Below are 246,495 nucleotides of genomic sequence, written 5' to 3'. Positions count from 1 at the left end.
CCAATTCTTTTGATGGAGTAGCCAGGAGACTTCTTCTTGGAATCAAAAAGAGTATTTGTTACAGCAAAGTTGAATCTGCGATACAGAGCTCTGGGCCTGAATCCTCTGTCCCTAACCAACAAGTGTTCAGTCAGTTCAGATGGAATCAGACTGCTAACTGTACCTGGCCCAGTCTTCTTATACTCTAGCAGTGTATAGCTATCTATCTAGGCTGGCCGCCCCCTCCAGTGTTGTGTTGGTCCGCTCTCCTCTGTCACAGCAGATGTTTCGTCGTTATTGCTCTTGTAGGAATGACTTACCCCTGCAAAGCAAGATTAGACACTGCACACACAACAGGCTCATGTTCTTTACTGATTACGACTTACATCAAACTGTCTGTACTTTTATTATCAAAAACTGTCTGTACTTTGATTATCAGTCACCTTATGTCTTGATCATCCTTGCATTCAAACACATGAGTAACAAGAAAAATAAAGCATAAGCTCCTTCTTATCGATTCTGGACTTTTCTTCTCTTTGTTTCATCACAGTCACACCGTGGTAATGATGCTCTTGACCTTCCTGAACAAAGTGATTCTATTCTATTCTATTCTATTCTATTCTATTCTATTCTATTCTATTCTATTCCTCAGAACCAATACAACTCTTTAATATGCACTCTTAGCAAATTATAAAACACACCATTTCCCACACTCCCTAGGTTAGAAAAATGACAAAAATTCCTATTTTGGTTTCCTAAAAATGTTCATATTTATCCTCTGCTCTCATTTTTCAATTTAAAAGTTGACATTTATCTGTAAAGAGTATACGACAATATTTTCAGGCAGAATCCTGATCTGGACCACGGTTCTCCTCACAGATTCAGCTGAAGCCTTGTGATTAGTTGTACATATGTTTGTCTCAATTTAAAATCTGACTAATGCTAAAGGCCCAACTCACAAATCTTGCGGTGATCTGTGTCGCTTGTGGATTTCCTCCTTTCCAGAGAAACAAAATGCTAGTTTGTTTTGTGGTTGCAGGTCGACCGGTGCTTTTAGAGATGGGACAGGTGTCTGTTACATAACTAGGATCAGAAATAGGGACTTGAGGCCTTCGTTGGGCTTGGCGTTACACTCTGAAGAGGCTGAAAGGTCAATGTAAGAAGGACAAGTCCATTCTGAACTATTCTGGACTGGAAAATAGCTTTGTGTTAGACGTCTGGCTATAAATATGCTTTCATTGTTTTCGTCTGTTGGACAAAACTTCCCCAGGAATTTTTTAAGGGAAAAAAGAGGCACGGCAGGTTTTTCATGACATTTTTGGGGTTTGAAGTATGAATTTCCGCCGATTTGTTAAAGCTGTGCATATTCTTTGTTTCTCCAGGTCATCCTCGAATCACGTTGTGTCCTGAACATGGAGAAACCACCAATGCCTGGAAAGGCACAAGGTAGAAGGTCTATTTCTGAGACTTAGATGATTTTATTAATGCCTGGGGGAAATGAAGTTCATCACAATTCGTGTTTCCATGACGTATTTTGAAACATTATGTTAGAAAACCTCGAGAAGAAGTTTCTACGCTGGCTTGAGATGGTTTTTGCCTTTTTCAACACCAGTAAACATGCTTAGTAGGAGCTGACATGAGAGAATAATTACAAATTTTTAGTTAAAAAAATTCTTCCATTTTTCTCTTGTGGATGAACAAAATTTAGTTTTGACCGGCGCTCTGCCTGCAGGCTGAAGGCACCACCGACCGACTGGAAGGTTTTTCATTTCACAGAGAAGCCACACGGTCCATCTTCTGCCTTCGTTTCATTTCCGACCGCTGCCGTGACGTTAGTGCCTTATCCGGAGGTGGACAGCTGGAGGAGACCGGAGACGTGTTTTACTTCACATTCCAGAGACGCTGGAACGTTTGTAGGAATGCCTTTTTTAGGCTTTAAGAAAAACTTCATTTTTCTTAAAGCCTTCAAGGGTGCTCTTCATAGTTTCGTAACGTCGAAACACATCAAAGAGAGAGCGTTCGACGGAGTTCAGGTCTGCCAGAGCGGCTTCCTTCTCCATATACACACTCGTATAACATCACCATGTTATACGAGTGTGTGTGTGTGTGTGTGTGTGTGTGTGTGTGTGTGTGTGTGTGTGTGTGTGTGTGTGTGTGATGTCTGTCTGTCTGTCAGTGTCTGATTAAATGTGTAAACTTACATTAACGAGCAAACATGTCTTTCAGTATGATATTCAATAAAGGGGTAAGCAATAAGACAACACAGAATATCAGTTAATAAAATGAAGGAAAAATTTTGAAAAAATATCAAATAAAGTCTAATAAGATTGAAAAATTAATTATCATATAGAAAAAATCACCGGAATATGACAGACTGACAAAATGTGCAAATGAGAATGTAGGGAATTTTAAGGAATTTTATTTTATTTTATTTTTTTTGCAAAACATTATGAACAACCTGAAATTTCTTAAGAAAAATACATTCAGTTTCAGTAATCTCATGCCTCAGTTTATTATTTACGCAGGACAACTTTCAGATCACAGAGTTTCTACAAAACGGCACCAAACATGTCATCTGCAACTGAACGATATAGTATTTTACTTTATAACCAAAACAACAAAAGTGAGACAAAACACAACAGAAACGAGACAAAATTACAAAAGTGAGACAAATTACATGAGGCAAAACAAAAAGAGATAAAAAAAATTTGATAAAAAGTTACAACGAGATCAAAAAATGACACAAATGAGACCAAAAATGAAAAAAGCGAGAAACAAAAAAGTAGACAAACACAAACGAGACAAAAAAAATACAAAATGACTCAAACGATACACAAAAAATGAATAAAGCAAAAACACAAAATGACAAAATTAAGAAACAAAAAACATAAGCAAGACAGAAAGGAAACAAAAACAACATGACAAAAATCAACAAGACAAAAAATTACAAAAAAAATGCACACTAAATGACAAAAGAACAATGAGCAAACTAATATTTTACTTCATGATCAAAACAACTTGTCATGGCCTAGAAATTACTTTAAATTTACAGTCTTACAAATTCACAGTTTGCAGTTCATGTTTTCTCTGTAATTGTTGCACTCTGAGGGCCAGATTACACCCTCTGGTGGGCCGGTTTTGGCCCACGGGCCACATGTTTGACACCCCTGGTCTATAGTATATTTCAAAGTCAAAATGTATTTTTCTCAGTACTTTCAGATAAAATAGTGCTTTTGCTGTAAAACATTGTTTCTGGTGCAGATTCCAGAATTCTTCTTTGTGATGTGACTGAATGGAATGAAGGTACAACAAGTGTGAAAGCAGAAACCTCAGAGAGAAGTCCATTTCAGTTTCATCTGATCACACCGGAGACAACAACAGCATTGTACATCTGCGTGTCGACTACTTTGATTTTGACCACCTTGACATTTCAACATGTCTGTTGCAACCATCCAAAGCCAACATCTGCAGCTGTCAGGATGCTCCAGTCAACCAGGTGAGAGACTCTAAAACACCAACATGACCTCACATTTCACACACTGTTAAAGGGCCTGGATTTATCTGTAGATGTTGAAATATGTTGAAACGTGCTCAGAAGTGGTCTGCAGTGACTGTTTGTGATGAAAATAACATGAAATTGTTGCTGCTGAAGCTGAAGCTGAGTTCGTTTGTGTACAGCAGGATTTTGTAAAGTGTAACCTAGAAAGCAGCAGTCTGTGTACTGTGATCCAGATTTTAATATTTTAGTCTTTATTTTTACCAAAACCAGCACAAGTTACAACTGACTATCACAAACGAACGCCAGTAAAGCTGAAGATCAGGCTGAACACAAAATCAAAATAGAAAACAAACACAAAACTCGAGCTGAGCATCGACTCAGTCAGGCTACATTCAGTTTTAAAACAACATTCCTGAGACTCCGTTTCATTAAATATTGATAAAGTGTTAATAATATGCTTTGAATCTGTTGTTCTTTTAACTCATCACTGTTATATCTGTGATTTTCTGACATATGCTCATTTAAATAGTCTAGAAATCATCAGTGTTAGTTGTGTGTTTGTCTCTGATATGTTGACTGGATGCACTGATTGAACACATTTTTCTCTCCATGTTTGTGGATCAGGATCTGACAACTCAGACTTTCATCCCATGGACCTGCTGTCTGGTAGCATCACTGACTACCGGTTTGGAAGCTTCAGGTATTAGGACGTCTTCAGCGACGTGGCTCACTGCAGAGTGCTGGATACCGAACACACTGTGGCCATCAAGATCTTTAAGAAGATGACCAGAGATTCCCATCAACCCAACAGAGAGGTAGATCCTGAGTCTGAGTCTCTCACATTTCATCATGTCGTTAACATGAACCGTCACTCAGCTGCTTCATCTGTCTGATGTCTTCTGTTTCCTCTCCAGCTGGACATTCTTAACAAGATCCGAGGCTTTGATCCCGTCCACATTGTAAAGTTTTACGAGAACTTTGATCATAAAGGACACACTTGTCTCATTTTTCAGATGCTGGACAAGGGAGAGATGTGGAGAACCTCTCTCACTTCATGCAATCAGACCCATTACACAGCAGGTACATGGAATTGATGATTCTATCACCAAATACTGCCTGCTGATTTACAGAACATATCAAGTCAACACATGGCCATCATTTGAACAACCAGATTCAATCTTTGTTTCTTCTGGCCCTGCAGCTGCTCTCTGCTCTCCACGCTCTGAAGACTGCTGGCATCATTCACACCAACATCAAACCACATAATGTGATGGTGGTGTAACCTGTATGGTTAAGCCCATTCATGTTGTTTAGCTGTAGTATCTCAGCCCCACCAGTTGGTGGCACAATAGCCCTATGTTAGACTTTGGCCATGAACGTGATCTCGCTCTTACTGAACGTGATTTCATCGCTAAATGCTACCTCAGAGCAGAGCTAACCAGAGCACATGGTCATGAACGAGCTGAAGAAAAGATCAGGGTATATAGTATAAACCACGAAAATCATGAAATAACTTTTGTGCAGTATCCTGGTGAACCCTTTGTTGTCAGGAGAAAGCTGTGTGAGCGTACGAAAGAAAGGGAGCCGGTTTTCACCGTGTAATCCTCTGACACTGGGAACTCCGGTAAGCAAATTGCTATATGCTAGATGTTTCGGCCTTGAGGTTGGTTGTTGCTATTGGCATTGTCACGGACAAATTCCTTTTATTAGTTGTTCATAAAACCAGTTGGAGTCCCAGATCTGTTTCTCTAATGTTTTTAAGCCACTGTGGTGCTTACTATGTCATTGTGTATGTTGAAAAGAAGCTTTTAAAAGATCGCTAACCGCGCTCGCGGGCGACTAATGCTAATCGCTGTTAGCAGTGCATGTTAATCCAGGCATTACCTATAATGGGATGCTATGGTGTAGATAGTTAAGTCAAAATACTACCAATGCAATATATGAGTGAGGAAAATGCAGTACGTGAAGCATAGCTGTGTGCACATGATACCTGTTGACAAAAGGAAGTGTATTTTGTTTAGTGTAATGTGCTGATTGTGTTTATTGCACAGAATTTGTTACAGTTTTACTGTTGTTGCAAAGCATGACTTAATACAGTTAAATTATGGTTAAAAAGTGATGCAGTCTTTGGTTAAAAAGATAAATACTGACCAGTAGAGTTGTTTAAAAATACAAGTGTTTATTAAAATAGATAAATGCATTTATGTTTAGATGTGTCATGATAGGTAATTGTCATGGTTGGAACGTTGATGTTGTGCTGTTGAATTGTACAGACTTGTTACAGTGCTTGAATGCTGTTTCCCACATTTGAGTAGAAAAAATAGGGTGAAAGAAGAGTGAGAAGTGAAAGTAGATGTTCTGATTTGAATAGAGAGTAATAGATATTTGTTCTGCACTCTTATGTGTAGACTGCTTTTTTGTCTCCCTTCCAATTACCGGATTTGGACTTGATTGAGATTCCGAGCTGAGGAGGCTCGGTGGCGAGCCAGAGAAGACGAACTACTAAGACGGAACGGTGCACAGTCTGGCCAACTGTGGGATCCACTCCGAAGAACAACGGACATCACTTCGCTTCACTCGTACACAGATAAGAAACGCGTAACAAACACTACCCGGTTAGCAACGATTGAACAAGACATTACACACAGAACATGAAACCGAACTGAGTACTCGCTTTCAGACAGAAAGAGGGACAATTTATTTTGAACTTTTTTCCATTTTTTTAGCAGTTGAAAAGAGCTCTATTTTGCTACCTTGTGTTATTTTGGTGATTTTATTTTCATACATTGCAGCCAGAATTGTGTGGCAATAAAGTGTCTACTGTCAACTTCATGGTATCGTGCTGAATTTACACATCCAGCTCCTTGAACCTAGAGGGAATGTAGGGTCATGTTTCTACTGGTCCACTATAGGCGCTACATAAAACTTGGCGAGCCAGCCAGGAGTTGGTTTAACTCTTGAACGTGAAGTTGAACAGTGACAGTTTATTGCTTTTTTTACTGTGAATGTTGATGCCATTAACCTTGAATAAGACTGCCGTAAAATTTCAAACATGGACGTAATTGCATCTGAGAATGTTAAAGTGCCTAATTCACTGCTCGTTGGTAACGTAACCAATCGTGATGAAGACAGTGAAGTGTTTGAGTACCTGGGACAGTATGGCAAGATCGAGAGGGTAATAAAAGTTGTCAGCAGAGAAGCTAAGTACCAGAACACAGCTATTGTAGAGTATAGTTCAGGCCGAGCCGTGGAACATCTTAAAGATTCCTTACCTGTTGATAGGCCATCCAGTAATCCAGACGTTGTTCACCACATTGCGCTTTTGTCTGAGCTGTACACAGCAGACAGAGGTTCCACTTTAACTCAGACTTACCTGCGTGAACTGAAAGGCATTGCTCAGCTTAGCGGAGCAGATTTCGAACAGGTTTTGCTAGATGAGCTAGCTAGGATTCAAGAGTCCACAAAACCTGAAACAACTGAGCCAGAAGCATCAGGAGTTAGTCAAGAATCTCAGCATGCTAGTTCCATACATGCAGTCGATGTAAATTCCGCTGCTCCAGGTGACAATCTGCCCCCCTCTATGGAACGTAGTTCACCCCCACTCGAGGTAGGTGCAGCAATATCATCCCCACCTAGAAGCTCGAACCAGTACTTATCTCCTGAGCATCTCACCAACCCAGAAGTACAAAGGGTAGTAGTTGAGCATGTCATTAAGAACAGTGAGCTTCCTCTACACTATCAGGGCAACACCCGACTCAGACCCTTCTCAGGGAGGATCCCCTGTCCCAGTTCAGAGTCTGATTACGACACGTGGCGCAGCAATGTTGAGTTTCTCCTTGCAGATCCTTCCATGTCTGCCACTCATACAACCAGGAAAATGGTTGAGAGCCTTGTCCCACCTGCTGCCACCATTGTGAAACATCTCAAGCCAACCACTTCTCCCCATGAATATCTTGCCTTACTCGACTCTGCCTATGGTATCATCGATGACGGCGATGAGCTTTTTGCAAAGTTTTTAAACACATACCAAGACTCTGGAGAAAAGCCCTCCGGCTACTTGCAGCGCTTGCAGACAATCTTGAGCAGGGTCATCAAAAGAGGTGGTTTAGCTGCTAGTGATTCAGATTGACAGTTACTTAAGCAGTTCTGTAGAGGCTGCTGGAATAATGGTCTACTTACTAGTCTCCAGCTTGAACAGAAAAAGATCAACCCACCTCCCTTCTCTGAGCTTCTCCTTATGGTGCGTTCTGAGGAGGATAGACAAGCCGCTAAGTCTAGTAGGATGAAGCAGCATTTTGGAGTCAGCAGAACAAAAGTTCAGTCTAACACACTTTCGGTGGAAGACTGTGACACTGACAATGATGTAGCAGCAGCTGCCCCCTATGACCCGACTAAGCTTGAAAAGCAGATGGCGAAGCTACAAGCCCAAATAGCTTCTTTGAAAGCGTCCTTGAGCTCAAACCAAGCGTTTGTCAAGCCAGGAAAGAACCAAAAAGCAAAGCCAAAAGCTCCTGTTGAAGTAAGTCCTTCGCTTTCTCCAGTACCACAACTTGGCAACAAGAAGCCCCGTCCATGGTACTGTTTCAAGTGTAGCGAAGACGGCCACATTGCGCCTTCATGCAGCAACGAGGCAAATTCTGATCTGGTTGAAAAGAAGCGCAGAGAGTTAAAGCGAAAGCAAGAATCCTGGGAGCAGAATTTAAACTGACAGCAGTTCCTGCCAAGGGACAACCAGGAACTGGATCCAAGAATGATAGTCCCAACCCAAAGCTTAGGACAAAAACGTTCATTCAATCCCATAAAGTAGAGCCCCAAACTAAACTTCCATGAGGGCTTGTTGGATAGAAATGTATTGCTGATGTTAAGGTATCAGGGATTGATGCTAAGTGTCTCCTTGACTCAGGGTCCCAGGTGACTACAGTAAATGCTTCTTTTTGTGAAGCTCACCTTTCAGAACACCCCATCCAGCCCCTCCAAGCCCTGGATGTCGAGGGTGCCAATGGCCAAATTGTCCCTTATTTAGGATATAGGGATGGGGACCGAAATTCGGTTCCGAGTAGGAACCGAATTAAAAAATGGTGGGCACCGAGCATCGAAAAAAATATTTATTTTCGGTTCTGCTTTTCGGTTCTTGGGCGCATAATATTTCTTAGATCATCATCCGCTGTATTCCCTTACGTCGTGTCTGACCAGACCGCGTGAGGAGACCACGTCTATTACGTAATTACGTCACGCCGTCTAGAGGGAGACGCTTTGGCTATGCTAACCGGCTAGCCACTAACTATGGATCGTGGGTTTGGAAAACGCTCCAAAGTATGGCTGCACTTTGTAAAACAAAGCGACGAAAAAGGAAAGTGCAATATATGCAATGCGCTAATTAGCTGCAAGACAGGTTGCACGTCAAATTTGACAAAACATTTAAGACTGCATGGCATCGAGCTGAAAGACTGCACAGTGTTCGATAAACTGCGGGCATCACCCGACACAAGTGCTAGTGATACAAGCTTCGGAGCCACTAGCGCCTCTCAATCAACCCCAAAAGAGACACCGTTTACACTGGCGAAAAAGAGTCTGGCAAGAGAAAAAACAGAGGAGTGTCACCGTGCGGTTACAAAGTTTGTGGTGAAAGGACTACACCCCTTTTCAGTCGTCGAGTCTCCATCATTCAGGTAAGTTAAATAATATAAAGTCACCTGTCTATCTTAAACCTAAAACCTGCGACAACATACTTTATTTCATTTGGTGCTTTTATTTGGGTTTATTTGGGCTAATGTTTTGGTGCTGTGAGAACTGGGTGGTAGCTTTTGAAATGACTGCTCTCCCCGCGACCCAGCAATGGAAAACGCGGAGGAAGATGGGGAAAAAAGAATAAGTGTAACGTCAACTATTAAACAAATGACTATTAAGAATTAAATCAAAACAAATCTACATCGTAGATAAGCACAAGAATGGAGTTTGTATTAATTTAAATAATTCATTTATTACCGATTTTATCAAGAAACAATGTGTTTTAAGTTGTAAATGGAATAATGAAAGAAAGGTAAAATATTTATGATGGAAAACATATAGTAACAGTTATGTTTTTTAAATCTTTTTTTACAGGGAGATGACCAGGGCCCTGAATGCACAGTACACACCTCCCTCTAGAGATATTTTGGCAAATCATTTAATTCCAGCCTGGTACAAGGTGGAGAAGTCAAACATTATATCTGAGCTCATTGATCTAAAAAATATAGCCATAACAAGTGATGGCTGGACAAGCATTACCCAAGACCATTATCTTACAGTGACCGCACACTATGTCATCAGGGGAGAGATGAAACACAAAGTTCTCAAAACTAAAGCAGTCTATACATCACAAACAGGACCAGCGGTAGCTGAAGAAATTAGTGACATTTTGCAAGAATTCGGCATAATGAACAAAATCACAGCTGTTACCGTTGATAATGCAACGAACATGAATGTGGCAATAAAAAGGCTACAATTAATCAAGCTAGCCTGTTTTGCACATACACTTAATTTGGGAGCACAAAGTGTGTATTCTGTTGCATCCGTGGCCAAATGGACAGCCAAGATCCGGAGTGCTGTGGTCTGGATGAAGAGGTCTTCAATGGCCAAGATAGTGCTCAAAGAGAAACAGAAAATCCTCAGTAAGTAATTACCCCTCAGTTTGTTTTACAGAACAGAATAATATTTGATAAGTGTAAGACAATAATAAATGCATCTTGATTAAATATGACCATTACTAGTCATCACCGTTCAAAAATATGCATATTATACTTAGTATAATATGCAAATTTTAGGATGCAGATAACTAGTAAAGGCTATATTTAATTGTCATCTGGTGTGATTGTGATAGTAAATCGATTATTTTTTTGTAGATCTGCCTCAGCATGCCCTGATCCTTGATGTAAGGACCCGCTGGAACTCTCTCTACATGATGATGGTCAGATTCCTTGAGCAATTTCCTGCAATTCAAGCAGCCTACCATGATCACCGTTTGAAGAAGCCAATGGAGAAGGACCGACTTGTTCGACTGACAGATGAAGACTTCCAAAAGGCCGAGCAATTCATAAATCTGATGAAAGTCTTGTATACATCCACACTCTGTGTTTCATCTGAATCAAGCCCTACATGCGGTCAAATCCTGCCAATTTTGAAGAAACTTGAAACACATTACACTGTGCAAGAGGAAGACACTGTCTTTACATCCACCCTCAAGCAGGCTGTCTGGGGAAACATGTCAAAGCGGTACCAAGATGATGACATCAGAGGTTTTCTTGAAGAGGCCACTGCTGTAGACCCACGTTTCAAACACACAGTGGAGGACATCGCTGTATGGGAGCGGATCAAGGAGAAGATGATGGCAGGAAAGTCAACTGAGGGTGAACAGCCAACAGAGCAGCACTGTGGAGACGATGGTGTGGCACTGTCAGACTCAGGGCAGGGGGATGAAAGAGAGTGTGAGGAAGATGGAGAGCAATGTGAGGAAGAGGAGAACATGCCACCTCCTTGCAAGAAGGCTACAAAGTCTCCACTGGAGGAGCTTTTTGCTCATGAAGACAACCTGAAAATTGAAATCCAGTCAATCAGAACCACATCCATCCAGCACCAAATTGAGACAGAGTTGAAGGTGTATCAGGAAATGCCACCACTGCTGATGTCTGATGACCCTGCTGCCTGGTGGTGGAGTAACAGAACCACGTACCCTTCTCTTTCAGAGGTGGCCTTTTCGTATTTGTGTGTTCAGGCATCTTCAACCCCCAGTGAGAGGGTTTTCTCCACCGCTGGAGATACCATCTGCGCAGAGAGATCACGCATACTACCAGAAAAGGCTGATATGCTGATTTTTCTTAATAAGAACTGTTGATTTTGATAAATTAACCACACACACACTTTTGTGTGTTTTTTGATTGTTTTTTGTTTTTGTTGTTGCAAACAGCAGTTATGCTCTGATTACATTTAGTATTTTACTCTCAGTGGCACCACGGGATGCACTTTATTTTTTATTTCTCAGGGACACTTTACTTTGATTATAAGCAGCTGTTATGCACTGATTCCTAATGCATTTACATGCATTTGACCCTCATTGCTGCTCAGACAGATATTGACTTGTGTGCACTGTGCAGGATGTACAGTGCACATGGATGCACTTTACTTTTTTATTTCCCAGATTTCTGAGGGATCTTTTATTTTGAATTTAAGGCAGCTGCAATGTTCTGAATGCACTTGACTTTATATCTACTTGAATACTGATAAAATAATTTTCTAATAAGGTAAAGAAATAAAGTTACTTTGGTTAAATAAACATTTGGCCATTTATTTTTACTATTTTAGAATCGAAAAAAGGAATCGTTAGGAACCGGAATCGATAAGCAGAACCGAAATCAGAATCGGAATCGTAAAAATCCTAACGATACCCATCCCTATTAGGATATGTATCCATTGTCCTTAAGTTTCCAAAAGAATTTAGTGATGTTGAGCCCGAAATTTCGACCCTAGCCTTAGTAGTACCAGACTGCCGAAGTAACAGTGACTTACCTGTGCTCATTGGCACAAATGCACTTGACGTTTTGTATGAAGAATATTGCAGTGACAAAGACCCAAATGACTTGACCTCTGTGTGTATGGTTACAGACAGATCGTTCGCGTACTCAGACTCAGACACCAGGTTAACTCTACAGGGAAAGTAGGGTTAGCAACACTAAAGGGAAAAGAGCAGCAAGTCCTACCTGCCAAAGCAAGAGTCTGTTTCGATGGCTATGCAAAGGTTAACACTTTCAGTGACTGTGTTGTGGTTGAACAGCCTCAGTTTTCTGCTTTACCTGGCGGTGTGTTTGTAGAATGCTGCCTTGTCACCTTGCCCAATCACCGTCCTCACAAACTATCTGTTTGGATGAGAAATGAAAATGAGCATGACATCACACTCCCTTCAAACTGTGTCATTGCAGAGCTTTATGTTCCTGAAGAAATTTATGACAACTTACCTGATTCAGACAAACCCACTGACACTGTGAAATGTTGTGCTGGCTTTCCCAGACCAGTCAGACTTCACTATTGACTTAAGCAACTCACCTCTTCCAAAAGAATGGAAGGACAGAGTAACAAGTAGTTTACATGAATATCGTGATGTTTTTGCCACAAGTGAGACTGACTTTGGACATGCAACTAAAGTAAAACACCACATAAATCTGAAAGATGACACACCATTCAAACAAAGACCCCGACCCATCCACCCAAACGACTACGAAGATGAAGATGTCATGATGCTGCGGTGGTACTTCTGTTGATGAATGGTGAGATCGGCCCATTAATGCGAGTCTGAACATTAGTGGATGGAGTGACGCTTCCCAGTTGGTCTTGACGTGCTTAGGAAGGACTCTTACGAAGGACTCAAAGTGATGCTTCAGATGTGCTCTTTTAAATGGGACTTTTGCATGACATTAACTCAGGAAGGGGTCTGACACAACCTCCATCGGGGAGGACTGGTGTCCAGATGTCCCTCACAGAGTTACACGTCCTCTGATATTTCTGGTAGTTTGTATGGTTTGTGGGTAGCATGGTGAGGAGGTGGTTGGGCCTCACAGGTGAAAGGTCTTGAGTTGGATTCATGTCCTGGTGTCTTTCTGTTTGGAGTCTGCATGTTCTCCCTGTGCCTGTCTGGACTGGTGAACTGTCCAGAGTGAACCCTGCCTTGACTTTAAATCAGCTGGGATAGACTCCAGCTCCCTTCGTGACACTATGAGCAAAAAGTGGTGCATAGATAATGGATGATTTCTAAACAGTCCAATTCATATCATTCATATATTTGTACTCTTGGTCGACAGACAGTCAAAACAAGACAAAATATGCTTATATATAACCATCAGACAATTTAAACTCCTAGTTTGATACATAAGCAAGCAAAATAAAAGATTTAAAGAGTAAGCATGGCGTAACTGATCATAAGGAAGTTATTGATATCAATGTTCAACAGGTCCTTTAAATGACTAGTGGTGGTTGAGTGGTTGAGTGGTTGAATCCAAGATGGGAGAATAATTGTCTGTCTTTGTTTTAGTGTGAGTTCAGTGTTGTGTGTGGCTTTGTCGGTTGGAGTGAAATCCATTTGATGTTATCAAAGTTTTGACCCCGACTTCCTGCAGGGTCAAAAGTCTTTCAAAGTGTTTCTAACAGCTGTTCGGTCTATTGTTGGTCTGATATCAGCTGAGGATAGAGACAGTCCCTTGGGCCCAATCCACATTGTTGGTATCTTTGTCTGGAGGTGTGTGTTGTGGAATCCCCTGAGGATATGCTTTAATGTGGCCACGTCCTGATAACACAAACTTCACACCATCCTGAAAACCTAAAAGGTGTTGGTCTTTAAGGTTCTACATCTGGCTTTGTCCCTTAATGTTGTTGCTCTTCTAAACACAGCAGGTCCTGTCTCCAGTCTGTGATTGTCAGTGGATGGAAACCTGGGCTTTCTCTGTCTCAAAGGTGGTTTTGGCTGCTTGATTCTACAATGACTATCCTCCAGACTAGTTTGACGTGATCATGTCCTTACAAATTCCATAACTATTTATTATGGAAACAAACATTCATTAATAAAAAATGACTGGATATCACTAAAATGTCAACTAAATAACCGTCCAAATTGAATAACAACCACCTTCTAATTGGCTAAAAAATAATAAAATGAGCTTATTCAAAAATTGTCTTGATTGTGTTCTTTTTATTAAGTTGAAATAATCATGACAAATATTTTTTGTTTGCAATATATCAAATTTTATATTCAAAATAACAAATTGTATCTGTGTCCAAGAAATCACTTTCAACTAAGCTACCTATTTTCAAAAGCACCTCTCAAGGAAGTGTGTTAATTAAAAAGCACTTGGCCTGCTTCACATGATGTCATTTCCTTCTGAAGAAAGCACTGACAAGACACCAAGGCTTTCTGAGTTATTTAATATAAAGTAGTGTGTGAGTCAAGTGTGGATTTATCGCATGTCAACAGGTTTACTACAATATCTTTATAAATAACTTTCAATTCCAACTTTATTCAATTGTGTATATAATATTTAGAAAAAATCTTTGTCTAAAATGCCATATGGTGTTTGGTTACAGGCGGCCATGTTGATTTTTGGCCTGAAAACAGCAACCTGTCAACTATGTTGCAAAAAGTCCTGCATTTATATAATGAGCTACCTATTATTGATGAATATGTAGCAGAAAATTGTCAAAGAGAAGGTTTATTTTTCCTAAATTTTGAAGCCCAAATGTCCTCCAATTCTGGAATGAGCCACATTAGTGTGGTTGTAGCTTCAGGAAAAAGCTGCTATAGTAATAGACAACTCACTAAAATTTCAACTTAGTGGCTTCAAATGCAGCAGACTGTCCACCACAGCATTCCTGCATTAACTTGCTGCACTGAAATAAAAATTCTGAGCTCTTGTGTGAAAACCTACTCTGTTGCTAAGGATGCTTGTTCACAAACAGAAAATGCATCAGAAGTAATACATATAGGACTTGTTAAAAAGTTCTGGACACATTTGTAAAGCTGTCATCATGTGCACATTTTCATGCAGATTGGACTGGTTATATCTATGAATAGCTTCTTGTTTTTCACTATTCAAATGTTCCTGCATGAAACTACACCGATATTCATGTTGCAGTCAATAAGTCCAGAATAAATCCTCTCTTCGTGTCAGAATGAGACCAGTTGTTGATGAAAATGGCTCAGAATTCTGAACACTGGCAGCATGATATATGAGACACCAGCAGCCGTTTCTTGCTAATGGAACCAGGAAGTCTGTGAGACTTTTGGAAAGTTTTGGTGCTGCATGAATTGTTGTGCCGCAGACACTGGATAAAGACTCGCCTCGGAAAACCTGAAATGGGAGGAAACAGGTCGCCGGTCCTCCCTTTTTTAATTTTTTTTTTTTTTTTTTTTTTACCTCCACCACATTTTCCTGACTTCCTACCTGAAGGAAACAAAAGGCCCTGAATCAGCTCAAACAAAGGGATGCAAGATCTCTCTCTCTCTCTCTCTCTCTCTCTCTCTCTCTCTCTCTCTCTCTCTCTCTCTCTCTCTCTCTCTCTCTCTCTCTCTCTCTCTCTCTCTCTCTCTCTCTCTCTCTCTCTCTCTCTCTCTCTCTCTGTGTGTGTGTGTTATTGTTTACCTGCATTTTGTGTTTTTGTGTGCCCATAAAGTTTGGGTTCCTGCCTTCGTGCAGAGGAAGGAAGAAATATAAAAACACACAAAAGAGTAGCATGAATTTTGGCTGATAAGCAGACAGCAGGACCAGTCAGGATGTGTTGGCACTAAACTGTACAGCAGCCTCTGCCAGTAGTCGATCAAAACTCCCCTTGATGTTGGTGCTGGAGTTAAACTGAAGTGATGAAAGCTTTTATTATTTATCTTGAAACTAGTTTTGATTTAGAAATGTTGGGTAGCGACCAAATAAAACTCTTCATACTGTCGGTTATGTGTATTTAAAGACGGTGTGTTATTTTAGTATTTGGTGCACCGAGTTTTTTTTGGAAATAATCCACTAAGATTAACTCTCTGCACTCCAAGCTGGCCGTTTTTCCTCACTGTAAGTCCTGTACCTCTATGGAAACAACACAACCATGGCTAGAAGTAGACAGAGCTCAGAAGTGTCATATTTGTACTATCACATAGTAGTTATAATGACAGAAATCTTAAAAAAACAACTGAACTTTGTGACAAATTTCCAAAATTTCTTTGATAAATGGCATCGTTTTGCTATTTTCAAAATACACACTACCATTTAAAAGTTTGGGGTCACTTAGAAATGTCCTTATTTTTAAAAGAAAAGCAGATTTTTTAAAATAAAGACAACATGAAATTAATCAGAAATGCAGTCTACACATTGTTAATGTGGTAAATGACTATTGTAAGCGATTTTTAATGGAATATCTCCATAAGGGTACAGAGGAACATTTCCAGCAACCATCACTCCTGTGTTCTAATGCTACACTGTGTTAGCTAATGGTGCTGAAAGGCTCATTGATGATTAGAAAACCCTTGTGCATTAGATATTATTCTAAGTTCATACTGAGCATTACTGAGCACAAACTATGGATTTCTTCTCATGCAGTAGCAGAATATCCAGCATGTGCACACAGACCACCGCTGACATCTGCTATAGTCACTGTGTCCTGTAATGGAATCTGCTTTTGTTTGTGTTGATTATTTGAGGTCAGGCTCCCTAGCAACAGGCTCCTGTCACAGTGCTGATTGTCTGCACCTTCCTGAAGGTTGCTCGTACTTTCAGGATCTAAATTGGGACTCATTGATACAGATCATTCTGATGTGTCACAGCTTTGTGTTTTGTTTGTTTCTCCAGGTTGTCCCAGAGTCCTGCTGTGTCCTGAACTTTGCAGGGAACCACCGGCACCTGAGCAGAGAAAGGTAGGAGACACCAACTACTGTGCCAGCTTTGTCCTGTTTGTGTCCATCAGTTTGTCTAAGTCAAACGGAGGAAGTGCGTCACAATAAAACACAAACACGGCGAGCACGACAACAAAGCCGGAGCTGAAGCTTTGAAACATGTTTTCCATTCAACATGGAAGCCGACCAGACTCGGATCGAAGCTGTTTAAGAACTCATAAACAGCTTTAGAGAAAGTAAATGTATTTGATGTCTCCAACCTTCTGGCATTCGCCAACAGTTACTAATCAATAAATTATGAAAAGCAAATTCTTCCTCCTATGACTGCTGAAACATCCTATGTTCACCACACAGCTAACATTTAACTTCCTAGTGGCAGCCATGAACTCGACTTTGATTAGGCTTATTTTGAATTTTATAGTTTTTCTCTGTGGCTTTAGTTCATTTCTCAGATCAGAATTGAAATTCTCAGAATGACTCGTTCAGTCTTCACATCATTGTGTCACTTGTGCACATCAAAAAATTAGTTTCTCATTTCTTTGAACAAGTTGCAAATGCTTTGGTTCATCCATGAAATGATTCTGTACAATACTCTGCTGTTTCCTACATTATCAGTGACTTATGTCACGTTGATCAAAATGTATTCTAATGGCTCTCTGTTGAGTAGTCTCACCCTCCACAACATTAGGCATTAGTTCACTGCATAAATCTTTACATGCAAAATGGGTGAACAAGTTGTCAGAATATGTCAAGAACAGTTCTATAAATTTCCATTAGAGTTTTTTTCTAAATCTGTCCTGAATTGATAAATTGCTCCCAGGTGAGTCTTGACTTTCTCTATGAAGAGAAATATGTGAAGAGTTTGGGTTTTCTGAAGTCGCTCAAAGACGCAAGAGAAGACATTCATGATGTGGATGAGAATCTGTGGCCCAACAGACGGAACGTCAGGAGGTGTAGGACGATTGCAGTGTAATTCCTACAGCTGCACGTACAGTTTTCCCTAAGGAGATTGTCCTATGTTCACATTTCTACTTTTGTTTTTTTGTTGTTTTCTTTTTTGTCTGTGCTATGCAACGCTATTTTGTTTTTGTTTTTTTCCCCCACAATGACGTGGTCTGTCAACATATTGCAATATGAATCTTTTCTCTTGCCATCAATCTCCTACGTACACTAAAGTGTAACTTACAATTTACAACAGGTGTCATCAAAACTTTAGCCATAGTTTGCATCAGAACATCCCTCCAAAGTACACTGTTATAACGACAACATGACCAAGCAATTTGACTCTCTTATCCACACAATGACACAAAGACTGGTCATTCTGATGTTACTGACATGCTCACTGACACAGATATTTACTTTTGAGAGATGAACTAAGGATTTTGAGCAAGACACTGGCTTTTGCAGGTAATCCATGGTGTTTTGATTTTTGTACGAATTGTTCTGAGAAATGCACTTACTGTTTCGCAAATATCGAGGATGATTTGAGAAATGTACCAAAGCGACTGAGAAAAACTGTCATCGCGGTTAGCAAACAACCTATCGGCACTTTACTGCTACCAACTGATATAGTCCCACAATAGCAACACTTACCTGCCTGTTGTCAGTAGGTCAAACATGTCGTCCTCTGGTATCAGCATGTCACAAACTATTTATCCTCATTAAAAGTAGAAAAATATATATTTACTGCTGACAATAAGCTGCGGGCCGCACCATTACGATGTGGGTCATTCCAGGTGAAATGACCAGATATTCCTTGGGGGTGTTGCTGCACCATTTTCAAATTAGTCCTAAATTTGCATGCCATTAGACAGTCACAAGAGTACTTTCTATGCAAAATTGTAGACCTGTAGCTCAAATAGTTTTAAAGTTGTGGGGGTCTGAAATTTTTCAGAATTTGGGCTATAAAAAGCCTCACCAGGTTTTTTTTTTTTTTCATCTTTAAGTGGTAAATTCTCAGCCTCTAAACCAGGGATGGGGAACGTCCGGCCTCCGGGCCGTATATGGCCCGCGAGACCATTTCAAATGGCCCGCAATGCAATACAATTTTTATATTTTATATTTTATATTTTCATTTATGCATATATGAATAAATAAAAAATTATGGGCGGAAAAATTGCTACGTGTCATTGCATTGGGCCGGAGTGATTGACACAAGACAAGTGATGCATCATGGCGACTGTCAAGAAAAGGAAGGTGGATGCAGAGTGCCGCGTATTCCAGGAAAAATGGACAAATGACTTTTTTTTTGTTGAAGTGAAAGGCAAGCCAGTGTGACTTGTGTGTGGCGAGGCGCTGGCGGTGATGAAAAAGGCAAATGTCGACATTGCAGCTCGAAACATGCTAAACTCCAGGAGTTAAAAGGACAAATGCATTTGGATAAAATTAACACTCTTCGTCGGAGTTTGGATGCGCAACAAGCAGCTTTTACACAACCACAGACTGACAGAGAGAATATTACGCGTGCAAGTTTTGTGGTGAGTGAATTAATAGCCAAGAAGCTGAAACCTCATGCTGAAGGAGAGTTCGTGAAGGAGTGCCTGGTAGCCACCGCGGAGCTTCTCGCGCCCGACAAAGTGAAATTATTTAAAAGCGTCAGTTTGTCTCGAAGAACTGTTTCAGACAGGATTACTGATATGGGGCAAGATATTGAAAAAACATTGAAGAACACTGCAAGAGACTTTGAGTATTTTTCTCTGGCTTGTGATGAGACAACAGACATCACAAACACAGCGCAGCTTGCCATTTTTGTGCGTAGGATTACGACCGAGTTTGAAACGAAGGAGGAGTTGCTGTATTTGCAAAGGTGAGGATTTGTTCAATCAAGTTATTGTGGCCATGAACAATTTTGAACTGCCATTTGAGAAGTTGAGCGGCATCGCCACTGACGGACCTCCCACTTTCCCACCCTACAAGAACAAAAGCCTGATGTTACAACTGAATATGCTGGTGAGTGTGCAAAACTCATCCAGGCATTTGATGAGAGGTTTCATGATGTGAAAAATATACAAAAGGAACTCGACATGTTTGAGACGCCATTTAATGTGCAACCATCTGATGTGCCAGACAACCTCCAAATGGAAATAATTGAGCTGCAAAACAACAATGAGCTCAAAGCCAAGTACAACAACCTCTCTCTGCTGGACTTTTACAAACTGTATGTCCGTGCTGAAGATTTTCCCATCCTGAGGAGACACTCCCTGAAGTTTGCATCTCTGTTTGGGACAACGTACCGCTGTGAACAGTTCTTTTCAAAACTGACTCTTGTAAAGACTCGCCTCCGCTCAAGACTGACTGACTCAAACTTGGAAAACCAGCTTCGAGTAGCATCATCTCATCACTGCCAGCTGACATCAGACGCCTCGCTAAAGAAAAAGAGTTCCAGCCATCGCATTAGGTGAGTCTACAAATGCAGCAATCATGAGGCTTAGTAACACAGCAGTTATAGACTTTCTTCGTCTTTTTTTCATCACTTGTTATGTGTTCATAATAGTATGGCCCTTGGAGGACTTTATAAAAATTGAAATGGCCCTTGATATGAAAAAGGTTCCCCACCCCTGCTCTAGACATACCAGAGAGCTGTGAGTTGGTAAACAAGGCCTCTGCATGTAGCTAGTGCCCCACAAACATCCCCAGGTGTTTCCCTACACTCTGCAGGCCATGGGGGCTTGCTAAAAATGCTAAAAAATTAAGACAAACCTACTTGCGAGTGGGGTTTGGGACCTTAAAAGTACTACAAATACTGCACAGAAGTGTTCTAACACCCCTGGGTTCCATTCTACACAAACTTGTGTGATAACTTAGCAAACTGGAGCTTTCTAGGTACCTCAGTTTGGAAAATATGAGCTGCCAAATTTGGACGAGATTTTTAATTGGCTATTTTTGGTGGCAAAAATCTCAGTGTGGGACAGGTACCAGAGACCCCAAATTTTTCTACAAGACAGCTCCATCTGTCTTCTATCACTGTGCAAGTTTTCTTTCAGTTTGGAGCAGCAAAAATAGCGGCGATGCTAAAATTACATATTGTGCAGCCCTAGTCTGGTACAGTAGTACTGATATTTACTGAATACCATTGAATATGTTACCTTAGTTACTTCTGGCAGAGATTTGTATGAGGTTGTGTTTGAGAGCTACTTGCAAAAGAAACAGGTTTATTGTTTTGCTAATAAGTCGATAGCAAACTGTACAATGTCTAGCAGCTTTCTTAGGGAGGGATGTTAATATTTGAAACCTGCTCTTGTCCCCATTTAACTAAATGCAGTGGTGCAAGCTGCAGTGAAACATGATTATATCTTTAATCTTGTAAATGAAACTTCTTTTTCTTAGTATATTAACTATATGGCACCATTCCATGCATTCCGTCACCTCTCAAACTTGCTAAAGAGCTAAAGCCAACACCTCTCCCAGCTTCTGCTCGACAACAAAGAAGATGTAAGATTCATGCAGCTCGAAACCAAATTTCATTGTATATGAAAGTGTGCAATGACAATAAAGTTGATTCTGATTCTGAAGATTTAGTTGCAGATAGAAGATGACAAATCGCTCCATGTAGCCTATTGTGCAGCGACGACAGTGTTAAGTTCACTTCAGTCTACTTCTAAAATGAAGAACAAAGATGCACATTTATTTTCATTCATATTAGTATCCTTCTTCTTATGTTCATTAAACTAATATTTACACAGTTGATCCGACCTCATGAGATAATTGTATGTTTTCCTAGGACATAAATCTGAGTCAAACATTCCCTGAACCTTTACCTCAAATCTTAATCCTTCAATCAAAACCTGGAGAACGGAGAATGCAAAACAAGGCACTCCTACTTTGCAAGATTATTCTCCTCAGTCTGTCCTCACAAAGAAGGATTTGCGGGAGCACAAACATGCAGTGAGTGAGGAAGAGGGAGGGACTGAAACTGCAGAACAGGCTGTTACAGAATGTTCTTTAATTAAAGTGTTTGAAACTGCTAAATGGTCTTGAACTGAGAACTGTGCTGGCTGCAGACCAACTCAAACACACAGACGGGTTTGTGCAAACTCGAGTCATCTGGCAAACGCTCCCACCTGCCACAGGGATATTTTAATGTGGATAAATTGCAGGATAAAGTACAGGATGAAGAAGTACATCAGCTCAAGGAAATGTTACACAGCTGGCTCACAGCATGACGGATATTTAGGTACTGACAGGGCAGCTTTATTGTGCAAAAATCAGTCACTTTTCCTGCATTTCATATCAAGATGATGCAGCAAAAAGGAGAAATACTGAATATAAGATCACAACCTAAAGTTGTTGCTGAGTAAAATCTTCAAACTGTAGACATCTGCACCTAAGGCCCCCCCCCCCCCCGCCCCCCCCCGCCCCCATTCTAAGAAAGTAGCTTGAGAGAATAGAATCCTTTAACAAATCCAACAGCATGACATTTGAATGTGTTTATCCAACTGCAGCAGTTTAATTCAATGTGGAAGTTTAGCAGAGGGGTGCCACAGGGCTCTATATTAGTGTCCATTTGCCACTTAATAAAAAAAGGAAAAAAAACGTTGTTCAAACAGTAAGACCTCAGCATTATTTCATGGAGGTACTTCATGTTGATCATGTTTTACATTGTGAAGTAGCCTAAATATTAAGTGGCTGTTTGACTGTGCAGTTGTTTTATCCACACATAGCCTAAATGTCTGCATCCGTATCATGTCCTGTTAAATAATTAAGCCTATTTTAACTAACATAGACTTCTGCTCAGCCAACAGAAAGAAAGCAGATGCCTGTAAAACGGTGGTATAAAATGTCATGGATGCATATATATATATATATATATAAATATATATATATATACACACACACACACATATATATATATATATATATATATATATATATATATATATATATATATATATGATTATTTAGTTCTCTTTTGTGTCATTTTTTTGTCTTTTGGCTCCTCCTTCACACCACAACAGATGTTGTAACTGTAAGTAGGCAACACTCCAAAGATTTATCCAAATGGTAGTTTAACTTTACTGAAACATGTCACTGATCTAGGATGAAGAGGATGAAACTGTGTCTGCTGCCTTTACAGAGGGGGATCCAGAAAGGCATACAGAGGTATGTTACTGATAGTTCTCTTCTCATTCAGATTTTGGGTGGAATATAGAGTGTGACATTTAGCCTACACTGAAGTATTGCACATTCTCATCCTTTTTTTAACAGAGCATGGCTGGACAGCAGCAGGATGGTTCCTCAGCTTCCACTGCACAGACTGACACAGTGAGATGGATGTTCAGGAAACACCAGAGGTTCATTCTGTGGAATTCATGTGCAACTGTATAATTTAATGTCCTCTATGTATTCCCAGTTATCAGTAAAACAGATTTACAAACTGCATTTGCTGAGAAAAATCCAAAAACAGATTAGGAGGGCAGATCTGGAAATTGAAATCCTGGAGCACAAGTTAGAGGTGGTGATGGTCACAGGTGAATTATGTTAACTATTGGAACATGAACTGAACTATCTGTTTTATTTGTAGGAAATAAAGAAGAGCAAATGAAATGTGTATCATGTCTTTATTTGCTGTGGTGGTGATGATGGAGACTTAAACTCTAAAGTGATTATTGCATACGGTGTCTCTGACTGCTCTGCTGTCCTGGATAGCTGCAGGTGGATGGGCTCATCATCTGGGTCTTCAGTTTGTAGGGCGGGGTGTTGCTCTCCTCTAATAGTGGTAATATTATGAAGAACAACACATGCCACAGTAATATCACAGGCCCTCTCAGGGGTCACCCTGAGGAGACGTAGGCTCTGGAAACGGGCTTTCAGCAGGCCTATGGTCATCTCCACCCGGGCTCTGGTCCTGCAGTGAGCCCGGTTGAAGTTCTGTTGGGGGCCTGGTTCAGGGTCAGGGTATGAGGTCATCAGCCTGGGTAGGCATGGTAACCCCTGTCACCCAGCAGAAGGCCATCAAACTCTCCTGTAATGTATAGTGGATACATCAGAGCATATTAAAGGACAGAGACAAGAGAATTCTATTGTGAAAATCTTTATGCTGCTGACCATGCTGCAGTCTGCTGCTCAGGTTAGACTCTCCATAAATCCTGGAGTCATGAACAGACCCAGACCACGTGGCCTCCACATTAGAAATGATGTATGCAGCGTCACTTATGATCTGGACAGTGCAGAGAATGACAGATGTTGAACTATGATGCAGTCTTTAACATTTAGAAACAGTAGTCAGTCTACCTGTAGCCTACCTGCACATTTATGCTGTGAATGGACTTCCTGTTCATGATATGAGGGAGCTGTGATGGGGATGTGTGTGCATCTATGCAGCCAATCACACTGGGAAATCCTAAAAGAAATTCAAATGACTAATCCCAGTCTGAGGCTGCAGCACAATGTCATTAACAGAATATGACTTAAAATGAATTTAACAGATCTCTACATCATTCACCTGCAATCCTGTGGAACTCCTTTTTTTTGTCACTTTTTTTTAATTGGTATTTTAAGACGAGTATATAAAACAAACACTGAACAATGAACAATAAACAAGGAGGCATTGGAGGAGGGTACTAGCCTTATAAAAACAAAAAAGTCAATAAAAAATCCCAGTTACAGTTCTTTACATCTTGTATATCAAAGTCAATGATTGTACAGACTCTTTAAGAATGCAATGTCAGCTTAAAATGAAAATTGCATTACATTTTAGCGATAATACAGTTTGTCAAACTAACCAAACAGTTTCCAGCTGTATGAAAAAACAACACAAGAGGTTATGCTTTGTCTAAAGATAGAAATATATTCCATTTTTCCCATTTTTCCTGAAATGCCAATTCCTTTAACCTTATTGTGTAGGTTAATTTTTCCATGTGAAAGATATTCTGAATTAACTTTGTCCATTGATGTTGATCTGGGGTATTAGGTTTGAGCCAAAATCTAATAATGGCCTTTCGAGCTTTATCCACTTTATCCTTTATCCACTGGATTGTTAATAAAAGCTGTTCTACGCCAAAACTCGCTCGCTTACTGACTGAATGAATGAGGAAATGAAACAGCGTGTGTGGCTGAAAGAGGGCGGAGACGGAGAGAAACTCGAGGTTTTCTCAGATAAACCTGCTGGTGACCAGGTTAGAGTCATAGAGTCTGTTACTGCGGTAACTGACCGAGAGTTGAAGTTACCCCTCTTTGTGAAACAGGCTCGAGTTACCCCTCTGTCTCGGGGTAGAGGTACCTCGCTTCATGAAACAGAAAACTCTGAGTTTTCCTCATTTCAGGGTTAACAAACTCAGAGTTTTCAATAAACCTGCTTCGTGAAACAGGCCCCATGTCTTTTGTTGTCGAAAGCCACATCCAGAAGACCCAAGGCTCTAGAGGTTCATAAAACAAAAGCACATTGGATAAATATATAGGACCAAGACCATTAAGAGTTTTATAAACTAATGACAAAAATTGAAAAAAAAACCCTGGAATCAATATGTCCGGCAGTTTTCCACTTGCCTGCAGGTGTTACCAATACCAACACAAGGTGGCCTTAAATTACATATATATATATGTATATATTTATATATATATATTTCACTACTTAGATTTGAATTAATTTCCATACTTGTCTCCACACTGCCTGTAATTCACTTATTTGTTTTATTTTAAATGTTTTACTTCATTTTTTTAAACAGAATTTGTGTATTGTTTCTGATAAGAATTTGACTAACACCTATACACGAAGGTGATTTTAATTAAATGTTCCATTTTTTAGCTTAGATGCAGTTAATTTTCCTCAGTTCAAGGAGTATTGAAAAGTTGAAAAACCAATACTGACAAAAGGTGGCTCTAAATTCTCTGTATATTTTACTACTTCGATTTTAATTCATTTCCATACTTGTCTCCACACTGCCTGCAGTTCAGTCATTTTTTATTTATCTTTTTTATTTTTTCATGCTTTATTTTATGTATTTTTATCGATTTTGTGTATTGCAGATTATTATCAATTTTGGTTTTAGTAAGAATTTGCATAGGGCATATACAGAAAAGGGATTTTAATTCAATATTATCCATTTTAAACTTAGGTTTGGTTAATTTTCCTCAGTTTGAAGACTGCCGGAAAGTTTTGCAGTTTCTTGCTTTGGAATACGTACTTTTACCATTTAAAAGACAATAAAACAAAACATACGTTTCTAACTCGCTGACAGGTTTTGCAGTATAAAAATAATTAACAGAAAGAACACAAATATTATGCATTTACACCAGGATAAAAACAACAGGTACACAAATATTGTGTCTCTAACAACTAATGGACAGAAATAAAGATCTTTCGGCTGTAATTCTGTCTCCGAATGTCACTGCAGAGTTTTTATTTCTAACAGAACAACACTTTAATTATGAATGAACCCTTCTCTGCTATTAATACTTTCGTCAAAACATCTCACTGATTTTTTTTAAAAAAAAGGAAAGACAGGCAGCTGACAAGAGAGGGTGAGATCAGTATGCTTTAATAAGATATCAGTGCAGAAACACAAACTTCTTATCAGGTTAAATTCCCCATATAGTAATAACAATGATAACAATATATTATAATGATAAGATCAATATGAATTTTTCGCATATTAAAAAAATCTGAATTAGCCGATATATCTGCTGTATGACATTGACAAAAAAAAAAAAAAAAAAACAGAATAAAAGTAGCTGAACATGGATCCCACAAAGAAAACAAAAACCCTGTTGTTACACAAGAAGAAACACAAAATGCTGATGCTGTCTTTAAAGAGAGCGGATCATTTTTAGTTCAACAACAAAAAAAAAGCCCTTCAAGCAGCACAGTGTGTTGAGCACTAGCACTGGTGAGAAGCCTTCTAGAGATAAATAGAGCCGAAGCCCCGCCTGGGTTTGGTTTAGCTTCTGATTGTTAGTGTTTTTAAAGGTCCAACAGCGGTTAACGCTTATAAAATGTGTGTAAAATAATCAGGTGGATCATTTTCCTCACTATTTTCTGTCTGAAGCTAGTGGAGCAGAAGCAAAATCAGAACAAAGGCGGGACTTCTCCTCCGTCTAGATTTTTATTTTAAAATCGACTTCCATATAGCCAACAGTTTCCACATACAGTTTGTTTCTTATGAGTCGTTAAAAAATCCTTCTGAGCTGCTGTTTTTCTTTAGTTTAAATTCAAAGCTTGTCCTTTAGCATCTTTGGTCCCCAAAAATGGAAGATTATTTCTATTTCATTTCTTAAATCGGCAATAAAAACAACTGTAATGATTTAAAAACATGCTTTCAACATGCAGTAAGGTGCTTATCTCAAAACCTCGCTTTCTATAAAGTTTAAAATCTTGAAATTAAAGCGATGTTATTGGATGATATTGGCTCATCAGTGATTAGGGTTAGGGTTTGGGACCCTCCACTATGTGCCGACATTAAAACTGTATTTTTTGATAGAATAAAATGCAGAAAAACCAAAAATGGTGTCATCGCATTGTTTGTCCATTGTTTACAGTGCAGCGCATGTAGCAGAGCACATGATGGTGCGGAGGCAAGCGGCATCTTAATGGGAAATTGCTAACTAGTCAATTTTCCCCTTGTAAAATAATTCTCTCTATATACATATAGTATGTTTAGGAATGCCTGCTAATAAATCTATCAGAATCTTCTACTACCTAGAAGTAAAGTTTATTTTGGACTTTACTTAAGACCCAATAAATAGGAATAACAAAATATTAAAGAACCTCCAGTTTTGTCAATCATAAAATTGCACTCTTGTCTAAAATTGAAAACAACAAAAAAAGATTTTTGCTAAATTAAAATGATCAGTTGAGTGGACAAGTGGAAACAATCTGTATCAGTGGGCAGACTGAGCAGAAAACGTCTCTCTTCACATATCACTCAACTAATTATTTGTTTTCATGCTTAAAACAATCATTGTTTTCAAGCTAATCGGTTCAAATAAATGGATCCCATTCAATCTGACTGTGAAGATTTAAGTATTTACATAGAAACAGAGCAGGAGGTGTTAAATTTAACTTTATCACCGTTTGCATAATTATATTTTTGAACATATACTTCTTGATGTGTAAGAAGACACATCATGTAATTAACTTTAATACAAATCATGGGTTAAATAGCTAATTTGACACTAAACTGAGAATTTTAAGTTCTGAAAATGAAACTACTTCAACTTAAGTTGGAAAAAAAAACTAAATAAACTGAATAAATAGAGGAAAGTTTATTTAATGTAGTCAATGGTGCAGTAAGATTGGTTTTCTTAGATTTCCCAATTAACTGAACATTTTTGCTTTGTGGTGAATTAAAGATTGAAGTTCAGATTTATAGTTCCACTTCTTGGCATTTTAAAGAGACTTTCATATGCTTTTAATTTAATTTCTTAAGCTTGAACTGTTAAAGGACATATACGCAGTTCTAACAACATTCAGCTTGTAACCTTCACGTAAGACAGCTTTTCTTGCAGCACTAGTGCCTGAAAACTCTCCAGTGTCCACGTTTAAATGTTGAGACGCTATTTATCAAAGCAAAAGAGAGCTCAACTTTCACTTGTACAGTCAAATCTTTATCGACTAATGCCTAAAAACCCACCAACGCCATTTGATGAGCTGGGCAACCCCTTTATTTAAAAACCCCGTCATCACCAGAAGATCTAAAAGCAGTTCTAAAGGGTTTCTACTGTATTTTGGCGGTTCTATTGGCATCTAAATACATGAGTGGAGGCTAGAAAGGAGCAGTTTACTACAAAACCTGAGGGGTTATTATTAAAAACACCCCAACCGTGACATTGTATCTCAGTTTTTCCAATTATTATAAGAAATAAATCAACTTTTACTGAAAAATATTGATGTCAAAGGGCTCTGGAGACAGAGTTTACATGCCCTTTTCAATTAAAGCTGTGAAAAAAGAAGAATGTGAACTATTTTTTCCACATAAGATACAATATCAGGTCAAGATTTATTCAATAATAACCTCCAGGAGGTAAAGGATGTCATCTACAGGTTGCGAGTAACAAACTGTGCCCTTGAAGGGTGAATTTAACAACTGTAAAATCACAATAAGGCACATTATACGGGTTAAAACGAGCTTTAAAGAAAACTTCAGCACAACTTAAGGCAAAGAACATCAAAATACAGTGTTAGTGGGTCCAAGAGACGTAATAAAAGTTCCAAAAATGACACATACATGGTCTATGAAGCACCATTGCTTTTATATATACGCAACTGGAAACCTATGTGATTAATTAATGCGGCGACTTCACCTTCTTTACAATATTCAAAATGCTACATATCTGAAAAGTGATATTTTACCTTGTAATCTGAACTTATGTCCTGTTATTTTTTTTTTAATTTTTAAAGCAAAGAACAACAAGAGTACTGGCCAGCCAACAGATTCAATACATACTTTAGGATAAAACTCTGGGAAAAAACAGGGCGGAAAACAAAAAACAGCCACCATAACACAGTAACAGCACGAGAGGAAAACAGCACTGCGAGTTGCAGTTAAAGAGGGGTAGGCGAGGACAAAGTACCAGGACACATAAACAGTAAAAACACTATCGACTAACATTAGTTCTGTCTTTTTAAATACATAACGTATATGTGTAAATAGCTCTAGGATTCATACTCAAAAGTGGTCACTGCACAGAGACAATTACCTCAAAAAGAAAAAAGAAATTGAGTGAGATTAAGGAAAATGCATTTGAGAATACAGGATGGTGACAATCGGACATCATGTGGGTGAAAATGACAGCTTGTAGTAAAATAATATTCAGTTTGAAAGCTTTCTAGTGTTGGCAGCCACTCTGTTTAGTGAAGGAAACCTGGCCTTGTCCTAAAAAAATACACAAAACTCCACTTTCAAGTTACTTCACAGGCTGCTGTGCTGCACTACATCTGCTATTTACACATGAACTGGAAAGTCTGGATGAGTTATTAATATTGCAGTGGTGTACACAGAACGGTTAGGGGGTGACAACTGGATCTTTTGCCCCAGTTAAAAACAAAAAGGGGCAACTGAGGCAGCTTGAATAAGTGTTCTTTGGGCCCAAAGCGGCGCTTAAATGGGCCGTCTGGGCAGCTCGAGTGCCCTCATGATCAGCCAGAAAGCTCCTCTGATCCCTCCTACAGCACTTCTGATTAACCCCAGTTGCCCCTGTGATTGGCTAAAAAACCCTCCAGCTGGCTTAAAATGTGACAAATCTCACATACTTCACATTACGACCTAATCATTCTGCAAACCCTTTTTATTCTACCGTTCCAGGCACATGCTGGTTTCTACTCATTTCTACGCTATACTAACCAAAAAAACATCATGAGATGGAAAAAAATGTAAGAAAACATGAAAAGATACTGATTTGCATGTCAAATCTTGTAACATGTAAGCTTCGATTCAAAACTTTTGCATGCACACTATATTATTTGTAAATTTGGGTGTCAGACTGATGATTGGATAAAACAGGCGATATGCAATAACGAGCTTCCTTCACTACTGTCCACAATTTTATTGCCAGATAAGATGAAAATACTCCTTAGTGGGATTTCTATAGCATTGTAACTTATTTTAAACAAGCAGTTAATTGAATTAAAAAAGGTTATACAGCATTTAGTGCAAAATTTTCACATTCATGTTAACCCTCTGAATTCATTTTGTACATATAAAGTTAAAAAAATAAAATAAAATTGAACTTCTGTGGTTATTTATGTTAGAAAAAACCTGCAGCTAACACAATCAGTAGACGTTAACAACACTGGAAACTAGAAAAGCACTCGGAAAGCGCAGACCTCCGCCAGGCCGTCTGTTTGTCTGTTTACAGCATAAGCATACAGCATTGAGTTATGCTGTTAACAGACAAACAGACAGACAAACAAACTCCAATGATTACGTAACCTCCTGGCGGAGGTAAAAATGGATTTTGTTTCCAGACTTATCTGCTGTGTTTCCACACAGCTTGTAGTTCAGCCAAAAAAGTCTGTGAACTTTTATTGATTGATTGTTTGTCACAGATGAGCCAATCATGACTTTCGGTTTGCACTGTGGAGCACAACATTTTTAGTTTTTCACAGAATTTAGTTAGTCTATACTGTTTATTTTTGGTAACATTTCAAACAAGATATGTAGAATACAGCGATTTTTCACAAAGCTGAGATTTGGTTAGTTTTACATGCCACAGATAAGTAGTTCAAGGACCTGGATAAAGTTCAAAATCTGATGATTCTGGCTTTGAGAAATTGTGTTATTTTGGTGATTTGTTCTGGCATTTAGAGGGTTAAACTGTACTATAATGCAAGAAAATATTTGACTTAATGTTCTCAATCTCAAAAGTCAGTTTAAGATTCTACCAATCGATTTTCACGCTTCATAAACGACTAAAAGTAAACCAAAGTCTGTCTGGAAATGCAGAAAAATGTAAAACCGTAAAGTTTGCTTTTGATAAAAACTGGCAAAACATGGGAATTTACGTTCGGTGGACTACAGGAGCCTTTAAGGGCACAAATCAAACCTTTCTCTGCCTCTCTCCTGGTTCTGTGCACACCACTGGTTGGCTTTCTGGTTTTCTGTATTGCGTGAAGTTTAATAATATAACCTCATATGAACTCTTTATAGTGTGCAAGTCACATTCCTCTGTGAAAGCTATTAATCAGGTGGATACAGGACAGCTTTTGTTACGATATAAGCTTTAGCTGAATGAAATAATTGCACGATAAGGAAAAAAAAAACCCTGTAGTCACACAAGCTATTTACCTGACCGAGAAAAACCAAAAACATGTTTAGACAAATTAAAGACAGATTTAAGAAGACAGAAATAAAACAACTTAATATTCAACTTATAGAGTACATGTCTTACAATATATGTGTATTACGGTGTCTCTGAGAAAGAGGCACGCACACAGAAAATAAAAGAATCTGGTAGGTTGAAGTTAAAATAAAGGAGAAATTAGGAACAAAGCAGTGTTGATATGGCAAAGTGTCTTCGATTTGGATTAAATAATGTGGAGGGGGAGGTTTGATAAAAGCTAAAATGACTCAATTCAGTAACAGAAGCAACGACTATAATAACTCAAAAATAACATACGCGTTTAAAATTGACCCAAACAGATGTTATGCTGTTGTGAACTGGCTTATGATGGGATGGATTCAGGATGTCTTTACTGTAAATGCGGACAAGGCTTGGAGCTGGGTATCATTTTACTGATTCTGATTCTGCCTATTGGTTCTCATCACATCCTGATTCTTAAACACAATGAACAAAAAGACAAATCTTTGTAATCTCAAAGAGACTTTCTATTTACAATATAGTGTTTTTATCACACAGTAAACATAAAAATATTCTCTATATCGCCACGTACAAGTTGTTTCGACTTGAGTCGGCTACACTCAGGTAGCATCATTCCAGTCTTTAAAAATGCTGCATTTTGTACGATAATTTATAACAAGATGATTAGGAATAGGAAATGTTTTTTGTCTATCACATGTGAATTAATGGTTTTATCCCTTTCTGATCTGTTTTAAAGAGGAAAAAATAACTTTCAAGTGATTACAAGCCCTATATAGCGTAAAAAAGAAGGTTAGTACTAATAATTAATCATAATGGCACCGTAATTACATGTAGCCTCACTTTAAAGTGCTCCAGTCCCACATATTGCACCACAACAATTTAAAAAAAACATAATCTTTGGGAATCGATAAGCAGAATCAGACTTTTTTTTGCAACACTCATTGGTTCCTATAATCATTAATTTTAAATGGCTACAATTCAGAACCAGTTTGTGATACCCAGCTCTGGCTTGAGGCTTTGACTGGAACTAGAAAAAGAGGGCTGTGTCTGCAGGTTGCTGGTCGCTTAAAGTGTCTCTGTAGGTCGTTTAGTTTCTTCTCCTCTGAGCTCTGTGGCTGAGCTAACAGAGGGAAGACTCGGGCTGGGATTTGAGCTGCATAGACTCCATGTCAGGTCTGCGGCAGTGACCTGTTCTGTATCTATTGGATTCCCGCCTTGCTAAGCAGGAACTGGCTGGTAGTCGGGGTGTATGGCTGTAGATGCTGGGGGCAGAGCTGGCCTTTAAGGCAGGTTGTATGATATAATCCCACACCACTAACACCCCTTTTACACCAAAGACCTGCCTGACCACAGTGCTGTCTGCCTGTGAGAGGCACCAAACCAGTGAAATCCCAGTGCCAAGACTCTTTAAAACAGGACATTTAATCTGTTTACTGTCCAGCATTGACCTTTTTCTTTTCTTTTAAACCCAGTGCGACCCACGTTAATCTGATATATGTTGGTCATCTATGCAGGGCAGCTCTGGCACACTGGCGGTAAACCTGGATCTGATTTAAGTCAAGAACTTGCAGCGGAAAAGGGGTGTAAGTGGCTTGACCCTGATATTTCAGCTTGTTTTTTATTATGACATGGGTGAGATAGAGAACTACAAGAGCATGGCCTGGTCCAGGGCTCTCAGCAGGTCACAGCCCTGGAGGAGGTGCAGGTTTCCCTGCAGCGGAACGTTCACCTCGCAGTCGTAACGGGTCAACTCCGGCAAACACGACGGCTCGAACGACGGGCCCAGCAAGCGACTCGCTATGCCTGGAAAAGACAGAAACGGAAAGAAAAGTCAGTATAAACATGGCAGGCTTGTAGATGACGACCTAACAGCTTCCATTTTTATCAAGAATGTTTAGTCTGCATAATAATTAAACAAAAAAAATGCACATTTTTTTCCCAGAACTGAAACTGCAAAGAAGGTGATTTGCATTGGAATCAGTTGAAGTATTCTCAGTGGACAGGCATGTTTGTTAACTTATTTGAAGTAGAATTGCAGTTTATTTCCACTTGGTGTGTCATGCCAACTTTACACTTTTCACCTCCCTTGCAGGGATTTGCAGAAATGAGGAGTCACACAAAACATTAGCATGAGAATGTAGCCTGAGCACTAAAAAAACAAGATGATTTGCATTAGAATCAGCTGAAACATTTTAAGTGGACAGGCAGGGTTGTTGACTTGTTTTAAGGACAATTACAGTTTATCTCAAGCTGGTGTGTCATGCTAACTTTGCATTTTTCACCTCTTACACCTTTGTGTTTGGTTGATGCTACAGGTACGGACCCGTACCATCTGTACTAGAGGTACGGACAGTTAAGGTCAGTGAAGAGCTGGCGCCGGTTAACTATTTGCTGCACATTACAGGCAGTTTATATGAATGACTTTGACGGCGAACATTGTATAATTTAACCAAAAATACACCGTCTCCTCTCACACTTTAGACAATGCAGTTTTTACGCTTTTAGACGCCGTGTCTAAATTGTTTGAAGTCCAGTTCCTATTAATTAGTTTACCGCATTCAGTGGTGGAAGCGGCTGACGAACTCCATTGCAAATGTTCCCATTTAATTTCGGACGCTAATTTACAAGATAAAGTTAAGGATGTCGAATATGAAACAAACACTCGTGAATGGTGAGGAGCAGCTCTTTAATTCGGCATGAATTAAAAAAAACCACAAACTCGATTTACTGTGATATTGTGAGATTTGTTTGTGGTTATGTAACTTAGCCATTCAACAGAGTCCGCTAACATTAAAGTGACTGACGTGCAGTGTCTGTGTTGACAGACGTAGAAAATACGTCAGGGTTTTGTTTAGGTTGTTAATATGTAATAGTCTGTCGCTACTTTTGAAGGTAAAAAAATACTTGTAGTTTGCTGGCTGTTAGTTCCGCCATTTGTTTTGTTTGCTGTTTGTGCTTTATTAGAACAGGGTCACGTGAATAAAAAGTTTTGCTATTTTTAATAGTAGTGCCGATTTCAACCCCCAAATCGCTGTCCGTGAAAAAGTCAGATAATGATATTTATAAGACATTATGCATGATAGAAAAGAGAACAGCAGATGACTGACATGACAGGCTCGGCACGCAGATTCACCTCGAATCACGGAAGCGCCTTCATCACTCGGATTACCAAGACGGCTCATTAATATTTATGTCCGTCGGATTACCAGCCAATCACAAAGCGCGTTCATCAGCCGACTCATTAATATTCATATACGTCTCATTAATATTTATAGAAAGGGAAAGTGCCGTATCCGTAGGCCACAGGCTACGGGTACGGGTCCGTATCTGTAGACACTACCTTTGTGTTTAGCATGAGGATGTAGCATGAGCACAAGAAACATTTTCTTACAACAAAAACAAAGTGATTTGCATGAGAATCAGCTCACATATTTTTGGGGGAACAGGCAGGTTTTTTGACTTGTTTAAAGGACAAGTTATTTCAACCCGGCGTGTCATGCTAACTTTGCACTCTTAACCTGTGTTGTACATAACTGCAAAATTGTGGTGTCGCAAGAAACAGTTTGGTTTAGCACGAGAATTTAGCATTAAAATGGAAACAAGAATATTTGCATAACAGTCGACTGAAGTATTCATAGTGGACAGGCAGGCCTGGTAACTTGTTTTAAGGAGAACTGCAGTTTATTTCAACCTGGTGTGTCATACTAACTTTGCACTTTTCACATCCCTTGCAGAGATTTACACAAATGAGGAGTCACCCAAAACATTAGCATGAGAATGTAGCATGAGGACTAAAGCACTTTTTCTTTCAACTAAAGCAAGCTGATTTACATTGGAATCAGCTGAAATGATTCCAATCACTCATTCATTCCACTGGTTCTGAGTAGGATACAAACTTCAACAGCATTGCCATTGATCGGCATCCATCAGCAGCACCGATCTGAACAGAGGACTATGAGTAAGTCATAATTTCTTTTGTACGTAATGTTACAGTACATAGGCATAGTCAGCTAACGTTAGCTGCTGCTGTTATTACTCGGCCAAGGTGTGGTGGAGATATGTGAGGATCAGTGTAGCTTGTCTGTGACTCTGTTGGTCTGTGAATCTGTCTGTCCGTGTGCAACTTTACTCAAAAATTTAAATTTTGGCATTGATGCGGCTTATAGTGTGAGCCACAGCTTTATTAAAGATTTCCCATTGCCAGATACAGCAGCCTGCACAGCGAACTCGGTGTCTGCTACCCGCTGAAGATCACATGATTGGGATCCTACGACAAAATGACTGTGATTTATCAGTTGGAAATCATACAAGGAACAAATGATTAAACTGTGGGGTGTTTCTGAGTCCCATCAGTTCCCGCCGCAATGTAGCAAACCCTAGCCAGACACGTTACGTTCAGCCGTCAGCCTTATTTGAACACAAAATCATCTTTCTGTCCTTCCCTCATTTCTTCACTGTAAAACCTTGTTCCCGCTATCTGCTTATAAGTTTAAACACATCCTTTAATAGACAGCAACAGCATGGAACTGTTTTCTGTCATCTTTATGTGAATTTTCGGACTTTTTGGCAGCGTCTTCGTCATGTCAAGAAACCGCTTCTTAGACAACACTTCCTGTGCCACTGGAATGGTGACAAAATAAAAGCCTGCAATATTAAAAGTACGTCTTCAAAATAAAAGCATAAAAGGAACGGTTATTTTAACACTAGCAAAACAAAGCCTTACCAAAAGTGATGAACTGATCAACACACCTTCATAAGTGTAATTTACACGCAGTTTCGTATCCATACATAACATGCACATGCATAACACATGCATGTGCTCAGCACAAGGTAATTTTTTATTAAAGATTTCATCAATTGTAAATGGTATGTCAACTCAGCAGCCTTGGTGGAGTACTGCACTCTCTGAGTGCTTTTGTAGTTTCAATTTGCAGACCATGAAGAGAAAGTCAACAGACATCTCTTCTCACTTCAAGAAGAAAATTAGCACAGGAGGAGAGAGAGCCGATTGCTGAGCAGCAGAGGCACAGTGATGAGGAGACGGAGGAAGGAAGGGAGGAAATTAACTCAAAATGTTAACTGTATATACATATTTGTAAATATTTTAAGATTGATTTTGATTTTGTTTTGCATTAAGGTAATGCGTTTTATATGCGCTGTTTTAAATAATGAATGTTTTTTATTGACCAAGGACTACAGATGGAAATTAGCTTGAAGCTAAATCTGGTGCAACCATCTTTTTAATGTAACTGCACGCTGTCCTTTTACAAATAAACTTGAAACTAAACTAAACTGTACTGTTATTAGTCTATGCACATTAGGTCATTAGTAACATTAAATATAACATAGGACAACAAGTTTATTAATAGGTGCTTCCTCAAGTCTTTTTGATAGTTTTCTGCTAGCCTACATACTACAGTATAATAAAAAGACAGTAATAATAGTACTAGTAAAATAAAATTCCTGAAATTATGACTTTTTAGTTTTGATGTGCCACCCCAAGATTTTAAGTGGCCCCACCTGGCCACCCCTATGAAACATTTCTGCAGGCGCCACTGCCACTCTTGCCTCTTTGTTTAAGACATCGGCAGAAATGAGAAGTCATACTAAAAATTCTATGCTTAGCATGAGAATTTGGCATTAAAAAACATTTTCTTGTCACAAAAACTGGAAACAAGTTGATTTGCATTGGGATCATTTGAAGTATTCTCAGTGGACAGGCAAGTTTGTTCAGTTATTTTAAGTATGCTCTACATGTGGTGCTGAGAGAGTCTATTATTGCCTACAGTGACTGTATCGTCTGCATATCTGATCTTCTGAATTACAGTGGTCACATTTAAAAAAATCTTTGTTTAGCATGAGAATTTAGAATTTAGTTACATTGCAATCTTTAATTGGCTGCTATATCCCCCTGTGTTTTTGAATTTGAGTGGAATTGTGCAGGTAGCAGACATGTATGCTTAGTAAGAATAGCTTAACTGTCCTTTCTGCTTTCTCAAACTGGGGGAAGCCGACTGCAACCAGTTGTAAGCAAATGCACCACCAATGGACAACTACGTCATACAAGCAGACTTCAAAGAAACTAAAATCTCTCCTAAATGGGAAATATGCAGATTGAAATAAACCAGAAGTCCCTTAATCACCCAATTACAGACTTGACGTAGATTTGGAGCAGCAGAATAGTTCTGTAAATGCAGCAGAAACCTGTTCCTCAGCCATTTCTACAGTCTTATTAGTGAAGTTTCTAGGGAGTTAAACACATGATTGTGCTCATTAAGGTCATTTGAACTCACCCTCTGTCTTGCTAGAAGGCAGCATGTTATAGTCTGTGTAGTTGTAGCTCTTTTGGGAGAAGGGTTTTTCATTTGCACCGCTTATCCCATTTCCTTGGTACTGAGTCTTCCTGTGTTGTTGCAGAGGGCTGAAACATGAAGACATGTTGCCAGGCATCATCCTGCCCATCCCTGACTCTGAGAGGAGACAGTAGAAGGTTAAAGGTACAGTTAAAGTTGACGCGAAGAGATATGAATGTGGTTTTTCATAAGTATAAACTCACCTGTCAGAGATCCTGCGCTGAGTGAGCGATCCATACAGGGGTCAGGCCTCATCTTCTTCCATATGGCATCTGACGGCGTACTTTCACCCTGGAAAAAACGCACACGGCTTTCTTAGGATTCAAATAATTTTAAAAAACATAAATTTATTGTGGCTACATGATTAAAGACACAAGACTGTGCTAAACGAGTCTTGATTTTAATTGTGCAGCCATGAAAATAAAAGCTTCTTTCTGTATCCAGGTCACAGAACTCTATTTTCATTCATTAGCTAATTATATTACGACAAACACCAGTATGAATATGGAAAGACAGCTCGAGTCTTAAAGTAGTTGACAATCCTCATCCAAAAAGTATGAAACATTATTATTACATTGTGGGACACACACCTTTAAAAATGAAACTTTGGCACAGAAGTGTTTGCTACAGGATCGTTTAACTCTCCCACTTTGTCATAGATTTACTTGAATAAATACATGTGAAAACTTGTATTAAGGTCTTATCTTGCTTAAACCAACAATTCTTGAGATTTCTTTTATTGATATGTATATCCATGGTACGAAATATTAGGAAAACATACAGTCAAAACCTTGAAAAGTGTTTTTTTTTTTTGGTAGGCCTGCCGTTATATTAACCCAGATTTATGGCAGTCGATTTTCTTGTTGAGAACCCAGTAATGTTTAAATGTGACAGAACTGCAAAAATACTCCACAGGATCTTGATTTGGTTTTTGACAATTGAATATTCTTTGCTCAGGCAGAATATTCATTGTTATTAATTTGATTGCTGCAAGTAGCAACTGTTTAGTTGCAAATCATCATCAGGGCTCCTTGGATGTTGAAATTTCAACCTAAACTCGTGAAAAATTAGTGATTGGTGAGACTTAGAAGTAAGTGCAAGAAGACCAGACTTCAAAAATTCCCAACAAGAAAGGCATTTGGAGTAGTGCCTCAAGTTTTTGCAAGGTCATATGAACTTTTCTGGGAGGGTTATACGAGTTGACATGGAAAGACTTTTGCAGGGAAACTCACCACAGCCATCTGATAGGAGCGCTTGATATTGTTGGTCATGGCCACTCTGACTGGACTCATGTCTTTGCAAGCTTGTACGAAATTGTCAACAGACCTGCAAACACACAGAAATAAGAACACAGCCCACAATTTTAACTAGGTTAAAGATGTACTGTTTTTAATTTGCCATTTTATTCTTCTTTTCAAAGGTTAACAAAGTTATATATTCAATACTGCATGCAAGAGCATACAGAATCACCATCCACTTTATTAGGTAGACCTGTATGTTCTAATGCAACCCAATGCAAAAGCTCTGCCATAACCTCTACTTTTACAAAGAGTCTACAGTTTCCTTTTCCAAAAAAGTCTAGCGGGTAGACACTAATACTTTTAAAGGTGTTGCAGTATAGTGTGCCACAATTTCCTCATTACCATTGAAATGTTTGGGGTCACTTAGAAATGTCCGTATTTTTGAAAGAAATGCAGTTTTTTCATTGAGAATAGCATTTAATGAATCAGAAATCCAATTTAGACATTGTTAATGTGGTAAATGACTATTCTAGCTGGAAACAGCTGATTTTTAATGGAATATCTCCATAGGGGTACAGAGGAACATTTCCAGCAACCATCACTCCTGTGTTCTAATGCTACATTGTGTTAGCTAATGGTGTTGAAAGGCTCACTGATGACTAGAAAACCCTTGTGCAGTTATGTTAGCACATGAATAAAAGTGTAAATTTTCATTGAAAACAGGATTGTATTGGATTGTAATAAATTTTACAGCTGGACCTGATAAAGTGGCTGGCTAGTGTGTATTCCAAGCAAAAAAAAAAAAAAAGTATGACTTTTAAGTAGCCTCCAAATCCATGCATGTAAAAATCAGCTGTGTATATCATTGATATGCATGTGCCTGGTTTTTACATGAACAGCCTCTGAGACTAAAAGCATTTGGCAAATTAACTGTTTCATTTTTTGTTTTCAAATGAGATGTTAATTTTCTATGTTACCTCTGTTTTTGCAGAAGATGGGACATGTTCTGCTGGCAGGACGGACGATCTTCTCTTGACAAAGTGTCCATCAGGTAGGTCTTGGTGCCCCTCGGTTGCTGCTGCTGTTGTTGGTAGGTTAACAGCGGGTCTGGAGGCCACTGCAGATTCTGTCTGCCACCCATGGAGGACAGAGGAGCGCTGGGCGGAGACTGGTACGGTGGATTCTGTATATGCCCCATCACGTATGACCTTGCTCGAAGGTCCATGGCTCCCCGACTAGAGCCTCTCTTCTCCCCTGCAGCCCAGGATGCCGATGGCTGGGGCTGGTAGCAGCCTGGAGGCTGATGATTCGAGGAGAGGGGCTGAAAGAGGCTGGCAATGTTGCTGAAGCTGTGGTGGGTGGCCTGGTGTATCTGTGGCAGGTTGCTGTTGCTTCCCATGGATCCTGCTGGTCTGGACTCCAGGGACTCCGACTCAGATATGATGGGATTCAGCTGGAAGTCCTCTCCGTCCATTGGGATGTAAGGTGCCAAAGTCTCCAGGTCCAAGTCACTTAAGTCTCTCTGGAAAAGGGAAACAGCAGAGGGTTTGGTAAAATCAAATGTTTTATACTACTAATTAGGGATGTCCCGAATCCCAATCTTGGGATCCAACACTTGAAGTTAAAAGCGACTGATATTGACCTTTACCTATGCCCTCTACTTTGTTTAGATCTGTTTTCAAGTAGAAATGCGATGAAAAGAAGCTGCAAGAACAGCAATCACATGTTCCTCTAGAATGCAGGACTGGTATCTTGCTTAAACCCAACTTAAGTTATCAGTTCTTTGCTGGGATGAGGTCAAAAAACCTGAAAAGTCTCTGTCATGGTGCTCCTTTACTAGCTAAACTCCTATAATGGGGCGGCATAGCTCAGTGGGTAGAGTGGCCGTCTCGCAACCGGAGGGTTGCGGTTCGATCTCCCGGCCCGTCGTGCTCATGTCGAGGTGTCCCTGAGCAAGACACCTAACCCCTAATTGCTCCTGATGGGTCGTGGTTAGCACCTTGCATGGCAGCTCCCACCATCAGTGTGTGAATGGGTGAATGTGATGTATCACATAAAGCGCTTTGGATAAAAGCGCTATATAAATACAACCATTTACCATTTATAATACCCTCTGCTTGCTACAGTAATAAACATTAAGAAGTTCCACCTGGCTTAAACATGTACCACTGCTAATCTACAATATTTAAAGTGTATTTTATCTTGGAAAATCGGGTATTGGCAGATACAAAATATTAATTTAGCCAGTATTGCTGGCATGAGATCATTAAGTCTCACAGAAGTCTCTGTCATGGTGCTTCTTTACTAGCAAACTATCATACTACTCTTGGCTAATCTACAATACTTGAAGTGTGCATTATCTTCAAAAACGAGGTGTTTGTAGTTCACTGGGACATTCCTAAAATTTTAAATATATATATATATATATATATATATTATAATCCAAAGAATATCTATTCAAAAACAAAACATGCCAAAGTTGTTGGCTGACTTCTGGAGGAATGTAAATTAATTCCTGTTTAAACCATATTGATTATTTGCATTTAAAGTAATGCTGTTGTGTAGTAGTTTAGACATTTCATTTAATTTGTGTGTATTATCACTGGTCCAATAGAAAAACATAACATGAAAGAATTCCTGCCAGATTTATAACCAAAAGACCCTCAAAAGTTTTAACAGTGACAGGCTCATATTTTAGCAGAGATACGATTAGATTGAACCACACACACCTCAGTGTTTGCAGAGCCGTCGTTGCCCTTAGTGTCCAGAGCAAACAGCTTCTCAGTGAGCTCCACCTTCAGGTTGCTGTCCACTGAGCTGTAGTAATCACCTGGGCTGCTGGGCTGCAGAGGTGGAGGACAGGAAGGAAGAAATAATGGATGTGGGGTGAGAGGAGCAGAGAGGAACGAGATGACCAGCACAGACAAAAGGGATAAAATGTAAGAGAAAGGAGTAGAGAAAAGGAGGGAGAGAGTGATGAGTTTTCACAAAGGCACTATTCACTGCTAAGAGGCTGTTCCATCCAAATATCCACCCCCGTTATTCTCACGCATGCTGCCCACTTTTAGTGACCTCACCGAGCACAGAAAGAACAAACGATGACACAAGCCCAACCAACCAGTCGCCCGATCGCTCGCTAACTAATGAATCCCTTCAGTTTAACAATCGGACTCTGAATCCTGTTCGTTCTCACCGTGGAGCAGCTGCTGAGGCTCGGAGTGGAGCTGCCCGGTGGCGGGTTCTGCTGCACAGTGAATGTACTGGCCATCTTAGCCATGTCCCCTGGAACCTGAGCCAGAGTCTGGCCTGTTGCAGCAGCAGCAGGCTTGTGGCTCTCGCTGGCCCAGGATGGAGGTCCTGGATGGGGCATGGCTGGAGCAGACACCTGGCTGTACGAGGCCGACTGCTGGGGCTCATCGAACTGAGAGCGACCTGCAAGGAGGAATCAGACAAAAAAATGAAAGTGCAACAAGAAAAAGTTTGATGCTAATAGCAGAAGCATTTTTTGCATAAAATGCTGTTTATTGGAGCGATGATAAAACAGTTTTATTGCTCTTGCTATCTACTTTGATATAATCACAAGAGGGTAAAACTGAATACGCTGATGTACGTCATATAGAACTTAACTGAATCATGAATGCTCGCCATCACAGAACCCAACTAGCTGGTATTGTCAGTCGACATCATCAAAGATATCACTACTGGCAAAGATTTTTGTCCGATAAACATTGACTAAAAACTATTTTTTCTTTTGTGGAGGAAGGAACAAAAGACAGAGAAAGAGATTAATTACTCCGCCAAATAACGCGGTGGAGTTATGTGACGATCAGCATTGGTTTGTCCGTCTGTCTGTCTGTTAGAAGTATTACTCATAAACAGACGAACGGATTTAGATGAAATTTTCAAGAAAGATTAGAAATGAAACAAGAACCAAGTGATTAGATTTTGCCAGTGATGCAGCTTATAGTCTGGATCTGTTAAAGATTTCTGTATCACTGCAACTATGACAACAAGAGAACACTACATCTGCTGCCGGCTGACGATGACATGATTGCAATCCTATTACAAATCCACCACTGCAGACTTATCGGGACTTGTCTGTCGGGAATGACACAAGGAACAACTGATTAAATTGTGGGGGTGTTTCTGAGTCCCATCAATTCCCACCACCGACTACATATTGAGGTCACGCGATTCGGTATCTGTACATAACGTACACATGCATAACACACACGTGTGCTCAGTGCAAGGTCATTTTGTTTGTGGGTGCATCGATATTAAATGGCCACATTCTATTTTGCCGTGATTTTTGATCATAAATAACTACTAAACAAATGCCACATTAGCTGCATTCCTGACATTGCCGTATGGGGAATGAACAGCCTCGGTGGAGTACCACTCTCTGAGTGTTTTTCTTGTTTGAAATGGTGTAATGACACAGTTTGTCCAACTTTACAACACTTAGCACTGTGCAGCACATGTAGCAGAGCATGTAGAGGTATGGAGTCAAGAGGTGTCTTCACAGTAAGTTGCTAACGAGGACGACAGCAAAGTTAAACAATGACCCCATCATTTTACCTCTAAATATTACTCTTAATGAGTATTACTTATTGTTAGTACCAAAGAGGTGGGTTTTGTTTTTGTTTTGGTAAATGGACATGGTTCCACTATAAGGCATACCTTTGGTGAAAAAGATCATTCTGGACATATTTCTGTGTATTTGCTGCAAACATCACGACCCCAACAAATGCAGTCAGAAGTGAGTACTGACCGAAGTCGAGGGAGATGATTGTGTCTCCAGGAGTTGGAGCCAGCTGAGCCAGGTCCTCCGGTTCCTCTTTCATCTCTGTGAACAGGGCGCCTCCCGGTTCTCCGGTCATGCCGACTCCTCCGGCAGTGAAGAAGCTGCTCATGTGTCGAGGCTTGAACAGGGCCTCTGTCTGCTCCAAGGAGAAAATCATGGACTTCTCCTCGATGTCACTGCAGGACCAGAGAAGACACAGTAGGTTGGGTTTTGTGTGGATACAGAAAGCAGAAGACGGCATTTAAAACAGGGTCAACATTAGCCCTGTTCAGATATGGGATACGTTTCATCCGTCTGATAAAGTGACGGCATCCTGTCACTTTCAATGTTTCTGATAGCTTCATTTAGACATACCTACCACACTGACCGAGGGTCAGATACATGCAAGACTGGATAGTAAATCAAGTGATATATAGTGCATAATAATGGACTAATAAATAAAAGACTAAATTGAAATTAACTAAAGGCTCATTAAACTGTCCAAATCGCCAATAGGCCTGTTCATTTATGATTTCTACTGACCTGTAGACTAATGACTCACACTAATCTGACCTGTTACAGTCACATTTCAGCTTGTAATAGATGTGAAAAAATATAGATGTAGAAGACAAAATGTAACATGCATGAAAGGTTTTGGAGCGATCTGTGTGTGGCTCCGGCAAATAAAGGCACATAAATTGAATGTTTTGATTTTTTTAGGTCAATGTTTGCGCTGAAATATGGAAAAAGCCTTCTTCAAAACACTTCTCATTACTCAAAAGTCTGCTGTAAAGTGCATGTCGACACGGTAATGAGACACAGTGCGGCTCAAATTTGTGCCGTGTTGAAAGCAAAAGGTTGCTCATTCAGACGTGAACAAACATGCTGAGGCAAAGTCTGATGAACAAAAAGGAGCGCATGTCTGACAGTGGCTTTAAAAAGGGCTCTAAAGCTATAAACAGCCTTTTAGCCTGTGACGGGTTGTTCTGCAAATCTGTTCAGGTTCAGGTAAAAGCAAGCCTTGATCTGACAGACACCTTGTCACCAAAAGTTCTCTTGAACTGTGCTCAGTGGGATGCTTACCTGAGGACGTTGTTGATGCATATGATGCATTGTGGCTGAGAGTTGCGGTTGTTGTAAATGACGGATGCGTAGGTTTTCACCCAGACGTAGCCGCCGTTCTTAGCCAGCATACGATACTGGCTGGTCACCGCCTGGCCCTTGGTGCACACTGCAAGGAAAAAGAGAAAGGATGTGAGTGCACTGTGTTTGGTGGCAGGCGGCAACTCTAGATCAGAAATGTGTCAAAGTCCTTTTAGTTCAGGGGCCACATTCAACCCAATTTCATCTCAAGTGGGCCGGACCAGTAAAATCACAGCATAGTAACCTATAAATAACCACAACTCCAAATTTTTTCCTTTGCTTTTGTGCAAGAAAGTACATTCTGAAAATGTTCACCTTTAAGGAATTATCTTTATACAAAATATTATGAACAACCTGAAATTTCTTAAGAAAAATAAGCTTAATTTCAGCAGCGTTTTGCCTCAGTTCATCATTCACACATTACAATTTACAGATCACAGTGTTCCTACAAAAAATTTAGTCACAGATATCTGGAACTGAATGATATAGTATTTTACTTAATGATCAAAATGACAAAAGTCTGACAAAAATGACAAAAAACAACAAAAACAATACAAAATATAACAAAAACGAGACGTAAAATGACAAAAAATGAGACAAAGTACACGAAACAAAATGAAAAAGAGACAAAAAATTAGAGACAAAAAATGGACAAACGACAAAAACAAGACCAAAAATGACAAAAATGAGAAACAAAATGACAAAAAGGTAGACAAAAAGTAGCAAATAGCAAATATCCTGATGGCTTATACTTAATACGTACTTAATAAACCAGTCAACAAAAACTAATTTAAACAGCAGAGAAGCTTCACCTCATGTAGCAGAGTACATAGTGGTATGGAGTCATGTGGTGTCTTAACAGTAAGTTGCTAATTAGTTTGTGTTTACATTGTTGCAAAACAAAGACCATCATTTCCCTTTTTAACATTACTGTTAACATGTTTATGTATCTACGGAAAAAATTGGTCAGTATATCCATAATAACATTTTTAACCCTCTACTAGCTTGACTTTGCAGAGAAAAGTTGGTATTTGCTTAAGTTTTAAATCTGTCATGTTGCAACTTTGCCCACAAAGTTATACTTGCTCTGTATTTGGGCTTTTTTTTTTTTAAATTTGCTATTCAAGCTTTAAATAGTTGTATCATTTGCCCTATAATAACAGCCATGTATTTATATTGCATAAGGCCTTAAAATCAACCAAACATGCCTGCAGGACTAAGTGGGATGTTTGACTTTGAGCTGAGAAGGAGATGTGCTGGCGGCCGTCCACAGTTCAGCGCTGGCGTGGGAAAGGAGCAGCGCTGGTCAGAAAGTGAACATAAGGCCACTGACTCCGAGTGTGTGTCTATGTGAGTGTTTGTGTGTGTTAGAGTGTGTTGTGAGGAGCCTCGGAGGCAACATTACATGTAGCGGGGAGCTGTTAGCATGTGCTGATCAACAGGCTGGTCACGTTGGCCGTGAGAGTGGCTCGTCTGTGCGACACACAGCGATACAGAAGCCCTTTATCTAGAGTTAAAGTCAGTCAGCTGACGACTGCAGATGCACCATGGCAACATGACGAAAAAACGAAGGCACGAACACAAAAAACACAATCTGAAATCTTACTTTAAGTCCGACATTATGCCTTTTTAGTTTCATGGTATGACATTCGCACCAAAGTGGAAATGATACATTTTAGTTGTGGTTCACTTGGTGTTCAAACTGACATTTTTCACATCAAACCAAACATGAAAAAGCACAAGTTGCACAGATAAGGCCGCAGCCGGATTGGACAGCTTTCAGGGTTTACATTTTGCAACAGACAGAGGTGCAGGACTTCAGATTGAGTAAATATAGTGACTAAAAATATGTGACAGGAGAGTCTAAGACCAAATATGAAATGACTAAATGACAGCTTATTATCAAACCACTAAACCAATCAGCGCCGACATAATTCTGTCTGCCTGCTGCCGGAGCAGTTTGATGTCGTGTTTATTGATTTGCTTTGACGAAAGACTTCCTAACCGGCCTTGTTCTTGCTACTTTGCTTTATTTTTTGCAGTCAAACAGTACAAGGTCTAAGTATTATGGTTTGTTTTGTTAGTTTTGTACTAATACGTCTTATTCTCAGCAGTAAGATATTAAATGAGCTCTACTTTTAAATATTAGAAAATGTGTTTGCCACCGATATAGAACAGTTTAAGTACTGCTTGTGGTAAAAAGGGCATGTTTTAAAACGAACATTGTTTGATCAAATGTAAAGTTATTGACTAGTTTGGTGCGATTTATACAGAAAAATCTTCTCACCTGCTTCTGAAAAACTGAAAATATTCATATTTTATAGAACAATGATGGAGATACTGGACATCCTGCAGAAAAAGATGCTTGGAGAAATTTAGAAATGGTATTGTCACACATTTTGTCAAGCAGAGGACACGCAGCACTGTGCAGCACATGTAGCAGAGTACGTAGCGGTGCAGAGTCATGTGGTGTCTTCACAGTAAATTGTTATTAAGTAGCAAATGGCAAAGATACTGATGCCTTTTGACGTCGTGTTTATTGATTTGCTTTGACGAAAGACTTCCTAATCTGCCTTTTGTTGCTGCTTTGCTTTATTTTTTGAGTTGCTGTTTGTAGTCAGACAGTACAAGGTCTGAACAGGTTTATTTTGTTGTCAGTTTTGTAATAATATGTCTTACATTAAATGAGCTCCACTTTTAAATATCAGAAATTGTGTTTGTCTCCTATATTTGAGTTCTCCCTGTGGTAATGAGGGCGTGTTATGTACTGTATGTGTACATACATGCTGCCATAATGTTGCAGGGGGACTGAATTACTGTCAGAGCTGCTAATGATGCAGCAGAGAGAATAGCCATGATGCCTCACACACACACACAGTGCCATTAGGTGGTAATGGAGGCCACCTGGTCCTACTGTGTTTGCGCCACCAGATGTGCAAACCTCATCAGGCCTTCAGCGGCTGCACTTAATCTGATAAAAAAGCATCTTAATGCCATGAACCTGCTCCGGGCTCAGAAAAAACACAAACACACAAAGATGTATGTGCTCAGACTAATATCAGAAAACACAAAAAATAAGGCCAAATAACATCCTGATTAGTTAAAACCTTATTAGTTTGCTTCAGTTTATGCTTTGAGATTCCTTTTATCAAGCAAAATTTAGATGATAAGTGCATTCATGTATATTTTTATAGTTAATTTACAGTAGTTTTCTTTATAAATGATCATAACTGATCGGGTCTCACTTGCATCTGACATGATTCAGTATTATTTAACTGTGAAACTGTAAACCCATCTGAGATGAGGTTAGCTGACCTTTCACTCTAGAAACACAGATTACTGTTTACATAATTGCAATAAAAGCCTGAGCACAGTGCAGAACAAGAGCAATGATGGCAGTTTGTGTTTGATAAGATGCTGTAAAATCATCAACTTAATACTTTAATTAGCCCATTAATCATGTTAGATAATTCATGCACTACAATAAACCGACAATGTTTAACAGATCACTTGGCTTTTACCTTAAATCCATACTTTTAAGCATCAACATGTTAACTGAAACTGTATATGTGAAGATTAAACATATTTTTTCCTGTGTGTTTTAAGGGTATTACACCATCCTTTGACGTCGCTGCTTCTCCAACAGAAGCTTCAATTGTCTTTTAACTTAAACATTTGGCCCGTTTTTCACCAACTTTGCTGTCGTCTTTGTGGAAATACTTTATGAAGAAGCATAAAGTATAAATCTTGTGTTTGTCCTTATTAGGATGAGGGTTCATGCTCACATAGGGGAATGTGCAGGGTTTAATGTTGCATTATGAATTGGCAACTGACAAATGACAATAAATCTCAGGACATTTAGCAAATTCATGCAGAAGTAATGTAATGTTTGTACTGAAAGTGCACTTATTTTTGTATTTGCATGCATTGCCTTGTGGAAAAAGTCATGTCCATGCACAAAACATTGCATACAGTGTACAATTATCTTCTCTGTCTGCATTTGTCAGTGTGGATGATGGGATATTTGTTAACTTATGTCCCTTATTGATTGTTCTTTCTCCAAATACAGCGAGCAGGAGTTGGTAAATTGCATTCTCTATGGATTTTCATCCACTGAATGGATTCCTGTTAACCTCCAAGTGTATATATGCAGGGCTTACAGTTGTGGTGGCTCTTGGTGACGATGTCCGAGTCCAGAGCGTGGTAAAAGTCGTAGACGGAGCGTCCCAGCAGATCGTCAGGAGTGTATCCCATCAACTCTGTCACCCTGCGGCACACATTAAGAAAGAAAAGAGACAGGATATTATGCTGTTAATTTAAACTTTTCCGTAATTCCCTCCTCGCATGCAGCGCTCAAAAGACAAATCCTGCATTCCATCCCCAACTCCTCGCACTTCAAAAGGCATCACGCACGATTTGGAAATCAAACAGAGAGGTGGATGGTTTTCCAAAAATAAGATTCCTTCACATTCTCCGTGTGTTCTTCTGGGAACAGCTAATCTCTGTCCGTCGCTCTCATCACGAGTTCACTTTGGTAATGAGGATTTTTCCTTTTATTTCTCTCCAGCTCTCTTTACTCATAAGTATGTCAAAATACAGCTTTTGGGTGCATTCAGGTGCACTTTTCTGAGTGTGAATCTTGAATTCAGAGTCAGTTTTAGGCTGTGGAAGAGACAAATAAGTTTGGTTTAATCTTAACTCTGCTTAAAATCAAACTTCAGGCCAGTGGGCGTCCGTAGGAGAGTCTCTTCCCAACAAACTGCTGTGAGAACATGATCCAAACTTATGACAGGAAGTGACCCCTGAACACAACATTTTACCAGAATATGGACACTAGCAAGTTCATCATGTTTAATCTGAACTAAAGTGGCTGGAATGTGATCTGATTTGTCTCCATCCGTCACCAAAGTCTTTTATTTTGAAAAGCAATCTTGATAAGTATGCAGTTTCTGAGAAGCTGTGAGTTTGTTCATGAGTTTTGGTTTGTCTGCAGACATAAACAACCAAAGGGAATCTGTATTTATTCTAACATCTGAAAAATGGATCAAGGATTGTTTGGAGTTGAAATGATTGGTGATGAATTCATTCAGTACTGAACAGTAACATTAAAGCAGCTTTCCTCTTTCTTCGCACAGATTTTTCAACCCTTTGAATCCTAAAACCCGCAAGTGGGTTTGGAAGGCATGTGCTCTTTACAATTTGGCAAAATTTCACAATTTATCAGAGCCAGACACTGAAATAAGAGAAAAATCCTTGGATCTCTAACTTCCCGACAGTCCTTGAACTACTCTTTCCTTGGAATACTGAACTCGATCTAAATTTTAAATTGGGATACTTCATCAACATCGCTTTATTCTACATGTCTAATTTTTTTTAAAAATGCAACAAAAATAAACAATTTACTTGAAGCAGATTCTGCAAAAACAGAAATTCTGTACTTCTGAACATAACTGCGAAGCCACTCAAAATTCAGCTGTGACTAACAGGCACGTGACAAAAATTCAGGGATTTTTTTGGCTGAACTGCAGGCTGTGTTGACAGAGAAATGAGAAGAGACAAGTATGGGAACAAATTAGAAATGAAGTAGTTAAACATCTACAGCGGGGGTGTCAAACTCAGTTTAGTTCAGGGCCACATTCAGCCTAATTTGATTTCAAGAGGGCCGCACCAGTAAAATCACAGCAAAATAAGCTACAAATAGTGATAATGTTAAATTTTTCCTTTGTTTAGTGCAAAAAAGTACATTCTGAAAATGTTCCCATTTAAAGTCAGACAAAAAAAACCCCAAAAAACAACAAAAACAAGACAAAATATTGCAAAAATGAGATGCAAAATGAAAAAAAGAGACAATATAACAAAATGAAGCAAATGAGACGAAAACAAAATAATTAGACAAAAAAGTTACAAAGCAACAAAAAATGGACAAACAACAAAAACGAGATAAAAAATTACACAAATGACAGAAACAAGCCCAAAGATGACAAAAGGGAGAAAACGACAAGTAGACAAACACCAAAGCAGGACAAACACAAAACGAATAAAGCAAAACACAAAATGACTAAAATAAGACAAAAAACACAAGAGAAACAAAAAGAAACACAAAATGACAAAAAACAAGAGACAACAAAAATTAGACAAAAAACAACAAAAACGAGACACAAAATGACAAAACAACAATGACCAATCTAGTATTTTACTTTATGATCAAAACAACTTGTCATGGTCTAGAAATTCTGTCAAATTTATAGTTGTAAAACTTCACAATTTGCAGTTAATGTCTTTTCTGCAATTTTTACACTTTACAAAGTTGCCCCACAGGCCGGATTGGACCCTCTGTTGGGCCAGTTTTGGCACATGGGCCGCATGTTTGACACCCCTGATCTATAGTATGTAGAGCCTTAATTGCTGTCCAATACTTTTAACACCTGTGGTGACTTGAAAAATTGTTGTACAGGTCCAGGTTTTTAAATTTTGCTGCAAATCAACTTATGCTATTATAACTGTGATAAATACTTCTGACTTCTCTCTCCTTTTAGTTATGGTTGTTCTCTTTCTATAAAGGTGCAGGACTTTAGGTTGCAGTGAAAAATGAATCTACAGTGAGTAAAAATGTGATGGGAGCAAAGAAAGCACAACGCAGCATCAAGTCCAGATAAGTTTCCAGTGGGTATAAATGTACATTTCTAAATTTAATATAGTTTTAATCTGCAACTTCACATAACTCTACATATTCTCTCTGACAATAAATCAAGGTACAAGCATACTATTTTCATTATCTTTGATTTACTACCGTTGTATTATTGATTTTTAAGTGAGGAAATGTAATTATTATTTCGACTTGGACTTTATGACAAATGTTAAGCTGTCTTGGATAATGTTCAGGGTGGGCTGGAAAAAAAGCATTTGCTTCATGCCCATCCCATTTTGGTTATGATGATGAAATTGAGAATATAATGTTGTTGAAGTGTCTGACCAAAATAAATTCATTCATTCATTCATTCATACCGTTTAATGAGCTCTAAAGCTCACTGCCTTTCAGAAGAATACGAAGAGCTGCAGGTTTCCCCGTTATCTCAGTGATCTGTCACTGAGCAAAGATTCCCAGACCAGAATTCTCAGGATTTCTAAGGAAATTTGTGAGTCACGGACGCTGAGAGTCGACTAAGGATAACAATCAGTGGACGATGATGATGCTTAATGTGGATTTATCGTGTGAGAGAGAAGAGTTCTGGCGATTCACTCTCGTCCTCAGGTTACGTAACGCTGACAGCTGCAGGAATCACAGACATGTTGAAAGAATGACCGAGAGCCACATCTTGAACTAAATTTGCTCGAAAATATATGAAAAACAAATACTTGGAACACATAAGGAGAAAGAAATTGAGAATTGTAGTGAAAAATTAAAGAAAATAAACTTCCATCTAAATGTGGCCGCAATGAAAATAGCATCAAATTATCATAATGATGATTATGGTGATGACTGCTTTCTTTAATTTTGTTTTCACAATGTGCAGAATAGACATACTTTTTTCTTGTGTTTTTACAGGGTACACTACTGTTCAAAAGCTCGAGATCACTTATTCAAAGAAAGGCAGTTTTTTTTCAATGAAGATAACATTAAATGAATTATAAATCCTGTCTAGACATTGTTAAAATGGTAAATGACTATTCTAGCTGGAAACAGCTGGTTTTTAATGGAATTTCTCCATAGGGGTACAGAGGAACATTTCCAGCAACCATCACTCCTGTGTTCTAATGCTACACTGTGTTAGCTAATGCTGTTGAAAGGCTCATTGATGATTAGAAAACCTTTGTGCAGTTATGTTAGCACATGAATAAAAGTGTGTTTTTTCCTGGAAAACATGGACTAGCCGGAGTGACCCCAAACTTTTGAACAGTAGTGTCATTCCTTCCTGTTCATCACTGCATGAATAAAGTCTTAGTTCTGACATCTCTGAGCGGCACCTGAAGGCAGCTAGTCAGAATCAACCTACTGTCAGCGCTGCTCAGTTTAACAATTTCATCACAGTTTTTATAAAATTACAAAATGACACCATTTATCAGAGCCAGAAACTGTAGAAACAGAAAGAATTAACAGGGTTTCTTGTGCTGTTTTAACTTCACGTCTGCAACGTGGCAGCCAATCAGGGTAATTTACCAAATCTAAGCCAAAAAGGCACAGCATTCCATTGAAATCACTTTGTTTTACATATGTTTATAAAAAATACCAAAAACAACACATTTCCTCCAATCACATTGTGTAAAGAGCTAAAAATGTTGTGCTCCTAACGACTCAGCTGCAACCGACAGTCACTTTGCAAAAATTTGGGGAACATGGAATAAAAATGGTACCACTGATGTATAAGCCAAACCAATCAAATCTTTGATAGTTTATTTTTTCTTTGACTGTTTTCCATCAGTCAGTTTGTCCTCTTGGTCAGCAGTAACAGCTAGCTAAATATCTAGCTTCTACTGCTAAGAAACAGCTAACATTAGCATGAATTAGCAACCCTGTTACTGTGATTAGAGTAGGGTTAGCAAATAAATAAAACATGGAATAAAAATGGTACCATTGATGTGCAAGCTGAGCCAATCAAGCCTTTGATAGTTTATTACCTATTATTGATGAATATGGAGCAGAAAATTGTAAAAGAGAAGGTTTATTTTTCAAAAATTTTGAAGCCCAAATGTCCTCCACTTCTGGAATGACCGTTTTGCATGTCACTGCACATACTGTACGCCACAAATAAAAATTTGTGAATCTTGAAAGTAGTGTAAGAGGAGGAGGTTAGAGGTTACTAGGCTTCTCCTGGTCAGTCTAAATTACCAAAACCTTCCCCTGTCTCTCTCCAAAGTGAGAAATCTCTTTCCTTTTCCTTCTCTTTTCCTACTTCCTCTCTTTCTTTGTGTCCCTCCTGGACCTCTCGCTCTGCCAGCTAAAGAAAGTCTGGGTCCTTCCCTAATGAGTCTAAGTCCCTGCTGAGCCGGCAGGCCGACCCGCCTACAATAAACTCATTTGCGTAATTGGAGAGTAGATTTTGGGCAGCTTTTGGATTGGGCCGAAAAGGGCAAAAAAAAAAAAAAAAAAAAAAAGAAGAAGAAGAAAATGGGTCTCTTGTTTGTGGCGTGACGATGCAATGCACAAACCCATTTTAGTCCACAAGAAACCTTTGTCCTGTGTGAGCGGCTTGATAAGATTACAGGTCTACGTGCTGCTGAGACTCCAATCTGTGAATGAGTTGGTCATCACAAGTGGGAATGATTTAATTGGGTCCAAACTAATCAGCTGTTTGGCTTCAAGACATCCCACTGATTTCATGTTTGTCATTCGTCACCACAGGAAGTGACTCTGTGACGTCAGACTGGTTTTAACAGACCATCTAGAATCTTCTATACAAATTATTTTTTAAATTCTTTTTTAGGCTTTTTTTCAATTGCTTTTGTCGAATTATTTTTTGGAGTTATATTTATCTTATTTGTTTTATTCTCATTTACCCTTGATTTATTCATTTACAAATTTATTATAATTATCCATTATTATTACTTCTGGCCTTGTCTTTGCTTTCAATTTTAGCTTCAAATATAAAAATATATTATTATCTGTTCATTTTTTTCTCTTTCACCCTTTATCTATTTACCATATTTATTTACTATTATTATATATAAACCTTTTAATTTTCTTTCATGTTTATCAAATTTCCCTATTTTTTCATCGTATCCATTTTATTTATTAATTTTATTCCCTTCTTATCCTTTATTCACTTACCAACTTGTGCATTTGTTTTATTTACTATTACTATTATTATCATTATTTTTTAATATTATTATGATTGTTATTATTATTATTGTTGTTACTGCTACTTCTAGCTTTGCCTTTACGCTCATTTATTTCATTTGTTTTCTTTTTCTATAACTATCTAATGTTGCTGTATTCATTTATTTTGAACATCTTTTACCATGTTTGTCTCTGTTGTCCAGTAGTCTGACTGAGTTTCATTCTTTTCTGTCTGTAGTGTTTCATAAACTCTGTTTTTCAGAGGTGCTGTATTAATAAAGTTATTTCTTTAATCATCTGGATTGGAATGTGCTGCAGGCTCCACTCCACATTTCTGTGTCTCTGTAACCTTTGGCTCTGATGATGTCGTGACAGCGTCTTATTACAGTTTTTCATGTTGCTGCCAAGTCAAACCGATTCAGCCAAACACGCTGCAATCAGAAAGTCTCTTTTCTGTGTGTGTGGTTCAGGATATGTTTTAACTGGCAGCCGTCTACGACGTGAAGATGCCGTTCTGTTAATCCAGTGACGTTCTTTAAGGACCAGAGAGTCTTTTCAAATGCATTTTACATTTTCGCACTCTCAGATGAAGCTTGTGAATGAAGCGCTTTGTTTTTTATTGTTTAAAAGGAAAGATAAGATTCACTTTGAGATTCTACTGAAGTCTAAAGGTCAGTTATAGTTGATTAACCCTGAGCTCCACAAACCTGCCGAAAGGTCATATATATCCCTTTTTGTGTTCTTAAGAAACGTTGAATGTATCAGAGCGGGAAACTGTAAAAACAGGGACAAGTAAAATTTCAACTTTGCAACAATCCTTGAATTCATCAGGTAACTTCTGGTTCTGTTGGAAAAATAACCTAAATCTGAACCTGAAATAGAGATGTTTGTAAAAAATTGTTTTATTCCATATGTCTCATTTAAAAATGTGCCAAAAATAAGCAATTAGCTCTAACAAGATTCTGCAAAAAAATAAAAATTCTGTGTTCCTTGGTGCAACCGTGAAGCCATCAGTGATTCAGCTGCAACCAACAGTGATGTGACAAAAATTGAGGAACTTTTAGGTTAGACAGTTGCTGTTTGTGCAAATTTCCGACAGTCCTTGAACCAATCATACGGGAGATGCAGCTAAATTGGAATTTTTAATCAAATTGAAGCTTAAAATTGTCATAGTGCATTAGAAAAGTCACTTTAATCTACATGTCTCATTTATGTACTTGTAAAAAGAAAAAAAAACATTTTGCACCACATTCTATAAAAAAGTGAACCAAATCTAAGTTATAAATCATGACACTTCATCTAAATCATTTGTCTCATTTAAAAATGTGCCAAAAACAAGCAATTTGCTCGAACCAGATTCTGTAAAAAACAAAAAATTCTGCACCACAGGGCTCAACCAAAAAGGTATTGGAGACTCAGCGGCGATCAACAGACACATGATAAAAATTCTGGGATTTTTCAGCTGAACTGCAGGCAGTGTATACAGAGATCAGAGAGGAGCCATGAATAAAAATAAATTAAAAATGGAAATATCTATAGTATGCTGAGTCACCATTCTTCTAGTACTGGATGTGTACTTGGAAAAATGTCTCTCTAATTAATGATTTATGGCATTAGAACTGCGTCATCCTGCACGTAAGACAAGAGTAACTTTAGTCCATTTCATGCTGTGGTAATCCCTAATTTTCTTGACACTCATGATGAACATTACGCGTGCATTTCTGTGATGAATATAAACTATTAAATCTTCAAATTATTATCAGTTCTTGTTTATTTTTAGAAAACCCAACTGAATATTGTGAAGTTGGTGTTTTTTAGCCTGATGATTGTCAAATAGAAACAGAACTGTAGCTTATTATATTATAATATTTTGTAAATGTAATTGTCTCAAGATAAACCAACTGAAATATATCCAATTATTTAAAGTTTCAGCTTTTTTTTGGCACAAACTCAACCAAACGGCACTAAAAATGCTTCATTATTTGGCAGAATTTGCCAGATAAAGCTGGTTTGAACCTTAATACTCGAACACCAAACACATTAACAAGCTAAATTTCTTCCTCTTCAACTAGCTGTAATGTCATTTAGCTCCAAGCTGTGTGTGATTGTGCGATTTTGAGCTCACTTGTCCTCGCAGTAGACGAACTTCATGTCCATGCTGTGTCTGCTCAGGAAGCCCCTGCTGTCCAGCGGCATGTCGATTGTGGACGGGTGTGGGATGGGTTCACACATCAGGACGGCGCAGGTGAGCGGCGGCTCTTTGAAGCCACACAGCACCCGAGGAGGGCAGCTGTTGTACATCTGCAGGTGTCCGGTGCAGTGCAGCACCTGGAGGGAGCAGCGGGTGGAGAAACCAAACTCACACGGTGCAGAAATAAAGATGAAGGTACCAGGATGGGTGACGCACGTCATAGATATATACAAACACTAGATGGCTCATGAGCGCTGTCAGCCTATGGAGAGCAACGTCGCCACATGGCGGCCATCTTGGGACAGGGCTGCTCTATCACTCATAACATTGAAGTCAATGGAGCATGGATTTTAAAATCACTGTAGATTGCTCAATTTTCAACCGATTTTACAACAGCTTGGTTTGTTATAAACGTCAGAGATGTACTTCTTTTACTGCTTACATAAGAATAATTAAAACCATTGAATTCATATAATAATGAACACAGATATCATCTTTTTTCAGCATAAATGGATGTAAATGTAATTTTATTATTTAGCATTGCACTTCTTTATTACTATCAGCTTTCTAATGCATAAATAAAAACAAAGGTCAACCAAAATCAATGCACAACAAACAGAGATGTTGTCTTTTCTTTTCATGAACCTGGTGACTACATTACCCACAATGCATTTCGGCTGCAGGCTAACAATAAGTCTAAGGTCTCAATCAAAGTCTCTTAACCAGCAAATAAATACAACCACAAAGAATGTAATTTCACCTAAAGATTCGGTTCTCAAAAAACGTTGGTCTCAGGAAAACCTAATAATTGAAAATCAGATTGTGAGTAACACCATCTTCAATGTGAGTAGCCAGGCAGAAAAGACACACAACTATGCCGCATTTTTCAAAACGAAAAGCTGCGATTTCGGAATTGAGCCCGAATCATAGCCACGTTAATAAGGTTTGTAATAAACTAAACCGTTTGTAAATCAATCAAGAATTGAGCGAGTTATGAGTGTTAAAGTGAGGAAATCATCCACCTTACCATTGACTACAGTACAGTGCGCCAGAGCAGTCCCCTGTCCTAAGATGGCCGCCAAGTGACGACGCCGCAGACTCCGTCTTGAGCCATCTAGTGTTTGTATATATCTATGACGCACGTGGCGTTTATCTCTTGTTAGCAGGAAGTGTCAGTTTTGTGAAGCTACCTCTTTGGATGCAAACATATCTTCTTATTTGTTTTATGTTAATTTGTGTATTTGAGTTAATTGATGTCTGACTAAAGGTGGATTTCTGAACGAACAGCCTCTCAAATGTCCCATTCATCTGCAGAAACTGTAAAAACAGAAAGATTTCTCAAAATTTCCCACAGTCAATGAACTAATCATGTGCTGTGTAGACTTCTGACAGGAAAATTGACCAAATCTAAGCTTCAAATCATATTTAATTAAAATCAATTCATTTTACATGTCTTATTTAAATGTTCACTAAAAATAAATTGTTTGAACGAAGAAAATTCTGTTAAAAATTTAAAAATTCTGCACTTCTCAGCACAACTCTGAAGCCATGAGTGACTCAACTCCAAGCAACGGTCACGTGATCAAAATTCTCTAAGCCATCGTTAGCATCTTTGGAAGACTAACGGTGAAATAGCGTAGACTTGTTTTGGTCGACCTTGATTAGAAAATAAAATTTTAAGTGAACATGCAAGACAGAAAATGTTATAAATGCATTCTTTACATGTCAAAACTTGCCGTGTCTAGGGGATTCTGAAAATGGTTACACTCAGGTTTATGTCACAAATAAAACTTCTTGAGTCTTGAAGGTAGTGAAAGAGGAGGGGGAGGTTCATAAAATCAAACCAGTGGAAGGCTTCTACCAATCTGTTCAGGCAAACTAGACTTCTCCTGGTTGGTTCAAATGACCAAAACCTTCCTCTCTATCATCAAAGTGAGAAATCTTTTTCCTCGTCCTTCTCTTTCCCTACTTCCTCTCTTTCTTTGTGTCCCTCCTGGACCTCTCACTCTGTCAGCTAAAGAAACTCTGGGTTAGTTAATTGATGGCCGACTAAAGGTGAATTTCTGAACAAACACCCTTTCAAATGTCCCATTCATCAGCAGAAACTGTAAAAACAGACAGATTCCTCAAATTTTCCCACAGTCCATGAACTAATCATGTGTTGTGCCGACTTCTGTCAGGAAAAAAGATCAAATCTCAGCTTAAAATCATATTTATTAAAAATCGATTCATTCTACATATCTTATTTAAATGTTCACTAAAAATAAATAGCTTGCACTAACAAAATTCTGTAAAAAAAAAAAAAAATAAATAAAAAATAAAGAACTACCGAACGATCACATGACAAAAATTCTGGGACTTTTCAGGTAGTGTTTACACAAAGCAAACAGACAAGTATGGAAACAAAAGACAAACAAACAAATATGTAAGTAGTAAAACATCTATATTATGTTGTACCACTATGTTTTCTGTAACACCTGTGGGCACTAGGAAAAACTGTTTTTAGGTTTTTGTAAAATTAATAACCAAACATTATCAACTTTTTCTTTTTCATGATTTGTGGTATTATAATGGTGTCATGCTGCAAGTTGCTGCACTTCATACTGCAGGGAAAAATGGAACAGGAACAAAAACCTGCCTTCATCGTCATTTGGATAAGTCTCTGTCTGTAAGGGATGATTCCCTCAGTGGATAACTGTGTACAGTCTGACATGATGAGGACGTAAACTGTCTGCTACGATCATCTCCTGTACAGCTGATTAAAGTGATGTGCATGCAGAACATGTGCAGATGTGCTGCAGCTGTTTTTACCTTCCAGCTGGCTGACTTGAGGTTGACGGTGCGTCCTCTGTTGGTCACCGTACATTTCATCCTCATGAAGAAATCCCGCTCTGAGCTCAGATCTTTGCCTTTTTTGCCGAAGCCACTTCCTGGAAAACATAAAAACAGAACAGGAAAGTGTCACTCAAACAGTCCGATCATCTGAAGCACATGAAACCCAAAAACCGTTGGACAGAAAGTCAACCAGAAAACCAGAAAGTGTTGTCTGATTTTCAACTTTTCCTTCCATCAGAAAAACAAACCAAATCTCAGAGTACAATTTTTATTTTTTAGAAAAATCACTTTATTCTAGATGTCTCTTTAAAAAAAACAAAAACAAACAAAAACAACAAGATTCTGTCAAAAACATACAAATCTGCACTCATCAGCACTGACAAAAATTCAGCTGAACTGCAGATTGTGTTTTTATAGAGCAGAAAACGAACGGATGGAAATAAAGGTAAGAATTTAAATAGTGGCCAGAAACTGACTGGAGTTTAGCTGTTGCTCATGTAATGATAAAATCACAAATCAGACTTTTTCCCTAACAACACACAGCTTTCTAGACTCATTTGACTAAATTAAAGAATAAAAATCCTGATCGTAGCTCCAGAGCACCGGTGCTAAACATGCAGCCCACGGGCCAAAACCGGCGACTTCAGAAAGTGTAAAAATTACAGAGAAGACATTAACTGCAGACTGCAAATTTGGAAAACTATAAATTTTAAATAATTTCTAAATCATGACAAGTTGGTTTGATCATAAAGTAAAATACTAGATTGTCCTTTTGTCTCATTTTTGTAATATTTGTCTTGTTTTTTCTCTGACTTTTGTCATTTTGTTTCCTTTTTGTCTCACTTGTGTTTTTTGTCTAATTTTTTATCATTTTGTGTGTTTTCTTTATTTGTTGTTTTGTGTATTATTTGTGGTATTTTGTGCTTTTGTCTCGCTTTTGTTGTTTGTCCATTTTTTGCTGTTTAGTTTCTTGTTTTTGTCATTTTTGGTCTCATCTGTGTCATTTGTGTTTTTTGTCTCCTTTTTGTAGTTTGTCAAATTTATTGGTGCTTTGGAAATTTTTTTGTCAAATTTTTTGTCTCTTTTTTGTTTTGTCTTGTGTCGTTTGTCTCATCTTTTGTGAATTTGTGTCTCGTTTTTGTCATTTTGCATCTCATTTTTGCAGTACTTTGTCTTGTTTTTGTCTTTGTCTGACTTGTCATTTTGATCATAAAGTAAAACACATCATCATTCAGTTCCAGATGCCTGTCACTAAAGGTTTTGTGTCTTTGTAGAAACTCTGATCTGTAGGTTGTAATGTGTAAATGATGAACTGAGGCATAATGGTGCTGAAACTGAACTTATTTTTTTTATGAAACTTCAGGTTGTTCATAATGTTTATAAAAAGATAGTTACTTAAATTTGAACTTTTTTTTGCACTAAAACAAAGGAAAATTTGGGAGCTGTTGCCATTTATAGGTCATTGTGCTGGGATTTTACTGGTCCGGCCCACTTGAGATCACTTGACACTTTGACATTTTGCTCTACAACTCTGAGTCGGTTTTACAGTCTTACATAACACTTTTGTCCCTTGAAATAAAAGCATGGAAATGACCTGAAACGTCTATGCTAAAGCCTTGTGAGAACTGCTTATTACAGCTTCAAATCATTGATAATATTTATAATTATTCTTAGTTTTGTTTTCTTTAGTGGTGAAATGAACGAAATAAAGTCAAAGCCCTTCCTTATCTCCCTTCCCGAGCGTCGGAGGAAACGGTCAGGGAGGACGTGAAATTAGGCCGAGCGGTTACATCACCGGGTCGGAGTTCAGCCTCAGAGCCAAGCGCTCCAGTGTGTGTTCTGTCGACCCGCACACTCACAAGTGTGTCCTTATCTTTATATAGTTACACTTGACCAAACAGGCAACACAATAAAAGAAGAGAAAAAGTGTGTATTAATGCTCGGATGTGAGTTAGACAGAAAACGGAGCCATAAAATGTCGTGTGTTATGTGGTCAGAGCTGATAAGTGTTATCAATTGCAGCTGAGTGTGTGTGTGTGTGTGTGCAGGAGAGGGTATTATATTCCTCATAAAAGCACAGGCTGTTATTTCTATGTTTAAGCAGGAAGAAAAGTGCATGTTTTTGCACCTTTGCATTGGATTTTATTTGATTTTCTGCCTAAAACAAACGCCACACGCCGCGTTCAGAATCTCCAGCCGATAATTCCTCGTTCCCTTTTGTCTCTCGGCGCTTCCTCGGCTTCTCCTCCTCATGCTAGCGGCTCTTATCGCCTTCCTCTTTGCCTCTGCACACTGACATTCCAGCGCTGTATCTCCCTTTGCGTTCCTCTATACGTCCTCTGACCCCATGTTCTCATGCTTGTCCATCAGATATAGAATATTATGTAACAGCCGACATGTATGTTGTTTTTCTTGCTTTTTTTTTTCTCCAGACGTTAATTTTCAGAAGCTGAGGGCGTTGAAAAGCTCTGAACTAAGATTTACGAGCTCCAAAAGCTGTACACAGGCAGAGCAGGACTCCGGGAATTCCAGAGATTTATTGTTTCACAGATCACTGAGGCGGCTCAAAGAATCTATGAAAACTGTTAAAAACTTTAGTCAAGAGAGAAGTAAACCCACTTAACTGTGCATAGAACATTGAATCCAAACTCTTTTTAAGAGTACACATTGTTTAAAATTAATGCAATTCTAAACAAAGTAAAGCAGATTTTATAATAGGGAGCATTTAAATTGTTCTATTTTGCTTTTTTTTAAAACCATATAAAACCAGAAATCCCTACATGTATTGACTATATTAAAATAACAAATAAGGTAGATTCTATGAAAAATTAAGTCAAAAGGGAGAAAAATGAACTGAAATCTAAATCTTATTTGTGCTTGGAGCCAAAAATCAGATCATTACTTCATTTAAGAAACTGTACACAGACCAAACAAAAAGACTGGATTAGTGAGTGATGCTGGTTTTGTTAAATGCGTCATCTCTGACTCTATTGGACCTAAGAACATTTAATTATCTTTTCCAAAATGTCTGAACACGACATCCATTCTGTGGTGAATCATTTTCACCATTTTTAACAGAAGATTTCTCTTTCAGCTGCTTCTTTTGAAACAAGGAATGACTTTTATGTTTTGACAGTTAAAAAAAGTGGCTATAAAGCCAGTTAGTTAAACTGACTTATACAGTGTTTGATTGTGACTTCCAGCAGTCGTTCTTGGGCGTTAAGTGCCATTAAATATTGAGAGAATTGTTTGATTTATTAGTTTTGTGTCATTTGTACATCTGTCTGTGCTATTTTTTATCTCAGTTTTTGTGTTTTAGTGTCATTTTTACATATTCATTCTCTTTTATGTCATTTTTGCAACTTTTTAGGGTCTCTTTCGCATCTTTGTCTTGTTTTGCATCATGTTTGTATCGTTCTGTGCTCTTTGTTGTCCCCTTGTCTCAGTTTTGTCTCATTTTTGCAAGTTTTTGTGTCATTTTTGCAACATTTTGTGTTATTTTTATGTCATTTGTGCATCTTTCTATGCTAGTTTGTGGTCTCCTTGTCTCATTTGTGTGTCTTTGTGTCCTTTTTACTAATTTTTTTCTCTTTTATATTGTTTTTGCAACTTTCAGTGTAACTTTTGCATCTTTCTGTCTTTTTTGTGTCATTTTTACATTTTTCTGTGCAATTTTTTGTCATTTTTTCACAGTTTTGTCATTTTTTGCAAGTTTTTGTGTCATTTTTGCATCATCTTATGTCAATTTTGTGTCCTTTTGTTGTCTTTGTTTCATCTGTAGATCTTTTATTGTCATTTTTGCAACTTTTGTGTTTTTTTTTTTTAGCATTTTTTGTGTCATTTTTGCATCATTTTGTTTTATCTCTGTCATTTTTACACACTTTCTGTCTCTTAATGTCACTTGTGTGTCTTTAACTGTCTTTTTTTGCAACTTTTGGTGTTATTTTTGTAATTCATTCATCTAAAATCCTTGTGCATGAGGCCACAAACCCATGGTGTGTATATCAGGTGTGTTCTGACCTGCTGTCTTCAGACTGAGGTTCTCTCTGATCTCCTCGTGGTCACATGGATGTGTGAAGTCAAAGATGCTGTGACCAGTGAGCTCAACCTGGGGAAAAAAAAAAAAAAAAAAATCAGCTGCATGAAATATGAAACGTGTTCGTCCTGTTTCTGTGCTTTCTAGTTTTCACACGGTTTGTTTTGGGGATAAACAGAGAAAGAGCTGAGTAGAGATGGTCATAAACAAACAGAAGAAAGTGTGTCATCTGCAGACATGCAGCATAAAAGATTAACCTACTAAATAAGGAACATTTGCTCCAGAATTTATAGTAAACTTTTCTCTTGATTAGCTTTTGAAGTTGGTGCCAGCAGTAAAGAAAACAGTGTTTAGAGTTGAATCAGTGGCTAGACTGAAGCGCCGGCATGACGAGTATTTCACACAAACACAACAAAGTCAGCTGACTGACAGTTTACATCCACGCCTGTCCTGTCTGCTGAGTTATGGTCTTCTTGAGAGGCTGTTTGTGGAGGATGTTTTAGGAATTTATAGCTTTGCTGTCATTTTACTGCAGTACAAGACGAAAATACCACAAAAACTTAAAAGAACCATCCTAATAAAACACATCGAAAACGAAAAGACTATGAATGTCAGCGCAGAGTAAAACTCTATTCTACAAAAAGAAATTTTCAAAAAAATCCCCCCAAAAAGCAACAGGACATTTTAAAATGTCTTTAATATGTAAAACGTCAATGCAGCAGAGAAGGCAGATTTTTTTTAGTAGCATGAAGACTTAAATAAAAACATATAAATAATAAATATATGACAACCTTTCCATTTCTTTGGCTGTAATAAATAGAAAAATTGTCTTATATATTTATTATCTAAATAATAAGTGTGTATATATAATATAATAACAACATCAATAATAATAATGTCATAGAATTATATTTATATTTTATATATCATGTATTAATATAATATCTTAAAGTACACATATATATTACATATCTTTATATAAATTTATATAACAATAACAATAAAAATAATAATAATAACTCCTAGCAGTAGTACTGTTAGATATTAATATAATATCTTAAAATATTCATATTTTATATTTAATTATATATCTATATATTAATATAAATTATACAATATTTTTTCTGTTAAGAGTTTAAAATCCTAGAAGTTTTATATTCCTTTTGATGTAATGAGTAAAACATGCCACAGCTTTAATTAAAGTTTGTAATTCTACACATTACATTTGCTGAAGAACTGAAATTAAGTACAAATTTGAGGTACTTGAGAAGATTCAGTGTTACATTACTTTAAACTTTTATTTCTCTACACTTATCTGCAGCTTTTTTAAGATTCACATTTGATGTTACGTCTGCTTGTATTCAGTGATTTTTCCTGCTTCACCAGAACTAATTCCACATTTCGTGTTCCTCTCTTTTCTTGCCACTCGTCTGTACGTGCATGTTCTGTTCCACTCGTGTACCTGCGTGAGCCCCATGAATTTGTTGATGTTCTCGGACAGGAAGATCATGTCGCCGTCTGACGTTACCACGGTGATGAAACCCTCCAGAGCCTTCAGGTACAGACTGTCCATCTGTCCGTCGTCATCGTTGCTGCTGCTGCTGTCGCTGCTGCTGCCTGGAGGAGGAAGAGGAGGCCAAGTTAAACTCACTTCTCCCATTTATAAATGATATCACTGTGGATCTGTTTGTGGGTCATTCCAGAATTGGAGGACATTTTACAATAAAATCTCAAGTAATCCATGTAAAAAATACTAAAACATGCAGTTGTTTTCTGAATTTATTTGTCCTGAGACCAAATTTAAAACAAAATAGAAGAAAAGAATGTTTGAAAATATCTTTAAAAAATCAAGTAAGTCTGGAGTTCCCCCTAAAATGATATTTTTCTCTTGCCCCACCCTCTGATGACCAAATGGAATCTCAATTAAAACTTTTCAAATGAAATTCAAATCTTTGTTGGTATTATTTTTTTCATTGATGTCTTGTAATTGTGGGAACATTTTTTAATCAACATAATATTTTAAGTAATAATTATTATGTATGGAACGTGTGTCCTACAACATGTTTTTACCCTTTTGTGTCTCGTTTTTGTCCTTTTGTGTCTTGCTTTGTAATTTGTGTCTTGTTTTGTATTTTGTGTCTTGGTTTTGTCAGTGTTTGTCTTGCTTTTGTTCTTTTCGCTCGTTTTTTTGTCTTTTGTAGCTTATTTTTGTCATTTTATGTCTTGTTTTTGTCATTTACATCATGAAGCAATTTTCCTAAAGAATGGGCAGAGCAAAGCTATGTCATCTCTTCTGTTTTTCCATATTTTCATTACTTTGTCAGCCTTGATTGAATGCCTCACTCTACCTCATATTATCAGGATCAGACTCATTCTTTGGACTGTTTTCCATCAGTCAGTTTGTCCTCTTGGTCAGCAGTAACAGCTAGCTAAATATCTAGCTTCTACTGCTGAGAAAAAGCTAATGTTAGCATGGATTAGCAACTCTGTTACTGTGATTAGAGTAGGGTTAGCAAACGACACACAAAACATGGAATAAAAATGCTACCATTGATGAGTAAGCTGAGCCAATCGAGAGTTTGATAGTTTACTACCTATTATTGATGAATATGGAGCAGAAAATTGTAAAAGAGAAGGTTGATTTTTCAAAGATTTTGAAGCCCAAATGTCCTCCAGTTCTAGAATGACCCTTGTGTTCACACATCGACCTTGTTTTTCTCTCTCCAAGCTTCTGGCTCAGTGACAAAACAAACCAGCGCAGCTTCTTCCTGCATCTCCAGATTACACCCAAAACTGTACAGGCATTGCCGCACCAAGAGTTACGCAATTACGCTCAGATATGTTCAGGGCAGAATCTAAACATTTACACACAGAGACTCCAGTCTGTCCAAAGTGTCTAGTTTCAGAGCTAATTGATATGAAAACCTGCCGAGAAGGGAATGTGTGTGTGTGTGTGTGTGTGTGTGTGTGTGTGTGTGTGTGTGTGTGTGTGTGTGTGTGTGTGTGTGAGGCTGAACAAAGCCCAGTAGTCGACGGGGTGGAGGGTGGGAAGCTCGCAATTCCTCCAGTGTGCTTCCCTGAGATAAGAGAGTCCAGTTCTCAAGGCTCCCGGGGCTCGGGGGCTTTTGGAGCCGGGCCCAGATGGTGCTGAGCTCCCAGGAGAGCCCGACGGCCCCTGGGAGCCGAGGGGGAGACTCTCGGGGTCCGGTCCAAAGACCAGCGTCCACCTTTGGCCTAAATACTTAGCCGTGATTAGCAGACGTCATTTGGACACAGTTACACTTTTCGGCTCCGTGTTGTTCTTCGGGTTGCGTAACCGGCCCAGTTTTTAAGGAATAATGGGAAGCAGAACAGAGGGTCTGATAGATTCAGCTGCTGCTCGGATAATTTCCCTTCTGGGTTTCTGGTCATGTATGCAGCTAATATCTTTTACTATTTTATATTCATTTTGTCTATCCATCTTTACTTTATTTCTTTTAGCCTTGCATATTCTATTATATTTTAACAGACTGATTTTAGGACTTTTTAAAAAATGTTTTCTTGCATATTTTTCGTTGTCTATCTTACAAAAATGTATTCTGGTTGATTTTAAAGGTGGTATGTGTAGAACTTAAGCTGATGTGATTTGATAATTTAGTTTATTTAGAATCAGTGCACTGCAGACAGACTTAAGCAAACGGAGACGAAGAAAACATTTAGACATTTGATGTCTTGTGTCGTCTTCTTATGTAATTGCTGCATTTTATTGGCAGCAAAACAACAACATGATATCATTTTATATCAGCCATCGTCCATTGATGCTCTAATTACTTCCTACATTTTTTTTCAACTTCAAAGTATTATTCAATTTAGCTTCTTTTTAATGACATTTCATTTTGAAATTCTGCGTGTATTCTATGAACTTCAGCAACATCGAAACTCAGAGCTGTCCAATAATAAAATACAATTAAAAAAATAAAATTAACCTCATTAAATAAAATGAAATTACCTTCTAGCATCAACAGTAATCAGTCACCAGCTACTTTTTTCTTTACAATGTTTTCCGTTTTTTAAAAAATGGTATGTAATTAAAATTCTGCATGTATTCTATGAACTTCAGCAACATTGAAACTCCAGGTTGTTATTAATAAACTAAAATGAAATGAAATAAAATTCCAGCATGAACAGTTAAAAATACATGTCCGTCACCAGTCTTTTTTCTTTTCAATGTTTTCAGTCTTTTTTTAAGAACAGAACATCACGGGTGCAGCAGCTACTTTTGCTTTAATGTTGATTTCAGAATCATTCAATTTAAAGAGCCATAAATATCAAAGTCTACATACTTAAGTAAGTGCATCTTTTATGAGTTGAGGCATTTCTTCTTCTTTGATTAGTACGAAACCTGTTCTTGCATCAGTTTCAAACAGAGAACTTGAAAGGACGACGTTCAGGATGTGTAAAGAAAACCTGCAGAGGAAACCTTGATAACATCATCAAGCCTCTGATCTGGGAGAAGAATATACAGGATGACTTCATAACCACTAAATGATGTTATAAAAACAACCTGGGAGCCACTAAATCTTACTAATGCGACAAAGTAGGGTTTAAAAGCGGATAATGAAGCAACAATATACAGGTTTCTAACACTTAAGCTGTATTTTATATCAGTTTTGCTGGATTTGAATCCCTAATATATAAATAATGCAGTAAAATTACATCATAAGTAACACTGCAGCATCTAAAACCAATATTACCAATGATTAGGTTACTTTTTGTGAAGCCAATTCTAATCATTTTCTATGAGAAAACACTGGAAAATTAACTTCACTTTACCATTTTATCTTGTTTAAGTTGCATTTTTGGAACTACATTTATTTGTTTGAATTTGCTTCACTTAATTTGTCTAATTTGACATTTGTTTTTATTATAAAGTATGTTGTAACTTTGGGTTTTGAAATATACTGTACAAGTACAGCCATTATTATTAACAAATGGTTCCGCTAAAACCTGCAGTTCATTTAAATCACATATTTAAAAAATAAAGCATTTTGTGAAATAGTTTCTACATTTTTAACACTATTCTTGCGTCTAGGCTTAACTGAGCTTTTCCTATATTTATACAAACAAAATAAAATAAAATAAAATTTAAAAAATGAATCGCACGTTAGTTCCTACATGAGTCTGAAAGTTCCGGAAACAGTACCTGAAACTAAGCTAGCAGGTTCAGTCTGCTACTCGGTGCTAAACAAACTCCTAAATTGGAACTAATGGAATTTGTGTTTCCACTTTGAACCATGGAAGTAATCAGCAGGTTTGCAACACAATATCTTGCAAAAGAACTGATCAAAGTGAGACATTTATCAGAGCCAGAAACCCTAAAAAGTGTCAGATTTTTAATTTAGCTTAAGCTTCAAATCATGACATTCAATTAAAATCACTCTACATGTCACATTTAAAAGCAGGACAAAAATTATGCTTTTGTACTAGATTCTGTGTAAAAATTTTTTAAAAAGTAACTATTATTCTGTACTTCTTTCTGTATTATACAGCATGTTGATAGTGAGTTTGGAGAGGAGACTTCTGAAAGTCCCAATTCAGTATTTTTCCATTTCCAACATATAATAGTAGAATAATATATAATCTTGATTCCAGTGTACCTGTACTTTAATGTTCCTGTGCAAATGGCAATAAAATTCTATTCGACAAAAAGAAATTCTCAAGAAAAAAAAACAATAAGACATTGTAAAACTTATTTAATATGTGAAATGTCAATGCAGCAGAGAGGGCAGATATTATTTAGCAAAATGAAGTAAATAAAAACATAAAAATAAACATATAAGACAACTTTTGTATTTACTACAGTCAAACAGGTGAATAAATCTCCTTTTTAAAAAAATAAATTAATATTATAGAATATTATATTAATTTAATATAAATTTATATTTGATTTATATATATATATATATATATATATATATATATATATATATATATAAATAATATGAATATAACTAATATTATATATCAATATAATATATTTTTACATATAAGACAACTTTTGTATTTACTACAGTCAAACAGTGAATAAATTTCCTTTTCAAAAAAATAAATTAATATTATAGAATATTATATTAATTTAATATAAATTCATATTTGATTATATATATATATATATATATATATATATATATATATATACACATATATAATATGAATATAACTAATATTATATATCAATATAATATATTTTTATCTAAATTATCTAACATTTTTTCTGTTAAGATTGGAAAATCCTGTAATTGGAAAATGAAGTTTTACATTTTTTTCCACCACATAATAGTATAATCATATATAATCTTAATTTGCTAATAAGACATTGCTGAGGTCGTAGTAAAGTGTATTAGACTGTTTTAGTGGTTAAATATATTTGCCATGGACACACAGACTAAACTGATATTTGTGAATTAATTTGGATCCTGATTAGTTTTGGTTTTCTTTTTGGTTGCTAGTCTTTAAAATAAATCATCATATGAACATATATCCTGAACAATAACTAAAGGTGATGCTAATATTTACATTCTAGATACAATAAAACAAACAAAAAACTTAATTAATCCAGCCTTGATTTAAATATGTAGTAGAGCTAGGATGTATTTTCTCAGAAAGGTGAGGAAACTAATTCTCAATTTATCCCTTTCTGAAGAAAATATGTAGTAAAAAAAAAACAAAACAAAACATTTGCAAGATTAATCACTTAAGTGTGGATCCATAAGAGACACAGGATGGTTATATGTTTGTTCTGGAGACTGAAACAGGTCAGAGAATAAATGAGGCAGATATTAGAATAATATTTGTTCCTCTGGTTCAGAAAAGTTTCCAAAAAATGCTTGGACGAGTTTCCAGTCCTGCAGCTTGATTCAATATCGCTAATATCTGTAATTCAGATGTTCCACAGCGTTTCTGATCCGGTCTAACCTCAGAGGGAATCACCTTCAATCACCTCTGAGCTCTTCAGGCTCAGAGTTACATAACCGAGGTGTTCCCTGCTTGCATATGTGCTCTCCGATGCATATGCAGTGTGTCGGTGTGTGTGCGGGGGCACGCATGTGAGCGTGCACGGCGGCATGTTTGGCGCCATGGCGGTCGGGTGTTATGGCTAGCGGGGCAATGCCAGCAGCGGCCCGACGATGGGCAGAGCTCTGAGCTTCCTCTCTAATCTGAGCTGCCATCACGGAGCAATCAGACACGGCCGATAACGCTCAATCTGCCGCCGCATCTCACGGATCCCCCCGTCCTCACCTCCCCTCTCACCCACTGCTTCTCTACCCTCATTACCTTCACCCCTCTCGTCCTCCTCCTCCTCTCAGAGACTCACTGACCTCCACATCTCCTCCTCTGTGCACACATCTGTCTGGATGTTCAGCTGCACACGCTCAGTTTTATAACCTCTGTCGTGTTGTTTGGGCGGCAGCTGATGTTTCACAAGCAGATATCTCAAAATCTCGGAATTTGAAACTGAAACTATCAGCAAAACTAGATACCACTGTGAGCTTTTTTTTTCTTGCTTTTGTAGTTTTTTTTTTTTTTGCAAACCAAAATGTATTTCAAAACAGACTGGCAAGTTTGAGAGAGAAGTAAAGACAGCAGCTGCTTGTGCAACTTTCCAACAGTCCTTGAACTAATCACGAGATGCAGCTAAAATGGGACTTTCAATCAAATTTAAGCTTGAAATTGTTGTATGTTATTATAAAAGTCAATTCAATCTGCATGTCTCATTTATATATATGTAAAAAATAAATATTTTGCACCACATTCCATAAAAAAAGGAATAAATCTAAGCTATAAATCATGGCACTTCATCGAACTAATTTTATTTGACATGTCTCATTTAAAAATCTGACAAAAACAAGCAATTAGGTCTAACAAGATTCTGCAAAAAACAAAAAAATCTGTCTTCCTTGCTGCAACTGTGAAACCATCAGTGCTTTAGCTATGACCAACAGTGATGCGACAAAAATTCCAGAACTTTTAGGTTAGACAGCTGCGGTTTGTGCTACTTTCCAACAGTTCTTAAACTAATCATACATGAGATGCAGTTAAATTGGGACTTTTAATCAAATTTAAGCTTAAAACTGTCATATTGTATGAAAAAAGTTGATTTAATCTGCATGTCTCACTTAAAAAGATATTTAAAAAGTTAACATTTTGGACTTCCGGTATGACGGAGAAGCGAGTAACAGCGGAACTTGTAAGCTCCCAGGGGGTCTTATTCCCTCTGAAGAATTACACAATTTTTTGATAAGCTTGCTGTGAAACATAGCATGAAAGGGGGGAATAAACAGAAAGCTAGAGGAAAATCTCAGCAAAACGTGGAGACGAGTGATTTTTCACTTAGTGACTGTGAAATTCGGTTACGGTGCTAATGAAGCGAGTGTGCACAGGGACATGGAGGCTATCCCAGCTAACATCATCGCTGAAATACAGGCGGGCCGAGTGGATGTGAAGAAAGAACTGACTGAAAACATTAGACAACTGAAAAGTGAACTCGGTGATTTCAGAGGAGAGGTTAGTCTGAAGCTACAAACTAAAACATCAGCCGTATTTTGTATTTCGGGTTAAAAAGCTAGAGCAAAATAAGCTAGTTTTTCCATGAGTTAAATAACACATTTCTACATTTAGGTTTTAAAAACTGAAAAACAAAAAAACAACGCGGTCTATTGTTTTTTAGATTTTATTTTGAAACTGAAAAACGAATGAACGAACCATACATGGATTCTTATTATCACACCAGAGATCAATTTGCTTTTGACGTAATATATTTAGGACATTTACCAGGTGGGCTCATATTTATTGCAAATTTTATTGGCTGGTAGTAAAAAAGCAATAACTAAAAAAATGGCTGAATAAAGAATCTCCAACAATCACAGAATGGAAAAAAAAATATTCAGGACATTCATAGTATGGAACAAATGACATTTTCATTAAGATACGCCTCCAAAAAGGGAGAAAAATATTGAAAAAACTGGATGTCATGTTACAACCAGAAGTGATGTTGATGTTCCTGCTTTGGTTTACCTCAACTGTGTTTAGAAATACCCATTCTCTTTTGGGTTTTTTTCTCTCTCTCTCTTTTTTAAAATGTATTTTGATTAGTTTATCTATGTTATTTGTTTTCTGAATTTAACTGGTCAGTAAGGACTCAAAAGAAAGGACATGAAAGAAATATGTTCTTGTATGCCCTGATCCTCACCTCATTTCCCGTTTATATATTGTTTTGTATCTCTGTCAGCTTAATTTTACATGCTGGCAAACTCCCTGACTGTTATGATGACCCCATCTGTCTGTTGTTAAATGTTTAATTTTTGTTGTTTTTGTATTATAAAAGCAAAAATATAAATATAACAATAAAGTATAAAAAAGTTAACATTTTGCACCACATTCTACAAAAAAACGAACAAATGAACCAAATCTAAGCTATAAATAATGACACTTTATTCAACATGTCAGATTTAAAAATGTGCCAAAAACAAGCATTTAGCTCCAACGTGATTCTGTAAAAAACAAAAAATTCTGTGTTCCTTGGTGCAACCGATAAGCCATCAGTGACTCAGCTGCGACCAACAGTGATGCAACAAAAATTCAGGAACTTTTAGGTGAAACGGTTGCTGTTTGTGCAACTTTCCGACAGTCCTTGAACTAATCATGCATGAGATGCAACTGATTTGGGACTTTTAATAAATTTTAAGCTTAAAACTGTCATATTGCATTGAAGAAGCCAATATAATCTACATGTCCCATTTATAAACTTGTAAATAAACATTTTGCACCAGATTCTACAGAAAAAGAAGAAATCTAAGCTGTAAACCATGACACTTCCTCGAAATCCTTTTATTTGTCGTTTCATTTAAAAATGTGCAAAAAAAAAAAAACAAGATTCTGTAAAAAAGAAAAAATTCTGTGTTATGTGGTGCACCTGTGAATCTACTGGTAATTGAGCTACAACCAACAGTGACACCACAAAAATTCAAGAACTTTTAGGTTGAACTGCAGGCAGCGCTTACACAGAGCAGATAGGAAATTAGTATAAAGACTAATTAGGGTCCGAGCACCGAGGGTGCGAAGGACAGGCGGTGCCAGGGCACCGACTGTCCAAGGCACCAGCGGTGCCAAGGACCCTATTGAAACCCTAGGGTTTATTATTATTATTATTAGGGTCCGAGCACCGAGGGTGCGAAGGACAGGCGGTGCCAGGGCACCGACTGTCCAAGGCACCAGCGGTGCCAAGGACCCTATTGAAACCCTAGGGTTTATTATTATTATTATTATTATTATTAGGGTCCGAGCACCGAGGGTGCGAAGGACAGGCGGTGCCAGGGCACCGACTGTCCAAGGCACCAGCGGTGCCAAGGACCCTATTGAAACCCTAGGGTTTATTATTATTATTATTATTATTATTATTATTATTATTTTTATTTTTATTTTTTCTCCCGTAAAGTAAATTGGCTTTTTGGCGGCCTTATCATACTCCAAAACGCGTGAAATTTGGCATGCACATCAGGACTGGCGAAAAATTTGATATTTTATGGGAGTTGTGCATGTGCGTGGCAAAATGGCTCTATAGCGCCACCTGCAAACTTGAAAAAGTAGTCATTAGGCCAACTGCCACAATGTTTCATGTACAGCTACAATATTTGGTGGGCATATGCAGAACATCTGGACACACCAAAAAGTCAATTACAGCCACGCCCTAAACCCAACAGGAAGTCGGCCACCTTCAATTTGCTGTAAATTTTTCAAACTTAATCGCTCCTCGGGAAATGACTTGCCTTTTTGGCGGCCTTATCATGAACCAAAACGCGTGAAATTTGGCGTGCACATCAGGACTGGCGAAAAATTTGATATTTTATGGGAGTTGCGCATATGTGTGGAAAAATGGCTCTATAGCGCCACCTGCAAAATTGAAACAGTGGTCATTAGGCCAACTTCCACAATGTTTTATTTACAGCTACAATATTTGGTGGGCATATGCACCACATCAGGACACACCAAAAAGTCAATCACAGCCACACCCTAAACCCAACAGGAAGTCGGCCATCTTGAATTTGCTGTACATTTGTCAAAATTTATAGCTCCTAGTGGATAAGTCTGAGAGAACTGAAATTTGGCCAGTACATGCACCAGACCTTTCTGATGAAAAGTTATCAAAAACTCAACCAGAAGCCAAAAGGTGTGGCCATGGCGGAGCCTCAAACAACTGATCCTTCGCCATGAAACAGGAAGTGGTGTCTAATTCTTCTCAACATGCTCCAATCTGCCTGAAACTTTACATGTATGATGACAGTCCTGTCCTGATGTCATCCACATAGGGATATTCATTGACAGTCATAGCGCCACCTTGTGGTTTCAGGAAATAGACATCTTTTACACTTTCATGCCCTATTGTTACCCAGTTGATCATATTCACTTCAAATGCAGTGACAACAGCCTAAACACATTGATGATGCATCCCAGTGAAAATGGTGACTTGTCATCAAAGGGCGTGTCTGTGGCGGCCAAACCAATTTTGATGTTTCGCCATGAAAATTTAACGATTCATATCTCAGCTGAACAACATCCTATCTGCCTCAGACTTCACATGCTGGATACCAGGTCCAGTCTGAACACATCCACACTCATAAATTTTGAAAAAGTCATAGCGCCACCTGTTGGTAATAGTAAGTTTAAGGCCTTATATTTTCAGGTACAATGGCCCCAAACTTGGTGATATCATGCTGGAAATTGGTCAGTCGAGTCTTCACCTCTTGACAATCACACACTGTGAAGGGTGTGACATTTCATGTAACGCTGTTGCCGTAGCAACCAAATATCGCCATGAAAAACAAAGCCCTTTCTGACAGGTTAGGAATACTCCAATGCTCACAAAAATTACCACACACATCACCATTGACCCAAGGAACAACACTGTATGCATCTCGGCACTGCACATGCTATAGCGCCCCCTACAGTATTTTTAACAAACAGCCCCCCCAGCACGTTTCACCTACATCCATGAAATTTGGGAGGCTTATAGAGCACATCAGGACGCACAAAAAAGCCTCTTGGAGCCATGTCCTAAACCCAACAGGAAGTCGGCCATCTTGGATTAATTGTGAGATTTTTGATGATTTTTCTCATTTTTGAGAGTTAATACCTCCTAGGGGATAATTCCAGGAGACCTGAAATTTTGTCAGTCCACACAGCAGGACTTGGTTTGGAAAAGTTATCAAAAGTTTAACCAGAAGCCAAATGGCGTGGCCATGGCGACCATCAGCGTTTTGATGCTTCGCCATGAAACATCAACTGCTGTATAACTCTCCTCTGCATGCTCCAATCTGCCTCAAACTTTCCATGTGTGATCACAATCCAATCCTGATCACATCTACAGGCCAACAGACACTCTCAGTCGCAGCGCCACCTGATGGAGGGACAGTAAATGCTGTATAACTGGCCTCTACATGATCAAATCAGCCTGAAACTTTTCATGAGTGATCAGAGTCCAACCCTCATCACATCCACTGTGTGAAATACACTCTGAGTTACAGCGCCACCTGGTGGATAGACAGGAAATGCTCTATAACTGCTCTGAACATGCTACAGTCTGGCTGAAATTTTAAATGTATGATTGGACTCTGGTCCAGATGCGATTCAGAGGCCGACATACACTCTCAGTCACAGCGCCACCTGGTGGACGTGCGTGGATTCACGACCAGCGTGGATGCGAGGACCCGTCCATCGCTGCTTGCAGCTTTAATTATTATTATTATTATTTTTATTTTTTTATTTATTTTTTTCTCCCGTAAAGTAAATTGGCTTTTTGGCGGCCTTATCATACTCCAAAACGCGTGAAATTTGGCATGCACATCAGGACTGGCGAAAAATTTGATATTTTATGGGAGTTGCGCATGTGCGTGGCAAAATGGCTCTATAGCGCCACCTGCAAACTTGAAAAAGTAGTCATTAGGCCAACTGCCACAATGTTTCATGTACAGCTACAATATTTGGTGGGCATATGCAGAACATCTGGACACACCAAAAAGTCAATTACAGCCACGCCCTAAACCCAACAGGAAGTCGGCCATCTTCAATTTGCTGTAAATTTTTCAAACTTAATCGCTCCTCGGGAAATGACTTGCCTTTTTGGCGGCCTTATCATGAACCAAAACGCGTGAAATTTGGCGTGCACATCAGGACTGGCGAAAAATTTGATATTTTATGGGAGTTGCGCATATGTGTGGAAAAATGGCTCTATAGCGCCACCTGCAAAATTGAAAAAGTGGTCATTAGGCCAACTTCCACAATGTTTTATTTACAGCTACAATATTTGGTGGGCATATGCACCACATCAGGACACACCAAAAAGTCAATCACAGCCACACCCTAAACCCAACAGGAAGTCGGCCATCTTGAATTTGCTGTACATTTGTCAAAATTTATAGCTCCTAGTGGATAAGTCTGAGAGAACTGAAATTTGGCCAGTACATGCACCAGACCTTTCTGATGAAAAGTTATCAAAAACTCAACCAGAAGCCAAAAGGTGTGGCCATGGCGGAGCCTCAAACAACTGATCCTTCGCCATGAAACAGGAATTGGTGTCTAATTCTTCTCAACATGCTCCAATCTGCCTGAAACTTTACATGTATGATGACAGTCCTGTCCTGATGTCATCCACATAGGGATATTCATTGACAGTCATAGCGCCACCTTGTGGTTTCAGGAAATAGACATCTTTTACACTTTCATGCCCTATTGTTACCCGGTTGATCATATTCACTTCAAATGCAGTGACAACAGCCTAAACACATTGATGATGCATCCCAGTGAAAATGGTGACTTGTCATCAAAGGGCGTGTCTGTGGCGGCCAAACCAATTTCGATGTTTCGCCATGAAAATTTAACGATTCATATCTCAGCTGAACAACATCCTATCTGCCTCAGACTTCACATGCTGGATACCAGGTCCAGTCTGAACACATCCACACTCATAAATTTTGAAAAAGTCATAGCGCCACCTGTTGGTAATAGTAAGTTTAAGGCCTTATATTTTCAGGTACAATGGCCCCAAACTTGGTGATATCATGCTGGAAATTGGTCAGTCGAGTCTTCACCTCTTGACAATCACACACTGTGAAGGGTGTGACATTTCATGCAACGCTGTTGCCGTAGCAACCAAATATCGCCATGAAAAACAAAGCCCTTTCTGACAGGTTAGGAATACTCCAATGCTCACAAAAATTACCACACACATCACCATTGACCCAAGGAACAACACTGTATGCATCTCGGCACTGCACATGCTATAGCGCCCCCTACAGTATTTTTAACAAACAGCCCCCCCAGCACGTTTCACCTACATCCATGAAATTTGGGAGGCTTATAGAGCACATCAGGACGCACAAAAAAGCCTCTTGGAGCCATGTCCTAAACCCAACAGGAAGTCGGCCATCTTGGATTAATTGTGAGATTTTTGATGATTTTTCTCATTTTTGAGAGTTAATACCTCCTAGGGGATAATTCCAGGAGACCTGAAATTTTGTCAGTCCACACAGCAGGACTTGGTTTGGAAAAGTTATCAAAAGTTTAACCAGAAGCCAAATGGCGTGGCCATGGCGACCATTAGAGTTTTGATGCTTCGCCATGAAACAACAACTGCTGTATAACTCTCCTCTGCATGCTCCAATCTGCCTCAAACTTTCCATGTGTGATCACAATCCAATCCTGATCACATCTACAGGCCAACAGACACTCTCAGTTGCAGCGCCACCTGTTGGAGGGACAATAAATGCTGTATAACTGGCCTCTACATGATCAAATCAGCCTGAAACTTTTCATGAGTGATCAGAGTCCAGCCCTCATCACATCCACTGTTTGAAATACACTCTGAGTTACAGCGCCACCTGGTGGTGGATGGGCAGGAAATGCTGTATAACTAGTCTGAACATGCTCCAATCTGGCTGAAATTTTATGTGTGATTAAACTCTGGTCCAGATGTGATTCAGAGGCCAGCACACACTCTCAGTCACAGTGCCACCTGGTGAACGTGCATGGATTCGCCGACCAGCGTGGATGCGAGGACCCGTCCATCGCTGCTTGCAGCTTTAATTTAAAGTGTAATTTGTAAAATATCTATCAGATATAAAGCCTTATTTTATTTCCCAGTATTTGCAAAAACTGTGAGGAACTTTGAAAAAAATGTATATGTTGATTCTATTTTTTTTCTTTTGTAAAATTAATAACCAAAGAAATTTAACTTTGCTTTTTTTTCCCCGTTAGTTGTTCTCATTTATGGCATTATAAATGATTTATGCTGCACAAAACACAGTTCTGAATCCTATCTCCTTCAATTAATGGCTGTTCTGTTTCATAGAGATGCAGGACTTTACGCTGCAGTGAAAAAGGAGCCCACAGTGTGTGAAAATGTGCCATGAGCAGCACATAAACTACTTTTTCTGTAACTTATGGTTATCTATCATAGTTTATTAACGTTAATGTGATAAATTTGGACTATTTCCTATTCAGCTTTGAAATTTTCACGTAATCTCTTTGTTTTTCTACTTTTAGCTGGAAAGCTCTCTGAGCCGCTGCATGAATAAAGAAGTGATTTATTAATTCACTGATTAATGAGCATCTATTAATCAAAAGAAATGGGAAGCAGGTCTTGTTCAAGGAAGCTCTGACTGTATACATCGCCGCTTCCTCCACGAAACAATGCAAAGCACTTCATTTAAGAAAGAATGAAAAATACGTGGCAATAAATAGAACATCAAACTTACATAAGAGAAGAATGATGGCAGATTAAAATGCCAGGCGGCGGTGTAATGATTTACAGATAAGATTCAGCTCTTGTATTAAGTGAAAGACTTTCCTGTCGCGCTGGCATTCTGTTCATACAATGAGCTGCCAGTTATTGTTCAGCTGCTTTTAAATGATATGCTGCAGATCTGGTAGAAATCCAGCTTTTCTGTACAATCAAATGGAAACGCTGCTAAAAGGTTCAGTTTAAAGAAGGTGGATATGTTTCACTTGAGGAAGTTTAAGGACATTCCTCGGCTGTGTGAACTGAACTTTTTTAGTGGAAAAATAAACTTTTTTGTGTGTGTGTTTCGACCTCTGACGTTAAAGTCTCTGATCTCACGCAGAACAATAGGGCCGCTTGTTTGTTCCTCGGCTTCTAATTTTAACCGAAACGACACGAAGGAGGCCGACAAGATCCTTCTTTACCGGACAGTCGGACAAACATAGCGACGGACGCGCTGATCTGTGTGATCTGAGGGGATTGGCATGCCGTTGGTGGACAGATTTGACATGGTTTTGTGTGTGTTTTGTCGTACTTGTGGCGAGCAGCCTGCGTGTGCGCAGGAAGCTGATGGCCAGCCTCATGATGGAGGCCTTGTCCAGGTGGGAGCTGACGCTGTGCTGTAGCGGCAGCTGATGTGCCAGCTCGTAGAAAACCTCCGTCTCTTTGCTGCGTCTGCATCGAGCCGCATCCCGAGACTTTTCCTTACGCCGCTCCGAGCTGCTCCTGCAACAAAAACACAAACAGGGCAAGTTTTATTATGATTTACGCTTTCAAAGTTCAAGTTTTTCACCTGGAAAAGTAGTAAAATATCTGTAGCATGGAAAACTTGAAGTTTTTCCCGGATTGTTAACTCATGTGGGCACTTAGAAAAATGTTATACGCGTAATTTCTAGGTTTTTTGTTTTGTTCTTTTTGTGATTTATGGCAGGGGTGTCAAGCTCATTTAGTTCAGGGGCCTCATTCAACCCAATCTGATGTCAAGGAGGCCAGACCAGGAAAATCACAGCATGATAACCGATAAATAACCACAACTGCACAACTTACAGATCACAGTGTTTCTACAAAGGAACAAAACATTTAGTCAAAGGTATCTGGAACTGAATGATGTAGTATTTTACTTAATGATCAAATGACAAAAGAAGACAAAATCCAACAAAAACAAGACACAAAACGCTAAAAAAAATGAGACAAACGTCACGAAACAAAACAAAAAAGCGACAAAAATTAGACCAAAAAATTACAAAGTGAGAAAAACAGGCAGACAACAAAAATGAGACCAGAAATGACACAAAGGAGACCAGAAATGACAAAAAGTAGGCAAACAACACAAGCGAGACAGAAAAACCCCACAGAACACCACAAACGATGCACAAAACAACGAATAAAGCAAAACGCAAAATGACAAAAATAAGACAAAAAACACAAGTAATACAAAAAAAAGTGGACAAACGACAAAAACAAGACCAAAAATGACAAATGCGAGAATCAAATTTCTTTTTTTATGCCTGGAGATCTATTTGCTTAGTACAGAAGTTGTTTGTTGATAATTATACTTCATATTTCCTTATTACACAGCAGCATAGTCTGGAGACAAATTAAACCATAAAATAAAATAAAGGAAACACCAAAAGCACAAACAGGGAAACAGTTAGAAGATAAAAATCAGCTGGCTTCCTGATGGTTTTTTGTGCTTCATGTTATAAAAGTCCACATTTTTTCTTCCTGGAATCCATTTGCTCGGGTTGACCCGAGTTTAGAAGCTATTTGTTGATAATTACACTTCATATGTATGAACTCACTGTCTGCAGTTTCCACAGATTTCACTTTTTGACATCAACTCTGACACTGAAATTGTCGTAAAACCTCATGTGACTCGTTAAATGTGAGCTTAGCTTCACAGAGATTCTCTCAAAGGTTAAAACACAAAGAGTCTTTTAGTATAAATACAGGGAAGTGAGGGAAGTTTTCTGCCGACTCACACTGACTCCGCTTGATAGTTTTAATATTCCAGCCCACACATCTAATGGGATTAATAACCTCATCGCCTCCATGACGGACTACAGTCGTCAGTAGTTGTGCAATCTTATAATGAAGTTACACCAAAACATGAAGCTGGGTTATTAAAACGGACTGCAACATCCAATTTTTAAAACATTTTTTGCACAATTTCATGACTTCTGAAGCGTTTCTGCTCTTAGCTTCTCCTTCAACCTGCTGCACTTTTTTCTACTCGTACAGTTTTATTCTATTCCGCATGTCTATGTTGCATTTCAGTGGATAAAAGTCAGCTCTGGGGAATTAAGAAATGTTAAGTCAGGGGTATCAAACAGGCAAAACTACGAAGAATTTCTAGATCATGACAAGTTGTTCTGAGATTTTTCATTTTGTGTCTCATTCTTGTAATAGTTTGTCTTGTTTTGGCTGGGTTTTTTTTGTCTTTTCTTGCGTGACTATTGTCATTTGTCTCATCTTTTTGTCGTTTTGCTTCCGATTTTGGCCATTTTGTGTTTCCTTTTTGTCTCTTGTGTTGTTTTTTTGTCTGACTTTTGTCGTTTTGATTATACGGTGAAATACTATGTCGTTCAGTTCCAGATTTTGTGCCTTTTTAGACGCTTTGTGATCGACATTTTCAGAATATACTTTTTTGCGCTAAAACAAAGGGAACACTTGGAGTTGTGGTGATTTGTAGGTCAATATGCTGTGATTTTACTGCTCACTTCAGATCAAATTGGGCTGAATGTGGCCCTGAACTAAGAGGAATTTGATGCCCCTGCTTTAAGTCAATGTGAAATTTCATTCACTGCAACTTGTACTGCTTTAGTTTTGCTGTAAAATCCCAGAAGAAGAGAATTATTTTGTCTAAGATGCAGTTAAAGGTCAGCTTCATAGTTTGCTGTTGAGCTGCTTAAAGTTGCACATCAAAAATGTTGCAGAGTCATGGAAAGAAAAATAGTTTCCACACAGAGTACACAAGCTAAAAATACAAAAACTAAGAACACAAACATGACGTGAAACTGTTTTTTCCTTCACCTCCCGTATGAAAAGTTTCCATCAACACAATCAAGTTAAATATGTTTGTACTGTTGAAGTAACATCTCAACCAACAGTCTTTTTTACTAAATTACTTATTTTATGTTTAAAAAACCCACTAAAATGAACAAAATGCGTGCAAAAAAGAAGTCTAACATGATAAAAAAAAATACAGCATATGGTTTTAAACATTAAACCAGGAAATATTCAAAGAACTGAATCTGACTGTCATCACTGCTAACATAAGTTGGACTACAGCATGAAAACAATAGAATTAATCTGAATTTTACCAACAGTGGAGCCTGAAATGCAAATCAATGCATCATTTCCATGTGAAAACAAACTCTTACAACTTCAAACTAAAGTCCAAAATCACAATAAATCAGGCAAAATGTGTGTCTCTCTAAAAATAATCTCCTTATTTACTGCGCTGGCTGCTCTGATTATCAGTTAGTTTCCTCACTTTCCTTTTTCTCTACTAGATTTTGAAATCACATCCGTCATAAAAACATAAATAACAGCGTGTTAAAAGCAGCCCTGACTCATCCGGATGTTGTGTCCACCGGGTTTGTTTGACTCGTTCATTTGGATTTGGATTGAGAAAGAGCTGAGCAAAATTAAGCGTGAACTTAGGAAACAGAAGAGGATGTTTACAGTCCAGCGATGGTGGTGGCAGAAACAAACGTGAGGAAAACTGATTTTAATAGACGACAAAGACACTTTAAGATGCTTACAGACATACAGATAGGTGATTTTTTAAAAAACTTTTAGACACAAAAATACAAATATTTATTCCAAAAATCAAACTGTAATCAGAAAATCTTGTCATGGAGTCACTTTTTTTTTTTTTTTTAGTGAAAATACAACCTAACAACACGACTTGAGGTGGCAGATTATGTCAGCAAACAGAAATCTGGTTTGTTTCTCTCTGTTCTCGAATACAATGAGTCATATTCTGACAAAAGTTCAATCCTCACAACCATCCTTATTAGGAAATCACAGGTGGAGTTTGGCTTTTGCTCACATTTATTGATCAGCGCTCTCTAAACAGAACTGTGCAACAACTCCGTTATAAAGAATAAAGACAAGGTAAGGGTTTATAAATACCAACATGACCGTAAATATAATGTTAACGAGCCTTAAACTGCCCTTAAATCATCATTTTTAAGCAGAAATATGCTACCTTTAGAAACAAACGTGCAGGAACAGTAAAATAATCACACTTCTGTTCTGCTTAATTACAGCTACAGGAGGAAAAGAAATCAACAGATTATTGAAGAATTAACAGTCAGTTTCCCATTTTGTTCACTCTACTAGGAAAAGAAAAGAGAAAGTGTAATTATTGAGGGTAGTTTGTTAAAAATAAAGTCATTTTTGAGTGATTCTAATGAATAATCTCTGAAAAATCCTATAAATTGTGTGTTTTTTGCTGTTGTTTGCCTTGTGAAGTCAGGAAAACAACACACAACAAAATAATAATCATAATAATAATCATACTGCTATGACAGTGTGATGATCATATCCATGTGACATGACATCACATCATTTTATATTTATTCCACATTTTTTAGATAGTAAAACATCATTATTAATATTAGCATTATTATTAATATTACTATGATTCTAAACAACATTATCATTATTATTAGTATTATTATTACAACAACAGTGTGATGATCACATTCCCGTGACATCTCATAACTTTAATATTTATTCTATATGTTTTTTTAGGTATTAAAACATTACTACTCATAATTTTAGCCTCATTTTGTTTTAGGATAATGATACTAGCACACATCTGATGCGTCCTCACTGAAATATAGAGGGAAAAATTTGTACTTCAGTGATAAAATACGTATTTCAGGTTAAAATGAGATGTTTTAACCGGAAAAGAAATTCAACATCTGAGCTATATTTTTAAGTTTTGGTACTTGATGTGAATTTCTCAGCCTCTAGATGAACTGAAATAAAACAGCAGCAGTAAGATCGATTCCCAGCGACCAGATAGTCTCTTAGACGTGACTAAAACCAAAAGAAAAAAAAAACGGTGAAGATGAAAAACTTCTCCTGAACATCTCTGATCTCCATCTCTAAGATGAGAACAACAGATTGAATTAATGACGTCATGCAGTTTATCAAAGCTGATCACATCTCTGAAAAAACTACAACATGCAGGAGCAGAGAGAGAAAAAAAACAGGGACAGAGCGGAAAGATTTCAGCATTAAAAACACTAAAAGTAAAAGAGGTTAAGAGAAACATGCGCAGGTTAAAGAGACTCACAGATTTAAATGAAATAAGTGATGAAATGTTTCAAATAAATCATTTGACATTTTATGTTTTCAAGCTGCTACAAGGTCAAACACCAGAAAACACCAGAGTGTTTCTGTTTCCGCCCATACAGAAAGTTAAAACACTTCGCTGTTACAAAACACAATAGTAAAATGTCAGACAAATGTCACCTGAGGGTAGGCTGGCTACCACCAGCCTGAATCTCAAGTGAGATACAGGCTGGGTACCTGCTATTCATTTTCTTGTAGGGGTGGAGCAGTTTAAAATTTTCCACAGCCGTTGATTGGGCGCTGCATATGTCAGTCAGTCTGGGGCAGTTGAAGCTCACAGCCAATCGTGTCACTGCTAGCCGCTGACGTAAATGCAGAGCGACGGCAGCACCACGAAAAAGAATCATTGCTGTGTTTGCTCATGTGTTTGCTTCTTTCGCCATGTCGCCGGACGATTCTTGCCGTTTATGTAAAGTAAACATGAGGGAAAGTGGACCCCGTGTTTATGCACACTCCACAGATATGTTTGTGTCAAAAACAACGCCGACCATATCAGATAGGTTAGCGATGATGGACCTGATAGTCACCCCGGAGCCGGAGCAGTCAAACAGATGCTGCCAGCGCTGCACCTCCACACTCGGTCGGCTTGAAAAAGACTTTCCTTTATTCAGGCAATGGGAAGAGAACGTCCGGTTAAGCAGCGTATCGAAAAGACAACGTGAACCCACCCCGTCCAAGACACCGAGGACTTTGAAAAAGACCTGCCCAAACCCACCGAGTCCACTAGCTTGTTCCTTCGGAAACACGACAACAAAGGTAACGCTTCTTCTCAAACAACCCATCATGCATTGCGCGTAGTCGCTTAGTGTGCGTCATCGTCTAACTGTCCCTCCCCGTCCTGTGATTGGATCCCTGACTCAGGGACAAATTCAACCCCAGGTCGCCAGACTGCCTAGTAAACGAAATGACAATGAGTGCACAGGCAGTCTGGGTATTCCCAGACTAACCTGAGGGTGTTTTGGGTCTAAAGCCTACACACATCAGCAAATACATTTAGCAAACTGGAAGAAAGTTCACTATTATCCAGTTATTTTGACCAGATTTTTACAGTGTCACCTTTCAATGCACTTCATCAGTTCATTATTGTACATTTACTGCATCACTTTACAGAAAAATATGTGATTTCCTGCTTAATAGTGTAACTACACATGTTAAAAATAAACTATTTACATAGAAATGACTCAATAATCAGGTTTTATTGTAGTTGCATGTAAATTACAACACTTCTTTTTAAATGCATAAAATCTGCTGTGAATTGCAGGAAACTCCATAAATAACAGCGTTTATGGTCTAAAATTGAGGTCTATCATCTGTATTTAACATTTTAAAAATGCAAGAAGCACTAAACCCCCCCCCCAAAAAAAAAAAAAAAACAAAACACGCAAGTTGCATTTATACAGACTGGGACCATTTTTTTCAAAGGCAAATTGCAGTCCGTTACATATTTGGCCAATATGGCTGTATTTCTACACGAATCCATTAAAGGGCAGGAGCATTTTATTAAATACCATCTGCTTCATATTTTCTGGTATTTTTTAATGTCTCACGCAGAAGTTAAAGCCAGACCAGGATTGTTTTTCTGCTCTAATATTGAAAAATCACTCATGTTTTGGGCCTTTTTTCAACACAGCTTTGCTTTTTTTTGACTCAACTCAAGATAATCATAAAGACATTAATCATGTTTTGGCTGCTGGAGGCGGATTCTGTATGGAAATCAACAGAGCACGTTGACAGGGAACATTTTGCAGATATTTTCAATCATTCATCTTTCAGCATTGTGAAGCTCTGGATTGTTTCTGGAGGTCAGAGAGTCCACCTTGGAAACGGGCCGACTCGTCCTCTTTGACGCATTCAACGCTCACGTTGCTCCGAATTAACAGATCAGATATGAACGCGATGACCCCGAAATCTCACTTTTACCGTCTGTATGCAATCTACTAATAATTTAAGACTGATAAAGTTCCACATGATCATCTGACAGGAGCTCAGACATCATGTTGTTCCTCCACTGTGCAGTAAAAGACATTTTAATGGAAATGTGTTAATCGTGTTGCATATTTCTTATGGTTTTGGACCACAAAACAAACCATTTGGAACTGGGAAGAACTGCTTTCACCTTTTATGTTCTTTAAAGAATCTCGACTTCATTAGGTTGCACAAATTTATCGACAGTTTAAGCTTAACCTTCTGTTAAACATCAATAAATGCTGATGTGTTCATGATTTTCCGAGAGTAATTTAAATATTGAATGCTGATTCTAAATTATTTTTAATTAGAGAATTACTTTCTTTCTGCAGAGCGTGAATAAGAGTTTTGACCTCAGTTAGTTTTAATACTTAAATAAGTATGAAACTACGTATAATGGGAAAAAAAACACATGAAACCAACTGAATTGTTCACTTCACTCAGCCATTTTCTGATTTTTACTGTAATCTTTGATGAAAACTGTTCTCCTGAAGCATAAAATATTTTTTTTTCTGAATTCAATTAAGCCAAAAGAAACATCTTAAGTCTCATTCTTTGAAAAGAAAAAGTAGATTTTAATAAAACACAGTAAATCTCATCCAACCAGAACTGGACATGAGCCATTTTTGTTCAATAGCAGAGTTGTGACATAGAACTGATTACTTGTCGACGGATACTAGCTTCTTAAAAGGGAATATGTTCTACTTTCTTTCCTCCTCTAAGACTTTAACTGACAAATGGGACATAAAATGAGCAGATCAATGAACATCATCATTGTCGGTGGCTCAAATTTTAAAAATCGCACAACCCCGACCTCTGAACAAAGCACGAACCACCCAGTCGGATGTACAAACGCAAATTAAGGCGAAGATAATGTACAATTAACAGGAAAGGCCGAGCACAGAAGCTCCATTATCTTATCTCGTCCAGTTGGACCCATCAGCGAGTCGTCTGCTCGTCTCTGAGCTTTGAACTCGTTAACCTCCACGGACAACCACAGAAATCCTCATTACTAAAGAGCCGCAGACAGACAGACAGACAGACAGACGGATGGATGGATGGATGCCCACGGCTTCCACTTGGCAAAGCTGACTGGAAGAGGCGACGTCCAGCAGCGCCAGCGTTGGTCCTCTGTGCCACTCTTTGATAGTCTGCAGCCATTGTTGCTGCAGACCATTGCAGGATGCGAAACAATGGGAGTCACAGCGCTGCAGCAGGGCACCGAGTCGCCTCGCTCACGTTCACAAACAGACGCAACGGATCGGGGTAACCGAGTGCATCTAGTCTGCACAGAAATCTCTGCTTTTCTCCTCCATTTCTGTAAAAAAAAAAAAAAAAAACTTAACATCTGTGCAAAATAGTAAACGTTTGGCTGCAAGGGTGCCTGAAAACTATTTTAAAAACCCTGTAAATTTTGTGAAATTCACCCACAAACAGCAGGTCAGAGGTAACTGAGTGCATCTGGTTAAAAAAGTCCTTATTTTTTCCCAAATAAAATCTGCAGAGATAATACACTGCTTTCTCCTTTATTACGGAAACAAAACCCTTACAAATCTGCACAAAAATGGTGAAAATCCCCCACAAACACCACAGGTCAGAGGTAACTGAGTTCATCTACGTCACAGAGAATCACTGCTTTCCCCCCCTCATTCATCACTGCAAAAACTATATAAAAATTGGTGCAAAAGTGGTGAAAATCTGGCAGCAAGACAGCCTGCAAATATTGTACTATTGTACTATTTAAAAGCTGTAAAATTGGTGAAAATTGAGCCACAAACAGCCCAGGTCAGAGGTAACTGAGTGCATCCAGTCCAAAGAGAATCACTGCTTATTTGCTCTTTCATCACTGCAAACAAAAGATACAAATCTACAGAAACAATGGTGAAAATCTGGCAGAAAGAGAACCTGATTTTCATTTCTTGAGCATAAATGTTTCAGTTTCATGTGTAAAATCTCATTTTAATTGATAACATTTTGACTACATGTGCAATAACAAAGTAAAATACTCTATTAGTCAGTTCCAGATATCTGTGACTAAATGTTTTGTGTCTTTGTAGAAACCCTGTGATCTGGAAGTTGTAATGTGTAAATGACAAACTGAGGCATAATGTTGCTGAAATAGAACTTATTTTTCTTCAGCAATTTCAGGTTGTTCATAACGTTTTGTAAAAAGATAATTCCTTAAATGTGAACATTTTCAGAATGTACCTTTGTTGCATGAAAACAAAGAAAAACTTGGAGTTTTGTTGTTGTTTTGCTGCGATTTCACCGGTCTGGAACACTTGAGATCAAATTGGGCTGAATGTGGCCCCTGAACTAAAATGAGTTTGACTCCACTGATCTATATATTTATGTCTGTAATTTGATGACATTTTTCACCGAATGCTGCTGTTCCTGAAGGTTTCATGCAACACTTTTCGAAGGTTCTCTGCTGTTCTAATCGTAACCAGCGGTGTTTTCTGATCAGAGTTCATCGGTGTTAGGTCACTGACTCAAACAAACCAGCCTGTGACCTACTGCTGTTCAGACCCGCCCTTCTTTTTTAGATTTTATGGTTCTTCTCATGGTGATGCAGTTAGAGACACTCGGCAGATAGTTCACCTCTGGACACACTCAAGCAGTTCATGTAGTGAAACCATGGGGAAGAAACTGCACTACTGGAGTGTTTTTTCTTTTTTTTTAAGTGTATTTTTTAACGAGTGTCTTCCTTTTTCATGCAGCGGTGGAGTCAGAAAGACGTGGAATAATATGACAAAGCAATAAAAGGATGAGTGAAGTATCTCATTATTACTACTGATTTTTGTTTTCTCTGTGTGTTGAAGCTAATAAACCCTGATCACATATTTTAGAATAATAAAAATGCTCTTTATGCGGTAATATTCGAGCTAATACTGTTGTGACACACATTTTACAGGAAGTAAAGCTTGGATAGATTTACAGATATCAAGCTAATATAAGAATAAAGTAAGAAAAATGAGTGAAAAAGGTAAATCTGTAGTTTTACGAGCAATTTTGGAAAGCAAAATTAAGTTATTACAAAAATTAAAGTCAGAAGAGTCAGTTTTCTGTTATTTCTCATCTACATTCATGCATTTTCCTCAAAGGTGTTTCACTAATCCTTGAAGTTTGTATCGGATTTGTGTTGTCAGTACATTTATTCACCCAGATGAGTCACTTTTCTCTTTTTTCTTTACTTTTTGCATTTACATTTATGCATTTTGTTTTGCATTTTCCTAAAAATGCTTCACTAATCCTTTAAATTTCTTTCAGATTTGTGTTGTCAGTGGATTTATTCACACAGATGACTCAGTTTTCTGTGTTTTTGCATTTACATTTAAGCATTTTTTTGGCTATTCCCTAAAAAAAAAAAATCACTAATCCTTTAAATTTCTTTCAGATTTGTGCTTTTAGTGCATTTATTCACCCAGATGAGTCAGTTTTCTGTTATTTCCTATTCACATCAATGCTTTTTTTGTTTGCGTTGTCTTAAAAACGTTTCACTAATCCTTTGAATCTGTGTCAGATTTGCATTTTACTGCATTTATTCACCCAGTGGAGTCAGTTTATCATTTTGCATTTACATTATGAGTTATAAAACCGGGTTTGGTGATGATTTTTACCATTTATTCATATAAATATTTCAACGTGAGTCTGCCTGTCTGTCTTCTCACAGAAGCCTCGTTGCCATCGTCATACTCCCAGTCATTCATAAATAATAGCGCTAATATTAAGCCGCTTCAGCTGTGGCCAATGACAGACACGAGAGCAGCCGAGTCTCGTGATGATTAAAAAGATCTTTGGAAGCTAACGCTCAACCCTGGTGTCCTCTCAGCTGCCTGAGATTCTGCCCTTCAGCTTCACACTAATATATGGAGACCAACAAAGTGGAGGTCAAACAGACCACAAACAGCCGGGTCACCTCTAAAGACAGTGATGATCTAACAACAAACTCGCCTTTAACTAAACACGGAGAAGCAGCAACATCACACGAGTCGCTCTCTGCTTTCTGCCGCTGCCAGAAAATGATGTAAAAGCTGAGATAACGAGCTTTGTTCTGCTCTGATTCGTTGGCACATCTTGATGCTGCTTTTAGAGCGGTGAGAATAGCAACCTGAGCCAGGCCGGTGCGGGCTGCCAGCTATTTTCATCAACCTGCACTCACGCAAACACGGCGGCCCGAAAAGGCCCTCTGCATACCTGCCGCTGTCGACGCAGACCGTGTTTTGTTATTGTAGCTCTTAAATGTGACGCTGTGGGCTCAGATTCAGGCATTAAAACAGGCAGAAATGCAGTCAGACAGAAGCAGAGTGAGAGGCAGGTAGAGAATACATAACTGGGATTCTGAAACCTCAGTGAGAGAAATCAGACCGTCACTCTAAACCACAGCTCGTCACATGTCTGGGTGGTTTAGTCTGACTCAAACTGGATGAAATTACTCTACAGTGATGCCACTATATTCAAGAATGGAAAAAATGGAAGAAAAACAAAAAGTAAACATGGTCACAGCAGTGTTGCACGGTGGAAGAAGACTGAAAAAGCGTACAAATGGCACCAAATCCTGTTTTTCGTGTCTGAGCACCAAAATACATGCGTCCCTCTTGGAAGCAATGGGTTTCTTCTTTTTTGTTTTTTCTCACGCTTTTTGAATCCCAATTTTCAAGGCCTAAAAATACTTTAAAGTAAACATCAGGACTAGCAAAAAATTTGATATTCTATTGAACTTGTAAAGGTGTGAGCCAAGAAAAAATTCAAACAGGCCCTATGACCAGGGCGTGCCACCTACAGCTATGAAATTTGGTAGGCATAAGTAACTCACAAAAATGTAACTGACAACCATACCTGAAACACAACAGGAAGTCGGCCATTTTATGAAATATGTGACATATTTTGGACCAATTTTTGCACATTTTCAAAAGCTATCAGCTCAAACAGGGTAATCCCAACAGAGCTCAAATTTGGCCAAGATGTACACCAGGCACAGGTGACTAAAAACTACCAAAATGCTCAGTAAAAGTCTGTGTGTGTGAAAATGGCGGCTGGCAGAATTTCGACAATTCGCCATGACCCAGGAAATGCTGCCTAACTAGCTGGTGCATGCTCCAATCTGCCCTGAAACTTTACATGTGTGATCTCAGTCCTGATAACACATCTAGGCTGACATACATTCACAGTGATAGCGCCACCCGGTGGACAGTTTGACAAAAAAGGCCACAGGCTGAAATATATTCTGCGGCAGCGCCATCTGGCCGACATGCTTGGATTCACCGACGAGCAGAGATGTGAGGACCCCACCAACGCTGCATGCAGATTTATTACTGGGACTGAAACTTCAATCGAGCTACAGTGTTTTGAAAAGGCCAACTTTTTCTGATGATTATGAGTCAAACAAGTGCACTTTATATTGTGACATGCAAACTTTTCTCCCCATCAGATCCTAACAAGCTGATTTGGTTTTATCTTTTTAGCCTTGAAGTCCAAGCAAGTGAAAGCTAAAAAACAGACTGAATTTCAACACCACACTTTAATTTCACTACTAATTTTTAGGGCTGCAACTAACGACGCGTCGACTAATCGTCTGAGCACGATATGTCATCAACAGCGGAAGTGAGCGCAATGCAACAGAAATTATTAAGCTCGGGCGGTTTACTACCTCCGCGTCATGCAAATAAATCGTATAACCGCACGCCTGGTCGGGCATTATCCCTTACATAACACACGCCTGTGCTCAGCGTCAGGCCATTCTGTTTGGGGTATATCTATGTTAAATGAAAACATTCTATGTTGCTGTGATTTCTGATCATCAATAACTCATAAACAAATGCTGTATTTCTGAAAAAGCCATTTGGGGAATGAGCAGCTTTTGTGAAGTATTGAGCTCTCTGAGTGCTTTTCTTCTTCACTGCTGTGGTTAAAGGGCTTCTTGTTGCATGTTGATCAGTTTCTCAAACAAATTCAGAAAAGTTAAGTTTCACGTTCCGTCATTTATTATTACATTACTTTTCCTGTTTTAAGCTTTTGCTGTGGTATCTTTTAGTATTGGTATCGATATATTTAGGCTGGTACTGAATTCTGGTATCGTGCCAGCACTGGTTACTATAACTTTCAGCAAACAGTTTGATATCTGTTTTCAAGCAAAATGCCTCGAATTGTCATCAGACTCCTCAAATGTAAAAATGTCTTATTTTACCATATACGGCATATATCTGGACTGGATTATACTTCATTGCAGATACACACATGGACATACTGTTTTAGAACTTTCTAGTCTGACTGCATTAATGGATTATTTCCAATAGTTTGGGAAATCGCTGGCTTTAAGAGGATATGTTTTTCTCTGTTCTACTAGAATAAATAGGCAAAATGCACATTATTCACTCCAATTCCCAAAATGTATTTGCTTTCTTGCTGCATTTTTGCAAAACTAGAGACAAACTACATGTTATGTTTTCATATTTTGCATCATAGTTATGTGTTTGCCCATCACCACAAAGTTTTTGTGTAGTTTTATATAAACAAAGAGAAAAATTGGTTTTCTTTCAGGATGAAAATGTTATGGCTATTCAGAGTTAGAGGTTTTTTTTTACATTATATATGTAACTCACAGTTTGTTTTTGTAATTTCATTGATATTTTTCAAAACTTAGAAACAAGTCCTTAAAATGAGAGATTTTACTTTTTTGTTCTTTAAACCGCACTGCAGCAGGAAGCTTCAAAACCATTTAAAATCACAGAAGACATTTCTTCCTGTATCTATAAATGAGACTGCATGAATAAATTACGTATAGGTCTTCATCTCTCCTCTTTAATGTCTGTAGTTTTAAATGGACATGCATGAGGCCAATTTTCTTGCATTAGAACCTGAGAAATGATGCAGTCAGATAATCCCGAACAACACACACACTATCTGGTTGCAGATGGGAACAGATGAAGCTTTGTGCAGCGCTGCAGGCCAGAACTGTGTTAACAGTCTCATTACTGGCAGCAGAGAGAGGAGCAGACACAATATGTCCCAGAGCTGCACATCTTAATTGTTTTTTTTTCTTTTCATTTTGGTTTGTTCTCGCTGAGATTCGAACACGAGAGCTGTTCCATTTGCATCGCCACACGTGAGCGTTTGTGCACGTGTTTCCCCTGAAGCTCTGGCTGCAGCCGCCGACTGACGAGTTAATCACAGAGAGAGTGAGAGGGGCGAGTGTGGGGTTTGTGGAGAGAGAAATGAGCGACTGGTCAGGACACGAGGACGCTCGCTGTCATGATGTCTTCCCTCTAGAACAGTGACGTCAGTTTATTTCGCCCTGGAGCAAATCTGCAGGTATTAAAAAGACGAAGAACTCAGGCCCGGCTGCATTGTTTGGATGTGAAGCAGCCTGCTGGGTGGCTTGACGACTGACTGATGGCTGCCAAACCAGTTGTTTGACTTAAGTACAAGTTGTAAACGCCGGCAACACCTGATAATTAGAGCATCAAAGTGGGAATTCATAGTTGGCTGTTTGAAAACAGGTTTAAAGCTTGCAACTGTGGAAGAATTAAATGACAAATTACTGCTAACAGCAGTTAATTTGTAATTACATGTTCAACACAAAGAATCACAAATTGTAATTGCTGTGTAAAAAGACATGAAATATGAGTTCATTTTTAATTTTGGCATCTTTTCATGGCTAAATCATTCCAGTTTCCTTTTTTTTTGGCGTTTGTTTGATCAATGATAAGTGGCTCGCACTGAAAATCTTCACATCTTGCTGACATTTTAAGTCAAAAATCAACAAAAAGTAAGAATAATAGAGTGTAAGGAGCAAAAATCTAACAGCCATGACTGCAGATTACAACTGGAGCAGATAAGATGGATATATGGATAAATACACTTATAATTTGACAATTAGAAGTAAAACCATCCATTTACTGCTGAGATCGCAAAAATTCACTCTCTGAGACTTTACTGACAAAGTCTAAGCCTGATGTTTGAACAAATAGACGAGCATATTGTAGATTTCACAATGATTTGGAGGTATAATGTATGAACTGTCCGGTCAATGGGTTAGCAGTTCCCTCATAGATCTGACAGATTCTTAGGAAAAGCTGCAGCTATTTTCATGAACAGTTAAATTGCAGAATATTTTCTTGGTTTATCGGTGAATTGTTTGGCTGTGAAATATCTTTAAAGACCAGTTTTTCTGTATCTACAAGCTTGGAAGGTTCCATGACGGTCCACATTGACATGCATTTTGTGATTTGCCCAATACTATAAGAAAACTTGTGGACCAGTGTGTAGATGCCAGAGTGCAGCCCAAAATGTGTGTACTTAAAGAGTCCAGCTTGAGGCTGTTCACTCTCTCTGATCTGACATTTCTAGATTTCAGTCAGGAGACTCTTTAACTTTAAGTTATGTAGTTAAAGTTCTAAATGACACCAACTAAACTAGAATTACCACAAATCAATAAAGCTGCAGTTTACATCCATGTCTTATCTTTTGGCTATAAAATGCCTTCATTTTATTTCTTTAGACTGTTTGAAATTAAAACTGGGATGCCGAAGTAAAAGGGACATTTGACTTTCAAAATCTCGAGTCTAAGTCAACGTTTGTTTCAAATTTGAAGAAATTTCTTTGAACAAATGAACGGATAACCTAAAAGTAGAGGCACAAACAGCATTCAATCAAACTGACAGACCTAAAAATTGGCATCATGCAAACAGTCGTGCACCAAAATGATTCTGAGTTCCATCTGCAGCATATTTGACTTGAAATAACTGAATAAAATCAGCATGTTGAGTGTGTTTTAATCAGACATGACTCAACCATCACTCCTTTCCTTTTTTTCCACAGGTTGTCTGCCAACAAGCATCCACACATAAACACACGCATGCAGGCTAATGCACAGAACCAGGACAGACTCTGGTTCACCTCGTGGTCTGTTGTGATAACAGACCACGAGGTGCTTATAAGAAACAGCTCTGTGCCTTTGTTTGTGTGTGTGTGTGTTGGTCAGTGTGTGCGAGTGGAAACCCTCCATTTGTTCTTCTGCTCAGCAACTAAACATCAGCCGGTTTCCATCAGAAGAGCAGATTTACAGATTTCAGTGATGCCGACTGAAGCCTGAACATTTTAACTGAACCGTTTCCTGGAACAGTTAGCCTAGCTTAGCATCAAAACCGGAAGCACTGTTTATCAAACAACTCCTGGCTGCTGGTCAGGAATCCATGCAGCAAACGTCTGAGCTGGAGCTCAGTCGACATTCATTTCTGTCTCTTCAGGGAGTTACAACACTGTCAAATTAAAAACGGAACTTCCTAACTTTCTAAGAGGCCCAAATTAGTTGGCAAATGCAAATATATCGGATTTCAACCCTCTGAATGGTAAAGCTGGATGGCTGGTGGCAAAAATATAAAATATCAGCAACCATTTATCAGAGCCAGAAGCCTTAAAAAAATGTCAGAATATTAGTTTTCTGACCGTACTTGAACTACTCATCTGTGATGCTCCATTGCATCAGAAAACACAGTCAAACCTCAGCTTATGATCATATTTCATCAAAAATAACATCGTCTTCTTTTAAAAATACACAATACCAAGAACGATTCTACACGTCTCATTTTAAACCTTCACCAAAAACAAATAATTAGCTCTAGAAAGATTTTGTAAAAAAGAAAGTAAACATCTGCACTCGTTGGTTACGTAGTTACGTATGTGAAACTCAACTATCGTATTGTCTTTTAGGAATTGTAGGAATGATGGCTTTAAAACTTTGTCACACTGCAAATAATGCAATCGAGTTCTTTTTCCTCAATCAAAACGACAAAAGTCAGACAAAAAAGACAAAAATAACAAAACAAAACACAAAAAAATGAGACACAAAGTGACAAAAATGAGACACAAAGCAACAAAAAATGAGAAACAATACGAAACAAAACAAAAAAAGAGACAAAAAATTTGACAAAAAAGTTACAAAGGGATAAAAGATTGGACTGACGACAAAAACGAGACAAACAATGACACAAATGAGACCAAAAATGGCAAAAGTGAAAACAAAATGACAAAAGTAGGCAACGCAAAGGAAACAAAAAAAATGCAAAACAACACAAATGATCTACAAAATGACAAACGACAAAAAAAACAAGAAAGAGAAGAAAAATTTGATCAAAAAATGACAAAGTGCCAAAAAAATGGACAAACGACATCAGAGACTAGAAATTCCAAAAGCAAGGAACAAATTTTAAAAAATGGACAAACAATGCAAGCGAGACAAAAAAACCAAACACAAAATGACAAAAATCATACACAAAACAATATAGCAAAACAGAAAATGACAAAATATGACAAAAAAATACAAGCAAGACAAAAAGGAAACACAAAACGACAACAACCAGAAACGAAATGAAAAAAAGCATGAGACAAACAACAAAAGTCAGGCAACAAAGAACAAAAAGAAGACAAAATATGACAAAAAATGAGACACAAAATGACAAAAGAACAATGAGCAATCTAATATTTTATTTCATGATCAAAATAACCTATGATCTAAAAATTATTTTAAATTTATAGTTTTACAAATTTACAATTTGCAGTTAATATCTCCATTGTAATTTTTACACTTTACAAAAGTTGCCCAACGGGACAGATTGGACCCTCTGGCGGGCCGGTTTTGGCCTGCAGGCCGCATGTTTGACACCCCTGAACTAAAACATGGGAAAGTAATCAAACAAACAAAGAAAACTATCTGGCTGTTTGTCCTAATTTTCAGACAATAAGTGTACTTTCTAACTTGTGGAGCTGCTCCTTTAGTTTGAGCACAATCACTACCGTGTATTTTTGGGCTGTTTTGGTGGAGAATATAATGCATAAATACAATTATAAAAGTGTTTTCAGGTCAGAAAACACCAAGCAGCCTGCCCACACCCATCTCTCTCACACACACGTTTGTTTTTCTATACCGGTGGGGACATACCATTGACTCCCATTCATATCTAACTCCTAACCCTAACCATCACCAAATCAATGCCTAACCCTAAACAAACGTTTTTGCACTTTTACATTTTTTATTAACAACAATATGGCCAAGAAAACGGTGTTGCCACCCGTGGGGACCTCATTTTAGGTCCCCACCGTAAGACAAGTCCCCACCTTTATAGCAAATAGTCAGGTCAAAGTCCCCACCGGTATAGCAGAAACAAGTACACACACACACACACACACACACACACACACACACACACACACACACACACACACACACACACACACACACACACACACACACACACACACACACACACACACACACACACACACACACACACACACACACACACACACACACACACACACACACACACACACACACACACACACACACACACACACACACACACACACACACACACACCTTTCCTTGCTTACAGTAGGTTTTCCTGTAGTTCTGGCGCCTGGCCGAACACAAACACGGAGCAACAATACTGTACTGGCTAATCTGTGATCCTGAGGAACATGGAGTTCTGGAAACACAGCCAAACACACACACACACACACACACACACACACACGGATGAACAAACAGCCATCCCAGACGGGCCCCGACTGGAGCTCAATCAGGGGAAGAACGATGCAGGAGATTGCTGATGACTCTGATAGTCCATGAAAGAGAGGTGCACTCACACAAACACACAAGCACACACTTTCTGGCACAAACAAACAAACTCGCCCACGCCACGCTGATGGTCAGGATAGAGGGAGGCTCAGAGGGGACGGAGACCACAGGTGGTGGAGGGATGTCGGCCCAGCGGACTCCTGCAGAATATCAACGAGCTGCACAGAGCGGATCCGAACGCTCCTGAAGTACAAGCTCCTTCTGGGTGTTGGTTAGACATGCTAATGTCACATTTCAACATAAAGCCCTGCACCTCTATGGAAGCAGAAGAGAGAATTTAACCCTTAGATGCCCCAGTGACTGGACCTTGCACTCTTCCATAAGTGGGTCAAACATGACCCATTAAGAATCAATGTGTTTTTTTAGGGCAGTTTTGTCATTTTGGGTCAGAATAATCACTTGTATTATTGTTTGTATTATATTTTTGGTCACACAAGAATGATTTTATGTTTGAATTATGTTTATTTTTCACATTCTAACACATTTTGAACATTTTAATGATTGACAAAAAAGAACATTACGCAGAACAGCAATAGAGGAATGTCTTCCTCCATTTTGCTGACATTTTTCCACTCTTTTCCTCCGGCTTTTCCATCACTCTACCTTTGTGTACTTCATCACCTCTTATATTATCAGTGAGAAAGAGCTTGGGGTAGTAATACAACTTCCTTTTCAAGTATAAAAGGTAGCTTAAAAATTGAAATGGAATGATATCAAAAACATGCTTTGTGAGGAATATCCAGTCATAAAAACTTTTCACTGCAAAGACACTGCAAGAAAACGACCTCACCGGGTCATTTGTGATCCACTTCTGCATCTAAGGGTTGTCTTATATCCAGTGCGACACATTAATGATGTCATGAATCTTAAATAAAGAAAAAGCAAACATTACATTTCTTGACTATTAATTTTTGAGCGACCAACAAAAAAACCTGGTATCAACATGTACAACATTTTTTCTCACACTAGATACCAATTTTGGGACAAGAGATATTTCACTGGTGATATTTTTTAATTTGTTCCCACATATCTCTGCCTGCAGTTCAGCCAAGAAGTTCCTGAATTTTTGTCTTGTGACTGTTGGTCACAGCAGAGTCATTAAGGGCTTTATTGCTGGGCCAAGGAGTGCAGAATTTTTCTTTTTATATAGAATCTTGTCAGAGCAAAATATTTGTTTTTGGTGAATTTTTAAATGTAGATTAGATTTCTTTTTTCTTGCAGAATCTGGTTATCGCAAAAAGGAAAAAAAAAGATTTCTTTCATTGTTTATTTTTAAAAATGAACAAAAACTAGAATTTTGCACAATTTTTAACCAAACACCAGGTAGCTCTACACATTATAGATATTTCACCGTTTATATTACTAAGGTTGTGTCAATGAGTGCAGAATTTTTCTTTTTACACAGAATCTTGTCAGAGCTAATTTAATTATTTTTTGTTGATTATTTAAATGAGATACGTAGAATACTTTTAGCAAAATTTAATTACTGCAAAAAGAAGTAAAAGAATTTCCATTTTTATTGAACAAATATTCAAGAAAAACTGGAATCAGCATGTGCAACATTTTTCTAAATGTAACAGAATTTTTTGCTTTTTGCAGAAACTGTTTAGTGTAAAGGGTTTATTTTTTATCATTTTTAAAAAAAAATGAGACTTGTAGTTGGTTTAGCTTAGTTTTAAATAGTGTTCGTGGCTAAATATTCATCAGGTGTTTTGGCAATTTGGTTCTGATTCTTTAAATGTGCAAAAAAAATACTGGACCAAAGTAAAGTCTGAGTCAAGACTAATGACTTTTCATTAAGCCTCACTGATGGTGTCAAAGAAAGGACACAGAGGGAGTAGTAAACAGTTAATCAGGACTATTGCTGCACTCAAAGATATTCTGCGCTTATAGAAAACAGTTAAAGGTCTGTGCTGTCGGTGAGTCATTTATTAGTGCAGAACAAAGTGGAGTTGAGCTGGGAGAAGATGACTCAGGAGTTTTTGTGATCCACCTCTGAGCTGTGAATCTTTGTTCTGGTTGGTAGTGTTGCTGTAGGAGTGTTTATGCATGTAAAAATAGGATTTTTTTATGCTTTCAAGGAGTAAAAATCTGTTTTTTAGCAGAAAGAGAAAACCGTCTTTCAGGTGTCTTGCCATAAAATGCAAAGCGAGACAACAGGAATGACTAAGTGTAATCTGTAGAGCAGGATTAGAGAGACTTAAAGAGAAAGGAATGCGAGTCTCAGACTGGTTTTCACTTTGTCATTGCTCTCAATTATGCAGCAGTTTTTAAAGCTGAGCTTTCTCTTTTTGCAATGCAACCAAAGGAATACAAAAAAGTACAAAATGGTGCAATTTGTTGCAGTTTCTTTCTATGCAAATGTGTCAAACTTAAACGAAAAGCAAAGAGTGCTAAAATCAAGTTGGGTTTCTTTCCTCTACTCGTGTCTTTGGGCAACTCTGAAGCATTTATAACACGTTTTTCTGGAAGCAAAAGGCAGAAAACAAGCCCTGATGTAGAGCTCTGTTCTGGTTATCTGGTCTGTCTGGCTCTCAGCTCCTCTGGTCTGATTTCACTACTTGTTAAAGAAGTCACTCTGGAATGCAAAACTGTCACAGATGGGCGAAAACGAAGCAGAAAGAGAGAGTTCTTAACGCACACGTGGGACAAACGGAAAAGGGAAACGGTTATCTCTTTGGGCTTCCTTTCAACACAAACAGGCTTTTACTGAGCAAGAGGGAAAACAGTGAAGCTGTGGTTTTTGGTGAGAAGCTCAAACACTCCAAGGAAAGTGTCGGTGGTTTTGTTTTCCCACATCCTGAACTACGTCAATGCATAAAAAAAATACAGAAATCTAGCAAAATGACAAAAGTCAGACAAAAAAACCAACAAAAACAAGACAAAATATTACAAAAGTGAGAGGCAAAATGTCAAAAACGAAAAACGATATGAAACAAGAGACAAAAAAGTTACAAAACAACAAAAACGAGAGAAATAATTACACAAATGACACAAACTAGACCAAAAATGACAAAAGCAAAACACAAAATGACAAAAATGTAGACAAACAACACAAGCGAGACAAAAAGGAAACACAAAACGACACAAACAATCCCCAAAACAACGAATAAAGCAAAACACAAAATGACAAAAATGTAGACAAACAACACAAGCGAGACAAAAAGGAAACACAAAACGACACAAACAATCCCCAAAACAACGAATAAAGCAAAACACAAAAAGACAAAAATGAGATAAAAAAACCCACAAGCGAGACAAAAAGGAAACACAAAACGACAAAAATCAGAAACAAAACGATAAAAACACGAGACAAACGACAAACATCTGACAAAAAAACCAACCAAAACAAGACACAAAATGACAAAAAAATGAGACAAGACAAAACAAAACAAAAAACAGACAAAAAATTGGACCAAAAAGTTTTATTAGAATTTGTAAAGGCTTCTATCTAATTTGATCATTTATTTAGGGGGAAAGCACCTTCTCAACCTTGGAAGGTTTGATTTTCTGCTGAAAAGTTCATTCTTTTCTCTTGATTTAAAGCTAATCTTGCCTACTCAGACCATTCTCCACAGCTCTGATCTGACTGGACCTCATTATCATTCTGCTTTAAGAGGAAAAACTTGTATTTCCTCGTACCAATCAGTCAGTGAGCCCAGGATGCAGCGATGGTGTCCCAATACTGAAACTAGCACTGGGAGAACTAAACCTGTTTTAGTGGAACATTTAAATAAAGAGGCCAATTTCCTGCAAAAATATGTCAGAAAAACAACTTCTGCTGATAAAAAGAAACAAACATAATTGACTAATCTGTGGCCCAGAGAAGAAGCGTGTTTGTACTTCAGCCTCAGAGGAGCTCATTAAACCCAGAGACAATCTGCTGGCGGTATGTTGGTCCTGCAGAAGCACATTAACCGTCTGAACTCTGAGCAGTTTCTGGTCATTTTTTACTCACTTTCGGCTCATTTTTGATTGCAATATAAAATCCTGCACCTCTATAGAAACAGAACAACCATGACTAGACGTAGAAAGAATTAAAAATGCCGTCTAGGCTGAATGACACAGAATGACAAAAAAATTATATATAATAGAAAGAAATTAAAGTTCACATTTTTTCGCTATTAATTTTACAAGAATTTTAAAATGCAGAATGAACACATGAATTTTTTTTCCAAGTACCAACAGCTGCAGAAAAAATGTGACTCTATGCACTATAAATATTTAACTACTACTAAAGTTTTAATTGGATCTCTGTTCATGTGAACACAGCCTGCAGTTCAGGAAATCCCTGAATTTTTGTCACGTGACTGTCGGTCCCAGCTCACTAATGGTTTTACAGCTGTTCCAAGAAGGACAGAATTTTTTTTATTTTTTACAGACTTTGTTCGTTCGGGTTGCTGGTTTGTGGTCCCTAAGGGACGGACAAAATGCTACAGGTGCAGTTTTGTACCATCAGCTATTTTACTGCTTAACTGCAGGTCCACCAGGTGAACACTCTTGTGCAGATTGATTTTAGGTAGATCAGGATATGTTGGAGCACTTTCCCTTTCCCTGATTAACTATGTTTTTTGTGTGATTTGTCTGGTATGAATGTTTGTTGGGTGCTTTGCCATTTCATTTGTTGTTGGGATAGCTGAGTTCCTTTTTGTACCATTTTACCATTTGGTACAATAAAGAAACCTTGACCTTGAGATTGGAAAGTGAAGTTTCGCCGGTCATCTTGAAGGTGAACGAGGGGAAATGTGAGGGAAGATGGCGCCCAGCCAGGTGACACACAGCGGATCGTGGAGCTCAGCCAATTTGGTAGCAGAGGAAGAGGACGGAGGGGAGGTGGCGGACGGGAAAAAGGAAATGGCAAGGAGACAGAGTTCTGAAGGAGGGGAGAGCGGAGAAAATATCGGTCCGGTCGACCCACCTCAAACTGGGAGGGGGCAACGACAACAAAGTGAGCGGGGCAAATAGCACAGCTGGGAGCCGGGGATAAATATGAGACATTGTGATAGGAGAAAATAAAAAAGCACGGAGAGAGGAGGAGGCATGGGCGGCAGAGAATGAATGAGATAAAAATAACAATGGAAAGATGCAGTGAGAGGTTTCCCAGACCTCCTCCTGCTGCTTCCCCTCACTGAGCCGAGGCCCGGAGGCCAAACGGAGCCCGACCTTCATGTTCATCTGACCAGGAGGCAGCAGGGCCTCACATTTACCAGCAGATAGTTTGATACAGGGGTGTCAAACTCATTTTAGTTTAGGCCCAGTTTGGTCTCCAATGGGCCGGACCAGTAAAATCATAGCAAATTAACGTATAAATAACCACAACTCAAGATGTTTCCTTTGTTTTAGCGCAAAAAAGAACGTTCTGAAAATGTTCACGTTTAAGGAATTATCTTTTTACAAAAAATCATGAACAACTTAAGATTTCTAAAGAAAAATAAGTTCAATTTCAGCAGCATTATGCCTCAGTTTATCATTTACACATTACAACTTCCAGATCACAGTGAAACAAAAGGAACAAAACATTTAGTCACAGCTATGTGCAACTGATTAACATAGTATTTTACTTTATGATCAAAATGACAAAAGTCAGAGAAAAAAAGACAAAAAACAAAAATATGACAAAATATTTAAAAAACGAGATAGAAAATGAAAAAATGAGACAAACGATATGAAACAAAACAAAAAAAGAGACAAAAATTAGACCAAAAATTTACAAAGCAACAAAAAAAATGGACACAGAACTTAGTAAAAACTTACAAAAATGGCAAAAGCAAGAAATACAATGACAAAAAGTAGATGAACAACAAAAACGAGAGGAAAAAACACAAAATGACACAACGGATACAAAAAACAACGACTAAAGCAAAACACAAAATGGCAAAAATGAGACAAAAAGCACAAGCGAGACAGGAAGCACAAAACAAAAAAAACATGAGATAAATGACAAAAGTCAGACCAAAAACAACAAAAACAAGAGAAAATATTTTAAAAAATGAGGCACAAAATAGCAATGAGCCATCTGCTATTTTACTTTAAGGTCAAAACAACTTCATGGTCTGGAAATTATTTTAAATGTATAGTTTTACTAATTTACAATCTCCAGTTAATGTCCTCTGTAATTTTTGCTTTTTACAAAGTCGTAGGGGAGCCGGTTTGGACTCTCTGGTGGGCCGGTTTTGGCCCGCGGGCCGCATGTTTGACACCCCTGCTCTAATACCAGGACAGGCTGACTTCTGCAGTTCAGGCCATTTCTCTTTTATTAAAGACACTTCCGAGCCTTCAAAGTTAAGAAATTAACTGCTACTTTTCTGCTTTTTGGAATTATTTCTTACAAGGCCTCCTGAAATTAACTTGTAGTGTTACAACTAAAAGTCTGTGGATGAAGAATATGATTTTTGACAGTGCAGTATTTTTAAACTTACAAAAAATATCTATAAAATGACAAAAAAAAAACAACTGACTGAATTTACGTGTCTAAAGTAAAAAAAACTAAAACTGGAAAAGTGAATAACCACAAAATTTTTATATTTTTGAAGAAATTATCAGTTTTTCCAAATAAGACTGGTAAAATACATTTACAAAATGTATTTATTTTTTATTGTATGAATATATATAACTGCTAAATTGAAGTTTAAAACTATAAAATATATTTCTAAAATTAAAAATTGTAACGTGAACAATCCAGTTCTTAAAGTTTTTGAAAAGATTTTTCTTTTTTTTACATAAAAAGACATAAAATACATTCGCAAAATGAATGTGTTTTCTTCAGTGTATAATCTCTGTAAGAAAGTGATTTTTTTTGAATATATGTAAACATCCTTAATTAAGTACTATAAAGCCCAAAAATACACATGATCTCTTGTAAAATTCAGGCCAGAAAATGGACTTTAATTGTGGAACACGGCGTATTCTTTATGAGATGGTAATCAGATTTTTTTGGTTTTTACAGTGTATGTTGAAGTTTTTCTCATGACAGCCAAAACCAACAGCGGTTCCCCAAATGTCTGAATTTTCCTTTCATTTGTGTGATTATAAAGTAAAGCAAAACAAAGAACTAGAAACAAAGAAGGAAAAAAAAAAGCTAATCATGAGAAAGATGAGAATTTAAAACCACCGTGCATAAAAAGCTTTTTAATCTTTCTTTGGCGAGCGTTTGGGAGCTCTTTTGCTTTTGCCAGATATTTCCAAGCTGAAAATATTACTATAAGGGTGCGATAAGAAAAGAAAATAAGGCCTTTGCATGGGAAAAAATACAACAAGATCCAACTCTCAGGCATTGTCTCGGCAGAATAAACACCACAGGCCTTTTTGCTGGATTGGAAAGAAGAAGAAAAAAAAAATCACTAAAAACACATTTATCTGGCTTTAAAATGAGTATTTTTCCTGCTTGGAGCCTCATTCTGAATCCACTCATACCTCCAAAGTCCAGGAGTGTTTACAAGCTGCATCAGGCTCAGCTAAAACTTTAAGTCCAATCACAGTTTATTCTGAGTCTCTATCACTTCTCTACTTAATAATCCAAAGCCCGTCTCTGCCTCCAGTCAATCTTTGACTCACTCTACGCCCTTCAATCGCTTTATTCATTCCCTCCCTGCGTCTCTCTCTTCATCTTCCACTTGTTTACACAGAATAAAACTCTGAACAAGAGGCTTGAACTCCAAAACAGAGACTGCGGAGTCTCCAAACACAAAGACTCAAAACTGACAAACAGACTCGAGTGGTTTCTAATGTTGCTGCTGTTTGTTTAACTGCATGTTAACAAGGGGCGAGGATAAACCAAAACACGGATACAGTTGCATGTTTGGAAGCCGAGTCCCAGTGAGGAGTCTCGCAGTGTGTTGTTGTGTTGAGCTTTTTCTTAAGGGAAGCAATAAATCGCAGCCACACTTGATATCTATGGCAGGTCTGGGAATGATTACGGGCAGGGAAGAGGAGGTTCTCGTAAGCTATCAAACCAAAAGTACCGCATTGGTGTTGTTCAAAGTTCACTGGATTTAAGCTGTGTCACAATCCAGGGAAGCAGTTTTAGGAAAGTCCAGTGTTACTCAGTGGTTCATTGGCTGTGAACTTTCTTCCATTAAAGGCTTTGGAGGAGATCAGCTGGTGCTCATAAAAGGTGAAGACTTAGCTCAGCTTCACCTTGATCTTTTGATTCAGCCTTATACAACCTTATTGGAATTGTGCCGAACGTATAAATGAAGGACCCAAGTCAGAAAGTACAGCATCACCTCTATCCAGTATTAATTCTGATCATTATTTTTCCCCCCCCCCACAGTAAAATGAACACGATCAAGTGCAATGCCAATGTTTGAAATGCACAGAAATCATAAAATTATTTGGTTTATTTTGGTTATTTGGCATGGCTCAGTGGGTAGAGTGGCCGTCTTGCAACCGAAGGGTTGCTGGTTCGATCCTCGCCCCATCGTGTTCGAGGTGTCCCTGAGCAAGACACCTAACCCCTAATTGCTCCTGATGGGGTCGTGGTTAGCACCTTGCATGGCAGCTTCCGCCATCAGTGTGTGAATGTGTGTGTGAATGGGTGAATGTGACGTATCATGTAAAGCGCTTTGGGTACCTTGCAGGTATAGTAAAAGCGCTATATAAATACAGACCATTTACCATTTACCATTTTACAAGAACGTCTTCTTTTTAACGTAATTTGAAAAAGAGAGCAGTTGGATGTAAAACGATTTAGGGTAGAGGTTTCAAACTCGTTTTAGTTCAGAGGCCACATTCAGCCCAATATGATCTCTAGTGAAATCACAGCATAAGAACCTATCAATAACAATAACTTATTGTTCTTAACAAATTTCAGTTTGTTCATAATGTTCAGTGAGGAAAATTATTTTTGGTTTCAGCCCTAAAAATGACTCATTTCAATCTGATACAGGATTTGTGCCCAAAAATACTCTTAAAAACGGCCAAAAATCTGGTTTCTTCCTCCTTTATAATGGAAAACTGAATATTTGTACATTTGAAGAGGTCATCTTTGGGAAACAATCATTTTTACCATTTTACAGACCAAAAAACTGATCAAATATTATTACGACTCCTCCAAGGAACACAGCAGAGTTACGTGACAATCGGCATTGGTTTGTCTGTCTGTTCGTCTGTTTGCAACATTACTCAAAAACTGATAAACGGATTTGGATGAAATTTTCAGGGAAGGTCAGAAATGATACAAGGACCAAGTGATAAGATTTTGGCAGTGATGCGGCTTATAGTCTGGATCCATGGATTTATTAAAGATTTCTGTTTCATTGCCAGATAGCAGCATGATGTCACTGTAACCATGACAACAAGAGAACACTACATCAGCTGCCTGCTGATGATCACATGATTGAGATCCCACTACAAATCCACCACTGTGGACTCATCAGGACTCATTCGTCAGAAATGATACAAGAAACAAAAAACTGTGGGGGTGTTTCTGAGTTCCATCAATTCCTGCTGCCTGCTACATATTTAGGTCACGCAATTCAGCATCTGTACATAACTTACACATGCATAACACACACTGCAAGGTAATTTTTTTTATTAAAGATTTCATCTGTTAAAAATGATACGACTGAACAGCCTTGGCAGAGTTCTGCGTTCTCCAAGTGCTTTTCTTGTTGATTATTTTGTTGAAGTGGTAGTTTTTAGGAACAGATGGTCTTAAAATTTGAACATTTTCTGGTTTCTCTACAGCCAAAAACCTCAAGAAGGAAAGGAGAGATTTATTTTTTGATGGTATCTAACTTTAATTGTTAAGTCAGATTTCATAAAATACTTTTGCAGGTGAATGTGTGGAAGTGAAAACATTTTTAAGGATTTGTGAGGACAATGTGGATCATTAAGCTCAAAAAACACCAAATAACTCTATGTGGTGTCTAAATGAGGCAGTAAATCCACTCAGGGCTCCACTTTGAGGCCCTTTGGCTTCGCTCTCTGACTGGTGTGATGTTTGGGTAGCGTTGGGAGGCCCGACTGGTGGGGTTAGCACACAAAAGAGGCCCGGCAGCACTGTGCCAACCGGGCCTCGGCTCGCTGCAGACCTCACTGCTTCTATCGCGCTTCACTAGTCTGACTTTAAATTCCTCGTTGATTTACGTTTGCCTGCATCGCCTCCACGACCGCCCGACTACCGCTCTGTCTTGTCAAACAGCTCTCTGTCCTCCCTCTGTCTTGTTTTCTGGCAGCTCGTCCTCCTCCCTCTACCTCCCCTCTACTCACAGAACAGTAATGCAACAGAAAAAAACCTCCAAACAAAATGAGGATAATACGCGTTTAGACAATAATCTAAGCTAGACATCAATGCTGTAAACTTTTCCTGCACCACAAACATGCCATTTCTGACAAAAGTTCAACCACAAGTTTCATGTTTTAGAGCAATAAAAGGAGAATATGAACATGGAAACAACACAGTTCATTGCACTGAAACCTAAAAACATCATTCAGACAACTTGCCACAACTCAACAGGCTTAACTCATTTGACAGAAAGCAGAAAATTCCAGTTCAAGCTGCGTCTTCTTAGAAAGAGGGGCTGAAATCACTTAATGATTAAATAATTTACCATTATTACAACTATTTCTTCAATTAGGTATTCAGTTTCTGTGTTTAAAGGAAAAGGAGTCTCAGCTAGAATATTTTCTGGTTTCTTTACTGCTTTATGTCAGTAAACTGAATATTCATATGTTTGAGGTCATCATTTTGGGCCTTGGGAAACACTGATTACCATTTTTTATTACTTTCTGACATTTTGTACACCAAACAATTGATCATTTTTTATATTTATCTAATCAGTTTAAGTATTTTTTTAAAGAAAAGAAAATCTAAGTTCTCACATTTTCTGGAATTACTCCTACTTTTATGACAATAAACTGAATATTCATGCGTTTGAGGACACACTGTATTATATAATTTTCTGATACTTTATGTTGCTGAACTTTGCTAATCTATTAATTAACCATTACCTGTAGCACTATAATGTAAAACATGTATCTGAGTTTTCGCTGAAGTAAAGCGGCATTAGAAAGAAATCTCACTTTGGTGTTGTTTTTAGTGGATTTCGGCATCGTGAAGTGAAGTTCTGTCCTTCCAACTCGTATTTGAATTTGTGCGAAAGTGCAAAAATTTGGTTTATTTCTACTTCTGCAATTTTTCTGCTGCAGCTCAACCAGTTTTCTTCAAACAGGACAAAACCGTGTTTTATATTTGGCTAAAACAAGTATTTAAGTTGAAAAACTTGAAAACTTCAAGTTGACTCTCCATGAAATGAAGCTGCAACAATCATCATGTATCTAACTTTAACCAATGGCAGTAATTTTACTGACAAACTTAATTAAAAAACATTTTTGTAAGTTGATCGAACATCTGGGTTTTCCGACTGAAACAGACAAATTTTTTGGCTGCAAGGTGGCATCTTGGACGTGGTCAAAAGCTATTGAGAATGCAGGATGGTGGACACTGATTTAAGATGTTTTTGAAATGGAAAACATTTCTTGGCTCCTCTGCATACACTTTACAGTATCGAGCAATGTCTCACTTTTAACCACCATAAATAAGGAGCACTGATGAAACATCGCCTGACTCTTAAAGATGTTGATAGAACATCTGTTTGCAAACTTAAAACATTTTAGGATGAATAAACCTCTACTATTTACCTAAATGACACCTATGTGACACTGTACAACTGTTTTACTTCATGTTATGTTACATTTTTAGACCCAGATGACTCGGTTTCATCCCTCTAACTATGATAACGGTGAGTTCTCCTCCACCAGACAGGAGATCCACTCTTACGGCTCAATCTGTCCTCAGTCATGTAACGTATATCTGTCTGGCAGCTGCCCCGGACTCCGACCTTTGCACATTGTTTCCAGTGGAATCACATGTTGAAAGGCACGAGAGGGGTTCCTCGGCAGCCGATGATTTATTTCTGGCGTCGAGTCAGCCGGCAGGTAAAAATAACGCTTTCTAACATCAGGACAGTAACGTGGCAAACATTGCTGATGTGTTAACTATGTTATCTTGTGGTTAAAGGCTTCTGGGCCAAAGCAAACAGTTGTTTATTGGGATTAGACTGGTCAAAAAATGTCTGTCAGCAAAGGAAACCTCAGATATGATTGATCAGGTCTCATCAGCTTTATCTAGTCTGCAACAAAGCACAAGCTGAGATCTTTAAACCGTCAGCCAATAATCTCACATCAATAAATAAAACGCCAATTAAGCAACTAAAAAATCCTGACATGTGATACTGAGCATTGAAAATCCCGATTTAAGCAGAAAAATGCTCCCAAAAATTGATTTCCAAGTGATAACTCATGATCGCAGTTTCAAAACATCAGCAGAAATCCAGGAGGACAGTTTGAGATTCCAGAAACGTTCCTTTTAGGTGTTTCTTACTGAATCGGCAACTAAAATCATCTCGTCGAGGCTCAGAAAAGATCACAGTTACCTGAGTTTTTATTTTCTTTGTCTTTTGAGCTCATTTCATGCTTTGATATTGAAAAGGTTGTGATTTGATTGTTCTAATTTGCTACATGTAACTATTTTATTTTACAGATTTGTCAATTTTGATTATTTTATTACATCTAATATATCTTCTGTTAAGTTTTTGTGCTGAAATAATTTTAAATCTGGAATTTATCATTTTTGAAGCAAAAATACCAAAAATTCACTGACCCACGCTACTCTAATATACATTTGTACTGTTTTATTCTTCTTCTGTGGTACTAAATTGAACATTTCTTAGTCATATAAAGCAAATAATTTGACAAAATAATCTTGAAAAATTGTGATAGGTTAAAGAATGGGCCTATTGAGATGCAAAATTTGGGTCAACAACAACTTTACATGCAAGTTAACGTTGTAAAAATATGGAGAACCTTAGTAGCAATAATTAATAACTACAAAGTAGAGCTGAAATCATTAACTAATTAGATAATCATCATACTTTAATAATGCAACAACTCTAATAATCAATTTGATATCATTGATGAATAAATCAATTGAGTCGCTTGTTAAGCAAAAAGGCCAAAATTTGTTCTGGTTTTGCTCATTTTCTTGATAAAAACAAACTTGTTGCACAGTTTTCTGACATTTTATTGACCAATTAATTAAAATCAATAATAAAAATAACCATTAGCTGTGACTTAAATTGTAAAAGATGACATGAAAGCAGCTTTTTCTTGCACTACAGAGTCTTTTTACATAGAAAATATGAGACTCGGTACACTCTAGTTGACAGAAAATCCTTTAAAACTAAAAAAAAAGATGTTCTTTCCAGGACTTCTGATGTTATATTGTGTATTATTTCTTCCACATTTGTCTTTGCTCTCTGTCTGTTAAGAAAAATAAACCCAGAGTTGTCTTTTTATCACCGTGACACTGAGTGAACGGTGATGATAAGAGACGTTCCAGCGAGCTCATGCCGTCGCATCAACAGGAGTGATATTAATAAAAGCAATCACACACTCGGGCAGCGTACGTTTGCCAGGCAGCTGTCATGAATCACACAACTTATCAGAGCAATTATGACTTCCAGGCAGCAGCAGCGGCGACAAAGTGCTACTGTGTGACACAAAGACAAACACACACAACAAAAAAAACTGGACTCTCGAACACAGACGCTTTTCATCTGCACTGACCGAGGTCCGCTTCCCTAAAATGGCCGATGGGTCGAGTGGGAGGAAAACGCTCATCTGATGAGGGTTTTAGCCTCTTTTCCTTGCTTTTTCCGCCTCAACAGACGCTCCAGTGTTTGTTTGTGCACAAATAGGCAGAGAGCGGCACAGACACTGACTGAAATCCCATTTCTGCTCCAAGTTGTGTCAAATTAGAGATGATTTTTCTCCCATTTTTTGAGCTGACGTGCCTCACATAAACCATCTTTCCGCCTTATTGAAGCAGCGACTAAATGGACTGAGATGTTTCCCTTTGACAGGTGTGATTAAGCTGCTCAAACTGGAACAAGCTGAAACCAGTAAAGCATGATTACGCAACTAAAAAAAACAACAACAAGGTAGCATTAACAGAAAACAGCAAAAACAAAAGAGGCTCTTCCAAATAAAAGTGCTCAAATTTGGCCAAAATGCAAATGAGGTGAGTTTACCGGAGGTGAGACATCTGCAGGACGAAGGCCTCAGCTGAGGGGATTTTTACATTTGCCTACATGTGTGGACTCGTGTTTGACAACCCAGTTAAAACACAACAACCTTATCTGTTGCATCGACTCACAAAAGAACCACGAATGTTGCCAATTAAGTCGACAGAAGCGGTTTCTGGCCGAGCTCCACCTGGTCCTCTAATCGCCTCTGCTGGAAAGATACCTGCAGATCTGGAAATTTCCTGAGCAGGCAGCCTGATATCTGTGGTTTCTGATAATGTCAAGTGATTGAAAGACACTGTCCCATATAGACAACAGGGTGAGAGGTCAGGAAGTTGGACTCTGGCCTAAAAAGTGACAAAAAAATGCACTTTTTAAAAATCTGACTTGCTGAAAACTGTATGTGGAGTTTATCCCTCTTCATACTTTGATCATTTTTTGTCATCTACATATTGCTATAGTGCTCATTTGTGCATGTCTTGGCTGTTCAATTGTCTGTTCAGCATCCTGTCTGCAGAATCAAAACAGTTTCTGTGCTTTTTTTGTACAGGTTTCATGCTGAGAAACCACAACTTCCACAAAGAAAGTTTCACTACTCACATATTCACACAGAAAACTTCCTATGCAGTTGCATTTAAATGCTTTTAAGGATTAAAATGTGCTTCTAATTGCAGGCATCTTTTTGAAATGTATAATTTTTTTTTAGGAATACAGCTTCCAACCGTCCTGCAATGAGTGAATCTTGATTTGAAGATGTTCAAAATTGGAGTTAAATGTGTTTTTTTTTTCAGTGCAAACCTGCAGCAAATAGAATCTCCTCTGAAAACAGACCGAGTGAGATGATTAAATCACAGCAACAGTCCATTAAAAACACATTCAAACGGTCAGAAAGCTGTGAAGGGACCAAACAACAAGGCACTATGGAAGCAGAGATCCAGGCCAAGTCACATGCAGCGCTGCAGCAACAGGTCCGACAGGAGCCAGAGAATAAACCGGATTAAAAATAAGAGGAACCACATAGGAAGAATAAAATTATCTAAACTCTTACCTCTTCTTCTCCTTATCTGCCGTCATGCTCTGTCTTGTGCACGGCAGCTGTATAGAATAAAATCCCCCAAAAAGTCCAACTTCAGAGTCGAAAGTTAAAGTTTGAGACGGGTCTGGAGGCGTCCCGGTCCCGGTCCAGAACCTGGTTTGAAGATCCGGGGCTGGAGTCGGCGGGTCGGGGGCCGTACAGTCTCAGAACACTGCCGAGGATCGTACAGCCGCTCTGCCGCAGCGAGAGAAGCTCCACACGGGCTGGAGGAGAACGCAGACCCGCGCCTCGCAACTTTTCCTCGCTGGCTGCTGTGAGAAACTCCGCTCGGGTGTCTGACCTGGAGCTGCAGCCGCCGCCGGCGCTCCGCCGACCGGACACCCGATTGGCTGCAGCCGCAGGCGGGTGACGCCCCCCTCCCAGAGCCGCCACGCCCCCCTCCAGCTCCGGTGGTTTCCTACCTGTTGGTACCTGAACTGCAACAGGTGTGCAGGCCTCCTCCAGCCAACACACCCGAAATACACAGACATGTGATGTACTGCAATACACGGATGTGTATTTGCACACTTTTGTGTACACTCTTGCTCACTATAAGCAATTAAACATTTTCACATTTGTACATTCTTTACATAGGACAGGGGTGTCAAACATGAGGGCCGCGGGCCAAAACCGACCGCCAGAGGGTTCAATCCGGGACACTTTGCAAAGTGTAAAAATGACAGAGAAGACATTCACTGTGAACTGGAAATTTTGTAAAACTATAAATTTATAATAAAAGTTGTTTGAATATAAAGTAAAATACTGTATTGTTCATTGTTCTTTTGTCATTTTGTGTCTCATTTTTGTGATTTTTTGTCTTGTTTTTGTTGTTTTTTGCCTGAATTTTGTCATTTGTTTCAAGTATTTGTTGTTTTGTTTCTGGTTTTTGTCATTTTGTGTTTTCTTTTTGTCTCACTTGTGTTTTTTGTCTACTTTTTGTCGTTTTGTTTCTCTCTTGTCATTTTTTGTTGCGTTTTTGTTGTTTTTCCATTTTTTTGTTGCTTTATAACTTTTTTGTCTAATTTTTGTGTGTTATGAGAACCGACATTTCAGGTTTCTGTGAGTTAACAGGTTCACCAGATACTGTTTTAAATTCCTGTAAAATTAGAAGGAAAACAGAAAACTAATAGATTTTTTTAAGGATCAAAACTGAGCTTTTTTCAGACCTTGGAACAGTAGCATGCTGCTGACACACTCTTCCAGAATAATAATCTAATGATGTCAAAGATAATAATATATCAGAGGGTCCAAATCAACTACATTTAGCTGCTTTGTACTTTTACTTGCAATGGAGTACTTAACATTACTGTAGTGGTACTTTTACTTTCACCTCTACAGTACAAGAGTCTCATAATGATGATCTTCTATTTAACCACCTTAAACATGGACAATATACAAAGAATGCAGAGGAAACAATCATCCCAATCATTTGTCCATAAATGATTATAATTAAATAGGTTTTACTGACAAATTCCAGTATTTGCAGCATTTTATTTTGAGACCACGCCTGAGTTGATGGGATGTCCTGCAGAGCATTCAGTGGATCTAAACCAACATATCAGCAGATAAATGAAAACTGTCTCTTCCTTTCTTTGCAGTTTGAAGGACATAGAAGCAGGAAGCTCGTGTCTTTTAGATAAGGATCAGATTTTTTTACCATAATAATGAAAACACTGTTAATCGTGATGAAGGTTCGGACACTGGCAGCAGAATCACATGTTTTCTGTTTTATCGCTCATCTGCTGTCAGCTGCAGTCTTAATTGACTCAGTAAGCACACTAACTAGTAATTTGTTGTAATTTAATGATAATTTAATGCAATAATGACAATTTGCTCTTGTCTGCTGCTTGTAGTCTCAGTTCTAGAGCTTGTGACAGTTTATTGATTTGCATCACATCCTAAAATGTGAATTAAGTTTCTTATCTGGAAGATTTTCCTGTTTAAGTCAGTACAAGTTCACTCTGCACATCCTGTCAGGTCAGGAAGTGATGTTTTACTTTGGGGGAAAAAAAGCACATTTTCTTTAACTGACCTGCTGAAAACTGCATGTAGAGGTTGTTACCCATCATGTTTTGTTGTTTGTTTTTGATCATTTTTATCATCTACGTGTTGCTAAGCTGCTTATTTGTGCACCTTTTGGCTGTTAAATTGTCTGTTCAGCATCCTGTCTGCAGAATCAAAGTGATTTCTGTGCTTTTCTGTACGCTGAGAAACGTCTTCCGCACAAAAAAGTTTCACTATCCACATTAAAAATGTAATAAGTCTGCTTTATTGAAACCCTTACTGTGGTTTTATTTAGATTTTTTTTTTCCTATGTGCAAGTTCACTATTTGCACTTTTCATATTTTAGATGGTAGAATTTAAGCCCATAGACTCATAAATAAGATGCATACTGATGTGTGTCAGTGTTAGAACATAACTGTCAGAATACATAAAGGATACAAACAAAACTCAAAATCCAAAACAGCACATTCTATCAGGTCAGGAAGTTGGATTCTGCCCTAAAAAGTGATGCTTTACTGTGGAAAAATGCACATTCTCTTAATCTGACCCACTGAAAACTGCAGGTAAATGTTATTCCCAGTCATATTTTTGGTCATTTCTATTGTGTTGCTAAATTGCTTATTTGTGCATCTCTTGGCTGTTGTCTGTTTAGCATCCTGTCTGCAGAATCAAAGTGATTTCTGTGCTTTTTGCACGCTCAGAAACCACATCTTCCACACAAAAAAGTTTCACTACTCACGTAATCTCATAGAAAAGTTAATGTCTGCTTTATTGAACCCCTTACTGTGGTTTCATTTGCATTTAAATGCTTTTTCCTCCCCCGTTTAAGTCCGTGAAAGTTCACTATTTGCACTTTTTGTGCTTGTAGCTGGTAGCATTTGAGTCCATAAACTGGATTCCTAAATAAGCTGTAGATTGACGTGTGTCAGTGGTTAAAACATGACTGTCAGATTACATAAAGGGTACAAACAAAACTCTAAATCTAAAGCTGCACAACCTGCGTCATAGTTGGAGTTGATTATCTCAGGGAAGCCTCAGAGCGTTCAGCGTCTCATCAACCGTCATTTTCAGAGCAGGTCTCGCCACATTTTTCAGAAACTAGGAGACAGATAACAGCTTCTGGCATTTAACGCCGTCTTCCAGTGCCAACATCTCAAATATTTGTGATCAACAAACAACTGCTGCTATTTTTCCACACTGGAAGGCAATGTGGTGATTGAATAAAAAGTTTGAGTGTAAAACAGTGCTTTAAAGACAATTCTGGTGGAATTTTGTGCATTTTTTAAGCCAAACATGGAGAGTTTTTTTTAATCTTTTACACAATTAGAAAGAACAGACCAAACAAACATGAGTTTCTCTTTGACATCATGATATTTAATTCATTTTGAAAATTAAAATACACCTTCACATCCTTTTAAAAATACAGTACATTTGGCACGTAGCGCAAAACAAATAAAAAAAAAAATACCAACATAAAGACACACAGAGGGGCAGGGAGAGGTTTCATAAATGAACTAAACCACAGGTCAGGTGACAAAACTGTACAGACGAAGCTTCACAAGTACAGGGACTGCAAAATAAATCCATAAAAACACTTAAACATACAGTTAGATTCTGCATATGACCAAGAGGAAGGTGAAGGTTTGACACTATAAGTAGCATAATACTGTTTCCATCATCTCAAATCAATTTATCTCCATCGGTCAGTGCTCTGAAAAGGAGCCTCTTACGCCGAGGATGTTTTTGTTGGAAGTTTTGCGTAAAGGACTTATGGGAAGCGGCGTCCCTGTTGGGTCGTAGCGGGACGAACAGTTTTTAAATTACAGGCTGAACTAAGGCGCAACAGGAGACACATTAAGAAGAAAGATGTACATAAACATGACGTTAAATCTGCTCCCAGTATTGCTGCTACAACATGCTTTTACTGCTACATGTACAGCACAGCCTGTTGTACTATCATCTGTTCTATAACTCAACCACAGCTCTCAGATTACATTCATATGCAACTATTAGCACTAGCTGGAGGGAATTCTGCTGTACAAATGATGAAATATTCAGAAAGACACCTCATTTTGTTTTGCTAGTATCTCCACAGTGTGTTTGTTTCGGGTCAGGCAGGTAAAACTACCTGGTTAAGACGTGAAGAAATGGGCGTCATGGTCAACTGAGAAAACTGTTGATGCTCAAATGGTTCTCAATTTGAACATCAACAAACCTCAACACAATCTGGATCAGTTTTTCATTGCACAATTTCTCCAATTTATTGTGAAGTTTGCATGAATTAGGCTGGAAAAAAAGTCTCAGAATAGTTCAGATTTGCTCCAACTAGTAGTCGAGGAACTCAGCTTTGTCTTTTTGGGGAACACTTTGTTTTATTGGTGAGCAACTTAATAGTAAACTGATAATCGCCTTGGGACATTTGATGCCAATTAAAGTGAGAAAAAGCTCCAATAAAACCAAGAACATGGTTGTTAATCAGACAAAATTCATCTCTTTGTAGTTTGTGGTAATTTACTGGAACTGAGTGAAAGCGTACCAACCCAACACACTCCACTCTAATTTCTTTGTAATTATTCATGCCTATAATGCAGGCGTTGGCTGAATATCAGATGCAACAGTCAGCATTTTTCCATTTATTTATTTTAGCTGATTCCTGATAAAATAAATCAATTTAAAAACATGCTACTTTGGCTCTAACGCTTCTGCCTCTCTCCTTATGATTAATAGTTAACACTGAAAGATAAATGTTAAAAGGTTACTTTCAAACATATGTAAAACTTAAACATCAGAACAAAGTTTGTGTTTTTCTAAACTTTGACACCAAGATTTTCATTTTACTGCACATATAAATCCTTTATCAGTCTCCTGGATTACTAATAACTACAATTTGTTCCTGTAAACCAGATTAGTCAAACCTGCTGTAATCAGTACCATATAATACTGAAAACATGCTTTTAATGTAATAGAATATTAGGCCAAATTAGGATCTTTTCAGACTTTCTGCAGACAGATTTGTGTGCAAATGATTCACAACGATAGTGATGAGGTCCCCAACTTTCTAAATAAATAAATAAATGTTTGGGGACAAAAAATAAATAATAAAAAATGACAATATAGTAAGAAGATGATGTCAAAACAGAAACCAAAAAGTGGTTCGTTGAGCAATGCCGCTGTGGAGTTCCTCAAGAAACCATTTCTAACTCAAAGTGTTCCTCCACAGTAGCAACGGTGAGGAACCCCAAAAGGTTCCTTTAAGGTTCTTCTATTTGTAAGTGTATTGGATATTATATTTTCCAAAAACTGCACATTAGTGCATGATAATTACATATGAATGTAACAGAGGCTGATGTTAACTGACCAAAATGTGCCCTAAAGTAAAACTCAGAGGAGTTCTTTTTGAATGTGTGTCCGAGTAAAAGTGTGATTGAGAAGGAAATCGATAAAAAAAGAACCAAAAGATCTAAACAACTAAAGTAAAAACGCTTTCAGAGTATTGCACATGGGGTTTTCTTGAAGATGTATGTTTTCAGTTCAATATAAAGTCACAAAGCTGACCTGCAACACCTCAGAAGTTTTAATTCGAGCTCAGTTTGCTAATCTGAAGCTTATTTTACCTCCATGTTCAGGCGGCACAGGAGGAGGAAGAAGAAGGTGTTAAGTACAACGGTCAGCGTCTCTGACCGGCCGAGTCTCGCTGAAATCTGTCAAATCTTAAGATTTTCAACAAGATTCAGTAAAAACAACTCAACAACGATGTTTTAAATAAAAAAAATAAAACAAGATGATGACACGCACACACACACACACACACACACACACACACACACACACACACACACACACACACACACACACACACACACACACACACACACACACACACACACACACACACACACACACACACACACACACACACACACACACACACACACACACACACACACACACACAGCAGAGCAAATACATTCAGTTGAACACATTCAGTCACATACTCCTCTGTGCACGATTCTCCTGTGGAATCACTGGGTTCGGTTCGTAGGTCCAGTACATCAACAGGTCCAACAGTTTCTGTACACACAACAAGGCAGCTCAAGGATAAAGTGGTCGCGAAGATACTCAAGGACTTAGATTTTGCTCCACGAGGGTCCGACGAGTTTCAGTAACAAGCACTTGAATTGAAGGAAATGTTTTTAAAGGGCTCATTTAATATTTTAGAATTCAGCTCAACATTTGGCTTCATTGGAGAAGTTCTCAAGTATCACAACATGTGAAAAACAGCTAAAACAATTCCCAGTGGTGAGCTACGCTAGGTCTGTTAGCGACAAGCTAATGGTACCATTCGGTTCTCAATTTTTTGTTTCATTTCATGTCGTTTGTCTCATTTTTTGTCATTTTGTGTCTCATTTCTTTTATTTTGTGTCCCATTTTTGTTGTATTTTGTCTTATTTTTGTTGTTTTTTGTCTGACTTTTGTTGTTTGCTTCAGTGGCGAGCTACGCTACGTCTGTTAGCAACAAACTAATGGTACCATTCAGTTCTCAATGAAGAATGTTCTAACAAGCTAAAATAAGGAGGGAGAATACCTGAGATAAACCAAAATTCAAAATGCCAAAGTGTCGCTTTCACGATGCCTCTTCTTTTATTTTGCCAGCTTGACTCTTAAATTCAAAGCAAAGCACTGACAAAGACTGACACTAAAATGTCTATTTTTTTTCTCTGTTTTGTTTCATGGCATTTGTCTCATTTTTTGTCTCATTTCTATAATTTTGCATCTCGTTTTTGTAATATTTTGTCTTGTTTTTGCTGTTTTATGTCCAAATTTTGTTGTTTGTCTCAGTGGCGAGCTATGCTAGGTCTGCTAGCAACAAGCTAATGGTACCATTCGGTTCTCAATGAGCAATGTTATAACAAGTTAAAACAAGGAGCGAGAATTGCTGAGATAAACCAAAACTCAAAAAGCTAAAGTATCACTTTCATGATGCCTCTTCTTTTAATTTGCCAGTTAAATTCAAAATAAAGCACCAACAAAGATTGAGACTACATTTAATTTCTGTCTCTTTTTGTTTGTTTCGAGTCGTTTGTCTAATTCTTTTGTTGTTTTGTGTCTCATTTTTGCAATATTTTGTCTCGTTTTTGTTGTTTTTTGTCTGACTTGTCGTCTGTCTCAGTGGTGAGCTATGCTAGGTCTGCTTGCAACAAGCTAATGGTGTCATTCAGTTCTCAATGAACAATGTTCTAACAAGCTAAAATAAGGAAGGAGAACTGCTGAGATAAACCAAAACTCAAGCCAAAGTGTCGCTCTTATGGTGCTTCTTCTTTTAATTTGCCTCTTAAATTCAAAATAAAGCACCGACAAAGATTGAGACTAAAATTCTAACATCAAAATTTTTTTTTTGATTTCTTGTCTCTTACTTTTCAAGACCATTTTTTTTGTTTTAATCTTTAAATACAATCTTTTTTTTCCTTTTTGTTCACATACACATTTAGGGCAGAAAAACATTGGTTAAACACAGAGACAGACACAGGATACAGCACAGTGTGTAAAGAAATGAACCTTCCTATTCTACACGACAACACATACATGCACGCTTGTACACACATTTAGATTTCTCTCTCTCACACTCACAAAAACACTTTGACTGTGTATGTACTTCAAAACTTCCCTCCGAGAAGTCTGGTTTTGTCCATTAGAAGAGCGTCCGACCTGCACTTACATGCTGAGTTCGATGAAATACGCACAAACAACAAGAGCACATAATGAGGAACACAAATGGTCTAGTATAATTCCTGGAGCAGTCACAGTTCAGGAGGTTTTCTTTAAATACTGTGTCTCTGAAAGTGTTCGGAAGTGTGCTGCAGTGTGGTGAATTGCATGTTTGTGTGTTTGTATTTAGGCCGCAGTCTCATCTCCAAAGTAGGAGAATCCTTTGAACTCATCTTGGTTGATCTGCTTGATGATGTTGTCCTCCACTGGCGTCAGGACGGGCTCCTCGCGGGTAAAGTCCTGGTCGAAGTTATTGACGTCCCTTTTGGTTTTCTGAAAGAACAAGAAGACAAGATTAGGGGTCTTTTTGGCCTTTGGATCTGCTGCAGTGTCAGCAGTCTTCAACAAGTATGATCAAAGCTTAATCACTTTAAAACAACATTCCTACACAACATTAGTGCCTCTCTTCACCTTTGAACAGAACAGTAAAAACGCTCACATTTTAGCCTCATCGCCAAGAAACAGAACCCTTTTTTGTCACTCACAATGCGAGGTTTGAATGGCGGCCGGATCTTCCTCTGCTCCAGCAGCGTCCAGTCGATCTCTCTGAAGAATGGATGCAGTTTGATGGCCTCCTCCAGACCCTGAGCCACCACGCAGCCCAGACGCTTGTTCGGACTCTTCGTCATAAACTGATAAAAGATAAAAAAAAGGACCAAGATTCTCTAATTATGCACAAGACATTGTCGTTATGAAAAGAAGAAAATCAAGTCCACCACAACATAAATATGATTTTTGTTTAATTTTCTGATTAGAATCTATCATTTTGTTCAGCTGACAGTGTATTTATTTATGTTTTTATGGGTAAAGAAGACATACTTATTCATTTCACCTGAAAATAGCTCTTACACTGAAGCAGAGAACACACAGTCACCAAAAGGTCAAAAATAGATCTGATAATGTGAATCAAAAGGCTGTTGAACATGAAAAAACAATAGAAAAATCATTCACTTTCAAGTTCAAACGATCATAAACCAGCTATATGTGTGTGAATGTGTGTTTTCTGTGTCGGTCCACTCACTGGTTGCATCTTAAAATGCATCGCTGGCTCATCTTTATGTTATTTCTGGTGTGTTTTTTGCTGTTGTCACATTTTTCCTTCTGCAGGCTCATTTTTCACTGCAATATAAAGTTCTGCACCTCTAGAAGTAGAGAGAACTCAAAAATGTCCTCTGTGAAGAATGACTCAGTTAAAATTGAAGAAAACACACAAAAATAATTTATTAAACAAAACTGGTAAAATCTTGAATCAACTCATCCAGTAAGTGTAACAGGTGTTACCAAAACAGGAAAAAAAATGCAAGCTCTACATATTATAGATCAGGGTGCCAATCTGTCCCATGGGGCAACTTTGTAAAGTGTAAAAATGACAGAAGACATTAACTGTGAATTCTAAACTTGTAAAACTATAAATTTAAAATAATTTCCAGAGCATGACAAGCTGTTTGATCCTAAAGTAAGACAAAATATTGTTAATCGTTTGTTGTCTGACTTTTGTCGTTTGTCTCATGTTTGTTGTTTTGTTTCTGGTTTTTGCTGTTTTGTGTTTCCTTTTTGTCTCGCTTGTGCTTTTTGTCATTTCTGTCATTTTGTCTTTTACTTTATTAGTTTTGTCATATTTTGTCTCGTTTCTGTTGTTTGTCCACGTTTTTGTCACTTTGTAACTTTTTTGTCAATTTTTTTTCTCTTTTTTGTTTTGTTTCATGTTGTCTCATTTTTTGTCTTTTTGTGTCTCATTTTTGTCATTTTGCATCTCATTTTTGTAATATTTTGTCGTTTTTTTTTGTCGTTTTTGTTGTCTGACTTGATCATCAAGTACAATACTATATCATTCAGTTCCAGATACCTGTGGTTAAATGTTTTGTGTCTTAGAAATAGGCTGGAGTCTGGCTTGGATTTTGTTATTAAATACATTTCTCTCCTTCTGATTGTGCCAATGTTCTCTTTTTCTGCAAGTAACAAGGCCAACAAGCCAATGGTAATTATGGTAAAAAGCCTTTAGTGCTAAAACTGCCTTTAGATCTGATATATGAGCAGGTTGAATATTTTTGCCGACTGCTAGTTGCCAACTAGAGACTGTCTTCCAATGAGATCTTATTAACATGTGATGTTCTGACCGATAAGTACTTTTAAAACTTATCTGCGCCTCAGAGTTCTTCATCAATGATCATTATTACTAGACAGACTAGTTGAAAGTCACTCTGCTAGATTAAAGCAATGCAGCCGCTGTTTGACTTCAGATTTTTTTCAGGATTTTCTCATGTACTCGAACTTTTGTGGAGCTGTGAGTCGAGAGGGTTCATCATATGACTGGAGGTCCTTCAGCTGGACGACTCGACCAATCAGAGCCCAGAGCGCCGGTCAAGCGACTGGTCAGAGTCCAAGACATTGTCCAACATAAACACACACACTTTCCCACAAGGCTTTGCAGTCCAAGCCGTACCAACAGCCAAGGTAAACGCAGGGCTTGTGATGGAAAAACTGGACGAACAAATACACAAACGGAAAAAGTGGCATCACACACACAACGAAACGCACATTGAAAAAACACACAGAGACAAAAGTAATAGAGAGGGAATTATCCAATGTTCTTCCAGCAGAGCAACAGGAAACACAGATCAACAAACGACACTAAAAAAAGGCTGCATCCTTGCTCGCATGTGACCAGAGACGACAGCAGACAAACAAGACGACGGATAGGAAGACAAGAACAGGTTGAATCTGTAATGGCTCATCAGGACAACAGTTCCTCATAATGTGTGAGATTTAGTGCACAAAACCACTTTTTCTTTAGACACGCAAAAAAAGAAATCCAAGGAACAACAGAAAAAACAACTTAAGGAACACAGAGTTCTGAAAGATTGCACTAAAAATGTTTATCTTGCAGACATGTGAAAAGCCTGAGATACTGTGGCTGCAATATAATAAACTAGAAAAGCAGGCTGCTGGTACTTGTACAATTTTTGACGGATGAAAATTTTTATAAAAAAAATTACTTTGCAGTGAGCACAAGCATGTGTACATTATGTACAGATACTAAATCGTGTGATCTAAATATGTAGTCTGGACGGATCACAGAAATGTTTAACAAATCCGTGATCCGTCCAGACTATACGCCGCATCACTGTCAAAATCTAATCACTTGGTCCTTGTGTCATTTCTGACCTTCCCTGAAAGTTTCATCCAAATCTGTTAGTCCATCTTCAAGTAATGTTGCTAACAGACGGGCAGACAGAAAAACAGATGGACAAATATATGCCAGTTGACACATAACTCTTCGTATTCCTTGGCGGAGTAAAAAACTCCAGTTCTAAAAGAACTTCAGCAAATGGGACCAAATCATTAGTCAAATCAACAGTACATTTTACCTATTAAGCCTAAAATGCCACCAGCAGGTTGGAAACTCATGCAGTCTTTTATCAACTATCAAAATAATGCAATTTATCAGAGGCAGGAAGTGTAAAAATAGACAACTCGACGGGCTGTTGTGTCAGAAAACGGGACCAATCCAAGCTTTATGTCTTGTTAATTCATCAAAATCACTTCATTTTACATGTCTTGTTGTTTTAAAATTCCCCAAAATAAACCAACTAGATTCTTTAAAAAAAACCTAAACATTTTGTGCTTCTATGCATGTCATGTGACTAAAATTCCATGGCTGTTAGGCTGAACTGCAGGCTGTGCTTACACAAAGCAAAGAACAAATCCAAAATCTACACTATTATTCAAAAGCTTGTGTCACCCAGGCAATTTACTGTTTTCCATCAAAATTCCCACTTCTATTCACGTGCTAACATAATTGCACAAGGGTTTTCTAATCATCAATCAGCCTTTCAACAGCATTAGCTAACACAATGTAGCATTAGAACACGAGTGATGGTTGCTGGAAATGAGTCTCTGTATCCCTTTGAAGATATTTCGGATTGATTTAATGTTATCTTCATAAAAAATGTTTTTGTTTCAAAAATAATGTTACTCATAAGTGACTCCAAACTTTTGAACTGTAGTGCAAGTAGGACAATATCTATAATATGTAAAGTCACTATATTTTTTGCAGTATCATTAAAAAAATTAGAAAACTTGGAAAATGTATGTGTTGATTCTAAAAAAACAACAACAAAGTTTCTTTTTGTGATTTATCTTCAGTGTTTCCCCTCCCATATAACCAGCGAGGCGGCCCACCTCGTCGGTATAGGCCACCGCCTCATTAAAATACTGCCGACATTGCCGCCTCACTGGTCCGCGGCAAAAAAACAAAACAAAAAAAACAAAGTGCAGTGCAAAACTGGGGGGGGGCGGCTGTGGCGGAGACGGCCCGATAGTATATATAATCCCCCCCGTCAACAACTTTCAGCTGAAAGTGACCCCACCACCTCACAGCCATTTCAACCCAGGGGAAACACTGATGTTCTTACCTTTGGTATATTGAACAGAAGGTATCTGAGTTATCTGTACTTCTAGTCATGGTTGTTCTGTTTCTATCAAGGTTACAGAACTTTATATCGCAGTGAAAAATAAACCCACAGTGAGTAAAAATGTGACAGGAGCAAAAAAAGAAAAAGCCCAGGAACTTCTTGGAGTTCAGGAGATAAAGAGTTAGTTTTTAAAAGACTGAATGGTATAAACTTGATTGCAACAAGTGAGAAAAGTTTGCAGTTTGCTGTTTTCTATACAAAACTGAGTAAATTGAATACTTTGGAGTCCAAAATTCCACATTAAGATAATTTAATCAGTTACATTTTGCGGTTGTTAGTAAGAAAACAGCAAACTGCAAACTTTTCTCACTTGTTGCAATCAAGTTTATACCATTCAGTCTTTTAAAAACTAACTCTTTATCTCCTGAACTCCAAGACAGTTTTGTATGGATCTTCTGGTGTTGAAGCCTTAAGAACAGCATGGAGCTGTCAAATTTGTTAAGATAAAGCGGAATTTCTGCTCTGATGCATTCATTTCAACTGATTAAGTCAAAGTACACAACACAAAACATCTCCCGCGAACTGACCGCTCTCAGGATGGACACGGCCTCCTTGCTCAACCAGACTGGATAGAGGACATCATCATGGAGGATGGACTCAAACAGGTCGTCTTCGTTATCGGCCTCAAACGGTGGCTGTCCTGCCATCATCTCATACATCAGAACCCCCAGCGCCCACCAGTCCACTGACGGACCGTAATCCAGCTCCTGGAGGATCTGAACACATGCAAAGGAACAAATATGTCAAGAAACATTTATCAAAGAACACGTGAAGAAATTTTTACCAGCTCAACAAGATATTAGTTACATCCACAAAAATGTTTTATTAATTGATTGATCATCAAGTTACCCATTCGTGGTGATGTGTAAGTACAAATTAGCATTTTGATTTCTTAAAACAACATTAGACAAAACACATGAACAATTAAAGTCAACAATCACACCAAACTCTTTACAGCTTTAAAGTAGAACATCATTTACAAAGAGTTAAACTCTCATATCATTCACACATATCGGAGATGCGATCAGAAACTTGGGTTTGTTCCTTTATGGTGCTCTTGGAGTGTGGCTTGTCTTGGCTAGACTGGACTAAATGTGCTGTAGAATGCATCTTTATGGTATCTACACCTGCAGTGCCCAGAAGTGTAGTTTGAACTTTCATTTTGGTATTGTGTCTTCAGGTTTTGGATCCAACACACAGTGCTTTGTTTTACACTGACTTGGTTTAATATACAGTGCCTTGTGAAAGTATTTGGCCCCCTTGAACTTTTCAACCTTTCGCCACATTTCAGGCTTCAAACATAAAGATATAAAATTGTAATTTTTTGTCAAGAATCAACAACAAGTGGGACACAATCGTGAAGTGGAACAAAATTTATTGGATATTATAAACTTTTTTAACAAATAAAAACCTGAAAAGTGGGGTGTGCAATATTATTCGGCCCCCTTGCATTAATACTTTGTAGCGCCACCTTTTGCTGCAATTACAGCTGCAAGTCACTTGGGGTATGTCTATCAGTTTTGCACATCCAGAGACTGAAATTCTTGCCCATTCTTCCTTGCAAAACAGCTCGAGCTCAGTGAGGTTGGATGGAGAGCGTTTGTGAACAGCAGTCTTCAGCTCTGCCCACAGATTCTCGACTGGATTCAGGTCTGGACTTTGACTTGGCCATTCGAACACCTGGATACGTTTATTTGTGAACCATTCCATTCATCATTGTCCTGTTGGAAGATAAATCTCCGTCCCAGTCTCAGGTCTTTTGCAGACTCCAACAGGTTTTCTTCCAGAATGCTCCTGTATTTGGCTCTATTCATCTTCCCATCAATTTTAACCATCTTCCCTGTCCCTGCTGAAGAAAAGCAGGCCCAAACCATGAGGCTGCCACCACCATGTTTGACAGTGGGGATGGTGTGTTCAGGGTGATGAGCTGTGTTGCTTTTACGCCAAACATATCGTTTTGCATTGTGGCCAAAAAGTTCGATTTTGGTTTCATGTGACCAGAGCACCTTCTTCCACATGTTTGGTGTGTCTCCCAGGTGGCTTGTGACAAACTTCAAACCAGACTTTTTATGGATATCTTTGAGAAATGGCTTTCTTCTTGCCACTCTTCCATAAAGGCCAGATTTGTGCAGTGTACGACTGATTGTTGTCCTATGGACAGGCTCTCCCACCTCAGCTGTAGATCTCTGCAGTTCATCCAGAGTGATCATGGGCCTCTTGGCTGCATCTCTGATCAGTCTTCTCCTTGTTGGAGGTGAAAGTTTAGAGGGACGGCCGGGTATTGGTAGATTTGCAGTGGTCTGATACTCCTTCCATTTCAATATGATTGCTTGCACAGTGCTCCTTGAGATGTTTAAAGCTTGGGAAATCTTTTTGTATCCAAATCCGGCTTTATACGTCTCCACAACAGTATCTGGGACCTGCCTGGTGTGTTCCTTGGTCTTCATGATGCTCTCTGCACTTTAAACAGAACCCTGAGACTATCACAGAGCAGGTGCATTTATACGGAGACTTGATTACACACAGGTGGATTCTATTTATCATCATCAGTCATTTAAGACAACATTGGATCATTCAGAGATCCTCACTGAACTTCTGGAGTGAGTTTACTGCACTGAAAGTAAAGGGGCTGAATAATATTGCACACCCCACTTTTCAGTTTTTTATTTGTTAAAAAAGTATAAAATATCCAATAAATTTCATTCCACTTCATGATTGTGTCCCAATTGTTGTTGATTCTTGACAAAAAATTAAAATTTTATATTTTTATGTTTGAAGCCTGAAATGTGGCGAAAGGTTGAAAAGTTCAAGGGGGCCGAATACTTTCACAAGGCACTGTAGTTAACATAAAGTGCAGTAGACTCTGCAAAGTCACTAATCCAGTTGGTACTGGCAAATAAATGTTAACGTGGTGAACAAGAGTCTGAAGTGGAAGCCCTGTTTCATACAAAACTGCCACCGGTAGTTTATGTTAAGAAAACATAGACACTTTAGGACTCCTTTCTGTATAATAGGGCCAAGTACATCTCATCTAAAACTACAAATAAAAGATTGGTCTATTTTTGAAGAATAGATCTCTGTAGTTCATATCCACAATTTAGACCTGGTGCAGCCACTTTCATTGATTATTTAAAGAGTAGACACAGGTAAACTTTCATCAGTCACAACTCTGCCTGACATTGCGCAATCCACAGCAAGATGCACTTTTGTGACCACTGGCAGCAATTTTGCTATTCTTGCATGGACCTCGAAGTGAAATAGACAGTAAACATCATATCTTTGTCATTTTCTTCGACATTCATGAACTTTTGCACAGCAAATTTGTGTCATGGGATCAGACTGTCAACAGCAAGTCCTACTGGAATATCCGACTCAAACGTTCTCCAACTGCATCATATCCATGCATTTGAAATGTTTTTATCACAGCTCCCTGCACCTTCTTCCTTACCTCTAAAATCAAATATAAACTAAGATGCCATTGTTTTGACAGAAGAAGATCTACTGCATCCAGGACTTACAGGAAGCGTCTCAAATGTGGCGGAAGCACTGGGAACAATGCATCAGTGCAAAATGGTGGCCAAATTTCAATCAGATTTTTGTCTTTTATTTTTGAATTTTTGATCCCACTTCATAGTGCTGAAAACAAAAGGAGGAAAAGGTTGACATTTGCAAATTTCACACAGGTGAAAGGTAAGAGCGACGATGCGGAGATGACCGATCGGACCGGTTTTGACGCCCTGATGTGCGAAAAACCTGAGTCAGTTGTTTCCCTGTTTATGATGTTTTCACGTTGATGATCTGTCAGGAGTGAGTGTGCCAGCATAGTGCCAGAAAGTGGTGCAAAATAACGATCCAATCAGAGCCGAGTATGTAAATTAACACGTCAAATAGCTTCATACTGGTGAGAGGTCGTCTTTAGTCTCATGTTTGTGTGTTTCTGGGGCTACATCTGGTGCGATGTAACAAAGTCAAATTCCTTGAATGTTTTCACATGATAAAACAAATCACTTGTTTTTACTGCTTGTTACATTTTTTTTTGCATGGAGTTAATTTTGATCACAATTTGAGCACATATTTTTAACTCCTACACATGACAGGGAGCACAAATTAGCATTTTTTTGTTATATTTATACTTATTTATTTAGCAAAGGCGATGAAATTTAATGCTTTTTTGGAGTTCCCTCAGGTGCAGTGTATCAAAGTGAAATTCCTTGAATGTGTTCACATGTTTGGGCAATAGGGCCGATTACTTATTTTTACAGGCTATTAAAGTCCGAGCACCAAAGTACCCTCTTGAAACCCATGGATTCCTTCTTTATATTTCTTGGCCCTTTTTTGAATTGCAATTTTGAAGACCTAAAAATATTTGAAAATGTGTGAAAATTTGCATCCACATCAGGACTGACAAAAATCTTTATATTTTATGGAACTTACATAGGTGTGAGCCAAAATGGCTCAATAGTGCCACCTGGAAAATTTCAAATGGGCTGTACAACCAGGATGTATCACCTACAGTTATGAAGCTTGGTAGGCATATGTAACTTGTCAAGATATACAAAAATGTAATTGACAACAATACCCAAAACACAACAGTAGGTCAGTCATTTTGAATTATGTGTCACATTTTGGACCAAGTTTGGACCAATTTTTGCACATTTTCAAAAGCTATCAATTCAAATAGGGTAACTTCAGCAAAGGTGAAATATGGCCAGGATGTACACCAGACATGAGAGATTAAAAGTCATCAAAATGTCGCAAAAAGTGGAAACGATAGCCAGCAGAATTCTGACGATTTGCCACCACACAGGAAATGCTGTGTAACTGGTCTCTACATGCTCTCATCTGCCTCAGACTTTATATATGTGATCAGAGTCCGGCTCTGATGAATTCTGTAGACCAAACTACAGTCACAGAGAGAGTGCCACCTGGTGGATGGGTCATTGTGAAACAGGAAGTGCTGTCTAACTAGCCTGTACATGCTTCAATCTGCCTCAAACTTTACATGTGTGATCACAGTACAGCCCTGATAACATACCTAGGTCGATATACATTCACGGTGATAGCGCCACCTGGTGGACAGTTTTGATCGATTGCCATCAAAAAGGCCTTAAGTCGAAATACACTCCCAGTCGCATCGCCACCTGGTGGATTCGCTGACCAGCAAGGATGCAAGGACCCAACCAATGCTGCTCGCAGCTTTAATTGTATGTATGTATATATATATATATATATATATATATATATATATTAGCATAGAGACACTTTTGACCACATTCTGAGCAAATTTTTTAAGTCCTACACATAACGGAGCACAAAATTGCATATTTTAGTTATATTTATATCTATTTAAATAGCAAAAGACGTCAAGATTTTTTGTGTTTTTGGGGTTACCTCAGGTGCGATGTAATCTGGCGTCCCACAGAAGGTGGTGGTGGTGACTCCGTTCAGGATTCCCTCCTTGCACATCCCGAAGTCAGCCAGCTTACAGTGACCCTCCGCATCCAATAGTATGTTGTCCAGCTTCAGGTCTCTGCAGAGAAGGAACATTGAGAGATAAATAATGGTGCAAACCTGGGAAATTTTCATGCATAGTTGTGCAGACTGAAGAAACTTCACTGCCTGAACAGATCATACAAGGATAGAAGTACATGCACAAATTGGGAAAATGCATCCTTTGAATGCAAATCTGAGCTACAAAGTCAAGCTGATGCGCTTGCATGATGGACACTTCTCATGAAAAATCACACGCTACACACAAATATTTCAAATGCCCTCAGGGTTTTTTGAGTCACTGTAAATGATGAGAAAGGTGGTGGAGGAGGAGGTGGAACAGACATGGCGAAAGAGAGAAAGTTGAGGGTTGAACTGCAGGCAGAGGAGAGAGCGAAAGAGAAGCCAGAGAGATAAGAGCGGTGGCGCTGAAAGACGACAGGGTTGGTCATGAATGCAGCCGTTCTGGGCTTGATGGTTGATCGCTACAAAAATGTCAACATCTCCTTGATGCAGCCATTCAGCCCGAGGTGTTTTCAAAAATACAGCCGCCCCGACAGGCCAGGAAGGAGACGGAGCGTGCCTGTTTCTGAAGCACAGAGCTTATGCAACTGTTCTGTTTTTATAAGCCCCAAAAATAAATAAAAAAAGGCAGTTTCACAATCCCGTTTGAGAGCTGCCGTGATTCACCGTTGAAAAGTCTGTTCTGTCCCATCATGTTTGGCTTTGATGTGGTCGGCTTTATTGATTACCCTATAGAGAGAAGTAAGTCAAAGATATGATGATTTTGCACTAGAATAATGCTCAGTTGTTGGTTAATACTTGCAGCTTTGATGAGTCAACTTGTGTTTTGATGGAAAAAATAGACAAGAATTTCATAATTAATATATGTGTTTTATTGTTGACTCCTCTATAAAAAAAAAATCAGTTTTTCATCATTGTCATCATTGTTGCACTTAATATGCATGTCTGTTTAAACTCATAGAACAGATGATTTTAAAGGACATGAGCGTTTCTTTAGTTTACACAAATATACTACCGTTCAAAAGTTTGGGGTCACTTAGAAATGTCCGTATTTTTGAAAGAAAAACATTTTTTTCCAATGAAGATAACATTAACTTAATCAGAAATAAAGTCTAGAAATTGTTAAATGACTATTCCAGCTGGAAAGGACTGATTTTTAATGAAATATCTACATAAGGGGACAGAGGAAAGTTTTCATTTACAACATGAAATTGCTAACCTTGCAAGCAAGTTGATTTCTCGCGATATTTGTGAGTTCACAAATCTCTCAAGAAACCATCTTGCACCGCTCCTGCATTCACTGTTCGTACAGAGCCAAGTTGGCACGGGCCAATCACGCAGCAGTATCCGTGTGTGGGGCGGGATATCCGGGTGTGAAGACGACACCAAGCGCCAGTAGATTAAAACAAACACGGCAACGGAGGACAACGATCGTGTAGATGCTGCTATTAAGTCAGTTTTAGCTGAATCTCGTATCGCTTCTTTGACGGAAGAACAACGAGAGGCGCTTTGCGCATTTCTGGACGGTAAAGATGTTTGTGCTTTTTTACCTACGGGTTTTGGTAAGAGTTTAATCTACCAATTGGCTCCGCTCGTTGTGAAGATCCCGCGATTGGCTAAAAACAAACCTGTCAGAGGCGGGACATACTGTTGCATTGTCCAATCCATGCCTCTTTCCTCCGAACGGATTTACATGGAGCGGTCCCAGATTGATATTGTGGAGTACGATCAAGTACTACACAATTATTAATCTGGCTATTGCCAGGTTATGAAATTGCCTGGTTGACCTCAAACTTTTGAACAGTAGTGTAGGTCAACTTTAACTCATTTAGAGCAACTTTAACTAATGCAGAGAAATTTTAATATAGAGCAACTAACTGATATAGAGCAATTCGAATTAAAGTAGAGCAACTTTAACTCATTTAAAGCAATTTTAACAAATTTTTGAGCAAGCTTAACTAATATGGAGCAATTTTAATTCATGTACGCTACCATTCAAAAGTTTGGAGTAACTTCGAAATTTCCGTATTTTTGAAAGAAAAGCAGTTTTTTCAATGAAGATAACATTAAATTCATCATAAATCAAGTCTAGACATTGTTAATGTGATAAATGACTATTCTAGCTGGAAACAGCTGATTTTTAATGGAATATCTCCATAGGGGTACAGAGGAACATTTCCAGCAACCATCACTCCTGTGTTCTAATGCTACATTGTGTTAGCTAATGGTGCTGAAAGGCTCATTGATGATTAGAAAACCCCTGAGCAGTTTTGTTAGCCCATGAATAAAAGTGAGTTTTCATGTAAAAAATGAGATTGCCTGGGTGACCCCAAACTTCTGAATGTTAGTGCATACATAATGCAAAGACGACAAAATGAACATAATAAATCTAATTTTAAAGTTTGTGACTTCATAGTATTAAACAACAAAACAAATTCCTTGTATCTATTCACATTTTTTGGGCAAAAAAGCAGATTACTGCTTTACTACTTATGTTTTCTAAAACACAAAGCCATTTTTGAGCACATATTTAAACTCCTACACATCTCAGGAAGCACAAAATTCCATTTTCAGTTATTTTTATACTTATTTATATGACAGTAATCCACTTTTCTCGCTTTTTTCTCTTCTTTTAGTTGAAGTTTGGTTCTTTTACAATTCAAGTTCTGTCAAAATAATATGTATATATTTTTTGCTTTTGACATAGTTATTGTCTTGTATTGGTCTTAAGAGGAATACTGTTTCACTCCACTATTATATGTTGAGTGCAGAGATGGAAAGACAGTAAGCTTGACTTGGCTTGATTCTGATAAAAGACAAACTGTACCCATGACAGCAGACAGTCCTTCAAATTTGGACATTGCTGCAAAGAATTTACAGCTTCTGAAATGTGTCTTCCGCCCGACAGCACAGAAGATCAATACACAATCACCGCAGCTTCAAGACTCCCAGCAGTTCCCAAGAATCGCGTCAACGATTCGATGTGAGACTAAATGCAAAAATGTTTTCTCACAATCTCATGGAGTTGTGGTGCTTTCTGCAGAACATCATGAGGTCACAGTGACATCTGACCATTAAACACTGAAATCTAATCAGTTGATCTTTGAGCTTAAGTGAATATTTGTGCAAAATGATTTAAAAATCCCCTAAAGCATCCTGAGATCTTGCACTCAGAAGATTTGGCTGGATGAGCAACCTGCCTGCTGCAAAATACATAAAAACACTCATGATCTGTGTTATATTTAGTCAAATGAAGCATTACACTGCAAATTTAGGGCACTTTTCTTTTATCATTTCCCCTCTAATTCAACATTCGACTGGACTGCAGCGGTTCATGGCAGGCGTCTGGATCTCGGGCAAAGCTGAACCATGAGCGGTATGCTAATGTACCTCAGGTCTCCAGGAATAATAACATGACATATCAGAGGCAGTGGAGCCTGACAGCTGGCTTTGAACCAAGTTTTTTTCCTAAAAGTTCAAGTTGGGTTCACAAAAAAATACCGAACATTGTCAGCAATTCTTAGTTTTCGTGATTTGGTGCTCGAAAAGCGCCTGAAACCTTAATTGAAGCACATAAGAAACTTAAAAACAAAGTGTTTTCACATTCATTTCTAGCAGCCTTGGACTGTACCTTGCTAAAAGGCACACTGACACTGGTAAAAAAGCAGCACTTGTTCTGCATTTCCTCGTGTGAAAAACTAACGCTCCGACGCCCTGGCTGCCTGTTTGCACATCTCACCTCCAGGCGACTCCCGGCACATCAGGTGTGAATCCTGGAGGAAGCAGCACATGGATTTAATGCATTTGTGATTGAATTTAAACGGCTGCTGATGCTAATCTTAGTATTACACATCACCTTGCTACGGGAACATTCAATATTAAGTGGCTGCAGGTGTTTGGCGCCACTAATGGAATGATATTTATTTATGTGAAAACGTCTCGCAGGACAAAAAGTGGCTGCAATTTATGGTGCATACCAAAAACTAGGAAGAGAACGAACATATTCATTCATTAACCCAGTTCTGTGTTTATTGACTTATTGCAGAATAATTGCATTTGTAGTCTTTGTGCCGTTTGATCCGCTCAGTCATTGTGGTTGTCATCACCTGTGCTTTAAACTTCATGTTATTCATCGATAGGATTACTTGTTATAATGTCAAGAATGTTGAGATGAATACACAGCAGGCTTGAACTGAAATTAAAACATTTCTGGGCTTTGAACCAGCTCATCTTTTGGGAGTTTGAAAGGTGCGTTTGCTTTTTTAAAAAAAATGCTAAAAATACACCATTTATCTGAGCCAGAAGCTGTAAAAATACAGACAACTGGTAGAATTTTATCTTTACGATGATCCTAGAAGTATTTATCTGTAGCTGGGTTTCCATTACAGTTTTTCACAAAATTTCACAAAAAAAGCAATATTTCTAAAATTTCGACACAGTATATTTGCGCTTAGAACGTGTTTCCATCGAAGGTTGTTCTGGGCCGAAGCATCGCAACTCTTGTAAAATATCATCCCGCGAGATTTCGATGTCGAACCCTTTCTCCCTCATTTCCGCTTCTATCTCCTTATAACACTCTGCATTCCTCTGCTGTTTGCTGTCTAGTATGGTCCACACGTACCGCGCCATGTTTAGTCCGAGAGAACTGGTCATGTGACCAGGTACGTCACGTCCAATGACGTATAATTGCATAAAAAATGTTTCCATTGCGCTTTTGCGATATTTTTCAATATCGAAATGTCTGAAAAACCACCTCATGAGAGCGAAAAAACTTTTTAGCGATATTTTAGTCCTTCTTCGAAATTCAGGTGTTTCCATTACCAGTTTTTTATTGTGACATTTACATTTTGCGCATATCTAAGGGTAATGGAAACGCAGCTTGTGACGCGTCATTCATTCGGGAAACCAGATATCTGCTTAAATTTGTGACATTTCTCTGAAATCTCTTTATTCTACATGTCTCTCTTTTTAAAGCTCTGTATTTACTTTGTCTTTATATTTACCTGATATGAATTGAAAACATTATTACCTCCGCTAGGTGGTTATGTAATCACCGGAGTTTGTCTGTTTGTCTGTTAACAGCATAACTCAAAAAGTTATGGACGGATTTTCACCAAAATTTTACAGAATCTCCGGAAGAGCAAAAGTAACAATCGATTAGATTTTGGAGGTGATCCGGATCACCGTCTGGATCCAGGATTTTTTTTGAAGGACTCTGTACAATTGAGAGATGGCCTGGCGGAGGTCTGCGCTCTCCGAGTGCTTTTCTAGTTCATCATGAACTCGTCGTAAAGATCCAGGATCAGTTCAAGCTCAGGAGCGTGTTATATTCAGTTATTACTTCGGAACGGCCTTATTAGTATAAATATTCAAGAGTCTTTTTCAGCCCTTTAGAAAATCTAATGAAAGAAAAATGGTAAAACAGCTGCAGTTCTTCTGTGGCTTAGTTACACAGGGGAAAAGGAGACACGAGGACCAATGAACTGCAGTATGAACGGAAAAAAATTATTGTAAACTTCATGTCTGGTTCAGGCAGGGATGTCAAACATGCAGCCCATGGGCCAAAACTGGCCCACCAGAGGGTCCCTCTGACCCAGTTTGGAAAGTGTAAAAAAGACAAACTGCAGATTGTAAATTTGTGAAACTGTAAATTTTAAATAATTTCTCACCATGACAAGTTGTTTTAATCATAAAGTAAAATACTAGCTCATCCTTTTGTGTCTTGTTTTTGTTGGGTTTTTTTGTCTGATTTTTGTCATTTTGATCATAGAATAAAATACATCATTCAGTTCCAGATAGCTGTGACTAAATGTTTTGTTCCGTTGTCAAAACTCTGATCTGGAAGTTCTAATGTGGAAATGATAAATTGAGGCATAATGTTGTTGAAATTAAACTCATTTTTCTGAAGAAATATCAGGTTGTTCATGATGTTTTGTAATAAGATAATTCCTTAAATGTGAACATTTTCACAGCATACATTTTTGCACTAAAACAAAGGAAACATTTGGAGTTGTGCTTATTTTGAGGTTATTCTGCTGTTAATGTAGTGGTCATTTGAGACCAAACTAGGCTGAACTAAAATAAGTTTGGCACCCCTGGGTTAAGGTATCAGGTGATATCCTTAGCTGCTCCTAGAATAGAAAACACAGACTGTTCATTTGTCTAAAAGCAGAAATTTTACGGGAATTTGTGCAAGCGGTTTGAAAGCAGCCGATTCGACATCAGCGTCGGTCTGTTCCTTCACATGTTGTTTTAGAGGAGCTTTAATATGTCAATAAACAGCAGCTCTGTTTGGAATCCACACACACACATTCATGCGAGGCAATCAGGCCCAATTGAGAGCATTTCCTGTGCTTCGTGGTAATCTTGAGTGATTTTTCCATTACGTCCTCAGCAGCAACCCCAGTGCTCTGTGACAGCGAAGCCCTCTGTCTTACTCCCATCGCTCCATCGCTCTTCTGGGCGACTATATGTTCCAAACACACATCTGGTCAAATATACAAACACACAAACTGCTGCTGTTGGTATATTTATCTGTGTGGAGGCAGATCAGGGTGGGAGGATGTTAAAATCAATAAACGGCAGGATGAAATTCACTTTCTTATCCTTCACCTCTGGATTTCTCCCACATTTATTGAGGTTCTCTGACTTCAATTAAAACAAACTGTTAAGTTTGTTAAGCACTGGTGATTGCAAATTTTTAAAAGACTATTTCAAAAGGTTTGGCTGCAATCTTATTTTTTTAATCAGATACATGGAAAGAAGTGAGCAGAAAGTAAACATTTCTGGCCTCAGAGAAAACAGCTTTTATTTATTTAGATGTTATGTTTGTGACCATATTTCCTCTTCTTCCACACTTTGAAACTGTCCGACAGAGACAAATCGCCTTTTGCTGAGTTTAAGTTAACAATCTGAAGAATGAGCAGTTTCTGTGCAGTTGTTACTCCGTCACATTTTTACTCATTTTTTTTACTGTAATTTAAAGTCCTGCACATCTAGAAGTAGAGAGAATTCAAAAATGTCCTCTGTACAGAATGACTCAGTTATAGTGTAAGAAATCACACAAAAAGTTTCATTGACTGCTCTGCTTAAACACTGCCTGCAGTTCAACCCAGATCAGCAGAAAAACATCAGAATTTTTGTTTAATGACCGTTGGTCGCATCTAAAGCAGTCATAGCTTTTTACTTGCACCACAAATAGATTTGTTTTGGTCACAGAATCTAATTAGTTCAAAGTGTTTATTTTTATAATTTTTAATTATTTGTTTTAAAATGAGGTGTTTTTGATTAAATATTTGACTGAACAGCAGATTTCAGATGAGCAAATCAGAAAGTGAGGAATCAGACAAATTATTATATGTTTATCACTCTATTTTTTTTTTTAAAAGACATAATTCCTTTAAAAAACAGCCAGGACTGATGCTGCAATGCTTAAAAACAAATCAGATTTTTTCCTGATTGGATAATTTTGGGCTCAATTTTTATCAGATAAATGGACTGAAATAAGAAAAAAAATTAATAACAGAATTAAAGAAAATAAATGAATGAATAAAAAAAAATAAATGAACAAATAAAATGAAACAAATTAAAATAAATAAATCTGGTAAATAAAGCAGCTAAAACAGAAGACATGTTTATTGGAATGTTTTGTCACCCCTAACTGTGGAACTAACAAAGACAAATTAAATTAAATCTTCTTGTTTGTGGTAAATTTATTTAAGTTATTTAGTGAAAGATGTTGAGAATATTGTGATATTTCTTGTTGGTTTATACCATAAAGATTGAAATATTTCTGCAACATTTGTATCAGAATTAAAGTCATATTCAATACTTTAATTCTGATACAAAAATACTGTATCTTACTTTGAGTTTAATTGACTTTTAGCATAAAGCAGCCATGGAAGCCAACAAATTCTAATCAAATGCAGTTTAAAATGATGAAAAAGTGAGATTAAGATGATATCTGATCCAAAAATAAGCAAACAAGACAAAAACTTTGCCACATTTTGTTCAGATCTTTGAGGTTTGACGGTCGACTTTTGTACCATCTACTGAACGTTGCTGTGCTGTGGGGATGTTTTCCAGAAAACTGTGTGTTGTGAGTGTTTACACGGACACACAGCTACCTGTAAAACCTGCCTTGACCTGCTTCGGCAACAGTATCACTCCCGAACATCACCTCACGCTCGGCCACATAGCGAAGCTGGAAGGTGAACGTGTGCTGCAAATGTCTGAAAAATGTTTTTTTGGGCGGTGGTGACGGGAGGCAGGAGAGGGAGGCGTGGAGGAAGAGAGTCGGGACAAAATGTTCTCAAAACACTTGTTGTTCATCTTCCTGCAGTCAATTAAGTGGGTCGGGGACGAGCGAGAGCCAGAGACATGGGTGGAGAGAGAGAGAGAGGATCAGGTAGCTGCAGCTCATGAATTAACACTCGATGTGTTGTCGCTGCCAGCAGAATGACAGACAGAATAATACTCACTGCAAAAACAGCACGACGGAGAACACACCGGTGAAAGACTCGACCATTAATCTTAATGTTAGCGAGCAGCAGACAGGTTTAAAAGCACAGATGGAAAGGAATTCTTTCAGCAACAACCTTTAAAAATGTATTATTTCAGTAAAAAACTTACACAGAGTGAAAATGATGATCTAATCTAATAACTAGAATTAATGAAGCAGATTTTTTCTCCAGATAATGAAATCAAACCAAATTAAACACAATTACACTGTAACATTTTTCCTTGTGGGGCTACTATATATATTCTATTCTAAAAATTAAAATTCTATAAAAAATAAATAGTAAAACGCCAGAAAAATAAAAAATAAAAATGATGGCATTCTGCAATGTTCACAAATTGAGAAAATTGACATGACTTTTTCCTGATATAAATACAGCAAAACAGTGTAGTTGTACGGCCACACACTTCAAACAAACAGTTTACTAATTTTTGCTGTGGACATACATAAAGCATTGCACTATTTTTTTTCACATTTTTCATTTGTTGATTTTATTACATATTTGCAAAAAATATAAAAATTATATATATATATATATATATATATATATTAAAATGAATTTCATTTTATAGATAGTTTTTTCAATCCTTAAAATTGATCATTTTCATTCCAAATACCATGAAACACTTGTAAAAGGATTACTTTTTTTTGCTAATTTAAATACAGAAAAACAGAAATTTTATGTTTGCAAATTGTAAAACAATAGATTAACGGTTTGTAGAACTACACACTTTTATTGTGGACATTCATAAACTTTTGCACAATTTTTTCACAGGTTTTTTCTGTGATCTCACTGCATATTATTTGTTTTTTTTTAAATAAAAGAAAATCTGTAAATCAAGTGTAAAATATTTGCCCCCCCATATCTCAATCCTTAAAATGTACAATTTTCCTTTCGAATATCATAAAATATCTGTAAAAGGATCTTTTTTTTTTAAAATTAAATGTAGAAAGACTGAAATTTTATGGTCACAAATTGTAAAAAGTCAAATTGTTGTTTGTGAAAATAGAGACATTTGATTCAAATGTGATGAAGTTTTTTTTCCAGTGAATTTACTAGATATTTTCCATACATAAATTTAAAAAATATAATTTTTGAATGTAGATTTTTGATGAAAAATGATGAAATATATATTTTTTCTATGATTTTACTGGTCAGTATTGTTTAAAAATAATAAAAAGTCAGGATCAATCTGCAAAACATTTTGTATAACAAAATCTGTCTATATCTTCCCATTTCATTGTTCTCACACAATGACAACAAAGACATTCTGATTCTATAGAAATGAATCAAAGCATGAAAGTGAGACTCCACCTAAAATCTGACTAAATACAGAGAAACATTTGATGCTCTGCTACTGCAGAACAAAGCCCTATGAAGGTATTTCTGGTTCTTTTAACACCTGTTTCCAGCCGTTAAATCACCTTTCAATGCTCCTGAGGTGAATGTTTGATACTCAGAGTCAGGCTTTGGGTGGAGTCTCGCTTTAGAACTTGATTATGAAGCCAAACGCAAAAAACAACAAACAAAAAAACAAGTTGTTGGCTTCAGCCCTGATGTCTGATTTGGATGTAACTGTGCCAGCTAAAAGAAACTCGGACGTACTCACAGCGCTGTAATTTTATGGCTGTACCCTCCCCTTCATTAATAAAACCATTGTAACTCTAACTGTGTGAAACAATGAGGCACCAGCAGGACTGGGAGCTTGTTTGTCTGAGATCACGTATCCCAAACAACTACAGACGGAATCATGAAAGAAAAAAAATACATATTTGACATCCTCTGCTGGGGATAAGTTACATAACCTTTTAGTCTATTTATCCTGACTGTGTTTCATGCTTCTTTATTGTGCTCTAAGTCAGTCTTGTAATATTTTCTATCTACATAATCTGCACATATCCGAGCCTCTATTGGACCTGTGTTCTGTTCTGAATGGAAACAGTATTTTTTTTACATGTTTTGTGGCACGAATTCTATTCATTTGCCTTTACAGACTGGAATATGTAACATGGCTGCTTCATCACTCTGCTACAAATTGTATTGAGAAAGAAGTCACGTTGAAGTCACGTTTACATCAATGTTTCTTTCGGCTTCATTCAAACAAACCCATGATGATGTCCGTCACAAGTTTCAAGCTGCATTTCTACCAAAAAATGCTGCATTTCTGACAATGCCATATGGGGAATGAACAGCTTTGGCGGAGTACTGCGCTCTCTCAGGGCTTTTCTTGTTTCTTTTGTTCCTGTAATTGGTCAGCTGTAGTCAGTTCTGCAGTTTTAACCCTTTAAGCTTCAGTCAATTCCAGCCGTTTTCAGTACAAAAAATCGTTAATATTCTATTTTTAAATAAAAAAAATTACGAAAAATACGGGGAATATTGGACGCGCATCGGGAGGTGCACTTCCTTGAAAATGACCGATTCGGGGATTTTATACCGACTTCAGGACATGTTTTGGACAAAATAGTTTACTGGCTTGTGTCATCTGGATGTAAAAGGTTGGATTATGGCCGTTTTTTGTGGAATCTTTTTTTTTGTGTGTAATAATAAACCCGGAAATGTGAGTCGCGCTGTGTGCGTTGAAGCCGTGTATAGAGAACGGATGGATGAATATTTGTTTTTGTCGGACAAATGTGTTTTTCTCACCCGCTGTGGTAATCGCATCTGAAAGTGGTTTATACCGGCGGATTCATGAGAATCTAAGCTTTCCATCGGTGTATAGTGTTTGTATAATCGCGTTTGCACCCGTTGGACATTCTTGAAATTCCTATGCAAATTAGTAGGTGTACCGCCGGCGGTACACTGAAGCTTAAAGGGTTAAGCAACAGTGGTGGCAGCAAAGTCCAACTCAATGCTAGAGCTTCTGGAGACCAAAGACTTCCAAAAAACATAAGCACTTCAAATGATCACAGAGCAAAATGGTGGTTTTGTACACTGAGATCTGGTGGCCGACCACAGCGACTGAACAGACACTTTGCATCATTTTACTTCTCTCCTGCTCTCTGTGCTCACATGTACTGCATTTTACACTGACAAATTTCCAACCAATCTGTTCTCACTATCATTTTTTCTTGTTTGTGTTGTCAGACAACAGAACTAGATTAAAACAGTGACTACTTTGCACAGCTAAAACCCTGATTTTAAAACCATAACTCACCAAACAGATGTAAAAGACATTGTCAAACAAAGCTACATTGTGAATTTAGTGATATTTTAATCAAATCTGCAGCTACTGGGAAAGAACAATTACATAGTAAGGAGGACCAAATGTCTTTTAGCTACTCTGTGCTTGTAAAATGTCCAACATGTCGCATCCATGTGAACTTTTTAATAGAACAAGAAAATAGTGGCAACCTTGTTTATCAGAGTTAAGTTTCATTATCATGGACATTTCAGTTTGTAGCTGAATAGATGTGAATTTTTAAGTGTTTTGTGATTTTCACGTACGACACTAAAACGTAACAGAGAGCAGAGGGATTTCTCTATTTGTGTCTTTTCTGAATTTTAAAGCCATCATGAAGCACATTTCAATTATAATCTTCTAATTAGAACATTCCACAATTACCGCTGCATATTTAGGAACAACTGTGATGCTACAAATGTAAAATTTTTCTGAGGCATTGGACATCTGTCATGTTTACTTAGAACCAAAAAGAAGTTGCAAAATTTGGTTTGGCTTCTTCCAGCAGCTGCATTAAATGATGTAAAAAGAGATCTGACATTCACTCCGACAGTCTTTGATTAGTGTTGGGAAATGTGTTAATTGTTCAGCTGATATATTTCATGTGGCGTGTCTGAAGGCCAAAGCAAAGAAAACCTACCTGGAAATGCTGTAATCAGATCAAAACAAATGAGACTTTATTAAACCCTCCGGGGGAAATAAGTCACCGCAGCAACAAAATAACAGTTTCCACAATAAGTTAGCAGTGTGTGTTTGATTTCCAATCGTGATTATTCATCGCTTATCAAAATACTGATTCAGCTTCACTGTGTAGTTCTTGGGAATAGTGGGAGGAAAGTGGGTTAGTGAGAAGAATCCCAGGAGGCATGTTAGGGATTTTTTTGTTATTTTTTAGAAATTCAAAGTAAAACTCTGAAACAACAAGAGAGTGATTTCAGCGTTGAAGAGGAATTCTGTCATGTTCCTGACCTTTAATATCTGGGCACACAATGGTCCCCGGCCTCATTAAAATATGTTTGTCTCTGATGGGGACGAGCATCTCTTCTCGTCATTTCATGTATGTGTGTATTCATGGCACAATTTAAAAAAAAAAAACAGTACGTGCACAAACACACACAGCTGCCAGCACTGGACATAAACTGGGACCACAAAACCCACATCTCATATCTGTAACGTGTGTGTTAATGCAACATCTATATATAACCTTAACACAGCACCGCTTAATTTTAGCGGAACAAACATGTTTACCAGGAACAAACAGATTTTCCAAAACAGAATCTTCTTGTGCACAAATTGAAATTTCAGTCATAGAAAGCATACTCAAAGTCAGGTTTTTCTCACTACGGGCTATTTTTTTACTGCAAGACATCCATCCATCCATCATCTGTACGCCGCTTAATCCTCATTAGGGTCGTGGGGGGTTGGAGTCTATCCCAGCTGACTTAGGGTGGAGACAGGAGACACCTGGACAGGTAACAGTCTATCACAGGGCTACGTACAGAGAAACAATCACACTCTGATTCCTTTTATGACTTTTTCCTTCCTGTTATTCTTCCTGTCTCTAAGAGGAACAGTTTCAGGTTTACAATATGACTGGGAGCATTTTTGGATATTTCCAGAAAGTTGGGCCATTTTTAGAAACAGTACAACTTAGAGGATAATATTGAGAGGACAAGAAATTTAATTAGAAGAGGAGGATATTCTCAGAGAGGAAGGATATTTTGGGGACATTTCTGCGGGTGCAGGTGATATTTTTGAAAACTGAGGACAAGGGACATTTTGAATGACTGTGGGGCATATCAGGAAACCTTTTCAGCCTAATTGGATAAAAATGTTTTCAAACCCCCTGAATCTTCCCATAGTTACACAAATCGTCATAGAAAAAAACTGTAAAGAGAGAAAGAAAAAATCCCCAGATTTTCAACATTACCACAGTTCCAGAGCTACTCATCTATAACATGCTGTCCCATCAGGAAAAAGACGCAAATCCTGAAATCATGATCAAAATGACCATTCTACATATCCAACTACAGTAACAAGATGCTGTAAAAAAAAAAAAAAAAATACATAAAATGTTGCACCCCACAGCAAAACTCAACTGAGAGGCCAAGAGGAACTTAGCTGCAACTAATGATGGGAAAATTCAGGGACTTTTCAGCTGAACTGCAGGCCTGTTTAACTTAAACTGGAAACATTTATAGAACAACAAATGGACACTGATTTCTACATAAAAGGAAAATGAAGATCTTTATGTAAAGTTTAAGAGAGGACATTTTCCTGAACAGAGGACTCCCCCCCCGCCCCCAAAGTTTTTTGGAGTTTCATTAAATTTTTTTTTGGAATTCCTCGTCATGACACTTGGTTCTTAGTTAAAGCCTGTTACTGTTTAATGAAATGGAAGACGGCAGCTCATTTGCAGTGACACTGTAGTTACCAGAGGAAGGCAGTGACTGGAGCTACATGCAGTTCAAGCAGAGAGCAGTGTGCAGGTTTAGCCAGCAAAGGGGCACCATGACAAAGACTTCTGTGACACTTAATGCCTCCTTGCAAGGGGTCACTTATTGAAGATGTGCCGTAGTCTACTATGATGGTGCTTTTATGGCCAAGATGTCATTTTAGGAGCAAATTTTGTGTTGATTGTCAAAAATAACTACATCAGCATAAGAAAAAAACGTTTGCGGTTGTCATTTTGTGGTGTTGATTGATAAAGCTTCCAACGATCGGTTACAGTAATAGTTCAGATTGTCCATTAGGTTTCCATCCATCCATCTAAACACCACTTAGTCCTCATTAAGGTCAGGGAGGGGTTGGAGCCTTTTCCAACTGACTTAGGGCGAAGGAAGGGCACACCTGGACGGGTTGCCAGTCCATCAAAGAGCTACATAGAGAGACAAACGATCACATTCACACCTACGGACAATTTAAAGACACCACTTAGCCTCAGCATGTTTTTGGACAGAAGGAGGAAGTGGGAGCACTCCATGCAGAAAGATCTCGGGAAGGCCGGGATGCTAACCGGGGATCTTCTCGCTGCAAGGCAAAAGTGCTAACCACCAAGCCACTGTGCAGCCTCCATTAGGGTACAACTGAGGATACTCTGTTATATCAACAAGAGTTCATTAAAGTGTAGATGTGTGGTTGTTTATGTGTTTCAAATACCTCAGAGGTGAGATGTTGGAACAGGTGACTGCGAACAGGAAATTTAAAGTCAAACAACCACATGAACACGCAACCAGCCTCAGCATCACTCTCTGTCCCAACATGATGCAAACGTTACGACAAACACACACCAGCGTTTGCTCAGGTTGCATGACGAGAGAATCTAAACACCTCATTCATGCAGGGAAAGCACCGGAAGAAGAACGTACTCTTCTTCCATCGCAGTTATTTTTGGAGCAAACGGCCCGAACCTGCGCCGAGCCTCCATCCATCACAATGGTGTTATGATTCGAGCTGCAGGTTGCTTTTGTGGGAGCAGCTGTGTGTTTGCTGCCGCTTGACAATGATATTATGACTGAAGGGGTCCGCATGGACAGATAGTACCTGAAGCAGGAGGACAGTGAGGTTAATCTAGAGCCGTACATGAGCACAGAGAGCTTCCCGGGTCAACAAGCTCGAGTTTCACAAGCAAAGAAAATATTTCATCTGTGAGAAATATTTTTCATTGTGGCCAAACACAAGAACACAACATAAACACTGGACGATAAACATGGCTTTGTGTTCTAATTAGCTGTTCCTCTGACGGTCAGTTCTATGAAACAGCATCGAGACAACATGACCTCGAGGTTCAGCACACAAAGCTGCTGAAAACGTCACCTGGATGAAGTCCTGGTTGTCAGCTTCCACCGTATTCACATTCATACGCGAGTTAAAAAACAACAGAGAGATAAAGAGGTTGATGGAAACAGCAAGGAAAAGTGAGCAAGCAAGAAAGCAGCAGAAGACAGGCAGAGTGAAATTTCTTCTGCTGCATTTTGAATCAGCTTCAAAGCGCAAAAACTCAAAATGCAAACTGTGCAAGCACTTTAAAGATACCAAAACCATAGCTGCAACAGTTCTTCCAAAACAGTGTCTTTCACCTTACTGTTGTCTATAGATAAGCACACTTGTTGAATTTCTGTGCCACACACTGTTTTCACCATAATACTTCAAGTTCTTCTAAACTTTTCATCTTTATTTTGTAGAAAAGACGAAATATGAATGGACTGAGGACTAAGAATCTACACTCATGCTAGCAGCTCTATCAAATGTAATCTATGCATGCACAGTAAGCTAATCTGGAAGATAAATGCTAGACTGTGCTCATAATGACGCCATTAACATGTTGATGTTTAACAAATTTAATGTCTATTCGGCACACAATTTTAGATTAGCATACTAGCATAACATCAGTTTATAAGTCTGTTAAGTCCCAACCTGCAACCTAACAGGATTGTCTTCTTAGGTTCATTTACATAATGTAGGTTTGTTATGAAACACAGAATTATGAATACTTGTTTCTGAAACTGTCACTAGTACACGGCAGTTTCAAGGAAAGAAATGGTCAGCCATGGTGTCGACGGATTATTTTCCTCGTGACGTGTCTTCTAGTATTTGAAAAACACCTATTTTTTAATTAAAATATGCAAAAATCCTCAAATGTGCAAAAGTGAAGCAGGCAGTGTTTCACTCTCTAGAATGTGGGGATACAGCATGACAAGTAAAAGATCATATTGCAATAAAAAAAGAAGATAAATCAAGAAAAAATTAAATGTGGTGCAACAAGAAAAGTATTCAGAGAGTGCAGTACTCCAAGGCTGTTCATTCCCCCATACAGGATTGTCAGAAATGCAGCATTTTTTGAATTACTTATTGATTATCAGAAATAATAGAATGTGGACGTTCAATATAGAAGTACAAACAAAATGACCTTGCGCTGAGTACAGGCGTGTGTTATGCATGTGTATGTTATGCTGGATGCCGATTCGTGTGACCTAAATATGTAGCAGGCGACGGGAATTGATGGGACTCAGAAACACCCCCACAATTTTATCAAGTGTTCCTTGTATCATTTCCAACAGATAAGTCCCGATAAGTCTGCAGCAGTGGATTTGTAATAGGATCACAATCATGTGATTGTCAGCAGGCAGCTGATGTAGTGTTCATTTGTTGTCATAGTAACAGTGACGCTTTCTTGCAATGATACAGAAATCTTTAACATATCTGTGGATCCAGACTATAAGCAGCATCACTGCCAAAATCTAATCACTTGGTCCTTGTGTCATTTCTGACCTTCTCTGAAAATTTCATCCAAATCTGTTGGTCTGTTTTTGAGTAATGTTGCTAACAGACAGACAGACCAACGCCAATCATCACATAACTCCACCACATTCCTTGGCAGAGTAATAATCCATGAAGGGCTGAAAACCTTATTAGGTGCTGCTTATTGACTATTGATCATTTTAAGCACAGTGATCTGGTTACCTGTAAATGACTCCGTTACGATGCAGGAACATCAGAGCAGATGTGACCTCAGCGGCGTAAAAACGAGATCGTGCCTCGTCGAATTTCCTCGATCGCTGAATCTGGAACATGAGGTCGCCTCCGTTAACGTACTCCATCACGAAGAACAAGCGGTCCTGCAGAGACAGCGGAAAAAAACAGACAGTCATACACTCTGAATTAAATGCGTAACTATTAAGAATGTTAATTAAAAGTGATTGATTGATGGTCATTAACATTTTAAATGGATGTCAGAAAATGGTTTTGGAGATTAGCTGTAGTGCTTGGTTGCTCCAACAGGTGGAGCTTCTTATTATTCAGTTAAATAGATGACATCTTGTTTGTATCAACAATGTAGGTACGAGAGGAGGCAGTCACTTGGGCTGCAGGCAGTTCAAGTAGGGGACATTATGTGGATTTAGCTAGGAAAGGAGCACCATGACAAAGACTTTTGTGACACTTAATTAGTCTAGACAGTGTTTTCCTGGCCAAGAGGTCAGTTTAGTGGCAAATGTTTGGAGCTGTCCCGAATAGTGGTTTCTGGTGTCCGGATATTTGGGCCCTATTAAAGACGGTGGCGGAGATGGCCCAAATATTGGGATCCATTCGTCTGGTCTTCCTGGACTGCAAGAGACCCGTCCAAATATTGGGATCCGTTCGTCTGGCCTCCCTGACGCAAATGTTGCACTCTGCCTTTGTTTTGTCTTCAGTTAAACTGAAGAATTCCCAAACAGCGAAGGTCTTCGGCATCTTGTCTTGTGTTTATGCAACAAAGTGAAGCGTGATGTCAGAGTCGGCAGCCACCCGGCCATTCGGGTGGTGGTAACAAACACAAATGGATGAGCCGAGATGAGTCGAACACGGCGGGATGAGCCGAAGTGGGCCGAAGGCGAAGGGAAGAGACGAGCTCCAAATATCCATATTTTTGTCTGGGGGGAGGAGGGGATGATCACATAGACATAGTCTATGACATATGTATATGTGATCACATGACAGCATGAGCCGATATGAGCCGATGTGGGCCGAAGGCGGAGGGAAGACAGTAACGCTGAATATTCGTTCCGCCCGGGTAATGTCTGACAGGGGGGTGAGGGGGTGAGGGGCAAATATTCGGATACCAAAATTAATATCTGGATACCGCCATAGCGAACGAATATTCAGATAGTTGGGTCCAGCCCTACAAATGTGTCAATTGTCAAAAATTACTATATCAGATTAATGTTCGCAGTTCTCATTTTGTAATATGATAGATTGTAACTGCTGCCAACTATCAGTTAAATGGTTCATATTTTGCATCCTTCATGACTACAGTGTTTCATACTAACAAACAGCAATGCTTTATGTAATTAAAGAAATATGGAAAAGTTATGTATAATATTGAAGTTAAATTTTTAAACGATGTGTTTAAGTTTATATGAAACATTTTGCAAGCAGAGTAGAAATTCCTAGATTAACATCAAATCCCACAATATGAGTTACAGTTCAAATGATTTCACCATAACTGCTGCCCAGTCAATTCCAAATACTTGTGGACATACGGTATTTTGGAAATTGTACCACTTTATTTGGGGAATTTTGATGACTTTTAAATACCTTGTCAGATATAGGTATCACTACAGTACTTCACACTCACACATTCAAAGGTGAAATTAATTTGAAAGTCGAATGTCTGTAAAGCAGGTGCCGAAATTCAACTGTAAATTTAAGCAACATTTCAAAAACATGAGATACTTTGGATTTTATGTTACTCAGACTTCCCTTTGAGTAACAAAATAAAAAGAACACGAAATAGATTGCTATGTGACAAACACTAATTGTCTCCACTTTCATAGGAGCCCTTCCTGTGACACACACACACACAAAACACACACCACGGTATACCGCACCCTCCCAGCTCTATTCTCTTGGTACTGAAAATGGGCTCCGCGGGAAGACAGTCCCCCTTCCTGAATTCCTGTTCGTTTTCTTCATATAGGAAATAAGAGAGAGAGAGAGAGAGAGAGAGAGAGAGAGAGAGAGAGAGAGAGAGAGAGAGAGAGAGAGAGAGAGAGAGAGAGAGAGAGAGAGAGAGAGAGAGAGAGAGAGAGAGAGAGAGAGAGAGAGAGAGAGAGAGAGAGAGAGAGAGAGAGAAAAGGAAGAGGGAGAATGTGTGTGTGTTGTGATATAAAGGGCTGCGTATATAAGAAACAAGAAGGAGAGGATCTGAGTCATTGTGTGACTCCTCAAGGTCTGAACCGCTAGCAAACATTAATATGCATAAACTGGATATTTGTTAGGAGTATCAGGATCAAAGATTTCTTTTTGGCTCAAATCTAATCCAAATCACCATTTCTGTCAACAATACACATTCCAATTACATTGAAGTTATTTATGTATTTTTTAAGGGTGCCGTTTGAAATGTAGTGTGGAAACAGCTTCACAAACCCAAAAAGATGGAGAAAACTTATATTTTCCACATGTATGTCAGAAAATTAACTGTAGTTTAGATGTAGTACTTGGATGCTTTTCACTTTAACACTGATGTGAGCAAAAAGGCAGTAATTCAAGTAGTTTATGATGGTGAGCAGAGAGCATTTTCAAAGTTCAGCTACTAAAGCGGCACCAAGACAAAGACTTCTGTGACTCTTAATGACTTCCACCCAGACGCAGAAGATAAAGGAAATGCATGTCAGGGAATGTATTGTAGATCAGCTGTAGTACCTGGTTGTTCTACCAGGAGGAGTGGGAATTCAAGCAGTTTATATCGGTGAGCAGAGAGCACTTTTGGAGTTTAGCTAGTAAAGGGGCACCATGACAAAGACTTCTGTGATGCTTATGACTTCCAGACAGACATCATTAAGTCAAACCAGAAGCTAGTAGAACTGCATTTCTATGTCCTATTGAGATACGGAACTGTCTTTTTTGTAATCTAAATCATGCTAAAAGTGCAAGATCAGCATACAAATGTGCTATAATTCTTTCACATAATGATTGATAATGTTGGCATTGATTAACACTTAGATCCACAAAATGGCTCAAAAGTGACCTACATTCAATGGAAAATGGGTATCTCCTGATCAATGTTGTGCATCAAAGAGCTAAGAAAATTAGTCAAAATTAGCATCCCTGATGTCCAATTAAAAATGGTACTGGGATGTAAATACATGAAAAATTGAAATTCACTGGCACCATCACTCGGCCACAGTTAGATCTGGAAAAACTCCAGCAAAGATGGACTTTTTCCTCTCAAAAATTTCACATTTCCAAATAAATAGCAACTTTATAACAACATATCAGTGACCATCATGTTATTTAACCTATTATCAAATAGTCAACTATAATTCTACCAAACTTAATGCAACAGAACCAAAACACAACAGAGCTTTAACATCCACCATGTAAACACAACCTCATTGAAAAGGAAATAGTTTTGTAAATGCACATCATTTGTGCATTTTATCCACCTTAGTTTGTCCCAGTACCGATCCCTCTTCAAATTAATTTATTCTTTCAATTTCCTTTTATTCCCTCCACCTTCCATCTCCTTTTCAATCCCGTGCATTCACATCAATCTATTTTCAACTATGTCTTGACTGTCTTGAACTATTACAAGACATTTCTTGTAAGTGAGGATGGGGGCCAATTTCTGGTCTTCAGTTTAAGTTGATTCACACGAAACAATTTAATTTCCTGTCTTCATCCGGAATTACACCGAACACATTGCAGAAGGCGAGAATAACAGTCACGTTTCTGGTTAAGGTTTCTTCATAGTGCCATAAAAGGGGGTAATATTCCTGTGATTTGGCATTTTATTTCTGCTTTTTCCTGAAGAAAACAATAGAATCCGAGATGACAAATAGTGAGCTGTAGGATCTTCTAGGAAGTTACATTTCCTTTTGATTGTTGTCCATTTGCAGGGAGGTTCACGAAAACAGCAAAATCAGAGTTTGAGGAGAAAATGGGGATAGTAAAAAAGTCATACACAAGTAAAAAGCAAGGCTGACAAAGTAGTCTCTGGGCACTTATTACTCTGCCACGGAACGGTGGAGATATGTGACGACTGGCGTACGTTTGTCTGTTTACAACATTACTCAAAAACGAACAAATGGATTTCAATGAAACTTTCAGGGAAGGTCAGAAATGACACAAAGACCAAGTGATTAGATTTGTTCAAAGAATTCTGCATCATTGTGAGAAAGCGGTGTGGCATCACTGTAACTATGACAACAGGTGAACACTACATCAGCTGCCTGCTGTTGATCACATGATTTTGATCTGACTACAAATCGATCACGACAGACTTATTGGGACCCATCTGTCGGAAATGACAGAAGGAACAATTGATTAAATTGTGGGGTGTTTCTGAGTCTTATCAATTCCCGCCACCCGCTACATATTTAGGTACGCGATTTAGTATCCGTACATAATGTACACATGCATAACACACGCCTGTGCTCAGCACAACGTCATTTTGTTTGTGGCTACTTCTAAGTTAAATTGGCTAGATTCTATGTTGTCGTGATTTCTGACACTTTTTTTTTTTTTTTTTAAGATTTTAGCCGTCAGAAATTATACGGCTGAGCAGCCTTGGTGGAGTACTGCACTCTCTGAATGCTTTTCCTGTTTGCTTCCATCACATTTTACCTCATTGTGGGTTACTTTTTAACTGCAATATAAATTCCTAAACCACTATGGAAACAATCATGGATAGATGTAGAGAAAACTAAAAAACATCTTCTGCTCAGAGTAACAAAGATACATAAACATAAATCATGATCATACATCATAAAAAGGGGCAAAAAAAGAAAGTTAAATTCTGTATTTCTCTGACGAGCTATTTTACAAAAGTAGGTTAGAAAACTGTAATCAACATTTTTTAAGTATCCACAGATTTTATGAATACTGGGAAAATACTATAGATGCATTACTTATTGCATTTTTAAAATTTGTTTCCATACTTGTCACCTATCTGCTCCGTGTAAACACTGCCTGCAGTTCTGCTGAGTCACCCCTAAATTTTTGAACATCACGTTAATGCAAATGCTTCATTTTTGGTCAATTTGGTGATTCTGATGGAACATCACGATTTTACGTTTAGCTGTAGTTAATTTTTCAAACAGACGAGTCGTTTAGAGATCATCAGAAAGTTAAATATCTGATGATACTCTGTTTTTAGTTGTTACAATGCAAAGACTTTATTTTTGCCAAACTTGTAAACAAGACATGTCGAGTGAAGCAATTTTGATAAATACCAGGATTTAAAGGTTAGATTTGGTTATTTTACCAACAGAGGAGTAGTTCAAGGACCATCGGAAAGCTAAATATCTGATGATTCTCTCTGAGAAAAAGTGTAATTTTGTTGATTTTTTTTGAAGACAGTGGCTCAGTGCTGAAGAAGTAATGCTGCAAGAGGAGTTTAAAAGGTTTCTTTGGTGATATTTTTTTGCTACAACTTTTGGATTTGAATTCACTGATTTCACAAATGACTGACATACTGACTTCCTCCAATTTTACAGGTGCAGCGTCTGATTTTTCAGCATATTCCTTCCATGAGATCATATTTTGCACACTTTGCTTTCCATTCAGTTAATCCAGAAGTTCACTCAGCTTGTCGTCCGACCTCACTGCATTCATATTTATAAGCCGTCAGCTCTATCCTCTGGTCTCAGCTCGAAGGGGCCTCAGGATTGCGTCTTACATAAGTGGCCTCTGGTATTAGTTTAAAGGGGCCTCAGATTTGCGTCTTACATAAGTGGCCAATGGTCCACCTCAGACAGAGTTTTCTTTTTTTTTTGTGCCTCCGCTCCTCGTGAAAGCGACTTTAAACAGGATGTTGAAATAGTTTGTTTAAATGTACCCAGAGTCCCGGCTGGTCCCACCCAATCAAACATGAATAAACATTTCCTGAGTGTAATTACAAATGTACAGATACTGGCTTCCCACTGCTGACACACACACGCACACACACTCATCCTATAGGCATGCAGCCAGATGATCCACAAGCCAACGCAGACAGTCACATCTCGATGGTTATTGCACTATTGTGTGTACGTTTTTCTAATGTTTGTGTGTTGAATGTGCCCTCTGTGCCACCCTGCAGCAGTCTCTGCAGAACGAGTTTCTACTTGTTCTTCTTATGTAAGACCGAACCATTAACTCATATTGTCTTTACCGTCCAAAACACAATCAAAACGATCATGATGCAGCCATATCTTGGTCAGAGGAAAACCTCCTTTGAAGAAAAGTGAAAGTGCTGCTGAAGATTTTTAAAGAAGTATTAACATCACAGTGACACAGAATCTGAAGGAAATGCTTTCGTGTGCTAGAAAAATATCTAACATTGTGCATAAGGTCAAATTTGGGAGAATTTTCTTTCATCGAGATCAATTCAAGGAGGAAAAAAGTAAAAAAAAAAAGAAATTTGCAATAAAATTAATCGATATTCTCACAATGCATGAGAGAAGAAAATGAGAACATTTTTTAAAAGGAAGGAATTACAGGAAAATGTGCAAAAAGAAGAGGCTAAACAATAGAAGAAGGGAAGAAAAACAAGAAGAAATTAGTCAAGTCTAAAAGAAGAAAGGAAAAACTACATACAAAGAAAAGGAGGAAACAGGATAACAGGAAAGGATGACTCAGCAGTATTTTGTATCTAAAAAAAATAATTAAATGACGTTAATTTCTTCTTCTTTTAAAAACAAATCGATTAAAGCTTATACGGCTTTCAGTAAATGCATTTATTACGACTCCACGTCCACATTTGTGCTGTAACTCCTTATCTGTGTTTGATCTGAGATGTCACGGACCGCTTCCCCTCACCTCAAAACACGCCCGCCCTACACGAAGCTACAACGAACACATTCATCAAAATCTAAGTCAAAACTGGGAACAAAAAAAAAGAAAACAAAGCAGTGAGGTTTGAACTTTTGTCTGCATAAGAAAAGAAAAGAAAACAAAAGGTGAATTGCTGCCCTATTTTCCTCGGAACATTACGAGCCATTAGCGCTTGGCTGCTAGTCATTACCACACAGAGCTGAGCGGCAGAGATGCACTCGCTGATTTCATCCGGGTTTGTTTCACATCTTCTCGCTGTTTTCAGAAAGCTTCGGGGGAACCTCGACACAGTGCTTTGCTGCTAAATGTGAGAGCTGATTCGCCTCTTTATGTCGATTTTTGTGTTCCTTCTTCCTGGACGTTTCTTTAAGAGAATGGCAGGATTTGTTCATTTTTCCTACTGATGTGGCAGCAGGAAATGATGGTTACTGCAGGCCAGAGTGAGTTGTGAGTGTGTGTGGCCCTGGAATGCTTGTCAGAAAAACACTTCGCAAATAAATCAAGGCAGTGTCACATTCAGGAGCAACTCACTGTCCGGTATATAGAAACCAAAAGCTCCGAACCCAGAGCAGTTTCTGTTTTACTCAGAGTTTAGCTCCTGTCACTTCACATTTATTTTTCACTGCAACACTATGGCTGGAATTAGTTATAATGCCAAAAATCATAAACAAAGAAAAGAAAATAGCGAAAGTTGACAAGAGAAAGAACACAGAAATGCCCTCTGTGCAGTATGACAGTTAAACGCAATAAATCAAACTGCTCTTTTTTTAAGGTTAATATGCCGCAATATTATTTATGGTACTACATGTCTTGTAGAACTGCTGCAATCGTGACATTTTACTTACTGACATTTATTGATTAATTGCCATTCAAACAATTACGTTTAATGATTTAATTGTCTTTACAGAAGACAAAACATTCTCAAATCTCAGTTATTTATAAAGCACATTTAACCCTGTAAAACTCACTGGTGCAAAGATACATCAGTTTTACTTTTATTATATAAAAAGGGTTTTGGTCATTTTTTGTCTATATTTGGGTTTTACAGGGTAAAAACAATAAATTGTAAAAAAAAAACAAAAAAAAACAACACTAGTTCATTTCTTTATTTATGTTGTACAAATGCAAAAAATCTGGAATCAAAATATAGATATTTTACTACTTGTATTTTCTCCTGTCTGTGGATACACTGCCTGCAGTTCAGCCAAGAAACTCACTGAACTTTTGTCACTTGACTGAATCCATAATTCCCTTCACTGATGCATAGAGAAGTGCAGAACTTGTTGTTTTTTAGTTGTTTTCTTTACAGAATACGGTTAGTGCGCGTGATTTATTTTGGGCAAACTTGTAAAGAGGATGTGTACATTAACGCAATTTTGATAAACTATTCAGACTTTAAGTCTAGATTTGTTTAAATCTGCTGATGGAACACCACATGCGAGTAGAGGACCGTTGGAAGTTTAAAAATTGAATAATTCTTTACGTTTTTGTGGCTGAGAAATGGTGTAATTTTTACATCCAATACGAGTCTCCTATGTGCACTGTGTAAACACAGTCTGCAGTTCAGCCGAAAAAGTTGCTGATTTTTTGTAACTTGACTGCTGGTTGCAGCTGAATCACTAATGGATTGATGGTTGTGTTGACAAGTGCAGAACTTTTTTATTTTTATTATGGTTAGTGCACATGGTTTATTTTGGGAAACGTTTTGAATAAGATGTGTAGAATGACGCGATTTTTACTTAACATTATGATTTTAAGCCTGGATTTGTTGAAGTTTGCTTATGAAAAAAGCGCATGTGAGTAATTTAAGGACTGTCGGAAGGTTGAAAACCAAATAATTGTGTTTTTACAGTTTGGCAAATAAATGGTGTAATTTGGCCATTTTTGTTATTTCCACACTAGTCTCCATTCTGTTCTGTGCAAACACAGCCTGCAGTTCAACTGAAAACTTAATCAAATCCTCATCAAAACTGAATTTTTGTTCTGTGCAGCTGAGTCATTTACGGTTTTTTGGTTGCACAGAGGACCGCAGAATTAGCTTTTTACAGAATCAGAATAGGACAAACAGTTCATTTTCTTTATTTTTTTCAAATAAGACAAAGATTAAGGGTCATATTTAAAACAATAACTTGATAGACACTCAGAACTCAGAAATGACTTCTGTGCAGAATGACAGTTAGAATGACACAAAGAGACAAAAATTATACAATGAGACACAAGAATGACACAAAAAGATGGCTAAAATAACACAAAACATGCTAAAATAGCATAATGGCAGACAAAAATTACACAAAAAGCTGCTAAAATAACAAAACATGATAAAATAGCATAATGACAGACAAAAATTACACAAAAGGATGGCTAACATAACACAAAAGGACACAAAAATGATACATAAAGAAGCTAAAGTGACACAAAAACATCTAAAAATGACAGACATAAGAAAGACACAAAGGATGCTGAAATCACAAAAAAATGATGTAAAATGCAAAAAAAATGCAAAAAAAATAAACAATGACATAAAAATTAGACAGAAAATGACAAAAGGATGCTAAAAGGACACAAAAAAAACACACAGAAGGTGCTAAAATAACACAAAAAGTTACAAAGTTCTACAGATTCCTGCTCATCTTCTCTCAGCTGCCATCCCTGTGTCGGCTAGTTTTAGGTCAGCAGCCGTCTAAGAAAAGGTCTAAAAATGCATTATGTCAATAAGAGTCTAAAATTACAGCCGTGTTTGTGTGCGTCTGAGCTGCAACCCAAAAACAGCAACCAGCATATCTGCACTAATGACTGCAGTTTTCAAAAGAACAACTCTCCGCCCGACGCCGACACATATTTGGCCGGACAACCCGAGTGTGCCTACAGTGAGTGTTTCTCTGCGTGTTCATTGTCCTCACACACTGAATCCACCCTGCACTTCCTCATGATGGCTGACAGAAGCTAAATGTGCAGCGCAGAGGGCTGCTGGTTCTCCCACAGAAGATCTTCTTACTTCCCGTAAAAACAAGTGAGCAGAACACTCAAAAAAAAAAAAAAGCAGCTTGTTAAGTGAGTAGTTGATCTTGATTAGGTTCATGAGAAACAGACTTCCAGGAAAGTCAGGTCCCTATAAAGGCATGATCAAGTGCAGCGTGCAGAGTGAGTGGCCATTTTTGTCTTGCGTAGGATGTGCGCAAAGGCTTTTACGCCCACAAGGAGGTCAGTAAAGGTGCATGGAGCGAGGAAGAGATCAATTTAGGACAGAATGCTAGAAAAGGTGAGAAGGAGAAACAAGAGCGTGGGATGGATGGAGCCTTTTACCGGCGTTTTTTGGTTTGAAAGGCTTGTTATCTTTAGAATTTGTGCAAAAATTACGCAATTTTTTATTGACAGAAACGATAAAAACTGAAAGATTAGTCAACTTTCTGACAGTCATTGAACTACTCATCTCTAACATCGCGTCTGTTGGAATAAATTAGCCAAATATGAGTTTGAAGTCGATATATTTTATAAAACATCACATGTTCAGCATGTCTAATTTAGAAATTTTCCACAAATAAAGCATTTAAAGCAGGGGTGTCAAACATGCAGCCCGCGGGCCAAAACTGGCCCTTCAGAGGGTCTAAATCTGGCCCGTAGGACGACTTTGTAAAGTGTAAAAATTACAGAGAAGACATCAACTGCAAACTGTACATTTGTAAAACTATAAATTTTAAATAATTTCAAGACCGTGACAAGTTGTTTTGATTTGAAAGTAAAATATTAGATCATTCATTTGTCATTTCGTGTCTCATTTTTGTAATATTTTGTCATGTTTTTGTTGTTTTGTGTTTCCTTTTTGTCTTGCTTGTGCTTGTCTTATTTTGTGTTACGTGTTTGCTTCATTTGTTGTTTTGTGGATCGCTTATGTCTTTTTGTGTTTTTTGTCTCGCTTGTGTTTGTCTATTTTGTGTTGCTTTGTTTCCTGCTTATATTTTTTGTCGCTTTGTAACTTTTGTATCTCTTGTTTTGTTTTGAGCTGTTTGTCTCATTTTTTGTTTTTTGTGTCTCGTTTGCGTCTCATTTGTGTAATATTTTGTCTTGTTTTTGGTGTTTTGTAGTCTCATTTTTGTCATTTTGTGTTTTGCTCTGTGTTTTGTAGATCGTTTGTGTCGTTTTGTGTTTTTTTGTCTCACTTGTGTTGTTTGTCTATTTTTGGGTTATTGTTTTTCTTGTGTTTGTCATTTTTGGTTTTGTTTGTGTCATGTTTTGCCTTCTTTGTTTTGTTTCATGTTGTTTATCCCATTTGTTGTCGCTTTCTGTCTCACTCTTATTATTTTGCATCTCATTTTTGTAACATTTTTGTTTTTGTTGTTTTTTTATCTTTTTTTGTCTGACTTTTGTCATTTTGATCATAAAGTAAAATACTATATAATTCAGTTAATTATAATTATAATTCAGTCCTGTGACAAATGTTTTGCGCCTAAAATGAGTTCGACACCCCTGGTTTGAAGTAACCACATTTCATCAAAAAAAAAAAAAAAAAAAAAAAAAAAAATCTTTGTTTTTCTGTACAAGAAAGAAGCGAGGACTGACTCAGCTGCAACCAACAATCGCATGAGAAAAATTATGAGAATTTTCAGTGGAACTGGGTTGAACTGCAGTCAGTGTTCATACAGAGCACATAGGAGAGGAGTACGGATTAAACAATTAAATATACAAGCAGTGAAATATTGATCTGTTTTCCAGTACTGGTAATATTGGGAACTTGGAAAAGATGTTGCACATGTTGATTGCAGATTTTTAAAGTTGTCTAAAATCAAAGAAATTCAACTTTCATTTTTCTTTTTTTTTATGATTTATGGCATTATAACTTCAGCACGGAAGACATTTATTTCTGAGTTCTCTCTACTTCTAGTCATGGTTCTTCTGTTTCCATAGAGGTGCAGGACTTCATACTGCTGTGAAAAAATGAGCCAACAGTGAGTGAAAATGACTGGACAGGTGCAAAAAAATGCCCAGAAACGGCTTAAAGTTCAGAGGATTAGGCTTAATCTTCCATTTTCCTTTCACTTGTGACCACAAAGACTCTCTTGTCTCTGCAGTAAAGGTTAAACTAGTATGATTTGGCTATAAAGCCTCTCATAGAGAAGGTTAGGGTTAACAGCTGGCCGTACAAAGACCACAGTCTTTTCTAACCTAATTCTGATCTGAACCGAAAATCCTCAATCAGCCGTTTGGGGGAAAGGAAAAAAAAGAAAAGAAAAAGCAGCCTGGACAAAATGTTCTCACTTTCGAAAAACATGCTCTCATTTCGAAGGCAGTACAACAAGTACGAGAACACACACACAAATAATTGTACTGAGGCGATAAACACTGAGCTGGCATCAGACTGCTGGTCATTACTGCAAATCAGCTCTTAAATGCCCCACATGCCTCACAGAGTTTCATTTCATTTCAGCTGATTCTTCATCTAAAGAGCCAAATCATCCACTTAAAGCTCAGAAATTTATTAACCCTTTGAATCCTGAAACCCACCGGAGCATTTAAAAGTTATGTTATCTTAAAAACGCCCAAATTACATCATTTATCAGACAGAAACTGAAACACAAAGAATCATCATCAGCATTATCAACTTTCAGACGGTCTTTGAACTACTCATCTGCGACAAATGTAAGCTTAACTTCATAATATTTCACTAAAATCATATTATTGTACAGGCCTCATTAAAAATAGCTAAAAAATAAACAATTTGAACTAAACAGATTCAGTCAAAAAAAAAAACTAGAAAAGCAGTCAAGAGAGCGCAGTTCTCCGCCAAGGCTGTTCATTCCCCCATATGGCACTGTCAGAAATGCAGCATTTTCATTTATTTTATTTTATTTTTTAGAAATGCGGCATTTGTTTACTAGTTATTTATGATCGGAAACCTAGGGAACATAGAATGTGGCCATTTAATATAGATGTACCCACAAACAAAATGATCTTGCGCTGAGCACAGGCGTGTGTTATGCATATGTATATTATGTACGGATACTGAATCACGTGACCTACATATGTAGCGGGCGGCGGGAATTGATGGGACTCAGAAACACCCCCACAACAGATAAATCCAGAAGAGTCCACAGCAGTCGATTTGTATTAGAATCACAATCATGTGATCGTCAGCAGGCAGCTGACGTAGTGTTCACTTGTTGTCATGGTTACAGTGACGCGGTGATGCTATCTCACAATGATACAGAAGTCATTAACAAATTCGTGGATCCAGACTATAAGCCGCATCACTGCCAAAATCTAATCACTTGGTCTTTGTGTCATTTCTGACCTTCCCTGAAAATTTCATCCAAATCTGTAAGTCTGTTTTTGAGTAATGTTGCAAACAGATGGAATAGACGGACAGACAAACGTACGCCAATCAAGGCATAACTTCACCATGTTCTTTGGTGAAGTAATAATAAAAAAAAACTATTTGCTCCTAAGCACAACCAGAAAGCTATTAGTAACTCAGCTGTAACCAACAATCACATGAAAATAAATAAGGAAATCTTCAGCTGAACTGCAGGCCGTGTACACACGGAGCAGAAAAGAAGCAAATTAGATTAGTAAAATAAATTTACACTACTGTTCAAAGGTTTGGGGTCACTTACAAATGTCCTTATTTTAGAAAGAAACTGTTTTTTTCAATGAAGATAACATTAAATGAATGATAAATCCTGTCTAGACATTGTTAATGTGGTAAATGACTATTGTAGCTGTAAACAGCTGATTTCTAATGGAACATCTCCATAGGGGTACAGAGGAACATTTCCAGAAACCATCACTCCTGTGTTCTAATGCTACATTGTGTTAGCTAATGGTGTTGAAAGGCTCATTGATGGTTAGAAAACCTTTGTGCAGTTATGTTAGCACATGAATGAAAGTGTTAGTTTTCATGGAAAACATGGAATTGTCTGGGTGAGCGCAGACTTCTGAATGGTAGTGGAAATATTTGACTGCTTTTCCCCCCAGTGCTGGTGAAACCTGTGCACACTTGAAAAAAACATTAATTAATTTCAGACATTTTTTGCATTTTTATTAAGTAAAAAGTTAAATATAATTTTGGTTTGGTCTTTTTCATCATTATTACTATTGTTTCTAAGTATTATAAAAGTGTCAAACTGTTCTCTCTCCTCCCTCCACGGTTGTTCTGTTTCCATAGCGATGCAGGTCTTCATATTGTGGTGAAAAATGAGCCCACAGTGAGTAAAAATGTGTGCAAAAAACACCCAGAAACTGTTAAATATGCAACTTTGGTAGATCCAAATATGTTTAAACCTGACAATAAATTCCCCCATCTCCATCTAAGACATCTGAAGAAGATGTGTCACTGCAAAAATGAGAAGTGCAGCTACAGCATTCTGGTCTGGAAGATTACTGCTGGAAGGAAAAACCGATTTGATGCGTGTCGCTTGCTGCTGAATTGCAGTTTTCCACTTGTGTAATTTTGTTTCTCCATCTCTGCATGTGTTCACTTGACATCTAATTTAGATTTAAAGCAAACAGCCTCCAGACTCTTTACCTGGATGAGTGTCTTAACTGTGCTGGTGCGGAAGAATTCACATTTAACCAAATCAGCAACAGAAACAAGAGAACACTGACATTCATTCCTTCATGAGAGCTTAAATTCCCCGGCCTCAGGCTTGACATGTAGTGCTGGACTACTGCCAGCTCATGAGCACAACTCATTTATTTGGAGAACCACAATAAAAGTGATCTGTGGAAAGCCAGTTTGCATGGCATTTGTAATAAATTCATAGATAAATCTTCGGATTGTTGACTTATTTAATAACTATGAATGTTTTTGTTCGGAAAGAAATCTTATATTCTGTTTGTCTTCTTCCTCTGTGCCACAAAGCTCCATTGATAATCCACAAAAAACACTGTCCTGCTGAGGAAATGCGCAACAATAGATGTGTTATTTCCTCTTGTTAAATTAACCAGCATTTTGTAAAAACTGGAACTGAATTTGCAACATGTTGTGTACTGAAGGAGAAGATATAAAGCACAGCAGCTCTAAGTCTGGTGGAGATTATGGAGGAAAAACCTAGACAGCATCCAAGAAAAGCTTCAGATAAGAGAAATGACAGCCTGTAAAGAAACCGATTAACACCAAGGTAAAAAGCACGTTGACAATCCTTGTGTAATTATTGTCACTGCCAGAAGGGGGAGATAAAAGTTCCACACTGCTTGTTTAACCAGTTTCTCTGTTCTTCCTCACTGCAGCTTCATTTTTCACTGCAGTATAAGGAAACAGAAAAAAAACAGAACAGAAAAAACATGACTATAAGATGAGAGAACGCAGAAATGTCTAACGAGCAGCATGACAGTTATAACGCCATAGAAAGTTGAATTTATTATATATATTTTTAAATTAGTCTTTGAATTTTTATAACGTGACTATTGGTCACAGCTGACTTACTTGTGGGTTCATGACTGTACGAAAATGTGTCACCTTTCTGTTTTTTCATAGAATCTGATTAAAGCAAAGGGCTTTATTTGTTTGAATATTTTTTTTCTGAGGTAAGGAGAATAAAGTGATTTTCCTGAAACACCACAATTTGAAGCTTAGATTTGGATCAGTTTTTTTTAACAAAATAGTTTCTTTCCGTAATAAATGGTGAAAGTTTAACATTTTCTTTTGTTCTTTTTTTAAGATAACAGTGGCAGGTTTTGGGGTCCAGAGGGTTAACTGTTATTTTTGTTAGCTAAAAGAAACCATTTTTTTTCAATGAAGATAACATTAAATGAATGATAAATTCAGTCTAGACATTGTTAATGTGGTAAATGACTGTTGTAGGCGATTTTTAATGGAATATCTCCATAGGGGTACAGAGGAACATTTCCAGCAACCATCACTCCTGTGTTCTAATGCTACATTGTGTTAGCTAATGGTGTTGAAAGGCTCATTGATGATTAGAAAACCCTTGTGCAGTTATGTTAGCACATGAATGAAAGTGTGAATTTTCATGGAAAACATGGAATAGTGTGGATGACCCCAAACTTTTGAATGGTAGCCGTAGCTCAACTTTGATTCATTTAGAGCAACTTTAACTAATAATATCAACTGTAGCTAATATAGAGCAACTTGAACTCATTTTTGAGCACCTTTAAAAAATATAGAGGAACTTTGACTTTTTTTGAGCAACTTTAAATAATATAGATTAACTTTGAGTTATTTAGAGCAACTTCAAATAGTATGGAACAACTTTAAGTCATGTACACTACTGTTCAAGAGTTTAGGGTCATTTTTTTTAAGAAAACCATTTTTTCCCATGAAGATAACATTAAATGAATAATAATCCAGTTTAGCCATTGCTAATGTGGTAAAAAAGACTATTTTAGCTGGAAACGGCTGATTTTTAATGGGGGTAACAACATCAAATACTGCACTTCCTCGGGTTCTCAGCAAATAACCTGCCAGTTTAAAAATAGATCAAATGTGAAGTTGTCGAGAAAAGTGAACAGCGACATACTGACAGATTCCTCATTTACAGTTAAAGCAAAGAAAACATCAAACTGTCACATTTGAAAAGCTGTAATCTTCAAATTTCTGTTTCTTTTGTTGCAGTAATGAATAAAATGATGAATTAATCATCATATGGTGGCTAATGAAGTGATTAGTGAGGATTTACAGTTGATCATTATGTGAAAATTTAAATTTCTGCCTTTGACTGTATCTTTTCTGTTACTCATCTTTCATCTCTTCGGCACAGCTTAAATCTCTTTCTTCTTCTTTTTTTTTTGTTTTGACTGACATAATGTCCACCATACTAAACTCCTCTCATTCGTTTCGTCAAACTCTCCTCCTTTATTTTCCTGCATGCGAGGCCTCCATCGCACAACTCCATGTTCAGACACGTCGACGTACATTTGCAGTGATGAATGGGTGAAAACAGACACGTTTCTTTCAATTATATTACATAACAAATGCAGAAATTCTTACAATAAAGTGATTTTTTTTCTTATGATTTGTTCCATTTAGGAATGTGTTTAATTTTCTATTGTTTGTACTTATTAAAATGGACTTTTTATTTGTTGTAAAAATTTATTTGGTGCAACTTATTTTTAAAAACTTTTTCTCACAGCACCCCTATCCATTTCTGCACGGTGACATCACTCCTTTAAAGAGTCTTTGTACTTTGTGTGACCTATGTCCTACCTACACCCTCCCTGTTCCTTCCCCTCCTCCCTCTCGTTCTTCGTAATCGACTGTGGGATCGCAGCCGTTCCCCTATCGGCCTAATTACCGCCGAGAAATGTAAATAACATTATACAACAGTAGCGCTGGGCCTTGTATTTCTCCTGCTCCACGCTGAGGCTAAGCGGGAAGAAGCCAACGAGGAAGCGAGACAGAAAACTAGCTGGTTTGGAAGTTTTGTCAGTGATCTGCGTTTTGCTTTCTGAACAAAGTGCGGAAAAGATGAAAAAAGCAGCGAAGTAGTTAGGTGAGAGGGTTTGAATGAATGGTGAGGTAAAAACCAGGACAGGTTACAGTGGAGAGCGGGTGTTTTTTAATGAGCTGTAATTGGTGGACATCAGAGGAGGCAGAGACAACCAGAAAGCAGCTCCAGGTACATTAATGAAGCTTTGTTCCGCTCTGTTGAAGCCACAGAGACTCTGACAGACTGAGATGGAAAGACAGACAGAGATCCAGACGGACGGGCAGTGATGTTTAGAGTCAGCAGGTTCATGAGCGGAAACCATCGTCACAAACTGATGCTTTCTGCTTCTGATGCAAACAAGCTGAGATTTTAACATTATGCACCCAAAATGTTTCTTTAACTGGGTTCAGATGGTTCATTTAAAGCCTAAAAATCTGCAAATGTTCGAAGGAGTTTAACCTTATTAGTATCTGATCTACTGGGGGAGCTTAATAAATCTGTGGTGTGTTCACTGCCCTTGGTTAACATGAGCGTTGAGCTAAAGCAGGACAGCTACACGTTCCTCAAATATGAAGTAGAATATTGAGTGTTGTTTCAAAGCTGCTTAAAATATGAACCAAATGCCACAATCATGGCTTGTCATCTTTGGAAAATCTGCAGAATTACAGTATTTATCAGCAACGCAAGCTGTAAAAACAGAAAGAATTGAACTGCTCATCTGCAATAGGCTGTTCTGTTGGAAAAATGAGCCAAAACTAAGCTTAAAACTGATATTTTATCAAAATCATTGTGTAGAGCAACCATATTTTCCAGTATTCATAGCACCAATGGGCAACTACTGAATCTTTTTTTTTTCAAATTTAAAATGAATAAACAAATTATCATTATAACTGCTCTGTTCAACTTTATTTTTCCTGTGATTTTGACATATTTCATCAATTTTTCTGCACAAATCAGAAACTTCCTAGAGTTGGATTTTTTGTCTGTAATTTTTTTTTATTTTCTGTCTGTAATTTTTTGTCTGTAATTTTCTGATTTTTTGTCTAATTTTTTGGCTCTTTTTTGATTTGCTTTGTATCATTTGTCTTATTTTTTGTCATTTTGTTTCAATAAAAAAGAAAAAAAAGAAACTTCCTGGAGTTCAACTTTATCAGTAAGAGAGTTGTTTTCAGTAAAATTTAATTCAGATTTTTATTTCACCTCAGAATTCAGGTAAAGGTTATTTCAAGTCTTATTTTAAGGCAGATTTGCGCATTAGAGGGAATGTAGCACAACATGGAAGTGAATGCAGTGTGTATTTATTTAAATATGAATGTGCAAAATTCTGTCCCTAAAATCAACAAATACCAGTCAAAAACAGTCATAAAATCAATACTAATGAAAGAAGGGTTTCCGAGGGTTAATTGATACAAATTGTCAACATTTTTTTTCATAAATTTGGATGTTTAAAAGAGACTAGATGCAAAAACACAGGAGTTTAACTTCATCAGCATTAGTCAGAGCATGGAAAGGTAGTGGTGTGTTCACTGCCCTTTGTTAATATGAATGATGGGCTAAAGTCAGAGCCACACAAACACATATTCTTCACAGTATCTGCTATAAATAAGAACTAAATGACACAATCATGCCCCTGCTCTGCACACAGAAGCTGAATTGAACTCTTGTGTTGTGGTCAGATGATGATTCGTTAGAGTGGATCGGGCTGGCGACGGGCCGAGCGGAACCAGCATTATGTGAGAGGTGCAGAAAGACACGGCTGCTGAGTGTTTGTGTGTGGCTGTACATACAGCATGTGTATGTGGGTTTGTTTATTGCAACAACAGCGAGCGTGACGAGTGGAGCAGGAGGGGTGAGGTCACACAACATATGGAATAACCATCACGTTGCTGATGAGCATCAAAGCTGTTACATAACAGCCACAAAGCCTTTGTTCGTCCAACAATCAGCTCCAGACCGCGTGTTTCTGTGTGAGTCCTCTAATGAATCCATCAGACGGGCTGACGTGGGTAAAAATAAAGACAGAATAACGCAGTAAATATGGACGATAGAAACCAAAAATCTATCTTTTCTGTCTCACTGTTTGTCTCCATCCAGTTCAACATGTTCTCGTGTTTGCTTTGGTGGAAAACAACAGGAATAAATAGAATGAACCGGAGACGCCGTCATTAGACTTCCAGAACATTCAGAGAAAATAAACAGAAGATGCATCTCACAGAATCACCTCCTTCCTGATACGTCCCACTCTCCCAATGCAGAGCAAAAACACGTTTTTTCCAACTAAATTCTCTAAATGTGCCCTCAGACCTTCAAGGTAATCAACAAAGTAGGCAAAAAAACCATCTTGATGACAGTTGATAAGCAGCTCTAACTAAGACTAGGCTAAATGTGACTCTTTCCTCTTTGTCTTCTACATATTTCTTTATTCTCACACATTTTCGAGATTATTGACTGCAGAGCACAAACTTGTGGCAACAAACCTCCTTTCAAGAGAACCATAAATAACTACTTCTCAAATTACTTTCACCACACAGTGTCAGGAGTGCTGCAAAACTGATCCAACGCAAGTCACGATTTTGGCAAATTAAATAAATATAGACGACTGTGATTTCCACATTTAAAATCACAGAAAACAGGCCACGTATTTAAGATCACTCAATCTCACATAAAAATGTCTTTTCAAAGCAATATTTCTAATCCTTAGAGACCAGAGACTTCTGTGTGCACAGCCACAGAGCTAGTTTCTCCAAGATCCTGCAAGTGACGCGTTCAGGGAACAACAGTAAATCGCAGATTCATTGATAAAACACTGAGCCTGGTTAATGAGAATAATTCTTTAAACATGAAGTTGAATATTGAGTGCGGTTTTAAAAATCATGGATCGTTATCTTTAAAAACTCTGTAGAATCATACTATTTATCACAGATGGAAACTGTAAAAAAACGGAAAGAATCGTCAGCTACTCGTCTGTGATGTGCTGTCCTGTTGGAAAAATTTGCCAAAACAAGCTTAAAATCATTCATTTCAATAAAAATCATTGTGTTCTATGTGTCTCACTTAAAGAATATATAAAAAACTAAAGATTCTGTGCCCATCTCTGATTTTGACAGTGCTTTTTTGAAACTTTTTTTGCAATGGCTTGTTATCTTTAAAAATCTGCAGAATTACAGTATTTATCATCCAAATAAACTGTAAAAACAGAAGGAATTGTCAGCTTTCTGACAGTCATTAAACTGGTTGTCATGTGCGTTTTCTTGAAAAAAATGAGCCAAAACTTTGATGATACTTCATCAAAAATCATAGTGTTCTGTGTGTCTCATTTAAAACAATCATCAAAAATAAATAATTTAAAGTAATTAGATTCTGTTAAAAAATAAAACTCTGTGCCTTCCCCTGATTTTGGCAAAAACAAACTGAGAATTTAGTTACAATGCCACTAAAATGTCACTTTCAGATGCTTCATTGAAACTCTAATCAATATTTTACACATTTAAATCAGCAGTGAGTGATCTTAAATACACAGCCTGTTTTCTGTGATTCTAAATGTGAATATCGCAGCTGAACATATTGACTTAATTAGCCAAAATCGTGAGTGTGACTCGTGTTTGATCAGTTTTGCAGCACTGCTGACACAATGTGGTGAAAGTAAAATGAAAACCAGTTATTTAAGGTTCTCTTGGAAGGCGGTTTGTTGCCATGAGTTGAGTTAAAAATCTAAAAATTGTGTGAGAATAAAGAAATATCTAGAAGACAGAGAGGAAAGAAAGGGCTAGCTGCAATTAGGAGCTCCTAGAAAGTTATGTAATGCAGATTTGTCAAGAAGCTTCTGTGATGAGCACCTAAATAATACCAAAGCCGTGAATTGTGGAAAAAATTGCAGATGGCTGTTGGTAGGGAGCGACGATTGTGTTGTTGTGTCTGAAACATTTTTACGTAATCGCTATGCTACACAGGACAATAAAGAGCTAACATGAATTCTCACTAACTTTGACTCAACAGGATATGAATTTCTGTTGCACAACTGTGTACACTACGGTTCAAAACTTTGACGTCACTTACAAATGTCCTTATTATCGAAAGAAAAGCATTTTTTAAAAATGAAGATGACATTAAATGAATCATAAATCCTGTCTAGACATAGTTAATGTGGTAAATGACTGTTCCAGCTGGAAACAGCTGATTTTTAATGGAATATCTCCATAGGGGTACAGAGGAACATTTCCAGCAACCATCACTCCTGTGTTCTAATGCTACATTGTGTTAGCTAATGGTGTTGAAAGGCTCATTGATGGTTAGAAAACCCTTGTGCAGTTATGTTAGCACAGGAATAAAAGTGTGAGTTCCCATGGAAAACATGGAACTGTCCAGGTGACCCCAAACTTCTGAACGGTAGTGGAAATATTTGACTGCTTTTCCCCCCAGTGCTGGTGAAACCTGTGGACACTTGAAACAAACATTAATTAATTTCAGAATTTTTTTGCATTTTTATTAAGTAAAAAGTTAAACATAATTTTGGTTTGGTCTTTTTCATCATTATTACTCTTGCTTCTAAGCATTATAAAAGTGTCTCTCTCCTCCCTCCGTGGTTGTTCTGTTTCCATAGAGATGCAGGTCTTCATATTGTGGTGAGAAAGGAGCCCACAGTGAGTAAAAATGAGTGCAAAAAACACCCAGAAACTGTTAAATATGCAACTTTAGTAGATCCAAATATGTTAAAACCTGTGTTAGCTAATGGTGTTGAAAGGCTCATTGAGGATTAGAAAACCCTTGTGCAGTTATGTTAGCACATGAATAAAAGTGTGTTTTTTCATGAAAAACATGAAATTGCCTGGGTGACCTCAAACTTTTGAAGGGTATTGTACATGTTAAAGAAAACAATGACTCCTGACTGGATGATCCCTGTCTTGTTTTAGAAACTGCAACCTTTCCAGCATGTAAACTGCTGTTTCTGTGGTAACTGCAGACCACCTCTGGACACCACTAATGATCCTTCACATGAAGACTGGGTCATCCAGCTGCTGACTGACAGAATGGGATGTTTTCTTCTCTGGCCTAGTTTGAGCTTCATGGAGAAATCCCTACAGAGGTCACAAAAAACACTGCTAACACTGGTAGCACTGTTAAAAACACAACATCACATGACAACCCAACACTCTTGACTCTTGGCTCACATCTTCAGCATGCTCAATGCACGTGCATCATGAACAGTCTCAGAATGTTCTGATCAAACTTCCCATTTGGAAGGGTTGAATGTATGAACCACTGGAGCAGCAAACGCACCTTTAGCAGCTACTCTTGACATAAAAAGAACAGAGAAAAGCTGTTTTAGTAACAGCTGAGTCACGTAATAAGGAAGATGGAAAATGACATCCTCCAACGCTAACAATGAATCAAAAATTTTCTTCCCTTTTGCATTCAATGCCCACATGTAGTACGTGCACGTGCCATGTCCTGTTAAAGCCTTTGCTTCTGGGTGCGAACTTTAAATCCTAAGATGTGGACTGGAGTATAAACTACCCAACAAACTCGCTGTATACATGCACCAGGCAGAACACTGTTTCTGCTCTGATGCAGCTGCCTTTACATCTCATGTTACCACTTTGAAGACTATTTTTATGAGTGAATGCTTTTGTTTTTGCATAAATAGCTTCCATCTTGGTCTTTGTCTTTAATTTACTGCCTCTCAGTGCAACCAGTAGAGCTGCATCTGTTCGCTCTCAACAAACTAAACTTCAAAGACGTCTTTGGTCGTTTTAAAACATTTTTTTTTTGTGCAGCTCTTGTTCTGTCGAGGTGATAAAAGTCAACACCTGTGCCGCCTTCTCAGCACCGTCAGGCTCAAGTTGTGGTGAAAAGGACTCGCTTTCCCTCAGCGAGTTGTCAAGCTAGAAAAAGCACACACCTGAGGGCATCACGAACACACACACTGTGCCCGCTATACGTTTCCCGACAGGAACGCTTATGTAACGTACGGTAGACAAAACATGCGGCCATCCGGAGGGACTCGCCTCTTCGCGGTGTGCCACCCACGGGTGCCCTTTGTGGGTCCGTCTGTCACAGTCCACTTACTCCATAGACGGACAAATAGGCTGAAAGTGGAGACGATGAAAGCAGTGGAAGAGGGAGCAGGAAAACCGAAGGGTTAAAGCACAGATCTGTCAGCGAGCTGATGATTCCTGAAGCTGCTTATCTCAAAAGGCTGGGTTTGGCTGCAGCTATCGATTCATTCATCTGTTCATTATTTTCTTGGTTAATTGATAATCGTATGAGTATAAAAATGGTGAGAAATATCGATCAGTGTTCCCAAAAGCCCCAGATAGCATCTTCAAAGCTCGAGGATGAATTTTAATTCCTATTTTTGTAGCTAATTTGTTCAGAAAAAAAATAATGTAAACATTTACAGCTCCACTAATAGTTTTATCTAATGAGGAAATCATGTGGCTTTATCGAAAGCTTCAGAACAGCTACGTAATGGCCTCTGCACGTTTGTCAACTGCTGTGTCAAAGATCTAGCCTAGACAACCCACGGCAACGAATTTAATTCTCTGCCAGGGTGGGTCTGGTTACCCTCCATAAGGCTCGAGGCTGGATGCTCCTAAAACTGGCCGGACCAATCACCATGAAGTGAAGAGTCAGAGGACGATTCTGACAGAAACAACCGGCGCACAATAAACAGTTATCTTTCGACTCGGCTTTGGCCACAGCCCTTAAAGATTTGAAGCTAAAATTCAACTTGAAAGATAAACAAAGGACGGCACTGAAGCGTTTCATTGAGAAGAAAGATGTATTTGGACTTATGCCGACGGGATATGGCAAATCCTTAATATACCAGTTGGCTCCGCTGGTTGGGAAGCTAATGGGACTTAGCCACAATCCGCCGGCGCTCTATTCGCCAGCCTATTCGTTGCGCTGATTGGTTGTATACCTACCCAATTGCTGCAGAGTGATTTGAAAGACAACCTTTTAGCCCACCTCCCTCCCTGTCGAGCGGTCCTAGACCCTTGTGCCTTCAGAACATGGGTCTAGTGCGGCTAGGCTATCAAAGATCAAGAATAAAGTCTAAATTCCTCTTTTCCAGTTAATGTGCTCAGAAAAATGAAAATATAAGTAACTTGGCCCAGAATTTTTACAGGGTGAGGAAGATCATGTGGCATCACTGAAAGCTCTGGAGCATCTACTCAATGGCCTCTGTAGCGACACACGTTTGTCGACCACTGCTTCAAATATCAAGAACAAAGGCTAAATTCCTGCTTTCAAGCTAATGTGCTCCGAAAAATGAAAATCAAAGCAATTTTGCCAGAAAATTCAGCAAGTTTTACAGGACTAGGAAGATCGCTGAAAGCTCCAGAACATCTACTTAATACATGCTGAAAGAAGAAATCAGAAAATATTTAGATTTAAGAAGCTGGAATCACAGAATTTAGACATATTTTCTGAAATAATTACTCAAACTGATCAACAGATTATCAAAATAGTTGTTGGTTACTGTAATACTTGACAACTAATTGATTATTTATTCATTTGTTGCAGCTCTACTAGTGTAAACTAAAGACAAACTACAGAAATATCTGTATAACAGCACAGCTACAATCATTTATTCAGCAGCTACAACACGTGGAAATGAAGGAGAACATAGAGAGAAGTGGTGAATGTGGTCTGAGAAGTGAATACAGAACAGTTCTCCTATTATTGTTCTCCATCATTACTGACCTCTACATAGAATGAAGAGTGGAAGTGCTTAGAAACAAACAGAGCTTGTTTAACCTTTAACATGTCTGAGTTTACGGCATCTTTAACCCAAAATACTGGCCTGAGAAAGAAACGTTTACGGGTCACTGAGGTTATGACCTCAGTGAGAACCTCAATGGAACACGGGCATTTCCTTCAGAATTTTTCAGATTTTAGGGGATATTTCAAGTCGGATTTCTTTGATTATCCATTCTCCAAAAAATAAAAAAAGACTTTGATCAACATGTACAATATTTCTCCTGTTGCAGATATGGGTTGTTCCAGAATTGGAGGACATTTTACATCCCACGCATCAAATTTCAAATAATCCAAGTCCAAAATACTAAAACATGCAGTTGTTGTGTACATGTACTTGTCCTGAGACCAAATATAAATTAACTAGGAGAAAAGAATGTTTGAAAATATTTTTAAAACACCAAATAAGTCTGGATATTATCCTAAAATGCCATTTTTCTCTTGTCTTGTCCAGCTGTCTTATCAGCTACACCGTAAATCACAGAATTTTGGGTTTTTATAGAATCTTGTTGATACAAATACGGCATATTTGGTAATATTTTAGAAAACGAGATGTGATTTTGATGAAATCACAACTTTAAGCTTAATTTGGTAGTTTGATACACAAACAACTCTATTCATGTAAAAGACGCAGCAGAGATACAACAGCTGACCATTTCTGGCTTTAAAACAGGGGTGTCAAACATGCGGCCTGCGGGCCAAAACCAGTCCACCAGAGGGTCCAGTCTGGCCCATGGGATGACTTTGTAAAGCGCAAAAATTGCAGAGAAGACATTAACTGCAAATTGTAAATTAGTAAAATTATAAATTTAAAATGATTTCTAAACCATGACAAGTTGGTTGATCATAAAGTAAAATGATCAACTAACTACTAGATTGCTCATTGTTCTTTTGTTGTTTTGTGTCTCATTTTGGAAATATTTTATCTTGTTTTTGTCTGATTTTTGTCGTTCGTCTCATGTTTTTGTTGTTTTGTGTTTCCTTTTGGTCTCAGTTGTGTTGTCTGTGTAGTTTTTTTGTTGTTTTGTTTTTTCACTTTTGTCATTTTTGGTCTTGTTTTTGTCTTTGTCCATTTTTTTGTGGCTTTGCAACTTTTTTTGTCTCTTTTTTGTTTTCTTTCATGTCCTTTGTCTTATTTTTGGTCATTTTGTGACTTTTGTTGTTTTGATCATTAAGTAAAAATACTACATCATTCAGTTCCAGATAGCTGTGACTAAATGTTCTGTGTCTTTGTAGAAACTCTGTGATCTGTAAGTTGTAATGTGTAAATGATAAACTGAGGCATAATGCTGTAGAAATTGAACTTATTTTTCATAAGGAAAAATCTTCTGCTCGTTGAAATATTACTTTTTTTCTCTAAAAAAAAAAAAAAAAAGCAATATTTCTAACCTCAGTTTTTTTAAAGTCTCTTCACAGCTTGAAATTCCTGGTAAATATAATTCTGTATGTGTTTATTTTAAGAGATAGACATTTATTCCCAGACTGGGGATGTTTTGTGTGTGTGACTCGTCAGCTTCTCAACTGGAAGCAACGGATTGGAGCTCAGTCTGATGCCGCCCCCTAGAGGTGTAAAATATGTCTGCATGTGTGTTTGTTCCTACTTTAGTCTGGAAGCAGCAGAAGAGCTGAGTCAGGTAGGGATGTCTCCTGGCCAGAGCGAGGATCCGTTTCTCGGTCAGGGTGCAGTCCACATCGTCGTCCTGCAGGATCACGTCTTTCTTCAGGACCTTGACCGCGTAAACCTCGTCGGTGCCTTTTAGCTCCGCCAGCATCACCTGGACACGAGACACACATCATAAGAAACAAGAAATATGAAGGCAGGGTGGACATTTTCCACTGATATATCATGGTCCCCTGTTTTTTCAACTCTCACATAAATCAAAAACCCAAGCTACATTGCACTCACCTTTCCAAAGCTTCCTTTCCCCAGAACTTTGATGAACAGGAAGTCGTGCAGGTTCATCCTCTTGATCTCTGGGATGCTCTGACCTTTCACCTCTCCGTTCGCCTGGCCTCCTTCGGCCTTCACGCCGACGCTCTTCCCATCGCCGCCACCGTCTCCTGCGTGGGTGTCGCTCGTTACCGTGGCGACAGATGAGGGGGAAGACAGCGGGTGTGTTTTGTGCTCCTCACCACGGTGGTCGAACGATAGAGCCTTCCGGATGTTCTCCAGCTCCTTCACGTCTACGCACAAACACAAAACGGATGAGCTGCAGTTTGCTTTGGTTTATTAGTTTAAATCAGGGATTCAAACTCGTTTCAGTTCAGGTTCCACATTCAGCCCAATTTGATCTACAGTAAAATCACAGCATAACAACCTAGAAATAACCACAACTCCAAATGTTTTAAGTGCAAAAAAGTACGTTCTGAAAATGTTCATATTTAAGGAATTATCTTTTTACAAAACAATAATATGAATAACATGAAATGTCTGAAGAAAAATAAGTTCAATTTCAGCAACATTATACCTCAGTTTATCATTTACACATTACAATTTCCAGATCAGTGTTTTTATAAAGACATTTAATCTGTTATTTAGTTTAGTATTTGGAACTGAATGATAGTGTTTTACTTTATGATCAAAACAACAGAAGTCAGACAAAAAAAGACAAAAAAACAAGACACAAAATTACAAAAAATGAGACAAACGACACAAAGCAAAGCAAAAAAGTTAGACAACAAAGTAACAAAATGACAAAATGAGACAAAAACTTACACAAATGACACAAACGAGACCAAAAATGACAAAAGCAAAAAAGCAAAACAACAAAAAGTAGACAAATATCACAAGCAAGAAAAAAAACGTAACGACACAAAACGAATGAAACAAAACACAAAATGACAAAAATCTAATAAAAAAAAACAAGTGAGACAAAAGCGAGACACAAAATGACAAAAATGAGAATCAAAATGACAGAAACATGAGACAAACAACAAAAGTCAGATATAAAACAACAAGACAACATATTACAAAAATGAGACGCAAAATGAGAAAAGAACAGTGAGCAGTCTACTATTTTACTTTATGATCAAAACAGCCTGGTGTCATGGTCTAGAAATTATTTCAAATTTATAGTTTTACAAATTTACAATTTGCAGTAAATTTCTTCTCTGTAATTTTTACACTCTCTGTGGACCCCCTGGTGGGCTGGTTTTAGACCACATGTTGGACACTCCTGGTTCAGAGTTTCAGAATAAAACTCGCCTACCCTGATCACACGGGGACGTCGGGGCTGACTTTGAGCGGTCGTCCTCCGTCTGAGGAATCCCTGATAACGGCTGAGGGTCCTGAGGCTGAGGAAGCTGTAAACACAGGTAATGTTTCAGACAGAAATGCTAAAATATAAACAGAAACTACAGACATCTGTTAACTTTAGTTCTCCTGGAAATATAACAAAAACTCTCTAAGTGAAGTCTTGGTAGGAAAAGTGCAATTGAAATGTGATTTAACTGGTTTAGTTTAATCCTCTGAACCCCAACTTTGGTGTTTTATTTCATTTTTAATCACTGTGGACTCATTTTTATTGCAACACAAAGTCCTAATCTCAGTGGAAACAGCAAAAATGTGAGTGGCAGTAGAGGGAATTAAAGACGATCTTTTGTAGAACAATGAAGTATAATGTCATAAATTTCTTTGGCTTTTGAGAGAAAACAAAAAAACCCACTGCATTTTGTGCAGCATGACACAGCTACAACATAATAAACCACAAAAAACAAAAGCAGAATTCCTTTGATTACTTATTTTTTAAAAATGTAAAAAATCTGAAACCAATATGCACAATTTTCAAATGATGACATGTTTACTATTTACATTAAAAAAAATCCATATTTGTCTGTGCAGTTCAGTCAAAAAGTCTCAAAATTCTTTAGTTAGTTGCAGTCGAGTCACTAATAGCTTCATGATTTCAACAAACAAAGCAGAATTTTATGTTTTTTACATAATCTAGTTTGTGGAAATGGTTTATTTTATTGTAATTTTTAAAATAAGACAGGTAGAATAAAATGATATTGACTAAATGTTGTGATTTTCAGCTGATATTTTGGTAATTTTTCACAGGAAATAGAACACTATAGATGAGTAGTTAACAGACCCTCAGAAAGTTGAAATCTTCCAAATATGTAATTTTTCCCTTGTCTTTCTATCATGAAGGGTGCAATTTTGGAGATTTTTGAAAAAAGATAACACCTTTCAAACCCACCGACATGTTTTGGACTTCAGAGGATTAAAATATTTTTTTTTTCTACTGTGGAAGAAAAACTCCACAAATATCACTTTTCCCAGAAAGTAAAGTTACATGAAGCCTCTTTACTTTCAAACTTTAGTGCAGATTAGTGGGAGCTTCTCAAACCTTTTTCCGTCTCTGGGCGCTGTTGGAGATCTTGTCCGGTGTGACTCCGAGGTCAGAGAGGACTTTAGCGATTCCTCGGGCGTCGACGCCGCAGTTCGGAGCTACGTTACTCTCACAGCGCCGGTGGACATTTACTTTACACACTGAGACATGAACGCAGAGGAAGAAATTCAAACAGGACACCAGAATGAGTTTATATGAATGCTGACTCCATTTCTTAAGGGGGCTAAGGTCAATAAACATCTGCCAAACCCTGATGTGCAGGGTCTACCATTCAGTGATGGCCAGTGCTCTGTTTGTTGCTGTGGTCTGTTGGGGAGAAGGCGACCGCACAGCAGACAAAAACACATTGAACAAGCTGATAAGGAAGGTTTAATGCTTTACCATCTATCTATCTGTCTGTCTATCTAGTGAATTCCTGGGATCGTTCTGCATGGAGTTTGTGTGGGTTTTCTCTGGGTTCTCTGACTTATTATTATCAGTTCATTTAAAAAGGGACCATGTACAATATTAAACACAAATGTTTCCACTGGATGTATTGCACCACAAGTAGCTTTAAACTCATTTCCATCTGCAGTCCCTCGGCAGGGTCACAATAAAAACATCACAACATTAAAATGTCACAAAAAAGTACATGTCACAGTGAAACAAAACATTATACACACACACACACTTAAAAGCACACATGTACACACACTCACACACAAATACCAATAAAAAAGACATTAATGGTTGCAGTTCTGAGTGTTCTTAAGCAGGTTTTTCAGTTTGTTTTTAAAATTGTCGATAGAAACACAGTTCTTAATGTCATCAGGCAGGGGGTTCCGCTGAGTTGTAGCTTTTACAAAAACAGCTGACTGTCCAAAGGTGGAGTGTCAAAAAGGTACTGAACAGTCAGTGGTGGAACATATACCGGTACGTGTAGATTTTTCTCTAAATTGTCTGTAGGTGTTAATGTGAGTGTGATTGTTTGTCTCTATGTGTATCCCTGTGATAGACTGCTGACCTGTCCATGGTGTCCCCTACCTTCACCCTAAGTCAGCTGGGATAGACTCCAGCTCCCCCTGTGACCCTAATGAGGATTAGGTGGTGTAAAGACGGAGAGATGGACGGATGGATGTGTGTCGGTACCTTTACACTGGAGTCCCTGTCGCAGCAGACCCCACAGCAGAGACCCACAGTGGTCACAGAAGGTGAGAACTTTGAAGTTGTGAATGCTGAACTTGTGCGGGACGTTGACGCTGAACCTCTGAGAGCCGACTTGCTGTAAGAAGAACCCAAGGACAGTCAGACAAACCTGGCTCTATGTGTTTTGGGCCTTTTATTGACAGGTGAGAGAGAAAGAGAATTACATGGAACAAAAATATGTCAGTCAAAAACAAACGGGGAACATTACAAGCACCTCAATTATAATTTCCTTTTTTTTTCCCCCTGCCAATTTACAACTATATGATTTCAGAAAAAAATGTTCAAGTTCTTTTCTTGCAAATTTGTGAGTTTTTTCTCATCAGTAACCCAGTTTAACCTCAGAAAAAATGCTTTTTTTCTGTAAATTTATGACACAAATTTTGGAAATTAGCTTTTTTTTTTGCCACAATGACCCTAATATGCTGCTGTAGACCTGACTGTAAAATGTTTCTCAGTATTTCAACTTGCAAACTGTAAAAACATACACCCCCATGCAAAAGTTTAGGGTCATCCACACAATTCCATGTTTTCCATGAAAACTCCCACTTTTATCCCTGTGCTAATATAACTGCTCAAGTGTTTTCTAATCATCAATGAGCCTTTCCACACCATTAGCTAACACAATGTAGCATTAGAACACAGGAGTGATGGTTGCTGGAAATGCTCCTCTGTACCCCTATGGAGATATTCCATTAAAAATCAGCCGTTTCCAGCTAGAATAGTCATTTAGCATATTAATGCGTGGCTGTGTGACTGTCTGTGTGTGTATGTCTGTGTGTTCATAGGAAGTATGATGTGGGGCAGGATTTGGGAGGGATGTGGGGCATTGTCTTTTTATTGTTTTTTATTGTTTCTTTTTAACTTGTTAAGCACTTTGTGTTACTTTTTGTGTGAAAAGTGCTATAGAAATAAACTTTGATTGATTGATTGATTGATTGATAATGTCTAGACTGGATTTATCATTCATTTAATGTCATCTTCATTGGAAAAAACTGTCTTTCATAAATAAGAACTATGTAAGTGACCCCAAACTTCTGAATCCGATGGAGTGTGTTCAGTCGAAGCCTTAAAACTGCAGCTGCAGGTCTGTACCTCCCCGACTGTGTCGTCCTGCTTCTTCATTCCGGCACATTTAGTGATAATCAGCTCATGGCAGCGTTTGTGGACCACACAGGTGCACACTGCAATAGGAACACACAGGAACATGACAGAGCATGGATGGAGGTGTAGAAGTGCAACAAGCATGAAAAGTATTGACATGTACTGCTTACAAGGAAGAAAAAACTCATCTTACCTTGACACTGGTAACCCTGCTTCCCTAAAACACCCCTACAGAGACAGAGAAACCAAACTTTACTCTTTTTGTGCAAGAAGTGATGAAGTGAAGACAAAAGGCAGCTAAAAGCCAGTTTTAGTTCAATCCTCTGTGTCTTTAATCTGATGTTCTTCAGTCCTATGAGCTCATTCTCGTGTACAACTATCAAACAACACCTGCCAACAAACCCACAAACCTGGCACATTTTGCACAAGAGATAACAGCTGGTCCACATAAAAGTTTTAACACTTCGTCGTATTTCTGCTGATTCACCAGAAACCCTGACCGCTGGGAGACTCGGACACTTTGTGATTGTGATTACACATCAAACGGAGCTGAAAGGCCTCACGGCTTCCATGTGAATGAACCTAAACGTAGGTTTGTCGGGACAGAAACAAACACAGCTGGCTCGGTTTGTTACCCTCCACTTCACAGCATCCACAAGAGAGCAGGTCAGAGGGAGAAACTGGGTTAAACGCATTTAAAAGCAGGAAAACAAACCTGGTTAGTGTAAAACCTGTGTTTACATGCAGCTGTTTGCTCAACTGAATACCACACCAGACATTCATTACCGGGAACCTGCTACAGATTTATCATGAAAGTTTTGATGTGTTGTTAAACCCTGTGAACCTTAAAACCTGCCGATGGGTTTGAAAGACATTTTGCCTGATATGGAATAGTCAGATTTTCAACTTTCTTATGGTCCTTTAACTACTTATCTGCATACAGTGAGAAAAAATGTGACCAAAGCAAAAACCGCTTGGTGCTGAGAGCATTAAGGAATCAGACGTCTGCAGAAAGCAAGTTAAGTGACAGCTAGGGAGAAAGTTTGGAAGTCTACTTTGAGTTTAGTGTTTTCCAAGAATTAAGTTTCTTCCTTTATGTGTTTTGGACTGTAGGCATAAATTTGCATAAATATCATGACATTTGTTTCATTCAATTGAATAAAAACAGCTTCATGAAACTAACAAAATGCTTTTGAATCACAATTTCAACATCATTTTCCATGATTTGCGGACCTTTGCAACTTGTGGTTCACAAACTATTTATGGGTCATTCCACAACTGGAGGACATTTTACGTCCCACTCATCAAATTTCAAATAATCCATGTATAAAAAAAACTAAAACATGCAGTTGTTGAGCACATTTACTTGCCCTGAGACCAAATCTTAAAAACTAGGAGAAAAGAATGTTTGAAATATTTTTGAAAATGCCAAATAAGTCTGGAGTTTCCCCTAAAATGCCATTTTTCTCTTGTCTCAACCAGATAATGACCAAATTAACTCAAATAAAACAGTTAAAATAAAATTTATATTTCCTTTTGTTGGTCTTATTTTTTCCATTGATGTCTCTGGTAACTGGGGAAACTATTTTTTTAATCAACATACCATCACTTTGTGACCTATTGACCTTTTATTGTGATCTATTGTCTTTTAATTGCAACTTATTGTCCCATGTTTTATTGTTTCACTGTTAAGTCTTCTTTGTGTACTTTTTGAATTGTGTTTTTATTGTGACTTACTGCTTTATGTATAACTGTTGTCTTTTTCTTTCTTTTGTCCTAGAGACTGCAGATATAAATTAGCATTGTTAATTTAATTTTTCATAGCATTGTTGCTATAATCCTGCATATTTAAACCCATTGCTATATAAATAGGCCTTCATTAATGTGTACTGTCCCTACCAAATAAATAAATAAATATTTTAAATAACGATTGTTATTCATGGGCCCCGTGTCCATAAACCTTTCAGCTGGTAGAGGAGGAAGAAAACAGTGAATCACATGAAATGCTGGAATTAACATCATCAAACAGTTTTCCTAAAGAATGGATAGAGCAAATCTGTGTCCTCTCTTCTATTTTTCATATTTTCATTATGGTGTCAGCCTTGATTGAATGTCTTACTCTACTTTATGTTATCAGGACAAGATAAAAGCTTTTTACTGTTTTCCATCAGTCAGTTTGTCCTCTTGGTCAGCAGTAACAGCTAGCTAAATATCTAGCTTCTACTGCTGAGAAAAAGATCACATTAGCATGGATTAGCAACCCTGTTACTGTGATTAGAGTATGGTTAGCAACAACACATAAAACATGGAATAAAACCAATGATGTGTAAGTTGAGCCAGCCAAGGTTTTGATAGTTTATTACCTATTATTGATGGATATGGAGCAGAAAATTGTAAAGGAGAAGGTTTATTTTTCAAAAATGTGAAGACAAAATGTCCTCCAATTCTGGAATGACCCTTATGTAGAAGTAATAAACTTTTAATATTTGACCAACTGCATTTTAATGAGCATCTATTAGCATTAATTAACTTCATGGATTTAGCTGCTGTGGTTAAACTTTGGTTTTATGCTTCATGAAAAAGACAGTCCAACTGAAGGAGGGGATTTGTCAAATTAGGAGCAGAAAGATGATGTTTAAAGGTCCGAATACCACTAACATAACACTTATAAAGCATCAACATTACAATTAATCACCACCTCATATCCATGATCATAACAGCCCTGTTTCAGCGTGCTTGTATGTATACATGCGCTGACTGTTGTGTAGATGTGACGCTGTGTGTTTCCCACCAGATGAAGTCCCTGCAGTGGGAGCAGTAGGTCGGCTGTCTCAGGTATGTGGCCATGAACTTGTGTCCGTTGACCTGGTGGACCCTCCGACGGACGGCGCCCTGACGCTTCCTGGGACGCATCCGCTGCCGAAACACCCGCTCTTCATTGTCGGTGGAGCCTGCAGCCGCTGTACAAACACACACAAGCAAAACACACAAAAACTATTAAACAAAGTCATACGCATTAAGCACACAGCAGGACAGGAAAGTGTAAAGATTGTAGCAAATGTTTCTAAAGCATCTGTTCAGTAACAGAGTTCCAAAACAGCATGAACCCTTTAAGACCTACCATTATACAAATCTGTCAGGACACATTCTTACATTTTTACATAGTGTAGTGCATTTTTTGAATATTTTTATTTATTTTGTATCAATATAACCCTTATATGGCAAGTTTTAATATTATGTATTTATTTATGTCTTAACTACTGCAATAAGTTCCTTAAAAGTGCAATAAACCTAAAAAAAAGAAAATTGTTTTAGCTTTTCCACATAGATTTCAAAATACAGAAATTGCATAGCTGTATCCCTCAAATTTGTAAAAAAAAAAAAAAAAAAAAAAGTTGCACAATATCCCATGGGTTCATTTATAAAGACTTTTATGTGTGCTTTATTGTGTATTTTTATAAATCTATCACTACTACGAAAAAGCGCTCTGAGACATGGTGAATGTGTTAAATGTTAGTCTAACTCCTCAGATTTTATATGCAAAAAGAATGTTTGATCCGTCTTATCTGGTTTCAAATCTACCATCAATCAAAAATTCATATGCAATTGTAGCACCCACGCTACACTGGGCTCTATAGGGGTAAAATACTGATATTTATTCTTTAAAATGCACAGGGGTCCAGGCTTTGTAGTTAGTTTCAGGATTTGCTGAGAATTAAATTCTGCACCAACAGCTAGCAGCCACTAGATGGCGTCGACACAGTGCAGCTAACGGTAAAGTGTTTGTGTCTTCAGTGACAAATGAACCACACTGGTCTCTTCTTTTTTCCTCACAGTGAGTCCTGGTGTCTGCCTTTGTCTCCTCTGTCCTGCTTTGTCTCTCTTTGTTTAATTACTGGAGTGTTTCCCAGCGGAGCAGCAGAGGTTTTAATTACTGTCCGACCCTCTGTTAATTACACAAACACTACCTGAACTGAACAAGAGGCAGAGAGGGTTCACTGTACTGTAATGTAAAGAAAGAAATACAGTGAGAACGAGAGACAGTCTATGTGCATGTTGTAGTATAAATAGCAGAAAATTATCCGAGAAAGAGTTTACTTCAAAATGCTGAGTCAGATGGTTCATTTTGATGCTTTAATGAGCGGTCGGACACCTGCATCGTCTCTCTTTGCGTAGTTTGACTCAACAGATGCAGATTTTAGGTATCAGTCTGCCATTTCTGCAGCATTTTTCACAACGCTTTCACCTCCCCTTCTGCCATCTTGTGTGTTCATGTTTTCAACATCTGCTTTGCAACAGGAAACAACAACAACAACAACTTCCTGAAAATGGCAAATTCTGAGGAAAATTTTGATCATAGAAAAAACTGTATGGGCAAGAACGAAAACAATGCACATCTCCCTGAATGCAAATGTTCCATGCAAGAAAGTTCTTTATCTTTTTTTTTGCAGGGACACTGTCTCTGCATCCTGTGTTTAGCTCCGTCCATGTCGATTGTGATTGGTTTAGAGCAATACAAACAATCCTGAGCCATTTACTCTTTCCAGCAGAATGATGATAAAGTTCAGCCAGACCATCTTCTAGCTTTGACACAACAAAAAAGAAAAAAGTCACAATTATTTCAGAGCCAGATAATGTAAAAACTGACAACTGCTGAACTATTTATCTGTGATGCTCTGGTTTGAGATGGCGAAATTCCATCAAAAACACTTCATTCTACATGTCTCATAAAAAAAAAAAAACACACAAAAACACGTTTCCTCTAACCAGATTCTACAAAAATATAACCGAGAAGCCACAAATGACTGAGATCAACATGAGAACATTTCAGCTGAACTGCAGGAAATTCCATAAAAAACATCCAAGAAACTTGTGATATTAGAAATTTGTTTTATTGCACAAAAAACATTTTGGAGCTGTTCTTTTTTTTTTTTTTTACTTCTATCCATGACTATGCTGTTTCAATAGAGGCGCATTTTTACATTGAGTTAAAAGCGGCCATCACTACTTTTAACGTCCTGTGATCTCTCAGAATTTGTCCTTATATAACCCCAGTCTTCTTGAACTAAACTAACACGCTACGTCTCGTAGACCCATGCCCTAAAGCCAACAGGAAGTCTGCCCTTTTGAATTAAATGCCAGCTTTTTGGTGTTTTTGTTCATTTTCAGTGGTTAACTCTTCACAAGGGTAACTCCAAAAGACCTCAGATTTGTAGAGTATATATGACACGCCTTAAGGATGAAAACTTGGCAAAATGGTACTCATCAGTCAAAGGACGCGGCTATAGTGGTCCAGTCACCTTTGATGCTTCATCATGAAACAAGAAGTGCTGTTTAAATCTCCAGTACGTGCTGCAATCTGCTTCAAACTTTACATGAATGATCAGTCCTGTCCTTTTGACATGCATAATATAATATCCACTCACAGTGATAGTGCCACCTGCTGGAGACCAAATGACATTTTGTACACTTTGATGTACTATTGTTAGTTGGTTGCCCATATTCATGTTCATTATTCTTTCATCCTCTTTACACTGGCTTCCAGTTATTTTCTGTCTCTTTATATTCAACCTTGACACGCTGGTTCTTGGTATGTTTTATCCTCTTTCTATTGGCTAACAGTATGTTTCTGCCTATTTTAACTGACCGGATGTTTTACTCTTGTTATACTCCAAGTACGTTTCCGCCTCTGTACGCTGGCTTCAATATGTATTTAGTTTGACATTCAGCATATTTTGCAGGCAGCTTTAATTATCCCATCACTGAGGACATTTAGAGAAAAAGCAATACACTTATCAAATTTAATGGATTTGTATTTGAAATATGGCCGACCGTGACTGGGCATCAGGTGCAAAAAGCATTAAGAGATCTCAGTTTCATCAACATCTGTGGCACAAGGACACCAAACACCATCTGTCTTTAAATTCAGGCTTCAACGTCTCACATCCTGCAAGAACACTTCAGTCAAAAAATGCAGTCTAACGGACAGACTAGTTTCACCACATTCTCCTAAAAAGACAAACTCTCAGCACAGCGATGCCTCAAGCAACACCAACCAGAATAAAGTTACATTTTTAGCTGCATCACTCCCTCAGCCTCAAGGACTCATTGTACATTCCTTCCTCCCTGTCATGTTCTGCCTGTCCTCAGTCTTACTCTTTCAGTCCCTTTGCCATACGCCATCACCATCGCCTAGCAACTGACGGCTGCTGCCTAGCAACCGTGTTAGACTTAGCGTCTTATAATGGGGAGGGTTCGGGGACGGGGGGGTATCTGAGATAGACGGAGGGCTCCTGTCTGATGTCCTCATTTCAACTCCAAAATCTGAAGATGTAAAAAACTCGGCATCCACACTCTAGCAACAGTGACATCACAAGCAAGGCACACCTTTACCTGTACTGACACACATCACCACAAAACAGGACATCAAGGTTTAGTATCTTACCACTTCTCAGCAAATCAATGAAACTCTTACATGTCACCATTAAAGTGTATCCGCTCAGTATGTTGAATACAATGGTTCATTTCGCTCTAAACAGGCTGTTTCAGAGTCTGTGGCTTTACATGTAGCTGAGATGCTGCAGTCCCCGCCCCATTCAGGAAGAAGACTCTCTCTGTGACTGTGATTGGCAGCGTGAAACTAAACAGTTGACTGCCCAGCAACCAACATACATGACTGGTGGTACGTGTCCACAGGATCTGTTTTCCTCGCATGGAAACGCGCTGCATCTAAAAATGACAGCACTTGAGCGGACCAACGTGGCTGCTCGGTCATAAACATTCTCTTTTATTAAGAAAACATTTCAACGAAAAGTATTTCTGAAAGCACTTGAGGTGAGAAATAAGTAGCTGGATCTGTAATCATTTTAGTTTAACGACGACGAGTTTAGACATTTGACGAAAGCTTTGCGATGGATCAGACCTCTGCTCACAGCACTGAATTTGCATAAGTAGAAGGCAAGTCTACGATGGATAGATAGATGGATAGATAGATTAAACCTTTATTAATCCCACAGCGGGGAAACTTACATTGTACAGCAGCAAATAGAACACTTATTTACAGCAGATTTTTATGTAATTGTACAGCATCAGTATTTACATCTTTTATTGCACAGTTTGTAAATGGGTGAACGGAAACTACTGGGAGCAGGCTTGATTGTAAAGTCTGACTGCAGCAGGAAGGAAGGACCTGCGGCATCTCTCCTTTAGACTCCGCGAGTGAAGCAGTCTGTCACTGAAGGAGCTGCCCAGTGATCTTACTGTTTCCTGCAGGGGGTGGGAGGTGTCCTCCATGATAGACAACAGCTTTGTCATCATCCTCCTGTCTCCCACCACCTCCACAGGATCAAGGGGGCAGCCCAGGACAGAACTGGCTTTATGCAAATGGGCTGCGGGCTGCTCCAGGGAGACGCACTGGAGCGTTTCACATAGATAATGAATGGGATGCATGATATTGACGGATCCTGTGGACACGTACCTTGAGTGTTCGAGACCAAGACTTTCTCCTAACTTTTCTCCCTGAGTTGTCATTTGACATAGAAATATCATAAAATCCCCTTAACTGGTGAGTTTGTCAATCCACTTTGCAGCTACAAAATCAGTGTTTTAAGGGTCCAGGCGGGTAGTTTACAAATGGCTCTAAAATGAGGGCTGGTTGGCATGTTGTATTGATGTGTTAGGCTGGGGATATCTCGATTCATTTGTGTTTGTGCCCTCATCAGATTGGAATTATTTAGTATTTAGTATCTGCCAATATCTGATACCATTGTCCTTGAGATTAAACACTTCAAGTACTGTAGATCAGCTGTAGTACCTATTTGTGCCAGCAGGTGGAGCCTCTTATTTTAGCGACCAGAAGAGGCAGGCAGTTACAGAGAGTATTGTGGGGGTTTAGCTAGTAAAGGGGCACCATGACATCGTCTCCTGTGATGCTTAACAACCTTAATGACACACACGAGTTAACTCAAGCAGGGATCAACTAGAAAAACATCGCTATATACCGATAGCATATAAAATAGCTGATTTTATGGCCTACATCTTATGTCTGGGGATTAAAACAACAATATCAGCACAGGACCAATGACTAGTGTGGTCTATTTGTATTACAAACATAGAAACCTGTCATTGGTAGCTTCTGTTAGCTTTCTCCTCTCCTTCCACTATTTACTCCACTATAGGAATAGACCTCTAAGCTAGCAAAAAAATCACATTGAAAATTTAAAGTTTTGACAAGGTTATGGAGCATGTTTTTCCCTCTATAGCAGAATAGTACTGAGGCAGCCAGATCATTATGTTCTACAGAATGGGCTTTCCAAGACTAGAATCAGCGTAAATATCCATAGTGTGTGAAAGCTGTATGAAAAACGTAAGGCACTAGTCTAAACAGAGCTGCTGCAAGTAAAAGGAACAAACTTGTTGTCCTGCTAGACCATAGCGCCCCGATATAAGTGTTACCATCCACTTTATTCATGAAGATTTTCAACTGAAACTGTGTGCAAACAGCATTTCTTTTAACCCTTAGATGCATAAAAATGGCCTCACCGGGTCGTTTTATCTTTGTAATGAAAAGTTTTTAATCACTTCATATCTCAGCTATTCCTCAATGGGTTTTTGATATGATTTCATTTCAATTTTTAAGTTACCTTTTATACTTTTAAAGATATTGTAATATTTGTATTACTACCCCAAGCTCTTTGTCACTGATAATATCATACAAGAGGTGATGCAAACTTGGAGGGACGGAGAGCAGCAAAAGCTGGAGGAAAATAGTGAAAAAACGTCAAGGAAATGGAGGTTGACATTCTTCTATTGCTGGTCTGTGTAATATTCATTTTTGGCTATTATGAAAATGTTCAAAATCTGTTATGAAGTGAAAAATAAACAGATTCCAGACATGAAATCATTCTTGTACGGACAAAAATACAAACAACACAAATTATTATTCTTTACCAAAATGGTATATAAAACAATCATAAAGTAAAATTCTAGACTGATCACTGTTCTTTTGTCATTTTGAGTCTCATTTTTGTAAAATTTTGTCCTGTATTTGTTGGTTTTTGTCTGACTTTTCTCATTTGTTTCATGTTTTTGTCATTTTATTTCTGGTTTTTGTCATTCTGTTTCTTGCTTTTGTCATTTTTGGCCTTGTTTGTCTCATTTGTGTAATTTTTTGTCTCTTTTCCATTTTGTTGTTGCTTTTTAACTCTTTTCGTCTAATTTTTTTTCTCTTTCTTGTGTTGTTTTGTGTCGTTGGTTATTATGCTGTTATTTTACAGGTCCGGTAGCCTAGCCGCGCTAGACAACCCACGGCAACAAATTTAATTCTCTGCCAGGGTGGGTCTAGTTACCCTCGGTAAGCCTCGAGGCTGGATGCTCCTAAAACTGGCCGACGAATCACCATGAAGTGTAGAGTCAGAAGGCGGGCATAAATAAATGACGACAGAGGCACGACGATTCTGACAGAAACAACCGGAAACAACTAGCCTAGCCGCGCTAGACAACCCACGGCAACGAATTTAATTCTCTGCCAGGGTCGACAACAAAAATGACAACAGTCATTGAGCTCCATTAGCACCAACTCTGAATAATCTTTCTGTTAACATGTCTGTAATATACTTGAGCTTCACCCATTGACTGTATAAATAAGGCTTCACCGAACTACCGCATCCTCTGATTTCCGGCGCTCTAGGAACTACGTCAGCCTATTCGTTGCGCTGATTGGTTGTATACCTACCCAACTGCTGCAGAGTGATTTGAAAGACAACCTTTTAGCCCGCCTCCCTCCCTGTTGAGAGTTCCTAGACCCTTGTGTCTTCAGACCTGGGTCTAGTGCGGCTAGGCTACAGGTCCGGCCCACTTGAGATCAAACTGGGCTCATATTGTGGTCCCTGAACTAAAATGACTTTGACGCCCCTACTGTATAACAACAGACAAAGTGGTGAACATGTGGACCACGCTGACCAGGCTGTATTAACGAGGCAGTTTTTTTCCATATTGTAACATAGAGTATACTGCAGAAAAACTAAGTATCACCAAGTCACTTTCTTTCCAATAACGTGCCGCCCTACTATAAATATTTCTGCTGCTTTTAGCGACAGGCAGCAGCTTATCATCCAGACCTGTAACAGTGGGGCTTTGTGTGGTTGCGGGTGTGCACTTACTTGTGTGTATTAAAGCTAATAGGTTGATTGCAGCTCTCCAGGCCTGACAGTTCAGCCATGTGTTCGCTGCTACGCAAACACATTTAAGTAATGGCTGCAATTTCAGTGGATCACACAACACAAACATGTAGTGTGTCACTGCAGACAGAAAAAAAGCAACAAAGAAACATTTATGAATCAATTTATAGAAGAGAGGAAAAAGTAAATCTCCAGCAGTAAGTCCTAATGAGAGAGCTCTCTGCTGCTGTGTTCTCATCTCTCTCTCTCTTTCTCACTTTCAATGATGTAACCGGTCCATTAGTGAACACTCCACTTTACTAATCAATTTATCACCCACCACGCTGCCCTCCCCTGACCTCTGGATAACTCCCTCCCCGCCTACCTCTGTTTCCACTCCGTCACGTCGCTCCAACATATAATCTGCTGCTCGCACACACACTGATGCAATGACATTTCTGCTGAAAAAGATCATCTCTGGGGCGTAATATCGTCACTCACCAAGGTGAAAAGTCGCTCACGTCTGCTGGAGTGCACGAAACAGATTTGATGTTTTAGTCTATAGTGTTGCAGGGTTTATTTTGGAAGCAGTGAGACTTTACAGGATGGACAGCACTAAATGAGTCCGAATTTAAACATTATGTAAATGTGAATGCACACAGCATGCATTTTCCTGAATTACTGTCCTCTAATCAGCATTTTGTACTGATTAATGATTAGTAAACAATATAGTGCAGGGGTGTCAAACATGCGGCCCGTGGGTCAAAACCGGCTGTCCAGAGGTCCAATCCGGTCCTCAGGACGACTTAGTAAAGTGTAAAAATTACAGAGAAGACATTAACTGCAAATTGTAAATTCGTAAAATTATGAATTTAAAATAATTTCTAGACCATGACAAGTTGTTTTGATCATAAAGTAAAATACTAGATTGTTCTTTTGTCATTTTGTGTCTCAGTTTTGTAATATTTGGTCTTGTTTTTGTTGTTTTTTGTCTGGCATTTGTCGTTTGTCTCATGTTCTTGTCATTCTGTTACTAGTTTTTGTCATTTTGAGTTATGCTTTATTCATTGTTTTTTGTATTGTTTGTGTCGATTTGCGTTTTATTTTGCTCGCTTATGTTGTTCGTCTACATTTTTGGCATTTTGTTTCTCGCTTTTGTCATTTGTGGTCTCTTTTGTTGCCCATTTTGTTGTCTAACTTTTTTGTCTAATTTTTTGTCTCTTTTTTGTTTGTTTCATTTTTGTACGTTTTGTGTCTTGTTTGTCATTTTACGTCAAATTTTTTGTCTTGTTTTTTGTGTTTTTTGTCTGACTTTTGTTTGTTCATAAAATAAGATATCATATCATTCAGTTCCAGATACCTGTGACTAAATTCCCCCCCAAAATCAAAGATTTTCCACCTGATGTGCATGTAAACAGTAAAAAAAAAAATCTGAGCCATAATTTTTTTCTACTATTATTAAAACCTGTGTGCACTATGAAAAATGTAGTACATGTTGGTTCTAGGCTTTTTCAGTGTTTTGTATGTATATATAATGAAAAATCACATCACAATGTGCAAGAAAATTGGGTTCAAAACACTTTCCTACTTGAACTACTGGCAAAGACGGAAGCATATGACAGACTTACATTCAATAGTAAACTGAAATGTGAATATCTCAGACCACTTCAGATTCAAAGATCGAATGGCATGTTGTCTTTGAAAAAAAAAAAATCAACAAAACTACATCATTTTTAAAAGCAATAAGCCGTAAAAACTGATAAATTTCTTGGATATTCAAGTTTCCAACGGTCCTCAAATTAATCACCTCTGATTGTCCATTCTGTCAGGAATATTTAAGCAAGTTTGCTTTATTCTATGCATCTAATTTTCACTAAAAACAAACCACTTGTACTGAGTTCTCCCTCCTTCTTCGTGGTAGCTCTGTTTCCATAGAGGTGCAGGAGTTTACATTGCAGTGAAATATGTGATGGGAGCAAGTAAAATGCCCAGAAAATGGAACAACGGTGGTACATAGTTACAGTAGTTGTGATGGCTAGTTTGAAAAAACAGCAAACAAGTTAAACAAAATCCAAATGTCTGCCTATAAGATCAAGTAGTTTCACAATCTGGCCTATCCAACTTCAATTATCCATTTATTAGTGTTAATCATCTTCGTTTATATAGATTTTTAGAGTCTCATCCATCATGTGGTATCATCCTGGAGGTGTCTGACCATCCAAACTCCTTCCACAGCATGGCAGTGAGTCCAAACATATGGCCACTTTCAGAAAGAACTCAGTCCCGCAGCAGATGGTGCAGCTTCCACATAATCCTGATCTCAGCCTGCTGCCTGGAACAAACCTCCTGCCAGCTACTTTGGAAAAGTCTGTGCACATGTGTTTAGGGCAATTAGTGCTGATGACATGTACGTTTGGAGGCTGATTTGCTTCATTTTCTGTGAAGTAGAAATAATTCAAGACATTACATCAACTCTCAGAGCCTGAAGCGACTGTACAGCGCTCAAGTTCTGCCAGATTCTCCTGTATAAACACCTCCTGTCTCTCTGTGGAAGTGTCTGACAGCTGATTCCTCTCTGGGCTTCACTGTATACAGGACATTCCAGAATTGGCGGACATTTGGGCTTCAACATTTTTGAAAAATAAACCTTCTCCTTTACAATTTTCTGCTCCATATTCATCAATAATAGGTAATAAACTATCAAAGGCTTGACTGTCTCAGCTTACACATCAATGGTACCATTTTTATTCCATGTTTTATTTGTAGTTTGCTAACTCTACTCTAATCACAGTAACAGGGTTGCTAATCCATGCTAATGTGATCTTTTTCTCAGCAGTAGAAGCTAGATATTTAGCTAGCTGTTACTGCTGAACAAGAGGACAAACTGACTGATGGAAAACAGTAAAGAAAGAAGTAAAAAGAATTTGCTCTCCCCATTCTTTTGGAAAACTGTTTGATGACGTTCATTCCAGCTTTTCGTGTGATTCACTGTTTTCTTCTTCTTCTGGCAGCTAAAAAGGTTATGCTAACAGGGTTGTTGTGGAACACACGTTGCATACATAATAATAATTATTATTTAAAATATGATGTTGAATAAACAAATGTTCCCACAATCACAACAGACATCAATGAAAAAAACAATACCAAAAAAGGGAGATTTAAATGTAATTTTAACTGTTTTATCAGGGGGGTGGGACAAGAGAAAAATGACATTTTAGGGGAAACTCCAGATTAATTTGGTATTTTAAAAATATTTTCAAACGTTCTTTTCAACTAGTTTTTCTTTTAGATTTGGTCTCAGGACAAGTAAATTTAAACAACAACTGAATGATTTAGTATTTTCTTGCCTGGAAAATCCAGACTGACTTTATTTATGTATTAATATAAATACAAATAAAGGCAGTCTGGCATTGCGATGATACGAGACGATTTCAAAAAGGAGGGGCTAACGAATGCAGCTTGAACGAGAAGGAACCAATCAGCGTAACACGGATGTGACGCACAAACAAATTGACCTTGAAGTCCATGTAGTCCAAACAACAATGGCATGCAGCCGAGAAAGCGTCGCGGTGAATGATTACTGCCGTTTTTGTCACAAAAATCTGCAAATACATGGGTACTCTCAAGTACAACACTTATTTTTTAAAAGGCTACGCAACAAAAGACTCCTTCTGAACAATTAGCGGTGTTCGGAATAACTTTAAATCGGAGCCAAACCAAGTCGGTGCGTATGTGTAAAAGTTGCTTAAATTTACTCATACGTTTGGAACGGGATTTTCCTCTGTACAAACAATGGCAAGAAGCTGAAAGTAACGAGCCATCCACTGCCTCCTCATCGTCGGAAACGTCAAGTGAAAAGAGGCAACGACTAACACCATCCAAAACGCCAAGAGACCACAAAAAGATTCGCTTTGGCCCCCCTCCTCCTCCTCCTCCGGCATCATCTTTATGGGTAATCCAGGCGCTGAAGATGACGCAGCATTAACTCCCGCCTCCCGTGCTATGATTGGTCGTACCAAACTGTACCGGGAGGGAAACGCGATTCAATTCGCACAATGCCAAACTGACTCTCCTGTATCTCCTAACATGGAGATAGGAGATTACAAGGAGATTCAGTTTGGATTTTCCAAGCTAAGTATTTTCTACATGGATTGTTTGAAATTCGATGGGCAGGATGTAAAATGTCTTGTAGTTCTGGAATGACCCACAAGTCGACACGCCAAACCACTTTCCTTGATGATACACACTATGATGATTACAATATATCACGCACTGATGCTTTTCAACGAATGTTCCCGATACATAAAAATGTAAAGCTTTTCTTTTCTTTGCATGTTTTAGTGATAAATCTAGCTGTAGATCAGCTGTAGTACCTGGGTGTTCCACCAGGTGGAGCTGACTGTTCAATACTGTTGAGACCAGAGGAAGTGTCACACAGACTACAGGCAGAGAGCATTGTGGGAGTTTAGCTTGCGACAGGCACCATGACAAAGACTTCTGTGATGCTTAAAGACCTTCAAACAGAGCTTATAATAAATAATGAGGTGATCTCTGAGTCGAGCGTCAAAAACTAAACTCATCATTAAATACCTACTGAATACACTCGAGGAAACTTGAAATGCCTGTCTCCTGTTATAATGCTGCTGATTACACTGTGTCACTTCTCACTTTCTCTGTCTCTAATAAAAACACATTAAAAGTAAAAACATATCAGCATATCTGAGACTAACAGTTCTTCTATTCTTATTATCATCTTAAAGTGTGTTCTGTATTTTATTCTTGCTTCTGCAAAAAACAAACAAATAAAAAGCTCCATTAACCCTTTCACTTTGTGGACATTTTCAGAATTGAGCGATTTTCATGAAATATTACAATCTTTATCTTCTAATTGCAACAGAACAGCACGTCACAGATGATTTGTTCTTAGGCTCAGAAAGTTTGAAATCCATCCATTATTTCTGTTTTTACAGTTTCTGGCTTTGACAAAGGGTTTCATTTTGGCAATTTAAAAAAACCCACATCTTTCAAATGTGGATTTTGAAGCTCAGAGAGTAAATGCTAATACAGCATTAAGAGTTACATTATTTCGTATGTTTCCATCTCGTAAAAACACTCACAAAAGGCCTAAAATAACACTTTAGATGAGGCATAAATGACAAAATAAACACTAGTTTTACTGTAACAATGATCCATATGAACGTAGCTGATTAGCTTAGCAGGCAGGTTTCTACCTAAATCTGTTCTTTATCTTAGGAACACTATTTTCCCTTTGAACCTCCATTTGATGGATGTTAACGAGAGGCTTCAAACTTCTCTTATTTTCATCATCATTATCACTCGTCTGTCTTTATTCTACAGGCTTTGCTGTAGAAACATGAACACGACTACAGACAAAAAATGCTACAAAGAGGACTCGGCGCACAGACGTCTCTTTCTACATCCTTTCTAATGAGAGGGTTCTCCATTTCAGCGGTCTGACATGACGTTTTAAGTGGAGCAACACATTTACTCCCCATGGGGAAAACTACAGCCACTGATGCAGATAAACTGTATGATGGGGTGGGGAAAAAAACATCAAAAGCTCTTTCTGAAGGGATTCCTGAACATCAAGTGATTGTCTGCTGATGCACAGAGCCAAATAAAATATAAATTCAATGGTTGCTGCATATTAAAACATGCCGTTTCCACATTCAAGACTTGATTATCAATACTTTATATATCTTAAATAGATATATCCAAGAGATTTCACTTTGATCCAAGTTTATTAAACCTTTATCTTTCATGTTGCAGTGTAGAAAACCAAAAAACTCAATATAAATGACTATTTAGAGGTGAGATTTCACATTTTTGATTGTAGAAACATCAAAAATAAGAGGAACCCATAAGGTAGGATTTAACTTTAGTGTAATTTTGCAGAGCAAATACCAAAAACCAATGAATGACACTTTTCTAATGGAGGTGACCAGGCCGAGAACATTATTCATAGTGGAATCAACACGCCCATCAATTACCCCTCTCTGCTGTGTGGAAACACTGCCTGCAGTTCATCCAAAAAAGTGTATGAATTTTTTTTTTTTTCCCACAGAATCTTGTCAGAACAAATGGTTTGTTTTTGCTGAATTTTTAAAGGACACATGCGAAATATTGTGATTTTGATGAAATATTCTGATTTTGAGCTTAGATGTGGATTATTTTCCCAACAAAACAGTTGCAGAAAGTTATAAAAAAATATATGTTTTTTACATTTCTGATAAATTGTCATTACTCCGCCAAAGAATGTATCTTTGTTTGTCTGTGGCTGTTTCGTAACATCACTCAAAAATAGACCAACGACTTTGGATGAAATTTTCAGGGAAGGTCAGAAACGACACAAGGATCAAGTGATTAGATTTTGGTAGTGATGCGGCTTTTAGTCTGGTGCATCTTTTCCTCTGGCTTTTTAGTCAACAAAAAAAATGTAAAATGTACATCAGAGTGTCCACGTTCCCACAGGTGTTTTCAAAGCTGGAAAAGTGGATGCTCCACATGCTGTAGATATTTTACTACTGTCATTTAAATGTGTTTCCATCCTCGTCTCCTCTCTGCTCTGCGTAAAAACTGCCTGCAGTTCAGTCAAAAAGTCTTGGAATTTTTGTCATGCTGGTCACAGCTGAGTGGAACATGGCTTAGTGATTGCACTGAGGGTTGGAGAATTGTTTCATTTTCACACAATCTGCTTTGAGTAAATGGTTCATTTTTGGCAATTTCTTAAATGAAACAAAGTGATTTTGAGTAAATATCATGATTTCAAAATTCTGTTATTTTCCTTATGGAACTTCAGCCATTATTAGCTTAAGAAACAATGAGCCTTTTGAACCTATTGCAGGTTTTGAGGCTCAATGGCCAAATTTGCAGTTATTCCCAGTTTCTCAGTTTCTACTCTACCTTGATCTGCTGCCTTTAGACAGCACATCTGTACATCCTGTACCAATCACCAAGCTGTATTATTACTCCGTCAAGGAACGCAGCAGAGTTATGTGGTGATCAGTGTTGGTTTGTCTGTTTTTCTGTTCGTAACGTTACTCAAAAATGGATTTGGATGAAATTTTCAGGGAAGGTCAGAAATGACACAAGGACCAAGTGATCAGATTTTGGCAGTGATGCAGCTTATAGTCTGGATCCATGGACTTGTTAAAGATCTCTCTATCATTGCAAGGTAGCAGCACGGCATAACTGTAACCATGACAACAAGTGAACACTACATCAGCTGCCTGCAGACGATCACATGATTGAGATCCTACTACAGATTCCGACTTATCTGTCGGAAATGACACAAGGAAGAACTGCTCAAATTGTGGGAGTGTTTCCAAGTCCCATCACTTCCTGCTGCCCGCGACATATTTAGATCACATGATTCGGTATCCATACATAACGTGCACATGCATAACACACGCCTGTGTTCAGCACAAGGTCATTTTATTTTTGAAGATTTCTGCGCTCTCTGGGCGTTTTACTTGTTTATACTGTAGTAAAACTAAGGCCCCAGTGAGTATAAATGTAACACAAGCAAATAAAGGGAATGAATCTCTATGGTCTGTATGCACAGTGTAGAAGTGCAGACAACATATGTTCAGTCAGTATGAATAACATGACAGGTTCAGTCTGGGCTAAAATGAGCAGTGTGATATAAAAGTAGTGACACAGCTCAGTAATTTTAGTCTGCACATAATGCAGAGAAATAAAGTGACAGAGACCGTCGCTTTAGGTCGACAGCTTCTATGACAGTTGTACGACGACTCGTGTGTGGGAAACCACAGCTAACTGAGAACAGAGACTTTATGTTGCACACAGACCTCAGCTGACCTAAATGTGACAAAATCATGAAGTTCTCACCTTCGCTGGAAGATCCCGATAGGTCGATTACAACGTACACTTTCCCCTCCGGCTCCAGATCAATCTGTAGACACAGAGAGAATGACAAGAGGGAGGAGAATATTGCAGATTAGGGCTACAAATATGAGCAAAAATCTGCCTTTTTGAGTTCCTTTTAACAGACTGGAAAAACAACTGAGTAAGCATGATTGTTTTGCAGGTTTCTGTGATTTAGAAGTGTCCTTATGGCTGTTTGTTGCAGACGCACTAAAGACAACGCAATCTTTGGAAACTAGAAACCCGCACTGAAAAATATCAACATCTCTTCCATGAGATCACTTTTTTTGAGAGTTATGACTCAGCAAATTTCCACAATCAGTCGCTGCTCCGGCCTTCAAAATACATGAACATCCTGCAGCGGCTTTGCCTCACATGACTCGACTCGCTCTGCAGCCCCTCGTTCAACTCTCCCAGGCCTCACGGTTCGAAAACCTCTGACTTAGAAGATGCAGAAAGCGGCGGGATCATGTTTCAGATTTACAGGCGCATGAAAGAGACACATTGTCTGCATGAATCTGGTGGAACAGAGGCGAGCATGGAAAGACTTGCTGCTGAATTCATTACAGGGGAAGTCCTCTTGCAGTCCGTCAATGACAAAAACGGAGGAATCCAAGTAATGAAAATGCTAAAAGCTCTACTTGTAGCCGTCACTGTGCAGCTTCACTGTAGTTCTATCAACAGACGGATCCTTAAAAAAATAAAAATAAAAAAAAAATGGACAAATCAATAGAAACAGGCAGCACATTGCACTGCTCTGCATTTAATCCGCAGTCAGATATGTGGCAGACATGCAAATGTGAGGTTTGGTTCTTTGCCTTCTGACCTTCAAAACCCACCGGCAGATCTGACACAGATGCCATCTTAAAAAAAAAAAAAAATCCCCAAAACAACGCCATTTATCACAGGTGGAAACTGTCAAAACGGAGAAAAAAATAAACATATTTTCAACTTTCCGGTGGTCTTCAGATAAATTTTCTGTGATGTGCTGCCCTGTCAAAAAATGATCTAAATCTATCATGTTTAAACAAATTGCTTTACTCCATGTGTCATTAAAATTAAATTGCAAAAAATTAACTGTTTGTTTTGACCAGATTCTGTAAAAAAAAAAAAAAAAAAAAAAAAAATCCAAAACTTTTGCGCTCCTGTGCAAAATAATGAAAATATAAGGAATTCAGCTGCAACAAACAGTCATGTACTTTTTTGATCGAACTTGGCTTAACTGCAGGCTGTGTATGAATGTAAACAGTAAAATACATGTAGTTATTGCATTATTCCACGTGTCTCTTTAAAAAGAAATTGCCAAAAATGAACCGTTGGGTTTAACCAGATCTGTGAAAATCTAAAAATTCCACGCCCCTGTGCAAAATAACCAATTTATAAGTGATTCAGCTGCAACAAACAAACAGTCATGTAACACAAATTTAAAGATTTTTTGATTGAACCTGGCTACACTGCAGGCTATGTAAAAAAATTAAATAGTAAAATATCTAGTGTGTGAAGTCACAACAATCTGAGGTCAGAAAAACTACAACAATTCTACATGTCACATTTAAATAATTGCAGAAAATAAATGCTTTAATCTGACCAAATTCTGTTAAAAACAACAAATTCTGTGCTTCTCTGTGCAGCCATGAAGCCATTAGAGATTCAGCTATGACCGACTGTCATGTGGCAAAAATTCATGGACTTTTTAGCTGAACTGCAGGTGGTGTATAAATGTAAATGGTAAAATACCTACAGTCAGAATTTTTATTCACATATTTGTAACACAAGCTGAACTTAAAATCAGATTTCATCACTTCTACATGTCACCTTTAAGTAATTGCCAAAAAACAATTATTTTAATCAAATCAAATTCTGTAAAAAACAAAGACTTTTGCGCTTCTCTCTGCAGCCGTGAAGCCATTAGTGATTCAGCTGCAACCGACAGTTACGTGGCAAAAATTCATGGACTTTTTGGTCAAACTGGGCTGAACTGCAGGCTGTGTTTACGCAGAGCAGAGAGGAGACAAGGAAGCAAACAAATTAAAATGTAAATCGTGAAACATTGATAGTATGTAGAGTCATGTTTTGTTATTTTTTACCATGCATAGGCACTTGGAAAATATTGTACATGTTAATTCCATGCTTTTTAATTTTTTTGCAATATATATATATATTTTAGATCAATTTTCATTCTTTATTTTTATGATTTATGAGTATTATAACTGTGTCAAACTGCACAAAAGACATGTTTGAGTTCTCTCTTCTTCTAGTTACGGTTGTTCTGTTTCCATGGAGGTGCAGGACTTTACATTGCTGTGAAAAATGAGCCCACAGTGAAGCAACAAACACCCAGAAAATGCTTGGGCTTCAGAGGATTTGCATTTAGGACCATAGTTTGGACTAAACAAGACATCTGAAGGTACTACCTGGGCTCTATGAAACTGATGGATATTTTCTTTTATTATTTTCCGCCAAAAAATGTCAAAAGAAAATAGAATATATGACTCAGTAAAGAAATTATTTGCAATGACTGAGCCACAGTGACTGGCTTTAACCCTCCTGTTAGGTTTGTTTCTGAGGATCAGTGATGATGTTCTGGGTCAGTTTGACCAGGGACATGTTTCATTATCCAAAAATGGTAGAAACCAAAGAATCCCAGTAAAGACTGTTTACATCTCATCACTGACTCCATACAAATCACTACTTAGTGCAACTTCTCACAGATCATGGTTCAAATGAGAATAAAACACTCGTTTTTCATCAATAATGCATGTTAGAAACTGTTTTTAATGGTCATTGGAAAGACCTACATATAAAATACAATAGTTGTACAGAACGTTGATATTTTAAATTTTTATTTTACATTTTGATTTATTTTTCTTTTTATAGAGTTAATAAATTAACACAACACCTCTTCTGTTCAAATATGTGAAATTTTCATTTTATATTTGAATACACTTAAGTAAAGCAGAACAAGTTTTACATGGAAAAAATATTTTAAACACTTTTTTAATTTTATTCTTTTTTTTAAAACAATTTTTAGCTTTAAAATGGGTCAAAACAATAGTTGTACATAACATTTTTTTAAGATGTATTTTACATTTAGATTTTTTTTTCTTTTTATGGAGTTGATAAATGGAAACAAGACACCTTCTGTTAAGGGTGGAAATATGTGAAATTTACCATTTTATTTGATTACATTTATTAAATCAAGCAGAAGAAGTCTCATATTTAAACATTTTTTTAATTTTTTTTTTAACTTTAAAAAGAGTCAATTTGACCTGAAGCATAACAGGAGGGTTAATTTAGTTTAACATTTGTCCTTTCAAAAAATCCTAAAAAGACACCAAGAAACTGCTTCAGTTCAGAGGGTTAACATTTCTGCATGATCTCATGATGATGCAATGAAACTGAGCCTGACAGCACAAGTTCGTAGCTGAACTTCAGGCCCTACAAATGCGATCTATTTTACACGTGGCTTTGAAAGTGTTTTCCACAACATATCGGAAAAAAACATCTTCTTGAGCGACCCGACAACCTGCGAGAAACGGTATGACGCTGACTTCCTGTTTGGCCAAAATCTCGCAGTATCACTTGCAACACAGCGGTAATGTGGCAACATGCAGAAGAAAGAAAGTCGGAGGGAAAAACAACAGTGTGGTGTGAGACTTTCTGCGAGCTCGAGGTTGACACATATCCTGTCACACACCCACACATCATATATACACCTCACACACAAACACGTGTGCAGCGGAGTCTGAATGAATGGAAGGAAAGAGAAGCGAAGAGGAGTTTTAGGAAGTGCATTTAAGATATCTGATGGAAGCGAGTGGGTATCAGCTGAGGGGTTCATGGAGTTCCTACAGGCAGATTGAACCACCCACAACGTCCATGATATCCTCCCCAGAGCACACACACATTCACACGTTCACACACTGTGAGCAGAAGGAAGCTCGGTGCAGCGAAGGCGAACAGGCGTGGGTTCAGTAATGTATACAGTAAGAGATGGAAAGCAGAGGAAGAGACGGATGAGGGGGAGGACAGAGAAAGTTTGTTCGAGTATGGAAGTGCAGGAAGGAGGAGACTATCCCTGATTCCTGTTTTTGGGTTAGATTTAGCTAGTTTTGCAAAAATCCGCTGCACGTTTTCGTTTGGTAAAACGCATCTCCATCACTAAGAAGTGGGACGGTACACAGCGAGCATTTTGAGGCCTAACGAGATAATTATTCTCATCCATCTGCATTTTCTAGAAGGAACGGAAGGAAGGAAGTCGTTGTGGCAGATGGACAGATGAGGGAGGCAGAATATCGCTGTGAGGGAGGGGGAGCTGCTCTGTGGTGCCACGGCTGAATAAATTATGAAAGAGAAAATTGCCAGAATGCCATGGAAATTTGGGTTCTGTTTTTTTGCCGGTAACAATCAAAACAAGTGCCGGTGTTGTCCTTCTGTCAGATATAGAAAGAAGATCTGTAGGTGGACTGACAGCATAGTGAAGTGTTTGTTTCTACATCCATACACGCCAAATTTAGACTTGATAATACTATTTTTTATTTTTTTTTACAGAAAGAGCTGTCACTGTGATTAGTAGAGAGCTGATTGATTGAAAGATTGTTTATTACATAAGATGTAAAACAAATATGTGCATCTTTTGGTGCTTCTCAGAAAAATTACAAAATGATACCACTTATTCGACAGAAAATTGTAAAAGCAGAAATAACCATCAGATTTCCAACTTTCTGATGACTCTTGAACTATTCATGACCAAATCTAAGCTTAAAACCGTGATTATTTAAAAACAAAACAACTTTTTTAATTTGACATGTAGAATAAATATACCAAAAATTTACTATTTGCACAAACCAGATTCTGTAAAAAGCAAAAAAACAAATCTGCATTCCTCACATAATCATGCAGCAACCAACAGTCATGGGACACAAATTCTGGCACTTTTCAGCTGAACTAAAGGTTGTGTTTACACAAAAAAACAGGAAACAAGTATGGACACATAATGTAAGTATAAATGTAAGTCATAAAATATGTATAGTTAGGGCTGGGTGATATGACGACAGATATTGTCTGGACAATAGAAAATGTCCATCGTTTTATGTGAAGATCCTATAGTTTATATCGCAGTGTCGCAAAACACGCTTTACGGCAGTATTTTACGTCACCAACGTGCCTTACGGCAAGCCCTGGCACACGGCTAAAACAAACAGCTATGGAGGAAAACGGTGGACTCGACTCAGAAGAACAATCTAAACAACAAGACGACGAACAACCAGCTTCATCGAATTTAACAAACCAGCATTCATTGAATTTACCAAAAATATGCTATATTGTGATGTATATCGTATCGGGATATAAAATAAGCTATATCGGGATATAAAACTTTGGTCATATCGCCCAGCCCTATGTATAGTACACACATGGACATGCACTTGTTCATTTCAGTGTTTTTAACTTTTTGGGAAATGAATAATTACAGAAATTTAGCTTCTGTATTTCTTTTTGAATGATTTAGAGCATTTTTACTGCGTCATACTGCACAGAAGACATTTCTGAGTTCTCTCTAATTCTAGCCATGGTTGTGCTATTTCCACAGAGGCCTAATGTTATCCTGTTTTTCAAAAAACTGGTTTGTAAGAAGGATTCCCAGTAAGGATTCATTCGATGACAACGGCTAAGACGACAATAATAACACAATGTAAAAGTAGCAGTGTTTGTGTTTACTCCAGATCCAATTCTAGTCATTTAATCTTCAATATCTGCCAATATCTGATACCATGTTTCGAGAAAATAAGCACTTCAGATGAGGTTGACAGTTCCATAAGGCAAGCAGAGAGCATTGTGGGGTTTAGCAAGTAAAAGGGCACCATGAAAAAGTATCACGTGAGGCTTAATGACCTCCAACCAGCAGCAATCGTGTAAAATGAAGCCAGAATCAACTAGTACAGCATTTTCTATATCCCAACATGTGTCCATCAACTAAAACATCAGTATCAAAACAGGATAAATAAGCCCTGTGCTCAGTTCATGTTGTCAAGTTATTAGTTTTTTATTAATAACTCTGCATTAATTACGAAAATCACTGAAGTTTGCGATCCCTGTGTAAAAGTGCACATAAAGGATTGATTTTCCATCCATATGACACCAATCAATAAACAAGAAAAACACTCAGAGATTGCAGCACTCTGCCAAGGCTGCTCGGTCGTATCATTTCCAAAGGATGAAATCTTAAAATTGTGGTAGGAATCACAGCAACATAGAATGTGGCCATTTAATATAGATGTACCCACAAACAAAATGACCTTGCGCTGAGCACAGGCATGTGTACATTGTGTATGGATACTGAATGACGTAACCTAAATATGCATGTAAACACCCCCACAATTTAATCAATTGTTCCTTTAACCATTTCCGAAGTTAAGTCCTGAAAAGTCCACAATGGTGGATTTGTAGTAGGATTGCAATCGTGATCCTCAGCAGGCAGCTGGTGTAGTGTTCACTTGTCATTTTTACAGTGATGCCGTGCTGCTATCTCACAATGACACAGAAATTTTTAACAAGATCCAGACTATAAGCCGCATCACTGCCAAAATCTAATCACTTGGACCTAGTGTCATTTCTGACCTTCCCTGAAAATTTCATCTAAATCCATTTTTGAGTAATGTTGCAAACAGACTGACAGACAGACGGAAAAAAACCAACGTAGAGCATCACGTAATTATGCCACGTTTCTTAGTGGAGTAACAATTGCCTTGAGTGGCCCCGATTATGATCTTAGATCTGGAACGGGACTAAAAATTAGTGTAAAATTCTAAAAGTTGAAGTCTAGTTTGCAATTTCCGTTTGAATACTATAGAAAAACTTGCATAAAAACAGAAGTCTCCCATTTTTAAATAGTCTGCACTTTTTTGGTGTTTTTCTACCTTAGTGGTTTTCAAAGGGCTTTAAAATGCCTTTCTCATTCACACCCATTCAGGCACCAATGGCGATGACTTCAGGTTCACAATTCTACATGTGGAGGGGAGGGGAATTGAATTGCCACTGCCCAGGTCTACCACCTGAGCCACAGCTGCCCTATTTGTCGGTTTGCAAGAGGAAACACATAAATACTACAGACTGAATTAAGGCTGAAGCTGGATGAGCCATGAGAATCGTGTAACTTATATGCAGGATGATGAAGTGCAGGTTACAGACCAAGTGCTATAATGACGTGATTCATGCAGCCTGAGGATAGCTGTCATGGAAAAAGAAGTAATGGAAGGTTTGAAAGAAGACTTTGTGTCCTGCTAATGGGCCTGATGTGCAAACTCAACCTCAGCTACCCAACAACTCAAGACTTTCCTTCAAACAAATGCTGTCAAATTCCACCAAAGGTAATTTATCTTTGAAATAAACATCTCCTATGACTAAAGAAATGAGAAAAATAATTATTCCATGCAAAATTATCCTAAAACTCTGCCAAGTTAGGTTTTACGGTCGCTAATAAGCTAGCGGTAATGATGATTATGGCGTCACCGAGCAGAGAAAAAAACACAGCACCTCCCTTCCTCCGAGGTCGCAGCCCTCCATTCATCTGCTGCTCACTGAGCGTGATCAGACTCACAGGTGCAGATGTCAACTAAATATAGAGGCAGCAGAGGAAGGAAAAGGCCCCTCAGCGTGGATGCGTGTGTGTATGTGTGTGTGTGTGTGTGTGTGTGTGTGTGTGTGTGTGTGTGTGTGTGTGTGTGTGTCCACCATTTTTGTTGGCATGCGTTGATTCTCAAACACATGGCGGATGCACGAGCTGGGTTTTACTCGTCCTCCTTGTTTATCTGAGCGCTCACAGCTGTACATGCTGCAGGTTACAGGTCAGAGGACGGCTACGCGGCAGCAATTTACTCTATCGGTGGAGGAAGAAGGAAGAGGTGCTTGGATCCAGAGCTGTAAAACATACATGTGCAGCCACATTAAAACCACCTGCTGAATACTGTGCAGGTCCTTTTCTTTCTGAAATGAAACAGAAACTGAAGGTGTTCTGTAGCATCAGGCACCAAGAGGCTAGCAGCAGATTCTTCAAGTCCTGAAAGCTGTGAGATCAGTTCTCCGTGCACATCCCAAAGATCCTCAATAGGAGAGAGATCTGGAAATTTGGAGGCAGAGTTTACACCTGAAACTCTTGGTCAGATGTCAGGGAATACAGCTCCCATGAAGGGATGTACAATACTGTTCAAAAGTTTGGGGTCACCCAGACAATTCCATGTTTTCCATGAAAACTCACACTTTTATTTATGTGCTACAATAATTGCACAACAGTTTTCTAATCATCAATGAGCCTTTCAACTAGCCTAGCCATGCTATACCCATGTTTCTGACGGCACAAGGACGTAGGGAAGCTCGACAGGGAGGGAGGCGGGCTAAAAGGTTGTCTATCAAATCCCTCTGCAGCAATTGAGTAGGTATACAACCAATCAACGCAACGAATAGGCTGACGGAGTTCCGAGAGCACCGGCTGATTGTGGCTAAGTCCCATTAGCTTCCCAACCAGCGGAGCCAACTGGTATATTAAGGATTTGCCATATCCCGTCGGCATAAGTCCAAATACGTCTTTCTTCTCAATGAAACACTTAAATGCCATCCTTTGTTTATCTTTCAAGTTGAATTTTAGCTTCAAATCTTTAAGGGCTGTGGCCAAAGCCGAGTCAAAAGATAACTGTTTATTGTGCGCCGGTTGTTTCTGTCAGAATCGTCGCGCCTCTGTCGTCACTTCGTTACGCCTGCCTTCTGACTCTGCACTTCATGGTGATTGGTCCGGCCAGTTTTAGGAGAATCCAGCTTCGAGCCTTATGGAGGGTAACTAGACCCACCCTGGCAGAGAATTAAATTCGTTGCCTTGGGTTGTCTAGCGCGGCTAGGCTACCTTTCAACACCATTAGCTAACACAATGTAGCATTAGAACACAGGAGTGATGGTTGCTGGAAATGTTCCTCTGTACTCCTATGGAGATAAAATTAATAATATATATATATATATATATATATATATATATATATTCTCCATTAAAAGTCACCTGTTTCCAGCTAGAATAGTCATTTACCACATTAACAATGTCTAGACTGGATTTATCATTCATTTAATGTTCTCTTAATTGAAAAATCATGCTTTTCTTTCAGAAATAAGGACATTTCTAAGTGATCCCAAACTCTTGAACAGTAGTGTATGTGGTCTGCAGCAATGCTCGGGTAACATCCACAAGATTATAGGATCCAAGGTTTTCCAGCAGAATACCTGGTCAACACAATCTTGCACCAAAATTGACTCAATGTGACACCAAGCAATTCCAAAACGGTCTAAAATGACCCAAAAAGTAACAAAACGATCCACAAAACACGTGAAACACTTTAAAAATTACACGATGACCAAAGTCAGACAAATTACTCCATAAAGGTGCAAAATAACCACAAAAAAGACAAAGTGACCCCCAAAAGATGGAAAGCAACCTCAAAGAAACATTAAATGAATGTTAGAAGGTGTACTAGGACCACAAACAAAAGGAAATAACCCCACAAAGGTAAAACATGAAAAAAGATGCAGAATGACCACAAAGACAAAAAAATTAAGAACAGGGACACAAAATGAACCCAGAGAACCATACACTGATCACAACAAACCCAGTGAGACAAACAATTCCAAGAAGGCAAAAAATGAACAAAAAAACCCAAAATTATCTCCAAAACATGTGAAACATCCATAAAGAGACACAAAAGGCCAAAATTTGATATAAATTATTCCAAAAAGATTCAAAATTAACACAAAAAAGGCATGAAGTGACTCACAAAAGATTCGGAACACCCACAAAGTGACACAAAATAAACCTTAGAAGATGCAGTGTGACCACAAAGAGATGGACATGATTCCACAAAGGCAACAAATGAAGCTGAAAAGATCCAAAATCACCACAATAAATGTATAAAGTGACCCACAAAAGATGAGAAACAATCACAGGGACAGAAAATAAACCCTAAAAGATGCAAAACAACCACAAACAAAGACTACATATACATTAGAAGATGCTGTGTGTCCATAAAGAGAAAGACGTGATTCCACAAAGACAACAGATGAAGCCAGAAAGATCCAACATTACCACACAAAAGGCATGAAATCACCCCAAAAGATGCAAAAAAGCAGCAGAGACACAACACAAACCTTAGAAGATGCAGTGTGACCACAAAGAGACGGACGTGATTCCACAAAGGCAACAAATGGAGAAAAAATTAGGTCCAAAATTACCACAAAAAACGACACAAAATAAACCCCAGGAGATGCACTATGGCCACAAACATAAAGAAATGACCCCACAAACGTAACGCATGGAGCCAAAAAGATGCAAAATGACGAAAAAGACACCAAAACACTGGAAGCACAGAATAAAACCAGAGAAGAAAAGCGGAAATGACTGCACTGAGCATTCTGACAAGTTTTTCGTCCTAGCAACGATAATATTTTCAGCAATTTTCCTTGCTGACTACATTTAAACAATTAAAATGCTACCAAAATTAGATTCCTACCAAGTGTAACATTCAAAAAAGTCAAATGCGTCCCAACATAAGACTATAAATGGCACATCGTGGTGCTACATAGATGTCCCAGTCAACAAATGATATTCTCCAGACTTAAAGGAACATGACTTTTTGGTACAGACATCAAACTCTCATCACTCTGCTATGAAAACCAGTTGCCAGTATCCTTTTTTGTGTAATTTCTGTGCTGCCCAGCTCAGTTTAGTCAAAGAAATCCAGCTTTGATGGGTTGCGTTGCCTATCGAGATGTTCGACATTGGAACTCCACAGACTTTGTACCGTCTTCGAAGTCCACAAACAAGTTAGGGGTGTAATCAAGGTTATAGGAAAACTGCTCACTTGATAAATGAATAAATAAATAAATAACAATCCCTGCAAGTCTGCTGCTCGATTTCACGTGCAGGTCAAACATCACATGGTCTTCATCATGTGCGTTTTGTGTGCATGTTGAGTTGTGTATGTATCAGGAAGTCAAATTTAATTTCTACACTTTTTGGAGAACATCCTCAAACTGTACGCTTATTTACGGACAAAACACACACACACACACGAAATTAAATTGCAGGCTTTAACTCAATTGCGCAGGTTTCCCTCCATCCTGCCTCCTCTGTCCTGATGCATCTGAAGCGTGGTGTGTGTGTGTGTGTTGTGTCGGTTATAATTGTGCAGCTCTGAGATTAGCGCTCACTCTGCTCAAAGCCGGACTGTTTTTCAGAATTACACACTGATTTTTTTTTAGGGGCAAAAAATAAAAATATTGTGCTAGAAACCAACAATACACTGTCAATAATCAGTAAATAGAGCTTCAAATAGATGCTACAGTTCAGTGTGTACTCTCAACATAAAGGAAAAACTGAACTGCTAAAAATCACATCTTTGATCACTTATTCTGTCTGATATTTTCTCCACTGATTCAATGCTCATGCCAGAAAATTGTGAAAAATGTTCGTATGTCACACAGCCCAAAGCCTTGCGTAAAACGACCAACCCCATCAGCACTAGCTCCCTATTATTTATGGCATTGTGGCTTTTTTAAAATAATTGTTCTTTTTATAACATCTTGAGAACAATCACATCGCATCTTAGTGCAGATTCTATATGAGCATACGACAAATAGAAAAAAAACCCTTGGTTAGTCAATAGATTTTGTGTTGATGGACTAATCATTGCAGGTCTAATAATAACATTTGACTGTTTATTGTATTAACTGGGCAGCCGTACTGTGTCTGTGTATATGGCGACAGCTCCTTGTGATTTAGTTCAACCCGAAAATACAGATCCTTCAGCGAGCCATGATTCTTGTCCACACCTGCCAGCTTTGTCCAAACACACACAGACACACAATAACACACACAAACATGGCCACAGTCTGTTAAGGGTGAAGTGAAAGCACATGACTTGCTTGAACTCTCAGCTCAGCCTCGCTCTGGACACTGTACACAAACACACCTCTCACACCCTCTCCATGCTTTTCGCCATAGCCAAGTGGAAAATAAAGACTGTTTACATAAAATAAAAGTCATTCTTTTGCAGAATTCAAACACTCAGACGTCCAGTACTGGTTGAGACTTGCACAAAACAGTCAGTCTGCCTGCACTGCCGGACAATGAAATTACATTTTTGGTGGTTTGCCGCAGGATTTTAGCATCTAAATCCAAAATTTAAAAAAATATAAAAGTGAGAAAAAAACAATCTGAAAACTAAAAACATGTAAAAATCTGGGATGCATAAAGAGCGATTTGTGATTCAGTGGCAGCAGCATGAAAGACGAGCATCAAAAGAGGAAAATCAGAGTGAGGCTGACGGAGAGACAAAGCGTCAGCGGGAACAGGGAGGACATTGTGTTTTATCTGTTCGCAGTGACAGCGAGCACACGGCCGCCGTGGACTGACACACTGCAGACTCTGCACAGACACACACACACACTGCTATACTTGTGAGGGCCCTGACTCACATAATGCAGTATTGAACACACAGTGAACATGAACCCGTACAAGGCCAGCTATAAAGATCTAAAACATATTTATGCTTAAACAATACAGGTACATGAACCAAGAAAATGCACCATATTTAATTAAAATTAGTAGTCAAATAATGAAAAAAAAAAAAAAAACGTAAGCAAAATGCAAATCTGGCTTGATATTTAATGCCAAGCTTCCCATTCCCCTCCTTTCTACACATTTCTGTAACATAGATGTATTTGATAAAATGCATTTAGTATTACAATTCCATAAAGTGACAGATAAATACTAAGGCCAGAAATCAGTCCACCTCCAAAAATGTTAAATCTGAAACTTCCCATATTCAGGAATAAATAACACAGACATTTTTTTATAGCTAATATCCTGGATTTATAATATCCAAACTCACTAAATTTGGAAAAGACACCTTCAGTTAAAAGCTTATAACACCAAAGCCAAGAAAACCCTGAACACATTATTATTATGTGATGGTAATAATTAACTGATAAAAACTGAACTGATTAAAATTATATTAAGGATAATGGTAAACTTGTAGTAACTGTAGTAACCTCCTTGTGCCACCAGGTGTGGCCTGTTGCTGTTTAAAAAGAAGAAACTCAGAGGTCATTTGTGTGACTCAAGATGGCGATCCCTCAAACTATGTGCATTGTTAGCCAACCATGACTGAGGCTTCTGCAGTGGTTAATGGGCCCTGTTGGTTTAGTTTTAATGAATAATTAATTGTCTATAGACTACAAGCACTTCCGTGATGGCAGGCAAAAAGCATTTAGATGTTTTAGCTAACAACGGGGTACCATGACAGAGACTTCTGTAGCAGTTAATGGGTTCCACTGGTTTAGTTTTAATGAATAATCAATTATCAATAGACTATAAGCAGTTCTGTGATAGCAGGCAAAAAGCATCAAGAGGTTTCAGCTAACAAAGGGGCACCATGACAGAGACTTCTGTACTGGTTAATGGGCTCCATTGGTTTACTTTAAATTAATAATCAATCATCGATAGACTATGAGCAGTTCCATGATGGCATTCAAAAAGCAGGTTTTAGCTAGCAAAGGGGCACCATGACACAGACTTATGTAGTGGTTAACGAGTTCATGTCAAAGAGCTTACAATTGAAGATGAGCCTAAAATTCTGAAACTGCATGAGTTTCAATTCATAATAAATTATTGATTACATGGTTAACTATAGACCAAGGAAAATTGCTCAACGCTTAAAATTTCTATAATTAATTAAGGATATTCCTGACAAATTTTAGGTTTCAACTAGTCTAAAAGTAAGAAAACACTAACATAAGGTTAAAAATTATCGGAAAAATACTCTGAGTATGTTAGAGCCAATAAACCAATTCTTTAGTAGCCAAAAAGAAATAAATCCCATTAACACAAACGCATCATGCTGCTGCAGAAAAGTCTGATATGTCATCATTTATGCTGTTTTAAGTGTTCTTGGATACACTGAGTTTTTAATTCTTCTATTTACTTTGTTTACAAGAGATATGGTTTGTTTACATGCTGATTCTGCACATGCAGAGCAAAATCAGAAAGGAACAGGAGAGGAACACCGAAAAGGAATATTTGTTTTCAAAAAAGCACAGTGGTGCCAATTGTGAGGAATTATTTCAGCTTTTCAGCACTGATGAACAAAAACAGGTATTCTGCTGGCAGCCTCCTGCTGTCACAACACGGGCCAGATCTGAATGCCATCCAAACCAAAAATTTCAGATAGCTTTGCCAGCATTACACCATATGAGAAATGTTCCAAACGCAAAGACAGACCAGTGATGCAATTAACTTTTCACTTTGATGAGAAACTAGTTCTCAGAGTTACCGATGAAGGTTTGAAAAACATGCTGTGGTCACTTGAGAAGCTATGAAACATCACACACCTATTTTCTCAAGCTGCCAACCCAGAGCTGAATGAAAAATGCAAGGCACAAGTTGAAACCGAACAAGTGGAATTTTATGCAGCTGCAATGGACCTGAACTGAAAAGCCGCTGTTTGCAAGCCGACGATTTTAGAATCATACATCAGATTGCATCTTACAGTTGGTAAGTTTTACCCATACTATCTTTACTAAGCTGTTTTTTCACATCACAATATCTACACTACCGTTCAAAAGTTTGGGGTCACCCAGACAATTTTATTCTTTCCATGAAAACTCACACTTTTATTCACATGCTAACAAAACTGCACAAAGGTTTTCTAATCATGAATCAGCCTTTCAACACCATTAGCTAACACAATGTAGCATTAGAACACAGGAGCGATGGTTGCTGGAAATGTTCCTCTGTACCTCTATGGAGACATTCCATTAAAAAATCAGCTGTTTGCAGCTAGAATAGTCATTTACCACATTAACAATGTCTACATTGGATTTTGATTCATTTAATGTTATCTTCATTGGAAAAGACTGCTTTTCTTTCAAAAATGAGGACATTTCGAAGTGACCCCAAACTTTTGAATGGTAGTGTATCTTTTTCTGGTACTTAACAGCTAGCTAACGTTGGTGAAACTGCTTTTTATTGTGCACTGTCCCTGCAAAAATGACCAAACTAACTAAGAAAAGGAGTCACACTGTAGAGAAAGTTTGCATCTAAGCAGAACAAAGCATCCTCTGAAATACTCCATAATACCCTGCAGTCACTGATGTACTGAAATTAATACTTTTTACAGCCGATGCAGTGCCGTCAATTTACGACAAACAAATGGACACACTAAAACAGAGCAGGGAAGATGTGACACACACACAGACACACACTCAGGCCCTGGAGAATAACTTCATACAGCTGCTGCTAATGCACTGGATTTACTTCAAACAAACCAGAACACACACACACACATTTAAACACACACCAGCCTCCTGTCGGCAGCCACTCAGGCCCGTCGTCCTCTTTAGCCAGGTCTGTCCGGGCCCAATTTGTCCTTGTTGAATAAGTGATGCTGCAGCTTTACGAACAGACCGGCTGTGGCCACACATTCACACGATTTCTGTCTTTGCACTAAAACGAGACATTTTTTTAGTAGTTAAGAAGTAAAAATGTTGCAATTTAACATCACATAGACTCAAAAGCTATTTTTTGGCAAGCAAACATGTATTTCCTCTTTGTGACACTCTGTACCAGCATGAATGAGGACATTTAAAGCTTGCTATTTTCAGATTGCAAAAACATCCGAGAGTTCTCAATGATTTTCACACAAATTTTCTGCTGAAAATAGCAGAAGAGGTTTCATTCAATAAAGGCACTGGAAGCTGAAGAGCGACAACAGCAGCTGTGAGTCAAAACTGTCACAGGAGATCTGAATAATTAAAAAAGGAAAACTCCCGGATATCTGGGTTAGTCCGATCAATACTTGTGCACATGGATGTATTTCTCTGTCTGCCAATTAGTCGATCCAACCACTCGCTGGTCAGAGGGAGTGCTGTTGGAAACATACTCCCGGTACCACAGTTTTAGGTACATTTTCTGCCATGTAACATGCATTTTGGATGTTTTTGAACAATAGGAGCGTTTAAATCACCACAGAAGTAATCATTATTCAGCTGGCGGCTCTACCTGCCCCGCTGGATTTAACAGCCTCATGATGTCAGGCTTTTTCCTATACAGATGGATTTGTAGAGCTTCCCAAAGTGTGTTTATTCAAAACCAAAGAAAAATCACCAGAGATTCTTTTTTTAACCTGTTTTCTTATGTGGGTTTTCAAGCATAGCAAACACTTTTGTTCATGAAATAGGCAGAAATAGAAGGAAAATGCATAGAATTCTGTCAAATAAGGCATCACAAGCTCACTGGGTTTACTTAAAAAAAAAAAAAAAAGAGCCTTTCTAAGCAGGAAAAACTGCAGAAGATTCAATTCAATTCAATTTTATTTATATAGCGTCAATTACAGTCAAATCGTCTCAAGACGCTTTACAGAACCCATATGCCTGACCCCCAGAGCAAGCCCAAAGGCGACAGCGGCAAGGAAAAACACCCTTCTAACAGGGAAGAAACCTCGAGCAGAACCCGGCTCTATATAGGGGGGACCCATCTGCCTGCTGGCCGGGCGGGTTGAGAGGGACAGAGGAGGGCAAGGGGGAGGGATGGGAGAAGAGGGAGGGGTGGGAAAGCAAGGAAAACACAACACACATTTGGATACATGCATGACAGGATATGTGACACAGACAAAGTATAAGCTAACATTGAAAACTGACTCATAATTTACTCTGATGATGTACGGCTCTGACATGAAACATACTCCATATATAGCTAGCAGTAAAATTCAAACAGTATGTAAGTTAGCATAACAAGTATAGTGAAGGCAATGCAGAGTTGACTGGTGGAAAAGGGGAGTTGGAAGCAGAGGGCTGGAGGAAGGTCAGCAGCAGCATCCCACAGTGGACATGGTGGAGACTGGACCAGCTGGTGGAACATCGACCGCAGATCTGAAGCATCCAGCTCTGGGACCAGGGACACTGTTATATTGCACAGGACTGTTTCAAGGAATTCTGGCATCTTAACAGCTATCTGAGTTTTGAGCTGCACACCTCAGAGCTTGTATGTTCATGTTTTATCATCGTAGAAATATTTCAAAAACACGATCGATCTCAGCTATTAAAGACACGCAGACCGTTTTACACGCTTTTATCTCATCGCGCCTCACTCACTGCAGCAGCCTTTTAACGTGCCCGAACCAAAAATCTATCCATCGACTCCAGACTGTACAGAGCTCAGCTGTCAGGCTTTCAAACAGAACAGAGAGAGACGATCACGTAGCTGCCGTTTCAGCCTCTTTACACCCACTCACATGTGTTTTAGGCTGGATTTTACTTTAAAGGTCCTTCATGTTCTGTCTACCAGGCTGTATTTCTTACATCTTAGTACCAAACACACCTGTGCGTACTTTGATATCTGATCAACGTGTGGACATTTCGGGCTACAGAGAGTTACAGCACAGTTAAAGTCGTTAGTTTTCCAAATGCTGCAATGTAATGGGTGTAGCATGAGGCTGAAAGCTGAATGCAAGCACAGTCATTGTTCTAAATGCTGCACACAAATGGATTTTTATTCTATCATTTCCTATTTATTTGAGAGAGCATTTATGTTAATTTATATATGTTGGACATTTATCCGTTTTCAGTAGGCGGCAGCAGCATTGACAGATTTAAAATGAAAAATACCTAAATTCTGTTGAGTGAACTAATATCTAAGAAAAAAGAACTGAACTGTGGTTTTTGTGTACCGTTACACCTCTATTTCTAAAACATACGTATTTATTCTGAGAGTTTTAATCTGCTTTGAGCAGTCTTTTATTTCTTTCTACACCATTTTTACTTTTTGCCAGCAATGTGTTCTTTTTAAAAACTTTAATTTGCTGCTGAAATACAGGAAATTATCACCATCTTTATATCAGCTCAGACTGTCTTTAAATAAAGATCCATGCTTGAAGTGTTCTGGAGGCATTGTAAGATATTTTTAAGAGGCTGACAGTCAACTTTCAGGATTTTAGACTTTTGTGACCCATTTTTTCTTGGATTTGTTTTCCATGAAAAGAAAAAAAAAGTACAAAGCCACTTATTTATTCAACGTCGCTTTGGAGAAAAGCGTCTGCTAAATAAAATTGTAGAATTGTAGAACACAAAGAATAGAACATAGAGGTAACATATCTATGAACAATAAAAGAGAAAAAAATAGAATAAAATGAAAAATGAAATAAAATAAATTCAAATAAACCATCCATTCCCTGGATTCAATACAGGCAAACAAACAAAGACAGCAAGATGAAGTATGATTACTAATAACCTTCATCAAAAAAAGCTTCCTAGGAGTTAAACATACCCTATGTATATAGTTGTAATGTATCTGCTGATGATCAGGATGCCAAGCCCATGTTGATCCACACTTTATCCCAATCAAAACTGGAATATCTTCCCTCCACAACCTGTCTAGCATCAGAGGTTTGTAAGAAAGTTGTAATAATAACAAAGTCTTGAAACAAGGATTTTAGACATGAAATTGGAACACTGGATGGAAGAAATGACGGTGTCCAAAATTGTTCATTTTATGGTAAATGTCACCTGTGACGCCAATACTGAAGAGGCAGAATTGCATAAGCCCACATTGTGGTGACATAAGGAGGTCCAAAAAGTACATATTCCATACATTTACGACATTGCAGTCTCACCTACAAACAGCCCTCTTTATTTTTTGGTAGCCATCTATGAATTTTACAGTTTCTGATGCCAGACGATGGACATACAGTCAAACTGGTCCATCGAACCTCGACTGGATTGTCTTTTGGAAAAGTCTACAAATGTCTGTGCACATGCTTCTGACACCTTCTTTGTTATTATTTCTATGTGTCTACGTCTGTGGGTTCAAATGTGCATCTGTTCAAAGGGTGGCAGTTGTGGTTTCACACAGATGAAGACACAGAAATAACGGAAGAGACAGAAACCGAGATGAAGGAGAAACACGTGCATTAGCCTCTAACTGACTCACGGCACATTTAGGGGAGACAAACACACAAAAGCTCAGGAAAAAAAGATGCATAAAACTCTGAGGCAAATCCAGAAGTATGCAGGGAGCGTGTAAAGCCGTACCTACACGTGGCATTTCCACTATAAAGCTTTTACTGCATGTGGACATACAGCAGTTTTACCCATTATTTCAACAGAGTCATCCATATATCTGACTTAGTTAACAGTAAAGCAGACACAATGTATTTCTGAGGCTGTCAATAGTATATGAGAGCATGTAAAATCCAATCAGTCAATATTATCAGTCAGTGTGTTGCAAATTAACAAGCAATACAAACATTTTCCACCAAGACATGTACTCTAAACAACAGATATTTGTCGATAAAAACATCTCTGATTTGAAGTCGCTCACACTGATTGCTTCCTATTAATCTACTGAACTACAAGCAGTTCCATTAGGTTATTTTTGTTTGTTTTTTTTAATCCAGTGACATTTTTCCTCACTGCAAAATAAAGTCCTGCACCTCTATGGAAACAACAGCCATGAAAAGAATGAGAGAGAACTCAGAAATGAACATTGAGCAGTATGAGACAATTACAAATAATAATAAAAAGAGAAAATGAAAGCTGAATTATTCAGTTTATGAAGATTTTAAAACCTAAATCTGTTGCTTTGTGCTTGCACAGCCTGCAGTTCAGTCCTGTTTAGTCAAAAAGTTCATGAATTTTTGCCAGATGACTGGTGGTTGCAGGTATATCACTTATGTCTTCTTGTTTGTACTGAAAAGCACAGAATTGTTAGTTTGTTTTTTAACAGAATTTGAAAATATGAAATTGTTTTTTTGGGTGATTATTTAAATGATACATTTTTAAGACAGAATTAGGTTATTTTGATGAACTATCACAATTTTAAACCTACAATTGGATCAATTTCTTAAAAGAACAGCGAGTCACAAATTAGTAGTTTCAGGAGCATGAGAAAGTTGAAAATCTGAAGATTCTTTTTGTTTAAACAATTTCTAGCTCTGATAAATTGTGTAATTTTGGCATTTTTTCTAACTTTTTTTATGCTGTTCAAACCCGCAGCAGGCTTTAGAGTTCAGAGGGTAAATGTATTCATTCCTGATTACCTGCTTTTCACACACTCTCCCTGCATTTTCTGCACTGATCCAAACTTGATTATCTGTGAGTAACTTTACAAGCATCGTTCATGTGTATGTACACTACCAGACAAAAGTTTGAACACATTCTCACTGAATGGTTCTTCTTTATTTTCATGACCATTTATATTGTAGATTCTCACTAAAGGCATCAAGACAAAGAATGAACACGTGTGGAACAAGAAAAGCAGTCTTCACCATGGCTGCTCAGTCGTGTCATTTCAGACAGATGACATCTTGAAACAAGTTGCTCCAAAATCACAGCACCATAGAATGTGGCCATTTAATATAGATGTACCCACAAACAAAATGATCTTACGCTGAGCACAGGCGTGTGTTATGCATGCGTATGTTATGTACAGATACCGAATTGCCTGACCTAAACATGAAGCGGGCGGCGGGAATTGATGGGACTCAGAAACACCCCCACAGTTTAATCAGTTGTTCCTTGTACGATTTCCGACGGATAAGTTCTGATAAGTCCACAGCAGTGGATTTGTAGTAGGATCACAATCATGTGATCGCAGGAAGACAGCTGACGTAGTGTTCACTTGTTGTCATAGTTACAGTTGAGATGGTCACCTGAAATGGTTTTCACTTCACAGGTGTTGGTGAAATTTCTTGCCTTCTTAACGGGGTTGGGACCATCCGTTGTGTTGTGCAGAAGTCTGATTGGTCCACAGCTGACAGCCCTATTTGACAACTGTCAGAATCCATATTATGGCAAGAACCAATAAACCAAGTAAAGAGAAATGACCATCATCCATCATTACTTTAGGAACTGAAGGTCAGTCAGTCCGGAAAACTGAAAAAAAATTTTGATCTTAAAGCTCAGTTGTAAAAAGCGTCAGATGACCTGGCCTCCAGTCACCTGACCTGAGATGGGATGAGATGGACCGCAGAGTGAAGGCAAAAGGACCAACAAGTGCTCAGCATCTCTGAGAACTCCTTCAAGACTGTTGGAAAACCATTTCAGGTTCTACCTCCTGAAGCTCATCCAGAGAATGCCAAGAGTGTCCAAAGCAGTAATAAAAGTAAAGTGTGGTTATTTTGAAGAACCTAAAATATAAAACATGTTTTGACTTATTTCACACTTTTATTGAACTTCATAATTTCATGTGTTCAATCACACTTTTGATGCTTTCAGTGAGAATCTACAATGTAAATAGTCATGAAAATAAAGAAAAACCATTAAATAAAAAAATGTGTCCAAATTTTTGACTGGCTGTGTATGCAGTATCAAAACTGTCTCACAAACTGTCAGCGGAGCGGCAAGAAAACTTCAGATTTCAGGGCTGGAAAAGACAGATCAGAGAGACAACTGCGCTCCATACGTTGGTCTCCTCCACAACACTCGTTTTTATTGCTCCCTCGCTCTCAGCATGCTCTCATCAGTGGAAGAGGCTGCCCACACACCCATCTGCTGCTGCCGCCGAGAGCCCACACACACATATGCACGATCACACATCTACATCCACGTTGCAGAAAGACGCAGCGTTTTCATGTTAACATTCACATCACAACTTGGCTTTCCTCCGCTATTAAACAGTGTCATAAACGCACCGTCTCACACATGTACACTTTCACAAGTATATATATATATATATATATATATATATATATATATATATGTGTGCGCACACACACACACAGCGACCTATATCTTGGTGTTTTTCCAGCTCTCTTGCACACTGTGATATGCTTGAACATGTTGCCATGTCGCTGACAATAACAAATTGTCTTGCACACACACACACATTTTATCACACTGTCCTCCCCCAAGCACTAACTCAAAACATACCTGAAGCATTAGTCGACCATTAGCTCCTCTTAAAGATTTATACTAGTGCTGTTTGGCCTTTAGAAAGGCACGGTGCGGAGCTCGGAGCTGCACCCAAAGGCCTCGAACGCACCACACGACAAACATCTTAACTGGTGAATTTACAAGTTGACAAAACTAATTACTCGAGGTGTCTACATCTGTTCTGGAAGAGCTAACAGCTGTGAGATGCCTCCAGAAAACACGTGATTTAGGCTTTATCTCTGAATCACAGCTGCTAAGTGCAGCTAGCCAGGAAGAGTCAATAGAAAAGACATTTTCCGACAAAAGCGGAGAACCTCGGCCTGTGTGCTGACTAACATGAGCACTGTGTGACAAACAAAATGCATTTTTTTCAATGAGTAAATCCACTGTATTTGCTGCGGGTGTTGATATGCAAGATAAAATCATGTTCCTTCTAATTACAAGGAAACCTTCAAACTCACAGATATCTTATGGTTTCTATACAGTGCTGTTTATGTCCGATGAAAGACTGGATTTCAAACTCGGCAAAGCTGAGCTTCATCTCAAGACCATTCGCCTCACTTTTAATTTGGTAATTTGATTTATTGCAGATTGTATCAAATAATTGAGATCTATGAACCCAATGGAGGATTTCAAAGGCATGGCATCTTTTGAAAAATCCCCAAAATTTCACTATTTATCAAAAGGAGAATCTGTAAACTGGTTGGATTTTCAACTGTCCTGTGGTCCATGAACTAATCATCTGTCACGTAAATAAATCGAAGCTTAAAATCATTACATTTAACCGAAATTACTTTATCCGACAATAAATGTCTTTAAATATTCACCAAAAATAAAGCTTTTGCATGAACTAGATTCTGCAAAATAAATAAAATCGACAAAGGGGTTTTTAAAAATGCCTTAAGGAACTTTTCAAGAAAATCTCTGCTTACTTCTAGGAAACCAAAACCGTTGAATTCTTGTGACGTTCACCGATAAAATGTGTGAAATTTATAGAATAGACTTTCCAATTCATAATCTGCAGAGCTCGACTTGACAAAATGCTGAATTTACAGTTAGCGGCCTTGCAAGTTGAGTCCACTGAAGCCTTGCGGAGCTGCCTGGAGCCGAGCTAGTGTGAATATTCCCTTTGTTTGTGTTGTTTACTTTGATCGTATCTGAATCGACAAGGCCATCTGGAGCACCGGGAGCCGAGGTTTCCGCGGACACCTCCGAGGATCTTCTATATCTCTGAGGTTTATCCAAAGATTCAATTATTAATGTCACATGTCATCAAATGGAGCTTAATGAGCTTCGTCTTAACCTAATCACACCGAGACGCATTCCTCTGAGACACACGGGGGAGAAGCCAGAGCAGTTCCAAAGCTTTTATAGCATCACATGAGCTTTAGTCAAGCTGCAGTCATGTGGCTGCATGTATTCTCAGAGACCAACAGCTACAGTCAATAACACAGAAAAACATCCAGGGACAGTTACAGGAAGGTAAAAACTTACCTTTAATCTTTAAAACAAACCACTTTGGGACTGAATCTGCTTGTGTAAGTGATCATTGCACATGAATGTGTCCACGAATATGCAGAATGCTTTACAGGGAATCTTATTATAGATTATTTGGATAAATCAACATTTTTACTGAATAATTCTGTAGTGCTTCAATTTAGGGAAAACACATACTGAAAAAAAAATCTTGGACCAAGGTAATTGAGTTTCTTCAGCTGGTACCATGCAAATGAATCATCCAAATTAAGTTAAAAGTAGCGCTAATGCCTCTGGTTCAAGTTAGATGTATTTAAATCATTTCATTTGCACCGAAACAACTTCATTTTAAAGGAAAGTTAGCCCCAAATTTTCAAACTTAAATGTTCACTTTACTGAAATACAAATCATAAAACAGGAGTTTGCAATTGATCTTTCCTTTTCTTGACTCTGTAATCCTACAAAAAGATTCTGAGGAAACTCAGACGTCATGGCATCTGATGGCTAATCTGAAAGGAGCAGTAAACCTAATTTAGACTACAAGTTCAAAAGGACAAAATGTGATTGTAAGTTGATAAAAATCCAGCAAAGCTGACTGCAATCAGCAAAGCAGAACAGTAAATAAGATTCATTTGAGAAAGTAATTCATTTCAAGCTCTAATACACTTTTTAAAACCTGGAAAGTTAGTTTTTTCCTTTTTCAATGAAATTAAAAAGGTACAAAGCCCCACTTAAATGAGAGTCTAGAGTACAAGTGGGGATTTAAACCATTTTAATTCAGGTCAGGATTACTACATAGATGTGGAAATGTATGTACATTACAAATAATTTCTAGATATTAACAAGTTCTTCTCATCATGATGTGAAATCCATTTTTTCCTTTGTAGATCCACTATGATCTTTAAGTTGTAATCCACATATGTAAATAAAAATGAGGCCTAATATTGTTGAAATTGTTTAACTTGAATTTCAGGTTGTTCATAATATGTTCTGTAAAAGGACAGTTGATAAATGTGAACATCTTAATAATGCGTTTGTCCTTCTTTGCACCACAACAGAGATAAATTACAAGTTCTTATTACTCTGCCAAGAAACGCGATGGAGTTATGTAAAGATGAGCGTTGTTTTGTCTGTCTCTCTGTTAGCAACATTACTCAAAAACAGATCAACAATTTTGGATGACATTTTCAGGGAAGGTCAGAAATGACACAAGGACCAAGGGCCTCATTTATAAAGCCTGCGTACGCACAAAACAGGGCTAGAAAGTTACGTACGCCACTTTCTACGCAACGGTTGTTATTTATAGAAACAAACTTGGCATGAGAATGTGTGCACCGGTGCGCCAACTTTGATGCTTGCTTAAGCACATTTTGGAGACAGAGGGAACGGTAGTGCCGGAGGGTGAAGTGGTGAATTGAAGCCAGACTGACCTCAAACCTTTATTGTTATCACATATTAGACTTGTAGAGTCGGATAATCATAAACCCTCATTGTTGTAGATGTTCCTACAGTGCGCCATTCGGCCTACGACTGTATTTGCAGAACTATGTTCATATATCAAACTTCCATCTTCAAATGATAGAGCTGTGGATGACACTGATTGATTACTAATTTGGAAAAGGCAAGTGACAATCAGTCCAATCGCTGATCAAGCCGATAAATAGCAGGTGACAGCCGTGCGTAATGTGGCACAATGGATGCGCTGGCATTGCTGGAAGATCACGTTAAGAATGGAGAGGGATTTTAGGGATCACGGAGATTTCCTGGCCCATGATGATGACTGGCTAACAAGTCGATTTAGATTCCCTAGAGCAGTGCTCTTGGATCTATGTGCTGAACTGGGCCCTGTCTTAGACCGACCCACCCACCGAATCCACGCTATCCCGGTACAGACACAGGAGCTGACGACTCGGGGGTTTCTGGCCACCGGCTCCTTCCAGCGGGAATTGGCCGACAGGTATGTGTTTTATATGAAGAATATATGAGGTTACATTTGTTGTTTAAATCCTATCTGGGTTAGCCTAGCCGTGCTAGACAACCCACAGCAACAAATTTAATTCTCTGCCAGGGTCGACAATAGTTGTTGAGCTCCATTAGCACCGACTCTGAATAATCTTTCTGTTAACATGTCTGTAATATACTTGAGCTTCACCCATTGACTGTATAAATAAGGCTTCACTGAACTCCCGCATTCTCTGATTTCCGGTGCTCCAGGAACTACGTCAGCTTATTCGTTACACTGATTGGTTGTATACCTACCCAACTGCTGCAGAGTGATTTGAAAGACAACCTTTTAGCCCGCCTCCCTCCCTGTCGAGGGTAACTAGACCCTTGCGTCTTCAGACCTGGGTCTAGCGCGGCTAGGCTAGGCTATATCTGGGTCTGATATACAGTTAAATGATGTCCTTTAGGTCTGGGATATCACAACCATCCCTCAGCGCAATAATGCCAGCTGTTTTGGATGGCATTATAAACATGACCAATCAATACATCAGGTTTCCTTACACTGTGGGTGACCACGCCAACATTACACGGCGATTTGCAGCGATGTCCTTTTTCCCAAATGTAATCGGCGCAACTGACTGCACTTATGTTGCTGTAAGGGCTCCGAGTGAAAATGAATTTGTCTATGTGAACCGAAAAAATGTACATTCAATCAATGTACAAACAATTTGTACATCGGACATGATCATAACAAATTTAGTGGCAGGGTGGCCTGGGTCAACACATGATTCATTCATCCTGACGCACAGCAGTGAAAAGACTGCAGGCCGGCGTGGATCAGCAGCTTATTTATATGCAGAGACGTTCATGAGTTACTTTGCATTGACCATTCATGGTAAAATGTGGGTGTGTTGTGGGCGGGATGTGAGGTGGATCCACCTGCGTACGCACAGTTTTATAAATCAGGGGCAAAGGGCGTACACCCATTTCAGATTTTCGGCGTACGCAAACTTTTAGTATGGATCCTACGCAATGTTGTATAAATGAGGCCCCAAGTGATTAGATTTTGTCAGTGATGCAGCTTATAGTCTGGATCCCTGGATTTGTTAAAGCTTTCTGTATCATTGTGAGAAAGCGGCACAGCATCACTGTAACCATTACAACAAGTGAACATGACGTCAGCTGCCTGCTTATGATCACATGATTGTTATCCTACAACAAATCCACCACCGTGAACCACAAATTTTTAAAAGATTTCATCCATCAGAAACGATACGACTCAGCAGCCTTGGCGGAGTACTGCGCTTTCTGAATGCTATTCTTGTTTATAGACTATGATGGTATGGTTTTACTGGTCTGGCCCACTTGAAATCAAACTGTGCTGTATGTGTCTGACCCCTCTGCTATAGACAATGAACATATAGCAAATAAATGTTGAGGTAAATGCATGAAAGGAACCATCCATCCATCCTCTATACACCGCTTAATCCTCATCAGGGTTGCGGGAGGCTCGAGTCTATCCCAGCTGACTTGGGGTGAAGGCAGGGGACACCCTGAACAGGTCACCAGTCTATCACAAGGCTACACATAGAGACAAACAATCACACTCACACCTACAGACAATTTAGAGTTACCAATTAACATCAGCATGTTTTTGGACTGTGGGAGGAAGCCAGAGTACGCAGAACAAACCCACTCAAGCACAGGGAGAACATGCAAACTCCATGCAGAAAGATCCCAGGGAGGCCGGGTAACAAACTGGGGATCTTCTAGCTGTAAGGCGAAAGTGCTAACCACCCCGGTACTGTTAGCCCTGAAAGGAACTACGTTGCTGTTTTGGAATAGTCATTTTGGTCATATCTGTGATCTCTAGTCATACATAAAATGACAAAAACATGTCGACAAGTTCTGTAACTGGCTGAGATTCTGGCCTTCTGATCAGAAGTTTGGCGTTTCACACCTCTCTGCCGTCAAGCCGCCATTGTTGGGCCCTTAAAGTTCCTGAACTCTACCTGCTTATGACAAAAAAAAGCTTCTTCTTAAGCCTCAATCATGCACAAGAATAGTAATGCATAACATTTCTAGTCTACAGGCTCTGTTTATATCTACAAAATTTATGCACACAAAGCCTGAGCATACACACCAAGCAAGACTCCTTGTGATATACACTACCAGTCAGACGTTTGGGGCTTATTTTTGAAAGAAAAGCAGCTTTTTCCAATGAAGATAACATTAACTTAACCAGAAATACAATCTAGATGTTGTTAATGTGTTAAATGACTATTCTAGCTGGAAACATCTGATTTGTAATGGAATATCTCCATAGGAGTACAGAGGAACATTTCCAGCAACCATCACTCCTGTGTTCTAATGCTACATTGTGTTAGCTAATGGCGTGGAAAGGCTCATTGATGATTAGAAAACCCTTGTGCAGTTATGTTAGCACATGGATAAAAATGGGAGCTTCCATGGAAAACATGGAACTGTCTGGGTGACCCCAAACTTTAGAACAGTAGTGTAAATGTGCATGTATGGAACACTGTCAGCTACCTGTTCGTATCTGCCACCGTCCGTTTGCACATCTGGAAAGGAGTCCGATTTGCTCTTCTGCATGCCAATAATCGATACCCTGACTGGAAAGAATGTGCTGCATGGGGATGACTGTGCTTCCAGCTGTTTTTTCAGTGGCATCCAAGTATGCTGAGTGTGGAAAAGTGGGACAGGACGAAGAACACTAATGCCAGCATGCAGACTAAACAAATACTGAGGAAGATATTAACGGACTCTTCTATCTGACCACAACATGAACAGCTGAGCTATGATTCTGCCAGAAAAACATGAAAAAAACCGTCTAAAAGTTGAGTCTCCAGCTTGAGGAAAAAGAACCCAACTGTTGTTCTGCTTCTGCAGTAATTCCAACCACACGTTCAGGATTAAATCTATGGACATACACTGTGAATAAAAGTACTTTAGCAATCAGAGCTTTGTGAATGTGAGCAGAAAAACAGGGTGTTTTCTCTTCTCTCATCCTGTTTGTGAAACAATGAAGACAGCTCCTTACCAAGTTAAATTCTGTTGTGTGCAGCTTACCGGTGATTTACGCGGCAGACATTCCACACATGCTTGACCTCTACGGTTCAAATTATGATCTACAGCCTTCATTAGGCTGCTTACATAAGCGCTGCAGTATTTATACTGTACCTTTGTGCTGTGTGTCAGGACCCAGATTCATCGCCGGCCTCTTTCTTTTCCTGTGCTTGGCCCAAATGTTTAAATTTCTGAATCTCTCAGTGCGTCCTGCTCACTAGCCGCTATCAGGACATGATATCCTGCACCAGGGTTCATGCTGATATCAGCTTTATGTTCTGATAACCTTTTTCTGAGGCTGACAAGGTGCTTTATTTTCATTAACTTGCAACTAAGGTAACTGGAAAACACTCTGACATGAAATAAGCTCGCATGTCATCAGCCTTTAATCAGTTTTCCAGGTGGTAAATCTAAGTTTTTCTTCACAGTAGGAGAAAGTTTTATCTAAAAAATAGGTGGAGTTCATGAGAAATCAGGATTTTGCTGCATTCTGAGCCAGATTTCACAAACCAAAGGGGATTTCTGGACTTTTCTAAACTGAATATGGGTTAAGAGAGCTTCTGAAGATAAAAAAAATACAAATCTCTGATACATTAGCAATTATTCAACACAAATATTTGCATGGATATGCAAACCTCTCATAGGAGACAGAATCTGATTTTGTTCATCATCCAAAATGGAATTACAGTCATTGAAAGGCAGAGATCCTGATAGTAACTTCACGGTATTTCTTTAAAAAACTGCAAGATTTTCTCACCATCTATATGGGAGTTAAAACAGTCAAAGCACAGTTTGAAGTATTCAATGGGGCTGTAGTTTCATCGGTATGACTTTGACTTCCAGGATTTTTCCATTATTTCGGGTGGTGAGAGGAACAGAGATAAAAGCTGCAGATTTTAAAGACACGGTATCTTTAAAGAATCACAACAAAACATAGAAGCATTTGATTTTGCTCTTTCCAATCCAGAGTGTGACGTGGAGTTGCTGCAGAGAAAATTACAAAATCGAAACTTAAAATAGGGATATTTCATCATAATCACGTCATCCTGTAGGTCTGGTAGAGAGAAAAAAAAACATGAAAAAACGTTTTGCACTTCATGGATTCTGTAAAATAAAAAATGATTAAAGAATTCAGCGCTCCTCTTTGCGACTGACCGTCACATGACAAAAATTCAGAGAATTTTGGCTGAACCGCAGGCTGTGTTTAAACTGCAAAGTACAGAAACAAATTACAAATATTGTTGCAAGTCAAGTGAAGTCAGTTCATCTTAAAAGCAAAGTGTACTTTTTTTTCCCCCCACAGCCCTTGTAGGTAAATATGACTTACCACTGCTAAAACCAAAGATCTGAGAGCACATTAAAGCCAAGAAGGAATGGGAGATAAAGCAGAAACACCAGAGATCTTCATTAGGAGGAGCACAAAAGGCCCTCTTACCGAATGACATCTCTATTAGACCAATATTACAGAGAAACAGAGCGTTTCTTATCTCCGATCTGCTGCTGTGAAACGTTTAGGCTGATCTAAGTGCTGCTGACAGGAACAGCAGGAGAAGCAGAGAAGCTTTCGTCACTGGCAGCTTTTTTCTTCATCTCGCATTCCTCCCATATCTCAGTTCTGCACGGTATCGGACAGTAAGCGACAAACTGTACGCAAACAGCACGTCGGATAAACTAACAACAACTGGATCAGAGGGATCAGGCACCTGGAGAACCGTCGTCCTCCGGTTCTTCCCCTCCCTGCTCTGGGAAGTAAACTTGGACAGTGAAAACAGGAAATAGGGCCTACCGTGTGACTCAAACACACTGCCGCTATTTTTAGACCCACACAAACACACACACATAAACACACACGGCCCTGCCCCCGTTTCCTTCGGTCCATGCAGAGGACACCCCTCTACTACAGCCTGCAGGGAAACAGGGTCAAGAAGAGAGCAGGCCTGACTCCTTCCTCTATTCTGTCTCTAGGAGAAGATCAGGAAACCAAACCGGACGAGTTAAAGGAGCCAGAATCAATGCGAGAGGCAGCCTGAACATCACTCCAGAAGTTACACTGCTGCGTACGAACAGCTCTTTTAAAGTAATCAGATAACACTTCAGTACATCTGATGATGCATTTACTGAAATCAGTGTTTGATCATAACTCATGGCATTGTTTCTGTTTCATAAGGAAAATCTAAATCTCCTAAGTCACGAATCACTTCACAGACATACAGGAAAATTATAAATGCAGAATTAACAAAATTAATCTTTTTACCCTTGACCTCTTCTGCGTTTTTTTCCCTCACTGCAAATTATTATTAGCATAACAACAACTTGATGCACCACAGTCTCCATTATGTTTCCATTTGTTCTGCTTTTAGATGGTGTAAGGTGGTCTTCTGCTCCCTCTTTCATGATAATCTTAATAGCGTATTAGTGTTGTGTCCTGAGTATCTGTTCAGTTTCTTCTTACACTGTCGTTCAAAAGTTTGGGATCACTCAGACAATTTGACATTTTCCATGAAAACTCATTTTTATTCATGTGCTAACATAACTGCACAAGAGTTTTCTAATCATTAATGAGCCTTTCAACACCATTAGCTAACAATGTAGCATTAGAACACAGGAGTGATGGTTGCTGGAAATGTTCCTCTGTACCCCTATGGAGATATTCCATTAAAAATCAGCTGTTTCTAGCTAGAACAGTCATTTACCACATTAACTATGTCTACACTGGATTTCTGATTCATTTCATGCTTTCTTCACTGGAAAAAATGCTTTTCTTTAAAAAATAAGGACATTTCTAAGTGACCCCAAACTTTTGAACAGTGGTGTATGTGTGACTGGATTTTAAAGCTTGTTAGGATCTTCAAACTTCTGTCGTCTGAGGCAAACTTTAGTGTGTTTGCAGCCACTTAAAAACCTGATAAAATCAAGGTATAGTATCATTAAACCTTCAGCTTCTCAAATGTGCTGCTTTTCTTTGCCATCTACCAGTTAAAAAATAGAATCTTTAGGTTTTGGCCTTCAATAGTGCATTTATATACATTTTAAATAATTATAAGCCTGACAAGTCATGCAGTTTTGCAGTATCGCCTTTAATGATTGCCCAGATCTTTGCCTGTTAGAAAAGCTACATCATCTCAAGGTTAGCATGTTAATTCTTCACAAGACACTTCAGGGGGCTTAAACCATTAAACTCTGCAGGACAGAATGTGCAGCAGCAGAAAATGTTCTCGTTAAATCGCCTTTGAGAGAAACTCTGAAGCCCTACTAGTGCAGAATCGACGCAACAAGCTGCTCTTGTGCTTTGACCTTTCTGCTGCATAAATGTCTTTGCACAAGAACAAAAGCTTAAACACAGTGATCAGAGGAGCAGCGGAGTGCTCGGCATTCCTCAGATGCCTGGACGTACTGTACGCTGCAGTTTATACAGTCATGGGCCGGCCGCTCATTAACACCAAGCTCCGTGTAGGTCACACTTGTTAAGCCGGAGCCAAACTTTCGGTTTTCTTTCTGTCTCGGCAGACTTTTCCTTTGCATCGCCGTTGTCAGCTGAACCATAGTCACTGGTAACCGCAGACAACCACACAGCAGTCTGGCTTCATCTGAAGCAACACGAACAGGGTTTCAACCACAGCTGTTTACTTCTATTTATTCTAGTCACTGGTTAGTAAAATACCAGCCCATTTACCAATAGTTCTCATTCAAACGTCACTTAATCGCACACTTATTCCACTATATGTATGTCTGTCTAGTTTTTGCTCTGACAAACAAAGAAGAAATGACTGAAATGTTGGGTCCGTTTGCTGTTAAAAGCTGGAAATCAAATGAACTCTCAATCTGAGAAACATCCAATTCAGCTGCCTGGAAATGCACAGACAACGCTTTTTCAGCATTTTTGCAATTATGGTTGAAGCTGAGAATGATTGTAAGTGTATTAACTGTAATAATTTCAAATATAAAATGTTTTTTTAAGCAGTTAAATGTGGCCATCACCAGCATGAAGAGACCAAACAGCACCTTTTTTCATTTGTCCGATAAACAGTCTTCAAATACGTTTCATTAAACCTAGAAAAACAGCACGTCTTCATATGACAAAAGCTTTTTTTTGAGTTATTTGGATCAACTTGAGTGACTGCTGTTCCTGCTAGGACAGATTTAGTTTTAGCTCATTTTTTTCTTCACTGTAATATAAAGTCCTAGTCCTCTATGGAAACAGAACAACCATGACTAGAAGTAGAGCAAACTCAAAAATGAGTTATTTGCAGTTTCATGCAGCTAAAAAGTCATAGATCATCAAAAAAAAAGAACAGGAAAAGCACTCGGAGCACAATAATCCGCCAAGGCTGCCCAGTCATATAATTTCTGACAGATAAGTCCTAAGAAGTCCACAGTAGTGGACGGCAACCATCAGCAGGCAGCTGAGGTAGTGTTCACTTGTTGTCATGGTTACAGTGACGCTGTGCCGCTTTCTCATAATGATACAGAAATCCTTAACATATCCGTGAATCCAGACTATAAGCCGCATCACTAACAAAATCTAATCACTGGTCCTTGTGTCATTTCTGACCTTCCCTGAAAATTTCATCCAAATCCGTTGGTCTGTTTTTGAGTAATGCTGCTAACAGACAGACAGACACCAATCGTCACATAGCTCCGCCTCCTTGGCAGAGTAAAAATGAAAGTCCAGTTTTTTTTTTTTTGTTTAATTTATTTTTTTTGGAATAACGGAAAAACACCAGGAATCAACATGTACCTTTCTTTGAGTTCCCACGGCAACACGAGAAAAATAATTTCCAGATTTTATAATGCACAAAACTGACTTCGCATTTTTACCTCCGTCAGGAGGTTATGTAATCACCGGAGTTTGTTTGTCTGTCCGTCTGTCTGTCTGTCTGTCTGTTTACAGCATAACTCAAAAAGTCATGGACGGATTTTCACCAAATTTTTACAGGATGTCCGGAAGAGCAAGAGTAAGAATCAATTAGATTTTGGAGGTGATCCGAATCACCGTCTGGATCCAGGAATTTTTTGAAGGTCGAAGGACAATTGAGAGATGGCGGCCATCTCTCAATTGTACAGACAGCGGTCGCTGCAACGATCCCGGGCGACGGCCGAATCCCCCGCGGCAGGTTCGGGCTTCCCGGGCGAGTCGGGACCGACGAAACGAAGAGGCGGTGACGCGTACGGTACCGTCACACGCGCGCGCAACGGTACGTGCATGCGGCGGCGCCGCGTGCAAAACACTGTGCTGTTACACTGTACATGCATGTTATGCTTTCTGCACAAACTGTTGAAACTCAATACAATCCGTCCATGACTTTTTGAGTTATGCTGTTAACAGACAGACGGGCGGAGGTCTGCGCTCTCCGAGTGCTTTTCTAGTTTATTTTGTTTTTATGGTTTTTAGTATTTACTCATTGTTCTTTTTAACTTATGTAAGTGTGTGGTGTTATGACTTATGAAACTACTGTGGCACTGTAATTTCCTGCAAAGGATCATTAAAGGATCTGTCTGTCTGTCTGTCGCTTCTACATACTATAGATATTTTCCTACTTACATTTTTTATTTCTTTCCATATTTGTCCCTTATTGGTTCAGCAGAAAAGTCCTTGAATTTCTGTGATGTGACTGTTGGTTGCAGATGAACCAGTAATGGCTTTGTGACAAGAAACACATAATTTTATGATTTTTACAGAATTTGCTTCGAGCAAAAGGTTCATTTTTGGCTATTTTTCAATGAGACATCTAGAATAATGTGATTTTGATGAAATACCATCATTTAGGGTTGTATTTGGATAAATGTTCCAACACATGATAAGTTCAAGGACATAGGAAAGTAGGAAACATTCCATCCAACGCTGTAATAAACCAACAGTTCTGGCAACTGCTGGCCGAATCCATTTGGCACAGAGGCTCAGAATCGATGTTTAGGAGATATAACTTCTACAAACACTGCTCACATCACACCTCGAACTCCACTCTGACAGCTGAGAGCAGGAGGGAGAGAAAAATACAGTCGGAGAGCAGAGAAAAAACAGGAATAAATAGCTTTATAAACAGTCAGCTATGTGAAGTTCTGCTCTCGATGAGTGATGAGCGTTTGTCGGGAAGCACTTGTGCACAAACCACTTAGTCTGATGAACTTTAACTGAAATTAATTATGAGAAAAGCTGTGACTGAAAAATCACTGGACAAAACAAATGATATCTATTCGAGTCATCAGCTCCACCTTTCTGTTCCGTCTTCTGCCCCCCTTTATCGACAGCATCAGATCTAATTATCTGTGTCAGCATTTTTCTAATCGACTCTCAATAAATTATTGAAAATGTTCCACTGTAGCTGTGACGTAGCTGCTTCTCTCTGTGCAGTTGCAGTAAAAGTCAATCATCGTTGAAGTCTAAATGCTGAAAAATCAATTAAACGTATGCAGCAGATCCAGAAATAGCAAAGTGTTGAAGTTTGTGTTTCTCTTTTTGTTACTTATTTTGTACATGGATTACTTGAAATGTAATGACTGGGACATAAAATGTCCTCCAATTCTGGAAGGACTCATAATTTCAGCTCATTATCTGTTGCGTAGGATTTATATTTTACATATTCATGGCTCCAGCATCTCTCTCACTGCCATCACTGCTTCAGAAAAGCTGTTTTCAAACTGTGAAACATGTGTCGGGCTTCAACATTCAAATAAATTAATGCGCATAACGTGGAGATCAAACGTTGCTGCCGTCCTCTGACACAATCCCTCAGAAGCTCATTTCAACGCCCTCTTTGTCCTCTTCTTGTCCATCTCCCCTCACAGTAACTGAGTCTTTCTCTCTTTAATGACAACTTCTCACGAGGCGGCTGCCTACACAGAAAAATCGGTGCTCAGAGGAGAAATTCCCGACACATTTAGGAATCTGATCTCCTTTTCATGTCAAATGGACGTCAGTCACGGTGTTCTTTCCCTCTTCTTTGGTGTTTTCTTTCACTCTCAGCCAAAAGCCGCAAATTAGAGCGATAATAGCTTGACTGAGGAGGTGTTGATGCATGGATTGTGTGCACAGCCATGGTCCAGTTAAATCAAACCTCAACAGGCAAACAGACAAAGCAGTGAAGTGTCAACGTGCAGTATGGTCCTCCTATTAACATTCTGAACCCTAAAACCCACCAGCAAGTTTAAAAGGAATGTTATTTTTTTAAGAAAACACCAAAATACCAATTTACCACTGTAAAAGCACAACAAATTCAGCGATTTTCAATTTTAAGACTGTCTTTAAAGCCAAGAAGTATTTGGGAGATAAAGCAGAAACAACAGGGATCTTCATTAGAGAGCCACAAAAGGCTATCTGAACAAATGACGTCTCTATTAGACCCATATTACAGACAGATGATAGAGCTTTACTTACGGAGTACAGCACACATTCTAATAGTAGAAACCTTCCCTGTGTGTACGTGTTCTAAATCAGGGGGTGTCAAACATGCGGCCCGTGGGCCAAAATCAGCCCTCCAGAGGATCCAATCTGGCCCGCAGGACAACTTTGTAAAGTGTAAAAATTACAGATTAGACATTAAATGCAAATTGTTCATTTGTATAAGCATAAATTTTAAATAATGTCTCAACCATGACAAGTTGTTTTGATCATAAAGTAAAATACTAAATGGCTAATTGTTCTTTTGTGTCTCATGTTTGTAATATGTTGTCTTGTTTTTTTAAAAACTTTTTTGCCTGAATTTTCATTTTGTTTCTCGCTTGTGTTGTGTCGTTTGTTTCTCACTTTTGTAATTTTTGGTCTCGTTTGGGTCATTTGTGTATTTTTTTCTCATTTTTGTCGGTCCATTTTTTGTAACTTTGTCTAATTTTTTGTCTTATTTTGTTTTGTGTAGTTTGTCTAATTTTTTGTCATTTTGTGTCTCATTTTTGTCATATTTTATCTGGTTTTTGTTGTTTTTTTTGTCTGACTGTTGTCGTTTTGATCATAAAGTAAAACACTATATCATTCAGTTCCAGATATCTGGGACTAAATGTTGTGTAGAAACTCTGATCTGGAAGTTGTAATGTGTAAATGACAAACTGAGGTATAATATTGTTGAAACTAAACTTATTGTTCTTCAGAAATTTCAGTTTGTTCATAATATTTTCTAAAAAGACAATTCCTTGAATGTGAACATTTTCAGAATGTACTTTTTTTTTTTACACTTAAACAAAGGAAACATTTGGAGTTGTTTGAGTTGTTTATTTATCTGTCTCTGTGCTGTGATTTTACTGTTCACTTGAGCTCATACTGAGCTGAATGTGGCCCTGAACTACAATGGGTTTGACAGCTCTGGTATAAATTGCTGCAGGTTGAGATGGTCAGAGGTCAAACGCTGTCAGCCTCAATCCATTACACAACAACATTCATATGGTTGCATGATGTTCTTCACACATGACTGGATAATGAGCTCAGATTCTGGGATGTGGATTCACGGTAATGAGTGTGTGTCTTTGGCGTGACCTGCAAGGTGATTGTTGACAGACTTTGCACAGGCTTGCAGGAGTAAAGTGATATTTGGATTTTCACTTTTTTTCCATTAACAGCTTCTTGTCCCAACATGGGTTTAAAGTTTCGGTTCACATGCTCTTAAAAACTGAAATATCTGCTTCAGAGAATTGCCCATATTTCTGTTTCTAAGCGTGTTTAAACACATCAAAGCCACCTAAACCTTCTAATTCGCTTCAGGACGATTTTTGCATCATGGGATAAGAACTTGGCAAAAGATAAAATGCTCCAAGGGAAAAAAAAAAAAAAAAAAAAAAATCAATTCTGTCCCGTTGCTTTAGCGGAGATAATGAGACTATTGTACACGCCAAGGAGTGAGGCTCTACAATCTGTTTTTTAGGGCAGAGTTTGTGCTAAAAGAAACATCAGAAGATTAAAGGGGAGAGGAAACTGTGATCAGATGAGACGGAGCTACAAACACAAACAACAGAGGAGCCTGTGAAGCATTCAGGTGCTGTAGGACATTCGCTTTTCCTTCAGAAATCGTTTTTCAAGCTCAAAATGACGACATTTAAAGAATAACCTGGGTAAATCTGCAGTTTTTAGCTATTCTTCTGGATTTCCTTCAATGAATTAATCACAATAAATTCCAAAACATTAGAATAACATAAGGTGTTGTCTTTCAGTCAGTACAAAGGGAAAGCTACAGTTGGGATTGCTGTTTAGAAACTTACATTCACCAGCTTTGCTTCAGAGGGATGCACTTCCAGTATTCATTTATGGATTTCCTGAAAGACGCAAATGGCTATAATACAATCCAATAATTATCTAGTGACTAAATCTGACTTTACAGCCTTTTTGGTCATCTACACCAATGGTTCTCAAGCCTGTTCCTCAGGACCCACTGTCCTGCATGTTTTAGATGCTTCCCTGCTCCAACACACCTGATTCAAATGATCAGCTCGTCATCAGGCTTCTGCAGAGGCTTGATAACGAGCTGATCATTTGAGTCAGGTGTGTTGGAGCAGGGAAGCATCTAAAACATGCAGGACATGGGGTCCTGAGGAACAGGGTTGAGAACCACTGATCTACACATTGACCCTCTAAACTCCAAAAATGTTATTTCCATTTTTTTTAAAAAAACGTCAAAATTACACCATTAATGTGAGGCTGAAAATGTAAGAACAAAAAAAATAATTTTGTTGTTTTTTTCCACCTTCCCCATGGACTTAACTAATCATGTGTAACCTGTGATTCCTTCAGGAAAAAGAATCAAATCTACAGTTAAAAATCATGATTTTTTTCATCATTATCACTTTATTCCACTTGCTTTATTTCAGAATTTGCCAAAAAATAACCAATGGCTCTCACTAAAATCTATAAAAATTAAAAAAAATAAATAAATCTGCAACCCTCAGTGCAATCATCAAGCCATGTTCCACTCAGCTGTGACCAACAGTCACATGACAAAAATTCAAAGACTATTTGGCTGAACTGCAGGCAGTGTTCACGCAAAAACTAAAAATGTAAACACAAAAATTTACTAAGCCTCAGTTTACAATCGTTCGTCCATCAACACGTTAACTTTCAGAACCTCAAAATCTGCTAACAGGTTCAAAAGGCATGTTGTGGTTTTTTTTTGTTTGTTTGTTTTTTTAAATAGTCAAAATGCACCATTAAACAGAGCCAGAAGTTAAAAAAAAAAAAAAAAAAAAAAAAAACACTCTTCAACCAATAGTGCATGAAGTGTCATCAGGAAAAACAACTAAATCTAATGCTGAAATCATGAGATTTACTCATTATGCCTTTACAGCATTTGCTTCATTTAAAAATTTGCCAAAAAAATAAACATTTGCTCTCACTAAATCCTGTAAAAATCTAAAAATTCTGCAACTCTCGGTGCAATCATCAAGCCATGTTCCACTCAGCTGTGACCAACAGTCACATAACAAATAAATCAGAGACTATTCAGCTGAACTGCAGGCAGTGTTCACACAGGTAAGACAGGAGACAAGGACGGAAAAACTAAAAATGGAAACAGTAAAATACCTTTAACACGGTCATTTTATTCCCATTATTGGCAATATCTGTAGAAAAATATTGCACATGTTGATTCCAGGTTTTTAAATTACTGTGAGATAAATAATCAAATAAATTCAACCGTAAGACGACACAGAAGACATTTAGGATTTCTCTCTCCTTCATGGTTGTCACTGCCTGAAGTTCATCTGTTTAAATGATAACATGTATGTTGGACATTATTCAGGGCCTCGTGAACGTGGTTTTTCAGGAGGCTTATCTCTGTGTGAAGTTGACACCGTTGTCAGGGCGACATTAACAGCCGAGAGAAAGTGTTACGAGTTTTTGCTGACAAGTTCACACATGAACTTATCTGCTGAGATCTGCTGAATCACAGACAAACACAACATGTTTCCTCTCGTACAACCTTTCTACAACCAGATGAAATGTAAGAGCATGTCTAAGAAAGAAAGAAAGGAGATGAAGGAAGGAAATGAGAAAGAAGGAAGGAAAAGAGTAAAAAGACAGAAAAAAGAAAGACAGCTAAAAGTAAATGTGGGCAACTAATTTTTTTTATTAAATATGCAGTTATTTTAACAAAAAAAGTGAATGAAGATGGATGTTAAATTTTTTTAATTTTCAGAATGTCAAATAATGTCCCCATCAAAATACTGAGTGTTTGCTTTTTTAATAGCAGTTTGTTCTTGTACAAACTTTGACTGAGAAATTATGCTATTTACTGTATTTAAAATCAGTAAAAAAAAAAAAAAGTTTCTCTAATTTACAGATATTCAGGGATGGAATCAGCAAGTTCTGATTCCAGCGGAAAGTTGTTGACGGGGGGGGGGTATATGTGTGCGGCGGCGGCGCAGCGATCGCTGGGCCGTTTACAATCGTCGTTAACAAGCTATCGTTAACGTCGTTACCATCTCGCGGGAGTATCAGCGACAATAAAGTGTTCAAACTTGAAATGAATTCGGCGGATCCGCGGAAAATTCCCATCCCTGGACTCTACACTTCATGGTGATTCGATTACAGTACTGTACATGACTGCTCTCACTGAGTGGCAGCTAGCATTCAGCGCGGTGGATATTAGCAGCCGTTCGATATTACGACTCGCCGACCATAAACATACCTCACCCCCCAAAAAAATTTTCTCCTCGAATTTAGACGATTCACAAGAATGACCCTGGCAATGATAAAATCCGCGGATCGGCGGAAAATTCTCATCCCTGGATATTTGTAGTTATTTGAAAGACAGATTATGTCATGAAGGATTAAAAATGGTTCATATTTTTTAATTATTATGTTACAGATTTTCACTTGTAAATTGTGCTGGTAGGAGAAATAAGGTGCAAAACCGTACAACTATTTACAATAAAATAGTACAGTATAAAAACAAATACAATAAGGATATAAATGTATATATATGAATGCCTGTTTCTTAAGCTAGAAGTGAATATCTGTTTATGTATTAATGCTGAACAGTCTGACTTTGTGTTTAAGTCGCTGTGCTGAGGCTTTAGAGAAAGTGAGAGCTGCATGATAAATAACATTTGATACAAAAACAAAGTGCTGACTAACAGCTTCCGGCGTCCCTGAGGGAAACTCTGTTCCTGGAGGACTCGTTTTGCTGTCGCACACAGGTGGCTCAGCTCGGATGGAAATATCGTGAAGCATTGCAGCGAAGCAATGGAAAAACTTGATGATCGTTCATTTAAACAGCCTCAAAAAATACAATTTCTGTTGTGTGGGAACTTTCTGCAATCCAGCAGGAACCCAAAAATAACAAGCAAACCAGTCCTCATCTTCAGAAACACGCTTCACTGTTTGGTTTGCGGCCAAATTTTGACAGAAATTTTCTTAAGGTCTACTATTGCATTCAGTCTTATCAATGGATGGTTTTGACAGGACCTTTTATAATATCATCACACACAAACAGTTTATGAGAAGTTCTTTTAGCCTGGACAGAAGATTAATAGTTTCCCTGAACACATGACAGAAATAAACTTTAAATTCGACAGAAAGAACTCTGTTGACTCTGGAATGGACGGAGTTAGGAAAACTCTTCTCCAAAGTCTGTACACCACTGTGTGGTCCGCTTCTAATCATTTATAATTCTCACGTATTTCTGTTTAGCTTTGTTTAATCGCTCATAATTCAGCTGATGCCTCCAATTCCAGTGTATTTTCACAAAGGTGAGCAAAGACGGCTGAGTCAAAGCTGCAAACAGCCAAGAAAACGGAGCATCAAAACTAGATTTTTACTGGAAACTTAACGCAAGCATGCAAAGTAAGCAGCTATAAGATCTAGGGCTGCAACTAATGACGCGTCGACTAATCGTCTGAGCACGATACGTCATCAAAAGCGGAAGTGAGCGCACAATGCAACAGAAAGCACCGTCCGACCGGAGCGCGGATGGACATCGGCGCTGCATCATGCATATATTATGTATGCACGATGCAGCGCCGATGTCCGCGTTTAGATACAGCTGTATAGTAAACGCTGACATCCGTGTTTACGATAGATCGCGGATGTCTGCGCTGCATCGTGCATACATAATATATGCACGATGCAGCGCCGATGTCCATCCGCGCTCCGGTCGGACAGTCATTTCTGTTGCATTGCGCACTCACTTCCGCTTTTGATGACGTATTGTGCTCAGACGATAAGTCGACACGTCATTAGTTGCAGCCCTAATAAGATCATCTTAATGACATGCAAGACAAATAGTCAATAACTGACTTGTCCAGTGATGTCTAAACAGAAGCAAAATAAGTTCTGCTCATATTTAAAACATTCTAATTTGCCAGGGAACTCACAAAACCTGATACTCTGGTACCAAGTCGATGCCAAAATTCAACATGACGCTACTTGTTGTATGTTATCACAGACACTGAAGGTACAGTAGAGACAGTATTTCATCTGAGTAATTAGTCGTGAGAAAAAGTGCTGCACCTAGCGCGGCACATTTTTAGCGTGGCGCTTCTGGATTTAAACCTCAGAACTTTTCAGAAAGACCAGTTTCCGTCACTTTCACTCATTTGTAGTCAATGAATGACGCTAATTATTTTGATATTTTGTTAAAATATTTTTGTCATAGAAAGAAAAAACCCACATGGGAACAATTTTTTTTAAATGAAGCGCTCCCCAGCTCTCTGCCAGAGCTTTTCTTTCACACACACACACACACAAAAAAAAAAAACATTCAACAGCTTTCCCTCTGAGTTGCAGTCAATGAACCATTAAAGATTAAAAGTTGGTCAAAAAGTTCCAGGACTGCAACTATGCAACTCAAAACAGTACCTGATTTAAATTAGGATGGTTTGGGATGAGATGGAGCGCAGAGTGAAGGCCAAAGCACCAACAAGTGCTCAGCATCTCTGAACTCCTTAAAGACTGTTGGAAAGCCATTTCAGGTTCTACCTCATGAAGCTCATGGAGAGAATGCCAAGAGTGTTCAAAGCAGGAATCAAAGCAAAGGGTGGCTACTTTGAAGAATCTAAAATGTAAAACACGTTTGGACTTTTTTCACACTTGTTTGTGTACTACATAATTCCATGTGTTCATTTATAGTTTTGATGGCTTCAGTGTAAATAGTCATGAAAATAAAGAAAAGACATTAAATGAGAAGGTGTGTCCAAACTTTTGACAAGTAGTCTATTTGGGGCAAAACTTTCATACTGGTAACAATTTCTATTCTCTCTCGATGTTGATACTGTGCTGGAAGACCATTACTTGTCACAGTTGGCTCATACGTCCCTCCAGTCCAATATTTCTACATTTCAACACCTTTCAGCTGCAACTATCCAATGATTTGACCTGATCGTGGAGCATTTAGCAGCTAAAAACTCAGAAGTTTCCCTCCAGTTTGGTTCTCAGGACAGAAACACACACGATAGATGATCTGGATCTGTGTGTGCTGGATGGAAGTATGCAACTGATTCCTAACACATTCGCCATAACAATTAATTACTATTCTGCCAAGGAACACGGCAGAGTTATGTGACTATCAGCATTGGTTTGTCTGTTAGCAACATGACTCAGAAACAGAGTAACAGATTTGGATGAAATTTTCAGGGAAGGTCAGAAACAACACAAGGACCAAGTGATTAGATTCTGGCAGTGATGCAGCTTATAGTCTGGATCAATGGATTTGTTAAAGATTTCTGTATCATTGCGAGCTAGCGGCACGGCGTCACTGTAACCATGACAACAAGTGAACACTACGCTCAGAAGTTAAATGAACAGCATTGTATTCAAGTTGCGATGTTGACATATCTCTGTCCAAACAACACTGCTGTAGCTGTACTTTTATTGTTTTCTCTTAAAACATGGAATAAATAATATTCCATTTTTGCGACCTCCATATTTTCAGTGTTTTCAATGAATAAAAATTGAGAAAGATTTGAAAAATGTTCAGGGATTTCATTTTCATACTGGTAACCAGGAAAAGGGAGAAGAAGCTTGTTCTGGCTCTATGATAATAATAATTTATCACAAGCGGTGACACTAATCTGATATATATTGTTTTGATATTTTGTCAAAGAAAGAAAAAACCCACATGGGAACGGTTCTTTTGGTGAAGCGCTCCCCAGCTCCCTGCCAGAGCTTTTCTTTCACACACACAAAAAACACTCCATGAACATACAGCATTAACCAGCAGTTTACTCTCTGAGTTCCAACCTTTTCCCACCACAACACCGCCTCTAAACACATGGCTCCTGCTAATCAACTTAGAGCACTGATTCCAGTCATGAAGGCAGCGCTAAGCAGTGAGAGTGAGAAAAAAAAAAACTCCGCCATCTTTGATTTTCAGAGCACAGAGGTTTGTATTGACGTTAACAGCCTCTTCTATGCTTATAAGTAAATTATGCTCTGATATTCTGACCTTATCTGCTGTATCCACACTGATACTTTCACAGATATCCCCTATTTCAGAAATGCTTTGGAAGAGTGGCTTCTTTAGCAGCTTCTTCTTTGCCCTTGAAGAGGATGAAAACCCATTTGGCTGCAGACAGAAGCCCACATTTGCATCGCTCGCAAGGAAATTACACCGGCCGCTCAGTTCCCACAAGATGCTATCTAGTTTCTCTTTGTCTGAGATGACATAAGACACGATTAAGTCAAGACATGTTGAGCCCAGAGCCATGGGAGTGTCTTGAAACGTGCACAAACACAAGGTGCAAAGCTGCGAGGCCATGGATCAGAAACTCCTTTCACTCACATGAATGACAACAGATCAGGTGCAAGTTTCAGTGCATTGAAGGTAAACTGGAAAGATCTGAAGTATACTTTTACACATGAGCTCATCTAAGTTTCACCAGGATGCATCACAGTGCACCAGAACAGCTCAGAGACACTTTAAAACAACACCAAAGAGTCACTTTCATCTTGTTTCCGAATATTTAATCAGCAGCTGAATCTTTACTGTCAGAGCATGTGAAGCTCTGCTCTTACAAGACTCCCATTTTTAAAAGAAAAACAGATTTCCGCCGTGAGGAATCTGCTGCGAGCTCCGCTTTCATCTCTGCAGCTCTAATGGACCTGATGGCCTCATCAATAATACAATCAAACATCCGTCTGCTCCGGCGGCTGCAGACAACAACCAGCAGCGTCTCGGTGCTGCATGGAGCATGTGGCCGAACCGCACCCTCTTTCTGTAGCTCTGCTGCGGGTCACTGGTTCATCTGACAGGAGCACGACAGCAGGAACAGGATCCGTAGTGTCAGTGTGCAGTGTGAGCAGTTTGCTTTGCAGAAACCTGCAACTGTAAATGCAAAATACACCTTTTTGCTAATAAAGCCAAAATCTTGGATACTTGCAATTTATATTTTCCTATTTATTTGCATGTTAAGACTACCAGGGATACTCTACTTAAGTTGGAGTTTCGTTCTACGGATCAACGCAAGTAAACAAAATCGTTACGTGCATCACGATACCAATCAGTCCTTTGGAAAAGTCATGAATACCAATGACTTTCATGCATGTAGGAGCCATTTTACAAGAACATAACAGAATACGTTGCACTGTTTTTACAACCTGACTGTTTCATAATATCTAATTCCTTTCCATGGAGATGGTTTTCCTTTTCTTCAAATCACTACCACCAGAAGAGTCTGACTTGTATTTCTGAGCCACAATGAAGGGCAAAAAGTTAGCGAATGTAGCACAATCCTAGGAGGTGTACAACCAACGATTGTAAACAAAGCATCATGTGACAATGTATTCATCCACCAACCAGTTCAGACGTAACGATGAAATGCCATACGTCATAAACCGAGGACCTCCAAGCATAAGACAGCAACTTGCCACACTCAGCTCAGGTGTCCCTACACACCAACATTTCTGCCTTTTAACACCTTTCACCTGCAGCCTCACAATGATTTGACCCGTCAGTGGAGCATTCAGCAGCTAAAAAGTCAAAGATTTTAGTCCGTTTTGGTTCTCTGGACAGAAACATAATCGTACACGATGGATGATATGGTTCAGTTTCTGCCAAATGAGTGACTATGGACACAGTTGCTAAGGTATTTACCATAACAGTTTGACTAGATGCTAATGTGTCACCCGGGTTCCTTCCTGTTTTATTTCAAAAAACTTTTCACCATTCAAATTTGCAGATTTCGCAGCAAATTTGACAAAACATGTTCAACATCAGAGGGGCTCTAGATGCTGCAGCTTATCGGCAAACACAGACAGATTCTATGCAGTCTTGTATTCGAGCTGCAACGCTAAAACAGTGAGCGACGAGAAAGATTTTTATCCAAAGAGCAGCGTTTTGCTCTTTAAATACTGATTAAACAACAGCACATTACTGTTCCCTCTATGTTTTTGGATTCTTCAATTAATGAAAATTGTAAAAGGGTTGAAAAAAGTTAAATAATTTGATTTCTTTGGCATCTTTGCAGCTTCTTTGTTCATGGTGTCCATGGAAATGACAAATCTGTTTAGTTTGTACTTTGAATTTCATATTTAACAAATCTTGTCCAAACTGTGCAGGAATCCTGTGTAACCGTCTAGAAGTAGGACGTGTTACTTTGCAGCAATAATACGATAATTTCATTTTATTTTCAATTTAAGGTGTGGATAATGTCAGATTGTGGTGTGATATTGCAACAGTTGGTGACAATATATTTTCTTGGATAAAAAGGAGCTTCCATGCTTGTAATTTCCTGCAGGTGGATGTTTACTTTCATGCCTGTCCGCCTTTGAATGCAGCACTGAGGCAGAACAATGCTGACAAGAGCTCCAATTAATCAATTAGTTGATCTGCAGCTAATTAATCACCATGTTTGGGGGTTGATTATTTATGAAGCTGATGGAAGTTCTCAAAAAGCCTAAAATTCACTGCTTAGCCTTTTTATACACCAAATGTTAAGCAAAGTGGTTTCTGTATCATTTAATCTTGTTTTTTGTTTTGTTTTGTTTTTTTTGCAAGGCTCAGATACATGCAATCATAAATAACAAGGTGCAACATTTATTTTCCCCTTACAGCACACCTAAATGTCATGTTTTTGAGTTGAAATCTGCGCGACTAAGTGAATATTTATGAGTTTCTGAGCTGCTGTCGACGTTGACAAGCTGATTAATTGAACAACTGGACAAACAAACGTCCAGAACTGCTGGCTGCAGCACTGACAACACTCTCCCACGCCCATGCCGGTGTATCCTCGGCGTCTTACCCAGTCCTCGAAGTGTTTGCTGCCGTTGTGCAGGATGTCCTCGAACTGGATGATGCAGTTGGCCACGAAGTCGTCGTAGCCGATGGGCGCGTCGTGGAAGACGGACAGCTCGATCCTGCAGCCGTCGTGGACCTCAGTGGTGAACTCGTCGTTCCACGCCGGGCTGTTGGTCTTCTGCTTGGTGGAGGTCTGGCCCACGCGCGAGTCGTCCACGTTCAAGGCGATATACGTGTCCAGGAGGAAGGTCTGCGTCTTGGGACCGACGGCGTGACGCAGGGACCAGGCGGTGGGCTTCAGGTCCAGAGCCTCGCAGATCTTGATCTTCAGCTGCCCGTTGAACACCACCATGTTGGAGAAAGGCGTGGATGTTGCCTCCAAAAGAAACACCTTCTTCATCCAACTCCTCCGTTCAACCGGTGGTCCTCCAGACGCGGAGGGAGCGCAGTGCTCGGCACCTCTGCAGCCTTTTCCTGTGGCTGAATTTCTTTATTTCCCTTCGTCCGCTGGTAGAAAAACGCTACAGATTGAATCCAGAAAGTGACGCTCGGCAGCTGCAGCAGCGGCGACCGTTAGCCCCGGGAAGCCGCCTCCAGGAGCGCACGGGAAGAAACCGCTACGAACAACTTGGCGAAAAACAGCCGAGCAAAGGCCCCAGATGTGTCCGTCATGGCTTTTTCCACCTCCGAGGTTTTAGAAAAGTCCGTTAGCCGTGGCGGCGGGCTCCCTGGAAGCGTTGCATTGCGCCGTGCTCGGGGTTGGGAGGCTCCAGATGCCGCCGCGGCGCATCGGGGGATGTTCGAGCCGGACCGCTGCGTCCAGACAGCCGCAGGAGAGGAGGGGCGGTAGGTGGAGAGAGGAAAAACGGGGCTACTCGGTGCACGGCCTGGTTTCATCCACTTGAGCTCAACTTCCCGTGGACATACCTCTGGCTGCCTCCCCTCCTCCGACACTCCTCTCTCTCGCTCTCTGCCTGCGTCTCTGGTGCAGGAAATGCGAAAAACACGTCAGATTTAGCGGAGCCTGCTGTGACAGACGGGGGGAGTGCGACGCAACCGAGACTAGGGAGGTGTTTAGGAGAGGAGAGGGAGGCACAGCTGGCTGGAAAAGTGGCTAAATCAAACAAATAAAAGCCTTTTACGCTTCACCAAGGTGCTCTATCTGTACCCGCCCAGGTGCAGCTGTGCAGAAATGGGAGTGTTGGAAATGCAGGAAAACAGGTGTGCAGATTTATTTATTTAAACAAAACAGTTAAATATGTCCGAGCTCCCTCCTCATACATATGAACATTCATCCTCTCAATAAAGGCCAATTCACAGCTCCATAAAAGATGGAAGCTCAGGGCATGGATGCA

The 246,495-nt window shown here is 38.4% G+C and overlaps 3 protein-coding genes across 3 annotated transcripts; 1 reads left to right on the top strand and 2 right to left on the bottom strand.

The window, feature by feature from the left end:
* Nucleotides 1-19,774: 19,774 nt before the first annotated feature.
* Nucleotides 19,775-23,414, top strand: LOC127537474 (general transcription factor II-I repeat domain-containing protein 2B-like). Its single transcript, XM_051959756.1, has 3 exons — nucleotides 19,775-20,268; nucleotides 22,908-22,970; nucleotides 23,076-23,414. The coding sequence occupies exons 1-3, from the start codon at nucleotides 19,895-19,897 to the stop codon at nucleotides 23,134-23,136; spliced, it is 498 nt and encodes a 165-aa protein (XP_051815716.1). The 5' UTR covers nucleotides 19,775-19,894; the 3' UTR covers nucleotides 23,137-23,414.
* A 2,917-nt stretch (nucleotides 23,415-26,331) lies between these two features.
* Nucleotides 26,332-114,246, bottom strand: epas1b (endothelial PAS domain protein 1b). Its single transcript, XM_022203604.2, has 16 exons — nucleotides 113,905-114,246; nucleotides 80,329-80,519; nucleotides 65,445-65,599; nucleotides 63,967-64,054; nucleotides 59,923-60,041; nucleotides 57,046-57,248; nucleotides 49,306-49,412; nucleotides 45,086-45,233; nucleotides 43,991-44,199; nucleotides 42,413-42,651; nucleotides 41,949-42,062; nucleotides 40,197-40,741; nucleotides 39,211-39,304; nucleotides 38,182-38,269; nucleotides 37,919-38,095; nucleotides 26,332-33,428 (listed from the first exon to the last, which is right to left on the bottom strand). Exons 1-16 carry the CDS (start codon nucleotides 113,928-113,930, stop codon nucleotides 33,271-33,273), a joined length of 2,661 nt encoding a protein of 886 aa, XP_022059296.2. The 5' UTR covers nucleotides 113,931-114,246; the 3' UTR covers nucleotides 26,332-33,270.
* Nucleotides 114,247-117,287: 3,041 nt separating this feature from the next.
* Nucleotides 117,288-246,279, bottom strand: LOC110957547 (protein kinase C epsilon type-like). The gene is made up of 15 exons (XM_022203605.2): nucleotides 245,145-246,279; nucleotides 198,492-198,555; nucleotides 183,254-183,422; nucleotides 180,656-180,690; nucleotides 180,454-180,542; nucleotides 179,305-179,437; nucleotides 178,174-178,316; nucleotides 177,034-177,127; nucleotides 175,731-176,008; nucleotides 175,426-175,599; nucleotides 148,851-149,005; nucleotides 131,568-131,706; nucleotides 126,704-126,892; nucleotides 122,187-122,333; nucleotides 117,288-121,974 (listed from the first exon to the last, which is right to left on the bottom strand). Exons 1-15 carry the CDS (start codon nucleotides 245,538-245,540, stop codon nucleotides 121,828-121,830), a joined length of 2,352 nt encoding a protein of 783 aa, XP_022059297.1. The 5' UTR covers nucleotides 245,541-246,279; the 3' UTR covers nucleotides 117,288-121,827.
* Nucleotides 246,280-246,495: the final 216 nt, after the last annotated feature.

The sequence above is a fragment of the Acanthochromis polyacanthus genome, chromosome 15, assembly GCF_021347895.1.
Source record: "Acanthochromis polyacanthus isolate Apoly-LR-REF ecotype Palm Island chromosome 15, KAUST_Apoly_ChrSc, whole genome shotgun sequence".
NCBI lineage: Eukaryota > Metazoa > Chordata > Actinopteri > Pomacentridae > Acanthochromis > Acanthochromis polyacanthus.
This window is presented reverse-complemented; position numbering and strand designations above follow the sequence as displayed.

Excerpts from the sequence above, each read along its gene's own strand:
- LOC127537474 (XM_051959756.1), top strand. The coding sequence starts at position 19,895 with ATGTTTGAGACGCCATTTAATGTGCAACCATCTGATGTGCCAGACAAC. Across the intron at positions 20,269-22,907 it reads AGTTCCAGCCATCGCATTAG|GATGAAGAGGATGAAACTGT; the intron begins GTGAGTCTACAA and ends TCACTGATCTAG. Across the intron at positions 22,971-23,075 it reads ATCCAGAAAGGCATACAGAG|AGCATGGCTGGACAGCAGCA; the intron begins GTATGTTACTGA and ends TTTTTTTAACAG.
- LOC110957547 (XM_022203605.2), bottom strand. The coding sequence starts at position 245,540 with ATGAAGAAGGTGTTTCTTTTGGAGGCAACATCCACGCCTTTCTCCAAC. Across the intron at positions 198,556-245,144 it reads GCAAACACTTCGAGGACTGG|ATTGATCTGGAGCCGGAGGG; the intron begins GTAAGACGCCGA and ends CTGTGTCTACAG. Across the intron at positions 180,543-180,655 it reads GCAGGGTTACCAGTGTCAAG|TGTGCACCTGTGTGGTCCAC; the intron begins GTAAGATGAGTT and ends TTCCTATTGCAG.
- epas1b (XM_022203604.2), bottom strand. The coding sequence starts at position 113,930 with ATGACGGCAGATAAGGAGAAGAAGAG. Across the intron at positions 42,652-43,990 it reads AATCATCTCCCTCGACTTCG|GTCGCTCTCAGTTCGATGAG; the intron begins GTCAGTACTCAC and ends TCCTCCTTGCAG. Across the intron at positions 40,742-41,948 it reads ACGGCTCTGCAAACACTGAG|AGAGACTTAAGTGACTTGGA; the intron begins GTGTGTGTGGTT and ends TCCCTTTTCCAG.